Genomic DNA, 288,358 nt, shown 5'->3' with positions numbered 1-288,358 from the left:
GAATGCCTAGCTATCCTTCAACATGGAAGGATAGCTAGGCATTCTTAGAAAATTTCTTAGAAGAATTCTTAGAAGGATTTGCACATACGTATATATGAGTGTCTAGTGGCGCTCTGCAAGACAGAATATTTGATCCAAATTTGATGTAAAATTTAATTTTGATAGAAAGATTGTGCATCTGAAGCGATTTTAAAATGCACCTCCTTTAAGAAAGTTAATGCAGATTAAATGTAAAACATATGCAAGACCATTAAAATACCGCTAATCATCTCTCTACTTATTTTAGGTTTAAACAAACTTTGCCAAGGAAATAGTAAATATCAAAGTGTGTATGAAGTAATTAATCAAAATCAACGAAGCAGTTAATACTAATAGTTACCAGTTTTCACCAGTAGTTTCCAGACAATATCAGAATGCAAAACAGGTGTAAAACGATGAAAATAATGTTACTCATTTCCTTACTGTTTCCAAGATTAAAGAAGCTTGAAGACTAGCGGCTAGTAATGAATAACAACGGAAATATTATTTCCACTGTTTTCAAAATTTTTGATAAAGGACGAGTTTTGTTTTTAATTTCACCTTAAACTGAGACGAATCGAATACTATTTTGTAGTTTCTATTTCACTATTCCAATTTTATAATTTTTGTATATACAAAATTTCATTTATTTAACATATTGCGTTTGTAAGTTATGCTGCTCATTTACACTAAAGCGAATGATGCATTTCGTGGAATATGATTTTAATTAAAATTTTGTTCTAACATAAACCATGCAGGAAACTTTATTTTTTTTTTCAGCGAATCCGATTCTGAATAATACTGTTTAAAAGTTAGTAAAATTTCCAAAATTCATTTGTTTCGACTCAGGATGAAGAAAAAGTTTAAGATTCATCTATATCTCCTGGCTTGTTTTCTTAATGATCACAATATTTTTACTCTATGAGTCATATACAAAAAAAGGGAAAAGTCTCTGAGTTCCTACCATATTAATAAATACTATGTAGTAAAAGATTACATTTAAATTGTATAATAAAAAGAGTTGCATTAAAATTTTTTACAGCTCACAGAAATTTAATATTTCTAAACATTATTAGTGATTTATAGCAATTTCAAATGCACGTTAATAATCTAAATTTACAAATGTCATACATGGCGTTTTTAGAAATGAAATATATGGGGGGATTAAGTTACATTTACAAAATTATTTACATATTTGTTACTTTTATTATTTACATGTTTTTTTAATTATAAAATTGAAACAAGTATTGAAAATTTTGTTGTTCCGTTAAGTATTTATTTTGAAAATCCAAAACATGCAAAGACAAAATAAATGTTTCAATTATAATTTTTATATACTATTGTATAATTCTGTGCCAAGTGATTTTAGAGCACAGGAGGTATACATCTAGAAAATGGAAATGGTTGAAAATGAGGAACATTTGTAAGAATGAAAAAAAAGTCACTGTTTTAAAAAAACAAGTTTGAATTCATTAGTTATTTCTTCGTATATCAATGTTTGATTCCATGGTTCGAAATTTTCAACCTTCATTAATGTGCATTTTTCAAGCGCATAAGAATTATTTTCATTTGATATGATTAAAATGTTTAGAGAAGAGTTTTGTTGCTACTTTTATCCATTCATTTCATGTATTAAAATACAACTTCTGGTACAGTTGTTTGTTTCTGCTGATAATGCGCTATCTTTAACAATTTTAGCAGCAGCTCCTTTCAGTTTTATTTTGATTCCACTCAAATGACGCCATTTGGAAATGAATTTGAAAAAAAAATATTTTAATATTCACTTATATTTATAATATGGAATATTGTTAACAGTAAAATGAAAGAAAAATTTTAAAAAAAGTTTTGAAAATGCACTTTATGAATATACTTTGTATAAGAAAGTGCAGAAAAGAATGATACATTTTGTATGATTCCGCCAAAGTTCCGCCAAAACTGAATCCTTTTTGTGCTTGAGCCGAAGAATTAATTCACAAAGTAGATTATAAGAATGAAAAATCCCAAATCTATTCATTAAATATTTAAACATATAATAAATATATTAAAACATATATAATTCTTTTATACGCTAACAATTAAAAAAAAACACTTTTATTTTTATTAGTTACTTTCAAGGTACATGTAACACATATCTAAAAAATTGATACAACTTTCCAGTATTGTGAGACCGATTTGAATTTTTCGAACAAAATGTATGTCTTTTAGTGAGTATTTCAAAATGAAACTAATCTTATCATTCGCAGCTTTTCAAAATGAAATACTTTAAATATATATTTAATTATTTCCATACAAATGATTGTTTACCCCAATGTCATTTCTCTTTTATTACTTAATTGAAGCACTTTAAAAATTTTCATTATATCTATACAAATGTATGTTTACTTCAACGCCATTTCTTTTTTTATTCCTTAATTGAAAACCTTTACATACTGCTTTAATTATTTCTGTACAAATGTATGTTTACTTCAAAGTCATTTCTTTTATTTTTATTCTTTAATAACTTTTTGAAGAGGAAATTCCTAATGAAGGACACACAAAAATAATCCCTCTCGATATAAGTTATAAATTGAAACTGAGATTAAATTTAATTTCAGCTTGATTTTTAAATTAATTGAATTCAATTTTATAAAATATTTCCAATCACCCTATAGGTTTTATAACTGATCAAATATTCTGTAATATTTCAAGATTGGGAGACTAATAATTAAAATCTAATGATATCAAATAATTTGTGCTATGAAGTTTCTTAATTCATAGGCACGATAATTGAAGAAAAATAAACAATTCTAAATTCTAAATTAATCTTCAAATGGTAAAGGATTCATTATTATCGATAAAATTACATTTTTTTCAATTTCGGAGAGAAAAATCATGTTGGTTTAACACTAATTAATTAATATTAACAATTTAAATGAGACACTATTAAGCAACACGATGTAAAAGTAAGGAAAGAAAGCATTTTAACAAAATATAGAAAACACAATGTAATAAAATATAGAATACATTAATTAAAGTACGAAGAAAATGTTTATTTCAATTATTTCTTTAATTTATTAGTTTAAAGTATTGTTAGTTTTAATATTATTTAGTTTTAGTATTATTATTATTATTATTAAGTTTATTAGTTTTAGTATTTTATTAGTTTAGACTTCAGTCTTAAACTCTTCATTGCAATCAATAACTGTGAGACATTATATCAATTGACAAATGATTTTTATTATGATTTTGAAACTATTAAAATAGTGTATTTTCTACAAAAACATGCCAGTGAACAAGAAAATGAGTAAAAAATTCATAATATTTCATCTGAATAGGTATGAAACATCACATGTTAGATAAAAATGTGTAATATTAAAATAACTTTTGCTATGCATGGGTCTAATTTTAGAAACACTTTCATGTGTTGTATCGATTTTGGAAGATTCCGAGATGTTTTCGGAATTACAATTTTCTACTACATTATCATTCAAATTGTTATATTCAAATTGAGACGCTCTTTTATTATCCTCTTTGAGATTTCTATGTGATATATTTCAAAATTTTTTTCAGGGAAACCCTGTCTTTTATTAAATTATTATATAGTAATAATATATTGTTAGAAAAATTCCATTTAGAAAAAAAAAAAACTAGGAAGATTGAAATTGCATAAGTAAAACATTAGTACTTTCAGAAAGGAAAAAAGTAAATTTTCACTTCTAAAAATAACTTTTATATATATCTTTTCATCAATGATATAAGATGTATTTACTTAATATAACTGCAAACATGTATAGATATATTTAGGATATTGAAACTGAGTTGTGAAATACTCAGTTTTATATTTGCTTGATATCTTTAGCAATTTTTGACATTTCATTGAAAAATTCTTAATGAAATTTGTTTTCAATTTTTAAAGATATTTCATTTTTTTTGGTTCAATTAAAGATTCATATCAATTTATTTAAACAAATGTAAGGTGTCTGATGTACTTTAGAGAATTCATATTTCTTTATTTCTACAATTTGTTTCCTCATTTCATAAAAAGTTTCTTTAATTTTGTCTAAAAATTACTCAGAAAAGTTTAGTATATACTTACGAAAGGAAATATTTGTTTGATACATATAAGTGAAATATTCACTCTCCTTCTAGAAATACTGATATTAATACAGACGAAATATATAACTTTCGCATTTTAAATGCTTTTCTTTGGAAAGCTCTTACGTTGACCTTTCTAAATAAAATGCTTATAAGTCATTTTTAGCCAAATCCACCCATTCTGAATGTTTTCTTTCAAAGTTTTCTCTAAACTACTTGTTTTCATGATTTAAAGTCACTCTCCAAGTTCCTTTCGGGCGAGGAAGAGTTATTTCGTTGCTATTCAGTTAAGGTATTTTTTACGAATTCGATGAGAAATGTGATACATCTATACTAGATAAAGCGAAATGAATCTTTATCCTTATCGATTGTTTTATAAAACAATGTTTTTTTTCTTTTAAATTCTATTTCCCTGGAGGACTGCTTTCGGATAAAACTTCACTTCTACAGAAAAAGAAGATATTTCACTTCAGAGTTTTTCATGTTTTTCAGAGCTATCCAAGTGGTTTTTCTAATCGGCATCTACGGAAAGATGAAATTTCATTCTAAGAAAATATTTCCACATTTATTAGTTTCTGCTGGATATAGAATACGAAAATAACTTTGCTCAAGCGTAAATACTTTTTATAAATTGATCTTATTCATGGCAAATTTGATATTCAACTTAAAATATCGCATTTAAAATTTTGATTTATATTTTGATTTATATCCATTCGTTTTATTTCAATTGATTATGATGAAAGGAGATTCAACCTAATGGTCAGCAAGAGCTTTCAAAAATTGAAATGAAAAAGTGTTGCATTTTTTTTCAAGTTCTAATGGACAGAAGTTTAAAAAAAGGTATACTTACTTGATTTACTACTGAAAGAATAAGATAACTTATATTAGATGATTTAAACTTTATCATACGTTTTAATGATGTTGGTAGACATATTCTATGAGACTATATCCTTATGAAATGTAGTTTACTTTCAATGTAGAATAAACATTGCAAAAGATATTTTTTATGATTAAATTTAAAGATAATGACGTGTAATTGTCCTTACCAAAATTTAACTTTTAAATTGTAGTTATATAAATTTATCATAAAGAGTTTTTTCGACATTATGTCTGCGATAAATAGTTTTTATTTATTCTTGGAAATATCATTCCGAAAAAAGAAAATATGCATGGAAGGAAAAACTGAAATAAAACGGGAACCACGATTGGGAAGGGCTATTTAAAAAAGCGAAAACTATAATCCAGATATATCTTCAGTTGCTTGTCTATAGCTATATATCAAACAAAAATATCCACCAAAAAATTAAAGATTAAAAATAAAAAAAAAAATCCTTCATTTTTATATTTGTTTTTTTTCCCGTTTCAGTTTGACATTGTACGGTCTAGGAAGAAAAGTTCCCCAGAGTAAACTACTTAATAGCGTAGAAAATTTTATATATGACGAACATCAGGTGAAATCAGCATTTAAGTTTTGCAGTAAAGCAAAAGATAAAGAAAAATATGCAAAAGATATAACAGATATGTTAATATGATTATCAGGATAACTTTACTTTTGATTAAGGAATATCTGTTCTTACTTTATAGAATAAGCTAATAGTATTTATTTCCATACGGGAGATATTTTTCATTATTTTTTAGCAATAAAAAGATTGATTTATATATAATTGGATAAAACGTTTGGAAGAGATAAAACTAGCCTCGCTCATCATTTAGTTGCATCATTATCTGATGAGAAGTACTAGCTTCTGTTTTAGTTTTTAATACCTGACATTTTTATCCTTAATTTTTATTTTTTTGATTTATCAATTTACGTCTAAACCTAAAAATGTATAAATAAAAATGTCAATGATCTTAAGGTGTACGTACACACTTGAAGATTTTTTTTTTTAATTTTAACTTTAAAAATCCAGTTTTTTCACAGTAGGTTATTAATATATGTTTAAACTCATTTCAGTGAGAAAAAACCATATTACACTAATTATTAATTAATTAAATAATATTTAATGAGCTAATGAGCCTATTTTTTGGAACATGATATCTTAAATTCTAATTTGTACAGACACACAATTCTAGTTGGAAATTATGCCTAACATTAATCTTCATGTTGTCTGCCTCAAACAAGTTATAAAAATGTATAGTTTTTTTTAAACAATTTTTTCATTAACGATGAATAGGAAAAGCGAGATTTTTCCTGTCATTTTAACTTTTAAACAGCTATTAAAAATTTATTTCTATAAATATAACTTTGATTGAGGCACAAAACATCCGCTATTTCATACAGATTATTTTGATATATAAATAACTGTATTTGGTTCATTTCTTGTTGAGTTATGATTATTTGAATGAAGCAACATAGTGGAAAAATATCATTCATAAAATGAGTTTTAAAAACACCGTAACTAGAGTTTTTAATGAAAGCACCTCAAGAAAAATAATTATAACTCGAGAAATATTTCGAATATTGACAACATCTTGGTATCGTTTGAAAGCTAAAGGATCAGAGAACATTTTTAAGGAATAAAAAAAATATTCGATATTTTGAACGATTTTCGAAGTTTCAAGTGTGTGCATACACCTTAAGTCTGAGATTAGATTCTATTATACATTTTTGATGATTCATTATATTCTTCCTTCACAGACCAAATTCAGGATTATTGCTAATATTTTCTCTCAACGTTTTCTTCCAAAATATTTTCGTCATTGCATCATAGTGAGTGACTATTTGTCTCAAAATGTTGTTTTGATTTGAGTGTTCGTAAGCATTGTAATAAAGAACAACCCATTTCTAGAAAACAAACATTCAAATGTTATTTATATTTAAGTCTGAAATGAACTACAAATAATAATTGTTTTGTTTCTTAAGCACTCAACCAATGTACATCAGAATTTCTACAACAACTTCCGTAAATTAATCTGTGTCGATTAATAAACAAAATCTTATAAATCAGATCTGAGATATTGTTGACTTCCTGTTTTACTAGGCATAAATTTTCTAGTAAGTTCTATAGTCTGACAAATAAATGCAAGAAATATTTTCAGATAAATTTCTCCTGCAAAGAGTTATTATTAGTTTACATTTTAGATAATTCATCTAATAAATTGTTGCTGTACATGACATCCGCTTATGTTGTACATAATTATAAATTAAAATTGATTGCTCCCATTCTGCATATTATCTGGTTAGTAGAATCTTGGCAGAGCTATCCTGAGTCTGAAATGATCCAGGTATCTACACCCAGAATTCACGACTAACGAAGAATTCATGATGAAGAATTTAAGACCGAGTTTTCTCATACAGCTGCAACTAGGATTTGATCTGAATCGTACAAGAGTTACTTTCGACATGCCGAAATTCACTGAGTACACGAATAATTTATGCCACGGCAGCAGAGAGGGAGGGAATTAAGGTTGATTATTATCGGTCATGAAATTCCTTTAAGAGGTACGTCTCATCATGGAAGGGGAGGTAACTCGTACCCATTTCCTTAATATACATACTCTGAAAACGAGAACAAACTTCCATGCTAGACAATTCTCATTTCTATATTTGAGCTGTCTCCATGTACGACAGAATTGGGGCTAAATAAAAATATCTACTGAAAATTCATTTAGGAGAATTAAGTCTTTTATGCCTGGATACTTTCATGCACTGTATAATAGTATGTTTTGATTTCTAAATGTACATCTTAAAGCCGAAAGCATGATTTATGTTTACAGTACAACTTTATGGTGAATTTACGATAACACAATTCCTTTCTTTCTAACAAATATCTCTAAAATAAATTTTATTTTGTAATTAAATGACTTCTCTTAAAATAATCTGTCTTCTCTTTTAAAGGAATTTCTCTCAACTTCTCTAATAATTTGCTTTGTATCTTAAACCAACAATGCTAGACAGAGATTACTAATTGGAAAATGACTTTATTCATAAAGCTGAGGCAAAACATTTTGGTTAAATAAAATTTATATTTGTATTTAAAATATGTGATTGCTTTGTTATTACTAAATAATGTTTTATATATTTGCCATGACACCAATATTACTAGAATCGACAAAAATTTATTTTTCATAAACGTACAGTCTAGTTATTTATATCGACTAATTTGATGATATTTAAAGCGTTTAATATATTTAACATTAAAAATGTTTAATTAAATTTTAGATACAACATTAACAGAAATATTTATTGTGAAGAAAGATTCCATTTCAATGTTATAATATCGTTGGAAAGATGCGAAGTGCATTGATGATAAAAACTTAGTGAGGAATGTTTTGTCAATCCTCGTAAATTAATTTTATATAATTTTAACAAAATTCAAATAGAATGTAATTATTGAAGAGATTAATTCAATTTGAAGTTATTTTTAATAGTATACAAAAATAGCCAGAATCGTGGGAAAATATTTATAATATTTGAATTATAGCAGAAATTAAAAAAAAGGATTTTTAATCTTTTTTATTAATATTTGAATTATAAATGAATCTTAAATGTTAAAAATTTGAATTTAATTACAGATTGTATGCAGCATTTGATGTTTGAATTTCTTCAAAATCAACATCAAATGCTGAAATCTATACTTATATAAAGCTCAATGTGTGTGTGTGTGTGTTGGCGCTCTACAGGCCAGACCGTTTGACCTACAGCTATCAAATTTGATACATGTATACCTTGGAGGTGTGCACCTGGGGTTCCTTTTTTTGAATTTTTAATTAGAATTTTAATTATTAATTAAAAACTAACTTTTCCGCCAAAAAATCTTTTCATTTTCCCCACTTCCAAATGAGAAAGGCTTCAGTTTTTTTCCCAACAATAATGAGGCTAGGCTTAACATTTTTCGGCCGATTATTTCAAACGATTCTGTTTATTTTCTTAATGTTTGATGCATTTAAAATTAAAAATATTTAATTAATCGATCTTTCAGATTCATTTTGAAGTATTTTTGAATTAAAATAAAACAGAATAAAAGAAATTAAAAATTTCTAATCTGCATTTCTAAATTCACGCATTTCGTTACCATAACTGGGGTTGTAAATTCACGCATGCGCATTGTGTTCTGATTGTTGACAACTATTTTCAAAGGATCCGGACTTGATTTAAATTACTTTTTAGGTTAGTTGTATACTTTTGTAATTAAATTGTATTTATGTTAGTCATATATTTTTTGTATATGCTTAAAGTTTTAAGTACATCGTTTTTTAAGTAGTTTTTTAACCTGTTTTCGACCAATTATTTTAAACGATTATGTTTATTTTCTTAGTGTTTGATGCATCTAAAATTAAACATTGTTAATTAATCGATCTGCTCATGATGAATCTGAGAAAATTTTGTTGACAAATTCTTGAGATATTACATAAATTAAGAAAGATATTCTTTAAGGCCCATAAGGTTAATTAATTGCAGATTAATCCTTTCCACTTTAATTTAAAGCATAAATTCTACGAGAGCTAACAGAAAATTAGAGAGATGCATATTACGTTATGATTGAAGGCCTTTATAAGATTATGAATGAATTATATGACTAAAATTTGTTTTAAAATATTTTGAAGAAGCTATTAAGTAGGAATTACATAAAATATTTGCTTATTAAAATTTTAACGATCATTAAGATGGCGAATCGGCTGGTCGCCAAAGGCGGCTAATAATTAATAAATCTGAAATAATTTACTGTATATGCTTATTAGAATGTTCTTAAAAATGTAAGTGAACAAAGGCCTTTAACATCCTCCACATTTTCTGTCGGATTTAGCAAGAGATTCTTTCATTAAATATGTTTGAATAGTTTTATATTTATAAGATAAATTTAAAAAGCTTCATATCCATTAGATATATTTGATTTAAAACCGTTGTAAATTTTATGAATATATATATATATATATTTTATTTGAGCAATAGTATTTCCCAAAATTAGAAAGTTACTGAATGTATTTATGTAGAAAAAAAATGAATGTAGAATGTAGAAAAAAATCATGACTATTCTTTTGAAATATTCCTTTATATTAAAAAAAATATCAAAATATCTAAAATACAATATATTATTATGAATGTGTAAGGTATGCAATACAGGAATAATAAAATTATAGATATTGCTTGTACTTTATAATTTTATTTCTAATAAGCACTTAGTTTTTCTTATATTTTATTCATCTTTGTAAAAGATCTTATCCTAGAAAGATCTTTTTTTTTTTTTTATCTAAAAAGATCTTTTACTTTCCTTAAATCTAAAAAAATGTGCCTTATATTCTTTAAAGCCGAAATTCAGCTATTGTATTCTGGATAAATAATTATTCGATTTTTCAATATTTAAAGCTAACCAGTTGAACAACAGCAAATTTATTATCATTGTAAAACTCTATTTCACACTACGTAATCCTAACATTCAAGATAAATCTTGATGATAAAATTAAGAAAAATAGGAAAGCAAGGAAATTAAATATAAAAAAAAGGAAGAATTACAGCTCTAGATATCTGAACTTATTAACTTATTTAAATAAGTTATTAAAAAATTTCAAAATGTGGTTAGACGCTGCATAATTTTGAAATGAAAAATAAAAAAACTAAAAAATTAAATCGGAGAAGTTCCAAGTCTACCTAAAAGGTTAATATTATTTATACAATTAACCTTTAATTACTAGTTTTCGACATTATCCCAGGTTTTTACTTTGCAGTATTTTTAAACACAGAACCCCTAATTAACATCAGTTTTTTAATTCTTTTTATCTGGACGCACAAAATGGATTGCTTCCATTCTGTTATTTCCATTTTCTGCTCATTAATGCTGTCCAAGAAGTGTATCCGAAATCTGATTTTTTTTTTTTTTTAATATTTCTTTTTTCATCCTTTACTCCTTTTACCTGCATGTTTCGTTTAAAAGGAAAGTACTACGATAATGGCTTTGCATCAAGTTCACCTGTTCAAAGTTGCAGTCGCTTCCCACGGCGATTCGTTTTGTTAATTCGTGCCTTCTTCGATCCACTTTTCGGAGAATTTTGCCCGTCGTGACTCAGTAAATCGTTTGCAGAGGAGGAAATGTGACAAATGCTGGTAGCTTTCATCTCTTTTAGTGGTATTGCCAGTGACCGAGTATAACTTTCAAAACTTTTAAGTCATTTCGGGTCATAAGTCTGTACCTTTTTTATTTTTCACTTAAGATGTTCAAAAGAATTTTGTTTAAATAAATGAAAAGAATAATATACATTAATATCGATTTATAAATAAGGTGAAAATTTTGAATTTTATATAATAATAGTCGAGATTTTATTGTAAAGTACACGCTAGAAAACTTCTAAAACATCTCCGCTTAAAAGAAACAGTTTTTATTAACTAAAGGCGAAAAATCACTTTTAATAATACCGTTATTGAGCCAAAGAATTTTAACGCCTTTTAGATTTTAGAAACTTAAAATGTTTTTCTTTCCTTTTGTTGTTATATTACTGCAGCTTCATCAATTTTTTGCATTCCATACACTGGTTTTAATTTTAGATTTTTTTAAAAACTAAGCTTCTTTGGATTTGCATCCCCTTTTCCAGTTTATTATTTTAAAGTTCCCGATGCAGAAAAGCAGAATAGGTTTTGAAAATGCAACATGCCCACTCTCATTTTAAAATATATTCAACTTTTTTTCAATACTTTATTCTTAACTGTATATTTTCATCAATAATTCATACCTTCACTTGTCATAAATCTATTTTCTCATCTCTAAAATACGATGGTTTCAAAACTAATTCATTCTAAAGTTTAACATCTTTCTTCCAGTAATGCTATTTCCAAAATCTGTCAATATGAATGCTGAAAGAGGAATATTATCTAAAAAAATATCGGTATCGACGGATTCAGTTTTGGAAATGGAATATGTAAACATGCAAACGCATGGAATTCACAAACATCTTGAATATGTGTTTTTCAAACAAATAAATCATTTCTTAAGTATTTAATTTAATCCATTGAATGTGCAATCTGAATCTCGTTTCGTATTGTATTAGAAAGGATAATAATACGGAAACGAAATGCAATATCCCCTTGAATTTCATTTTTTAAAAGATTAATTTGATATATTATGCATAGAAAAAAAGCATCTGAGTGTAAGAGATAAATTGATTATTCAAATTAAAATGGCTTAAATTATTAACAAATCTGGATATTTTCAGCAACATAAAAGAATAAAATAATTAAAAATCATATTTATCTTTATGATTGCATTTCGCTTTAAACTTTTGAAAGAGTTTTCATTTTATTAAACCTAATTAATTTAAAAGGTAATTAAATATCAAAAGTTATTCAGAATACCTAATGGGAAATTATGCTATAAACATCAGGTATGGAGTTTTAAATAAATTAATTATCTGGGCTTACAGCAAATAAAACTGAAATATAATTAATTCAGAATTTATTTCATTATGGCTGTAAGTATAAAATTAGGAAAAATCATTTAAAAGTATAATATTTGATTTTAATCAACATTTTCAAATTTTTTACACATTTCTGTCATAATTCTTTAAACTTGCTTCTCTATAAAGTTTCCTATGCAGTGTTTTTAATATTCGTATACTGGCAGAATATTTTAATTCTGTTTGAATGAAGCACATCAAAATTATTTTAATACTTATATTTTTCATTTATGATTGTTTTATATTAATTAATTAATTTATTTTGAAACATAAAACAATTTGTCTTTTCGATCACTAATTCAAACTATGATCAAAACAGTGCTTCGAATCTTTATAATAAGAACCACAATTTAAAGCTAAATTTTATAATCTATCATTATTTAAACTAACAATAAAATACGGAACTGCATTCCATCCTGACTTGCTTTTATTTTAATGCAATACTTTAAAATCGTTGTTATATTAATATCATGAAATTGTAGAAATATCTTTACAAACTTGAATTGGAAGTTCTAGTTATTTAATTTTCATGAATTCCTTAAATTTTTACGACTTTTTTAGGAATAATATCAAATTTATGTTTCAAAATTTACAATATTTGTTAATTTGACGTCGACTAGAAAAGATGTGCACTGACAATTACCATGTTAATCTATTGAATTTTCAAACCAATTTAAACTCATTTCTTTGGGCCGGTTGCCATGAATCTTAAATCGTTGCAATGATATGTTTGAGTAGTCATAATTGATTTTGATTGATACTTCTTGATATGCAAAATATACAAAATGAAAGTATTGTAATTGTTAAAAAATGTTACTTGAAATATTGATCTGCTTTCATGTTTTAAACTTCTCTCAGTCCAAAAAACACTTTTTATAAAATTATCTTTACCTGTGAGCACAATAACTAAAAAATAACTTGAGTTAACAGAATAAAATAAGATATGTGATATTTAAGCCAAACTTACAGATTTCTGATAAATTTTGAAAGAAATCTATTGAAAGGCAATTTCTCTATTTCTCTATCCGAATGCAAGTTAACTTAGTACTAATAAATGTAAAGAATAACATATATTAAATGTTAAAACTGTCAGTAACATTTTATATGTAGATCCATATTATTTTTTAAAATTAAATCCGTTAAAGGGTTGTTCTTCTCTCAACCTTTACAAATACAAACATGTAAACATAATTCAAGAAACAACATGACATAGACTTGAGTATTTCTAAATGAAATGAAAAATGTATTAAATTAAATTTGATATATGATATTCATGCTAAAATTGTAGCTATATACAGAATGCCCAAATCTTATAGCAAGAGGCATCCAAACTGCATGCTCATTTTTTTTCATGCTCAGTAACATAAAAAGGAAAGAGTAAATCCTCGAAATATTTAGATTTTTATTCTTGGGTAATTTTTCAAGATTCACAGTTTTTATGGTGGACAATATACATATTGGGGGAGTATGAGAAAATGTATCTGGGAGATGATTACTACTGATTTTAATTATATTTATGAAGTACGTGTTATCAGTGTTGCAAAAAGACTTTTACTCTATGTGGGCATATTTAAATGTTTACTAATTAATTAGAAATATACTTGTTTAAATTTTAGGGCAGAAATCTGAAAACGTTACATAAAAATTTCATTCCATCACACTAACCTTTCTTTACAAGGTGACATTTATTTTCCATTTAAAATTTTTTTTATGATCTCGAATGAGAAGCAAATTACTTTTATCTGTGTAATATTACACTAGTATAGAATTAATGCAAGTATTGCCATTGTTTTGAAGTATTTTAATAAAGCCATAGGATGATATTAAAAAGAAAATATTACTTTATTTGCGACGCATAGTAGCATTCTGTTCAAGAACTAATCGGTCATGAAGAATCACTTCCAATAAGTCAAGCATAAGGTATGTTTAGTACATTACATGTATTAATTTACTGCTTATATTTATATTCCTTGCTTTGAGGTTCTTAATAAATTTTTAAACAGCAAAATGCCATTCTTAATTATTTTAGTTATATATGTTTGACACTCTTTGAATCCTCTTAAATTCTTACTGTTCTATATACTGTTTTTAATCTTAAATTACTATCAGAATAGCTACTAAAAAGATAATTTAAACTGACTGTAATATTTTCATGGATTTGTTAGTAGTTTTAGAAACGTAAAAATAATAATAAATTGACAAGAATACTTTAATATTTTGTATATTTATTGCAGTTGAATAGAATCCAGTATTATAAATAGTAGAATCCATTCTTCACTTTCAATTCTCTATGTAATTTTGGAACACTGTATTTATCGAAACCAAAAAAAAAGTATTATCAGTTCCAGCAAAATATTTTTTACTTCTTGTATCTTATCAACAAAACTGTGTCTGGAATATCTTATTTAGCTAAATACCGACTTTCATTACAGTAGATTATTTCCTGAATACGAAGTAGCTTTATTTAAAATGCGGTGTTTCAGCACTATTCTCGGTTTAATATCGATCGTTGAGAAGTTCTGTAAGAACTTCTTGAAGAGCACAGTTCCATCTGGTGCGGTCTTTTATCAACTAGATACTTTGAGAGAACTTCTTCGAAATTTATAGTTCCATCAAGTGCGCACTTTTATCAGCAGAGAACTCACTTTCATCAGTACGTGAGAGATTGTAGAGAAACGTCTTCGAATACTCTGTTAGAAAATAAAATTTCACAGCAAATTTAAATTTGTGCTACAAAATTAGAATTTTTCATTTTCGGGGAACTCGTGACATTAGATTATAGCTTTGTGAATAAAATATTAAAAATTAATTTATTTAATTCATTTTATTTATAATGAACAAGTCATTTAAAGAAAATATTACAAAATAATATTACAATGCAAAATAAGTATAGATATTTAAATTTTGTAGTATATTTTAAAAAATAACATTAGCTACAAGAGTGCTAGTTTTAAATTTGATTAAACTTAATTATTTTAGGATTTCATGTTTAAAATTTTGTATCGATGAAATACGAAGAAAAATTAATTCACGAGACACACAAAACTAAAATCACTAATTACAATTTTTTTATTTATTAAGCACAAATATGTGGTAAATTCATTAGAAATAACTGCTGGAAATTGATTTTAGAATAGCTAAAATTAAAATGGAATAGCTAACTAGAAATTACTTAAGAAATTAAAATTAATATATAATCTTAAAATAGCTTTGATTTAGGATTCCTTTTTGTAATCCAATTAATAATGCTAAAATTGTTTCAATTGATCTCAAAACTAGAATTGAAATATAAAAGATAGAGTATTTGTAGTCCTGTTTTTTTCAAAACAAGGTTAATAGACGGTGTTAAATAATGTACCTCAAATAGAATAAGAAAAGTTGAGTTGGGTAGCTGAACTTACTCGATTTGTTCAAAATGTAGTCGAGTCAAATTCTTTCTTCTAGCATATTATCATTTAATAAAAAGTTATCTTGGAATATATTAATCTGATTTTATATTGTAATATTGTATTTTACTTTTGTATCCTTTATCCAGCCGGCGTAAAGTATAAGGCTTAGCATATAATGACAGGGGACATTCACATCTTTAACAGAGGCAGGATTAAAATACAAACACTGCAGTTGATTAATTCATACAAGGAGAGAAAAAGTCTTGAAAGGTTGAATCTACTTGGCGGACTTTTTTTTTAAATAGCTGACGTTGGCGATCAGCTTACTCGCCAAGATGATTAACTTTTTAAACGATTAATATGGGATATTTAAGTCCAGTAAGAGAATATCCATCTGGCTACGATTAACTCTATTTTAAGAAACTTTTCACAAAACGTTTTTCTTGCATTTATTTTTTTTAAAAATATCATTTATTTTATTTCATACAGACACGTGCTAAAAAATAAATTTTTCTCGTCTTAGATTGCAACCTCAAAATCCAATTCTTAATTTTTATAATTAGAGTTTTTGTCACCTTAATCGTAAAACGTTAATAGAAGTTAATTTTTTTTCTGTATAAATATAAATGCTCGTGTAGGTTGAATTATATAATTCCGTATGCATACAGTGAAGAATTATGCTTAAATTATTTTTAGAAATTAATTAAAAATTGAAATTAAATTATAGCCAAATATGACAGATACCATTAAAAAGATTAAAAGATTTTTAATTTTAAGATGCTGCATAAATTCCTTTTTTACTTAAACAAACTTTTACCAAAAGTTAATTACATTTTTTATTAAAATTCTACTCAAAATTGCAAACAAATAGCTAGCTTTAGGGGCGAATTTTCACCCTCTAAAGTATGTCAGCTTTATATCAGAGTCTGATCTATACAGCACTAACACACACATTAACATAAAAACAAGCACACATTCATCTTTATTATAAGAAAAGAAAGATAAATGAGGACTTCCCTTTATATTGGGACATAAAAATTTTACAATTAAAGTAAATTGTTTGTGGCTGCCTGCTAACAATATAGGGATTCGGGGGTCTAAGAAATCAAACTCAAATTCTCAGGCAATCTTAAATATCAGAGCTGACCTATAATAATTAAAATTAAATTGGTTTCCTCAAAGGTTAACTACCACGATCAGTTCCCCTGGTGACTAAATGTGTTTTTTAAATCAGCTCACTAGTCATCTGACAATTAAGTTCGTAAAATAAAATTATATTTTGCTGAAAACAATTTCAAAAAACTGTGCATTCCTGGGAATTGAATATAAGAAATGCTGTGTAATGTAACACTTGATTGTTAAAATCATTCCTAAATATCATTAAATAAAATGTAAGATTTTTAAGAAAAAATAATTGAGACATACTAAATATTATAGTTTCAACCAAAATTTATTGAAGAATAATATAATGTTCTTATTCTTGAACTTTAATGAAATGATATACACTTTTAACTATTATATAAACATTTGAAAGTATTTTTCATTAAAATAGGTTTAAGTTGCTTCGTCTCTTCTGAAAAATGATCTTTAACTTTTAATGAAAATCGTTTGAGTTAATTTTCAGGCATGGGAAAACAATGTTTATTGAGAAAATAAAGTTGCAAATTTCTGACGTGGTCCGTTTGTAAAATGCCATTTGTCGACTTTTCAGCTGATGCAATTTTAGTTTAAGAACGTGACAATTGCATTGTCACGTTCTCGTCAACGAGACTTGTGTAAATTGATGGTATGCGAAAGGAGTTTACTTTTGAAACTATCTCATCACCAAAATATGATGGGGTTTTTTCCCGAATACCAGAAAGCATTTAAAGAAGTAGCATGTCAAAGGAAATTATCATACAGAATATTCCCCTAAATTGAAGGGAATATCTCCAAAATAAAATATTTTGCTTTAAAATATTTATCACGAAATAAATGTTTCCATATTATAGTCAAACAACAATAATACCGAGTAAATAGTCAGATTAAAATATATACATCAATCAAAACAAATGCCACAGAATAAAATTAAGTACGCGAAATTGGATTAAATTTAATAAAAGGATATTTATTTCACTATAAAATGACTAAGACATATTAAGTGACTCATTTCTCAATTGTTTTCAACTCTGCTTTTTTTAGAACAATTTAATAAGCAATATTTTAGAGGCATATTTACAATCATATAAATCTATCTGAAATTTAAAACAATACAAGTCATTTACAATAAAAACTCTGTTTAGACTGCTCTGTACTCTGTGAAAAAATTAAAACGATACTCCTAAATAGTGCAAATAAAAGTCTTATTAACAGAGAATTATTCAACCATTGGCCTTGATTACTTCAAAGATTTAGTTTGCATCGAACCGAAAAATGTCTGAATTTCTGTTTAGCAAACAATTTCCCATACATCGTTCAAAGCTCTCTGAAGCTCACCTATACATTCCAACTGCTTGCCTTCTCCATAAACAATCCCTGCACATATGTTCTCTATACTGCTGAAATCCGATCGATTAGCAGATTTAATAAAAATCGAACATTATTTGCTGCAAACCAATTTTTAACGCCATTAATTGCATGAATGATACTTAATCTTCCAATATAATCAGAGAAACTTTTGTTTTTGTTTTGTAAAGGGTGTTCCAAGTTTAACACAAGATTTGAATTTGTCACCATTCGTATAGTTAAATGTTGAAAATCTTATTAAAAAACCATTTTATAGCTTATAGTTTAGGTTAGTAAAAAGGGAGCGTTACACGGTAGAACAACTTGCTAACTCTTTTTTTTTTACTTAAATTGTCATATTTTTATTGAATTGTAAAATACACAAGATAGATTATGTATGGAGTAACACATGGGACAAATGGCCTCCACGGATTTGCTGGTACATATGTACACTTTTGTCGGAATTTTCCACGACTGTTTTGAATAAATGTGCCTGAATTTCGTTGATGCAGTGTTGAATTTCCTCCTATAATGCACGCCGGCTTGTGGGCTTTTTGGCATAGACTTTTGACTTTAACCCTTTAAAGGGCCATTTTTTTCTAGTCATATTACGTTAAAATATTTTTAGACTTGAAATTAGAATAAGAAAAGGGATTTATTTAGCTTATTAGATAAATTTAATTTGATTAATTAATTTGGTTAATTAATAATTAAGTAACAAATAAAGACACATAAAGATAAAGAACTGAAGCATCTAAGTTTCTGACTTACTAAAAAAATGTGTCAGAACTTATGCCAACCTACATAAATTCATACAAAGATTGATAAATTTGGTGGGAAGCCTACTTCTCACGGCCCTAGAAAGGGTTAAATAACGCATAAAAATAAATCCAATGTTATTCAATCACACGATCTAATGGATCAATTTTCGAATTGCCGTACCCAGACTTTCATTATTTTTGGAATATTCTCCAACAATGAAAACATGTTGCTCTATCGTGTAACTCTTCATTTTTACTAACTCTAAATCATCATCTGTCAAATGTATTTTTAATAGGGTTGCCAACACTTTACTGCACAAAAGGTGGAAAATTCAAATCTTGTGTTAGTTTTCTGACACAATTTATTATCTTTGAGAATATTTTATTTTAACCATGAATATTGCATTTGATAATAAAGATTTCCAGCAAATGAGTTTTTGCAGAAAATGAAAATGAAAATGAAAATAATTGTAGATTTTAGTAAATCCTAGATTTTAATAAAAAGTACATTTTAGAAGAGTAGTTGAATTATCCAATAAAATGCATACGTTTTTTTTCTCCTGATAGAATGGTTATTTTTTTTGTAAAAAGGCATAGAGTATACTAAATAATTATACCCATTAGTAGATAATTTTTTAAAAAAATATATAAATAAGGGAACGAAGAACAACTTTACCATTTATTTAGTTCCAATAAGAATATTTATAGCATTTCAGCACTGCCAAAACATTTTCACATTCAAATATTTACTTTACATGAAAATGTAAAATATATTGAAATAATGGAAAAAAGATTTATATTCAGATAATGTGAAATTCTTTGCTGAGGAAAAACTGTAATATCCGAATATTAATTTTTTTTTATTAACGGTAATTTTTTAACTGACATAAAAACGATAAAAACATCATAAATAATTATATGAATTTTTAAACATTTTTATTGATTTTTTAATGCTACTCTTAGATAAATAATCTTTTATTTATCGGTTGAATTTTCCTTTGGCCTTAGTTTTATTCATCCATAGGAGTTTAATAATAAAATTTCTTAATTTGCCCTTTCAATAAGTAAAAAAAATAAAAAAAATACACAAGATTATTTGATATCAATTGAGCTTTTAATCAACATAAAACTGCATCAGATAAATTTTGTTTGAAAACGATCATCATTAAATACGAATCTTCATGAAGGAAAAGAAAAATTTTGAAAAAAAAAATACTCTTTTTTTAGTGAAGTTGAGAAAATTTAATTGAAATGTTGAGTACTTGTTAATGATAAGAAATATTTTTGAGGAACAGTTTTTTGTTTTTTGTTTTAGTCAATAATGATCCCATACACTTCTCTGATAGAGAGCCTCATTTCCTCTTTTAGATTGTATTTCCAAACAATGTTCGCTTATCAGATAATTAAGAAAGTTTTATAAGCTGGTAATCTCCAATTAGCTTCCTAATTATCTCATGTAAAATAATCTTATAAATCTGATGAAACGTTTTTTGAGTACTGTTTATGAGAATTCCCTTAAATTTTTTCTACATTTATTTACACACATTATGATAGTAAGGAGATTTCAAAGAATTAAAATAACCGGTGATTTTCTACATACTAAATATTTTTCATCAAAAGTAGAAAAACGAATTAAAGTAAAATTATAATTAGACATGATTACTGATAAAAGAAAACATTTATCTTGATTTTAGTTAACAGAAATTTGGAAATTCTATAATCAAATTTCTCAGTCCATGAAAAATGGCCAATTCTACTATTCTGAGGTAAATGTTCTAAGCTCTTATTTTAGAATTCTATAATTTTTTTATAACCTAAAATTAATATAATTTTTTAAAATAAATTTCCCAATGGTCTTTCAATTTCAGTTGTCCCACCAAGTAAAACAGAAACATTATCATACTCCTCTAAAATCTCTTACAATTCTAAAAGATTAAAATCGAATTATTACCAATCTGTTGTAAAGTTAATTGCGTTAATTTGAAATCAAACCACACAGTATGTCTTACTTTTATTATAAATGCTTAAAGACAGATTATTTTTATCCACGTTGATCTGGAGGTTAAGTTTCAGTTTCAGAACCAGCTGAGTTAAGGTTTGAAATTTTTACTAATGATTTGTTATAGTTATGAAGCAAATTAAATTTCTTTTGTAAGGTCAAACATCATCCCTATGATTTTGTGAGAAAGCGTAAGGAGAGTATGCCAGCTCAGATAATTTTATAGGCACTAGATGCCTCGTAAAGATTCAGAACTAAATGTTAATCTTATTTAATTAAATTCATTGGAAAAAATATTCACTAAAAGATTAAAATATATAAAATACCAGATATAATATAATACAAATAAATATATAAGGAACTTTCTCATTCATTGTGAATTATTAAAAAAAAACATCTGTCTATAGACTATCATATTATATTCATTTCGAAATGTACCAAGTTTCTTAAATAACTAGACAATTTAAATAAATCACATAGTTCTCTTATTTTCCTGCAATTTTATCAGCGAACGAAACTTAATTTCAAATAAATTATATTTAAGAGTCAATACCATAGGAAACCTAAAATAGTATAAAAAAATTTGCATATTTAAAACTGTAATTTAATGCTTCAATTTCAATGTATTAAGAAATATGGTACATTTTAACAAGTGTCACAGTGCTTATTTTTTCCTCTTATTTTAGTCATTTTTTTATAATTTTTATTTTTGATAACCAGAACTACATATGCAATGGTTAGGAAAAAGGTTTTTAATTAAAATTGCGAAATTCGGAATAAACTTCTTCAAAAAAAGAAATTCATATTCCTGAGAAATATGCTTCAGAAAGGTCAATGACGATTTTTTTTCTGTTTTGGAAAGGATGGAAATTCTTTAGAACTTTTGAAACGTTTTGAAAATAAAGGAAACAAACATTTTTCAAATTTAGATGCAAAACCGAATTTTTCTTCGTTATTTAAAGCACTTGCAAATGAAATAAAAGAAGGATCATTCAGTTTTTATTAACAACTGTGGTAAAAATTTGTTACATAATATGTATTATTACGAATCTGTAATGCTGCTTCCCAGCATAGTTGGTTCCACCATCGGAAAGAATGTTTTACAGTCATCTGTATTGGACGGAGGCCGGTGTCGTGACGGAGGTTCCAGAGCTTGGCGACCATTTGGCGATATGGCGACGAATTTGGCGACAAAGTAGATTATACCCGAAACACCAAGAATTTTCCCGATCCGTCCAGTAGAAACCGAGATACGCCTCGAACGTTTCTGATTGGTTGAGAGGCTTCTAGCCCCGCCTCTTGAGACCTATAGAAGAAGACAGCCGCAGCTGCCAGAGTAGTCGTAGTCGGAAGCGACAGAGAAGAGTAGTCGGAATCGACGGTAAAGAACTGGTATTCCAGGGATTAGCGGAGTAGCGACGGAATGAAGCTAGTACTGAACTAAGCTGTGCGCTACTGTCTGCAGTAGAGTCTTGTTGTATGCCGCTGTGTCTGCTGCACGTCTCGGCTGAAGATAATCGTCTTCTGTGCTGCATATAGTTGTCGTCCTGTGTGTCTTCGTGTAAATAAACGTCGTTGTTTTATTTTCTACTGCCGCCTGCTGATTGAGCGCTCTCCACACCATATAACTCCCACTATCCAAACGAACCCCGGAAATTTCGTAACAGTATTTTTGCATTAAAATTTCAAATTAATTGATAAAATGTTGCAAAATATGCTTCAAAATAAATTACGCCAATTTTCAGCAAATAGAGTTGTAATAGTATGGGAAGAAACTTCTTTTATATGCCCAAGATAAACTGCAGAATTCTAAGACATATTCCTGTTACTTGCTATCAGCTCATTTAATGGAATAATTTATGCGGACTACGCCCATCGCTGTACTTTTTTCGAACTTGGAAGAATGTGCAACTTATTATTAAATTTGTTGAATGTATGACAATTTTGTTTGAAGCACAATTAGCATTACGAACAAACTAAACGAAATGAAAGTTTAACGACTAAGAATAAATTGTATAAACTTTATAGAATGTTCTTCTAACCAGTGGAATCTTCTAAAGTGAATTTAATAATGTATAAAAGTTTTCAATCTGTGCATAACCATCAATAAACATAGGCAGACTCCCCAATAAAGGAGGTTTTGTCTCGAGTTGCAAAAGTTGACTATTATATCAATCCTAATTTTGAATAAAATAATCTTATGGTATTCCATTTCAATTTCGCATTTACAAAGCAAGCAAAGAAAAAGTATTATTATCTGCCAGAGAGTCGTCGACAACATTTTGATTAAAATCATGTTTTAAACCTCTCATGTAAGAAAAAAAAACAAATTATTTTTTGTCTTTTATTTGTTTACCTTTTTATCTATAAATATTACTGGATAATGCACCGAGTTATAAGGATGAAATACTAAACACAATATTTCAGAAAAATTGTTGTTCCACATTGAATTTTGGGCAATATCCGTTAAAACTAGATGGCCCTGAGACTGTCATATTCTGACTCTGTTTATGAGAATAGAAAAACAGAAACTCTTTGAGTTCGAGCTTGATGTTTCACTAACACACAGTGTGATAAATAAAACGTGTTCCAGGCTAAAATTATACACTTGTACCTTTGTTTTATTTTTTTAATGATGGGAATTTGTAAACTATTTTTACGAACTTCCTAATGAGCCAGAATTTACAAATTGTATGCACTATTTTTTTTCATTGTTAATATTTTTAAAATTTCATAACTTAATTGCCAACTATTCAATTAATTTAATCATGTCTTAATTTCAGAAAAGGGATGCCATCTGATGTCCTTTTTTAATGAAATATATTTAAATATATTAAAATATATTTTAATATATATAAATAAAAAATGCAAATAATAAAATACCTGAAAAGTAGAAAACATATGCTTCAAAACTTCTAGAATATAACAGAAACATACTTTTCAATAGTAAATGAAGCGTAATTTTTGAAAATGATTTTCTTAACCCTTTAAAGGGCCATTTTTTTCTAGTCATATTTTTAGGCTTGAAATTAGAATAAGAAAAGGGTTTCATTTAGCTTATTAGATAAATTTAATTTGATTAATTAATAAATTTGGTTAATTAATAATTAAATAACAATACAAGATGCATCATTTTGTGTGAGATAAAAAACTGAAGGATCTAAGTTTCTGTCTTTCTAAAATAATTTGCCAGAACTTATGCAACCTACATAATTTCCTACAAAGATTGATAAATTTGGTGGGAAGCATACTTCCCACGGCCCTAGAAAGGATACACTTATTTCCTTCAAAATGAATGATATGTTTCATTAAATTATATTATCCTTGAAAAACTTTACATTTTTTAAAGTCATTTCTTCCAAATTATTAAGAAATTCTTTCAATTAAAATTTGTGAAGCTAGACATAACAAAGCAAGAAAAATCTTTTAAAATAAAGGAAGAATTGTGTATGTATACAATTTTCTTATCATAGGTTTTGTCTTTTTTCAACTGGTTTAACTGGAAATGACAAGCTGAAAGCTAAATCTTAAATTTCAAAAGAATATTTTACACACAAAAAAAAAATGTTTGATTGCTTACTTTTAAAGCAACAAAAGCTTCTGTCTGTAAATAGTTTGACAAGCTGTTACGTAATTCGAATCTTTTCTTTTGATACAAGTTTTTTTAAAGGTCAAATAAGAAAGAATGACATTATTTTCTCTTTTAAACTCTTTCAAGTCTATAGAGATGAAATAATTAATGTTAACGACTAACTATATGAATTATTCTATAACTATATTCCTTTAATTCGGTATTGAAAAGTTTGAATAATATATAATGAAATTATGAGGGTTTATGTCGAATAGCTTATAGTTATTAAACATGCAATGTAATTTAAAATGATGAATAAAGTTAGTTATAAAAAATGTTAATGTTAAAATCAAAATATAACATTAAAACTCATGCCTATCAAGTAATTACTTAATTGAGTTCTTATTTACAGTAATCTGTTTGTTAAAATTAAATTTTTCAAATGAATATAATTGTGTTTAGTATCATTTTCACGAGTCAATTCATAAATGCTTAATATGATCATGTCGGCTTCATAAATTATTTAATCTTCCCATTTTTTAACATATATTTAAATTCCTCAAGAGTTCATATATTTTTCAACTACTCTTTTTAAACTCGTAAATCTCGTCTATCGTTTACATTAGTATTTTTTTACTTTATTACAAATGTAACCATACTTTATTTTATGCAATTTTTAAAACAATTGACATTGTTCTGTTTTAATATATGGATGAAATGGTGTAGCCAGAAATGTCCGATAGCGCAAGTAATCCACATTAACCAATTGACACATAAAGGTCTCCCTCAAGGCTCATTGCGCGGAATTTCAAGAATAGATTTTTTTTATTACTTTCATAATAATTTAAAATTATTTTCAACAAACTATTTTGAATAAAAAAAAAGATGAAGATAAAATTTTGTCACGAAACAACATTTCACCTAAAATTAAATTACTATTTTATAATTTCATTGCATTGACCAATATCTTGTACAAATTATTGAGCTCTGATTTTGTTTATGCTTGTTTAATATTTATGATGATCAGATTTTTTAGTTTATTTATTCAGACATAGGAGTGTCTTAGAATAAAATTTTATTCAAAAGTATTAAGGGGCTTCGCACCTATTCGCTTTCATTCACCAACCCCGATGTTATCCAAAATAATGTATTCGATGTTGTTCAGTTCCAGTTTAATAAATGTTAGTTTTTGTTTTTAATAAGTTTTTAAATTTTAAGGAAGTTTTTAAGTAGTAAAGTAAGTTTTTAAATTTCACTTAAGTTCCCAACATTGAATGAATGTTAATAATTACTTGATTACTGCACTCATTTACTGATCTGCCTATTTTCGATTCAAAATTCAAAACCCAAAATGAGAATATAATTTGCTCATATTTCCAATATCTATATATTGTTTCAACTTTTCATGTTTTGCCTCCAATGTAGCAACTTAACCATTAGCTTTTCTTTTCAAATTGGCAAACTCTCACTTGGACTTTCATAACATTTTTTTCTTCGTCTGATATTGCTAGACGCACCCTTACCATGTAAGAAACAGTGCAGGGTTTTCACGTATATTGATTAGGCATTCAGAGGATTGAAAACCAAGAGACAAAAAAGTAAACAAACAGGAAAACTATTCATCTCTGTTATCACAAGCGGCGTGGCTAAAAGCAGAATACACTAATAATATTGTTTCAAACTCATTTGGTGTTAATTAAAAACTTTATCTTTCTTTTTTGTGATAATTTTACCTTTAAGTAAAAAATAAATATTTACTAAGACGTAATAATACTTTTAATTAAATATTTCAAACAATACCGGCAAAAAAACCTTAAATGTATATACCAATCACAAAGCGGATAAAACATAATGTTTCATATTTTTTGAGATAGTTGACAGATAATTTTTTATTGAATTTTTGTCATTACCTTAGGATTTACAGTCGTCATCTAGCCATCCAATCGGAAATATTTTATATGAAAATATTTTTTTTCTCTACATCAACTATATGAACAGATTAAGTATACAAAAAAAATATAGTACTCCCTCTTAATATTGCGCCTTTTTTCTTTTTCCAGACAGCAGTAAAAAGAATAAAACGACGCGTATTTACACTTCTTATCTCACTCCAAGGAATAGCCTCTGGTTTGCTGCGATTTGAAGTTTTTTGCCCTTTTTCTTCTAAATAGGAATCGGTTTGTGACGAGCGAGGGATATGACAACTTCCAGTCTGAATATTTACTTTGTTTTCAGTTAACTCCAATGCAATTTGTCAAATAAGGAAAAGAATTGCAACCAAAGTCTTCCATTTGATTATTTTCTCCCTTATTTCTAAGAGACAATATGCGATTAATAATGCCATTGAGGATTTATATCAATATTTACACCTTTGAATTCTTATATAAGAATATTATATGTTCGTCATATTAAGACAAGTATTGTCATATTAAGTGTTTTGCCAATATAATTAACCAAACCTAATCAGCAGAACAGTTCTTCTAGCAAACATATTGTTAATTTGTTTTCTAATGTTTTGCGTTGTTGAGTTGTACATCGTCCACTTTGGCAACTTGGCATCCTTGGCGATGTGAAGGTGCACATTAAAGTAGATTTTATGTACAACTTTGAAAAAATTAGATTCGTTTCTATCTTCAAAGAATAATATGCTCCATAATGTATAAATGTTCTTTTATTTATATGGTATAATTATTTTGATTGATCAAGATTTATTAGTAAATAATATTTATTTGATTGAAAATCGCTTTATTGTATCCCTTCAGTGTTTTGCCAATATAATTAACCAAACCTTATCAGAAGAATAGTTCTTCTAGCTAACATATTGTTAATTTGTTTTCTAATGTTTTGCGTTGTTGAGTTGTACATCGTCCACTTTGGCAACTTGGCATCCTTGGCGATGTTAAGTCGCACATTAAAGTAGATTTTAACTCTCAGTTTAATCCTAAGTAACCGAACACTAGTATTGGATTTAAAGCTTAAATAGTGAGGCAACAGAAATATCTTTACCTGCAAATTTGTGCAAAAACAGTATCGAATTACTACAGTAAATTAATAATCATAGAGAATTATACAGGTTGTTTGTAAACGCTCTCTGTTATTAAAATTATTATATAGTAGTGCTGAAGGAATATGTTGCTCGATATAGCATCATATCTTATGCACGATTTTGATCTAATTACCATAGATGATGCGATAGCAGAAATATGAATTAAAATTATACGTTTCAGTCGTAAATTGATCAGATTTATATTTTTTGAAGAAAAATATGTAATAGTTATTTGCAACTTACAGTAAAGATGAATTTACAATTTCTAACACATAAAAAAAAACTTTTAAAGGTTTTTTTTTTCCTCACATCATAAAAAGCATTTTTTAAGGATTCAAAGAATTTGAATCCTCATAATGCATTATGTTTCAAATTTTTTCAAAGAAATTGACAAGGAATTAAGTAGGTAATTACTAGAATTATGAAAGTAGGTAATTACTAGAATTATGAAAGTAGGTAATTACTAGAATTTCAAGTAATTGCAAAAGACCTTCAGAAAATGTACGAAAATTCCCTTATTGAGGGTTACATCAAATCCCCTTATTCAATAATATTAATTCCTTTTATCTCGTTATAAACTTTTCATTCTTTTGAAATTGAAGTTAACACAATATCTCAAGAGTTTGCAGAATATTATTCTGTCGGTTAATTATTAGACAAAAGGCAAGGCCATTCAAAGCATAATTAAATAATTCAGAGAATTTAGAAACCTTTCTCATAAAGTTTAGCTAATTTAACTAAGATAAATGCAATTTCTGGCTTTTACAGTAAATATAATTAAGGGCCTTTCATAATTTCTATTCAATTGTTACAGACTGTCTCGAATATATTGACCTTGTCTCTGATAACCCCCTTTTTTTTCAAAAATTTGTTAAAAGACTGAGAAAATTTTCTGTTTATTTTACGACTTTCCAAAATTGAGAAATATTATATTTTAAAAGCAATTTAGACATGCCTTCATTATAAATTTTAATTAAGTTTAGAAGAAATTAACTTCATGTATAAAATTGAAAGCAACACCACATCGTTGTTCCCTGTCAGCATTTCATTTTTGATTATATCAACGAATTAATAGTTATAGATATATTTATTGAGTAAATTAGACAAATACAAAGGCAAATAAAAAGAAAAAATTTAAGCAGAGATTCAGAAGGAGAGACAACTTCACAAATAGAGATTGTAGCAACATTGAATAATAATAATACATAATGTACAATTCTGTAATGTACATTATGCATTACATAATAATGTACATCTTATCATTATGTAATACATAATGTACAATCTTATCAATGCTTTAAATTTCGTCTTCACTTATAACAATGAATGTCGTTGTAGGGAAACATGGCATTCCTTTTTGTTAAAAAAATTATATAATTATATTTGTGAGAAGTATGATTAGATGTAAGGAAAGAAAAAAAACGTTTATTCTTTATAAAATCCAAGTAAATTTACATAAATTTCCTTTCTATACAATCTTTTTCGTCCCACTTCTATTTGCTTAAACTGGATCCAGCTTGTCTGCCAGCTCTGCTATACTTGGTCGAAAATTTTTGATGTCTGCTTTAAAAATTATTTCTACGTTTTTTTAAAACGACATTGATGAAGTTCTTTACTCTTTGAAGCACACGAGTTTGAAGAAAAAAAGAACTCTAGTCTAGATTTTATTATAAACAAAATTGGAAAAAACATTTATTAAAAAGCCTAATTAACAGTTTTTTATTATAAATAAATCATATATTTCGATTAAAAAACATCTATTTCGATTGATTAGCCAAAACATTACTCAAAATAAGAAAAAAACAAAAACATTTCTAGGGATCTTTTTTTTTCTTTTTTTTTTTTTTTTACAAGATGGGTGGGATATATATGATCCTACCACTTAACAGCTTCAATATTAGTGTAAAGCTGGATTTTTATTATAAATTAATAAATTTCTATTGAAGAATTTCATCTTTTTTTCCTAACAGCTTTTGAATGGAGTGTAATTATTTGACAAAATCTGAAAATAGTGGAAATGTATACACCACAGAGACCATAATAAGTATTCCATGCACGGGACATAAGAAGTACGCTCCGTCGACGGCGATGCACCACTAACTAACCATAAGGAGAATCGAAAACATCCGGACAACTTTTAATCCATGAACACTTTCAATATCCTCTTAGTTCGCTTTCAGCGTATTATTTTGATTTCATCACTAAGAAAATTCAGAGAGATGATACCATATCAAGGTTCTGCATTCTGTTTCTCTTTCAGTTATAACACATTTTTTTTATATTGTAAGCTTCTTCTACGATCTTGGCCTTTCAGATGATTCCACGTTGCCAAAATGGATGTTTGCTGATTCTTTAATTTCTGCCAACATCTTTCTCATAGATTGCAAGCATTTTTCAGTCCTATTTATCTTACTTAGTGAAAATCTTATCTCTAATAAACTTTTCAATTCAAACTTTTGTAAAGTTATTTTTTATCATAATAGAAAAGTTATGAATAATTTCAAAAATGAGTCGAAGCAAATCATAGACCCATTTATATGTTATTTCTAATTTATTAATCTAATTACTTCTTTTTCTAAACATAAATTTCAGAGTAATACTCTGTAACTTCCCATTTGATATTATAAATAACAATATAAATGTGCATTAAGAAATTGTGCTGGGAATTTCAGTTAATTAGTCATATCATTCATATTAAACGAGTTTTCCCTAATGTAGTCTGAATGCACATTGTAATTGCAATCTGAAATAGACGCTCTGTCTAGACTATCAGACCATAAATATTCATAATTCTCATAAAGCACGACTTCGTGAGGCCATACCAAAAATGAAACTACAGAAATGAATTGAAAATTTGCAAAATGCTTTCGGAACTGTATCATTCTTCTTTCATTTGCATTACTTTTTTACAGACATCTACGATGAATGGGAAATCTTCCGATTCAGACATTTTATGACAAAAATTTCTGAAACATGGATTTTTTTTTTCTTTTAGAACATCAATTTGAAAACTTTTTCGCCGCCATTGTTTCAAAGAATAAATTATTCTTTCAGCAATTGTTATTGATGCGTCAATTTCACTAATTAAAAAAAAGACATTGGAGCCTTTTTCAGATTTCTGTGGTTCTCAAATAGAGAAAAAAAAGGAATGCTTATTTATTTTCAATGTTTAATGCTGTAATAAATAAATAAATACAGTCTATTTCAAATGTGCTTAAACAATTTCGAAGTTCATCAGTGCTTTATTTACTATTAAATCTTTGTATTTCTAAACGGAGAAATCATCAACAACAACAACAACAAAAAAAAGAGTGACTAAAAGAATCGTGCTAAAAAATCATCTGGTATCTTAATAAAAATAGTTACAAATACGTATTATATTTAATGATTTGCAGTTTTAACACTTATCTGTATATTTTTTAGGTTCCACGACATCTTTTAAACGTGTAAGTATTCGAACCTCAATAATCCTTCAATATCAAACAAATGCTGAAAATGTAATGGTTAACATTTTCCTGCTTTTATTTTTTTCTAAATCTACCACAGAAATTCTCTGCCGTCCTACCATGCTCTACAGTTATTTTTAAATTCACTAAAATTCTATAATCCAAAAATATTTAAGAAATCAGTAAATGCCCGCTTTAAATTTTTAAAATGATTAAAATTGATTTTGCTATAATACTAAAATAGCTGTAAATACGTAGCTATTATTACAGAAAAAATATTCTAAATATTGTTACTCACTTCCAATATACATTTGATCTTTATTTTAAAATAACTATATATCATATTTCAAACGAAGCATGAAGTGAAAGTTTATACATTGTATTACAATTCGACGTGTGGTACTGTAAGTATCTTAATTAGACTGTTCTTCATGTACTGACAAGAATACACAGTCTAATGTATGTGTAAGTATCATCACTCTGTATAGTTTCATCTACCATGATTTCTCCTACTTTTATGAAAGCATATTGCAGAAAATCCAATAAACGTCACTCTTGAAGACTGATGTAAAAGAGCCCATGGATTGTTTCGAAAGTTCTAAACAGCCTCAAGGTTTCTGTTTAAATAAATCCCAGCAACCGATGGAAACACTTCAGTTTCAGATGCAAAGTACCCTTGCCTTATTCTCCTTTCTACTGCAAAGAAATAAAACTAGTTCAAATAAAACTAGTTACTATGAAAGATTCTTATATCCAGTGCCGGATTTCTGACTCAGTAAATGCGACAGCCGCTTGGTTGAAAGAGGGGGGGGGGGTGAGGGTAGAGCAAAATGTTAATCACAAAATATCATTAACCTTGATGCCAAATAAATAAATTTATACAAAAATACTGCATGCTATAAATAATTTGTATAATATCTTATTATTTATCCCTCTCTATATATATTCAATTTATCTGCCTTAACTTAATTTTTGCTGCACGAATAAATGGCGCTCTTCTGTTTAAATAATGATATGTACAAACCGTGGGTACTACGCAGTCATACGTATCATGAATAAAAATATGCAAAAACAAAACTAAGGTTATTTCCAAAGTTAATAAAATAAGAGTAATAGCCTGTATAAATCAATAGTACATTGATTAAGTTACAAAAACTCTGAAACTAAAGTAAATTGAGCAGTTTATAAAAACAGCGAACTTAAACTGCAGTAAAATACTTACTAATACAGTAAAAATTAAATAAATAATGAGTAAATGTTGCATATAGAGAACAGTTCAAAATTAAAAATATTTGATGATTTACAAAATTATGAGTTTCTACAGCGTTTTCCAATTTTCAATAGTTTATTGATTCCTCGTTTCGCACCTTGAGATCACAGAAAATGAAAATGGAAATCAATGTTTCGATTCCGGAGCTCTCTCAACTTTTTTACTGACCTACATAAGTGAAAGAAGTCAGTGAATAAGAAATTCGAATGCGTTTGTAAATGCTTATCTCATGTTTCAACTTCCCTTTTTAATTTTTCAGAGAGGTATTTACATTGTTAAATCCTGATCAATATTTTTCTTTCACACAGGCAATAAATTTTGATTATTTTATGATTTAAAATGATTTTATGTACGCATTACGTAATATAAAAAATAAATACGGATTAAATGTTAGCCTAGAGAGGATATAACAAACACGCCTGTTGTAGTTGAGTTTCCATATAATTTTTGGAAGGGTGCACACCTATATAGCATATTAACATTATTATTTTTATTTAAGTATTGCTTACAAATACATAACGCATACAGTTATTAAACATTATTAAATCCATAACTTCAGAGTTTTTAAATCTTTCAGAAATCAATATATATATATAATATAATATAAGCTTATTTTGGTTGAAGCAGAATGCAGGTTCAAAGACATTGAAGAGACATTTTACATTTTTAAATTAATTTTAATATTCATTCCGGGAAAGCATAGTTATTTACAAGCAGAGACGCGTACAAGGCCACAGAGCGGCACAAAAGCAGAAGTACGGAAGGGAGGGCGAAACAAATGATCACTAGTCCTATATAATATGGGACCTCCGGCCACACGGTGACCGAATACACTTGTTGACCCCCGACAAGGGCAATGGAGGGATCATTTTCACTTGGCACGTAGAACAGACTACGCAGCAATTCTCACACCGCTTCTCTTGAATTAAAAGTGGAATGAGATCAGGAAACAAGAGAATGAAATTACCATGGGCTAAATTAAGATAAAGATTTGGAAATTAATTAGATTAAAAGTTTAAAATATTATTACATATATATATATATCCATGAAGTGACGCTTTTATTAAAACTGAATTTGTTGGAAAATACTTTATTAATTTATTTAAAATTTACATAAAAATTTAAATCTCGTGTCTTCTGTTAAAACTAAATTTTTGGAGGTTTAATTTGAAAAAAATAATGCATTTTTAAGAATTAAAGAATCGCATTTCAAATTTAAAGAATTGAAGAGACCTTAGTATTAGACATTACATCAGAATTTTTTTAATTGTTGGATATAAAATTCGAATTTACACAAACTTGAATTAACATGATTTCGAAGAATAACGAATCAGCTCTTTCACGAGTCAGGGAATTTAAAAAAAATCACCCAAGGAATGCAAAACATTATTAGAAACTGATAAGGGGTTCTGATAAAAATAAATCATCGAAACTACAAAAATAAAATTCTGTATCTGTGGTTAATTTCTACTCAAATATCGTAAATTATTTAAATTAATATAAAAAATAATAATAATGAGCACGCATGCTCACTTAGGCTTACACAAAAACCAGTTGAAGTGGTTTTCCCTATATTTTCTTCTTTCCAATATAAATATTATATTGCCTACTTTTCGCATAAAACTGTGAGTCTTGAACGTAATCACGAACGCTGTAAGTGTATATCTTTTAATTTTCCCGAGTCTCACACATGAGCATTTTGTGCTTCGTATTAAAAAAATCGTATACAGATTTTGAACCCATTTTCAACCGGTTGAAACCAAAATTTCGTAAATTCAGAATTTAAAAAAAGATCAGATACCAAATTTAATTTATCCAAGTTACTGTATTTTTTGAATTGCATCTTTTACATAAATTTGAAAGTGCTGATTAACGGATCGTCAAAATTGGAACGAATCTAGGCTTTAGATGTTAAATTTGTGTACCGAATTTACGCTTCAGATTTAAATTTGTTTACCGAATTTTGTTTAGTTAATCTTTTTATCGGACAACTAGACAAATAGACTTTATTTGAAAGAATTTCGTTCAAACTAAATAAAATTTAAAGATTTAGTGTAAGGGTCATATACGACATTTCGCCTATCTAATTGAAGTCTTATCAGTTATCATTTTTAAAGACAAAAATAACACTCAACGCAGCACTCTCACTTTATTATAATTTGTATACGAGAAAAAAACTATAAACTATAAGCTAATATAAACTGAAAATAATGTTGTTTTAAATACATAATTTTACAAATTTAAAGCAAAACACATGTTTGTAAATTCAAGTTTTTAAACTAAGGGATACAATCAAAAGTTTATTCAGTTACATATTAATGAAATTTTGGATGAAAATTGTTTTTTTGAAATGTTCTTGCACTAGAAATGAGTTACTTAGAATAAATTTCTTCTAAGAATCACTATCACCTGAACTGACATGGGAACTGATAAAAATAAATTTTGAAATAAATTTTTTTGTCTTTTTGAAACTGTAAAAATTCATACCTGTGGTTAATTACCATTCGAATTTTTGAATATCGTTTGAAAATAGGTACTTGCGGTACATTTAAAGACATTATACGTTATTTGAAGTATTAAAAAAAATCAAATAACAGAAGCAATGCAAGTAAATAATCCAATAATAGCGATATTGATAAAAAGCTCCAAGAATCAAAATATTAAAAGAAAAATATCAAATAAAAAACATTCTTTTGTAGAATTTATAGTTCGCTTATTTAATTTAGTGGGAATAAAGACAGATGGCAACAAGTCATAATGAATTCTTCTTTACTACAGAAAATTAATGCTGATGATATTAATAGCGGATAATGAAGTCTTCAGGATATCTTTCGGATAAAAAAAAATTCTTTATGTGATGAAAAATACAAAAACTGTTATCTAAATAAACATTACCAAGAATATTTTTCTAAAAATAAAAGGCAACATTTCTCGGAATTCACCAAGAAAGCTTTGATTAGACAATAAATAAGAGAATATTGAGTAAAAAAAATTGGAACTAATTATGATGTCAATTCTTAAACAATCTTATAAAACAAATAATATACCAGGAAATGAATGCGCGAGAAATTTAACAAAAGAATTGCAATAAACTCGCAAAATATCATTTTTTCGTAAATAAAAGATGTAAATACATGGAATTTTCACCCACATATAACTGAGCCGATCTTTAACTGCTCTTCTGTATCTCATTCTAAAAATGCCATACATCTAATTAGAAATAAATGGTGAGTGTTTTTTTTTCTCTTTTAATTTGTGTTGGCGGAGAGTAATTCATAAGAATCGTATCTAAAATTATATATTGTTTATAATTATCATCCTTGTATTTTTTTACCAAGAGTAAAATATTATGATGATTTCAGAGCTATTCTTTCTTAATCTTTTCTAATAATAAAAGGTGTGTGTGTAGGATAGTGCTCTACAATGGGCACGAATGCAATTTTGTGGGAATTTATTCAAGTCATTTTTGAAAAATTTTAGTTTGAATTTTAAATAAAAATATATAAGAGTGTAGGAAAATAAATATTGCTTACAACTGATTTTTAATAAATTTTAAATTTAATTAATAATCCTTTTAATGATACCAGTTTAATTCCTGAGCTATTGTTGGCAGGTTAAAAAAAAAGACACAAATATTAACGAATAGAAATTAAACTATTGATCTTCTGACATTGATAATACTATATAATACCCATACTACTATATGTACCCATAAAGAATTTGAAAATTGGTTTATCACATTATATGAAAATCGCTTGTGTTGTTTAACAGTATGTAATTTTACTAAGATCTTCCCTTCTATTTTCAATACACCTATATACTTAATACATTTGTGGTAAACTTGCACTTTGTAAAAACCAACCGGCTTCAAGTGTTTATTTACTACTAAGCTTTGACTGGTAACCAAACTAAGTGGAGAAGGTATTTTATGTCGCAATAAAACATCTGAGGTTGCTAATCACTGTTAACTAGTAATAATAATAAAATAATAATACCCGGTATATGAGAAATATTTTTTTAAACAATGACGCTCAAATAATAAAAAATAATTTAGTTCAGATTTTGCAATAAATAGTATTTGTATGTTTTCATGTTTACCCGCAACATTGTATAAATTTGAAAATATCAAATCTAAATCTTCTAAGCATTCATATTTCAATGCTAGACTACATTTCGATATGAGAAATTTGTTTTAAAAATGTTTCATGTCATACAACATTTCTTTTCAATATTCCGTTTTATAAAATATTTCGATTCTGCAACAGACAGTTTGGCTAAGTTATTTTGCAAAATGAGGAAACATATTTGTTCAACCGTGTACTATTGACGTTATCATACATCATTCTTGATGTTTTGGAAAAAAATACAGATGCAACATCTACAAATCAAGAAAGTATCTTTCGAAATATAGAACGATGATAAAATTGTTTTTTCTTCTTATTATAATTATAAAGAAAGAAATCGTAATATTTGCTGTATTTTAAAGAAAAAAATGTATTCTTTTTCTGAAGTAAGAAGATATAGAACGAATATCAATTTGTTTAATTAGTTTATTGAATTTATGTGAGTTTAAAAATATACATAACTAATTTGAATTAATGTCATTTGTGATTTAAATAAAAACACTTTGTTTTCCAAAGCATTGTTCAATTTTTTGTATGTTTCCATTAAAAGTGAACTCAATTTCAAGACACTTCTGGAAACTGGGATATGGATGAAAATAGAAAAGTGCTTTCCAGTGTAGGGTTTGTTAATAAATATCCAGCCTATTTTTTACAATACATTAGCTTATATTTCATGTGGTTCCTCATATATATAATATTTGTTTCCACTAGATTCTTCGCAGGGCCACACATCGTATTTTTACATTCTTCATAACTCTGGAATGATACACGAATGTGCCAGGTTTTTCCTATAAAACGTTTTTAATCGGAAGATGTTATTAGTCCAGGTTTCTTTCAATATATTATAGTCTGTGTATTTTCTGTAGGCGGTTCAAGGTCACATTTTCTACCGCGTTACTGGTACCAGACAACCAATAACGAGGTAGAAAATGTGACCTTGAACCGCTTACAGAAAATACAGATTACAGTCTACTACAATAGAATTACTCTCTCTGAGGGAAACTGGATTTACTTACCTATTTGCAAATCATCGTATTTTCGAAAATAGAAACACGTTCTAAAGAGTGTAAAGAAAAGTATCTACTCGTTTTGAAGCAGTTACTCATAATTTGCTCTCTCATTTGGGATGGAATATTATGGGAGATATTCAAACAAGAATTTTCATCAATAGTGTAGTGTTAATTTAGATACTTTCAAAAATTAAGCAATATATTAGATTTTTTTTAATATTAAATAACATGTTCCAGTAGTAGCGAAAAAGTCCACTGCTTCCGATTTGATGTATATGCTTTATACGAAATCATTACTAAATAAAAATCTTGCGGTTTCGTAATTGGCCTAATTGTTTGCGTACATTTCTAATGAACTACGTCATTTCCAAGTTATAGACAGAACTCTTTTAACTGTTTTGGTCTTTTGAGATTTGAGTAAATATCTACCCAGTTTCCCTTTTCCCAGTCACTTGATGTTTTTCAGTCCATTAAACGTCTTCTTCAAATATACTCTATTTTCTACGCATAAACATTTCATGCAATTACTCTTAAAAATTTTGGAAATTAAATTTTCTATTAGTCAGGTGAACTCCTTTCTACATTTACTGGTATAAAGAGTGAAAAAAAATTCGTATTTCTATCATGAAACTGTGAATTGCTTTTGATTATGTGATGACATTAATTTACCATCAGATTACATGGTAATGAATTTAACTGAAAAAAAAAATAAACATAAAACTTCTTTTTATGGCTGGTTTCATAATTTGTATCTTCAGTATATAAATATATATGAAATTATTTAATTTTGAGATGATTATAATATATTTTTAATGTTGTTTTTTATGTTAAGTTAATGTTGTAATATTTAAAATTTTTTGAATTAAAAGAATCCCATCTGAAGCACTTTTCTTTGAAGTTTTTTTTTTCTAATTGCATATCATTTATGAAAAGACTTCTTGAATACGAAGTTTTTATATCTTCTAAAATAAATTTGAAGAATAGCAATAAAATACTATTGCTATTCTTCAATAGTATTTTATTGCCCGTTATTTAGAAAATATTTATTCAAAAATAAATATCAATAAAAAAATTATAGTTCATAAATTTGAAAAAACTGAATCATGTAAAAAAATGTGTATTTTCGAATAAATTCCATATGCAAAGACTTTAATATAAAAATAAATCTTTAATAATAAATTAATGTTTTTTTTAAAATAAATGTTTTTTGTGTGCAATTATAAAAGTAATATTTGACTAATCAAAAATACTTTTAAATACTTAAATAAACGGAAAATTATTTAATTAAGAAATTATTAAATTTAATTAAGTGATTTTTATGTTATTTTCTTAAAGAAACATGATAAATGAAAGCCTTTTTAATAATTATCTAAATTTCAGTTACTGAAAAAAGTCTTTTTATGCTTAGCACTAATCTGTAGTGATTTAATAAAATTTATTTATGGTTACTTCTAGTCTTTTATTTGTCTGCCTTTTGATTTGTATTTTTATATATAAACGTATAAAAACGAAACAAAAAAAATAGTTATACGAAACTCAAACAGGTATTTGAAAGACTGCGGTTTTATTTCATTTCTCTACTTGAAAAATTTAAAAAGCATAGATTAGGAATGGGGCAATTTTATAATTCTTATTTCCTTTGTACTGTTTCTGATTATTTTTAATTATATTTTAGATCATTAATTTTAATTATCTATTTAGGAAAAAGATTTTTAACGCAAATTAAAAGAAAAAGTTATCTTTATTTCTGATCCATCCAGATTTGGAGTTTTAAATCGTTATTGTCAAACAAAAAAAAAAAAAAAAAAAAAAACCTTTTACTTCATACCTAATACGAAATTTTAAAGAATTAAAAAATATTTTCATTTTGTAAATTTATAATATACTTTCCGTACTCATTCTACTTTAAAATAATAATTGGAAATTAGTTTCTTCAACATTTTTGTCTATGATTTATGAATATTTTAAATAATAAAGAAAATCAAAGATTGTATCTCCAATCTTAAATATCGCACCAATCTCGCCAATTTTTATTTCATATGAACACTCGTGAGCTTTAATTTCGTATTCAATGTTTCCCTGTCGCCACTATTCTACAGTTTTTGAAAGATAAAACAAAATAGAACTTGGTTAGTCCAGCAACCATAACCAGAGCAATTCCTCCCATTTTATATCTCAATAAATTTACAAGTTGTTATTACATTAATTAACAATTTGCAAGTATTGTTAAACAATCAGAATTCTCTATGTTCAAAAGCAGTTTCTTTTATTATTGTAAGTTATAATTCATCAAAAGGAATTTTTATAAATAATACAATTAATACGGCGAGCGAACAGTTGGTAATCAAAGGTTGCTAGTATTTAATAAATTAAAATTTTGAATGTAAATTAAAAAAGTTCTTCTTTATAGACTTTTATTTAACTTGACTTGGCTCAAGGCTGTAAAGATGACATTTTGTAATTTTTTTTTCATTCGATTTCTGTTTGAATATAAGATGTCGATTATATATAAGGTATTCTCAATGATAAAATAATATAGAAATACTTTCGAAAATGTATGATTAATTAATTTGATTATTTGAAATGAATTAATTTTCTTCTGATTAGGTCGATTCGTAATTATAGTAAAATTTATGTCGGAATCCCATTATATTTGAAATAATAAATAAATGTGCAAGAAAAAAAAATTAAAATTAAAATATTACATTTTTTGCACCAACTGAATTTTATAAAGGGTTTTTATTTCGTTTTCAGTTTCCTGTACACGAAGTGTAGAGAAAGTATTGTTATCGTCTACTATTGTTACGTTTTAGACTTCCTTGAATTCGAAAAACACGTTTTGTCAAAATGTAGATCTGGCTCACCGTCTGTCTCAAAGACAACTGAAAATCTCTTTGCATTAGATTTTGATATAAGGCCTTTCGTATGCCAACTTCGTAGATTATTATTAAATTGTGGGAAAAATTAATTCTGGGGAGGTATATCTGTCCGTCTGTTTGAATATAAGTTAACAAGATAACTGCAAAACGAAGAGTTCTGGATAGATAGAGGCCGTGGTGGCCTGGTGGTAAGATCTCGGTTTCGGAACCGGAGTGTTTCAAGTTCGAGACCCGATTGTAACGAAGAACCGTCGTGTAAGCGGGTTTTGTGCACGTTAAACGTCCGGGCCATAAACGTTTAATTGCTAGTGTGTTGTGGTGTGAAGAGGGGGTTGCTAGCTCAGATGTCTTCATCGTCATCTGACCGGGGTTCAAAATTACGAGGTCCGTCCCCAAATAGCCCTAGTTCTGTTTAAAATGGGACGTTAATATAACTAAACTAACTTCTGGATAGAAACATTTCAGTGCACGGATTTGACGTATATATTGTAGACTCCTATAATGGTTTTAGCCTAACCCAACCATGAGTTGAAAATCTGTCGGATTGTACTTTCAGAAGTAAACAAATATGATCACACAAACACCGAATAGCTTAAATATATCAAATTTAGTATGAGATTTTAAGACTGAAGATGCAATTCTGAGTCAAACTGTGTTTCATATCGGTTTGGGAAAAATTCTGTTTAATACACAAATTCCCCATTATTAGAGTATATGCGTGAAAGTTTTAGAAAGAACAACTCCTGCTGGTTCACTTTGAATTCAATTTGTTAAATTATCTTTTTTAAATATTCACGCTTTCTTACTTTCACGTCAAATGCTTTATTACGCTTAATAAAGAATAATGATGAAAACAAACATATATACTTCTAAAGAGAACATCGCCTAACAGAATTCATAGAGACAAATTCAAAATGTGTGATATCAATACATGAAGAACAAAGATATCAATACACATTGGCAGAGTATGAAAGAAATCCTTTGTTCTTCTGGGACTAAAAGATATTGATTACTAGACAAAACGATATTGGTTTGGCAGAGTGACAAATGCCATGCTATTATATCAATAGAATTCTAATTAGGCGAATGGGATCAGAGTAATAAAGAAAGAATTCCTAATTACGAAAGTTCGCCTCAAACCGGGCATTCTTTTGTCGTCTTGCAAAGAGAACTCGTGTTTTGTATGAGTTCTGTTTAATTTGACGGGAATAGTAGACATTTCCAATCAACTCATTCCGTTGGACCAATAAAGGTAGATATCAAAGATGGTGCATTCGCTTCTGAGAGCTAGTTAATTAAACCGAGGAGCTAATACAAAGTTAAAATAAACAAAAAGTGAATTTGCTTAATTAAGAATAGGTTAGAGCATATGAAAGTGGAATCTATTTTGGTGTGGATGGAAGAATTAACTTCTGAGGAAATTTTTAGGATTTAAAACCAAGGAATAAAAGTTAAAAGAAAATATCTTCCTTTTTTTGCATGAAGTTTAATTTTCAAGTTAATCAAAGTACAATTTCTAGAAGAAATTTTAAATGACTTTTATTATGACCCTTAAACAAGAGCTTTTTCTTCTAAAAATTAAAAAGCTCCATTGATCTCTCAATTGAAAATAGTCCCCCACTACCAATATCTTTTTTAATCATTTCTTACAAAACATTTTTCTTTGAATTTACGTTTTCCGAAATGTGGTTATCAAAAATAATATGCACACAGTTTTCATAGTCGTTGATATTGGATTAATTTCCCCGATAAAATAGAATAAGTCATTATATGAACTGCATGGAAAGTAACTGTAGAACAGTTTTATCATAATTGATGCATAGACTGCAGCGCTAAATTTCTGACAACAATATATATATATATACGTAAGCATTATTTTGTTTGAAGCAGGATGCAGTTTGAAGAAACTTTTGATTTCGTGACGTTTTATTTCATATTGGAGAAGTAGGTATATGATTATTTACAAGATGGCGCGGACATGGCACGTCCGCCACAGCGCGGCACAAAAGCAGAAGTGAGGAAGAAGAGCGCAATAAATTATCCCTCGTGTTATAATAACCTCAGATTTTATAGGGAAACTATTTTTTTACAGTGCTAATATATAAGGAGATTTCGATAGGGATTTTCGATACACGCGTCGACGGGGTAAGGGAAAACACAGGGATATTTTAAAAAAATTTGATGACTATACATTTGTCTATCTCTTCTCGCGGAGTGTTGGAATGTGAGGTTTTTAGCCGATTCAGCAATTTTACAAAGCTTGAATTAATTAAGTAGAGACAGTGGAATTGGATCAAGAAATAAGAGAATATTTTAGAATAAAGTTACTATGGACTAAATTAAGATAAAATCTTAGAAATTAATTAAATTGAAATTAAAGTTTAAAATACCATTATATATAATATGAGCCTGCTGGTCACCGGTGACTCCTATGGAAGTAAAACTGTTAATCATATGCCCTGAACATTAGAATCAAAACCTTTGAATCTTTTGAAAAGTTTCGGACGAAATTGAAGTAAACCCTAGTTTAATTTTTTCGCTTCAATGTACATACACATTTTACCATTTATAATGTAATAAAGTACCGAAGCGAGTTACTATTGTAGTAATTATTCTGTTTTTATATTAAATGCATTATTTACAGAATCTATTGTATATTACAGGAACTAGTTTTTATTTCAAATGTTGATGCTAAGGCCTTAAGGATTTTTGTATTCATAATTTTTTTTTTTTGCATTTATCATAATGTAAATAAAATACTAATTTTTAAAATGTTTTTTAAATGTTTTCTTAAATGTTTTTAAAATTTTATTTCTTTTATTTGAGTGTGTCATATTATTATTCTCTTTTGTTCCTTTGAATGCAAGAAAGCTAAATTATGCTAATACATTAAATTATAATGCTTCTAGATTAGTCTTACCTGATGAGACTGAAAAGGCGCGACAAAGTTTATTTTTTAAGCAAATCGATAGTGTCAACATTCCGTAAAACTATAGTATCCAATAAAGAATTTTTTGTCTTCTTTACGCATTGATCTCTATAAGAGATAGCGAAGTTCTTTAGTCTTTTCTAATCATTTAAGTTATCTTCCCAAAAATTTGGCACGTAGTATCTTTTTTTTTACCCCTATCGCGATAGACATAATAAATCTTAATGTCAAATAAATATTTAATCGCGGTTTCTTTGTTTTAGATCCCGATGAATGAAATAAAAGTCCAGAACAATTTGGCTTATCTGTAATTTATTATACATTATAGTAGTTTAAGCATTTCTTTTATCTTTTGTAAAAAACATCCTTTTAAGATATTGTTTAAGATTTCGTTTTTTGATTCTGCCAAGTATTACTCATTAACGTTTCAGATATTTCCATTTTGTGTGGAAATTTAAATAATTTCCTCAAATGCAGCTTCCAATATCTACGTTTGAGCCCATCTTATGGTATCATTATTTCAAGTTTACATTTTGTTCTCAGAGAATAAGATATTAATAAAGAAAGATCAATTAAATTCATATTCAAATGAGACATTAAGTAATATGAAGAATTGGTTACATCATATTAGTTCCTTTTTTACAAATGCCTTCAAACTTTCGTATCATTAAGTAACAATAAATATCGGATTTTTTCAGTTCATTATTAACTAATTGTTTTAGCATATTTTGAAACTCTGAATTTTTTAAAAACATGATTTTGTTTTTTGGTGAATATTCTTTCTTTAAGTATTTTTTTATTGGGAGGTAAAAATTGTCTAAATTCAATGTTTTCAGAAACAGTGTAAAAGACTTTTTCAACTATTTATGATTGATTGTTTCTTCTACAAAATCAAAAATTCATTCAATACTCTTTGAGACCCGAATGTCTCTTATCACTAGAATCTAGAGATTTTTTTTACGATGTCCCGTCATTTCAAGACACATCCATCACATTTTATTTTTTCTGTCAGAAAAGAGTTGGATTTGGGAAAAAGATATATTCTAAAATGTTGAATCTTATTTATTGAGAAAGAAAATTGTATTCAATTTTGTTATTTGGCATGTAAAAGTTACAAATTAAGAGGGTATTGTTTCGCAGATGATCTTAAAGAAATTTATCTTGCTATTTTCTGAATTTACTGTGACGAATTATTTTTAATTTATTTTATTATTAATTTGAAATTAAGTTTGTCTATTACCAGTATTTTTTTTCTGTCAAATAGTTCACGTTAAGACGATAGCATTGAGTGTCACTTAAAAATACACTAAGGAAGACTTGGCATTGTCTTCGATTATGTAAGTCTTAACAAATATTTTTAATATACATCCAAGAAAAAACGATATTGGATGTTTTCTAAGGAAATACATATCTTTCATCAAGATTTATATCATTATCATTGATAGTGATGCTATGTAATCGAAGGGATTATATATATATATATAATATGTTACCGTTACAGTATGAAATCCGTTATTTTATAGAATACCTAGTTATTCCATGAAATAACTGATCGTGTCCGTTAAAGTGTAAAACTCTCTTGTATTTCATGGTAACTAGTTATTTCATAGAATAACGATCTGCAGCCCTTTAAAGTGTGAAATAGTCTATATCATATATCTCGCACGACAAATACATTTACCTTCCACCACAAAGTAGTTGAACAAACAGTATTAAATAATCCCATTACGAAAGTATGTGTTGTCTGTTTAAAAGAATGCAGTGAAGATATAGGTTGCTTCAAATGTATGGAGCCTGTCTATATATCATGTTTGGAAGATTATGTTTCAGAAGATTAAGTTGAGCAGAAAATCTGCAAATTGTGTTTTAATGAACTTAATGTTCAAAGAGAAAGAGAAAAGTCTAAAAAATGTTTAGGAATTCAAGCGAAAAAGATGAAATTAATGTTGGATAAATCTCATTCTGAAGCCTCTGTGGGGTTTACCGTCCGTATCCCAGTGCCTGAAGTTGACAGAGGAAAAGGTGATGCCAAATCTATTTTAGCTATCATCATAAAAATAACCGAAGAAGGATTTTTCCAATTGGGCACAAGAAACTGCCGCATAAAACAATTATGTTCCCGATCCCAGTTCAGTGTCTGCGAACAAAAATTAAAGTCGAAGTACCACCGGATGTAGAAATATCGCTCCGGTCGGTTGCTACAGCTCAAAGTTTAGGTACTGGTCAGGGATTTAAAAAATGTTCATGTAAAACCCAGTGTGTCAACAAAAAATATTTTTGTTTTAGAAATAATGTTCTTTGTAATTCGAAGTGTCATTTTAGTAATCCTTGTTGTAACAAATGATTTTATGGCACGTTTCCATAAATACCATTTATACGCTGCATAAATTAGATAAATTGCTTCTTTTTTCATTTTAATTGTCTATCATTCGTTTAATTTCATTTTAGATAAATTGTTTATTTTACACTTTAACTGTCTCTCATTAGTTAATTTATAGAATACCTAGTTATTTAATAGAATAACTAGTTCAAGTGTCAAATTAATAACATATTACACACTTTAACGGACACGATCAGATATTTCATGGAATAACTAGGTATTCTATGAAATAACTGCATTATATACTTTAACGGTAACATATATATATATATTCCTTTATAACAGAAGAACATATTTTATTATAAAAGAAATACAAAGGATACTTCCAGATTCGTTTTTCTTTAGCAACAAACCGTTTTTAACGAGTAGTTGATTCATCAGGTTGTATTTAATTTCAAAGAAATCTTTTATAAATATCCGTTTGTTTATAATTTCGACTACAAAGTATTTTCAGCATCAAATTTTCGAACATCAAAGTCAGGTTATTTTAATTGGCTTGGTGATATTCTATTTATTATGAGATGCATCATTTCAATATTAACCATTCTAATAGAGTAAAAACCAAGACGATTTAGTAATATTAGGAAGATAATTGTCCGATTCGTATATTTTCAAATTTTCATGGTATTGTAATTTCATCCTCTTATTCTTCATATAATCTACACAGGCATTTTACAGAATCTTTTATTCCTAAGTTTCTAAAAATGATAGAAAAACACGAGATACAATATTTGTTGAAACAACGAAAGAGTTTAGAATTTCGTTGCAGCACTGAATATGTTGGTAAAATATTAATAAAAAATATTTTTAAAAAAGTGATAAAATTCAATAAAAAATTTCATGACAATTAAATGGGTATCATTAAAAAAGCAAATTTTCAAATGTTAAATTTGATATACATATTGCTGTTATCAGAAGACATTGCTGTTATCAGAAGATTGTTAAAATTCTATCTTCTGAAATAAAACAACAAGGAATCATTCCGAATAAAATTCACACACTTTTATCTGCCCCTCGCGTCTTACACCGTCTGAGTGTATTCTCCTCAAACAGGAAATCCCTCAGACATCGGCTCTTACCTGGCGCCACTATTATTTGCGATTGTGCAAAAGTAAGCAGCCGCATAGAGGGATTGTTTTAACCACAATAGTAATATATACTTCTAATAAAACTCAATGAGTGTATATGTGTGTGTTGGCGCTCTACAGTTCGACCGTTCGACCTACAGCTACCAAATTTGGCATATGTATACCTGTAGTGAAGAGCGCCTGTTGGCGAGCGCCATCTGCTGGTTGTTAGACGGAGTTGACGCTGGTAAGACGGAGAGCAGATCAGACGGATCTGGACGAGAGTAAAGACGGAGAGCAGATCAGACGGATCTAGACGAGAGAAAAGACGTGTCAGATCAGACGGATCTGGACAAGACTGAAGACGTGTCAGATCAGACGGATCTGGACGAGAGTAAAGACGTGTCAGATCAGACGGATCTGGACGAAAGTAAAGACGAGACGAGACGAGACGTATTCGACGAAATCTACTGAATGTTCAATTCTTTTATGTTAATGTATATATATCCTAAATGTCCAAATCGTCCTAAATGTAATTAAATGTGCGTTCTAAAATAGTAGTGATTTCTGAGTCCTACATACCTTAAGTGAAATTTCGGCGTTTTTCCGTTATAACTTCCAAAAATATTAACGCACAAAAATGATTTTTACATCAAGTTAAAATTCAAGAAAATATCTTTTTAATGATACTAATGTTTTAACAACCAAATTAAATTTATATTTTTAATGAATTTTTAAAGAAATAATTTAATTATATTTTTCAACAATTTATTTCGCAAAAATTAAAAATAAAATTTAACCTGCACGAGCAAGTTACGCATGTATGGGGGGAAAATTAGCTTTTATCAACGGTTGCCATCATAATGACAAAAGCTCAAATTTAAAAAAAAAAAAAGTTTATTGTTACTGGAAATTAAATCAAGAAAAGTGTAATATTCAGCACTGCCTTTTTGAAATAAAATAAATATAAAATAAAATCTTTTCCAAAAAATAAATGTAAAAAGATGTTTCATGATCTTTTACAATTCTATATAATTAATTGAATAAATGAACTTTATTTAAGGCAAATATGCTTTAATATATATCCTTTCAAATTCAGAGACAAATAGCTAATTTGTAAATTATAGAAATACGAGTGTTAAAAAGGTCTAAATGAAGTAAATAATTCGATTCTCTGTAACTTGAGTCAATAAATTTTTAATAAATTACAAAGGTTTAGATTTTGTCTAGATCCTCTGCTCTGTGAATCATATTTAACAAAATATTCTTGAGACACAAATATTTTTAATAAAATGCATTCAACTCCAATTAACTAAATCAGTAGCTAAAACTGACTGAGTTATGAAATTTGAATATCACATTTTATTAAAAGCAGGCAATTTTAGACCAATTCATTTACCATAATACCCCAATCAGCTCGTTTCTCGCGAGTTTCTCACGATTGATTGGCCAAATATAATAAGCATGTTGATTTTCTAAACTATTCTATTCAAAACTTCATAACTAAATCAGATTATTTAGCAAAAGACAAAAATGTTCATTTATTTATTTAAAAGTTGAAATGTCAAGAATATTTCGCTGAAAAATTCCTTAGTACCAAAAGACTGTATAAAATTTAGATTTCTCAATTTTTTTGAAGCAAATTAATAGACCGAAAGAAAAGAAAATAGTCTTATTCGCATAGTTTAAATCCTTTTGAAAGTAAAACTAAAAACTGAATTTGATGATGAATCTGAGGAATTCGAGATATTACATAGATTATGAAAATTATTCTATAGTGCGTATATAAGATTTTAATTCTAAACGATTCTGTTTTCAGTACAAATATTTAAAAAAAATGCTTATTATCAGTAAAAAAAAAATGCTTTTTATATAAACTGCAGCTTAATCATTCCCACTTTAATATAAAATTGAAATTTTACTGGAGCTGACAGAAAATTAGAGAGATACATAGTACATTAAAGCTTAATGCATAGAACATTTTTAATAGTATGAGTGAATTATATGAATATTAAAATTTGAATCCTAAAAATATTTTATTGAAGAAGATATTACAAGTTGCATAAAATATTTAATTTAAAATTTTAATGAGCATGAAGATTGGAGAACCGGATAGTTAGCAGTAAACTGTAATGCTAAATTTAGTTGAAAATTTATTGCGCCAAAACGCGATGTTATAAATTCACTATGATATTTTAGCTTGCCAATTATATCAATGGAAATTTCTTCCTGCATTTAAATGAAGACTAAAATAGCTAAACGTCTACTTCTGCACTCTAAATCTCTTATTATTTGTACGAAATATATATAAACCATATAAATGCAGCAATAAAATAATTTGTCTTAAATTGTTTCATTGGCAATAAAAAACATTTCTCTATTCTACTTGAAATTAAAACTGAGAAAAAAAAACTTACTTTTTCAGCATTAGTAATTATTCTCTTTCTTGCATCCTTTATCGGAACTTACAATAGGACATGATTAACGAAGTTTTGTCTACTATTTCAGACTAAATTGACATTCTTGTGGTGATCATCGGTTCAAGTAGGATATTACTTCCATTCAAGTGTTAGGAACTTTTCTGATCAATAGAACTTATTTTATATTTGTTTGAAGTTGGAATCAAAGCACGTCTTTCAATAAGAGTATTGATGCACTGTGTCTGTGAGAAAAATAAAAGGTGTCCATAATGAAGGTTCACATTTGCGGGACATATATATAAAATACTATGCAACGAATTGCATGAAAATTGAATAATGGAATAAAGAAATGATAAGCTTATCTAGCAAAAAAGTTTCAAAAATCGCTTCGCGTATTATAACATTATAGAGTACATAATAAAAATTTACGAAATGTAACAATTTTCTGTTAACAAAATATGTTCGATATGATATCAATCATTGCCTGCTGCCATCTGGAAGTGTAAAATCGCTTGCTGAACTGTATTGATATTGGAGAATGTTGCTTGTTGAAAGCAATGTATGTCGGAGAATGTTGCGTACATGGCGTGCAATGATAGTTTTTATTTGGGAGAAGGTATAATAAGATCACGATATATATATATATATATATATATATAGTCTGAAAGGATTCAAATTTGGCGATCTGGAAGACAAGGCTGTAAGAAAACAACGACGGTTGATTGCGTCGTCATGGAAACAGCGGCGAATCACGTGTTTCATATAGCGGGCGATGCAAAAAGGCACTCTGCATAAACATTGTTGTTGAAACACAACGATTTCAATTTACCTTGATTTGATCCAGATAATATATTAGCATGAATACACATGAACAGGAAACTTCTGCAAATCTCGAACAACGTGGGAAACTAATACCAAAATTAATTCTTTACAGAAATCGTATGTTTCAAATTTGATAGAAACCTATAAAAATAAAACAAAATTTAAAGTATTATTAATTGTTGAAAAAATGCAAAAATGAACATATATTTTATACAGAGTATGCACTCTAATCATAGTCCAGGTCCTATCAATTATGTTTAGTAAAATATTCTTGGAAATCTAATGTACTGAAAATCACTTCAAACATATACCAGTAAAACCAGTTTTATTATTTCAAATCAATATGCATCTTCTTTAATCAAGTGGCGTCTATAAATTGGCGGATGATCCTCGATGCGATTGTTAAAGTGGTTCAAAATCGTCTTGCTTAACGATTGTCAAAATTTCATAAATAGATCAATTTTAATCTCAAAAATTAGGAAAATTCCTTTTGTCTAGAATATAATATAAAGAGTATTTTACTAAAAAATTATATTAAGACAAAAAAGCTGATTAAAGTTTTAAAAACCTTAATTTTTTAACAATAAAGTCATTGACTCAAACAACTGAAATATGGTTGTTGTTTACTTCATTAAAAGTATTTTTTCATTTGATAATATAAACCTTTCTCTTTTCTTTTATAAGCTAGGTCTTGAGTTTTAGATAGAGTGCATTTTCTGTATAAACCCTGCAGCATCAACAAAAAATCATACTCTGCTTGAAATTGGAGCTATTTAAATTTGCCAATGTTCTGCAATTTTGTGTAGTCTCTTGCACATGTTGCAATTTAATAACACTATATAATTACAGAAAAATTTCAAAATGTATTCATAGTTTGTACGGTGATATTATTCTCGGATTCAGTAAAAAATAACTATTGTTCATTCTACACGATAACACGAAAACATAAAAGCAAAACACAACTGGCACGTACAAAAAAAATGGCACTTGCAATAAATAATAGCACGCAAGCAGTAAGCAGATAATAAACAACAGTCGCAGCTCTCAGAAAGAATTCCACTACTTTCAACTACTCACGTTTCTGGACTCGTCTGCTACGCCACTTGACTTACTAATCTGTTTTCTCTCAGCATTTTCATAGTTATCCAGACAGCTCAAGGAACTTTCAGTAAATATTCCATATCTTCACTCCTAAGTAAGGTATCGCCAAAATTCTCGAATATTCTGGCCCCTTTTTGTCTCTAAAATCACTAGGCGTTGACTATTGATTTATCATCCATTCAATTTTCGTTAAAACTATCTGCAAAACTATCTTACTTGCCTTAAAACTATTTACGCAGGGAAGCAACATAACAAGTTCCCAAAAAATTGTTGCTTTATGTTTAAAAGAAATGCTTACCAGTAACCAACTGTTAGCTGTAGTACCTAAAATTTTAAAATCATTTTTTTTGTTGTTAAATAGCCGTATCGTTTGATCCAATGTTTAGAAAAAAAATCAAAGAAAGCAATTGTATACCAATATGTAATAATATAAGAAGAATGAGGTAATAATATAAGTTTCTATCGACTGCAAAATTAACTTGTGACTAACTGAGAGGTATTATTAAATTTATGGATAAGTCTAAATAGGATACAGAAGTATCAGACTTGTTAAATTCTGTTTTATTAAATTTTCTGAAATTCTAGGCGAATCTTGATATAGTTTTTAAATTTACCGTTATATTTTAAACGCTTACTGACTCATCAAACTAATTTTGAATATTTTTGCAGTTGATTATATCATTCAATTTTGGGAGTGATTAATGCGGACGGCATGTAATTTCTAATTATATAACTGAACACAAACTTCTAGGTATTATAAATATATCTTCATAATTTTGTTGAAATCCGCAAAAAATGTGCATAAAAAAAGCTCATTTTCTAATTTCTGTAAAATTATTTAACAATATATCACATTGTTATTTTTATTATTTATTCTAGTATCGTTTTAAATATTTTGTTTCCTCTACATAATATATTCATTTCAACTAACAATAAGGATGAATGTGTCAGGGTTTGTGTGTGTGTTGACTTTCTACAGTACAGATCATTGGACCTATAAATAACGAATTCGGAATACATATACATGGTGTGGCAGAAAAACTCGGACAAACAATTTTAACATAAACTTTATTAAAAATAAATTAATTAACACAATATTACCAATAATACTAAGAGTAGACTTTTGCTAATAAATAAATTTAATTAGTTTCAAAGTGGTTGCTTTTTGCAATGATTCAGAGGCGCAAACGCTTGTTGAAATTTTCAACCATAAGCCGCAAGTCTTTTACATTTAATAAATCCCATTCCTGCAGAAGCCATTGCTTCAGAGAGTCCAAACTTTTATGGAGCTTAGTGCAAGCCGTAGACTCCAAAACTGATTATGCACTATAATCATGGGGTTGAGATTCTGTGAGTATTGCGCCCACTCTCAAGATGGTATTATGTCCGGAAAATGTGCCTTACTCCACTCTTCTGTCTTCTTAGCCTTGTGAGCTGATGCGGAGTCCTGTTGAAACTCCCACTTTACATTGCGGAAGTGCGTTTTGGCCCACGGGAATACAATAGCTCCTAAAATGTCCCGGTGGTACACTTTTCGAATTATTTTAACGCCGTCATCCACAAAGCCAGAGTTATTTTTCCTCTTCCGCAAATTCTGCCCCAGACCATCATCGACTTGGTGTTGGCGATGTTCAACAATTGTTGAGTAACTTGGAGCGTCTACAAAGCAGAACCTACCGTTCTGGGAGTTATGAGCTTTTTGAAAAGTAAAGAGCTTCTTATTTGTGAAAAGAAATTTCTCAGAGCTTTGCCGCCCATCTCAGAAGTTTTCAGCATCTTTAGAGCAACAAGAGTTTGTTTTCTTCTGTGAGAAGTGGAATTTTTTGGAATTTGTAAGGTTTCAGACCAAGCTTTGCTTTTGTCATTCGTTGCACTGATCGGTCACTTATTCCAATTTAAAGGACCATCTTTCTTATGGAAACCCTCAGATTTCGTTGAACTCACGTTTTGATGGTCTTACGGTTATTTAAAGTGTTCTCAGTGCGTTTTCGTTCACTTCCTGGACGTCGACCATCATTGCCAAGCACTTTGAAATGATAGATTGCATCAAACTCTTTGCCGAGGCACATTAAGCAAATGAATCAGTTCACACTGTCATTTATCTTGCTTCAACAACTCTACACTAGCATATCTTTTGCTTGATATTGTAACAAAGATTTTAAAAAATTTGCAAACTAAGAGATATATTATAAAATATTTTATAATTGAAGTGGCAGATAAATAAATTAATTCAAATTAAAAAGAAATTAGTTAACTTCTATTCCATAATGCATTAACTTTGTCCGAGTTTTTATGCCGCACCTGCATATATATTGAAAAGTTTAGTAAGAAAAATATTTTTAAAAACTTTAATTCGAATTTTAATTAATCGAAAATTAAGTTGAATTTTTATTTTTCTGCGAAAGACTCCAAAGTTATTATTGCACAAAAATGAATTTTACACCTTTTTAAAATTAAAATTCTAATACCAATTTTATAATAGTGCATATTTTTCAGTCATTTTGTTAATTTTTTAAATATTTTGTGTTTAATTTTCAATAAAAGATTATAATATTCCCTAATAATTCAGACCTTTTTCATTGTTTCACTCAATATTTGTGTGATTTTCATCCATTATTAGAAGCTAAAGAAGACGGTATAGTTTACAAGACACATATAAATTTGTTGATACAGTACGAGAAAAGTTAGAAGAGAGATGAAATGAAAGTTTACGTTTTGAATAAGGCCATAATGTCAAGCGAATGGTCAAAAATTTATATACAAGGATTAAATTTGCATAAATTATCATATATGCAAATTTAATATATGATAATTTGATATCATGAAAATGATGTTATATCTAAATGATTTAAAACGAAGTTAAATACAACCAATATCACCAGCAAAGCAAATGGGAGCCAAAGACGGTAGTGTTTCAGTATTTAAAAAAAATAAGGAAAAAATTATTTTCTTTTCAACTTTTAATCATTGTTGATTCTTCTATTTGAGAAAAAATTATTTCTTTCTCTCACAACCTATTGCTTTATTTTATGTCTATTTCTGCAGAGCTATCAAGTGAAACACGTACATCTCCTCTTAATGAGATTTTGTAATATTTTATTATTACTTTATATAACTTCAACACAGTATATAAATATATATAGTTAAATGAAAATGTACACAGTCTATCGTGATGTTGTTGTTTCTTATGGCACTTGCCATGGACAAGCCTGCTGTTACGAAGACAGCGATTTTAAGCCGGTGGGGGAGCGTCTCTTGTTCCTATAGTAGCGCCAACTAGGGCCAAGAGTACGACTTTGCTACTCACGCAACACTCATTCTCTTTCATAACCCCTTTTTACAGGAGGGCACATTCACACGTCTCACAGATAGAACAACCATGGCCAAGCCGGGACTCGAACCCAGGACGCCCAGATCATGGGGAAGACGCTCTACCCCTATGCCAGGACGCCGGCACTGTCTATCGTAATAACAGATACTCTGAAAAAATATCAACTAATTAAATGCAAAACCAGACATCTCTTGATTTCGTCTTTTTAGTACTTTTTTTATCTCGGCAAATGAACGCAAAATCAGGCTTCTGCTCATTGGATATCACACAAGAATATACAAATTATAAGTTGCGCAAAAAAACGTGTTGCAAAAAAAATAAAAAAATAAAATAAAAAAAACAGATGTATGATGCTGTTTTAACTTAGAGAGGTTTCTTTTTTTGTATTACCCTGAAAGTAGAGAGTGAAAATTAAATTAAGTTATTAAAAATATGGACAAATGCGCGTCCACTGAACATATCCACTTTCAGAACGCTTGAAATGTTGTTCGAATTAAATACTGTTTATTCACTAACCTTTCATTCGATTAAGCGTGTGCGAGAAGCGTTAGATCGATGAATTCGAACTTGTAAATTGCCTCTCCAAACTTTCCAGAAACTGATGAGGAAACTATCAGAAGAGTGAAATACAACTCCTCAAGATTAGTTCAACAATTTGTTAAGTTCTATGAAATCGAGATTAGGGGATTACACTTCTACCAAAGTTAATCATGTAGTGTACTATTGTGTTTAATTTATATAAAAAGTTGTTGCATATCATATAGGATTATTTTTCTGTTATTTTTTTTTTCTTTTTCAATTCCTACTATTAGTTCACACACTCTCCCTTTACATATTTATATATCTTGCTCAAATTTTCAAGCGTTAATAAAATACTTTTTATTCATCCACTCAAGTTCAAATACATTTTTTAAAACTTGTAGTGGATTACACTTGATGTTAATACAGTTTTTTTCAAATATTAATTCATTAATTATTAAATTTAATTAATTTTTAATACTTTAGAGTGTTAGCAGTTTGTAATGAAAATTGAAACCAACAGGCAGTAGCTCAATTGGTAAAATGCAAGGATTTCAGTATTTTTCACGTGAAGGTGAAGAATGCGAGTTCAATTCTTGCGAAAATCAATAATTTTTTGATAATAATTTAATACAAAGTAAGTAAAAAAAATCTGTGTTGATCTAAGTAGGAATTAAATTAATTTTTTTTTATATTACTTGTTCATGATAATTGCAATTTGACAATAATTTAAAATTTAGCCATTACAAAACATGTACACTTCGTAAAAAATATTTTGTTTTAAAAATAATTTTTATTTTTTCCGGTAAACATAACATAATTATTTATTTCATCAATAAACAGTTGATAAAATAAATTATTACAAACAATCATAATTTTATAAACAAAAATAGAAATTCATTTTGAAATAGAGTGAAAAGAAATTGAGTAGTATTTTCACACACAAAAAAATTCAATTTTAAACTCTATATTTCCTTCTTTGCGAGATATGCAAATCTCAATTTCTGCTTGGTTTCTAGATAAAATCATTGTTCTAGATCTGGAGCTCTCATTATAATTATAAAAAGAAATTAACTTCTCGAAAATAGTTCCATTTATAATGTTCTCAAGGTCTTACATAATAACTAGAACAGACGAACAACTTGCTGAAAATGCTCATTTATATAATGCTCGGTGATTATTCCCCTTTTTATATGAAAAATGTGCTTCATTATTATGTACAATTATTATGAATGTATTTTATGTTGCGAAATCTTTAAGAAATCTTTAAAGAGTTTAAGAAAAATATTCCTGTACTTAATAATAATTTAATTACCTTTCATTAACAAATTTGCTGCTTTTAACTTTTTCAAAGACAACAGGTTTACGTTAAAATATTTTGCTTACATAAGAGGCTAAAATAAAGTGTTAACTGCTGTTGCTTGAATAAATATGCATTTGTCTCGTGCGAGTTAATGGAAAATTAGAATTTTTTTTTCCTCTTTCATCATTACTTTTCCAATAATTCAACGTCATCGATTCGCCACCATTAAGGGAGTCCCATAAATCTTGTTTTGCAAAATCATTTTTCAAGTTCTTGTTTCTTCGTGGAATATAAAAGTGGAAATATGAAATTCGGTTAGAAAAAGAAAAACTGTTTATGAATGAAAGTTTTCGATTTAGAAAATAGAAAATGATTGCAATTCGTATTCCTTTAGAACGTTGTTCCCAATTTTTGTTATATAATTATTACCATTATCAATTTAGAATAATATTATTAGTTATTAATGCAGAGGTAATGGTATGGTATGGGTATATTAATGTGTGGTTTTAAAAGTGCTGGAGGGAAATTTTTGTGAATTTCGAAATTATGAACTGTTATTGACCAAGGGTTGTATTTCGCTCTTTCCACTTATACCATATCCAAGTGTGAGGATTTAACCGTCGGTAACAAATCTAAGAGTCCACTGGATCCATATCTATTGTAATGCCGAGTGTTGAGTCCATAATCCTTAGATCTTAAAACCATCCTATTATCAGAGCGTTTGGAACCAACTTCGGACAAACAAATTTCATTGATTTGTTAAAACAAAGAAAGAGACTCTAAAACCGAGATCCTTCAGTAAGGTAATTTTGGCCAACAAATTTTCAGCGGGTAGTTGAAAAGTAAGACCCTGACTAGGGATTGCAATACCGGACCAAAATTTCAATACCGGTATTCGGTATTTTTTAAATCTCAATACCGGGATACCGGTTTTAATACCGGTATTAGAAATTTTAGAAAAAGAAAGAAAACACAGGTGTTTCTTTGTTTCATTTGCCAATTTTGTTAGAGAGTGTGAATATCACAATAAATAATTTGTAATTTATAAATTATAGCAGTATATAATCACAAAAAAGTAAAGAAACATGATATTTATTTAAATCACAAAAAAAAGTGTAAATATCACTAGTCAGTCTATGGTACTATTACAAATTTTTGAAATGTGACTTTAAAAAGCATAATGCATCAATTGTATTGTCATTAAGCCTGAAAAGTAATTTTGTGTAAAAATTACCAGTTGTCGAAACGCTCTTTCGGCATCTACGCTAGTTGGTGGTACTGTTAGCAATGCGCGATATATTTTTTTCCAAGTATTTATCTCTAAATCCCTCATCTTCAAATAAATCGATTTCTCGTCGGATGGTTTTGGATATAGCTGATTTCTGTATTGTATTTTGGTTCGCTGAAATCTTTTTATTTATCGCTAATTCTAATTTTTGTTCAAGAGACAATTCCTTATCACTATCGACAGTAGTGACATCATAATCTTCGATAATTGAACTGAATTCTTCTGAATGTAGGATAGGTTTGTGGGTAAAAAACTTTAAGAAAATTTACTCTAAACTAAATCAGATTTGAATTGATTCTTTTCTTTTCTTCTTTTTCATTTTCATTTTTAAAATCATTATAATTATGTAAATACCATAAGACCTTTTCTATTTCGGTATGCCTTTCTTCTGTGCGATTTTTCAATGTAATATATAATTCTTCAGATAGTGATGTGTGCTGTTCTTTCAGTTGCTGCAACATGAAATTTATTGTTGCATTAGCTGTTAATAAATTAAAATCTCTCCAACATAATGCCTCAATAGTCAGTTTTATTGGACGTAGATCTTATATAGTTCTGGATATTAAGTCGAATTCACTATCTGAAAAATTAATTTACAGGTTTAAATCGATTATTGCTTTTTGGATTGGGTTTCTCAGTTCCAAAAATCGTTCCATCATTAGGAGTAAACTGTTCCTACGAAAATTAGACTGTCATTTCTTGAGATATTTTATCCCTTTCCTATCAAATTAAAATAAATCTATAAATCTAGTTTGCTATTTTAGAATCTAATATTAACATATATTCTGTTTTATTTTCAGTTAGTATATATTTTATTAATACCCCATTTTTAAAGGGGAACTTTTAAATATCTTAACAGTTTTTCGAACTTTATAAATTATAGGAAGCAATTCTTGATATTTCATCCTCATTAGCAATATCATCTTCAGCAATTACAATGTCATTACCTTCATTGTCAATATCACTCTCACTCTTACTCTTTTCAAAGTTGGAATTCGAAGTTTCTATATCCACAGTATTTGGATTCTTCTGTTCTTTATTTTTTTGGTATAATACATCTATTACTCCTAATTGAATTCCATGTGCATAGCACAATTGCTAATTTTCACCAATCAACTTTCCAACTTTTTTCATAATTGGTGCTCCATCAGCCGTTATGGATACAATATCTTCTTTCATGGATAATCCATGTTTCGCTAATTTAGATTAAAGCCATTCATTAGGTAATTAATTTCGCCCGTTAGGGAGACATAAAAACAAAAACGTATATTATTTTGCTATGTTCGCGATACCTGAACATATAGTGGAGACAATTTGATAAATTTCTAGTAAATACCGAAAAACCGGTATTTAAACTTGTGAATACCGGTATTACAAAATTGTAAAAATGGCTCAAAATACCGGTATTCGGTATCCCGGTATACCGGTATTGCATTCCCTAACCCTGACATTTTTCCATTTGAAACCGACATGGGTCAAGTAAATTTCATTGAAATGTTAAAAAATAAGATTATTAAATTACGATCCTACAAATCAAATTATTTGGAACAAACTTGAGTCAATGAAATTTCATTGAATTGTCAAATAATAAGATAATAGAGCTTAGAGCCTACAACCAGACCATTTGAAACAAATATGAATCAAGCAAATTTTGCCAAAAGAGCATTTCTTTTTTTTGATTCATTAAATTTTTCCATCCAATGCCTTCCTTTAAAATTTAATTTGTATTCATCAGTCAATCCCAACTCCATATTTTAATGAAAAATATCAATATTTAATACGTTTCAATCATTAAGGAATTCGTTGCGTTTTACTTCCTTTAAAGAAAAATCTCGAATTTACGGATCATCCATTGCCAGATACAGCCATCTTTGGAATAAGTTATTGTTATAAGTTATTTAGTTTTGCAGCATACTAGCTGGTCCCGGCGCGTTGCTGCCTCTGAAGAAATAATTTTGTAAATATCGTTTGAAATTTAAAATATCTGTCTTGTTTAATTAGGAATGATAGAAAGAGTGATATTTATTTTCTTATCGACAATGAGTGCATTAATTAAAATTTGTTTGTTTGTTTCTTATGGCACTTGCCACTGACAAGCCCGCTGTTACGAAGACAGCGATTTAAGCCTGAGGGGGAACGTCTCTTATTTTTTATAGCAGCGCCAACTAGGGCCAAGAGTACGACTTTGCCACTCACGCATCATTCATTCGCTTGCACAACCCCTTTTTACAGGAGGGCACATTCACACATCTCACAGATAGAACAACAGAAGAACAACCATGCCCAAACCGGGACTCGAACCCGGGACGCCCAGATCACGGGGAAGACGCGCTACCCCTATGCCAGGACGCCGGCAATTAAAATTTAATGATATATAAAGGAGAAGTACAAATAATGTTTATTCTATTATTTTACTTTATTATTAAAGTGCTTTAGGGTAGACAATATTTTTTTTGTTTTTCCGTCTTCAGCAAAAATAAATGTCTTGGTTGTCTAACTCGTAAGCATTCTGCATACAACTGTCCGAGTGAAAAACATGGATTTTCTAATTTCAATCCGCACTTGAAGCGATTGACCTTACACCTTGTTGACGATCATCGAGAATGAAAGTCGAATGGAGAATTGCAATCGTTTGAAATTGGCGCATACTGTCTTCTAATTCTGATGCACGTGATCAGGTAGTACATAAACATTGTCTTTCGATTCTTGTCGCATATTGATCTTCAGATTATGAAGCATGTGCATTTGTAATTCGTAAACTATATGCTTTATTGCTCGCTTGTCATTACTCATTTGTTTGAGACGATTGAATTGGCTTATTTCTACCTGCTGTGCTGGTAGATCTATTAAGTGACGAACATTTGGGGACATACTTTTTGTAGAAGCAATCAACACGATATACACTTGTATAACGCAATATCGTTTATCGGCTCACTGAATAAATAGAATAATTTGTGTTTGCACTGGAAAATTTCCATTATATATATAGCTTAGCTTGATCGATTTCGAAAAAAAATTAATTCTATTTTGTATGTGATATAAACTCTGAACAATATGTGTGGTTTGCCGCACACAAACTATTGTGCACGCTGAATGACAACATCTTGTGTAGATGACTATTCATTAATAAGAAGAAAAGAATTAGCGCTTGCTAAATGACAACATCCTGTGTAGATGACTATTCATTAATGAGGAGAGAAAAATTAGCTCTTGCTGAATGACAACATCCTGTGTAGATGACTATTCATTAATAAGAAGAAAAAAATTAGCGCTTGCTAAATGACAACATCCTGTGTAGATGACTATTCATTAATGAGGAAAGAAAAATTAGCTCTTGCTGAATGACAACATCCTGTGTAGATTACTATTCATTAATGAGGAGAGAAAAATTAGCTCTTGCTGAATGACAACATCCTGTGTAGATGACTATTCATTAATGAGGAGAGAAAAATTAGTGCTTGCTGAATGACAACATCCTGTGTAGATGACTATTCATTAATGAGGAGAGAAAAATTAGCGCTTGCTGAATGACAACATCCTGTGTAGATGACTATTCATTAATGAGAAGAAAAAAATTAGCGCTTGCACTAAATATTTGCGATTTAATTTCACTCGCATTGATTGGCATCAATCATAATAATTTTGTTTTTGTTTGATATATGTGCGATTAACTCCAAATGGCATGTGCCTTTTGCCGTTTATAGTTTGTCAATTGCCAATTTTAAAATATAACTTTTGCGCAATTACAAACAATAAGTCGACCAAGGTTCATCACAATCGGCGCATAAGATATGAACAAACAAAAATTCATTTTTATTTATTAGATATGAAGACATACTGTGCTAAAATAATTTCTGATTAGCATTCAAAGTGTTTTAAATGAACTCAAGAACATGAAATATATATTCATCCATTCTAATTTAATATCATTTATATAATTATTAATATTATTTAAAAATGTTTTTATTTACATTTTTTTTTTCTTTACTCAATTTTTTTCATTTTTCTGTTGAATCTTTAAGCATTTGCCTCCTGAGCAGCTTCGAAATTTAAATATAGCAAATGAATGTAGTGAAATGAGAATTAAAATAAAATAATAATATAAATTTTACTTTTAGCAACTCGTAAATTCCATCTTATAGGTTTGGTTTTAAAACCATGAAACAGCAAATAATGGCTGAACAAAATCACATTTTTTTGTCTGAAAAAATCTTATATTCTTCGAAAAATATTTATAAATTACGATCACTTTTATTTTATTTAAGGATCTAATCAAATAAGAAATAATTATCTAATAATTGAAATCAAATAAGAAATAATTGTATACGGATAAAAACTCGCGAATGATAAATTTTCACATATGGACACGCATTTTCAGGAGTTAAATAAAAAGAATGAATGTTCATCCTTTTTTTTAGACCATACTTTTCTTTTTAATGTCAAAGTACTTTCTTTTACACAACGTTGATAAAAATAATATAGTCACTAATTGAAATCTAATTAATTGATAATTAGATTATACGAAGAACATAATTAGCACTGTAACTAATAAAGTTTAAATAAAAAAATAAAAGTGTCCTTTGTTCTTTAGTAATTGTAAGGTATTGAGTCTTACGCGCAATAGTTTTGGTCTATCTCAATGACAAATGCCATGCTATTATATCCATAGAATTCTAATTAGCCGAATACGATCGAAACAATAAAGAAAGAATTCCTAATTACGTAAGTTCACCTCAAACTTGAGCATTCTTTCATGGTTTTGAGGAAAGATTCTTGCCATTGTATTAGTTCTATTTAATTTCGCGAAAACACAAGGCTTTTATTGTCAAATAATTTCGTTGGAGAAAAGAAAAGCAAATTTCCAAGATCAGAATAGTAAACCACACTCGCTATTCAATTTAACCAATGAGTTAATATTAGTCTGTAAGAAATAAAAGAAAATTCTTTAATTGTTGTATTTTTTATTTTATTCTGTTTTGGTGTAAAAGTTAAATTTAGTTACGAATCTACTTGATAATTAGCAGAATAATATCAATAAAATATAGCTATCATCACGATTCGTAAAGTTTTATTTTTGAAATAAAGCTTTACCAAATAATATAAAAAAGAAAAATATAAAAACGTTGTTTAAAATTTCATGAATTTCTTCGCCATTCTTGGTTCTCTATCAGAAACGCTTTCTGGTCTCGCTTTTTTGTTAACTGAAAATCACACTTTTGCCATGGATTTGAAAATAATTATATTGTAAGAATAAATATTAATGCATTATTACTGACCAAGCTATACAATATATAAAAACGACATGTTAACGATAATAAAATGATAATAACGATACAATTCATAGAAACGTTTCTTAGCCTGAATCGTTGCAATGAATAAAAAGTATCTGTATTGATTTTGAACTGATTGTATATTAAATGCAAGAAATTATTTCGCATATATATATTTTACAAATATGCAAATATATCTCTGTTACCTCTTAAAAAAGAAGTTTGTTTTCTGAAAATTGGTAATTTATCTATACTTATATAAAGCTCAGTGTATGTGTGTGTGTGTGTGTGTGTGTGTGTGTGTGTGTGTGTGAGTGAGTGAGTGAGTGTGTTGGCGCTCTGCAGACCGCACCACTCGACCTACAGCTACCAAAGTTGGCACATGCATTCCTTGGAGGTCGGGAATGTGCACCTGGGGTCCCTTTTTTGAAATTTTAATTAGAATTTTAATTATTAATTAAAAATTAACTTTCCCACCAAAAAATCTTTTCATTTCCTCACCACCAAATGAATAAGGCTTCATTTTTTTCCCACCCTAATGAGGCTTAGGCTTAACATTTTTCTGCCGATTATTTCAAACGATTCTGTTTATTTTCTTAATGTTTGATGCATTTAAAAATAAACGTTGTTAGTTAATCGATCTTTCAGATTTATTCTGAAGTACTTTTGAATTAAAATAAAACAGAATAAAGGAAATTAAAAATTTCTAATCTGCATAACATTACCCCAACTGGCGTAGAAGAATTCACGCATTTTCGTTACCGTAACTGGCGTTGAAAATTCACGCATGCACATTGTGTTCTGATTGTTTACATCTATTTTCAACAGAAGCGGACTAGATTTAAATTATTTTTAGGTTAGTTGTATGCTTTTGTAATTAAATTATATTTATGTTAGTTTAAGTTCATCGTTTTTTAAATAATTTTGTTTACTTGTTTTCAACTGATTATTTCAAACGATTCTGTTTATTTTCTTTGTGTTTGATGCATTTAAAATTAAACATTGTTAATGAATCGATCTGCTCATGATGAATCTGAAAAAATTTTGTTGACAAATTCTTGAGATATTACATAAATTAAGAAAGATATTCTTTAGTGAACATAAGGTTTAAATGCTCAGTGACTCTGTTTTCAGTAATCATATTAGAAAAAAAAATGCTTTGTTTCATTAAAAAATATTATTAGATTAATTGCAAATTAATCATTTCCACTTTAATTTAAAGCATAAATTTTATGGGAGCTAACAGAAAATTAGAGAGATACAGATTACGCTATGACTGAAGGCCTTTATAATATTATGAGTGAATTGAAATTTGAAGTTTTAAAATATTTTAATGCAGAAGCTATTAAAATAGGAATTGCATGAAATATTTAATTATTAAAATTTTAACTAGCATTAAGATTGGCGAACCGTCTGGTGTCCAAAGGCGGCTAGTATTAAAATAAAAATAGATATGTAAAATATATGTGTAACAGTTTTATGCTTGAGATAAGACAACGGTGAAAACAGCTGTTCATTTAATACGATGAACAGCTGTGATATGAATCTGTACGTGCCATTTTAGGGTTCATCTTTTTAATTTAATTGGGTTAATTTTCACTTTTAAAAAGAATTTTTTTTTTAGTTTTAATTACTTTTTTCATTCATTTCCATATGTATTAAGTTCCAAATTTGTTTACACTTTTTCGTCCTTAATTACATGCCACTATAGTAATGAGTTCAATAAATTATTAGCCTTAAGGTTAAGTAATTAAATTCAATTTTTATTGTATGTCAAGTGCACTGCTTAATGGTGAATGTCAGAAAAAAAAGTAGCTGTAAAGTATCTTACTAAGCATCTATCTAAAGATCTACCTTAAAATTATCTGTCTATCTATCCTATCTATTATCTGCCTATCTAATTACAATAATTAATTTTAAAATAATGGATAAAATATATGTAAATTAAATAATTGAAAATGATAATATAAATTAAATAGTTTAGTATAGTAATATAATTATATTTAATCAATTTAAAAAATGTTTTAAATCATAAACCCAAATTTCATAAATTATGCAAAATATTCACATATTTTTTTTTAATGTTTAGAAAACTTTTCATATTCAATTTATTAAATTAAGAAACATTATGAATAAAAATATGGATAATATAAAATACTAAAAAATCTTTAATTGCATATTAGTTTGGATTCTGTTACCCGCTTTAAACATGACTTTCACTATGAGCATATATAAAAACTAACTAATAAAAAGAACTTTGATTATCTCAATAGATAATAAAAGGCAAAACAAATAAATACAAGAAGGCGAAAAAATGTGCTTAATGAAAAACTCTAGCAATCGAACAGACCACTGAATTGCAAATATGACTGAATAATGCCTCGGGAATTTCCAGTAACTTGATTTCCCCCAGCCCTCGAGCACTTAGGTATCCGCAAATCAATCCCAAATGCCTTCGGAAACCCTCATAAAAGCATCTGTAAGCAGCCGCAGATTATCTAATCAGGAATATTGGATTTTCCTTAAAGAGCCGACTTCCGGGTACCAGAAATAAAATTTCAGTAAACAGAAAATTCTTTTCGAGACATGGCCTCTAGACGGTATCCATTTTCCTCTAACGAAAGAAGGGGGAATCTTTCTGTCGAATGTACTATGAAATGTATTTTGTTAAAATGATTATATTTTGCATTGAACGATCAAATCTTTACTTTTTTAATGCATTGTATTTTGTTTATTTAATAAATACAAGTAAAGAAATTTGTATTTTATGTTATTCATATTTCTTTTTTCTTGTTTTCGAGTTAACTAAGGGTCATAGAAAATAATGCGTAACCAAAGCAGATAGTTTGAATTAGTTTTTAATTTGCATTGATCTATAAAATTGCAATTTAGAAATTTGATAATTGATAATCTTAAACATGAAATAAGGTGCCTACTGATATATAGTTTTCATATTTTATGAATTGGTAAGAAGTGTGAGTTATTTAGACTATATAATATTAAAAAAATTGATTGAAAAATTTAACGTTTCCTTTATATTCTTATTAATACCGAAAAATGTTATACAATTTCTAGTTATATGCTTTGTACATTTAATAAATAAAAATTACATCTTGGAAAGTTTTAAAGGAAAATTTTATGTGCAATTATCGTATTATAATTATGTATTGCTGTTATTATCGTATTATCATTATTTAATATTTTATGCTATTATCGTACTATCATTATTGATTATTTTTACCATTATGGTTGTTGTTGTTGTTTCTTATGACACTTGCACGGACAAGCCCGCTGTTCGAAGACAGCCGATTTAAGCCTGAGGGGGAGCGTCTCTTGTTTTTATAGTAGCTCCAACTAGGGCCAAGAGTACGACTTTGCTACTCACGCATCACTCATTCGCTTGCACATTCACACATCTCACAGATAGAACAACGGAAGAACAACCATGCCCAAACCGGGACTCGAACTCGGGACGCCCAGATCACGGGGAAAACGCGCTACCCCTATGCCAAGACGCCGTCTTACTATTATGGTATTACTATCACGGTGCTACGATAATATGCTATTACTGTAACTCCATGCAAATGAAATAAAGGATCCAACATACTACGCTTTGTCTTATCCAAGACTATTATGGTCATTAATAGTTAGTAGCATTCTTTCATCAATACTTGTGCATTTGAATAGCCTTGTACCAAGCATTTTAACTCATTGAATGCATATATCCATATCATCATATATCATTTAACCCCTTTCTGCCATTGCTTGGTAATAGAATATACAATACAGACAGGACTCTATCCCTCCCTGGCAAAATTTTAAGTTTAAGAAATTATCCTGATCGCTTCTCTCAAATAATATAATGTAAGCCCAGTGTTTATAGACTTGAAGAGGAATGGGATAGAATCAAAGGATTCGGGGGCATGAAACAATGCGGAGTTAGAACGCAAGTTATGCGGCAGTGTAGAGAAAAAATAGATACCATGTAAATGATTAAGCAGCACATCGCAAGCCCATGTATAAGATTTATTATTTCAAATATTCTGAACAATTGCTTTTCCCGTGAATCAATATCTACTGTGATGCACGGAACTAGTTTCTCTGGGTTATCACCGAAAGTTCAATGTACAACTGTCAGGATATGTTCCCTAGATGAAATGACCCATATATTAAGCGGGTCAATGCATTAAATTAACACTGTTGCCAGCTAAATGGTATATGTTAATGTTATCAACGCTACATATGAATAAATGAGCTTCGTTCCAAATACTATGGTGCCCCAAAGAAATTTAAACTAAGGCCAAAAGCTGTTGATCACCTAAAAGCTGAGGTCATATGTTTTCTAATGAAAGTATAGCTGAGTCTAAGAGGGTGATTCCGTACTTCTCCCTCCCCCTGTTCAAATTTCGGTCCACCTTTTTTTACAAAATGGATTTGTGCTGCATGACAATCGGATTGCATTGGAACTTGCATATGAAATCAAATGAAGATTTGATCTTTTTGCCAGACTGTTGAAAATTTCTTCGCCTGTACAGCATCGTCTACTACATCAGAAAAGTCCCATGACACCAACATTGTTTCTTAAATATCAGAGTGCATCCTACGTATCCTACACATTTGTGAGATTGAGACTGCAGTGCTCCATATCCGCTTTGTTGTATTTTCGGTTACTTGGGAAAAGAGAGAGAGAAACGATGTCATATGTATCAGTATTCTTCTATGGTTTTTGAGAAATTCCTATGGATAATTGTTAGGACGTGAGACTTGCTTTGTTGTATTTTCGGATACTTGGGAAAAGAGAGAGAGAAATAATGTCATATGTATCATTATTCTTCTATGGTTTTTGAGAAATTTCTTTGGATAATTGTTATGAAGTAAGATTTGCTTTGTTATATTTTCGGATATTTGGGAAAAGAGAGAGAGAAATAATTTCATATATCTCAGTATTCTTCTATGGTTTTTGAGAAATTCCTATGGATAATTGTTATGACGTGATACTTGCTTTGTCGTATTTTCGGATACTTGGGAAAAGAGAGAGAGAAATAATGCCATATGTCTCAGTATTCTTCCATGGTTTTTGAGAAATTCCTTTGGATAATTGTTATGAAGTGAGATTTGCTTTGTCGTATTTTCGGATATTTGGGAAAAGAGAGAGAGAAATAATGTCATATATCTCAGTATTCTTCTATGGTTTTTGAGAAATTCCTATGGATAATTGTTATGACGTGAGACTTGCTTTGTTGTATTTTCGGATACTTGGAAAGAGAGAGAGAGAGAAATAATGTCATATGTCTCAGTATTCTTCAATGGTTTTTGAGAAATTCCTATTTATAATTGTTCTGAAGTGAGACTTGCCGTTAGACACTCAATATTGAAAAATTTCATATTTATTAGGCATCTCTGAATGAATAATTCTAAAATGCACTGCCCGAGTTTGGCAGACTAATAATATCTACAATATAAAAATGTACATAAGAGGAATTTTAAGGCTCTATCAAAGCCACCACCACCACACTCATATACACACCATTATAAAAGTAAGTAATTCAATAATTTGTGATTAATTAGACAAAGGAAACACTATATTAAATTTAGAATGAATATTCCTAAAATGTAATGCCCAAGTGTGGTGGACTTTTAAATTCTACAATGCAAAAATCTGCACAAAAGGCATCTTAAAGAACTATAAAAGATTCCCCACTTTCCAATAGCAAAGTCAGATATTTAATAATTTGCGATTGATTAGACATCCCTGAATGAATATACCTAAAATGTAATGTCATATTTTCGTAGATTTATGCAGATTTTTGTTTTGTAGATTTTCGTCAGAGGCAACTTAGGAGGCTACAAAAGAGGGGGAAAAGTTTTCTATGAAAAACCTGATGATCCCATGGAAAAATTTAAATTATTTAAATGCATAAATTTCACCTAAATTATAAAATTTATTTTGTTGAATTGAAAAAAAATACATAAATTAATTTTAATACAATAAGATTCTAGAAACTATATAGCGCAAATTGATTTAATGCGCTAAGGTCTGCAAGGAATTCAGAGCAGATCCAAAACAGTTTCATCGAATCAAAAAAGAAAATATTATATATATTTTCTTAAATAATTCTTAAAATTGATTTAAATAAAAAAAATATTGTTGCATTAAGTAATATACGGGGATTCATTAATCTTTTGACGTTGGATTTTTTTTTTATTTCTTTCGCTTTCAAACTTCTAGAATTTATTAGAGAACAGGAAACCAAATACGGGGAAGAGATTAATCGTTTTCTGCCGGAACAAAAGAAGCAAAAAATTGAATTACTTTTCTGTTAATTTGCTGCATAATGCAGAAATTCGGGTATTCGAAAAGAAAAAGAAAAAGGAATAACTAAAGATAAAAACTAATAACAATAAAAGAAATCGTCTTCAATTTTTGGAGCAATTTATTAATTATAAATAATTCTGAGCAGTTTTTCAAAATGGTAGAAATTTAATTGCTTGTAATATTTTTTCTCTTATTTCATCTTTTAGTATTATGCACTGGAAAGGTATTTATTTCCAATTACTTTTTTAGTAGATGCTTATGTTAATAAATGAATACAATGAAAAGAAATGTATTGCAAAATGTGAGTGATATCAATTGATTAAAATTTATGAAGAGATGTTTTAATTTAGATGACTGTTTAGAAATAATAAAATAACTTCCTAAATTCCTAAAGAAATCGAATCACGTGATCGGGAGAAACAGCATTTCTAAACTTCCTATATAGAATAATTCTTTATCAAATGTTCCTGAATGTGAATGAACCACACTAATAATCGACGAAACTCCGAATTAAAAAAAGAAAATGATGAAAATTGGAATTTTCAACATCTGGTCTGATTTATTTATTACTACTTATTTATAAATGCAGAATAAATAATTTGCATCTATAATCTTACAAATTATAATCTTTCATTATTACAATTTGCTAATGCATTTTTAAGGGGAAAATGGGCTCTATCAGGCATTCTTGTTAATTATTCATTTAGAGTTACGAAAATTTTTATGAATGCATATTAAAATATAAATCCATTAAAAATCTTTAAAAAAAACATCTTTAAAAAGAAATATATTATTCTTTAAAAATCAAAAGTTACATAATTTTAAAATATTCCAGAAGACTTAAATTTTAATTTTTTCTGTTACTTTTTTTTATTACCCTATATAAATTTATTTGGAACAAAATTTTTTATGATTTTGTAATTCTAACTGAATGTTATTTTTATAGAAATATTTTTATAGAATTTTCATAAGAATTTTATGATTTTCTGCACTGAAATTGACTTTTAAGATTCTAAAAAAAGACACATATAATTCATACCCTGTTTCTTTTAACGTTTAACTGAAATCGTTGTTATCACCTGGAACATTTCAAAAATATTTTAATCTAATTTCAATATTTTTTAATTAAAGTCATTAATTATACTTTTCGTTTCTTTAGGTCATTCAAATATTCATTTTTTTTGAATAATATGTCTCATACTACTATTTTAGTTAAACACAAACATATATTTTGGTAATGAAACAATAAAAAGAGAAATTTCATGTTTTCATCCAATTTTTGCTTAATTCATTTATCATCTTAATGCTAATTTTTCTTTTAATGCTTCAACCACAATTAAAATTTTTCTCTGAAATTAATCGTTCTGAAATGTTAAATTGGCATCAATAATATGTGAATAATTACACATGTACTAACTTATCCAAGTGCATGGGATTCCTGCTTTAAGAAGATTCTCTGTTAAATACCTGCTGAGTATGCTAGTTGAGAGTAAATTAATAGTTCCTTTGAGTGAATGTTTCTGTGCGGTATCCCAATTAATTGGAAAATTCTTGAACTACGAATTCATTCCCATATTACTAAAAGTTTCCAATAGTTTTAATATCTGAAGCTGCTCAAATGAGTTCCTATGCATTATTCTTACTATTGTATTATTTTATTGTGTATTATCTATTTATCTCATTATGTATTATTGATAATATATTTATTATGTATTATTCCTAGTACCTAATGCATTATTTATTGTATTATTGCCTCTATTACTGTACACGTTCAGACGCTAAGTCCTTCCCTCTGATCTTTAAACTTGCTTCAAGAACCATTTGTCTACTTTTTCATATTTTTTAAATCATAATGGTAAAGCTTTTCACCAATATATTAACAGAAATGGATCAAATTAATCCAATTAATGGAGAAATAGAATTACGATAGAAATGTTCGTTGATAAAAAAACAATCACATTTTTTTAATAAAAAAAAATTTTTTAAAGTAATTTTCAAACTCAGATTGCAAATTTTGCTATTTCTATACAAAATAATTTATTCACTAAAAAGAATTATATGAAAAAAAATATGCACATTTATAGAAAAGAATTTCACTATGAACATAAAAGAAAACGATTGAAAAGAAACCGAGGCATTTTAGAATGATAAAATACTTCCTAAATTTTGTTGCAATAGGAATATCATACTTAGACATTATTAAAATGAGAAAAGTTTACAAAACTATATTCCATGAAGGCCATGACATGGCTATGCAAATTAAGTTATATTCCGTGCGTTCAGTACTATCATAAACTGCAACAACTTTACTTTTCATGAAATTTCATAGCTAGGAATAAGGATTAAGGGAGCCGCACCAATTATTATAGCTGAAAATGGCATTCCTGTGGTGATAATGGAGCGTTCGTTCAATTTTAGGACTTTCAGGATCGGTCGATATTCTTTTTATTTGTTTTATATGCAGAACCCAAATACGTCGTCCAATAAGAATATTGTTATTATGTAATAAGGGAAAAGTACATTGTTAAGGAGAAAAGGCATCGTTAGTGGAAAAGTTTTACATGAAATAACTAGGCCATCTTGAAAGAAAATGAAAAGTTTTGACATCTGGTAGAGATAATGAGCGAATTTTTAAATTCAATTGACGCTTTCATACATATTTAGATTTTTAACATCATTCGTTTATTTACATTTTTATCATTTCTTTTCTTCTAATTAAATTATGTTTCAAGATATTTTGTTTGCATTAAGCTGAAAAATGTTACCCATTAAAACGTCAGTTTTCCACTCTATGTTTAGTTAAAAACAAAAATATAATTAATGGCAAAAACTATTCTCAGATAGTGAGTTACATTTGTGTAAAAAATCCTTATACAGAAATGAATGTGGTAATAGTATTAATTGTATGATGGATTTTTTTTCCATAAGGCATAGTGTAGAACATGCTGCCAAAATGTTTATTTAACTATTTCCCTCGATAATGATGATCAGTTAAGAATGAGAGTTGCGTAAATGTTCTATTTTGCTCTATTTCTTAAAACCGGAACTTGAAAGTGTGAGGAAAGCTTATAACCCAGCTAACAGCTACGATACACGGGCAATTGCTTTTGTATTGTGGTCATGTTACTCGGCTGCGAACCACAAGGTCCCAGGTTCTATCCTCGCTCAATTCAATCCATCACAAAAGACAGGCGATCAAGGATGACGTAAGTTGAATTATGTGCCATCACTAAGCAACGTAATATAAACGGGATAAGTGTGGTAGGCCGTTGTATTAATCACCATCCAGTTATATCACTGGTTAATTTCTCTGGATAGCGTCCTCTTAAATGACGTCTAATCCCTTTTCGATTTTAGGAACATGGTATATTCAAAACAGTCTTGTGTTAGTAATCATCATTCTCTGGTTGCTGCTTTCTTCTTCAAGGGGTTTGCCGCCCATCACCACAGTCAGAAAAAGCCTGACCTCCTTATCACCATCATCATCCGTAAAGCTGAGATCCAGGTACAACTGACCTGACCTTCTTCAACCAAATTTCGTACTATTCCAGAGGTTTCTAAATAAATTTTTATTCTTATTTAACTTACCATTGGCATTTTTGCTGCCATCAATCAATTCAGGACAGCCACCAAACTGTGATATTGCATCTTTACGACCCACCATAGCGGAAGCATCTCATCCTCTTTTCGAGGTGCTCCCGGGCGGTCACTTAGTAATCGTATCTACTATTAAATTTTCTTCTTAATTTATTTAAGTAGGCAAAAGAGTTTTATATTTTACCGAAAAAACGTTCAATAACTTTGTCTTCATTTGATTTATGAATTCGAAACTGTTCTATCTTTAGAATATCATTGTAACAGCATACGTAGTGATAAAGAAATTCATGTCTAGACTGCGGCATATAGTTTTCTTAGTATTTTATTTTATTTGTGATCAAGTGTTTGTTGAACAAATTCAGAAAATTTAAATGGCAATATGCACAGATAAATGTGTTGAAATTAGCTTTATTATGTCCTATCATATCGCCAATGGTGCCAAGTCGCTAGTTAGCAGCAAATATACCTTTGAATTAGGAAGAAAAAGAATAGTATACAAATCCAGTGGAGTAGGGTTACCAGAAAACCTACTCCACTTGCTCTTTTGGATTACAAAGGAGCAGTCTAAAGTATATTTTAACAAATAAGTATTGGTTTGTAATATAAAATATTTTTGGCGTACATGGAATTAAGACTAATATTAAACATAATCATGTTACAATTTCATGTATTTCTTCTTTCTGTGAGATACTTTTTAAAAAAAAAAACTTATTTTAATGTTTTGAATGGCACTTAAAATGCATACAAATGCTACACAAATGAGCTTAAATTCAAGAATTTTTTGTTCACCACAATTAATTATTCTACCAAATAGTTTCTTGTCAGCTAAATTTATTTCCTCGATATTGAAATAATCAAGCATATATTAAACTAAAATAATTTTCAGCGATATAACAAATGAAATAAAACTGGTTATTTTCGATAAGATCACATTAAGAAAGAAAAATATGTTGAAGAATGGAAAATAAAACATAGAAAAATAAACTTTTTTTGCTATGCTTTTATTATTGTGATGCTGTTTGCGTTTGCTAATTATGATAAGCAGCAATATTCTGTTGGTTAAATAGGATATGTATCCATTTATTTTCATTATGAAATTAGACATTTTATGTCATTTTTATTGCACTAATTTTGATTCATATTTAATATTTGCTATTTTGCTTCTTCTTTAGCGTCTTAATGATAGAATAATAACCAGTTGAATTATTAAATCTTGAAGCAATGATAAATAAAAACGATTTCTCCCCCTTTCAATATTACAATTTTTTATGATCGTTTCATTGTATTTTCATTAATTTTGGTCCCTTTAATAGATAGCATTCCCTTTTGTAAAATTATATACAGTTATTAAATACCAGTACATATGCATATGAAAAAAGTGACTTACAAAAGTTACTGATTGAGCAGGTTACCACATTTTTAACGGTCCATTATTGTTTTTCTTTTTTTACGCTTCATTTCTTTCTGTCTCTCTGAATTATAAAAAACTATATAAAAGAAAATCGATATATCGGCAATATGTGCTCTTAGTTTTTCTTTATTATATTTAAGAAAAAAAATTTGGCATAGAAATATGAATGAATTCAGGGGCATGTCTTCAATAAGCAAGTAGTTCCTTAGTTTAATTTCCTATTTTTTTAAGGGAAGTACTTACATAAATAATTGTTCCTTGTATCATAAATTAATATTTACGTCAGTATATTACAGCAAGTTATGCTATATATTAATATTAAAAAATAATAAATGTTAACATAACAGGCTTAATAAAAGAATCTTTGTAACTTGGCAATGTGCCATAAAAATGTCAATAACATATGGCAATAAAAATATAGAATTTGTTCATTCTTTTCTAGTTTTTATTTTTTTATTATTATTTGTGATAAATGCAGAAATGAAGCATTTAAAACTCATTGTTGACAAAGTCGTAGTGTTTCAGAAAAATAAAAAAAATCTTCGTTCTTAAGATAAACTAGATTTATCTTTTCTTTAAAATAGTTTGTTGTTGAGATGCGATGGATTCAGTACATTCGAATTTTTAAAAAAAGGAATTCTAAGATAACTCAATTTATTATTATCTTGAAAGAAAAAAATCAGGGAAAATATCATATTCCTTTAAAGTGATTTTACAATTCGGATTTCTATAATCCTTTGAAGCCGAATTCGAATAGATTAAATTTTTGAAATTGAGAATAGAAATGAAGGGCATTCTTCATTCACTTACAATGACATTCATTCTTTTTAAAAGAAGAAAGTTTATTTTCTTGTATTATAGAATTCGAAATATAAATCTCCCTTTTTTTGTAAAATTTATTATTTCAGATGTTGGTTTGAGTGAGGTATTCTAGAATGACGAGGAAAGCAGCTTTGACTTTAAAAAATATTTAATCATATAGATAACTGATAGATGTTAGCTTTTTTGTAAAAGTAGGAACATTTAATAGAAAAAGAAAAGTCAAGGTTATTAAGATAGAAATGAGAACAGGAGGGTAATTGCTTACATCATAAAGGGATTTGTGGCGGATTGTTATGAGCGAGGATAGAACCTAGGACCTTGTGGTTCGCAGTCAAGTAACATGACCACGATACAAAAGCAATTGCTAGGGTAGCGTAGCTGTTAGCTGCCTTATAAGCTTCACCACAAAACTCTCCCTCCAGTGAGTTGTAGATGAGACGAACGATATGGCTGTTGAGTGGTGATGTATTTAGTTGTTGATTCTAATGCACCTTTACCCATTTGAGTAGCGACGAGCGTGTGTGGGTGAGTGGTTACTGAATGCTGTTGCTGCGTCAAGTGAGTCTGGCGACTTTGGGTTGCTGTGACACGTTAATCTGACGACTTTGGTTTGCTTTGGGTAGATGACGTCACAACAGCTGTACAAAGGTTGAAGGTTGACTGTCCGAGGTCACTAATGTCACGGATTTGCGATGAGCGATGATAGAACCTGGGACCTTGTGGTTCGCAGTCCAGTAACATGACCACGATACAAAAACAATTGATCTTGCAGTGTAGCTGCTAACTGGCTTATAAGTTTTCACCACATTCTTTTAGCTCTGTAATAAATCGATACTATTATCCTTATTCGCAAGAAGTATCTTCACAATGTTATTCAGTATTCTGAATGCCCAGCAGTACCGAAGGGATATCGTAACAATGTTGTTGGTCATTTCGTGTTAATAGGAGTATGAAGATAAAGCGTCGTAGTCTTATAGCGTTATCGTATGTGCCAACATCAATACCCATGCTACCATTTAGGGATAGGATCTTGCAAGCTTCAAACAGATGTCTGTAAATTGAACTGTTGGTTTCTGTTTATTTACAGAATGGAAATGATCCCTCTAAAACTGAGAATATACGATTTTATGAGATCCATAAATTAATATCCAGTCAACGGAAACATTTTTTTCAATATTTCGTTTCATAATGTACTCCTTTTTATGAATCTGAAATTGCGTTACAATATTTTTCACATATAAGTAAATATATTTATGTTACGGTATTGTATTTTCAAACTTATTGATAAACAAAATGTATTCGATGATAACACTTGTTCAGTGGATTAACATAAGCATTTATGTCTACAACTAACCCTATTTGTACAAAATGTACTGTATTGCTACGATGTTGTTCGGTATTCTAAATGCCTCATAATATGAAAATAATATAACATAATTGTTAAACATTTACGAAGTTTCATATTCGACATTTACATTGTGACCCCTAAAGCGGAACAAGCTATTGTATCTTTAATTATTGCGTCTAGACATAGACTTCTATTTTCATAGTTTCATTAAATAACGTTGGTAAGTATGAGGAAGCATATCGGATTCTGTGAAGGTTCATATGTAAATGAATTTTTTATATTGCCTGCAAAATGTGGAAATGCCAATTAATAATATGTTTCGCTTATATTCATACATGGTCACACGGAGCATCACACTTCTATCTGACCCTTGTATATTGTAGCTAAAAGTCAACATTCTACTTCTAGAGATAACTCGGAGCTCAAGTTTATCTTTAGAAATAGGTAGATAGAATAGATAGAGCTTTAGATCTAGTAGAAACTGTTACTCTTCCACATTATCATGAGTTAAAGATTCAGAGTTATTTGCTGTGAATCAAGTGGAATGAGTCATAAAGCAATAAAAAGCATTTTTAGGCATCTAAAGAAATAAATATTTATTGCAATCTTAATGCAGGGAAAAAATAATGTAAGTAGACTCTAAAGGTATTGTTGTAACTCTTACATTCAAATTGCTGCAGCAGTTTTTTTGCTGGAGAAAAATTTGCTTTCCTACCCCCCCCCCCCTCCAAAAAAAACAACGTAAGTTTGAAAATGCACATTTGGTTTTAAATTCGATGGCATTATCGAGTAAGTTAATGTCATACCATTAAACTCTGTGTTTTTATAAGCCACCATTAATAAAATATATTTTATAGAAAGTATATAGTGTTAGACATGTATATAGTCTTTTAAAATCTCAAAGAATAAGAGTGTAAATATGAAGAACATAGCACTTTATCAATCCTTTTTGTATCAATAATGCAATTTAAATTAATCCGAGTAATTTATATTTCGATGCGTTTACACTTTTAAATTTGATTGAAAGATTTGATTAAACTTAATGTGCAATATGTTCTGAGTATTAATGTATAATGACAATAATTTTAATTAAATAATTTTTACAAAATTAATCTGTAATAAATTTTTAAAAAATTAACGTAGAGTGTCATCTTTTTTCACCAATTTTCACATTTTTTAACTTAATAAACAATAATTTACGTCCAAATGAGTATATTATGTCTAAATGCCCTTCGGCATGCTGTGTCATGAAATTGAAAAAAAAAAAAAAAAAGACTCTTACACTGATAACACTTTGGCTCCAAACACTTATTTAACTATCCAAAACAAATGATTTATTCCTCCGTTGAAATAAAAATAAATAAATATGAGCTCATTTTTGTTTAAAAAGTTAAATATTTTAATTGCGTTTTAAGCTCAGATATTTAAATGGAGAACCCTATTATCCGCAGGTAGAAGCTCCAAAGAAGACCAGGCACATCCTCAAGAATTATAATTCAACAACTTCCAAGAAAGAAAGTTTTGAAGTGTATTCAAGTATAAAAAAAAAAAATGTAATATTATCTGTTATTTGACAATCTGGTTAAAAAATAAGCTTAATTGGAAAATGTTTTCGGTCTTTCTGAAGGTTTCTGAAAAATGCTCAATTTTCAAAAGTTGTTTTGTCCGAGATATTTTAATCAGAGAGAGCTCTTAAACTGATGTTTGCTCTTTTCTTTTTTACTACGCGAGCACAGTATATTCAGAATATCATTTACAATGATAAGACTTTAAATATTCTCTATAAACTGATAAGAAACTACGAATAACAAGAAAATTATAAGTTTATAAGACGCGGATCAAATTTAAAAAAATGCTTAAACATATAGAAAGGAGGTATATTTTTTTCGAATCAAGTATACGGGGCTCTTCCGATATAAAAATTTATTCTTGAAAGTAATAAAAATTTGATTAACGGATATATTTTAATGCGAAAACAAGATAATTAAATTATTTTGGCTTCAAAAACAATATTGTGACATAAACAGAATATTCCCTTTTTAAGCTTTAAACAATGGAAGAAAATCGCGTATTTAAATATTTAATGAAAAAGTAAAAATGATAAAATTCAATATTTTATTGTAATAATAAATACTAATGAAGAAAAATATGTCAAAATATTAATAAAAATTATCTAAATTCTCTACTAAAAATTACAAGAAAATTAATTTCAAAATCTTGTAAAAATAAGTTTTGTGAAACAGTATTTTTACGAATTTTCAATGTAAAATTAAATTGACAATTAATTATCAATGTTAAGATTTTCATTAGTTTCTAGTTAATTAATATTTTTCCATTTCAAATCATTGCATTCAAGTGCATATTTCTCTCCTCCAAATTATATTTTTATCAAATTGCGTCACAATTGCACAAACGGATTGCTCTTTCTACCGCCTACTTATTCATACATTATCTTTTATTATTAGTAGAGATTGTAGAGAGAGATGACGAAACAATTAATGAATCAATGGCCGTAGAGGGATTTCTTCTGACGGATTGCAGTTACAATCTAATAAAGTTTTATTACACCCTCAATCTACCTGTAATAAAACAAGACATCTGAATAATATCTCGAAACTACCGGTAACTTTTCTTTACTTCTCAAACATTTAACATTATGCCAATACAATCCAAATGCCTTCGAAATCCTGTAAAAGCTTCCATAAATACCACATATATTACACGCATCTTCTGTTTATCCAATCAAAAGTATTGAATTTTCCTCAAAGAGCTGAAGTCTGAAGGAAAAAAAAATCAGTAATCAGAATTTTTTCTTCAAGGAATTGGTTTTAACCGAAATCATGTTTTGCACAAATGTAAAAGATAACTTCTTTCCTGGGAAAAACTAGATAGTGAATTTTGTTAGAATAGGAAAATCTTGTGGTAGATGGTGAAGTCTTTCAGCTCTGAATGAGTTATTTTATGGCCAAGTAAATCGTGCGTATCGATTCTTCGTTTTTGCTGTTTGCTATTTCTGTTTTCTATTGAGTTCACCTGAATGAATAATCTTTACTATTTTCTCAGTATTTTTTCTACCGAGATCTTCTGAAACAAATTTCTGCAAACATAATAGGGCAGTTGGTTTTTAATTACTTAAAATAATTAAATGAATTAATTACTTTAAATGTTGATTATTTAAAATAATCAAATTTCTATTTCGTAGATCAATTATTTTATATTCAATTGTTTTATATTTGCACACACACAAACAAACACAAACACAAACACACACACACACATTTCTAGAGAAAAAGAAATTATTTTAAGGACTTCCACAGTGTTCGTGGCAATGCACGTTATATCGAAATACTTTGAAGAATTAGCTTAATATTTCTTGGAAAGTGGTTCGGAACTGGAAGCATTTAAGAAAAATACAGCATCATTTGCAGTTTTCCTTATAATTTTCGACAAATACTAGACTCTTTCGAAACTCGAAATAGATGATTCTAGCAATAATAACTCGATTCATCTAGCATTTTCTTTAAATGATGATATCAGTTTTCATAGCGTCTTTCGAATAAAAATTCGTAACATCTCTTCGCGTTAAAGTTGGCATAATGCTATCGCTTTCAGAATTTCTCTTTATTAATTTGTATATCAAATTGCGGAGAATGTCTTTAGATTACTAGTAGCTCCAATCCATCCTAATAGTATTTATTCTTAAATAAAATTATCTTTTACAGAAAATTCATCAACCCTGAATGTACTTATTATTTTTTATATTTTGTTTCATATATATTTCATGCAATTAAAATATTTTGTTTAAATGATTAATATGGGAAAAGGCATGTAAAGGAGCATTTTTTTAAATTTAAAATTTAATTAATATTATAGTCGGAAAAAATAACAAAAAAGATTTAGTAATTTTTAAAATTATTTATTTAAAAAAAATGAAATTTTTGTTCTTGAAGCAAAAAAATAATTCATCTATAGATTTTGTGCAACATTTGCATTTAATATATTAATCAAGAAAAAAAATAATTTAATAAATTAAATTCAATCAGTTTACATCTAGTTATATAACTTAATCAGCATGAGAGAAACATGATAATAACTTTTATAAATTTTAATTGTGCCTAAATGATGCGTGCTATTTTAATAGGTGTTCTTTATCAACAAATGTGAAAATGAGCTCCACTTCTTATTTCACAAAGTAATTCAGAATAAACTGAACTCTGTCACCTGCTTTTATATCTTTATCAATATGTCAGGGATCTGAACACCTAAAATTATTAGATTAAATTAATGTATGCAGAACTGCTAATTAAAGCCACAATGACATTCATATTTCTCTTCATAGAACAGGAATTGAAAAATGAATAAAACAAAGCAAATTTTCATTAATTAAAAATCGGAACTGCAAAAACTATATTTTTATATAGAAAGTTTCATTATTTTGGTAATTATCTTGGATAAACAAAAAATATAATCGATGTATCGATTATTCAACCATTTCATCTTTTTTTTTATCGATATAAGCTCGAGAAAATAATGCATGGTTATTGTATATAGATTAATCAACACGCATTCTTTTGACAACTCATGTCTTAACCTAAAAGATTCAGTTTTCAGAAGAGCATTTATGTTAAATAATTCTCTTTTTAGATTCATTGATTATATCTTATTTCTTACATCAGGGATCTTTCTTTCTTTCTTTATCTTCTTCATCTCTTTCAATGACATGCAAATACATTTATAAAACGGAATAAAAAATAATAAATAAACAGAACGTTATAATCAAATCAGAAAAAAGGGACAATCTGGAATAAAAAAAGTACTTGCATAACTTGATAACTTATGTAATTCTATGGCTTCCATCTACTCGCTGAATTTGATTTATGTTTGACATTTTGGTATTGGTTGCTTATCTATGATGTATTCCTACATAAAGCATAAATAAATGAGTCAATCACCCTATGTTAGGATTTTGTAATATCAAATGAAATCAAAATATGACTGGAAATATGCTTATGGAAGAAATTTGAGTTTTTATTATATTAAAGTCACAAAGGTGTACTCACAGACAGCTCACATTTATTTTTCTCTTTAGACCGAATAGAATAAATTTAAGAAGGAATATCGAGCTCCTCGGAAATGGCATTTGCAAATCGCATTTCAAAATTTAATATGAGTGTCGACAGTATAAATTAGATTAGAATTTTAAATTTTTTCATATCAAATGCAGATCTTGTTCATCTACATAATTTGTGTCTTCGATTTCCGTGTATTAGAGAATTCAAATATCAGGGTTTCACTTTTTATAAGATTTGTTCATCTATGTGATGCCTACTGTAAAGCTGAAAATTGCTCTAGGCTGATTATTTTGCAATATCTCTTATCAAAACTATAAGCATTGGATTCCATTTCGCTTCCGGAAATGTAAAATTTATTTGAAAAAAAAATATTAACATCCAAAATAGTCATTCCTAGAAAATATTTTGTTATTTATTTTCATTTATCAAAATATAATATCTGAATTACGAAATAAGAAGATATAATTGAGAATTAAAAAAAAACTTATGGGAACAAACTTGCATTGAAATTCATTATGATTATTTTTTAATGATACATTATAAAATATTTTTTGAGTAGTTCCGAGACAAGATAATTTTTCAACATCGTAAGTATACATTTTATAGTTTATAATTTTTTAGATTCTCAAATGTTTTCACCATTTTTTTATTTTATCCTTTCACCGGGCTTTCATTTTTCAATGTAATTATACTTATTTATTTATATGTTCGAATTTCGATAACAATTTATTAAAGGTCCTTCTAAAACTTTGAGCCGAAACTTATTTGAATGAGTATTAGAGTATTAGATAATTCAGTTACAAAAGAAATAAAAATTGAATTTTGCTAAAGGAATGTGCTTTTGAATTCTAAGGGATGTAAATTTAAATTTAATTCTATAATTAGTTTTCTTTATCCATAGAAACTGAAAATGACAGATTTGGAAATGTATTGTCCTTTAATTGCTTTTTAGAATAACAGTTTTCGACTTTTTTTTAAACTTATTTCATCACGAATAGAAATGATAGTATATGCATAGAAATGAAGAGATATAACTTTAAATTTATTTCTATAATTATCTTTCTTTAACCATATAAAGAGCGAATGACAGATTTGGAAATGTATTGCTCTTTAACTGCGTTTTAGAATAATAGTTTTTGACGTGTTTTTAACTTATTTCATTATGAATGGAAATAATATTATGTGCAGCTGATGTTATTCGTCTGTTTTCTTTCTCAAAAGACTTGCAGTTATTCAATAAAGGAAAAATTATTAGTCTGTTATTAAATACTGAATGAATCAGATAAGAGTATTTCGATGAATATTTTCAATGAAAATAGAATTAATGTATGGTGTTCTATTACGGGGCAGTTTTAATAGATCGTTGAGAGTAAGAAATATTAATCAATATTTATTAAAAAAGAAAGAATTTGAAAAATAGTTCAAGGTTAATTATTATGCAAATGAATTATTCAAGATTCCATTGCATTGTACAAATTACTTTTTCCGCTTAAGTAATTTTTCTTATATATAAATTGATTATGTGGAATTTTATAAGGTACTTATTCTCAAATTTATCTTTTTATTTTTTAATCATAAGAAATCTTCAGTTTTATGATAAATGGTTTGATAAATTCTTCTGGCTGCCTAATAAATATTTAGAATACATCAGATTAATTATGTGAAAAGTCGTTTTTGGAAACTTGCACGCTCATCGAATATTTGAATTTTCTTTAATTTCAATTAAATGCTTTTTCCAAAAATTGGTTGTCTTAACAACTAATTTTAAACTTCATATTGTGGCAGGTACTTACAATTTGATAGAGAATCCAGAGAAGGTATTACCTGGATCATTAATTTGTGTCAATGTATTGATTGAAAACCCAAAATTAAAATACAAAATGAAACAAAATATTTATTATAACTTTCTAAAGGACATTTGTCTAGCCTACGTTAAAAATGTGATATTGACTACCTATGAAACATAGGAAAGACGATATTGTTACAAATTTGTAATATTATTTCCTTAAGCATAAAGTCTTCCGGTTAGGAAGAGAATTTATAGATTGCTGCTGAATGGATACTGAGTAAAAGAAACTCGTCCTCGGCAAAAACACTTAGAGATCGTTTGGTTATAGAAAAAAAAATAATCCAGAATATTCAAGAATGTTGAGGATAACATCATTAGGTCTTGATTTTTACTGTTTGTTTTAGAACCTTCGAATTTCTGTTACGTGAGCTATATGAAAAGGGAGTAGAGTCAGAGGTGAGAACTGGCTCTTACAGACCAGTCGAGACATTAAGCGAAGTGTCTTTGGAGAATTATTCTCCTTGCGAGTTTTCTCTAAGCACTTTGTGCTGTTATGGCTGTTTATTATTGATTTAATTCTATGTCGTGTCGTTTATTACAAGTATTGTATTGTGTAGATTTTGTCTGTAATTTGTTATTTTGATAAAGTATCTTTATTCGTTATTGGGCCTGTTGAGCCTTTGACAGAACAACTTATGTACTGAATATTTCAATTTGCAGTAACAATGCATAAAATATATGCTTAAATTTTATACCCTTGCTATATTAAAATTTTCATATGCCTTTCTACGGGAAGGTGGGAACGCTAATGTTCCAGTTTATAATGATACTCTGTACTTGTAGGTACGATTAAAAACTGATTAAATTCATATTAGCAACATCTCCAAATATGAGCCAACTCTTTATTACAAGATGCGAAAAATTAAATGTCATTTCAAAAAGAAAATTTTTTAAAAAAGAATCTGTTTCTTTACTCATATCTTATTAGATATTTATATTGTTCTTATCGTGGAACAATTACTTTACCATTAATGCTTTAAAATTCCCTTTCGTTAACAATAATCCTTCTAATCTTTTCTTATTTAAGTTTATTCGTTTTTTTCTTTCGCGTGTACGAAAAATAGAGAAACTATTATATTCGTCAAAAAAAATTCAAACATAAAATTCTGATGGATATCTACGTTTCAGCCCTTTCTGAGTTGAAAAAGCTCAAAAATTATAGAGAATTGAGAACTCTGGAATTATATTTTTTTGTGAACACGATAAATCAAAAATGCTTGAAACTAGCTGAATAAAACTTGGTATATGGAGTGCAGAAATTAGTAAAATTTTACCAAATTTTGATCAAAATGAAATAAATTACTACGAAACATAAGAAACTGGATGGATAAAACTTTGAGAAAATACTTAAATTTGAAATTTAGATTTTTAACAAATTCGGAATCTATTTTGTCATGGAGCTGATCGCTTGGCTGTCCGTATTTTCACATGCAAGCACATACAGTATCTCATAAGCGCAATGGATTAATCAATGAAATTGGATATGCGATCCTTTGATTTCGGTATGTGAAAGCATTCCTTTGTCGTCCTAAGTTGGGAACTAGAAATTTGCACTAGTTCTGCTGTATTGGATGAAAATAATACACTTCTTCAGTCAAGCTTTGGAAAATAAGGTATTTAAATCTATATTTACCATCGTTCACATATTCTTTAATTCAAGTAAAGCCCAATTTTGTCCATTGGCAGCAAACTGTTCTTGAGCCATAAACCATATTAAAAAAAATAAGACTTTTAATGCAATTTTCCCGTGATTTATTTAAGAAATAAAAGTCAAATACATTTTGAATTCAACTTTTAGAAAATCTTTCATTTACATTTATATAATGTTATGGAATGCAAAATGGGCTTCTGAAAAAACAATGGAAATAATTCGAAGCAAAACAAAACAAAATTATTTTTTTTTAAACGAAATTATCTTAAGTTGGAAGAATGCAAATGTAAAATGATGTCATACTGAGCGGGCATTGTGGTATTTTATACATACAGATTATTACTGATCCGATGAATAAAATTAATTCTACGATTCCATTTTCTATTTGAAGATTTATTTTTAAGCATTAACCTTCAAATAGAAAATAATAGCTGATAAGAATATCTATTTTAAAAGTTATACATTACAATTTATTTTAGGATTAATGTACATGTAATTAAAAATAAAGTATATTTTATTAAAAGCTTTAAAAATCGCGTTGTCTGCGATTATACTCTAGCCATAATTATCATTTTTGAATGCTTTTTCCCATCTAAGTATTTGGATGTGTTGGATTGTCATTTACGTCTATTTTGACTTATTACAAAATCGAATTCAATGAGAGAGAACAAATTCGATATTCGGCCCTATCATTTATCATTGTTGATAATCTAGGTCTGTTCTCTTGTGAAATTTTCGTCGAAACAATCAAACTGAAATAACATGAAATGCATTTAACGATGAGCTGATTTCTCTGGGGAGCATTTCAAATACGGAGTGAAATTCATCGAAGTAAAGGGATACTAGCTACACAGAAACGGATAAAATTGCATTTTGTACAATCATGAGGGGTAGAAATTTAGAGGATGTTTGCAAATGCATTTGCGCTGACCATATAGTTGCAATGCTTATAGATGATTCGGTTCACGGACACTCTAAATACAGCATTGATGAATGCACACAGTGCAGAATAAGGATCAACATCAAACAAATAATCGTTAGACTTTATCTTGACCTTGGTGCTCCTTCCGAATAAGTAAGAGGATCCTGGCTACCTAGAAGTGTACAGCATTAGTATTTCGTACGATCATGAGTAGTAAAAATTTAGAAGAGGGTTGCAAATGCATTTACGATGACCATATAGTTGCAATGCTATAGATATTCGGTTCACGGCCACTCTAAATACAGCATTCATGAATGCACACAATGCAGAATAAGAATCAACATAATCATTGGACTTAAGCTAATCTTGATCTTAAGCTCTGCCATCAGCATGAATTTTTGTATCAGCAAATATCTGGAACTAGAATATACCATGGGTAATAGAAGCCATGACAATTATTGCCAAATTCTAAAAGTACCTTTATAAATAAAAACTACTTTATCCTCGAAAATGAGGAAGATCATTCCGGGTTTGAGTCGCCAACTTAATAAAAACAGCCGGGCCATGAATAGCAGTAGTATCATCATCAATGATCGATGGTACCTCATGCTGGAGAGATTACACACTTATGATCAAAGTCTAAGAAGTGATCTTATAAGAGAGATTTCAGATTGGACCGATAATTGTTATTTTGGGAATGGCCTTAATCCTTTATTAATATTTGTAACATCTGTCATTCAGAAACATTGGACTGTCAATTCCTTGAGTGCGGTGACTGCCGCATGAATTTGGCGATAAGATGGGAAAATATTAATGCATGCCGCCTACTACAATTGATGGGGACTATTACTGCCTTTGGTATGCTACTACTAGTCGCGGTTTGTTTAGGAAATAAAGATTCCTGATTACGAAATACTGTTTTAGTTATGCCAATTTTTAAAGTAAAAATGGATTAGAAGTTAAAACGCATAATAGCGTGAGTCTTTATTTTGCGCTATGTCTTTTTGTTTACGTTGATTAAGATTTGCTATATTGTGCAAATGAAATGGTATCGAGGCGTAATATTATGCCATGGATGCAATTTCTTCCTATTACACCATTTGTTTTCTATCTTTTAAATTTTTTATATTCTTAAAAATTGAAGATTAGAGTAACAATAACTTACCATTAACTCGGTTTTCTACGTTCAATACATATTAATAACATCCTTATTTAATGAATTACATAATTAATTATTCTGATATTAATTGAAAACAAATGGCAAATTAATAAAATTAATGGTAACGATTAATATAATGGTAAATTAATTAATAATGTAATAATTCATTAATATAATAAAACAAATGGCAAATTAATTAAATATTCAGCAAATGATGCTCGAATTACCACATATTTATAATAAAATTATATTTATAAAAAAACGACGAGTGATAAAACAAATAATTTAAAAAAAAGCATTAAGTTACATAAAAAAAATAAAAAGATTTAAAAAAGCATTAAAATAAATCAAAGGAAATTTAAATATTTAAAATTTAAAAAAGAATCTGGAACAATATTAAAAAAAAAAGTGGAAGTTTCTTTAGAATTCATGCGGAGTTTATGAAAATTATATAATTTTCGAAATTAATTGTTTCATAATTTTTGAAAACATCTATTAAATGAAAACATTATTCTACTGGGCAGAAATTTGCCATTTTTTTTTTCAATCTGCAGATACGTTTTTAATTTCATATTCTATGAACTCATTAAAGAACAGGAAACCAAATGCAAGAGAGAAATTAATAGCTTTTTCCTGAACAAAGGAAGTGGAAAATTGAATTACTTTTCTCTTAATTTACAACGAAATACAGAAATTTGGTTGTCGCAAAGAAGATTTAATCTCTAAAGTCTTAGAGCAATTTATCTTTCTTTAAGCAATGCTTGACCTTGCCAAAAAAAAAAAAAAAAAAAAGAATAGGAAAAGAAAAAAAAAAAAAAAAAAACTAACCATTTTTAAGGGCTCTCCTCGCATTTTATATTTTAATTATTATTTGGTGGAAAAGACGTTTTTCAATTAGTTTCACAGCAAATATTTAAGATATTATGAATGCAAAACTAATTATGATATAAAGCTAAAGTGAATTTTAATGAGTTTGCTGAGATGTTGCCCGCCTAATATTAAGAAAACTAGCATTGCATTTGATAAAACTTTTTAAATAACATAATTATTTCATATATTTAAAAATTGCTGTACTTTTCACATGCAAATTTCTAACAAACATAATTTTTATGTTAGGATAAATATTTGATAACCTGACATTTTTGTTTAGAAACCGACACTAAACTTTTTTTTTTTAATTTAGTATGAGGAAAATTCAGAATTAAGAAATTGCATGTTTTATTCCTGCGTTTTGTATATTTATATACATTAATTTCCCTTTACTTTTTTCATAATTATAAATGTCAGAATTGTTGCAAGACGGAATCGTCTGTTTATTTAGTGGATGAAGTTCAAAATTCTGAAATTTTGAAAAGTTTAATACCATGGTGGTGAGAATAATTTTATTAATTAACAATTTTTAGATCAGTTTAATTGCGAATATACATTACAATTGCATCATTTAGTTGAAAAATTCCATTAAGTTCAATTTCTAAAATTTAATTTACAATTTTTGAAATAAATTATTTTGTTATGGCATAATATTTATAGAAAGAAATAATGAATATAATATTAAAATTAGGAAATGATAAAGACAATAAAATTAATATATTAAATTAATGTGTTAAAAGCTTAATTTTTTTTTCAAAATTATTGAACATAAGATGCTGAAAAGAATATAATATCGAAGTAAAAACACAGTGAATTTAATAAACAATAAAAATTCATTAACATTCATCGTAAATTTAAAATATTTTATAAAAGTATTTAATTTTTAATTTAAAATATTTTATAAAAGTGTTTAATTTTAAATATTTTATAAACGTGTTTAATTTTAAATATTTTATAAACGTGTTTAAATTTTAAATTTCTTTAAAATAATTACATTTATTACAATTTTATGCTCATATAAATTTTATATTTACTTGGTTAATTTTATATTTTATCACAGCGCTTTAATTTTTGTATTTGAGTTTCAATTGTTTAGCGCATATGTTTATTTATTCTTACAACAATTATGTCCTAATAGAATTTATATGTAATTTTTTATGTTAAAATTAAGACGATGTGAATTACATTATATTTCTATTTAATTTGTATATTAATTTCCTGGTGAAAATGCGTTGCAAATGTTTGCTAGTTCAATTTTCTTTTATCAACAACAAATATTAATTTCAACGTAAAATACAAGCTACCTAATATATGAGGATTGGTAAGCACAAAGCATTTATATATATTTTGCTTTCGTAAATGTTTCAAACGATCTCTCCATTGTGTAATGAACCTTCACTTTTTTCTTCGCCTCATAAACTACACATATATTGAACAGAATAATTCATTTTAGCTTTGAATCATGAGAGAAAATTTTGTCATTAAATATTTGATGAAATAATGAAAATATATTTTTTTATTTTAGGTCAGCAATGTAATTAATTATTGAAAACTAAACAAAAACAATTTTAAAAATTGGCAAAATTCAGGTAAATTTTCTACAAATATTAAATCGATATCATTAAGTATACAATTGTTAAATTGTTGATTGTTTGAACAAAAATGTGTTGTGCAATTTTATTTTTTAGATACATCGTAGAAAATGCCAAATTCAGTTTAAGTTTTGATCTATTAAAATGTTATTTAAAATTTCAAAAAAAAAAAAAACACATTCCTATTCTCCAAGATGAATATACTCTAAATTTGGTCGCTATGAATCAAATGCTCTGACCTGTAGAGTGCTAACATACGCATTCCTCTTTTGTATTATTAGAGATAGTTATATTCTTCTGTTATAAGATGATATAGTATTTGAGCTTATATTTATAATTTTTAATCAGCATAGATACTTGAATATATCGTAATGTCCAATCATTATAAAATTCGGTAAACGTATACAAATTTCAATACACTTTCATATCAGAAGACATTTGTAAATCTGCCGAATGGATGACCTTTGGCCGAATGGAATTTTCAGGAATATTTTGTAAAATTACCTTCCCCTGCTTCTAGTTTGGGCATCTGTTCTATCTTGGGAATGATCGATTCGGACGTGATTAACACCAGGTACAAATAATTAAAGCTAAATTGTGCCTTTTAATCAGAACAAGACTACCTAAATCTAATCTATATTAGTTTCATTAGCTTGGAATACTCGTGTCATACATTGTTTGCAACGTGTTTCCACCTCCATGGAGCGACCAACTGATTTGGTTTCTTTTTCGAATAACATAAATGAAATTTTAATGTGTTGATCCCCTTTCAGGGATTGACAATATATTCTTTCCACATTGTATGGGCAACTGTATTATTATATAGATATTTATTTTTTTCCCCACTCACGTGGGCCAAACTCTGTATCTTAAATATTGCCCTTATCAGAGGCAAAGTATAAAGAACTTTTATTGGATTCAGTATGTCTGCTCTGGGACTGGTTTGATTAGGGGTAATCTTCGGAGTGCCGCACTGGTTCTCTTCCCTTCACTGGTTTTACAGTCCAGTCGAGTAAACCTTGCTGCTCGTGAGCATCCACCTGAAACATTTGCAAGCTGAGTACCAGTTGAGGTAATGATGAATTCCAAAAAAATACGTTTTTATAAAAGAAGACAGAATTGTGCCTTTTTATAAACATTCGCTGCAGGTATCGCAAATATATCTTGCTTTTTGCCAAAATTTTAATCTGGTAAAATCTTTTTTTCAAGAAGAAATTTAATGCTTTGGATATGACTGGTAATTCTCCGGATGCAAATTCTCGCTTAAGGTAGTGGACATTTTGAAGAGACATGTGAGTAAAATATACTACTTATTCCAGATAGAAATAATTCAGAAGGACAATGGTAAGAATTTATATTCTAATAAGTGTAATGCATGCCGAAATTTATAAAAATATTATTAAAGCAAGACGGAGACATATTGTCAACTCAGTAGATTTCTATTTATTTAATTGAATTTATACCAATTAAACTGGATTTATGAACATTTCCATACGTGTACCAATTGATTTGCTCTGCGCCGTATGTTAGACACTCATTGTTTATGTTCCCTAAAAGAATAATTGAAAAAATCTGCCAATGTAAATAAATAAAAAATAGCAATAACTGGATTTTCTCCTTTATAGACGAAAAGTAGATATGGAGTAGTTTGATAGTACCACAAACAAGGGCAGTAAAATGTTTAGAAATTTATTTTTCTTTAAAAAATCAGCATCAGTGTTCGAAATTTGGAGGGACATTGCTGGAACAAATCTTGAAATATGAAAAAGGATCAAATAGCAAGAAATATATCAAAACTGTCGTTTCTTGTTCAGATATTTAAACTACAGTAAGCTTAAGGGGCTGGGATAGCTCGGTTGATAGAGCGTCGGATTTGCGTCCCTTAGGTTGCGAGTTCGCCGACCGAAGATTCCCCGCGTGCTTGGTGGCTGACACGCGTATAAATCGGTCACAATGTCCTCCATGTCAAGAGTAATACCACGGGGGGTACTGGATCAGGGCTGATTCAGATCTAAATTACGATCTGCGGATGAATGAATGAAATGCATGAATGAAGTCCGCTCCGTAAAAAGGGTTGTGACGTGTGTGTGTAGTTAAGTCGTACTCTTGGGCCTAGTTGGCTCTGCGATAAAAACAAGAGGCGCTCCCCTCAGGCTTAAATCGGCTGTCTTCGAACAGCAGGCTTCTCCGTGTAAAGTGCCATAAGGAACAACAACAACAGTAAGCCTGCATCCGAAGATGTGTACTAGGGCAAAATATCTCATGGAATTTTAAAGGGATACTCTAATGAATTCGTTTACTAAAGCAATAGTTTTAAATTAAAATCAAAATTAGATCTTGGGGTGATATTTTCATAAGCTTGAGATGTATTCATAGTTGTGAGTTTTGTAAGAAAATAATTAACTTCCAAAATACATCATTTATTCTGAAAGGGAAATTTTTGTATTACAAAAAGTGTTGAATAGCTGAAAAAAATTCTTTTCGTTCCAACTTATCGTTTCATATTTAAAATGCATTTACAATACTTTTATAGCAAAAAATAAATAAAGAAAGAAAGAAAGAAATTATATGGTCATTTCCCAATGTTCTCATCTTTATATGCGGATTATGATAAAATATTGCATTTGGAATCGATATCCAGCTGTTTCCTTCCATTCTACATTTTAGCTAACAAAACAGCATGATTAACGGATCCATGTGTACTATTTTAGCTGAAATTGACATCCCTGTGGTGATGATGGGCTTACTACATTCTCTCGCCATTTATGCCCTTCCCCAATCGATGGCTCTAACTTTATTATTTGTATTCTTCGCAGAAACCAAAGCACGTCCTTCCGCAAGAGTATTATCACGTTGTTTGAAAGGGGAAAGTGCATTATTATCCTAAGAGCTTATATTTAAAAGAAGGTCATCAGATGGAAATAAAAAGATTTCCACTGTAAAAATTTATCTTTTGTAGAACAAAAAGAAAGAAAGAAAGAAAAAGAAAAGAAAGAAAGTCAACAGATTCCTTTCAAATTTTTGTTTTTATTTTTAAACTCTATTTATTGAGTTCCGCTGAATTTCCGGTTTTGTATTTCTTTTGAAACTTTATTCTGATCAATTTCATTTCAAAACACATTTTTTTTACTCAATTGGATAAGCATTATAAAAAGTTATACGATATATTCTTATCATGAACAGAAATATAGGTCGGCGTCCTGGCATAGGGGTAGCTCGTCTTCCCCGTGATCTGGTCGTTACGGGTTCGAGTCCCGGTTTGGGCATGGTTGTTCCTCTTCTGTGTTCTATCTGTGAGGTGTATGAATGCGCACTCCCTATAAAAAGGGGTTGTGCAAGCAAATATGACGCATGAAGCAGCTAAGTCGTATTCTTGGCCTTAATTGGCTCTACTGAAAAAATAAGAGACGCTCACTCGGCGTAAATCGCTGTCAGGTAACTCAGCGAGAGGGATAGTGTTATCAGGTAGAGGGACTAATATCATAACAATAATATGTCTCTACAAAATATTATGGCAATTATTTTAAATAAAAAATCTTTTTTCTCCTTGCTTGGTAGCCTATTTTTATTTCTTCAGGAAATAAACTTGAAATCAATAACCTAAGTTTTCATGCAACAATAAATATTAAACTGCCGGAGTGTTCTTTTCCCAAGGCAAGATCTTGAATGCCATGAGTGATTGGAATTTTAATTTCCCTCGTACAACTTATGTGTTTCATAATATAGCAATAGTTAAGAAACATCGATCTTTGGTGGTGGTGAATCTAACAGTTTTACTGAGCCTGGTCTATGTTTTGAAAGTTTATCGCTAGCTTGTAGTCAGTATACAAGCACTAAAAATTCGAATACGTATTTTGGATATTTTTTCAAACCGATTTAAACCAAGATTTGACATACGTATTCAGTTGTAATCACACGATCACATACTCTGTTTAATTTATGTAAGTGATTGCGTTTTAGAATCCTGGCGTTTACACGCATGCAAATATTTAGACCAGCAAATGGTCAACCCCTTGAGATATTTCAATCCAAATTTGATATTTTAAAGGTTTAATTTCTATATCAAATTTTATTTATCTTGTTGTTTACATTTTCTAGTTAGAGTGTTCAAGTGTATTCGGAGAACTAGTTCAATTGACTTCCTTGGAAAGGATATCCATCAAAATTTGATAGAAATTTACAAATTTTGTGTAAAAGCCATATGCTTAGTTTTATCTGACTAGCTCAATGCGTTGTTGAGTTGTGGCGGATTGTTATGAGCGCGGATAGAACCTGGGACCTTGTGGTTCGCAGCCGAGTAACATGACCACAATACAAAAGCAATTGCTCATGCAGCTGTAGCTGTTAACTGGATTATAAGCTTTTACCACAGAGTAATCGGGTTCACAAACAGAGCAACAGAGTGACGTAATTCCATATGTTTGTTTTTCAAACTTAAGGATGTCAGGAACGTGAGGAATCAACAAAATATAAAGTTCATGTATTTTAACTATTATAATACATTATCTCTATATACTTCGTATACGATAAAGTAAAAGGCACTTTCTCAGAAATATGCAAGGTGTTTAACTTAGTTAAGCATGGAGGTAACTCTACTCTTTAACAAGTTCGGAGTTTTGCCGTAGGTCAGTGTGTTTGATTAGCTGATGAGTTTTCTTTATACTTGGTGTAACGAGAGTTGTAGAAGGATCAGGTATTTTTATTTCATTTGAATTTAAATCTCCACGCTTATAAAAAAAATTGTAAATTTAATAATAAATAAGCATTTAGTTATCTTTTTATTTGATACTTTCAGTTTGTGACTAACCAATACTTAAAATACTTAAATAACTCATCATTATTTTTATCAAATGTTTTTCACCCACTTTTGTTAAGCTTTACATTCTTCATGTTTGAAAAATGAAATTTTGCTATCTACTTTTCACGGTCTATATGATAAAATAAATCTGATGAACTTTATGCATCAATGTTTGTCAGAACTAAAACATTTTAATATTTTTCAGGGCTAAATTACTAGTTAACTGATTAATTTAATTAAATTTTTACTTTAGCTTTGAATTGAAAATAAAAGGGTTTCAGAATTGCTTATATTTATATCAATGAATGAAAAATTGACTACTAATGTGTAGAAAATATAAAAATTAGAAATTTATCTATATTCATAATAGTAATAAAAGTGCATTATAAAAACTCTTTTCATCTTATTTATTTATTGATTGATTTTGAAGACACTAAAATCGATATTTCAGTATAGATCTACCACAGAATTTATTTCTTAGAAATTATTATCGTCATTTTTTTATTTCAGTATGATATTTTTTACATCAGTAATTCTGCAAAAGTTGTTTTATAGCAAAAGTTAAGACTTTATTTCTCAGAAAATATATAGAAAATTCTATTTTTCTCTACATTTTTTTGTCTATATTGGTAAAAAAATTAGAAATGCAATTTAAATAGTCAAAGTTTTCATGAATGCTATGAAATATAAATATCTTTTCATCAAAATTTAATTGGTATTTCAAATTCTTTAATCTAAGACAGAAATAATAAAAGCACATATAAATTTTCGAAATCAATAAATTCTTTCTGCTAGAATTTATCTCAGAGAAATACATGAAAATCAGATGGAAAAGTTTGGACAAAGTTTTGGACTGTCCTTGACTTTCACTCGCAGACTCTTCTTTCTATTTGAGTAATAAATCAATTCCAAATTGCTCTCTGCATGAAGTGCCAAACATATGTTCTTGCTTTTGAAAAATCCATTTGTCATTTTATTTGAAAATTTCTAGAAAAAGTATTGCTTGTCAGTGCTTTTGAATTCCGCTGTCATTTTAAAGAAAATTGTTATGTGTCCATCGTTAGAAAATTAATATTTACCCAGTGAATGATGAATTTTTGGAATGGGTAGAGATTCTCTGTGTTGACTGACACATCAACATTATCAGATAAGTTCAATTAATTCTTTTGTAAAATGATTAGAAGCTGTAGCTCTTAACATCACTATAATATCATCTGCATAGGTCTTTCTATATATATATAAACATAATTTAGCAGATGCATGGCCGAGATGAAGAAACATTTGAAATTTTAAACGATTTATTTCTTCATGGAAAGCATAATTTGAGTACAAAGAATAAGTGGTAAGAAATACGTCAATCCTTATCTCAACATACGAACAGAAGAGAGCGAAATGTTTCCCTTCAATGATTTTATAATAAGATTTTCATAGGTATTTCTTTGACATGTATAAATTTAGGACAGGGAATCTTATGTAAATGAAATAATATTGCAAATATTAAAGATTTTTATCCATTCTCTAGGAACGTGAAAAAATGCTGAACTGGGTCGTTTTCTAGAGCGCTTGCAAAATTAATTAAATAAAAAGTGTTAACTGAATCAAGAAATAATAGAATATTTTAGAATGTAGTTACTATGGGCTAAACTTAGATAAAAATTAGGAAATTAGTTAGGATTTAATGACTACTAATGGACTAATGACTACAAAATCGATCCAAGACTTGAAACCTGCCTGACACCAATATTATAATACCACTTAATTCTATTCCTTAAAAATAACTACCTCTCTATTTTTTGTAGATGTCTCTGTACCTACACAAAACTTATATATGTGACTCCCTATAATGGAGTAAAATGCCGTTTATGTGTAAAATGAAATCCAGCAAGTTATGCCTTTAGTAGATTTCGAGTAGCTCAAAAATTCCTGAATTCTTCTTCGCAAGTACCAAGCGACTTTCTAAAGATGAATTGACGAAGAACTAAAATGCTGATTTCTTATAAGAACGTGGGCAATTGAATAGTTATAAGTATATGCAATATTTTGAAGCCATATTGGAAGCAAATAAATTTATCTGTATGAAGAAAACTGAGAAAGATCTTTTCCCTCTTCGGGGGTTAAGTCAACCTTGATCAGCTTCTATATGTGTGGAAATATCCTATTGAACATACAGAAGTTTAATATTTATAGAAACCATATCTTATCTGAATTAAATATTTCACATTTGAAGCTAGTTTTAATCCATTAATACCAGAATTTCCCTTTTTTCATAGTTTGCATGCAATACTAAACCTCATTGCTGGCAAAATCATCTGAATATTCATCTTGAGTATTAGTTTTCAAACAGATTTGTTCATCAATTATTTTAGGAAAATAAAGAAATGAATAATTACACATTTCTGAAGAACTGACTTGTAACATAACTTATATATATATATACTGTTAAATTTTTGGATGAAATTAAATTGGATTAATTTGGATGAAATGAATTGAGTGGATTTTAAAATTCTGGAAGCCTTGATATAATAAAGAAATTAGACACTTTTTATATAAGGATACATATTTAATTTCAAAAGATTAAATTTAGGTATATACTTCTAGTTAGAAAAAAAATTTAAATGATGTAATAAACTAAATTTTTGCAGTTTAAGTTACTAGATGCTTTGCTGTAAGGATTATGAAATACGAATTTTTATGTAGTTATCAGTTAATATTGGGTATTTTCGGTATACTAGTATTTGAACCAAATAAAGTTCCATTCTACCACAGCTAAAATTGAAGAGTTAAGAAGTTTTGAATATCCTTATTTCATACCATTTTACTGGTTGCCTTGAAGAAGAAATGCCAATCAATCCCCAGTTCATTCTTCTAAAATATGGAAATTCAGAAGTTTCATGTCTTGCTAAATTTTTATCTGAGAAGAAGGAACATTTTCTCCTATTTAAATATTTGAGTGCGAGGTTACCAATAATTTACCAAAAAAAAGGGGATACTATAAAAATTTATATTTCTTAATTCTTTTCAATCATATATTCATTATGAAGCCATATAAAATGTGATTCTTCTCTTCATTGGGAGAATTTTGACAATCTTAGTTGTTCGTATCTTACAGCTTATCACTTAAAGGACCACGATTAACATGAGCTCTTTGTATGCAATATTTCTTCTGTTTTTGAAATTCTAATGGTTTTTTGATACTACTTTTGATTGTAATATTATATTTGATACGTGTACAACCTGATAAATCTTGCATTACTTCAAAAATGATAAATCAGATCTTTCACATAGTTTTATCGTGTACATACACCTAACCAGCCTTTAATTCCCGTAATTTATAAACACTGTAGTGAATGGCTTATACGCCAGTTAACAGCTACACTACACGAGCAATTGCTTTTGTATCGTGGTCATGTTACTCGGCTGCGAACCACAAGGTCCCATGTTCTATCCTCGCTCATCACAATCCGCAACAATACATTCTGAAAAGAATGATAAATACATTTTCATATCTATTAAAATTTTATTTTCCCTCAAATTTTAATGGCGGATTCACAAAATATATAATAATTAGAAAGATTTAAGAAAAATTTCTATTAGGTATTTGTGTAAGAAACTTTTGTGATATTTTATAAACAATATTATTTTTGAGTGGGCACTAAATGATGAATATATGATTTAGAAAATGATGATATATGATTGATTGATGAAATATGATTTAGAAAAGTATTGCACAGTTACGCATTTAATATTTAATTATTTTTTTATTTGAAAGAGGGGGATTGTTTACATACCCATTAGTCCAAACAACTTTCACTGATAAAAATTTCTTAACTTTGGAAATTATTATCTTGAAATTATTGTAATTCCATTTTTATATCATGAAAAATTGCTAATTAATTTCAGCTTCTTTTATTACAATTTTATTATTTATGTAATTTTTTATTACATTTTTTTTTAAATGTTCACATTGAGAGGAGAGCCACTCGAACGGGATAGCCTAGTTGGTTGAGAGTTGGATTCGTGTCCCTTAGGTTGCGAGTTCGAACCCCGCAGGTCGAAGATTCCCCACGTGCTTGGTGGCGGACGCGCGTATAAATCTGTCGTGGTCACAAAGTCCTCCATGACGAGAGAAATACCACTGGGGGTACTAATAGAGGTGATCGTTCTCTGATTCAGGTCTAAATTATGATGTGTGAATGAAATGCGTGAATAAGTCCAAACCTTAGAAAGGGTTGTGACGTGTGTGTAGCTAAGTCGTTCTCTTGGTTCTAGATGGCGCTATTATAAAAAACAAGAGACGCTTCCCCACCGGCTTAAAATCCTTATCTTCGTAACAGCGGGCTTGTCCATGGCAAGTGCCCCAAGAAACAACAACAAAATTTTATTATTTTTGTTGCATTTGATGTTTAATTTGCACTTGTTTTGATTTCTTACTTTTTTCAATTATTTTAAGTAATTCTTATTTACTAGTTATTCATCCTAATTTTAAAACTTTAATGATTATCAAAAAAAAGCTACTCACATATTTTTAAAATATCAGCTTCCTCAGCTATAGAAACATTAAAATGTCTTTTTATGTTCTTATAATTTAATTATGGAAAGGCAGTTTTTTTTTCATCTTATTTAATAAATAATTAATTAAATAAAAACAACTGCATCAAGATTTGGAGGAATAATCTCGCTTTACATGTCAAAAAATGGCGTTTTTGAGTCTTTGAACATAATAATTCAAAATATATACGATATTCTGTCTTTTTATCAACATTGTTTCTGCTAATTGTAAAGGAAGTGTGTCTGTCTGTTTGACAGCGTATATTTGATAATAGTATGTCAATAACGTAATGAACTGAGTACACGTATTAGTTGATAAATTTGCAACTAAGATTTGGAAAGATAATTAAAATTAAGGAAAATTAAAGACTAATTCTGTCAACATACAGAATGTTTGTCATTCTGCCCTGCCTTATGTAAATGAACGCGTGTATTATAAATGGAAGTGTCTGAATATAACATGCAATGAAAATATTACATGGTAAGGAGGGAAAGAATGTTACCAGAGTAAATTTTAGTATCCATTTCTAGCATCAAAATTTCAGAGCTCTGTCATATTTTGAATCAAATCTGTCTAATGAGAGACTGTCTTTCTGTTTGTGTGCCTGCAGGTCTGTGAACATGCTAGGCAAAACAAATAACAAATTAAATAGTTTTGTTTTTTCTCTAGATGAAACTATCGATATACATCAAATTTTGAACCCATTTACAGAAAAAGGTCCAAAATCCATTCTTGATTGTCTTTAAAACAAAAAACTTGTATATGTTTGAATGTTTTCGGTAATGGCAAAAAATATATCTATTAATATTTTTCTATGATTATCAAGGATCAATACTATGATCAGCATAATTATGGAAATGTCTATTAGAAGATATTCAGTTACATTAAAGTCAGATATGATCAAATTAATATGAATATTCTTTACATAACCACGAAAAGTAATTCATATTCTATAAAATCCATCAAAAGTATAATTTATTTATGCAAAGTAATTGGAATATTCAATAATATATAGCTAGAGAGCAAATAATAAATGCTAATTTTATTATTACTCATTAACTACCACATTATTTTTACCCCCATATTCAGAACCAAAAGTTTAACTTAAGCATCTTTGCTTTTATAACAGGTAAAAATCAATTAGCTAACTACTGTTGCTAAATCAATCTGCATTTGTTTCGTGCTGGCAAATGGAAAAATTAGAAACATTTTTTCTCATCATCATTACTTTTCCAATAATTCAACGTCATTACTGATTCCACCACCATTACGGAAGCTCCATAAATCTTACTTTGCAAATTCATTTTTCATATTTTTTGCTTAAAGAGTAAATATTCATACAAAAAAAAGAGTAGCCGGAAGCTCTCTCTCTCTCTCTTCTTTGAACTAAAAACAAAATTTGTTATTGTAATTATTGTTTTATTCGAATGCGTTTTATATATTATTTTGCAGTCATAACAAGGTTTTTATGAACTTCCTTACACAGGCAAAGAATCTCATTAAATTTATATTGCTTAGCGTTCGAAACATTTAGCTAAAAATGTTGCTTAAATACTGAGATAGAATCATTTTGGCTTTCCAGTTCTTCATAATACTTAAGTCAGGAGACTCATACTATTACAATAATGGCCATCAATACTTATTGCCATGAGAAAAATATAACTTCTTTAATAATATGAATAATTTATGTAACAAAGAAGCTGATGCAAATAAAAAAACTCATCTCATGAAAATAAATGATTAATAATTTCCTCCAATTATTCTGTTCATCGCTTTGGTAATCAATGTAAAAATAGAACTGAAAGATGACTAGTATGAATACAGTTATTGCATTTTTTCGAATATGATAGTACAAGCAATGTGCAGAGCCTCATTAGTCCGTTTCGACATAAAGTTTTTCAATTAAAAATGTAATTTGTCAAAGAGATTAAAAATATAATTTGAAAGAGGATATTTTAGGGACTCTCTAAAATATTCTTAAATATGAAGTAAATATTTCCCCACTTGTAAGCTTTCCCTGGATTTTTTTTCAAAAATTTACATGTGGTGAAGTTGAATTTGTTTTAATGTTCCGAAGTTTAAAGAATCATTAAGTAATCTTTCTTCTTCATTCAAAGTCTCGTGTGTTATGCGTACGAATTTTACGAACTGGGTTCCAAGTACGAATTTTAGGCACCTCTTTGCTAGGTTGAATGAAACCAGAGTCCCACTCACAACTATATTTTATTTACAAGGTCACTTATCAAATTTCTTAATTCTAGTAAAAAAAAATTACAAAGTAAAAGTCCTATTTCAGATAATCGCTTATATGTGTTTTCTAATTTTAAAGATAAGAAATTGTTTATATTTTTATTTTAAAATTTTCATTTAAACCAGCTAGTGCAGTCTCCCAGCAAATATCTCGCATATTAGTAAATACATATGTAAACACATTGCATCAAATTGTTAACCTTGCGCAACTTCATGCATGCCCCCAAGTGCTCAGACTTCTATTTTCAAAGTCTGGTGTGTTCTGAGTTTCATAGAATAGGAAGAAGCCGAACACGAATTTTAGGCATCTCTTTGCTAGGTTGAATGAAATCAGAGTGCCATTCACAACTATATTTTATTAACAAGGTCACTTATCAAATTTTATTTATCTAAATCTTTGTGTTCCTTTGCTATTCCGTTTATATATATATATATATATATATATATATATATATATATATATATATATATATATAAATTTGAGAAAGTGCACTCCGATTGATGGCCATCCCCTACACGGATTTATACTGAATTCGATACATATCTACACTTACTTATATACATACTATATTAAATATGTGTACCAAATCTTATCTATTTAGTTCTTGTACGTTTTGTAGTTTAGTTTTAATTGATCAAACATCCTAGCAAACATATTTCTTCTTAATGGATTTTGTTCGAAATTCGACAGAAAACTACAAATTTGGTGTAAAAGCAATGTACCAATTTCATCTTTCTAGCTTAAAGCTCTTTCGAATTGTGTTCACAAATCTACATACATATTCGAAAAATTTATTTTCAGATATAAGAGCAGTGCCGATTAATGAGATTCTCGGGGGGGGATATTTTGGTGATTACAATAGTTTCTCTTCATTAACTAAAGAGTAAAACACGCGACAAATGACACGATTTTAAAATTTGGGCGATAGAAAGGCCGGTCAAATGATAATTGACTCCGATTCATTTTCATGTATAGCCACTGTGTTAAATAGCCAAATTTCTAGAAGTGATTTCATATTGAAATAAATATTGTTACGAAATTTCCGGGGTTCGTTTGGATAGTGGGAGTTATATGATGTGGAGAACACTCAATCAGCAGGTGGAAGTAGAAAATAAAACAACGACGTTTATTTACACGAAGACACACAGGACAGCACAAAGACGAACAACTATATACAGCACAGAAGACGATTATCTTCAGCCGAGACGTGCAGCATACAAACAGCATACACAGCAGCTCTACTCCGTCGCTGCTCCGCTAGTCCCTGGAAGACGAGTTCTTCACCGTAGCTTCCGACTACTCTTCGACTCCACTGGCCCACGACTCAATTCACCGTCTCTCCCCGGCAACTGCAGCTCCTTTTATAGGTCTCAGGAGGCGGCGCTAGAAGCCTCTCAACCAATCAGGAACGTCCGAGGCGTATCTCCGTTCCTACTGGACGGCTCGGGGAAATTCTCGATGTTTCGGGTATAATCTATTTTGGCCCCAAAATCGCCAAATTCCTCGCCAAGTGGCCAAATGATAGCCAAGTTTGTCGCCAAGCTTTGGGATCTCCTATGGAACCCACTATGCTGGGAAGCCGCATCACAGGTTCGTAATAATATAAAGAAAAATTAATGCTACTCCCACATGTTTCTTCTTATTATTATTATTGATAGATGATTCAATCCAGATTTCTAATTACCAAAGATTTGCTAAGTAATGTAAGGTCTATGCTTTTAATTCCGCAAACTATTCTGCTTTGAATATATTAAGACAGAAATTAGAGATAATGCTATAGCAGTACTTTCGGCATTGTTTAGTGACGATTTATCTTCGATTGAGACCCATTAAAAATATATTTGGGCATAAAATTAGAATTTGAAAATAAGTATATCAGGTGATTATAGATGTCTGAATTTCAAAAGTCTGTAAGGAAAGAATCGCTTATCAGAATGTCCTGATATTTTATATGATTGTACTTGAAGCAGTGGGAATTTCTTTTGAGAAAGGGAAAAAAGTTCAAAAACTGACAGATAGATGGCATTGCATTCATTGTATGATGTAAATTAACTATTGCTTTTAAAGATATGTTGATTTTAAGATGCTAGTTAAAAGCTGTGACATGAGAACACACGTTATACTTGTGATAAAAAAAGCGGAGAACATGCAGTTCCTATTATTTTGCAGTCTTCATTCTATCAATGAAAGATCGGACTCTACTTACGAAGATATTTTTAAAGAACAGTGATTGTGCAGCAATCATTTTGAAGAAATTCCGGTTATTAAATGGTTTATGAAGCTGTGGACCGATATCTGATTTTAGTCTGAAGTAGATTATTGATAAATTAGAAGAGAATTCATTTGACATGAAATTTGGTAGAGAGAGGAAAGCAATTACTTAGACATCAATGAAGGTTGGAAATCCAACATTACATGAAGCGTCCAACAGTACTTTGAGAACATCCAGTGTACAGGGAGTTTACTTAACCTTAGACATGCCTATGGCTGGTAAAATTTTATGAAACTTCCTGAAATACAGTCCATTCAAAATCACGCAAGTTCAGGAGTTGCTTCATGCTGATTTTCCTAAACAAAAAGCTTTACCCCGCAATTTCTTGTTCGAATAAAAGTAGATAATAAATGATCATGGAACATTTGGTAGACAGACGAAGCCCAATTTTAAATTCCAAGGTTCTGTCAACATACAAAATTGCAGGATATGGGTAAGAGACAATTCATCAAAGGCTCAACTATTGAGTCTTCATTCCGAAAAGGTCAAATGTATGTTACGGGTTTAGGACACTATTTATCGTTGGCCCTTTTTTTTCCAGAATCCGAAAAACGCAAAATAGCACGATTCACAGTAGATAAGTATGTTTCAGTGGTTATATTGTGAAGGTATTGCGTAATGCATGTTTCCAATTCAACAAATTTCGCAATCCCCAAATACAATATATTTTAGGTAATATCATAGAGGTAAAGATGCACATCAGTTGATCGCGGTGGCTAGATTATTGTGAAATGGCGACTTATATTGATGTATTTTCTAAAATGCAAATTCAACAACAACTTCACTAATGTTTCAATATGCGGAGAAACTTCATTTTGTATAAATAATGTGCTATCTATACGTCCAAGCTTTCGCAATTCAGGAAAAAAATCAGGTTCAAAATGGATTCATGTTATGTTCAATTGACTATATAATGTGGATGATGATGGCTCATTGGTGGCTTCATTCATTTTTCGATTACTCGTACGGCTTTTGATAGAAAAGGCCTTAATTTAATGTTATTAATATAATGTATGCAGTATATTTTCATACTACATGAATACAATAAGCATATGTAAAAAAAAATATTGAAAAGGAGTTCTGTCTTACATTTTGTATCTTTTCATCATGCTTTAGAAATTTTCTTTCATCACGCTAATGAATTTTTCATTTATTGGAATTTAGGATTCTTGTTGTGTATTGATATTTGGGAAGTTGTAAAGAGAATTGCATTTTCGTGTTACTAATTTCGTTTTTTTTTTTTTTTTTTTTTTTTTTTTTTTTTTTTTTGAATATTCAATCGGGATTTGTTGAAGGATAATAAAAGAATTTTCATATATATTTGGGACAAACTATAGATTATGGATGGATTGGAAATTTAAATATAAATATTTAAATATATTATGTGTTTATAAAATATAAAGAGAATAACGAAAACATCTATTTGAATATTAATACTTGGTAATGGCTTTAAAAAATATGGAAAAAAAGAAATGGTTTGATTAATGCTTCAATAAAATATTAATGTTTCAGAATAACTCGAAAAATTTTTTTGGTGAATATTAATAGTATTTGTATATACCAATCAGAGTCCGATACTAAAAAAATATTATTACTTGTTTCAATATGAAAATAAAATGAAGATAAAAGTATGCATTTAAAAAATATCATTGATAATTTTAATAAATTGTTATTGTTTAATTTCGTATTAACAATTCATTATAATAATTTAACTACTAAACAGCACTATCTTCTAGTTTATGACCAAATGAATAAAAATAAACTATTAAATACTTTCTTATTAACTTTGATTTATTTAATTTTATTACGAAATATTCTAGCTTTAAAAAGAGAAAAATGAGGAAAGTAATAATTGAAAGCCAAACAGTTATGCAATCAAAGCGATTTATTTAAAATTACCTGAGGCTAAATCAGAAAAATTATTTGCTAAATTAGGCTTCAAATCCTTCATTATATCTAAAATGAAAAAAAAATACTTTAGGTTTAAGATTCATAGATTTAAGATTTAAAGTTTACAAAGGAACTCCCACGTTATTTTTTTGAATTCGCCTTCTATCCATCGTCTTTCATTGTTGAATATTTATAGTTTTCCTTAGAAGTCTTTCGAAAGTTACGGTAATGGAATTTTTTTATGTTAAAAATTTAATACACTTTGTGAAGAAAATAAAAATCTTGTATGGAGGTGTTGACATTTAGAACGTGGGCAGTAAGCAATTCAGTTGAATATTTTAAATAAAGTTCAAATTGTGCCGAATACAATCTTTTGATTTTATTTTGTTGTATATATTATGCAAATATTAGATCTAAAATAAAACATGTTTTTGACATTTTACTATCGATTTATCAACGCAGTCCTTTATCTATAAAATGCATCAGAATAAATTTCTGTTTTCTTTAAGGGCATTATACATATTGTATCACAAGATGTTTTAAATAATATCAAACTTGGACATATGCCGTACTTCCATACGCGAATGTATTCATCTTCTTCAGTATCATAAATGATTTATAACTTTTTCTGTTTCCACATAGACTATTTATTAATACTCTAATGCAGATATTTTTACTTTCTTTGCCTTATTTTTTTCCTTCAGTGTATGATAGTTGGATTTAATGGTAATAGCAAAACAATGAAACGATAATTAATCCCAAGGGTGATCAAAAAGAAAGAGATATCTCATCTTCGCAACATTTTAAATGTTGATAAATCTTATTTATATCTCAATCTCACTCTTTTTCTCGGTTTAAAAGATTGTTTTAGATTTTGTTTTACTTGAAATACTGGCTATCAGTTAAAATGATTAAATAATTTTTTAATAAATAACTACAAGGTGATCAAAATTAAATTGCCCCTCTCTGAACTCTCTATATAACGAACTATCAGTATAAAGGCTCCAAGATTGTGAACATACTATTCAAGACATGGCGAGACGGATTAAGTGAAAAACCAGATTCAGAAATATCAATAGATGGCGCTGTACAACAAAAAAATGCTAAAAAGACACAAATTATCACACGTAAAAAAAGCACATGCGTATGGAATTTTTCCATTCTAATTTCTACTGCTGATATGAAAAAGAAGAAGATAAAAAAGTGAAGAAGCTGAAACTGTCATTGCAACTACAATTCTGCACTGTAAGCACAAAAATTTGCATAAATTCTTAGTTTGTTGCTACTTTTGGTTGTGGCATAAAAGGGATAAAGAGGGGAAAATGTCATTCTTTTCAGCGATGGCTCTTTGCTTGTGAAGTGGTTTTAAGAAAACAAAGAAAATGCTGCAGCCTCACTTCGATAGTTTCGTTGACTTGAGAATCTGCGCAAAGGACCAGCAAATACCAAAACATTATCAAGAGCCAATGTCTTGATTCAATTACCTTTATGCACTATGAAGCGCTTCCACATATTGGACTCTGTATACAGTAGTTTCTTCTGTAACATTTTATTAATGATAGTGTAATTAGACTCGCGTTTCCGGCAACCTTGCCATCTCGTTCCACACATCTTAATCCCTATGATTTTTGTTTTTGGGAATACTTAAGAAATCTTGTTTATCGAGGACGTCCGGTAGACACTGTGGGGGTAACATCATAAGCCAGTTAACAACTTCCGGCGAAGAGTGTACACTTTTGTCTAGTGGCTTTGTTACTCGGCTATGGACCCTGACGTTGCGAGTTCGAACCTCAACCCGCACAACACTATTACCCTGCATGTGAGAAGCATCTTAATCGACCCATTATGATCCACAATTGAACAAGTTGTCCACATAATGTAGATTTTAGATCTAGAAGAAAGAAACCATATTGAGCAGATTCCCCTGCATCGATGAGGTTTGATACATTCGAATAAAATGCGCACTTTGAGTCTTTTTAGCATGTTTTTTGTTGTACAGCGCCATCTATTATTTAAATGATTTATTTTTTATTTTAATTATTATTTTATTATTTTTTATTTTATTTATTTATTATTTATTTATATTTTATTTATTTTTATTATTTTGAATTATTTTTTTCACGTAATCCATCTCTCCATGACTTGAATAGTACCTTCAACAATTTTGAAGCCTTTACACTGAGTAATTGGCTATACAGATAGCTGAGAGTAGGGGTGTTTTAATTTTGATTACCTTGTATATCATTTTGTGAAATTTTGTTTTAAGCACGTTTCGTAAGAAATGCTTTAGGGAAATTCGGGCAATTAAATTTCATAAAATAACGCACTTTCATTTCCGAAGTTATATTTTCTTTTGTACTTTACTGTATGATTGGAATGTTCCAGTCTCCGATGTGAGAGTGAAATGAACATATTCACTTCTGCATTGCGAAATTACTTTGAATTATGCATTTTACATGTCATCGTAAGACACATATTTTAAATCGGTAAAAGTGAATTTGCTTTTTCGATAACCACAACTGAAATAAAAATATAATAATTCGAATAATAGTGTAAATATAAATATAATAATTCGATTGAGTTGAGCGAGGATAGAACCCGGAGCCTTGTAGTTCGCAGCTGAGTAACAAGACCACAATACAAAAGCAATTGCCCATGTAGCGTAGCTGTTAACTGGCTTATAAACTTTCACCACAATAGCATATATATACCTGTCCTTACTATTCACTTACTATCTATATATACTTATTCTTACGACCCATATTTAACCATGTAGCATTTTTTAATGTTTAGTGATATAAAAGTGATTTTATATGGATTTTTTAAAAATGTACTTATATGCAAATAAATGCAATTTAATTTTTAAGAAATGTATTTCAGAGTAATAAAAACCTGGATGTTAAAATTGTGTCACCTATCCAAGTATAAAAAAAGTGCTGTGCCATGGTTGACATTAGTATCCGAATTGCCAAATTCTTTATGTGCAATTAAAACAAGGATTTTCTTGATACCTCAATTCGCAGTAGTATAGAAAGTGAGTTTAATCTAGTTTGTCAAACGAAAAGGGTAATAGAAAAACTCAGGTAGATCATAAAACATTGTAATAACTCTTCTTGTTTATAACCATTTGCAGGTTATTGCAGATAAAATAAATATGCACAAAATGAAAAAATTCCAATTTCAAGCGATATTCCCATATTTTCTCACAAAATAAGCACAAATGAAAGTGCAAGAAAATTCCTATAAGATTGCACCATTTTAAGTAGGATACTTAAATTTAAAACACAGCTCCAAAGTCTGAAACTTTGACAACATACAAAAACCAGTTGACACCAAATTCTTCATTATTGAATACTGCTAAATGCTACAATCTGCCAAATTTACTAAACTATTCTCCTTTCCATCAGTCCCGAATGAGATAACAGTAAGTCAACCTACTGACTATCCGAGCCGCCACAAAGGCACACAGATTTAAACCATAAGGCTGAATGACCGGATCGCCGCAACAGCAACACTGGTAGGAACTGTGGTTGAGTCCTAAGGGCCATCACCGACCACGGTTCACCGAAGGAAGTACGTCCCGTCATCAATGGGAGGAGTCAGATCCCCCATCTATTTGAGTACCTTCCAGGGTGGCGAGATCCAACCACCATGCCGGAAGCATCTCATCCTCATTTCGAGGTGCCCCCCGAGAGACCAACAGTAAGTCATATCGATTTCTAGTTCGAAGAAATTTAGTTATATAAAATTGAAGTTAATGTTATTGATTGTGCATATTTCTATAAAAATTTCAAAACAAATAGCGACATTTTGTATTGAGGCATTTCAATTGGACATTTAATTTCTATTTTTTATGTTTCTTATGTGAACAATTTAAAACCAAATCAGATAAAATCACTTACATTTTATTAACTGAAGAGATAACAGTATATGTTCTCATTTTATGAGAGCCTTATTTATATACAATACACATCAATATGAATATACATCAAATGACGGTTTAAAAAAAAATTGATAATAATAAAAACAACAAAACATGGAATCAGATAAGTACCGTTCGTAAAGATATGTATGTATTCGGTTTCACACTTCTCGCACCATAAAAAAAATTGACATTAATAGCAAAATGATAAATGGAATCACCACTTCAATGATTTTTAATATCATGCCGAATCATGATGGTAATAGAAGAAGTTGTTTCGTTTCAAATGAGCAGACAAATGAAATGTAAGACGTAATACATCATAAAAATTACAAAATCTAATTGGCACTCTTATTAAAGAGATGACAACACAGTTAGAAACATTAACTTCCATCAAAAAAATAAAACAATGATTTTTTCACAGTTTTATTTTACATTTAGTTGGGGTTTTTCATTAAAGGGGTAGTTGACTTTGAAATAACCCAAAATGAACAAAAACATGAATTTTTTTATCATTTCCTCACCAAAATATCTGTTTATATTGAACTAAAATAGTGTTATAAGATATATTGTTTAAGATTTAAGATATGAGATTAAAAATCTTTGAAATGTTCCAGGTGTCTTAATGTTTCAAGAAATTAAATAGAATTGATATCATAGATTCGGTTAAACTTTATAAGAAAATATGGCATGCATTTTATGTTTCGAATTTTTTTAGATGGTTAAAATTCAATTTTAGTTCCTACAAACATAAAATTCTTATGAAAATTCAATAAGTTTTCATAAAAATATTTATAAAAAAATTAGCATTTAAATGTATTTACAAAATTATACACAGTTTTATTCGAAATAAATTTATTGGATAGTAAGAAAAAATAATAAGGAATATTTTGAAATTAAAATATATCTATATATCTTTGATTTTTTTTAAAAAGCTTTTTAATAAGAAATTTGACTATTTATATTTTAACACATATGCCTAAAAAATTTCATAACTGCAAGTGAATAATTCGCAAAAATGCCATCGTCCCCTAAAAGTAAACCAGACATATGCAAGCATAAATACACGCTCAAAGTGCCCATATAACAAAAGAATTTTATTTAATCATTGATTTTTTTTCTGATTCTTTTCGGAGAAATTAAATCCGACCATGCGTCATTAAAATCCAAGCAAACATGAACAGTTTTTTGCATAAAAGCTCGCAAATTGTGCTTAATTTCAAAACACAATTCATAAAAAGCAATTCCACTGATGCAAGAAAAATCAATTAGCAACGTTTCTTTGCAAAATAAGATTAATGGAATAAATCATGATACAATGTGACCATAAAGTTTCAATGCGACTTTAAATACAATTATAATTTTGTCCATAAATATTACAGAAAAATCACTATAAGATTTAAAAAGTTTTACGTACAGGTAATATAAAAACATGCGTAATGTTGTAAAGTAACTGTAACTGTATATGTAACGTATATTAATTAGGCTTGTATTTTCAGAATCATTAGTTGTAGACACGCACTTTCAGCTTAGAACTATTTAAGGTAAGCATTTACGCTATAATATTTATGAAATAATAAATAAATAAATAAAAATTAGGAAATCCAATTTCTCATACAGTTTCCTATTCTTTATTGTTGTATTTAATAAATATTAATACCTATCCTTATTAGACTTCTGTACGTGAAAAATTGAAAACTTATTTTTGAGAAACTTAGATCGATTATGTGAAACAAAGTTGAATCTGCATCATGAGAATTGGCAATATTGTAGTAAAACAAGATGCAGTGGAATATTAAATATAGTGTGTCTATAACTCCCGTGCATATCGGATTATGAAAATTAAAATAATACTGATGCTACAAGTTGAAACCAACACATAAACAGAAACGGCTCAAATTTAAAAGGGGTAATATCTCTGATATATTTTTCCTGCAAAAGTCAACTTTTTGTGATATATTTATTAGATTCGTGTAAGTGTTTACTGAATATGGCTATACGAACGGAAATTATGAAATCTGATTCCGTAATTTTTATTTTTTTTAATTCCCAAAATACCATAATAAGATAATTTCCTCATTGGAAATGTTTTTGAATTTAGAAATATATGTCTACAACCGATAATTTCATCAATGAAGGATGGGTGAAAATGTCACTTTTCACCCTCTATAATTATTTAATCTATTATTTTATTTTACTTAAATATATTGCAACTATTGCTTTTCAGGAAAAGAAATAAACTGCAGTCTTTGGTTGACAAAATTGTCGATAATACCTACCCCAAAAAGAAAACCTTATCACCCTTTCTTAACAATTTTAATAAGTATTTTTGCTGTCATTCATTAAATGAAGCTCTTCTGATTGTTTAATACTAAGGAAACGGATTTATGAAATGAGCATAACAGTTGCGTACGTTCTGCGTCAAATGGGCTGCGGTGGCCTGGTGGTAAGGTCCGGGCTTGTGAGCCGTAGGGTTTCAGATTCGAGACACGATTCCACCGAAGAACCGTCGTGTAAGGGGATCTGTTGCACGTTAAATTCGTCATGGCAAACGTCTTCCCGCTGGTGTGGTGTGGTGTGGTGTGGAGAGGGGGGGGTGCCAGCTCAGGTGTCGTCCTCGTCATCTGACCGCGGTTCAAAATTACGAGTTCCTTCCCAAAAATAGCCCTAGTGTTGCTTTACAACGGGACGTTAATATAACTTAACTTAATTCTGCGTCTAATACTAAGGATTTAAATTGTTCGGCATCTACTAAATATGACTATTTGAAAATTAAAACCTTTAGTCCTACAAATCCTTAAAATGCTGTTTCGTGTATGTGGAACTAGAAAGATGGGATTTTTGGCATCTATTAATTGTGATTATTTGTAAATTAAAGCATTTATTGCTACACATCCTTAAACTATTGTTTCTTGTGTGTAGAGCAAGAAAGATGAGATTTTTGGCATCTAGGTAATTGGCTACTTGGAAATTAAAGCCTTTATTGACACAAAACTTGAAATTGTTGTTTCATGTATGCAGAACAAGAAAGATGAGATTTTTGGCATCTAGGTAATGTGACTACGCGGTAATTATCCTTATTGCTACAAGTCCTTAACCTGTTGCTTCGTGAATGTAGAACAAGAAATATGGAAATTTTTACATTTAATAAATGTGACCATTTGAAAGTTCACGTCTTTATTGCTATAAACCTTAAAATTGTTGTTTTGTGTATGTGGAACAAGAAAAGTTTGATTTTGGCATCTACTAAATGTCATTATTTGGAAATTAATATCTTTGTTGCAATAAATTCTTAATTTGTTGCTTCAAGTATGCGTGTATGTAACAAGAGAGGCTCAGCATACTGAATTTTCTTAATTATTTGGATGAAAAAAAAACCCAATAAAGTAAGAAAGACGGTAATATATTTCCTCTTCAGGTGAAGCCATGGATTAACGATAGTTCTAAAAAATAAATATTTTTAAAATTAAAACCCGTGAAAATAAAGTATATAATGAAGAGAAAGAGTTTTTAAAGACCTTTCTTAAGAATCTTTGTAATACTTAAAACAGCCAAGTTACAGATTAATTGCATTCAGACTTTATGGACACCTTGTATAATATGCAGAGGACTGATATGAGGGAGGGGTAAAAGAATCATTCAATCGCTGATCATTGTTTTCTCTGGATTGACGCTGGTCCATGTTTTTTCACTGATGGATCTCTTGAGCAGTCTGCTCTCAGCTGGATTGAGGGGTCGCAGGGGAATGTGGTTCGCTTTAAGATTTGACGATCCTGTCATCATCGTTGAAGCATGAACATCAAGTCTTAATCGTCGTTTGTTGCACCACAGCAGCTGGCGTAAATCAGTCTGAAACAAAAACAAAAAAAAAACTAAAATGTCAAAATCTGGCTAATCCTACAGTGTTATTACAAATGACTAACCAGATTTTAAAAATTTATATTTTCAAAACTATTAATTTAAGTATTAATACATTGATTTAATTATTACATTAATGTATTAATACATTATTAATTTAAATATTAATCCGTGAAAATAAACAAAAACTTCTTAAATCGTGTTTTTAACAATATTCAACAGGTGGCAAATATCCAGACATGTTGAGATACGATTATCTCCACAGCTATATAAAGATAATACGAATTTTATTGTTTAGCAAAATGAGTCCCCATGTCATTGGAGTTTGAATGTTCATAATTTAACGGAGGAGCTTTTCTAACACTGGATTTGACATACATATAACACAGATTCACCCTTAGTCATATGACTACCAAGATCCTCGGATCTTCCCTCATGTGCTACATTTAGCGACCTTGTTTACAAATCTCCATTGTCTAAAGTAGTGAAAGCAGGGCCGTATTAAGCACCACTGTAAAGCTTCAAAATTTGTGGAACGAGCTTTACTACTGATTTGTCTTAATACGAAAAGTTTGCATATCGAAAATTTATAAGTGAAAAAAAAAATGATTTTTTTTTTTTCATATATAACTGGTATATGTATATAACTGTATAAATTCATTCAATTGAAATTAGTTTGAAGATATAAATGCTTAATATCTTATCAGCCAAAAAATGCATATTAGCTTTTGATGGATGCAATGTGTTCGTTCTCTTGGAGAAAGTAATATAGAAAATATGATATGCTGCGCCGGCGCCCTGGCATAGGGTTCTTCCCCTTGACCTGGGCGTCCCGGGTTCGGGTCCCGGTTCAGGCCTGGTTATTCTTCTTCTGTGTTCTATCTATGAGGTGTGTGAATGTTCCCCCCTGTAAAAAGGGGTTTCACAAGCGAATGTGACGCATGAAGTAGCTAAATCATACTCTTGGCCCTAGTTGGCCCCTGTCAGCAGGCTTGTAAAGTGCTATGAGTTAGAACACAACAACATAATGTGCTGTATATCCCAAAATTTATTATATTTACTACAGATTTCCACAATTTCAACTTCTTATATTTGCTACAGATTTCCGCCATTTCAGCCTGCCTCTTATATTTTCTTCTTATTATTATAGCCTTGAATTGCATATTATTATAATGTTGCATATAAATAACAATGACCTTTGTTGCAAACATTCTTGGACTTATCTGCAGATGTTACATTTAAATAGTAATTTAAAAATCCTGCAGTAAAAGGCTAACATGCCGATTTATTCATTAGTGCAACCAAGGAATTTTGATTTTGTAAGAGAAAGTAAATAAAATCAGTTGCAGTGTTAAATAGCATTACTCGTCGAATAAAAATAAATTTTCTAATTCTCTTTTTAAAAGTAGGTGTTAGAACAATTTGACATTTATTTTATTTTTAAAAATTTAGTTTTGCATCATTGTAACTAATTAATAACGGATGCTACAAGGAATATGATCAAGATATTTGATAACAGATTATAGTAAGATTTTTGTAAACATAATAATGAATTAATTTACCCTGAAATTGTCGCTCATAAAGCAGTAGACAAGTGGGTTAACGAAACTGTTGGCCATCGACAGCCAATGACAGCAGAGGAAAGCAGCGGCGAACCCTGGGAAGTCTTCGTCTTCACTTGGAAGGACAAACTCTGGAGTGAAGTACACTAGAAGTCCGAAGATCTGAATGGGAAGCCAGCAAACGACAAATAGCACCACGACAATGGCCATCATTTTAACCACCTGCAAATAGATAGCACGTTCTTTTGAACAAAGTAAACAGTAAAAATATATATATGAAAACGATTATCGTTAATTTGTTCTTGCAGTATAACTGTCACAAAGTAAAATATATTTCAACTTTATGGCCTTAGAATGAATTTGACTTTTGTGATGCCACGATCGATAACAACTGTTTTCCAACAGTTAAGAACTACTCAGATGTTATTTCCTATTCTTTCTGATGTGATATTTAATTATATTTTAAATAATTACGATAGTTAATTCTTGGGAACTGTCTTTATAAAAATTATTTCTAAATGCTGCTTTATTTGAGTCGAATCAAAATGAAGTTAGCATTATTTGTTCATTGAAAATTGAAATTGATCAGTAATCATTTAATCTATGGCAACGCAACAGCTATCATCTCTAAAATTTACTTGACACTATTTTAAAAAAATTAATGAAAAAAAAAATGTTTTTCTAACTATTTAATGTAAATGAAACAACAACAACAGCAAAAAAACCCGCCTTAAATCAAATAAACATATTACAATTTTAGTTTTTTTACTAAGAAACTCATTTTATCTTCAATTAAATAAATAAGATATACTTTTTTAATTATACATTTAGAAAGTTCGGCTAATAATATTAATTATGTTATTAATCTGTTAGCTTCATTAATGAAAACTATTAAAAAAAGAAAGAAAGTTATTTTCAGCATTTATGCATACGGAATTAATTCAGTTGTACAAGAATTGCGAGATTCCATTTGCAAATAATAAGTTGACATTTTTTGTTCATGTTTCGTTTATTATTATGTTTGTTCAGTTATTTTTTTTTAACTCTTTCAGATTTAATGAAGATCGGTAAATTTTTAACTATTACGAATTCGGAATTTAATGGGGAAGGCATTTTGAAGTGATTAGAGTTGATACGTGCTAAAAAGCATTAACTGAATGAATAACAAGTATTCATTCACTTAAATATAACTGAAATGAAAATTGCAGCAAACATTACAATTAATTTTTATTAGCTTCCATAAATTTAATATTTGGATATAAAGGTTACGGTAACATTAATGATAATAATAAAATTGAAATATATACTTTCCCACTTTCTATTAATTATAGTAATATAGTCAGTTCATGTCAAATTAATGCATGTCCAATTATCGTTTAATAATTTTTAGTTAAATTTTGATGTCTTTTATGCGCCTTACTTGTTTGAAAATCACATGACTTTATAATGCAATATACAAGGACATTTACTTTTTTTAGTTCAACAAATAATATAATTTGTTATGTGATTGCTTCATCACATATATACTCTTCTTTGCCTACTTCAATTTAATGCAAAAATATTACGATTATTAGTTAAAACTTGTTAATTTTAAGTACTTTGGAGGTGCTAAAAATGTCGTGTAATGTTATTCCACAACAGATTTTGGCATCGTACAACTAGTTTAGCTTCCATTAAATTCCTGTTTTTAATTCTTCGATTTTTCTTGGGAAACATTTGCAAAAAAAGAACTGAAAATTATAGAAAAACTGATTTTTTTAATAACTTAAAGCAAACTTCCTACTATACAAATAAGAAATAAAAATAATTGTTATATCCAAATAAATTTTTCGATTTGTGCTGGAATTTTTTAACATATTAACTTGATTTTCTGAATTCCAAACTTTGTTTTATATTGGCTTGAAATATTCCTAGCATTAAAATAGAAAAGCAGTTGATCAAAAATTACTTTTGAAGTAATTTCTCGCATTTTTAGTGGCATTTTTTAGTGGTAAAGAGTTCTTCATATAAAATCTGAAAACTATGGAAAATTGCAACTTTTTCATAACGGATTGCAAATCTGCTTTTATTACACTGCCAAGAATTGTCGTAAAGGCAAACAATAAGAGGTGCACAGTTCAAATAAAAATAATTGACAGTCAATAAGTAGTAGAACATAATTTAACTTTTTCTAGGTCCGTGGGAAGTATGCTTCCCACCAAATTTATCAATCTTCGTATGAAATTATGTATGTTGGCATAAGTTTTGACAATTTTTTTAGTAAGTCAGAAACTTAGATGCGTCAGTTCTTTATCTCAGACAAAATGATGTGCTTCATTTCTTACTTAATAATTAATTAACCAAATTAATTAATGAATCAAATTAAATTTATCTAATAAGCTAAATGAATCCCTTTTCTTATTCTAATTTCAGGCCTAAAAATATTTTAACATAATATGATTAGAAAAAATGGCCCTTTAAAGGGTTAAAATAGTAAATATTAAAGGCGAGAAATATATTTATAAATATAAATAATTACACATTTTGTAGCCTAATAAATCAAGATAAATAATAAATAATTCATCAAAAATTGCAATTATTGCACTTTTTCGCATTTGATGTGTGAAAAGTGGATTGCAATCATCAAAAAAAACCAAACTCAAGATTTTTATGAATCTTCTCGTTTCAAGCACTTGTGAATAATAATAATTAAAAAGATGGAATTATATCTGCCTGCCTATGAAGGTAATAACAAAACGCTTTCGGCTATGCAAATGAAACATTTTGTGAGATAAGTGAACACGATTCCACAAAACGTAAAGAACTAGACATATAAAAGCTGTAGATACGCATCTAAAGTAAATATCTGTATTAAACTTTGCACTAAATCATTAACAGGTTGTCCATCTGTTTGTATGTCCATTCACATGTATCTGAAAGCAATAATTCGTATCAATTTAGATAAATAAAATTCAGTATTCGATTTTGTAACTATATCTGTTGTCAGATTTTAAATTTCGGTTTTAATGGACGAAAAAAATGTGTCCAAAATGTATATTTTGTTTTGTTTCATTATTCTATGAAGCACTGAATTCATATAACTCTTAAATGCGACAATACAAATAAAAATCAGGGCACTCGTGGAGCTCAGAGCCTCAGCCTAAAAACCAAAATTTTATGCTGAACAGAAAATTGATAATATTATTAGAGAAGATTGATTGGTATATACATCTTTTTTAAAAATTGATCAAAAGCAGTTAAGTTAGAATCGGTTAGAATTTAAAAGAAGATGTTAAAACAAGAAAGATAAGACAGATAAGATATTAAAATATGAAAGATTTAAGATAAGTTAAAATAAGAAGCAAAAAATGTCGGCATTGCAAACATAAATTCAAATAATTTAAATATGATATCTATGATAAAATTATTTTATAAGGTATAACAATCCATTCATTCATTTTTAGAACCTTATAATGATTGAAACGAAAAAACAATTCAACGAATTCAATTTTAAATTAATCTGAAAAATAAAGAAAATTGGACATATTAGAGTTTAGAAAAATAAAGCAAACGATTTTCAAAGAAAAAAAAAAGAACTTCAACAGCTATTTAAGTAAGATTGAAATAATGAACTGCAAAAGTTGAGTTTTGAAAAAGCAGAGCCAACTAATGCATCAAATTGCGTTGAAGGATTAATCTATCCTTGAGGGAGAGGATTAGAAAAGGGAGAACTGTTGCCAAAACAGTGTGGAAATCAAGCGAATAAATAAGCGTCAAGTTAATGGATTAGTAAGTCGGTTGTTGTGAACGAGTGCAGAATTAATGGACCGGAAGTACAATTCTAAGCTTAAATGGCAATTCTCAGAATTTACACTTATTCTCCGAAAATCTGGGTCTATTTAAAACTCTTTAAAGATATCTTATGCTTTGGTCCTTTAAGTTGGAAAGCTTCAGTTCATTAACGAACCACTCGACTCGATCTCAAAAGGCTTCTGTTTATCTTTCACTTCAAGACGGATTAGTTTTTCAAAATTAGATTTAAGATACTGCGCATGATAAAAATGTGAATATTTATAAAATAAATTTATTTCCACTTAAAAAATGCAGAAGAAATTGAATTAGAAAAATATATATCATGCTATTTTATTTATTTATTTTTTGTTAATACTTGATATGCAATCAATACAAAATTTATATTCAAATTTTTTTTTTCTTTTTTTCTGTTATTAAGAGCTATCAGAACATTATCACAATTTTTTTTCATTTAATCGTGTCGTTTATTTGAGAAATATAGTCGATATTTTATTACTCTAAATTGCATATATTCTGTGAAGGCTGTTTACGGGGGTTAAATAATTATATGTTAACCTTAAAAAAAGAAATATTGAAGATAGATGGATTATATTTATTTAATGTTGTAAGGTTATTTGGTACTAATTTTTCGTATATTCTTGAGTGATCCTATTTTTATTTCGCAAAATAGATGATTTAAGATTTCAATTAAAGTTCTTATAAATTAAACTAAAAAATATATTTTATAAAGGAAATTTTTTGTTTATTTTTTAACATACTTCTTACAGCCAGTAAAAGAAAAATTATGATGATACCCACATTTCAAAATATAGTTTGGTAATATTACAAAATAATAAACAAATAAATAATATTTGTTGTCCTGAACAAAACGAGTAATAAATTAAAAAAATCTGATATCTATTTTTGTTTAGTTATAAGAGGGGTTTTAAATGATATAAATCGATTACCATTCTTCATGTTATCCATTTTCACATGGAAATGCTGTTTAAGTGAATTTATCTACGATATTGTCGAAGATTTCCTTCACCTCCATTGGAATTAATCTATCAGTTCTCAGTCAATTGCATGTGAAAGTTGGCTTTACATGGATGACAAGAAGATCAAACTTTATCTTCCTCCATATATAACGTGCTTGCCAATGTAAATATCATTCAGACAATAAATTATATATTGCGAGACACATCAATGGTTTAGTGACATCTAATATTACTGTTGTGTTGTCATGAGTTATGTGGTGCTTCTAGCGTTATTCATCGATTTCCGATACGACAAGTGAAACTAATTTATTATAAATAAAACTTAAAACTGATACATATTTAAGTTCATAATCACGTTGTTTGTAGGGAAGAAAATCAAATATTACTAATAATAATCATAGCTTATGATTAATGGTTGGAAAATATGATATTTAATTGATTTTTCTTGAATACCACGTTGCTGAATATATTCAAAATTGTTTTATGCAGATGTTTTATCATACTGAATCTAATTTTTATTTGTTCATTTATTTTATTGCTATTATAAATAGTATACTATTATGTAAGAATACTGTAACTTCAGCATTTAATTTGATAATAATATTTCTTTTCTAAGAAATTATTAAAAGAGGAATATAATATATTGCTTAATTACATATATTTTAGATAAAGGTATTACGAAATATTAAGAATACTAATGTAAATTTTATTGTAAGGAATTACATATCTATTAAAATGACATGATTAAATAAATTTTAGTATGGTATTTCTTGTTTCGTATTCGTAATTTTTAATAAATCAGTTTTGGAATATAAAAATGCACAGTAAAAATACAATTATTGTGCATATTTATAATGAAAATACGTTTATATATAATAATAAATATTATGATATATATAATAATAAATTTGGTACTTATTATTGTTAGAAATGTGAATGCCCTGCATTTCGAAGTCAAAACATAAATTTTTAAATAAACATTAATGAACAGACTGCATTATTTAACCATTTATCTACTTCACCACAATTTGAAATCATTCTTTAATGTGTTAATTTATGAATAATACGTGGTAAATATACACCGTTCAAAATTTATATTTAAAGCGTATTTGTCAAAATTTACACGAATTAAGTAATTGTTTGTATCCATGTATTTATTTAATACAATTAAAGAGTTCACAATGATGATAATTAATAATGTTGATTGAGTTCGCTTTTATTGTTAAGAAATTGCGTTGAAACTTGTACTTTTTTTTCTAATAATCATTAGTAACTCTTAATGATTCCACGGAAATAAAATGAAAATAAGTGACATTGCAATCATTAAGTTTATACAAAGTAAAGATTAATTCTGTGTCCTAATTGCAGCTAATCGCCAGTGTAACTTGAGCTTAATTGTTTTAACCGTTACATATACAAATGAAAAAAACCGATATTTTAATATATAATACATTTTTCAGCGAGTTTTCTTTTTCAGATATTGTGTTTCATAATTTTTATAAACAGTATTCGTTAAAATTATGAAGTTATTTTTTCATACGATCATAATTTTATTCTCATTTTGAAAATATTAACAATTTGAAATATTCAATTAATCTAATGTGGAGCTATTAAAGTATCACTTTCAAATATATTCTTTAAGCTGATTCCTTTAATATTTCGATATGTTACTGATTTTAGGATTTGCTAAATCTATTGCTACATTTATAAATAAGGTATCCAAAAGAGGACTTAGTTTGCTTAGAAGTAAATTTAAAAGCAATATGTTAGTAATTTAAGACCTATTTTATTAAAGATTAATGGGAGAATCAGGAATCTATATTAGAATAACCTAGCGATGTCTGTAACACTGGGTTGATTTGTTTAGAATCCTTGACATCTTTATCTGCATCGTTATCGTATCCACAAATAGTAAAATCTGGTTTGAGAAAACTCAGAGATTTTTGTCTGTATGAATTGAATATGAAAGTAAATTTAACTTTATGCGAATACAACTAAAAATTATAAACACAAGTTATTTATAGGATCGTAAACTTCATTTACATTTTTTTTTTTTTTTTTTTTTGCTGGATTATAGCAAATGCCAATCGGATCTGATTTTGAAGTTTCTTTTCTTTTTTCTTTTTTTTTTTGTAAAATCTGATTTTTTTTAAAACTTTATGTTGAATAATTGGGTTCTCATTCCATGGACAAGTCAGAATTAGTGGTAAGATTTTCTTTCAATACCTTATTTTTTTTTAATTTTGTATTTGTCATTGCATTTTTTTATGTTAGCTGATCTCTATTTGTTTTGATCTGTCTTTAGTAATTAGTTTTGATTTGAGAATTTGATGAGTTTTTTAGTTCATTGCATTCAATCTGTATTGTTTACATTTAGTTTAACCATTCATTTACATCTAAAATGCATCACAAATTATATTAGTTTATTTCTTAAGTACTCTGCAAATATGCATGAGATCATTTACTGTAACGTTCGTTTGTTAGTCTGTGGCAATCATATTTGAGTTATTGTTAATGGAATAAAAGTTCGTAAGGATACACGCATCTACTAGTTTTTGTTAATATTTTTCTTTATGTTTATAAGGAATGTCATCGATATGTGTCTTCCCCTCAAATTTATCGAAATCATCAATTATTAAAAAAATGAATCGATATGTTACAATATGGGAAAATATATTCCCCAAAAGTATCGTTGAACTCGTTATCATAATCTTTGGGTGTCTTATGTTATTAATGTTATTGTTAAAATATTAAATTCAATTAGCATGAATGTTTGCTATTTATTATCAATATTATCCGCGATTATTATATGATATTATATAAGGTCTCGGCTTGTGAGCCTTAGGGTTTCAGGTTCGAGACTCGATTCCACCGAAGAGCCATCGTGTAAGCGGGTCTGGTACACATTAAAACCGTCCAGGCCAAACGTCTTCTCGCTCGTGTGGCATGGTGTGGAGAGGGTGGTGCCAGCTCAGGTGTCGTCCTCGTCATCTAACCGGGGTTCAAAATTACAATGTCCGTCCCAAAATAGCGCTAGTGTTGCTTTAAAGACGTAAATATAGCTAAACTAAATAGCGATTATTATAAATGATATTCAATCGATCGTATTGGCAGTAACCAAGAAATCATGAACTTATTAGGTGATTCAGAAGTCAAAAGCAACTGATAATTTACAAATTGATTGTTGATTAGATATTATATCTATTTCACACTTACCTTCATCTTTGCCGCCAGTTGCTGCCTGTCTCTAGAAGGATCAGCATTTCCGGGCATGGTATGGCCCCACATTTTTATGCCAATGCTACCATACGCGTAGCTCAGAATCAGGATAGGAATCACAAAGGTTACATTAAATACCATGAGAGTGTAAACCTGAAAAATAGGAAAGACACAATTTTATTATTTTCCTAAAATCTTTTATTTCAAATGCAGAGATATGTTTATGTTTCTTTAATAGATTTGAGGAAAAATGCATCACTGTTTTTAATTTGTTTAGTGTCAACATGTGGGAACCTGATATTTTATTAATATTATTGAACCTATGAAATATTGCATGAAATTTTTATTAAAATTAGATAATTTATAGGTTTATTTTATATTTCTCGATATATTCAATTTTTTTTATATTTTTAATTCTCACTTTTAGTTATTATCTTTTATGAATTCATATTTTCAATATGTGTCATTAGCATTTTGATTTTTTTATTATGATACAATAAGGATAGATTTAGCCTTTTCAAACAAACAAACAAAGAGTGAATATATGAAATCCGTTGTTAAAATTTTCAAGGGTAAAGAGATGTATCTATCTGCTATTAGAAAATACATTTTACTTATTTAAACCAAATATACAAATAAAATATTCATTCTACAGTTTATTTTCTTGACACTGCAGCCAGTGTCTCGAATTTGTATTTGTATCAATGGAATAAAATAGAAAATTATTCTGTTAAGTAAGTTTGAGTATAATATTTACAAGACTTGAATATGTTATATCAAGTTAATTTCATTTATATTTCAAACGAATTTAGCACAGCTAAATCCGAATTGTTGAATTAAAAAATTCTATTAAAAAAGACTAAGGTATTAAAAGCAATCAAAAGGATCTGGAATAAGAAAGCGAAATGTTAAACATTGTAAATATTTTTAAATGAAATTTATTTTTAAAATTTGTATTCATACATGAAAATTATAACTATCCTTAAAAAAAGATATGTTATATTTCAGAAGAGTATTCAAAAAAATAATTCCATAAAAACTGCAAAGCTCATTTCTATCAAGTAAATTGTAAATTCATATCAAAACTCAGTTTATATGTGCAATTTTATCCTTTATCAGTAAACTAAGCCCTAAACTTTGACAGTAATAAGCATTTGTTATACTTTATTTTCATTTTTCAAATCCCGAGAATGTATTTAATATTTCTAAATTAAATAGTTTTAAAAATTAATTATTTTAACTATTTAAATTCAAACCTAAAATAATGTACTTTAGCTTTCACATCTGATTTCCATGGGAATGTGAATTCTTCACTTCTTAGGATCTAATTTCTATAATTTTAACTATCCAATGTTAAGCTACTGTATTACGCTCCTAAACAGATTCTAGCTCCGATATATTTAGTAACTCGGTCCTCTTTTACAATTTATTCCTTCTTCTTCATCACCGGCACAGAAAATCTGATTCAGAAATTTCTTATCCTGGTCGGGTATAGATAAACAAAGGAGTTTTAAAAACCTTTAATGTGAATATTTTGCCTCATAATGCAAAAGAATAAAGCTTTGATTTAAAGGAAATTCTTTCTTATTTATTTACATTAAAAATGTTTCATTAATTTATTTATTTAACTTTTTAAATTTTGTAATTTGATTTCTTTTAATTATACAAAATAATATAAATCATAATTTTTAAATAATACAAATTTGTCATTTTTTTATTTTGTAAATCCTCATGTATTTTTTCCTTTCATTTTGGTATATAGCAAAGCAGTGTTAGTAAATTTTTTTAAATATTAATATCAAATTGATCTAAATTAAATTTCCTCATTGACTTTGACAATAAAGTGAAAATTTTTAGTATACATTAATTTTTTTATTAGAAAAAATGTTTCGAATATACTTTAATAGTTATTTTTAATTCAAATTTCTTTTCCATAAATATGAAGATCATTAACAATATTTTTCATTATGTATTTTTACTTATTTAAATGTTTCATAAATGTGCCAAGAATAATTCACAGAATAATTAAAGAACAATTAAAATTTAAAATAGATTTTTTGAAAATATTTTGAAATACCCAGCTTAAACCAAAAAAAAAAAATCAAACTAATTTTTAAAAGACTAACTTTTTGCTTGACAAAAACGAATAGCTAGTGCTTTTTAAAGAAACTTAAAAATAAATTAACACTTCAAACAAACTTTTGAAAGGAAAGAGAGATTACAATTTTAAATTAATCCTGTCAAATGAATGTAAAAGTAGGAAAGTAAAATAAAGCAGATAAAAAGTATTTTTATTGTGGGAAACGTCCTTTTATCTTGATGTATTAGCATTTTACTTTTAGTTGCTTTAAAAAAATACGATCTCTTCTTTAGATTGTAATTAAACACGTTGAAAAAGATTGCTTACGTTTTTCTAATTGAAGTTGAGACTGTTTTACTTATTAAAGTGGTCCTAAGCGTGACACGATTTCTAAATCCATTCAAAGACCGCTTTTATTTTAAAGTTTAGAAATTAATTTGTTCAAGCTACGAAAGGCTACTTTATATATATATATATATATATTTGTAATTAGTACCCAAGACTGAAAATTATAAAAAAAGAAAGATCTGGAAAATGAGAAAAATTTTCGAAACTCTTTAAATTAAAATGTCGAGATTGTATTACATCACCCACAATAAATAGCTTTTAATTTCAGACTATGCTAATTATTTTAATATTGGGGGAAATGTTGCGTTTACCTATTAATAGATTTTTGAAAAGCAGTAATGATTGTCTGGAATTATTTTGCGTCTAGAATTACGCAATGGAATTTTGTTGGAAATATTTCTAATATAAACTTCATTTTTTTGTCAAGATTAATAATACGTTTGTTTCATTAATTTGTAATATCTCAAAGAAGTATAATGAATCGTACCAACATATTAATTAAATGAAGATATTCTGCGACCAGAAATTAAAGCTATCATTTGTATTTTAAAAAAACAATTAATTTCTTGACATTAGGTAATTCGGCAAATCTGATTGATAGCAATTTTGGGTAAAAGTATATACATATTTTTAAAATTTAATGATGTTAATTTCTGAAAATTTATTTTATAAAACCATACGAATTTTTTTCTCGGAAATTACATTCAGTTTTAAATTTACAAAATTTACGTTTAATACTATTTTACATTTCTAAATGCTATTTTCTCATATTCTAAGTTTTGATAAAATTTTCTTATAAAAATTTCGTAAATCAAAATCAAATAGTTAATGTTTGTCCAAATTCGATATAATATTTTTTGGATGTTCTGAAGTTCTTCAATAACAGAATAAGCAAAGGATATAGTTTAAAATGTTATATTTACACTTCATAATGCGAAAAAATTGCTAATTTCATGTTATTCATCTACTCTATAATTTTAATAATACATAGAAATAAAAGTTATGTATAATTTATGATTTAAATAACATAATTCTCAAGATAATCGTGAAATGTTGAGCAAATCATGAGAAAAATACTAAATTAGAATATTTTTTGCTTTATATTTTTTTAGCTCCCCTACCACCCCAAAAAAACATATCCCATCAAATTTTGAAAGCACTTTTGGCTTTTAACTGATAGATATTGATTTCAAATCAATCAATCAATTAAATCTTTTTCCAGTTAATTTTATGCAAAAGCTCAAAAATATAACTATTTTATAACGTTTTTTATAACTTTTATCTCGCATATAATAGATTTTTTTTTCTAATTTGAAACTGCTGAAGTTATGAAATAATTTAATTTCTAATTGTTATTTTCTTTTGTATTTTACTATGCGATGCGAAGCATTCAGTTAAGTATATGGAATTGTAAACAAATCTATTCGCCTCTAAATTTTGTCATTAATTTGACCTGATCACTTCAAGTGACATCTAAATACTGATATGTTTAATTGGAATTTGACACGATTTTTAACTACCCGATAATCACAGTTGTTATACAAATATATTACTTCAATCAGGTTATATATTCTTGTCTTTACAATGCGGAAACAGTAGTAAAGCAAATTCTTCCTCTATAATGACCAGTTTAAATTATAAGCAAGTCTTAGTACATCATAAATTTTAATCCGTAGATCAGGGTTCCTCTTCTCGATATGGAATGGAACTTACTCACATTGAATTGGTAAATTGATCCACTTAACTTTTATTAAGTGGATCAATTTACCAATTAAATGTGAGTAATCAGTTATAATAGTGAATCATCGTCATTGAAATATTATAGAATAGAGTAGTAAAAATGTACAGGTTATTAAATTATGGTTATCTTCAAATAAAATTATTTGCTGTCACCTCTTCACTTCATACCCGATTTCCAGATAGTTTTATCAATTCAATAATGAGCAAAGAGTCAACTGTTCTTGCTTTAACCCCTAATTTTACGAAAATGTTGCTCATTATTAAGCTTCAAGAATTTTATTTCAAAATTTGGAATTTAAAATGCACTACTACTTGGAAAAAAAATAGATTAGAATACATTGAACAAAATAAACGAGGAGGAATTAGTTGAAAAAAAAATTAATTGATTTGCTTCAAAATAACAATAAATATAAATTATGATTGCTCGAAATCCATAATTCGATTCAGTTAATAAAAAGTTTTTATGTCTCATACAGAAATATAAATTTAATTTTTCGTGCGTTTTAAGTAAAAACAATAACATGAATGTAGCAACTGATATTTTATTTATTTAACTACATTATCTACATTGACCAAGCATTTATTAGAAAGTGAATAAATTTTTCTAAAGTGATTGTGGTTTAGTCGAATCAAAGCTATCCTTCTACACACGGGAACAAACTTTTGCACCCCCCCCCCTTTTTCAAATGATAAAATTTATCTTTATTCCGACTATTTCAATGAAAGGTATTTTCGTCAAACTTCATTCAATTAAATTATTCCCTCCTTCGTAAATAATGGAAGAATATAATGGAGAGAAATTGTCTATATGGGAAATAGAAATCCCTCCAGACCTCTAATGGTAGGAGAGCTGTACTATCCCGGAAATTGCACCTTGGGAGAAAAGTAAAAAGAAAAATGTGTTGATTTAATATCTACATTATTTTTTTTTTCAATGTTGCTCTTGAATAGGAAAACAAAAACAAATATAGACTGAAATGATTTAGAGTCAATAATTTCTAAATCAGTTTCATCTAAAATTGTTCATCTTCTCAAAACAAATCTAATGTTTCAATTGTTCCTTTATTTTATCTTCTAAAAATTCATTGTTTTTAGACTAAGATAAGCATTATCTAAAATTCAATGTGTTTCCAAAAAAATGAATAAAATGGAATGGAAAAAAATTGCTATTGCGTATTGGTGGTGAATTAACGTGATAAATTCTTCCTGAAAAAAAGAAAGACACTTACAATTCTGGTTTTTGAATTTTTAAAAGATCAGTTCAAATACTTTTTATAATTACGGAAAAATTCTGTGCACATGAAAAACGTTTTACAAGCTTGGTTCGGGTAGCAGGTAACGAGCTTTATTCCATGGAAAACACGAAGTGCAGGTAAAAAAAACACAGTCGATGCAGTACAACACTTATAGCCACTAAAGGTATAAGCAAAAAGTTCAGCGTAAAAAATTAGAGATCTTGTTCTGCAATCAGCATCTTCAAAGAGAGGCAAAAGTTATTGCGTGAGCGCCTCTGTTTATATAGCTACCATAGCAGAGTGTAGAATTTCTAGAAGTATTCTGAAACCCGGTTCCTAATGGAGATATCGTTATAAATATTATAAAATCTAGAATCTTCATTATTGTCCCCAACGTAGTCAAAGTCACTAAGTTGATACCAAAGTCATCGATAATTTTTTTTTTCTATTCAATCAGCACAATTAAAAGTTTCTATAAATATCACTTCATTACTATGAGACTAACTACACCGGGTAAGAATCTTACAAATTTGTAACAGCTATTGGTTCTCCATCGCGATAAACAATTTGAATGATTTTTATTAAAAATAATCAGTTAATCGATTGGCTTAGTTATATTTTGATTAAATGGAAAAGGCTCCATCTGGCGGTGAAAAAATTATCTTAAAACATATAATAAATCGATATTTTAAAATAACGAACTATAAATGATAGACATATAAGTAAGAATAATTTTTCGAAAAAGGCAATACTACAACTTTTTTGTGTACTAATAACAAATTATTTTTTTAAAATTACTTGATTAAATAGTTTAAAACTACTTATAGCGAAAAAATTTTATTATTAATATTATTAAAAGAGGTACTTCCATGTTACATGGTATTAATTTAAAACCTCTATTTAGCATAAAACATCTATTTGTCATACATTGGAAACACATGATAATAATTTTAAAGCATTCGAAACATATGAAATTTGAAAACATAAACTTGTAATACTAATAATTTTATTAAAGAAAAATTCAACTATTTCAAATCATCCGTTTCTTTTCAATTAATATTTTTAATTGAAGAATTTTCACATCTGTTAACAAAAACTTCTGCTTAAAAGAATGGTTAATCACAACACTATTTTCGAAGAAAAATGTGCACTTTAATCCCGAAGCACACGGAAGAATAACTCATGTTTTAAACATTTGATCAAGTTAATTGTTTGAATTAGATAATGCATTAAACTTCCAGAGAATGTGACAAAAGCAGCTAAATGGTCCTTTTAATCTCCTGAGAATTGTCACTATAGAAACGAATTAATGATTATTTAACTTTAGACATTAATTAATCCATTATTCTTAACTTGGGAAGTTCAAACGGCAAGAATTATTTCTCTATTTTTAAGGAGTTATTTGTAAGGAAATTATCTGCAACAAATAAAATTACTCTGATTTATTTAAAAGCTAGATTTTAATTCTACACCAATTTTTAAGATTAATAAACAAAATGTTTAAAAATTTGTTTGTAAATTTTTCTAAACAATTTTTTAAATTACTAAAAAGATAAAAATTTCAATGAAAAGGACAAAATTTTTAGAAAGAAGTAAACATAAATTACCCTAGGAATATTTAACGTTTTCTTTATTAAATTATAAAATATATTTTACAATCACTAAAAAGGTTTTAAAACTTAGTTAAAGGATTTAGAAATCGTTTGCTATTTGCCTTTAAATATGAAAAAAAAAACTGATTAGGAATGATTTTCAATCTTAAAACAATAAAAGGATATATAAAGAAATATAGTGATAGCCCCAGACTCATTCTTTACTATTTAAGCTTTATTTTGAAATATTGTTTTTATATATGAAATAAATTTTAAAATTAAAGTAGCTAATATACTTAGAAAATATTCTTCATGCTGATTTATAATTATAAAAAATGATAAAACTTTATTTATTTATTTATTTAAATATATTTAAACTCTTCATTAAGATATGAATTTTGAATTATATAATAAGCATGCTTCTTTCAATTTTATCATGTATTATTAACCCAAAAAAGACTTTTCGATTGGTTTCGAACAATCTGATGCTGAAATGTAAATTAATTAAAATTTAAGCAGATGATTTTTAAACTATTAGGATACAAAATAACTTTTAAACCATTGAAATCTCTAAATGGTTACACTTTTGTGATTCTAATTTAATTGCAACACTACGTTTGAAGAATTTTAATAAGTATTTAAATATATATTATATATGTTTTACAATAATTATTTTTAATTCTTTTAATAAAATTCACATCGTATTCCTACGATAAATAGAGTAAAAAGAGAGTTTTAATTCACTCCAAAAATCTACGTATTTCTTAATTATCATTCACCAGTGCAATGGATTCATAGGTTTACCAAAAGTGCATAACTTTATGCGGGATATTAAGTATACGAACATTACTGGAGAGTGTGAGAGAAAATTTCGGAGAAACCACTTCTAATGGTTCGTTTAAATAAAATGATATTATTCATATTATAGAAAAAATGAGAATAAAAATTTCTGTTATGATTCGCGTCATCCATGCAATCACCAACTTGTTTTAATATCAGTGAAATGGAAATAGAAATCTGTTGTTAAAATTTCTTCGAAAACAGTCTATAAAACAAAACTAAATTCCATCCTTTATATTTCAGACTAATTTTAATGTGTTTAAAGTCAAATCTTCTGTTTCTTTGAATACATAAAAATAAAAATAATTTTCATCCGAAAGAAGTGCTTGGATTATTGATGGCTACTTTTAAATTAGGCCTATTTTTATACCCAAGAAATCAAAATGATGGATTATTATCAACATATCATACTGAACACTAATCAATCAAAGATATCACAAAGCATATACCGTCTACTTAACTTTTCAAAAACTTTTCAATTTCTTTTATTGATTGTTGTTGAAAAGATCTAACTCATCCGTTTTATTCTTAGAATTCGGAAACCATCTAATAAAAAAAATCCTTGGAAAATTTATTTACTCTCCAAATTATTTTCTGCTTAAATTACTAAACCAATCACATGAAATTGTTCATGTGAGGATTGAATCCATTACTTGGGCTTTGATAGGCTAATTTGTCTGGGGAATCCGAATTTTTATGAAGAGCTAAACATTAATCTTCGTGATTTCTAATCTAGAAAGCAAAGGGGAATTGCTTCTTTTATTAGGGCTCGTTTTTAGAAGAAATGATTGATTTCTTACCTTCCCTTCTACTTCTCCCCATATTTCACTGCAGTCGTAAAGTTCTTGCCCACCGACCGTGAATTTCAAAGCCTTGCCATGCACCAGCTGGAAACTGGACAGAGCTATGGAGAAAAACCAAATGAAGAAGACCACCAGCCGTCCTCGTGTCTTCGTCCAACGTCCGCTTAAGGGATAAATAATGGCGTAGTATCTGTTGGATACAACAGAAAAAAATCATTCAAATGAAAATGTGAACTATAAAATATTATATTAAAATACTTAAATACAAACGATTTTTAAATCTGTACTTAATCTGAATTAATGAACGATGAAAGATTTAATTTTGAAAAGGACTCTTCATTTAACTTCTGATGCGTTGAAGTTTTGATATTTCATACTCTCATTTTCTGCAATGAAAATATAATATTTAAGTACTTTAGGGACTTCTTTATTAGTTAATTAAAATATTGATTCCCTCTTTGATAACAAATTTGGGAAAAAATATAGAAAGTAAGAACAGAAAGGCAGATAGCAGGAAAGAGAGACAGAGGGAAAGTATTCAGAGATTATATTGTTTTTGAAAAGAATTTGCCGACTAAGTGTTTAGATTCCACACGGAAAATAATAGCCCGCGCAACTCAGAAGTTAATGCTACAGTGAAAAACTTCAAATGATTAAAGGAAGGAATATTAATTACTTATTTATAGGTAATTTTAAATTTTATTTTTATTTATTTATAAAAAAACCCTTAAAAGATGATTATTTTCAATTACTAATCTTCTTATAATATCCTCCAAATATTTAAAGTGTAAATTTTTTTAGTTTTGAAATTTTAAGGCAAATTAATAATTAAATTATATATTTTTATATATTTATTACACGTTGTCGTCATCTCAGTGCCTTGAGCAGGATCCCATTATAAAAATAAATATGTTTATTTATTAAACCCAAATAATAGAAATAATACAGTAACCATTAGAAATTTAGTTTCCATTGTTTTACCCTAAGTTAATTATAATTTTCTTCATATTTATAAATTTCCTTTTTTAATGATAGAATTTTGAAATCACCGTTTTACTTATTTTCTGATATATTAGAATTGTATTATTTTGTTAACTCATTTCTGATGCTATACAATAATGTAATATATCCATGATTAAATATATTCTTAATAATTATAATAATTTGAATTCTTGATATTTCGAACTAATTATAATAAACAATTATAATACGTATAAAAGACTATATGTGGAAAAATGTTTTCAAAACATGAGCTTATTAGTGTACTGAATGTACTACATTAATTAAAACATGCCTTTAACACAAGTACTATTTTATCTAAATAGGACATCACAAAAAAAAAAAAAATCGCAAAACCGCAAGGTACTAAAACAGTCAAATAAGAAAGCGGAATCACATTGCACTTGAAGAATGAAGAATAACATCAGTTAACCGAACATCAGTTATATAAAATTATTATATAAAATTATAACATCAGTTATAATTTTAAATTTTTTGACAATTTGTTTATAAATTTTGTTTAAATTACATCATTACAATCAAAACATCTCGATTTTAAGAATTCTAAAACTCTATAATACACCATTTAAACCTATAATGATGGTTTGAGTCGATCAACTACATATCTTATACCAACAGAAAAAGCCATTTTGTTTGTAAAAAAGTTAAAACGTATTTCTAAAAGCTTCTGTATATTTAAGAATACTGTTTCATTGCTTTTATTAAAAACAAAATTTTATATATTATATTTTAAAAAGTTACCTGTACACTATCGAATCATCATTAGAATTTTATTCGGCATTATTCAAAATAGAAGTATTTTTTATAGCGGGAACAAAGAACGGGAACATCAGTTTAAATTACTCTAGCATTCCATTCCTTCCAATTTGCTTCAGAATGGCAACAAAACAGACAATATTTATTTAAAACGAAAGAGAGTGTATATTAAAAATTGCTTTCAATATCATTTTAAAATTTGAATAAGATTTGGCGGAGGCGAAAAAGATTGAATTTGAAAAATAAGATAATATTTTGCACGGAAATAAATTTATATAACATTGAATAAAAAAATTGAAATTGCTATGAAAATCTCTAAAAATTTCTGTTTTTCAAAACGAAAAATGCATTTCATTTAGATTGTGCCATGAAATCATGGTGACAAGTTTTTACTTTAAGTCATTTAAAGATAAAATGCTATTGAATAAAAATGATTCAATAATGTTTGCTCATGTTTACTCTTTAATGGAATAAAATTCCATTTCAAGGAACAAAATGGAAGTGGAAATTATTTCTATTTATATCCTAACATATTTACATTATCGATTAAATAATCTTTCGATAAAGATAAGATTCGATAAAGTTATTTCAAAAACAAAATTGATAAAAATGTAAATATTTCGTGTTATGAGACTTTCAATATCGAAGATTTAAATAAAATTGCTTAAAATAGTAAATATAACATTTGTCAAAGATTATTTGCTAAAGAACCAATTCTTTTCTTAAAAATGTATTATTGTTTTACATTGTTTACTTTATTTACGTATTTGAGAGATTTTCCTTCTTTCTAATTTAGATTCAGAAAGAAGTTAACCCTTTAAAGGGCCATTTTTTTCTAGTCATATTATGTTAAAATATTTTTAGGCTTGGAATTAAAATAAGAAAAGGGATTCATTTAGCTTATTAGATAAATTTAATTTGATTAATAATTAATTTGGTTAATTAATAATTAAGTAACAAATCAAGACACATCATTTTGATTGAGATAAAGAACTGAATCATCTAAATTTCTATCTTTCAAAAAAAATGTGTCAAAACTTATGCCAACCTACAAAATTTCATACAAAGATTAATAAATTTGGTGGGAAGCATACTTCTCACGGCTCTACATAGGGTTAAAAAAAGTATAATTTAAAGAGCGATAGATATTTGGGGAATCACAACAGATTAACTGTACGCTTTAACTTTTAGTACTAATTTTACTTTCAGAATGATGATTCCCTGATAAATAATTTTGAAAAGAAAACTCCTATTAACTGAGCAAAATAATGAAATTTTAGATTCTGAATATTAGTGTATTCTTGTATATAACACATTTTTGTCTCTTGTAATCTCCTAACTAGTTACAAAATTTGAAAATGAAAGTTTTTTTTCTTCTTTTGCTTAATGATCCAAAGATATATCCACTGTATTCAAATTATCTTTTCCCTTTAAGATCGTTTAGTATTATTTCAGCAGAAATTTAGAGAATTGACATACGCAACGTCTGAAGAGAAAAAATCAAAGTAAGAAAATTATGGTATTAATTATCTCTCTGTACTTTTAATCCCATGAGCCCAGAATGCCCTCAAATTACACAGTTAGACAAAGCACTCGTTGTGTATTTTTAAGAATATATTTAAAATCTAGTGTTGAAAAGTAATTCGCTACCATCTGTTTGTATGAAACTAATAATTCCATTCTATTTTCATGTCTGAAAAAATTTCCGGGTTTTGACCATTTACGATGGAAAGATTTGATATGCATGTCGAGATACTTTTATAGCAGAATCATGAACGATGTACTACGCACATCAGAAAGTAATTTCTACAAAAGTAAACATGATGTTTGCAACCATCAAATGAGATTTTTTTTACCGGGACCCAATTTATAGGAGCACATCGTAGGTCGAAAATTAATTTATTTAGTATTAGCTACGAATTACAATGTATTGTTTTGGCACTCGCACCTGTAAATTTCTTCCCACTACAAGTGATTAAAGCATTGGAATTTTTACACTAGCCAGGCTCATGGATTTAAGCAGCATTATCAGAAGGAGGACATAACCATATGCGTTTTTGTATTGAATTTTTTGTTGTTGTTCGACTAACTACAGAACTTGGAAATTCTCTCCATATCAGAGACTGGATCTAGTGTATGAAAATCTTTTAGGACGGCAAACTGTCTCGATATAAGATTGATAAGTCATATTAATTCCTTTGGTGCTTCAAATTTAAGTCGAACAAACAAAAAAAAATCCCTTTGCCACAAGTTATTGTCTTATGAAAATGAATGAATACATTTCTCCCATTAGATTTGGATGTGTTGTATTCCAATCTTCTGCATTAGGATATGTTGAGATATACTATACCACGAAATAATTAAGATTACAATATATAAAGTGAACTAAATAGTCAGATTTAATAATTCTGCAGATAGTACTATTCACCTGCTCCTTTTATTATTACACTGTCTCATTTCACATGTAATTTATGGAAAAAAATGATGATGATGATGCCGTATCTGTGTTACTACGGAAAAGGGGTGCAGTAGCTTCTGAGGGTAAAGACCCCTGAGCACCCAAAGGCAGAAGTCTGACTTCTAGCTCATATGAAGATAGTACACATACACTCGCTTGCACAACCCCTTTTTACAGGGGGGGAAGGCTCATTCACGCATCTCACAGAGAGAACACAAGGGAGTGAACAACCATGCCCGAACCAGGACTCGAACCCGGAACGCCTAGATCACGGGGAAGACGCTCTAAGCCTAGGCCAGGATGCCAGGAGAAAAAATGATAATGATGGAAAATAAAAATAGGGAACATTATGCGCGGCTGCAAGGGACAGAAGATATTATTTAAATGAATTGAAGTGCTGGAAAGAATTTCTTCTTCTCTGCAAAATTGCATTTTTTTTTTGTTTGTTTTATCTCCTTCCGGAATGTTTAGAATTTCAAGCAATTGCATACACTATAAAATATCGAGTGATTCAAAAATCCTTTAACATTTGAAAATCCAATAATTTACAGAATAATGAGGGTAGAAAGGTAAAAATTGACTCACATTCGTGAAATGACATAGGGTTGTATTAAACCAAAATAAGTACAGAAAATGACCAATTTCATTTGATGACAAGAGTAACATTCAGCAAAACAAGAGTTGTTTTTTCAAAAACTTTGTATTTTATTTATTACTTATCTCCAACAAGTCGACCGTCATTCTCCAACAATACCAGTAGTAGAGGAACAATGTTGTGAACAGTAATGTTCAGAATATCTGTTGGTGTGTTGAGAAATTGTCGTCGGATGTTTATCATCCCTGATGAGGTCGGACGATCTCGATAGACTTGCGACTTCAAAAAACTTCACACAAGTAACCTCATGCAATAGGAGGGCAGCAGTGGCCTGGTGGTAAGGTCTCGGCCTCGGAAACTGGAGGGCTTCAGGTTCGAGATCCGATTCCACCGAAGAACCGTCGTGTAAGCGGGTCTGTTTGCACGTTAAAACCGTCCGGGGCAAACGTCCTCCCTCTGGTCTGGTGTGGTTTGAAGAGGGGAGTGCCATCTCAGGTGTCATCCTCGTCATCTGACCGCGGTTCAAAATTACGAGATCCGTCCCAAAATAACCCTAGTGTTGCTTTAAAATGAGACGTTAATATAATTAAACTAAACTCGTGCAATAGGGTTTCCACTGCAGTTTTAAGGTTTTAGGTAGCCCCAATCTTGTCGTTGTGGGAGTTGACAGATCTACGGAGTATGAAATAAACTTCGTCGGTCTGCAGCAGTTAGACACACAATTATCCTCTTTTAATACATTTTGCACTCTTTTTTGTTTCAATTAAATCCCATGATATTCCAAGCATGTGTGTCAATTTTTACCTCTCTACCTATATCATTCCGTAAATTATTGAAATTTCAAACGTAAAGACTTTTGAATCACCTAGTACATCAACTAGTTTTCTCTAATTTCAAAATATGGCTCGGTAGCTATAAATTTATTTATCCTCAGAAAACTGTTTGCTTTTTCTTTGTTAAACATGAATTATTTTGGAAGAGAATATAAGTGATTACGATGAATGTAACAACGCTAAATCGTGATCATAGGATCGGCATTTTCATTTAAAATGAGAATGCTTCAAGATACATTTTCTGTGTTTTCATAAAGATTAAACACTACTTAAATAGAAGTTAAAATTTCAATTTTTTTAGCCAGCTGTGTGGTCTCTAAGTTAACAAATATTTTACTTTTGCTTGCTGGCTGATACAGTATCTGCTGTAAATAACTTAACTTTACGATTTTCGGCTTCTCTCAATCGCTACATTGAGTTTATTTGTCTTTATTATGACTATTTAGCTTAATGTTTAATTAAGATGCTTTTTAATGAACTTTTATTGATGTTTTAAATATATCACTTAGCTTTATTATTTCAGCAAAATAATGTTTGTCTTCAAATAAAATCATAAAAATATACCTTAATTAATCAGTGTATTCCATTAAGTGGACAGTGAACTTTGAAATAAACAAAAATGGATGAAAATATGAAAATCTCTTTTTATTGCTTCATCACTAAAATTCATGTTTATATTCAACTAAAATAACATTATGAAATTTATATTTCAATAAAATGAATATCTGAAAGGCTTAAAGAAAATAAGCATTCATTAAATATATTTTAATAAAGTATTTTAAGTATATTTTAATGATTTTTCTCAAAACAGGTTCTAATTAGATAAAAATATATTTGAAATGTTCCAGGTGTCTTAAGTTTTGAGAAAACTAAATTTAATTGGTAATAAACATTTCGCTTAAACATTAAAATGAAACTTGATATGCATTCTATGTATCTTTTTTAAACACTTAAAAGTTAATTTTAGTTCAGAGAAACATACAGTTCTTATGAAAATTTAGTGAGTGCACATAGAGATATTTCTATAATTAATATTTAATTGAAATTACAAAATCATACACAAAAATATTTACATAAAATTTCCAAAGAAATTTATGTATCATTTCCAAACAAATTTATATAAAATAATAAGGAAAAAAATGATGTCGCCTGGAATATTTTGAATTTTTTCAAAATTATATGTCTTTTAATTTTAAATTATTTACAAATAATATATTTGATTTTAAAGATTTTTTAAAAATATTTGATGTATTTATATCTTAATACATATACATAAATATTTCATAACCCTAAGTGACTATTTCACAAAAGTGCCTGATAGAGTCCACTATGCCTTTAAATAAATAAATAAATAATCTGTTCTATTAAACTGACGCTATTATCCATGAACAGAAAAAAAAAAAAAAAAAAACTGCGCGAAACCTTAAATTATAAATCAATAAACTTGTTTTTACAAATCCATGCTACAAACATAGTAATGAAATTATAAATATTGAAAACTAGCAAGTATGTACTAGATAAAAGTACATGTGCTTATTTAAGAGATTTGACTAGAAGTAAAAGCGTTGTAAGAATATTGAAGCAAAACATCATTATTATAATCAGATTTCTCCGTGACATGTTTACATAATATTGGTTTGTGTTCTTAAGGCATCTTATCGTCTACTTCAGCACATCGAGAATTTAATTGAATTTCTTTTTTTGAGTGTGTTCCAATTTCGCTGTTAAAAGGTCGATGTATTCTTGGAAAAGAAAAATAAGTTTCTGACAGAGTTTGCTCACTTAACCCGCGAGCACTCGCACCGGGTATGACATGCCCGATCCATTTTCATTCAGCGTTTTTGTTACTTCCTGTTTTTCGGATTAGGCCAGAATTTCATGTAGCTGCATCCAAGGCCACATTCTTTCATTAGGGGAAAAACCAGTTCTGTTCTAAAAATAGATTTTGAGAAAGAGGGGTTGGGGGCATGTCATACCCATGCGAGTCCTCATGTTCGTCAAACGTTTCCATTTCTGTCTCTTAGTTTAGTGCAGTATGACGCGTTATATGAATTACGAGGAAGAAAGTGAATAGTTACGACATCTTATAGAAACTTTCTAGTGACGATGAACCGTTATCTGACGATAGTGTTGCCTCTGAGGATGAAAAATACTGCAGCGATCACGATTCTTCCACTGAAATTGAGACAGAAATAGAAGATGAATGTTCACTGTCAACAACAGATTCTTATATAGGTAAAGATAAAGTAACAAAATGGGAAAAGACAAAATATCGGCAAAATGTTAGGAAGCCTTCAAGGAATATAATTAGCAAGCTTCTAGGTAATACACCTTATTCAAGAAATGTCGCTTCTGAAAACACTGGGACTCGCTCTTTCAGAACAACACAGAAACCGTAAGCCTCAAGGAATAATAACAAATCCAAGCATTTCTAAGGAATTGGGATTTACTAATAGTGAACCGCCTGCAAAAAAGCTCAAAGGAATCTATAAACGATGTGCATTTTGTCCATGTAATAAAGACAGAAAATCAAGGTTTATGTGCCAAAAATGTGAAAGGAGTCTCTGTGTAGAGCATCAGTATGTAATTTGTAAAAATTGTCTCTAAACATGTAAGTAATTATTATTAAATTCACTTAAATTCTTAAATGCATTGTTTTGTAATATTTAACTACCTAAGGTTTGCTTATAAACAGTATTAATTAATATTTAAATAGCAGAAATGAATTAGGGTATGAGATACCCGGCGTTCTTGTGTTCGAAAATGGGTGCGAGTGCTCGCGGGTTAATCGCGCCCGAACAAGTTAAGTACTCTTTCACTTCGATGAAGAATAAGTTGTTTATCTTCATACCACGTCGTTTCCAATTAATCGCTTCGTCTTAAAAGGAATCGATTTCTACGTAGAAACAAATAAAAGTTTCTTTGTTTTTCAGTGCAAGAGACGATAATATGTTTAGATTCCACTCCATAAATTTTTAATTTGTAAGAAAGAAATTCATTACTTGACACAAAAATTATGATTAGTTAAGTGTCATTAACTGAAGCAGTGTGCTCCAAAATAGAAAGGCATCACATTCTGCAAGTGGATATTGAGCTGTATAGTAAATAATCTAACTTCCCTCTTCCGTAATCTAATTACAAGCTTAAATTAGATTATCAATAGATGATTTTAGTGAAACAATAATGTATTCTTATTCATATATTATTAAGTCTATAATTAAGATTACTTTATAATTACTTGAATACCTTTTTGTTATAAAGAAAAAGTTAAAGCAAAAAAATCGTTCTAAATCAATCTTATTGAAAATTTCTATATTCTGTGATTTTGATGAAGCACCGCATTTCAGATCATTCTTATTGATAATTTTTATGCATCTTCTTTGATTTTGAGGAATCGCCACATTTCAGATCATTTTGATTGATAATTTTTATGATGTTCTGTGATTTTGATTAATCACCACATTTCAGATCTCCTTGAAATCCTTTTAGATCACTCTTATTGATATTTATATGCATATTCTGTGATTTTGATGAATTACCACATTTCAGATCTCCTTGAAATTATTTTCAGATCATTCTTATTTATAATATTTATGCATGTTCTGTGATTTTGATGAATCGCCACATTTCAGATCTCCTTGAAATCCTTTTAGATCATCTTTATTGATAATTTTTATGCATGATCTGTGATTTTGATGAATCACCACATTTTAGATCTCCTTGAAATCTTTTTAGATCATTCTTATTGATATTTTTTGTGATGTCCTGTGATTTTCATGAATCACCACATTTCAGATCTCCTTGAAATCGTTTTAGATCTTTCTTATTGATAATTTTTATGCATTTTCTGTGATTTTGATGAATCACCACATTACAGATCTCCTTGAAATCATTTTAGATCATTCTTATTGATAATTTGTATGCATATTCTGTGATTTTGATAAATCATCACATTTCAGATTTCCTTGAAATCTTTTTAGGTCATTCCTATTGATATTTTTTATGATGTTTTGTGATTTTGATGAATCACCACATTTCAGATCTCCTTGAAATCATCATTCTTATTGATAATTTGTATGCATATTCTGTGATTTTGATGAATCACCACATTTTAGATCGCCTTGAAGTAGAAAAATATATTTTGGAATTATGTATATCAGTCTGTGGACATAACTCAAAACATCTTTCAGCTAGAAAGATAAAAATTTGCATGCGGACTTGGACCAATTTATAAATTCAGTGAAGTTTTGAACAAAATCCATTCAGGGGAATATTGTCTACTAAGCTGTTCTATTAAAATTGTGCTTGAAAACTAGAAAACATAAAAAAACTAGATAGATTTTATTTAGTGCAGAGATTTAACGTTTTAAATACAGTATGTATCAAATTTGGAACCAAATCCGATCGGAAGTTAGTCGTATATCAGTCTGTCCTTCCGTATTCATATAAAAGTAATAACATAAAAGAGCGAAAATTTAAATAATTTAATTTTTGGTATAGGATCTATTGTCAACAAATGTAACTCTCTGCCAAATTTTGGTTTCAATCAGCCAGAAAATAGCCGCCCAAAATACATATTTCATTTTTGGGTTCTTGTGCATTAACTGGATTCAGGAATTAATCGCAAAAGATCACACTCCAATATATGCTTTTCCAACTCGTCAAATGTGGAAAATGCAATCCTATTTCATTGGCTACCTTAAATATCGTCCCTTTGAAAGTAGTAGAAAGAACCATCCCGTTTATAAAAAATACTGCGACCATCCAGCTTCACTGGATCACATTCTGGGTTGCATCGGACTTTCTGAGGGAGACTTAACATCCGATCCCTTTATTAGTATAGATTTTTTTGCGGTCAAAAACCTACTGGAGCTGGTCTGACATGTGTCATATCTTTTGATGATAAGCAACAACAACAACTATTTGATTATGAATTGAATATTTTTGCAAGCGAAATTTGTTTTGCCTTTAATGGTTTCCTTAATTTTTTTTCTCGCTAACTGTTAAAATCAACGTCATTAGGTGAGCATTTTAATGTTTGGCAAAGATTTCACGAATTCGGCAAAGAGACTGTACCATAAACTTAAATATAACCAACGATTTAGAGTAATAAATTATTAAATGAAAGTTTCTTGTTAAAGGATTTATTTCCTGTAGATTTGTCAGGTCATATAGATGACCCTTGATCTAGTACTTCAGTCTGAAATTTCCATGTCATACCAAAGAAAAAACAACAGACCCATGACAGTAATTCTAACATGTAAATAAACATGTTAGAACATGTAGGTTGATATTTTTAGATTATCTTCTGTTGGAAGGAATACGAATTTCTAAACCTTCAAACTTGAATTCGAGATTGTACTACAAGAATTTTAAGCAAAATATTTAACAATGACTGATTGAATAGGGACTCAACAGTGTTACCCCTTCTAATTGCAAGTCCAAGAACAAGTTTTAAATCGAGAAATAGAGAAAACAATTTTCTAAATGACAGAGAATATTCTTTGGGGTTGATTTTAGATATTTACTGATAAAAAAAAATAACGATACTGATTTTTAAATGTTCGAATGTTGTCACTGAACGTCAATATTTGTATATAAATTTACAATCAAAATTGTTCCATTTAAATGAAACAGCTACTCAGATGAAATTCGTTTTTATGTTTTATTGTGGAATGTAGTTTACCTTGTATTTTATTTATGTGCCTTTCTTTTCGCCATTCCACCATATCCACTATTAGATGCTGAAAGAAAAGTTATAGGTTACATTCCTACTGTCACATTAATTTCCTGGATGGTTGATTTTTATTGCTGCTATATACCTTGCATGTTACAAATGGCATGCCATTTTTTAAATACAAAGGTGACATAATCAGACTTAAGTAATCTTAATGAAAATTCGTGGATTTCATCCTGTTTTGCATTTAATAAATCTATAAATGAATTTTCAACCCCACTTTTGTTACAAACACTTTTTTTTTTAAATTAATACATAATTTTAAAAAGATTTTATTTCTGAGTTTGTAACAGGGTATAAAAATAATTTTACTGTTTAAGCAACAGATGAACAAAATTCTGATAAAACTTTTTTGTATTTCAAATATATTTTAATTGTAGACGATTCACAAATAAATATTTTGAAATGATTTGGTATACATGTTGTACTTTATACTTTTTGTTGGTATTTTAATCTGAAAATATTTATTTTTCAAAATCTTATGGCTAATTTTCAATAAAGAGGAACTAAAATGCAATTAAAAAATAGATTCTATATACAATTGAAATTTAACATAAATAGACAAAAAATGTAAGGAAACAATTACCATAAAGTTTAAAACCATTTCAGAAATATATTTCTGGATTATTGAAATAAATATTTGTTAACATAACAATACTTACATATTATTTCTAAAAAAGAGTTTCATTCTAAGCGTTATATTGCATGTAAAGTAAACTTTTTTTCCTATATAAAATGGCGATGTGAAATTTTAATTAAAAAATGGAAGAACAATGTTTTTCTATTCAATGAATGTTATGTAAAAGAAATTTTTCTTTGTACGAAAGACTAAAAAGTGAAATGAATAAACATCGCACATTCAAACTGAATTTCAAGAAAGATATTTTCCAAAAGTTGAGAATTTCAACTCAATTTGGAGACAAAAATGTAAGTTTTAAAAATTAAACGAATTCGAAATATTTTCTTCAATTTCATATATAAATTATGCTTTGAGCTTATGCACTAACAAAATGAATACAGTATTTAAAAAAATGTACGATGATTGGACTTTCATTTTCAACAAAACAAAATAGTCTTTGATGTCTCAAACATAAAAAAAAAAAAAAATAACCTATTCAACGTTTTCAGAAAACATCGCAAAAACCGATTGAATTTTAAATGTGTACGAATCTCCATCATTTTAACAAAATAGAAATCATTTTCTTCTGTTTTCTTATAATACATAAACCGACCGTTTTCTTAAACATACCATTTTCATCCATACTCATATATTCTTTTAAATTGAATAAATGAAACGTTAAATAATATGAATTATAACTTTAAAGTTTGAAAAATTGCATATGATATAATGATGAATAATATTGAAATTATTATTTATGAATAGTAATTAGGAATTAGTTATATATATATTAATAGGAATTATCAATAATTATAGGAATTTTTTTTAATAAATTCTATAATTGATGTACTTTTTAATTGTCCTTATAAGATTTCGAAAGCTTTTATGAAACATTAAAGTCAATGAACATCTTTAACTTAAAAGAAATTAATAATTAAAAGATGAATTTCCTTTTTAATTTATTCTAACATTCCTCAAGACTTTATATATGTTTCTGAATGCATTATGTCTTTTCTCAGCTGACTTTAATAACTGTTCTTTAAGGGTATTATATAATGACGGCTCGTACAAAGGGTTCCTGTTTAAAGATCTACTTTGAGCAGTGATACTTTTTCAGCGGTACCATAATTTTATTTCTTTATTGAATTTTAAAAATTAATGAATAGTTTTTAAAATAATTATTAATTATTTTAATTGATGTAGTTAACTTTGAAAATTTAATTTTAAAATAATCATTTGATTACATTGCTTTCAATCTTTTCTTTCGTTAAGTTTACATAACTGAATTTATGCAATTAGAAAACATTTAAATGCAAGTTTAAAATAAATTCATACATGAGATACCATTTTTATATTAATTATAGATAAGGAATTATATCTTTATTTATTTTTTATTTCAATGTTCTAAATTAATGAAGTCTTTTTAATTAACAACTGCTTTCAGAGATTATTTGTTTGTTACACCAGCTAATTTGAAATACATTTCAGAAAATCCTATTATTGAAAATTTGGAATTTAAGATCTTATTAATTTGCTTATTAAGTATTATCATTATACTGTGCTTTCTCAAACCTTTCAGCATACAAGCCTTGCTGGCTCTTTTACTTTTCATTAAAAATTTAAAGAATTCATTAGGAATATACGAATTAAGTAAATTGATGAATACTACCTATTAACCAGCCATAGAGAACTGAGTAATCTACAGTTTCCTAATTTATTACGAAAATAATAATTTTCAGTTTGGCATTGCTGATAATTAGCATTTCGAACAATGAAGTAATTAACTTCGAAAATCGCGTCTTAAAATATTAAGGTTTTTAATAATAAATGTCTCCGGCTAGATCTCGGAGATAATCCTAGAATATCCAGAGGCATGAAATGTAAAGGCTTTATACAATAGTATTATCGGAATTTTCATTTTATGGCTGCAATCGATCGGGCGGCATTTAATCTTACAGAGTAAACACTAATCTCCTGAGACTATGATGTTTAATCAAAAGGATTTTCATTTATCATGAGAGAACTAGTCCATAATATCTAATATAGGACATAAAAGAGCCGAAAGGTAATTTTAAGAATATTTCTGGAGTAGTAAATTATTTGTATGAAGGAATAATTTTTCAATGAAGAAAATACAAATGCAGCTATCATTTGATTAACAAAGTTGGATTCTATTTAATTTTATAAAGGTTAAAGTTCTTTAACTCTCTCATTCGTAAAACTATTCGAGTTCAAATACCATAGAGTACTAAAATTCCCGAGTTTCTCTTGACCTAGAAAAATTTATTCCCCCTCTAAAAATTGAAATGAGGAGCCACACTTTTAAGGCGTTTGATATAAAAAAGAAAACCCCGTACAATTAGTGGCTATAAGACAAAAGTATATTCTGATAATTAGTGAGATGTCCCAAAAATTTTGCTATTCTTCAAACTCAACTGGACAGGTATCTCTAATGAACAAAACTCCCACCATGGATATTCAATCAATCGCTCTAAAAGAAAAAGGGAGAAATTCACTGTGATAACCGGGCGTCTCGGGCCCTTATCATAGTTTCATTAAAGAGACATTTAGTGCCTTTCAGTGCTTACTGAGTTAGTTTTGTGATCAAATTTGAAGCACCATGATTATTGTTTTCAAGTGGGCCTCATAAATGAACCAAAGTAATTTTAATGGAATATATCTGAATTAAAGTCTGCCAATAGAAAATTTTTATGCTCAACTAACTCGAAAATATTTCAAATTATATATAAATTCTGAAATTTTAAATGCCTACAAGTTTGACAACTGTTTCTGTGGGCACAGGTTTCTGTTCTGTGAGTGTCCACTGTTGAAAGTTGGATTAACATAGTTCCGTAAAAGAATAAATATATCAGGATAATTAGAAATAACTTCTTAAGCTTAATAATAAACAACGCGGTTTCTTATACAGGGGGCAATAAAACGTTGTTTACAAATTTAAGTGTTCTGTGAAACCCTGATAAAATAAATTCTATCTAAGAATTTCTTTTCAAAAATAAAGTCGTATTATGCTACTAGACTATTTCGCGAAAAAAAAAGGTAGTCGGTAATGATTTTAATATTACTTAGTAAATGAAAAAAATAATTATACATATCATTGAAAAATCTGTAGTTATATCAAAAAGCATATTCCAAAATATCCAACAAAAAGCAGAGTTAATAAACTTATTTAGTTAGAGACTTAGTTACTTAGAGATATTACTTAATAAATGAAAAAAATGATTATACATATCATTGAAAAATCTATAGCTATTTCAAAAAGCATATTCCAAAAAATCCAACAAAAAGCAGAGTTATAATCTCGATACATGGAATCTCGCAGCCACTCAGTGTGGGAGGTATGTTATTATCACGTGAGCCGCTAATGATAACATGGGCTTTCGGTGATAAGGCTGTATCCCATACCAAAGACTTTATATATAACCTCAAGAAGAAATCCTTTGAACTGAGGTCGGGGATCATAGTAGACATACGGCTGATTCAACTTTATTAATCCAGCTATGATGAAGTTGTATCCAGGTTTTGCTACAAATTTTATGGATGTTCCATTTTTCCGTGTCAGCGATCATCGAAACTCGAGCTCTGTCACTCGTAAGTCGAGTTTTAAGAAACAATGTATAATGATACTAATTGATAAGTATGTTAAGTTTGCAAAGGACTTCTTGGGTACACTTTGTATTGGAATCAATATAGACTTAGTTTCATTTTTATTTATTTATTTATATATTTATTTTGCAAAAAAAAAAATGGGAAAATAATAGTTATATTAATTTTTATCCAAGGCATCCAAGAATAGTATTCGGGATCATTTATTTGAAAAAATATTTATCTGTGAGATTTTTCTGTATGTAAACTGCATATAATATAAATGCAGTATAAATAATAAGATTTAAAATGGATTTCATTTATCCTAATAGTGCACTGATTCAGTAGGTTTGAGAAATGTATAAAAAATAAATAAAATCATACTAGAAAGCAATGTAATAAAAATATCGAAATCCCTGCTTGAAACCATTTCTATATTCTTAAATCATTAATCCGTGAAGTTTAAAAATAAATCCTAAAAATGTTCGGTTTAATAAGAAAATTAATAAAATTTTTGCATTGCAAAATAAAATTTCTGTAGTTTATTATATCTGAGAAAATAATTTCTCTAAGCTCTTTTCTGAGAGAAGAAGGATTAATGAGCGGACAAAGGACTAAAATCATATGTAAAGAGCCTTCCGCAGATTTGATCAAACATTCCAAACATATAGAGATTAAATTTTCAATTAAAATTAATTATACACGATTAAGATTCCGTCAGTAATTGAAAGAACGAGATTAAAAAATCAACTTTTAATCATCTTTTTTTTCCAGACTAGGAACAGGATTACTCTTTGCCATTTTAAATACATTTGATGTGGTTTAATTTAATTTTTCGATCTGAATTGATTCAGAAAAAGTGTACAATAGAGCATAAGTTCTGTGCATCCAAAATCACGTAGTACTCATTAGTATCTGCAATCTACTTTTATTGGATACATTTATTTTAATTTTTATCACAATAGAATTTTGTGATCAATTATTTTACTTGTACTTTTTAAATTTAAAATCTTGGAATATTGTGAAGTCTTTAATCTGCGATGACAATACATGCTTTTTAATACTTCAGAAATTTAATTATTAATTAATCTATTCATTTCAGTCAGCATTCTATCAGTTTGGTTTCGAATAAAAAAATGTTGCCATCTTGTATTATTCCAAGGAAAATTTGAACAACATATTCCATAATAATTTAGAAAATAGTTTTGAAATATTTAAATACTGATAAACAGAAAATAAATTGATTATAAAGCAAGATTTAAATTGGCTTTTATTTATATATTAAAAAGCAGAAAATAATCTTTATAGCAAAACATATTTTCGCCAAAGAGAAATAATAAAAGTATAAAACATTTGAAAAAGTACTTATACAAAAGAGAATGCACAGCGACTAATATGAAAATGAAAATTCTAAATATTTTTTTTAAAAATAAATATATATTCTTACCATAATTAGAGTACCAATTTACTAAATGTATTTTTATCTCGTCTCACGCCTTTTTGGATTTCCTGATTAAAATTAATCCTGATAATTTCCTGAATTTCATATGCCTTGTGCATGAACAACTTTTGAGATAAATATGGCATGAGCAACTTTTGAGTTAAATATGGCATAAATATGTCATGAGCAACTTTTGAGATAAATATGGCATAAATATGGCATGAGCAACTTTTGAGATAAATATGGCATGAGCAACTTTTCAGATAAATATAAATTAATATTAAATTAATATTTAAATTTTAATTTGAATCTCTTGAAATTGCTCATAAATTTTAAAGGAATTCGCCCATTTAGCGATCTGATGTCTTCAATGAGCTGAATAAAAATTTACAAATGAAAATAAATTTGATAATAAATAAATTTCCTAACATTGAAAATTGACTTGTTTAAAACTTGGATTGAGTATTTTGACTTTAATCTTCCGGGTTTGAAATTCCAAATCTAGATTTTCTTAGTTTTTCAAAACTATAAAATACTTGAGTTTTGAATTATTTTTAGGATTATGCAATTTAGCTTCAATTACTGTTCTCATTTAGAACTTTTATTTCCTTCCTGCCAGACGACGATTTGCTTTAATTTTTAAGCACTTCTTTATTTTTAAGTAAGCTGAATTTGAGATGATTTTAATAAAATTTCAATTATTATATAACTATCTGGCTGTAATTAATAAAAATTTGTATTTTTGAAACTAAATTCATGACATTTCATGATTTTATGACAATTTTTTTTCATGATAATTCATGATATTTCATATCTGCTTCCGTTATCACATTTAAAACAAAATGTAATATTTCCACAGTTTCAATATAGATATCAATTCTACATCATCTAGATTTCTGCATATTTAGCCATGTTTGGGGCGTATGATATGACAACCTGTAAACATACACATTCGCAATCGCTGATCTTATTTCAAACATAATTTTCACTTCAAGCAATATTAATAACAACATAAATTTTAAAAAAAACTCAGGATCATTTTTTTTTTATGATTGAAGTGATTCGTTCTCAATAATTCACTACATAAATATCAAATATAATTAAAGTTTGGAATTGCCAATCAACAGTATATTAAACGAAGAAAATTCATTTGATAAACAGTTAGATTGCATAAATTTTTCAGTCGACATTTTATATTAAGAACGGGAAAGAATTGCGTGTATTCTAAAGTCGAATAAACTGACCCATATTCGTATCTGACCAAAACTCGTCTTGTAAAATGTCAAGAAAATCTGCGAACATATCAGAATTTCTTTATCAAAAAATATGAAAACGTGACTGATGTTTTTATTATTTTATCGATTTAATGCACTTGTAGGACAAAAGTTCTCCACTGTTTCCTTCAAATGCGCTTGGTTTTTAGATAAAAGCAGTACTTGATGTATGTTATATTAGGGTAAGGAATTCTACTCATTAAAAAATTCAGGCATTTAATGTTCAATTAAATATATAGCAGCAAGTTGTCATCCATGTATTTCTTAAAATTGTGTTTATGAAAAATAAATATTTCGAAGCATTCGAACAATATGCCAACCTCTTGAATTGAATTACAGAATTAATAATTTCACTTAATTGCAGATTTATAATTAACAATGAGTAATTCAATGCTCTAGTTAGACCCCTCCTGTTTGCGAAAGTTTTATTAAAACTTTTTAATTTAGTCAGAACTTTTTAGAAATGTTTGTTTTACTATTTGTATACCATTATACATGAGTAAATCCAGATGTTTTTGAAGTAAAGTTGGTATTTAGATGTAGTTCAGTATTGGCACTTGTCATCAGATTATATAGAATTTAGACGTCTATGTTACTTGAATCAAAAAAGTAAAAATGATTGCTTTTAATTTCTGATTAAAATTGTGTAGTAGAAATATATTTAAGCATATCTCAAATCGTTTAAAGTTGTTTATTACATGAGGTTTTGCAAAATTATTTTAATACTCTTATTCTATGGAATTCACAGGATAAAAAAGATTGCATTAATAGACGCTTAATGCGTAAAATGCCAGGCAAATTTTAGCGTTCTTTCCTTTTAGAACGTATTTGCCTATTTCATTGATATGCCGACAACCCGGCATCTATGAAAAATTGTTATAGGACTGCATACATTTAAGTGCTATTTTGGAATCTAAAGATTAAAAATTACTAAGAGAATATAATATTTTAATGTATATTGTCACTGAACAATGATTAATGTAGACTGAACAAAAATTATATTGTCAGTTAGCAATAACTGAAGTGGCCTGAAACAAAAGCATAAAGTCAATCATCAGAGATAAAGTCCGAATGAAAAATTTATTGTAAGTCACCACTGATTGACATGGCGCTTAATGTGATAAATTGTATGAAAAATGGGTTTATAAAAATTTTATCAGGATCATTAGAAGATTAGCAATATTTTATGAACTACTAAATTAAAACAACAATAAAATTATTTTGTTATTGATTGTTACAAAGATTTTGAAACTCTGCAATTAGCTTAAAATAACTGGAATAAATTGAAATAAATTGAATTTTATGTCATTCTTTCTTATTAACAGTAAATGCGTAAACAACTCAAAAGTGAGAAAAAAAAATGTTTCACTCATTTATTTATACTGATTAGTTTATGATGCAGATAAATTCTTCTGATGTATAGTGTCAAAATTGTAATGCAGTTTCACAAATCTTAAAATCATTTTTGAATTTTTGTAATGAAATATCCCACAAATCAACATTTTTTTTTCTTTTGAAAAATAATCTAAATTCACACGCCTCACAAGGCTCATTGAATTAGCGTGTTAATTTGAAGAAAAAAAAATTATTGATGTCTTTTCCTGACTAGCTAATACGTTCAATATTTTTCCAATAATAAAAAATTAACTCTTTAAACAGTCGTCTCAAAACCTTCATTAAATTATTCCTCATACTTCTTTTCTGAGTAAAATTTGAATAATTAAATACTTACAAATATTAATTTCAAATATTAAAGTTATCGCATATTAAATAAACATGTTATGAAAGACATGTATAAAAAATAAACATACATATAATAAAAGCTCTCTAAGGAATTCCATCAAAAAAAATCTATCGTCTGCAAGTTTTAATTAAAATGAGAAAATCTTCTGCATAGAATAATTTTAGAATTACTTAACTTGTCAAAAAGTTAGTTCCAAACGACTTTTAAAAACTGCAGAATCTAAATTCTTTCTCAAATAATTATTAATTTGTGAAAAATTATTCATACTCAATTGAACAGTTTGAAGATCAAATTAAATATGTGTTTAAATTATGGATCAAGTAAGTAACAGTATTCAACAGGGAAAATAAAATTCTATTAAAGAGAATTTTCAATTTAAAGAGACTTTTTATGATGTACATATGGTAAAAGAAATTTTATTTAAATTTTTCTCTTTCTCATGTTTTGGCTATTTTAAATGTTAATTAATTAATTAATTAATTTAACTATTTAATTTTAATTATTTAAAATTAAACAATTCCTGACCACCACCATATTGCCTGCTTACCCTAGAATGCAATCATGCAGCTCTTCATGTATAATAAACAAGTTATTAATTTGAATATTTAGTAAATGTTTAAATATTAGTAAATTAAATATTTAACCAAACTTTAATAAAAGCTTCGCAGTATTTATAAAAAAAAATTAAAGAATATTTGGCGAATACTGTGGAATTGTATAGTAAAAATAGAAGAAAAAATGTTTTTGTTCTGTTTCTGAACATAGAATCAAATAAGAATAAAATATTTACTTAATGCTCTTTTCAAAAAAGTAATAAATTACTTAAATTACAATCTTATCCTAAATTCTGTAAAATTTTTTGAATAAACAACGTAGAAAACTAAAAACGTTCTGCTTAGATCACTTCTAAAGGAAAACTCTAAGGAATATAAAAACGTTGGTATTCATTTCAAAACATAGGAAACGAATGCAGCAGAAAAAAACGACAGATGAAATTAAGAAGAAACTTCCATTTCATATTAGAATATTAATTAACGAAGAAACAATTAAATATTTTATTGCAGTTTTTAATTGCTTTTTATTCCTCTTGCAGAAGAGGATGCAATTAATAATTAGGGTAACTTAGATGTTCTTGATAATGAAATTTTTTGAAATTTCAGTTACAAATAAAGGGCATTTTTTTTTCAAGTAAATAAGATATCAGATGCATAAATTTTGTGTATATATACATTATATATAATATAAAGGTCGAACGGTTTTCGGTGTAAAAAAGCATGAAAATATTTAGGTTTTTATAGCATTCGAAATTTTGTATGATAATGCAAAAAAATGCAAAATAATTTATTATAAAGTTTCAGATGCATGCAATAAATCGTTATATAACCTACTATAATACAAAGTTTATATTTTAATTCTAAAACTTTTATCTACTATATTTTTGAAAGTTGGTTATGAAACCTTTGAGCCTTGAACCTTATAGTTAATGTAACATTTCTGTTATCTATTAAATGTTCCCTATTTAATGAGGATAAAATTGAAAAATCAATATTTGGAGGATACAAACTAACAGTATTCCTTAATGGGACTCACAATTATGACGATTGAATTACTTTCGTATTAGGTAGTAATCCTTATCTGCCATTCTTCTTTGTTTTTTGTTTTTTTAACTTTATATTTTGCATCCTTTTATTTTCCATTGACAAAAATGCATGCTATTGAAATTTGGTCTAAATTTCTCAATTGTTTTCACATATAAGTAAGACTTTATATTATTACTTTACTTTAATACTAACCATTATATGTGTTATAATCCAAGTGATTAATCGACTACTACTAATAATAATTGCAATCAATATTAATAATAACTGGCAATTATTAATAAATATCGGTTAAATTAATGAATAAATCAATAACGTTTGCCTGTTGTTATTAATAACAGATTAATCAAATTAAATGTAACATTTATATTGAAAGATTAGTTCAATTTTTATAAGAGAAATTAGTCAATACTTTTTCAACTGTTATAAAATAAAATATACATAAGTGAATTGTAATGTAATGTAATATTTCTCATGCAATACATTATTAAGCTTTTAAATTATATCATTCCAAATTATCCGGATTTACAATAAAAACCAGAAAAAATACAAATAGCGAATTTAATGCTACATTTATATAATGCAGCAACAAATATTAATTCTAGAGGCAAGTACAAACAATGTCGTAAGCGACGGATAATGTTGAAAATGGGAATTTAAAAGCTGAGTAATACTGTATATATGTATATATTAAAATCTCAGTAATACTGTATATATGTATATATTAACCCTTTTTAATCCGAAAAGTAATTCGATGAATAATTTTTACCACCCTGTAGATATTACTGACAATCAACTTTTGAATAAATACATAAAACCTCAAAATGATGGTGTGTTTTGAATGGTGCCTGAGAGGAGACATAGGAGTGCAAAGGGTTAAAATCTGACTAATATTGTATATCTGTATATATTAAAATCTGAGTAATACTGTATAGATTATCACATGTTAAGAATTTGCATATAAAACATTAATAGGACTGCATATAACATTTTGCTTTCATCATATTTTATTAATAGTATAATGATATTTTAAGTATGATTTTATTTTGAACAAAAGATATTACGTACCAAAAGAAACTGCTAAATAAACATGTTGATTAAAAAAGAAACTGAGATAATTCAAAGGACGTTATATATATTAATGTGAATAAATCTGTAATTAATTGGCATTAAATTAATTAAATTGGCATTTTTGAATGTTATAGATTGCGGCTCTCTAAGGGTTTTATAAAATGCCTTTATTCCAAAAAAACTTATCAAGTAAATGACATATTTCTCCGATTTGAAAATTATATATCATTCTTATTGAATAAAATGTATTTCTTTGATAAGATTTGCTGCGTAGTCTAATTTTTTTCACTCATTTTTCACTCATTTCACTCATTTTTTCACTTAAGAATGGAGTTATAAATAAGTAAAGGTAAAACAATAAATAACATTCAATTGACCTTCAGGATTAAGGCAAGTTGTTGTTAATATATATAGTGTATAGCTACAGATATTTACAAAAATCAGTTTTCTAAAGCAGTTCATATATTTATTGAATCCATTCAATTGAAATTTAACAAATAATTAAGCTCTTTCAGGCCACAAAGTGTATTTTATTATTACTTATATTTCCATTCAGTAATTTTCTAGCTAATTTTTAACTGCTTCGATATTGAACAAATATAGAAATACTGATATTAATTTTAGGCGAAAAGATGAAATAAACTAGTAAACTTGTAAATTATAATTATCATGGCATAATGCGAAGTCGCTATTGTTTTAAACTATTAAGAGCAAAAGCTTAAATTCGCATACTCCATCAATTTAGATGCATTTCTAAAAAACAGAATTTCATTTTATCACCTGACCTTCCTCGTCCTATCTAGAAGACGCTATGCGTCTGTTACGTTAAACTAAACAGTGACTGGAATTGAAATCTGAGGTGTACATTGGAACTGTCAGTTATGCACTTTGATAATCTGTTCAGTAATGTTTATGAAGACGAACGGGGTTCAGTAATGTTTTATTTTTGCTTTTCAAACCAATGAAGATTGTTCAGCTTATTATATGACAATATCATTCATATTAATGGATTACCATGTAACCTAAGAAACTTAGTGAAAAACTGAACTTTCCGGAATGACAAAAAAGGTAAGCTTATTTTTATATTCATAATATTTAAATAATATGCAAAGTAATTCTTATTAAATAGAAGTAAAACTCATTAGAAGGTAATTTTGCCTCGTTGATGATTTAAATTATAATACTTTATAATATGTAATTACACCTCTAACACTGATTACCTTGGTCGTTATTTACCAAAATTATTTACTTTTTCTAGCAAAAGACGCTGTTATCATTTAATCAGGTTGGTTTAATAGAAAATTATAAATAATTAAACCAAAATATAAAAAATAAGAATTTCACCATTTATCCAAATATGATATCGAAGCAATATAGCATTAACCAATGTTTAGATAGATGGCTTAAAAAGTTTCCAGGTTTCTAAATTTGCTTTACAATTTCAACTAAAATGTAAAAGTATTTTACTGATTATTTAAAAAAATTATTTTAAAAAGAAATTTTTAATTCCGTATTGATCTATTTAATACTGGATCTTATACATATACTGAGTTACTGAGTGAATAGTGGGGAAACTGTCAGTAGTGCTTTTTGTTTTGAGAAATGTATTTCTTTGACGAATTGTTGAAGATATGTTACTGAGAATATGCTGTTATACAAAATATAATTTTTAGATATCTTAAGTTGTACAGTAAAACAATTGGATTATACTTATTTTAGGAATAATTTATCATATGTTTTACCTTTCTGATAATATTTTTTTGTGGTGTATGTTGGAAAATATGTAATAAATTATTGGAATATGTCGATTAGCTGTTCCTTCCTTTAAAACCAAACGAATAACGAAATACTTCCCCTAGAATCTTATTAATGATTTGAAATTCGAAAGTAATCTATAAAGTTAATTCAAAATATAAATCGTTATGGGATTTCTTAATGTCAGATTTCTGACGACGTTTTGCTAATCTCTTTATAAATACCATAAATCATTCAATGCTAGTATCCATGCGTTAATTGAAAGATATGTTTTGAAAATAAAAATTGTGCTAACGCAGTTTATAGAAATGGAATAACATAAAATGCTGATTACGATTTTGTCTTTTTTTAAAAAAGCAAGAAAATGATCATACAATATATAAATAACATACTTGTTGCATTGTATTTATAGCGAAGATGGTATTAATTAGCAAGGCAGTTGAATAAATTATAAATTTTAACGTAAATAAATCTTTGTGGCAATGTATGGACGCAACCATATATGTATAGGTCCACATCGCATCGGAAACAGGCTGAATTCAATCAAATTTTGCACGCTTACATAAGACATGAAACAGAATAATATCAACTTTTTAAAATATAAAAATTAAATATTCAATTAATTAGATATTAATCAATTCTTTCTGTTTTCGGTTTGTACTGTTATACAATTTTTTATGAACAAAATAGAAAAATTCTCCTATTTAAATGCGTTTTTTCATCTAATGTTAGGAAATCCAAGAGGGCCTCGGTATCAGTCAACCACTTTCTGAACATTTTTTTTAAAATTCTTTTTATTGTCTTTCGTTTTATTTGGTGCTTTCTTCTTAACGGATGGGATGGCTTTCAGGCATATCAACTCTTACCATTTGCTTTAGGCTTCAGGGCAGGAAAAAGGACTTGAATCTTGTATACTTATACGTTGTTTGTATTATAACCATACCACCACCTTCTTTTAACATAAATAGTTGCAATTCTAGGTATAGCATCGGGGTTGTATTTACAATTTTTATTTAAAAATGAAATGAGGCAGCGGTGGCCTGGTGATAAGGTCTCAGCTTCGGAACCGGAGGGTTTCAGGTTCGAGACCCGATTTCACCGAAGAACCGTCGTGTAAAGGGGGTCTGTTGCACGTTAAATTCGTCCTGACCAAACGTCCTCCCGCTGATGTGGTGTGGTGTGGAGAGGGGGTGCCAGCTCAGGTGTCGTCCTCGTCATCTGACCGCGGTTCAAAATGACGAGGTCCGTCCCAAAATAGCCTTCAAACGGGATGTTAATATAACTAAACTAAACTAAACTTAAAAATGAAATGTGAAAGTGAAAATAATATTTTGAATGGATGCAAATATAATGTCATTGCATGTCTTCGCAGTTAATATAGAATTCTAGACAGTGCAAAGGACTGCAGTAGTTGAATTTGTAGCGAAAGTTTTAACTATAAATTACAATTAACATTTTTTTTTCATACAGTTCCATAATTTAATAGATGAAATTCAATTCATTAGAATGGAATGTTGTGTAATAACGGACGCTATGGCGTTTTACTTCGTAATTTACGAAATGGAAACAACACGCATTTTGGGAAAACACATTTCTCCATTGAATGTCTGGGTTCAAATCTTCACTGATCTGCAATTTGAGTGTCAATATATACATATTTCAGTTATCCAACTGATGCCCTTTTTGAGTTAGTGTGTCACCATACATTTGGACACTGGACATCGCCATTATGATATGAATAACATATACTGAAATTCATCTATTTAGCTTGTGATATTTTCGAATTATTGCATCATATAACCGCAAATAGAAGGTAAAAAAAAATAGTCAAGACTATTTTGCATTGATTTTTTTTAATTTAAAATTTTAATGGTATAACTATTTATCAAAATATCTAACTCTGCTTTAAGTTTTTGAATTATTTTGATCATACACACAAGATATTGACATATTATACACAAAATATGATAAAAGTTTATAGTTTTGGCGTAAAACGCATATACTTACTTGCTTTCATTCGTTTTGGTTTTTCTGTTTTTCAGTTATCGCGTTCAGAGAGCTCAATTGTTTAATGAATATAGATCTACGTTGAGTTTTATCAAAATTCCAAAGCCTAAATTTGAGACAAATCAAATATTTTTTATATGTTTTGTGTGCTAAAAGGTCCATATCTCTTCTGAAGAAGCATTTGAAAATAACTGTTCCAATTAGAGTTAGGTATAGTCATTATTTTTTCTAAAAAAAAGCGCAGCATGACTATAGTTTTTTTCCAAATATTTACACAGCCATAAGTTCTATTTAAACATACTTTTTCGCTAAGTTTAAATCGGAAAATTGACTACTTTTTTATAAAAAAAAATCTTGGATATTACATCAAGCAGGATGAAGAAATTTTGGCTCTCATTCATTATGAATGAAATAATTCCAAATTAAATACCCTTATAAATCAACAAAACTGAGCAAAGGAAAGGAAAAAGATTAGTGAAAGTAATTTATATCAGACAAAAATGATAAATTATATTCATTAGACCAGAGATACAAAAATTAAAATTCCAAAATAAAAACAAGAATACTTCCGGAAAGTACTATCATTTGTCATACTTAACAGACCATTTCTACAATATTATGCGAAAAAAGTAATTTTCTTCGTCAAAAAGAGAAAGAAAAGAAAAATAGAAAATGTTTTATATGTAATCGTGTTCCGCACTGAAGGAGCTGAAAGGGGAAAAGGAACTGTGGGTACATTTAATGGTGGAAAATTTATTCTGAGTACTTTATATTAAGTAATTTTCTTCAGTTATGAATTAAGAAGATGAACTAAGGTAAACACAATTTTTAGCTATTTTTATTTGATATTTTTTAATGTAGAAGCTGAGAAAAGAAATAACTGCGAAATAAAACTTTTCCATAAAATATGCCTTGCGTGTTTTTAAATGGTAGTGAAAAGAATAACGATTAGGCGCATTGAATATATGAAAGAAAAAGAAACTATGTAGTTTAAAACAGCTTATCCTCAGATTTAAGTCGTTACCATGTTTTGAAATTAAATGTGTAAAGTTTCTTCAATAATAAAGTTCAATATAAAGTTTATTATAAAGTGACATTTATAATAAAAGTAATAACCATTTATTACTCATAACATTTCCGAAATAAAAAACTTGCAATTAATAATTTCTTTAAAATAATTTATTAATTCCTCTACCCCTTAAAATTAGTATCTGTTCATTCGTAGAAGCAGAATACTTGACATAAGATAAATATTCAGGTTCATGATAACCTGAATATAAATAAAATAAAAATAAAAAAATATAATAAAATAAAATAAAAAAAAATCTTAAAATTCATTAATTTTTGCATTTTTAATGTTATATTTCGCTACTGTAAATTCAAAATGATTTTCCTTTCAATGAGTTGAATAAATATGAATAAACTCCATGTTTTAAAGTATTTTTAAGGATAACTTCAGATTTTCAACCTGTAATTATTTTTGCATATTTTCTGACTCTTCAACCCTTTCTAAAACATAAGTGCTTTAAAAGCCCTTTCTTTTATTTAACCCAACTATATGTTTGAAAAGCGTTTGATTTTTCAAGTAAGAAATTATTCACAAAATCAATTTGAATATATAATTCCTAAATGAATATCTGAGTTTTGAAAACAATAAATTATTGCCATTTAATATTCTGATTCTGAAATATTGATTGTATAAAAAAATATATTTGTCGGAACTTTTATATAAGCCATTTATCGTGTATGTTTTTTGACTAATGGCATGCATCTTTAATGTATCAAATTTCCTATCGCATCTCTCTACATTTCGGGTATCGTCCTCGTCGTTTGAATGAGGTTCAAAATTACAAAGTCATTCCCAAAATAGACCATTTTTTGCTTAAAAAAGGGGCATTCATATACCTAAATTCTTTTTCTAAGAACCAAAATGTTAAGTTTTATTCGAAGATGTTTTACCATATAAGATGTAAAATATATGAAACTGGCTTTTCAAATACAAACGTATTTTTTATAAAAACGATTTTTCGTTTGACAGCAGATCAAATACAATTTACACTTGGAAATTTAAAAAAAAAAAGTAAATCATCTTAAAGAAGAAAACGTATAGTTAACAAAAGAACACAAGATTATTCATAAACAAAATTCGTTAATTCTTACGAAAAATTATCTTCATTGATTTAGATCGTCAATTATAATGCAATTTCTTGTTCTTAATAAATTTTAAAGCAGCGGCGTTAAATGTAAATCAACATATTAATCGATATGCCTCTATTTTATGGAATTCAATGTTTGACATTTAATTTTTCTATCGCTTCTACATCAGCTAATTCATAAATTTTGTTCTGCATTTAGTTTGCTTTCATTCAATCATTTTTTTTTACTTTATTTATAATATATAAAAATAAGTAAAAATAAAATTTTCAAGCATCTTAGCCGGCAAAATCAATTTAAACAGGACAATTAAAAGAAAGATGTGGAAGAAATTTCATAAATTTAAGTAAAACAAAGTGTGATGTAGCCGAAACAGGCGAGTTTAGTTCAATCAAGTAATTTATCAAGTTATTTGTTCATAAAAATTGATATTTATCAAATAGTTAAAAAGCAATATTACAGAAAATTTTTAAAAACAAGCAAGCATTAATTACACTTTTATCCATTAATTAATAATATTTTGTCTTTAACTTCATTCCGCGTAATCAAATAAATAACATAAGGATTAGATTAGAAAATTTTATTTGGAAAAAAATAAAGTGTTATCAAAAACATGTCATGAAATTTGAAACATTAATCTACTAATGGCCATTATGTCATGTCTTCACATTAAATGCTGCGAAATCTAGCGTATTTTTAAATTTATTAACTGCAGAAGCTTCAATTCGCACTCCATATCCATTAACCAGCGATTCCCCCATGATTATGCTGTAATTTATGAAGCGATAAAATGGATGATTAATTACATGTCCAATATTGATTATGTAGATCGGGGTATTTTGATGCAAACTGAACGGGAGAAAGAAATGCATGTTTTTCTGTCAGTAAAGCATGGTCTATTCTTGAATTGATTATCTTTCTCATCACAAATATTTTAATTATGTCTGGCGCTATGAAAATCAGCAGTTATTCCTTATAACTAAAACGACTATCCATTCATCCATTTTCCATTCAGGATCTACGATTCTAAACAATATAACGATCTAAAATATTTTCTGAATGAGAAAAAAAAATGTATCCATAATATTTTCTGTACAAAAGCAGATATTTTAATCGAATTGAATCTTATCGTTTAGATAGTTTTAATTGTTAAACGTTAGTATTTTAATGACTGATTCACGAAAGTTATTGGAAATCATAATTTCCTTACATGTTTATGAAAAACACAATAAGGGAATTGCAGTCATGAAAACACAAAATAGCAAAATCTTGATGTATCTACATAAGGCAGACCAATGCTGTATTTGGATATTTTGCTGCAGTAACGCGTTTGGCAGTACGCATTATGAGATCCCTGTTTTAATAAGATGGTCAATTTAGTTTCACATTTCAGCATATGTTTAATGGTTTATTTTAAGTTAATAAATATATTTGTATCTTATTAACTTTAGGAATATGTATTTGTTTTCGTTTATTTATTATGACTCCAAATTGTCCAGTATCTCTGTTTGTACACATAATTATTAAAGCTGATGTTTTATTTTATAAATATTCTAATAACTAAATGAATATTATGAAAAAAATAAGATCTTGATCAAATATAATTAAAGGGTTAATATTTTCCTAATATTTCATCATTTATAGAGTTTATATTATTTTTAACTTATTTATTTGCCGAATAGGAAATTACAATTTCTTAATCGATCTACTTAGGGCTTCCTCTCAATCTAGCTGCCCTAAGAAGTTTTTTAGTATACATACTCGGAATTTTTCAGTTTTTTCTGATCAGCCTGAATACGAAAATCATTTTTGGAATTATCTTTCCTTGCATGTGGTCAAGATAACTCAATCTTGGAGCTTCACGATGGAACTCAAACTTTCATGGGATTCAAACACAGAAAATCAATCCATCCGCCAACACAAACATGAAGAGCTGCATGAATTGAATTCGATGCCAAATTTTATCATATAAAGTGTAATACTCAATAGAATTCAAAAATTGGCGAAATTCCTTAAAGAGGCTCATATTAAGATAAATATCAATTTAAATATAAATTTCCATATTTTAAAATCAGTAAAAATTATTTTACACATAAAAGGCTTAAAAATGGTGAAAAAAAATCCTAATTCATCTTAACCCAATTGTTAACAATGGAAAAATTTGAACAAAGCACTTTTCTAGGTAGATCATTTTTGTTTTTCAAATAGCCTTGAGTATCAGAATTCGGAACACCTTCGTTTCACTGCAAAGAAGCAGACCACTAGTTACCTAACAGAAAAGCATGTATCGAATTTGTTATAATGAGTTGTAAACTAAGAGAAAAAATTAAAGTGAAAGTTCAATTGTCATACATTAGTCGTCCATTAAAAAAATACCTGCTGAATACTCTACAATACTTAGACTAAACTCGCAGGTGAATAAACTAAGTTCTAAGAAAACATAAAATTTATTTTTGAGCTATTATACAAACAATGCATTATGAGTTATTATGAAAAATTTAAGATTACTTTAAGAATTATTCCTTTAAAAAGCTTTAAAAACACATTTTTGATGGCAAATATACTGTTTTATAGGCTACCGAAAGACAGGTTTTGTCATTATTAGTATTAAAGCTGTACATTGTGATGATGAATATATTAACCCTTTCTAGGGCCGTGGGAAGTATGCTTCCCACCAAATTTATCAATCTTTGCATGAAATTATGTAGGTTAGCATAAGTTCTGACAAATTTTTTTAGTAAGTCAGAAACTTAGATGCTTCAGTTCTTTATCTCACACAAAATGATGTGTCTTGATTTGTTACTTGATTATTAATGAACCAAATTAATTAATTAATCAAATTAAATTTATCTAATAAGCTAAATGAATCCCTTTTCTTATTCTAATTTCAAGCCTAAAAATATTTTAACATATGACTAGAAAAAAATGGCCCTTTAAAGGGTTAATTCAGGTTATTTTTTTAACTTAGAAATTCTATAGAAATATCAAGTAAAAATTTTTTTGTTTATGCGACTCAATATTACCGGATATTTTCATTTGGAATTTAAAAAAAATGAATAGCAGTTTTTAAATTAAGAATTTACGTTTAATATTTATTTTATTTCTAAAGTAGAACGAAACATTAAATACAATCCCAAAAAAATGTAGGTAGGTTAATTTTCTCATACATTTTGACCTTTACAATACGAAAACCAGAAAAAATCTAAAATGCATTCAATTTTTATAATCGTCTGAAATTAAAATTTATTAGTTATTTTATCTTTCCTAACTTTAATGCGACAGTATTAACCTTTAATGAGACAGTTCTGATTCTCTGTTCAAGTTAAAGTCACATATTTTTAATTTCAGATGTCATCTTTTATCTTAAAGGCTTATTTTATTACTCATTTAGAATAGCATATTATCACATAAGAATATTTTGGAGATATTATCCTTTACTAGATACTGAATGTTAATGAACTTACAAAAGAAACCACCATTTTTCTTATTCCTTAGAATAATTGATCATGTTTAGTTGAATGAAATAATTTTGGGATTAAGAGAGGTCATCGAACCTCCTGTAGTTCTCATGCGTAATGTAATAAGAGAAAAAAGTTCATGCTTTTTTTATCAGCAAAAAAAAAGTTTCATTCAGTCACCGAAATTAAGACTCTTCTCTATAATAATAACTGTGGATAAAAATATTTTTCGATTAGTTAATATATTTTCCTTATTTTTACTATATTATTATAACATTATATTTTATGTGATATTTTATTTTCAAAATGTTTTTTTTTTATCCCATGTGAACATTTTCCTTGCTACTTAAAAATATAATCTTAGTTTTTATTAGCCTTGCACTTCATTCCTTGATATGAGTTTATGGTTTATACCAATGTTTATAATCTAATATATTGTATGAATTCTACATAGCTGATACAGAATACTTTAAATAAATAACATATCGTATAATTATTCAAAAATATCCACTTTTAGGGATTAACTGTTTTGGCTGCATATTTGGTTGTATTTAATTTCATTTAAATGTCATGATTAACTGAATGAAGTAATTTAAGCATCACATTTTCATCGACGTTAAAACTGTATTATTTTAATAGCCTTACACCTATTTTCATTGAGTAAATGAACCTTTTTGCTGTGTCAGTTCCACAAATGTCAAAAATAAATAAAATTTAACTTAATCCATGCAATCAATTTTCTAGCTGTAAATTCATTTTAATAGTATTTATAATTTATTTTTTGGTTCATTATATGAACGCTGATAATTAATGGAATCTTTTTTTCTTTCAATGTCGGAAAACCGTCACGCTATTAAATATTTGAGAAAGAAAGGAAGAAAAGTGATTGGAATTTCATTTCATCAATAAAATTTATATTCTTGAAAATTACGCCCAAAATATTTTTTTTTTAAATTACCAGAATTCAAAAAAAAAAAAAAAAAAGATGGAAGCTAAGTTGGTAAAATTAAAAAGGAATTTTTCTGAATTTCAAATGCAGTAGAGATTGTCTTTTTTTAAAATATTTTCAGGAAGAAATTCGCAAAAAATAATATCCCTCAATTTTCAATTAATTAATATTTCTAAAAAAATTCCAGATGTGCATAACGTTTTTCCTAAGTGAATATGTACAAAATTTGATATATTTAAATTTAACAGTAAGTTTGTGATGTATTCACACACAAATGTGTTAAAGTTGAAACATTATGTTCATTAACTATTTTTCCGAAACGAAAATGTAATATTTTCTTTTTTACATTCTGCAAGAGAAAATTATAGCATATTCAAAAGCACCAAAATAAATCGGGATAACTGGTATTAATTTATTGCTGATTAATATATATATATATATATTTGCTTGGAAATATAGGATATGTATCACCGTTTTTATTATTATATATAGAAAAGTGTTTTAAATTACTAAAATATAAAGAAATAATAAGAACTGTAGCATTTGATATAAAATATTTCCTTATTTTAAATGTATTTTATTCAGAAATAAAAGCTCATCTACAAAAGATATTATTTTATACAATTTCATAATTCTTTGTTTATTTTAGCCACAGCTTTATTCTTTCGTTTAACTTCAGTTATTAATAAAAAAATTTGATACTTTGAGAATATTGAAAAAATTCGCTTAATGAATTTTTGCAAGTATTTCCTTGTTTTTAAGACAATATTGGTCTTGCTTTTCAAAAAGATACTTTTTCAAAAGTTTGATCCTACTATTTTATTTATTCAGAACACAGTTTTTCTATTAAAATTTTTTAAAACAACGTAATTCATGGTAAGATAAATTGATTTTTCTATTTCAGTATCTAAAATTTTCGTAGTAGTGGTTATAATGTTTTTCTAAAAAAAATTATGGGTCGAGAATCAAAATCTTTAATTGACATTTAATTCATTCGAATTTTATATTTTATTACTCTCCGCTAAGGAATTCCGACTTTATTTAGAGAAGAGAAAAAATATTATTGAAGAAACTTAAAAAATAATCTTAGGTGGACGAATCGATTTAATAGATCCCAGATGTATACTCGATACTTAGCTTGTAGTTCATTTCTGGAATCTTATTTATTATCGGAACAACCCCATTTAATCCTTAGTTCATGAATTAAAACGAGATTTTCTGTAAATCACGTTCAAAGTTGGACGATTTTTAATTTTTTGTGTACAATATATGTATTACAGAGAAATAAAAGTATAAATTAAAAACAAACAAACATAAACGGATATATTTATAAATAAGGTTCAGATTTGCAAGATCATTACATTTTTTAACAATCTACGCAGTAAGATAACCGAATACTTCTTACCTATGAGAAAACGATTTCTTTATTGTATATTTTTATTAATGATATATGTAATATGTTGTATATTTATATTAAATCTCATTTATGGTGTTAAAATATATGCCTCTCAAGACAATATTTCAAATATTTAGTTTACTTATTCAAGTCCGGTTTTAAAGCAACAGTGAAGCTATTTGAAGGGCATACTTCATTTTGAACCGCGACTAGATGAAGACGATGGCATTTGAGCTGGCACTTCCCTTCTAAACTTGTACCACAATGGCGAAAGGATATTGAACACCGACGGATTTACTGTGCGCCGCGTTCGCTTACGTGGCCCTTCTTCGTTGGGACTCAGTTTCGAACCTCTTATCCCGAAGCTTTTAGGCCACCGCGGCCCTAACTCGGATGATTTTATGCGCAGATGTTTAAAAACGCAGTGTAACACAGATTTAAATAGATAAACACTTCATTTCATTTGTTTAAAGAAATATTGCAAAAAATTAAAATTCGTTCCGGTAAGAAGACGTGAGAATTACAGCATTAATTATATCTATAAACGGATAGAGTTACGATTTTTCCGTTCTAGTTATCCTTTTCGGAAGCATTTCAAATAAGTTTTCAGCTTTTTTTCCCCTCCAGATCGTGGGAAACAGATTATACATTTTAGTTCAACTATTGGCTTTTCTTTCGTCTGTTTGTTCTCTTTCATGACATACTTGAGACAATGATGGATTAGTTATGATAAGTTAGGGTACTACAAAAATAACAAAGTTTATATGTAGTATGAAAAAACTGGTGGAAACATATACCTAGAAGAAAGAAACTAATTGATTCACTCATGGATGAAATAACAGAGAGAAAAATACAACTCTCGGAACATTTTCCAAATGTAAAAGTCTTATGGATATATCAGATGCCTGCATAGTCGAACTTTAGAGTTGAACTGTTAGTTATTAGTAATTCGAGCAATTAATACAAAAACTGACATTTTCAAATCATGCTGACTGTATGGAACGCTCGTGTTGTATAAGTTTCCATTTGTAATTCTATGAAAGTGATATAAAATTTTGAACTATACCATCCACCACAACATTTGTAAAGTACATTTCTGAGATGTAGGTTCAAGAATAGGCAATCACGAATCACACTGGATGTAGTAATATATAGAATCGTAAAATAAACAATCTGCTTTTATAGGGAACAGTCCACTTTCACACTATTTGTCATTCCAGTCGACATGATCACGACATCATTACTGCTTATTCTTTTTGTTTAGAAATACCAAAAAAAAAAAAAAAAAAAAAAAAAAGAGGCAGGTCTAACTTGTTTTCGAACGAAAATTTAGTCGGAATTTAATCTTTTAGTCACCGTCTCTCTTGATATTCTGATATTCGTTTGTCTGTGTATTCTTTGTGTCAGTCTGATGACGGTTAAATAACTTTCCTTTGTCTATTATTTATAGACAAATGTCATTATTTGTTGGATTATAGGATCTCGAACATAATTTTTTGAAATTCGAACAACTGATAAGTTTCTTCTATAACCGTCCAATAAGGTTTTAGATAATTACGTTTATTAGTAATTCTGATTGAACGGTGATTGTCTATAATTTTTCGATTGGTAAAATCATTTTATGAAAGATTTTGATGATTACGTTTATTAGTAATTTCTAATTGAACGGCGATTGTCTATAATTTTTCGATTGGTAAAATGATTTTTTTTTTCATTCGTATTGTTTGCTATAGCAAGATGGGAAAAAAAATAGCATAACATTCATAATATTTTTCTCGCATTGAAAATTCTGTTCTGTAATCTATATGCCCCTTGATCAAAAATATATTCAATTCATTAATCCAGAAATAAACCTATTTCTCTTCCGTAGTAACTCGATCAGCTTCCTTTTTTGAGCAGGTAGTGTCATGCCAATGTGCATGGAATTTTGTAAGAAAAATCTAGTCTGAATTTTTACCTACTGAAGAAACTCATTTTGAATTATAAAGCTTTAGCACCGTAACCTTCTTTCTGGTTGCCATAACAGCGTTTTGAATAGTATGCATTTTGCCATCCAACAATGGAAAGAAAAAAATGTTAACTCCCGATTTTGGAAATCGTTGCTGTGAATACGAAATGAATACACAGAATAGGCATTTATGCTTCGTTGCTGAAATTTTTAAAAGAAAAACCTCGCATTTACATTTTTAACTCTCAGCGAAATGTTTGATTTGATATTCTTTCTAGGAAACTCGAGTAGTATTCTGAAAATAAAATATATATTGAGTGGTTACTTTGGTGCTTTACAATTTCGCAAAGAATTGCTTCAAGTCGTTATTATTATCAAGATATTTTATAAATGAGGCTAAGATTATTTTGGGCATTTACTTAGAAGAACTGTCATAAAAAGACATATTATTTTAATAATTCTGATCAATACACTTATGAATCAGAATTATCAGAAAAACATCCGTTCCAAATTTTATAAATTTACTTAACGGCATGACAAGAGGCATATAATGTGAAATACCTACTATGTAGTAAATGATTTCACAAAAAAAAAAAAAAAATTTAAATACGTATACCATGAATTGGGTATTAAAAAGGCAACTTTGTATTTCATCTGGCCGCAGTCTGAAGATGAAATTAGTAATTAAGGGAACTATTAGAATGTTTCCTCCTCTTCTATTTTTTTTTGTTGTTTAATAATATTTGTATTTGTAGGGAGCATTTTGTATTTGCATTCGTAATCTTTAAAGATAATTAAGGGCACATTTTAGTTGATCCAAAATTCGATATAGAGTTCCAATATTGAAGTTGAGATTGCATATCATGTATGTGTTTCATTAAATGTGTCCACACATATATTGACACTTACAGAGACAAGCATACATTTCTTTTTAATCTAGTTAAAAAGTGGTCACAGGACTGCAATCTGAGTATAAAAATCATAAACTAAAATTTATGATTTATGATGAAATTCGATATAGATTTCCAATATTGAAGTTGAGATTGCATATCATATGTGTTTCATTAAATGTGTCCACACATATATTGACACTTACAGAGACAAGCATACAATTCTTTTTAATCTAGTTAAAAAGTGGTCACAGGACTGCAATCTGAGTATAAAAATCATAAACTAAAATTTATGATTTATGTTGAAATTCGATATAGATTTCCAATATTGAAGTTGAGATTGCATATCATATGTGTTTCATTAAATGTGTCCACACATATATTGACACTTACAGAGACAAGCATACAATTCTTTTTAATCTAGTTAAAAAGTGGTCACAGGACTGCAATCTGAGTATAAAAATCATAAACTAAAATTTATGATTTATGATGAAATTCGATATAGATTTCCAATATTGAAGTTGAGATTGCATATCATATGTGTTTCATTAAATGTGTCCACACATATATTGACACTTACAGAGACAAGCATACAATTCTTTTTAATCTAGTTAAAAAGTGGTCACAGGACTGCAATCTGAGTATAAAAATCATAAACTAAAATTTATGATTTATGATGAAATTCGATATAGATTTCCAATATTGAAGTTGAGATTGCATATCATATGTGTTTCATTAAATGTGTCCACACATATATTGACACTTACAGAGACAAGCATACAATTCTTTTTAATCTAGTTAAAAAGTGGTCACAGGACTGCAATCTGAGTATAAAAATCATAAACTAAAATTTATGATTTATGTTGAAATTCGATATAGATTTCCAATATTGAAGTTGAGATTGCATATCATATGTGTTTCATTAAATGTGTCCACACATATATTGACACTTACAGAGACAAGCATACAATTCTTTTTAATCTAGTTAAAAAGTGGTCACAGGACTGCAATCTGAGTATAAAAATCATAAACTAAAATTTATGATTTATGATGAAATTCGATATAGATTTCCAATATTGAAGTTGAGATTGCATATCATATGTGTTTCATTAAATGTGTCCACACATATATTGACACTTACAGAGACAAGCATACAATTCTTTTTAATCTAGTTAAAAAGTGGTCACAGGACTGCAATCTGAGTATAAAAATCATAAACTAAAATTTATGATTTATGATGAAATTCGATATAGATTTCCAATATTGAAGTTGAGATTGCATATCATATGTGTTTCATTAAATGTGTCCACACATATATTGACACTTACAGAGACAAGCATACAATTCTTTTTAATCTAGTTAAAAAGTGGTCACAGGACTGCAATCTGAGTATAAAAATCATAAACTAAAATTTATGATTTATGATGAAATTCGATATAGATTTCCAATATTGAAGTTGAGATTGCATATCATATGTGTTTCATTAAATGTGTCCACACATATATTGACACTTACAGAGACAAGCATACAATTCTTTTTAATCTAGTTAAAAAGTGGTCACAGGACTGCAATCTGAGTATAAAAATCATAAACTAAAATTTATGATTTATGATGAAATTCTATATAGATTTCCAATATTGAAGTTGAGATTGCATATCGTATATGTGAAGTGTTTCATTTATTGTGTCCACCCATACATTGACACTTACAGAGACAAGCATTCAATTATTTTTAATCTAATTAAAAAGTGGTCGCAAGACTGCAATTTGTGCATATAGATCATAAACTAAAATTTATTCAGATAGCTTATTTGATTTTTGAGCTGTGACATTCATTCATACATACGAACAGAAATCAGCAACCAATCAAGCAGGAGAGGACATTATTTTTCGAAATTTGATATAGATATATATTTATATCCATAAAGCACAGAGTTAAATTAATTCTAATATGCAGTGTTTCTTAGTTATCAAGTTCCTGTGCATGTCGGAGGACAGACAGACAGACAGTGTAAAGGACAGATTAAATTCAGTTTGACTGATTTGGCCAAATTTATGCAGAAATTTTTGCATAAAAACCGCATGCCAAATTTCTCCTGTCTGTTTACCTCTGATTCTAAATTATAAGTTCAGACATATTTAATTTTGAAAATGGATTTTTTCTGATCAACAGTCTATAGTTAAAATGTTTCATTCATTTAGGTAGTTGTCATATTTTTTTTTCATCACGGACAGACAGATATAATTTCAGTTAATAGTATTTCTTCAAACATGAATAATTCTGAAGCATGGAGATTCGCCGAATTCTCGACACAATATTTTGACGATAAAAAGATTTTTACCTCCATGCGATTCGCGAACGAAACAGACAAAATAATCAAAGAATTCAAAAATATCGTAAATGTCAACAGATTTGTATTTCCTGTAATCATAACCTTAGAAAGTATCTACTTATAATCTTCCTATATGCATTTTACAATAAAAGGTATTACTATAAAAATAACTTTAAATTGCATTTCCTAAAATAAAATTACTAAAAGTATTGCTTATTTTAATTTAATGCATCGATTTATCAAAACTTCATGATCAAATTCTCTGAATTTCAAGATGTATTTACATTTTTTAGAACGTATTATAGAATCATTTTATGTAAAAATAATGATATTCACAATTTAAGATGAAAACTATGTCATTAAAATGATTTCAAAAAAATTTAATGCATTTCGGCGGCAAAATTTTAAGAAAATTTGCAGTTATTCCATTTTTATTATGAAGATAATTAACAGTTTGCTATCGTTTCCGAGAATCTCATTAAACGAATATTGATGAAAATATAAAAATGTGTTATTTTTCTGTTACAATTCTTCTATGAAAACTAATTTCCTATTTTAAAATTCGAATTTCTTTGAAATCATTATTTTAATGGCATGCAGATAATGTCTTTTATGTCGCTAATTTTTTTCTGTATGATTTCTTAGAGAATTAATTTAACATTTGAAAAAAATTACAGAGAATTATATTTATAACTTTCTTATGGTTACATGCAAATGTGCGTATATTTGGACAATGTATTTTATCGTTTAAATAATAGTGCTTTTTTCACTTCATTTCCTTTTATTGACAATTATTGTACATTAAACAGATTGGCCTTATTTGGTAAGTTAGTATAAGGACAATGTTAATATGGTACGTGTGTGTGTGTGTGTGTGTGTGTGTGTGTGTGTGATGGGATATCTGAATTTCATTCTCGGATTATTTTATCTATTTTATACAATTTTCTGACTTATGCAATATCTTTTCTTATTAAAGCAGTCTTCTAAACTTCTGTGCTTATTTGCACAATACAATTTCTCTTATTCTAATGGAACGGATAAAATTTATCTCGGGCAGTAGACCATCCCGTTTTAACGAATTAAATTTAAACTTCATTCAAAACCGCCACAAAAGTAAACATATTCGCATACCAAATTTCATTTATTATACAGGCGACTGTGGCATCATACTCGTATGGCTTAGTTGGTTCAAATTTCCATATTGATCTGTAGTTCGTTGTAGAACAAAATGATCCAACTTTTCTTAAAAATTGTATGCTTCTTTAGCGTTATTTTTTTTAACTTAAGTGATTACATGGAGACGAAGATATTTCAATTTCAGCCTAAAGATCGCATAATAAATTTCATTTGTGTGATTCGGTGCATTTCTTAACTTATTGTATTTGCAAACATGTGCAATTTCGAAATTCTTAAGGAATTTAGTTTTTCTTAAACGTAAAAGCTTAAACAAATTAAATGGTCGAATTTTTTCACAAATTGCTCCTTGTATATTTGGTATACAAATAAGGACATAGGGAAATGATAGTTTTTATAGTGATTATATGATATAATGAATTTTTTTTTTTTTAAATTTTCAAATGTTTGAATTTTTTTTGTTTACTTTCAAAGTTGAAATTGTATTGTCTACAAGGATTAGGAAAATGGATTTCAATAATAATAATAAAAAGAAATGGAAGCTGATTTCATTAAAGATGTGAAGTACGTTTCTGTTTCTCCCAATCATTTGTAATTCTTGAATTTCATATTACACAATGACTATCCAAAGAGTGTTAGTTTCGAAATCATTTACATTTATAAAAGAATGCTTTTATTTTTAAAGAATTTTTTAAGCAACTTTTCGCATGAATTTAACAAATACAAAACTAAAAACAATTATGTGCAGCATATGTAGCATACTTTGTTTAATCCTTTCTAGGACCTTGGAAAGTATGCTTTCCACCAAATTCATCAATCTTTGTATAAAGTTATGTAGGTTGGCAAAAATGTTGAAAATTTTTTCATTAAGATAGAAACTTAAATGTTCCATTTTCTTCTCGCACAAAATGATGTGTCTTGATTTGTTTCTTAGTTATGAATTAATAAAAGCAATTAATCAAATTAATTTCATCTAATAAGCTAAATGAATCGCTTTTCTTAAGTCAATATCAATCCCAGAAATAGTTTTAAATACAATGTGTAAAAAACAAATTGTTTTTTAAAGGGTTAACCGTAGTAATATAATACCGATATATAAGTAGCTATTCTTCACTGAACGTAGAAAAATGTTAAAATAATTTTTCATGCATTATATTTTGTGACATTAATTCTCTAATGCTGCATAATTATCAAAAACATACTAATTTTTTACAGTAGACATGCATAGAAAAATTAATCAATATGCTAAAAAGTTCTTCATGGATGGAAGACTAAATTTAATGGAAAAAAAAACCCCATTTAATGTGGGAAATTACGAGTCTCTGGAGTATAATTAATCGATAAGAACAGTGGTTTTTTTTTCTTTCTCTGTATTACCCTGCTTCAGTATCGACCTTACCGTTTCGCATGAGATGAAATTTACAACTTGATTGAGTTACTTCCATTAAACCTAGTACTTAAACATTTTCCAAGAGACTTTACCATTCTTCAAATGAATTTAACAAGAGAAATTCTTAGTATATATATCCTTTGAAGCAATCATGTGGCCAGAAATAATGAGATAAAACTGATGACAATTGTTTAAAAAGATTTTTAAAGTAACTATAAAACTTTCAAACGGATCTAGCTTTTTTGTAATACTTTTGTATGAGAAAATTTTATGCTAGTGGTACTGGGTAGTTAAGACTTAGAAGACCACACCAAAGCAGATGAAATAAGTGACAATAAATTATGTAAATAAATTTTTACAGAAAAGTTTAGCCATTGATAAGCCATGATCTGGTACACTACGTACCAGTAAATTACTTTTTTTTATTCGTTTTTTAAGATTTTTCAAAATTTTCTTTGGAGTTCATTTTTAGTTAATTTAAACCGCCACCTTTATCTTTTGCTTCGATAATACGTATATAAAGTGAGCTGGAGCAATATTAATATTGCTGAATTTGTGACCATGCCAATGGCAATTTGGATTCCCAGCAGAGTGATTGAATATATTATGTCCAAAGTAATGTTTTTCGGTAAAAAATTTTGGAATTCATGAAGAAAAGATAAATGCTACCTCTTAGAATAGCCATTGCTTTCTTATAGTTTTTTAATTAAAAGTTCCTTGCAAATAAAATCGTTTCATATTTTGCCACAGTTAAAAACTGGAAAACTGTGTTAGCTTAAACAACACTTTTTATTTGGAATTTTTAAATCTGTGCAAATAGACTTTCTATGTTTTACTTGCCAAATCCGATCATTTTGACAAGTATTATTTTAACCCTTTAAAGGGCCATTTTTTCTAGTCATATTATGTTAAAATAAGATTAGAATAAAATAGAATAAGAAAAGCGATTCCTTTAGCTTATTAGATAAATTTAATTAGATTAATTAATTAATTTGGTTAATTAATAATTAGCTAACAAATCAAGACACATCATTTTGTGTGAGATAAAGAACTGAAGCATCTAAGTTTCTGTCTTTCCAAAAAAATTTGTCAGAACTGATGCCAACCTACACAAATTCATACAAAGATTGATAAATTTGGTGGGAAGCATTCTTCTCAACTCAATAGGTCTTTTTCTTTGAGCATTCTTCTCTCTCAATAGGTCTTTTTAAATGCTTAACCCTAGAAAGGGTTAAGCATTTAAAAAGACCTATGTGATAGCTCATGATTAGTTCCGATTTTTACAAATCTCACAGTCTTAAACGTAGTTTTATTGAAATGAAAAGATTTCTTTGTATATTTAATTGGAAGTTATTTAATTATGTCCAATAAATTAAGTCGGAACAATCGATCATATTACCTCGTTAAATAAGCTCAGTATATGTATTGACATTCAAACACTTTGCGAGAGAAAATGTTTCAATTTATTCTTTCAAAAATCGGTTTAAAATAATCCGCCCACCAAAGTCATATTTAATGAATTGTAACACAGATGTATCGAAACTAATTTAATTATCTCGTTGCGATATCGAGTTATCATTAAGCGCATAATTATTGTTAAAATTTATTTGCTTAATCTGCATTGCCTCAGATTAGATTGCGCAGTCAAAGCACTCAAAGATCCGGTCTGTGTGACATTTAATGCTTTTGAAGTCTGATGAAGGTTATAATTGCAGTCTTCGGAGGCGATTAATGAGAGGTAATTAGTAATTATATTCTGGACTTATTTAATTATCTTTGGGAAATATAAATAATGTCTAACTTGATGAAAGATATCGTTATTTGCATTCTGTCTTCAAACTTTACGAAATATATAACGGCATATTTTATCAATGTAGTTTCAAACAGTAAATTCCTAAGTTTATATTTTTTGTATTCTTTATTATAACCTTTATTAAGATAAGTGCAGAAATTCTGACAAATGAATATAAACTGAGTATTTATAAGAAATTGATGCTCTACTTTAAGGTGATGAACAAATAAATGATATCGTTTCTGACAAATAAGTGCAAAGCTTTAATTTTATGTGAATTATAAAATGCTTCAAATGTAATATATTAATTTAATTAATAAAAGCTATTTATACTTTAAAAATATTGTTGATAAAATAACGAAATACAAATTATTATACAGTTCCTCGTTCACATTTTAATAATAAGAGAAGCAAGAATTTTAAAAAAAATTAGAATTTGTAGCACTTTGAACTGTACATTTGTTGACTTACACAACATAAAACATATTACTGCCCAGCAAAAGCAAAGTAAATCTTTTTTCAGTTACAAAAGAATTTTCAATGGTTTTTCAAAAATTCTGTTTTCAAATCTCGCTGAAATTCTTTCGAAATTGGCATAAAAGTTCTATTTAAAGCATATCGTATGCATAATAGATATGTGTAGCTGTCATAGATCCTGCTAATTTTAATTTTTATATTTTTAATTGCCTATTGTATTCATTATATTATTTTTATTTATTACTAGCCGCCTTTGGCGAACAGCCGGTTCACCAGTATTACCGCTCGCTACAATTTTCAATTAAATATTTTAAGTAACTTGTCTCTTAATAGCTTCTCAAACAAAACATTTTCAATCTTCAAATTTTGATAGCCATACCAAACTTATACTGTTGTTTAGATCGTTTTGTTCAATTTACTATATATATTTTGCTAATTTGTTGTCATTTCCTGTAAAACTTCAACTTTAATTTAAAGTGGAAATGCTGAAATTGCAATTAATGTAAAGATATTTTTTAATGAAAACAAGCGTTTTATTTCATTTATCATTTTTGTTGTTATTTATTTATTATTATTATTATTGAATATGAGTACTGCAAACAGAATCGTTCGGTATTTAAGTCTTATGTGAACTACAAAATATTTTTCATAATTTGCGTAATATCTCAAAGAATAATTCAACAAAAATTTCTCAGATTCAGCATAAAATTCAGTTTTTAGTTTTGCTTTCAAAAGGATTGAAATGAAATCAATAATAATATTTTGTTCCGACCTATAAATATATTTCAAAAATTATGAAGCCTAAGTTTAATGCAGTAAGGTATCATATTCTGAGAAATATTCTGGACACACCAAATTTTAAATAAATGAATGAATGTTTCTATTTTCCACGATCAACTAAGACTGATTTATGAAGTTTTGAATGTTAAAAATTTAGAAAAACTCACCATTTTCATAATCTTAGGCCAATTAATCTTGAGAAACCTGCGCGCTGATTGGTGTATTTTCTTTAAAACGATCGATAGAAAATCTAAAATTATCCTTTTTTTCTTAATAGTGATATTCAATTTTTTATAAATTAGTCAGTTTAAGTGATTGATTTTGTTGATTGGAAATTAATTCTTTATTTAAAATATTAGTGTTTCAAGAAATTTTGTTAAACGTGATTTCCACAGCAGAAGCTTTATGTAAAATCAAAAATTCGTTATATATTAGAGTATTTATTGGATCAAGTTACATAAAATATAATCATTTTCCATTTAGACCATTTTAGCAGATCTGTGGCTATTACTGAAGATTTACAAATTAGCAGTGTGGCCCTGATTTCAATGGATATCCTGTTCATATTAAACAAAACTTGCCTTAAAATAAAACTGATTTATTGGGTTAATAATACAGATAGTGTAAAAGATCATAAAATAATTTTTCTTGAATTTAATTTTTAGAAAAAAATAATATTTCATATTTGTTTCATTTCCTACAGACAAGTGACGAAAATCATATTTTTGCAGATTTCATTTCCAAAAAGATTTAATTTATTTTTAAATGGAGCTTTAATCGATGTGATGGCAACACTTTGAAAAAAGCTAATTTTTTCTCCATGAATTCGAAACGTGCTCGTGCAGCTTAAATTTTATTTTTATTTTGTACGAAAAAAATTGTTGAAAAATATAGTTAAATTATTTATTTAAAAATTAATTAAAAATATAAATTTAATTTTAAGGTTAAAACATTGGTATCATTTAAAAGATAAATTTTTGATCTTTAACTTGATGTAAAAATCTTTTTTGTGCGGTAATATTTTCGGAAGTTATAGCAGAAACACGCTAAAATTTCGCTTATTTTTTAAATAAAATTTTAATTAAAAATTCGAAAAAATAACCGAGGGGCACATTCCCCGCCTCCATGGTATACACGTGCTAAATTTCGTAGCTGTTGGTCGAACGGTCTGGCCTGTAGAGCGCCAACACACACACACACACACACACACACACACACACACACACACACACACACACACACACACACACACACACACACACACACACACACATTGAGCTTTATTATAAATATATAGTTTTAAACATCTAGGTCAAAATTTGCTATTTATATGCAAATTCTTTTTTCAGAAATATAGTCAATTATCGACTTCGTGTACAAAGTTTACTATGCTTATTTTGAAATCAATGATATCTTCTTCCTACTTCCATACTCTATAATAATAATAAATGTTATAATAGCTTTCCTTAAATTTAATGAAACGGGATTGTTTCTATTTATCCTCTTTATTTCCCATTTTTGCAAAGCACCGATTTGCATTACTTTTTATTCATTCTGTGATGTTATCATGCCCTTTCCTCAGTTATGTACGCTTTTTCTCCTTATTTTTGTATATTATGAATACTAAAACACATCTAAGTGAAAACTGTCCCAAGGAGGAATATTTTCCTTCAAGAAAACTTCTGAATCGAATATCAGAAGGAAAAATGAGATGCAGATGGCTTTCTTGGGCCTTGATCGATGAATAATATGGAACGCAAGAGACACATTTGTTATTTTCGTATAACATAGACGCATTGTTTTCCTAGGTAGTAAACGTATTTATAACTGCCGCAGAAAAGAGCATGAGGAAAAATGCTTAATTTTCTAATTGGTTCCTTACTTCAGCATCGCATCATAAAGATATAAATTCATACATGGTAACCTTTTCCACTGGGAAAAGTAATTCGATGCATAATTATTCGCTTAATCTAAAGACCTGTATATTGTTTTTAAATAATTGTTTTAAAGGTTATTAAAAATCTACGTCTCTTTACCTTTAAGTAGATATTTTTAACAATCAATATTGAAAAATAAATAAATCAAACGTCAAAATGATGCACCATCTTGAATGGTGAGTGGGATGCACCATTCGAATGCAAAATGTTAAATTCGTTTACCAATAGAAGTAATAGCAGTATTAAAAATTAAAATCTTTCGTTTAAAAAGGAAGGATTTCTAATGGCTATGAATATTTGCACGAATAATATTTTTTTTTTTAAATTTCTTTACCTCAAAAAAATGATAGAAAATTTCTAAGTATTAACTGCATGTTATCTATGTTTAAAAACAACTTTAAAGTAATTAATTTTGTGAACTCAAAATAGTTTTAGTAGACCGAAGTAGACACCCAAATTATGATGAATGCTCATGTTTTTGACTAATAAATAATACAAATGCAGTAAATCGTGAATCAAATGTGTCCATCAGAAATTTTCTTCACTTTAGTTTGACAATCAACATTTTATCATATTACTATTTTAAGATAAATTTAACTGATTGAAGATCATTGTAACATTTCTATTTTCTGTTATTTTATATTTTATTCTATTATTTCTATATTCTGTTCTGAGTAATTAAAATCTTTATTCAATAATAAAAAAAAAATGGAAAATTGATCCTCAATGGGATTATGATTCAATCAAAATACACAACTCATTTTTCTTCACATTAGTTTGACAATCAGTATTTTATCATATAATTACTATTTTGGAACGAAATGCTTTTAAATCCTCTTATTATTTTCAAAAAAATTTAATATTTAAGTTTGGATAAAAAAAAAATGAGTTGAATATTAAATCCATAGATTTTATGAAAACTGGTAACATCAATCTCAAAATAAAAATGAGCTGAGTATTTAGCCTTACACACACCTAAATGACCATATGCTATCTTTAAATTTTATAGTATTAATATTAAATATTATTTTTTTCAGGTTAAAAAAAATCATGTGTATCTTCGCATGTCAATGAAATTTTAATCTCCTTTTCAGACATTTTTTATTATAAAAATTAATGTATTTTTAATAATGTCGTTCAACTCTTATTGTTTTTTCTAATTAGTTAGCATACTTATACTTTCTCGTTAATTAAATACACGCAATCTAATTTTAATTATTGGATTTTATTTCTGACATATCCTAGTAACATTTAAGAGCGATGTAATTTTTTTTTACAAATTATCTATATTTGTCATTATTTTCATCCGCTTATAATATCCAAGTTTCACTCTTCTCGCGAATCTATTTCAAATCCTAATTAATAAATTTTCAACCCTAATGTAAATAAATCTTTTTGAAGAAATATAAATAGAACAAATTTAAAATTGAAAACTAAAAATGATTATTTGCTTATAATACCTTAAATGTACTTATCATGAAAACCATTTTTATTTTACTGCATTGAAATGATTGTTCAATAATAAAACAATTCAATAATGCATACATCTCTAATAATATTTGTGTCATAATAATCTAATAATAATAGATTCGTAGCATTAAATAAACATTAAATTTCCAATTATTTATCAGTATGTCATATAAAAATTAGCGTGTAAAACCTTACAGGTCTAAATGAAGATAAAACGAATCAGACTTGTATAATCTCATTCATTTTGTGTAAGTTAATAATTAGATAGTTTGTCTTAATTCTGGCAGTTGCGGGCGTCGTAGCATGATATAGGGTTCTCAAATGACTGTTTCAATATACATCACAGATTCAAAATTTTGTTATTAGAAAAGTGAACCAAGGTTTTATTTAATATCTAGAAATGCCTAATATGTCGTTGCAGAACTCGCAAGTATGCATATTTTTCTTAAAAATTTATCATAAAATTAAAATAAATGAACTGATAAATTTATTCACTGCAAAATATTAAAGGAATTATTTTGCAGTGAAAAATTATTATTAGGCATTTTTAAATTATAAATTAAAGCATTATCGATAGATAAGATAAGCAGTGTTAGATATCTTAAAATATTACATTATCTACAATGAGTATTATTACTTATAAAACTCATATGACAAATGTAGAATTTGGATATATAATAACAATGCCGTACTTGTATTGACCTGAATAAATTAATTATATATAAGAAGAATCATTTTTAATGCTATTGAATTTAAATATTTGGAAATATTGCATTTATTTTTTGTCAGTAAGTATTTATTAAGGGAATAATATGTCAAAATGATTTTATTTTCAAAAATCGTCTTTTAGAAATTTATGATTAGGTTTTCTAGTAACTTAACTTTCATCTACTTAGTTTTTGTTTCAGCATTGTTAATAATTAAGCTTAAAATGTCAAAATATTGAAAAATTGAACATCGAATAAGAAAAAGTGAAAAAAAAAATATTGCTTTACAGATAATCTAGACTAAACAGTTAATTACGCTCTTACCAACAGAAAATAATTCACATTCTGTATCTTTTTTTTTCCAGAGTATATTTATGAACAGTTTACATATAAATTTTCTACGCACTTTCAACTCGTCAGTTTTTACTCATTTTGAAAACGATATATATGCTTGATACGTCAAGTAAGAACTTTCATAAGATAAAACAAGAATCAAACATCGCATGAAGAAATGAAAGGAAGGCGAGCTCACGATTTTCTGTGAAATAATGTGGAAAAAAAGAATTTTTTCTTTACTATTCTCAAAAAAATAAAAAATAAAAAAAAATGTAGCCGTTAGCCACTGGAATCTTGAAGTAAAGAAATTTCCAAGATTCCAACTTGCGCTTCAACGGATATTATATAGACACTGAATAAGTTTTGAAAATCCCCGTTGAAAAGGCGGAAAAAAACTTCAGATTTTTTTCTTTCAAACAGTTGCAAAGGATAAGGAAGAAACCATATTCAAATCACCTGAACCGTAAATTGTTCCAACAAATTAAGGTCAAAGAAATTGGGGAAAATAGTAACATTCAATCTATTTACATTTTTTCCAATACATATATGTAGGGGAAAATACAAATATATGTTTGAAAATGTATTAATTTTTTTTCCAGTTTATTATCATTGCATTATAATGATAATTATGATGTTTGATTTTAGTGGTTCTAAAAATATTTTGACATAAAATATTGATATGTCAAATAAGAACTTGACATATCAAAATTAATTTGTTATAATATAAACAACACTAAAATAGCTCTAGAAGTAAAGTAAATAAATGTGTAATATCTATAAATTGTTGCTGTTATGATTTGAAAACTGAATTTTGAAAATATATGTCTTCTGATTCTCTTGTATTTTTGTGACTTTTTGCTATTCGTTTATTATTACTTGATTCAAGGTTGTGATTAAAATATTTTTATTTTAATGCTGACGATTTCAAAAATTAAAAGATTTGCTTTGGGGTAAGATGTTAGAATGAAATATTTCACTGAAAATTTTTTTTAATATTTTTTTTAAGTTTGCATATTTAGTCTGAAAACATTTCATAAAAATTATGAAAATATTATTACTGTATACAGCAGAATAGTAAAAAAAAAGTATGGGCACGATTTCTAACCACCAAAAGGTTGTAAACTAAGTTGGAAGAAGAAAAAAATATTCCACCGTCGTCTGTTGACTTCTTTTCTTTTGGGAAACAGCATTCAATAAGATTCTATTTAATTTATATGAAAGAAAGAAAAACAAAAAAATAAAACGATTTGAAGAGTAATTCCTTCCTAGACATTCTGTTTACTTTTTGAATTATTAGAAACAGATGTCGCGTGGAGATGTCGCCAATGATGAAGTTAAATCTCTAGTGAATTGTGTAGTTTCAACCTTTCCGATAGATACCAATTTAGGTCAAGGTTTTACCTGTCTAAATGTGTTATTTTTGATTAATACCTATAAAGTGATGTATTTGGCGAGTGAATCTAGTATGCTATTATTTTTTGGGCGATTAATTTCTGTGAAATGATTATTTCCTAAGCCACATATGTCGCATTTCTGTGTTCGAAAGCGATTTATTTTTCATTCAAATTCATTAACATCACTAAAAGTTAATATTCATATCATATATTAAATATTACTATACGAATATATAAGTAACATATTTGTAAATTATGGGCACATTATTTCAAAATTTTCTTCAAAATTCTTTTTATAAATAAAATATTTATTAGATCTAACGAATGATTTTTTTCTCCCTCTATTGCCCTGTATAGAATTTAAAAAAAAATAACATGCGTAAATATGGCCAAACATAATTTAACAAACAACTTAGAAGAAATGATAAATAAAACGCGTATCTCATTGCCCTCTGTGTCTACATTCTGCCTAATAATAAAGAATAGATTATAAAATATATCATCAGTGCAGATCGGTTTATGATCTATTCCTTAACTGATAAGTTAGCATCATTATGCTTATAGAAAATTTTTTATTTATTGTAAGAAATAATATTTATAGTAATCTAGTTAATATTAGCTTAATTAACATTTAGCTAATATTAACTATCTAATCTCGTAAAAACTATAGCATTGCATTTACTTTAAAAAAACTATTACTGTATGTCTTACAAAGTGAAGTTCTCATTTAAAATAGAACACATCTGTAATCGATAATTTACTAAAAAATGTTCACAAAATTAATGTCAATGTTAATGCTTTAAAAGAACATATTTTTTTTATTAGACAAACTAATAACCGATTTAATGAACAATGAGAATTAAATTCGAGTTTCTCTTGCTACACCTACAATTCTTTTTTTGTCAAATCTATCATTCCATCTGTCATACAAGTTTCAGCTGTAGTGAAACTTTGCTAAGTCTCCGATCCGTTGAATAAAAGATGTAGAACATTAAGTAGAATTTATCATTAGAAGAAAGAATTATATTGCTGGATTCTGGTTTTTAAAAATCATTTTAATTTCTTTTGACATAAGAATTTCAAATTAAGGCACTTAAAGAGTGTCTAATTTATAAAGAAAGTCAAAGATGGTTACATTTTTTTCCCGTAGGGGAAAGTATTTTTATTTTATCAAAGTAATAAAAAGAATGGTTGCAGGTATTTATTTAAGATACTCTATTGTTTTCATTTGTTTTATCTTTTCCTCAAATATAGTTCTATATTTTTTTTCTCTGTAATACGGAATTTAAGATGACGTAACTCGAAGAAATTTAATCATAGAATCGGAGTTAGATGTCAGCCAATTATTATAAGGATTGAAATGAATAAAATGTAACTTTTCAGTTTTTTGGCCCAATAATATCAGTCTATTATTTGCACTGAATTACATTTGTAGTTATCTCATTTTAGAAATTAGGAATATAGTTACCAAGTGTGTTCTCCATCAAAGTCGCTATTGACTAACCGACGTTGTGATCATTTTCTTTTTTGATGTGAATATGAATTTCTTTTCTTTCAAATGTATTCATTTTTAAGTACTCCCTAAGGCTTTATTCAGTCATTTTTCCTTATTGAATTTCTTTTATATTTAAAAAATAACGGTCTTTTATTCATTCCTCTGATAATTTGGCTGTTTAATTACCAATTGCAATCTCGCGCCGTTTTCATTCAAACTGGGAAATAAATCACTTGCTCTCATAACATACTTTATTTTACGAATGTAACTTACATAAAAATTAAGTACAAAAATTTAATCTTAATACAAAAATGCACTTAAAAGCCAGTGTCATGCTCCTAATTCACATTTAACACATTCTCCTAAACATATACATTCTCATGCTTCATTCTATAGTTTTTAGAGTCTGTTATCGGGTTCGTATTGAAATTTTCAGTATCTCGCAGTTTATACACAAATTAATGGTCATATAACTTTTTATGACTTTTATTTCCTTGATTTACTGGGAGTATTATTGCTTAAAATATTCAAAAAGCAAATGGTTTATTTATTTTGTAAAATTCACGTCTGTTGGATACTTAGCCATTGCATAAAAAATTCAAGAAATGATTACAGCTTTAAGGTCTAAACTGTATGCCATATTTTATGTATGTTGTTTCATGTTACTTTTCCGAACAATGGCGTCTGAACACTGAGGTACCAACTAACAGGCAATCAACCGTTTGATAGAGTAGGCCAAAACTCGATACATATCTTAGTCTTATAATAACATGTTTTATCAAATCGCCCCTATATAATTTTTTTTTACCTATCGTATTCGCAAGAGCGAGTTCGGATAAACTGACAAGTTTTGTCGAAACCATAATACAATGCTACATTTTTGGAAGAAGGGATTTAATACTAAGCAACTAACTAGTGGCGTTTGGCTGGATGAATTTAACAAATTATTATAGTTGTCAAATTTGAAAAAAAAATATATGTTTTAAATTTAATAGAACTTATTAAAAAAGCACAAAATTAATTTTGGCTTAGAAATGCTGTACGAAATTAAATTTTTTCAAGTATGATTGGTCAGGTATCTATTTATTTTATGGCGATAACATGGTCTTTGTTGTTGTGACTTATAGTACTTTACAAGACCGCTGATAGTTATCTGTCAGCGATTTAAGCCGAGTCAGCATCTCTTGTTACAGTAGCGCCATGTAGGCCCAAGAGTACGACTTTGCTACTACATGCGTCACATTCTCTTCCACAACTCCTTTTTATAGAAGGGGCACATTCACATACCTCGCAGATAGAACACAGAAGCAGAACAACCATGCCCGAACTGGGACTCGAAACCCGGACGCCCAGATTACGGGGGAGACGCGCTACCCCTATGCCAGGACGCCGGTTACATGGTTCTTTCTATACTAATAAAGACCAAACAACGGGTTAAACAATGTGAGTAATACCGTGGATATCGCATAAGCATGAATTAATTTAATGAAGTTGAAAAAATTAGCTGAATTGTGTTTACAGTTTATATTAATTATAGAATAATTTAAAAAGCTACTAAACTGATCCAAAACAGGGGTTTCTTAATGTACACTGCCTAAGGTAAAAAAATGTCAAAATCCCAAACTGAGTTTTCGTGTAAAAACATCATACGAAATTTCTCGGCTCTAACTCGTTCCATTTTTGAATTCCCGACTGGCGAAACAATTCCAACAATACAGGGGAGATGGAGGCTTCAGGTAAGTCCAAGACATGAGGCTTCAGAAAAATTTTGGAATCAAAATAATCTGCGCTTACAATTATTTGTCTTTGTATTCTTATTTTATGAGAAAATAAAAAATAATAATAATTTTAGAGAAATAAAGACAAAAAAAAAATATTAATTTTGCTATGAATTTTTTCATTGCCATAAATATCATAGTTATGCAGTTATTTTAATCGGATGACATCAAATGAATTTTCTTCAGAAAATTAATTTTTTTTTCTGTAAATCTGATTCAAATTTGTTTCAACCCAAATGTGAAATATCTTTATCACAAACAAAAAGTACTTCTTGGTTTAATCAATTTCTTATCTGGCTAACAGTTTCTTCCGTCTAAAAATAGAAATTGCTCCTGTAAATGCAGTATGAAATATTCATGGTCTCATGTGAAATATTTTTATTATAAACAAAAATTATTTCTAAGTTTAACGAATTTCCTATCTGCTCAGGTCCATCTCATTTGACAGTGATTCAAATTTACGTCACAAAATAGTCCTAGTGTTCCTTTAATACGAGACGTTAATATAAACTATCCAACTTTGGAATCAGAGGACTTTGTAATTCTATGTGAGACACCCTGTTTAAACCTTAAAACATCGTATATACGTTAAATCTGTCAGAGCCAAATTCCCATCTACAGGTGTGATGGGGAGGTTAGGAGGGGAAGGTACGAGCTCAGGTGTGGCCCTCGTGACTCGAAATTATAAGGCGCGTACCAAAATAATTCCTAATGTTATTTTAAAATGTGACTTGTCGATAGATAACTAAACATACACATAATTTCAGCCATTTCAATCAACAGTTCTAAAAAAAATTTCTATTTGTGGAAGCGCCCCCCCCCCCTTTTTTTTGTTGTGATTATTTTACAACTTGCATCTGCCAGTTTTATTTCGTTTTACATTAAGGGTTGTATGATCTTGGGTAGTGAAGTGATCGCTGAATACATGGAGCTAAGTCTAGATTAGATATTTAATAATAGATTTCCATTGCATTGTTAGAATCATCTCTCTTGAGGCCAAGGTATTTAGAAATCAAATGTAAAATATCTTTCAACCAATTGTCTTTAGGTTATTCATATTGTCAGTTACAAGCCGAAACATAAGAGCAACATGAATTCACCAGTTCTTGTTTAGATTAAATCCACGATCAATCCCAGAATCACCTCGCAGACATTCCAGTGCGTCACCAACCATTTAAGTTCTCAGTGACCAACTTCAAAAGTCATCTTATTTATAAAAGCAAATATCGTACCACACACAACAGTGGGAAGTCAGATTATTGCATGTTACGTTACTGTTGATACACTGCAATTGATTTTGTGGTGCAGTCTAAATACCGTAGTGTGATAAGATCTCATAAAGTGGGTCTTTGAATCTTTTTCTAATAGCCGTGGATTAAATGTCCCCACTTTCGTGTGATGTTGCAGCCTAATGAATGGAGTGTGGGCGTAGATATCTTATCCACCTGAATGTTTAAGAAGAATGATTCTAAATTATGAGGCGTCACAAATTCACTCGGGTAACCTCGTTTCGAAATAACGTGGAAAATAGTTGAAAATATTTATTATTTTGAAATATTTAAATAGTTTTTTTAATTTATTTTAAATACTATAATACTACGACTTATTTTTCTTGATATAATTGTCATACTCTCTCGGAATGAAGTTTGTATTTCTATTCTAAAATGATATAATATGAATTCATATGGATGATAGTTTAGCATTTTATGTAAAATGATGTTCCTTTGCTGTAAGACGATGAATTGTTAAATTGCAGAACAAATTTTTAATCGATTTCTATCTGAAACTTTAAATTCCAGATGACGGCGAAAATTTCTATTCCAACTAAAAGCTTCTGAAACTTTTAAAAATACAAACTCATCATCGAACAACAAAGAATTCTTCAAGTTTCTTCTGATAAAATAACTGTTCTTTTCCGAATATATTTCAAGACTGTTAGAGAGGAAAAATTCTACAATGTTTGGGGTAAGCGCGTAGAGTCCTTTTGGGCTGATGTTGAAATGCCACACTTGCAAATCTTTGAGACCTCCAGACGGTGAATTTTAAAGTAGTGGAACTATCACTAACTTTTCCTTCTATCGGTTTTCCATTTTCTTACATTGAGAAATCGAATATAGGATTCTCTATTCAGTCTATTAAAATACTTTTTATCAAATATTTGTTTCTAACTTATAAATATTTGAAAGTTTTATTCTCTGGAATTGCCTTTTTTTTGTATTTCCAGTTTTTATACTAAAAAGGAATTTTCCATTTCATCCGGATCCTTCATCACTCTTTATTGTATTTATTATTGTGACTTGAGTCTGCTTAAAAGTTGAATTCCCTAATAGCAAATGCCTTATTATTTAAAAATCATATTTACATAATGGAAAATGCCTTTTTGAAGCTCCTTTTTTTTGGTTCTGACATGAATAATATATATATATACTCCTCCAGTTCATTTTGAAGATTCGTAATGCATAATGAGCAGCAAGAATATTTTTTCAGAACATTTAGCTTGTTCCGTCATTTAATAATTTGTTATAATTTTATTTTTGAATTTTTATATTCTTCGATTTCTTTTGAGCCATCAAATACCTTAGAAGAAAGATTTGACTACGTCATTTTCTTTTACGATTTAAACCTAGGTAGGATGGGGAAAAATTGAAGATGTAGTTTCAAATCTATAACAAATCTTTGTTTAAGAAACATGCTAGAAATAGTTGCACTCTTTTTTTTAAAATTATTTCCGTAATTATTGCACAATGTGGCGAATAGGTATTGTTGGGGAGAAGAATCAGTTTCAGGAGTTCAGTCAGTTGAAGAAGAATATACAAAGTGTTTGTACTAATCTGAAATGTCACGTACGCAAACTTTTGAGATCCAAGAAATTGCTTATCTCTAATATTGAAATTTCCAATAAATCTTATTTCTAATTACTTCTTCCTACTTCTATTTGTTCTCGTTTTATATTCTGAAATCGAACGAAAGTTGATTACTCATTTCTCCATTTAAATTCTTTTTCAAATATTTATTTTTACAAATGTTCCATCCTGATTCTTCGGAATTTGAATTTTATTTCTGTAATTCTTCCTGCCTTATTATATTATAAAGTGAAATGTTTTATTTCCGTGTGCATATATCATTATGTTTTCCCATTTCTCTTATTCTATGATTTAAATCCGAATCACTTAAATAGAAAGAGCTTTGGCATTTGCTGATCAAATTAACATAAAACGAAATACATTTTATGACTTTCATCTTTTGCTTCAAATGTAAGAAGAGTAATTTTTATTTCAAATAATTGTCGAAGTATATAAATAATTTTATTTACTGTATGCAGAGTTTGCTTTAAATAACTTATTTCCTTACCTTACTAGTTGTTTTTTTTTTAAGATGTTCCAATATTTCTTCAATATTTTCATCACTTCAAATAATGTATATCATTTATTTTCGTTGATTTTACAAAATATTTTAGAAGTTTTATGTTTTAAAACTTTTCCTATAAGGTTTTATTAAAATGGCTTGTTTGATGCTTGTTGAAATGAAAATGTTATGATCCTTTTTTCATTCATTTATAGTGTTTTCTGGTTTTAGAATTTAAAACTTTATGCATTCTCGACAATACTTTAGTTTCAGAAATGGTGAAATAATCAATTTATTTAAATTTTTATTCCACGCTAGCGATGCTATTTTGTAGTAAATTTGGGAAAAATTTATTATATATATTGTGGATTTTTAAAATAAGGAAACAAATTGTTTTCTTGAAATTTATTTTCATGGCAATTTCTTTTTCTTTTTTTTTCATGGATTCTATTAAATAAATTTTCGAAAGCTTCATATTTGGAACTATGCGAGAGCATACGCCATAAATTCTGGTTCAGAATTTATTGGAATAGTATTTTTTTTTTTTTTTTTTGAAAAATCTAAGTAAGAGAAATGTCGTTAATTCTTTTTTTAATGGAAACGTTACTCATTTAGTTACTTTGGCTAAATAATATTTTCAAATTTCCAAAGAAAAAAAATTAAATTTTTAACTAGAAATTAATAAAATAATCATAGCAAATTTAAACAAAATTATTCCAAAAGGAAAAAAAAAAAAAAAAAAAACTGTTGTTACTCCAAACATTTTTTCTTTTGCACGTTATCAAATTCATATTTGTGCAATTTTTGTCCCTTGCCTTGTATGGATTATAAAACTTAAAGTATACAATTTTGAAATAATGAAATATAAAGGAACTTCTTTTCTGGGCAATGGTATTGGATTATTCTATAGCTATTTATTTTAATTCTCCTTTAATTCACATCATCTGACGTTTTTTTATATTATTATTATTATTCAAGAAAGAAAACTATAAAATCGTGCATGAATAAATCACAAAAGTAAGGCTTTTTGCTAAAAAATAAAATATATGTTCGACAGTAGCGGCTTCAAATTACAAGAAATTAACAATCTTCTCTTAAACCTAATCTTTCTTTTCGGGGAAAATGATTCAAGAACAAAATATTTTTCATTTTCTAAAATTTATAATTGAATTTTTTCAACAATACCAATTTTATTTCTGAGCAATTTTTCCTTTAATAGTTATTATTTTAAAATTTGGGAAATATTATTTTGAGGTAAATACATTTATAGATATTCCTTTGTCAAGCAACGTTAAAATTTTGAATAATTACACAATTATTTTTAAAAATTTCTTTTATTTTAATACATTTATTATGCATAAAGTATATTATTATACTTTCATTGGTTTTAAAATAATGAGTTAACGATGACTTAAAATTAATAGTAAAATTATAACGTAGTCTAAGAAAGGAAAGGTTTCATGCTTAAATAAATTACATTTTATTGTTAAAGAACAAAAAAAAAATGAAGAGCAAATGCCAGCACACCTAAGAAATATACCAGAAAGCTTTAAAAGTGTATAATTAAGAATTCCCAATAAAGAAAAGTGGTTTTCTGTTTTTTATTAATAAAAAAATCCGCAATTTAATTGTTCCAAAATGTTTTCAATACGTTTCTTATATGCCAGCATTCGGAATCCAAATATCCACTTTTAACATTAATAGTAGTAACAATATTAAAATTATATGTATAAAATCGGTTATCGGCGCTTTTAAAAATAGTCGGGTATAATTGATATTCTAAATGTTTTTAATTTAAAAGATTTCATGCATTTAATGCTTTATACAAAATAACACTTTATGTTAAAAATATTAAACATGTAAATAATTTAATGCCGAAAAATGATATATCGGCAAATCTATGCATAATAATCTATGCATAAAATGAACTCTCCTGAAAGTGTCTTTAATGTTTAAACCATAAAAACTCGAGAAATATTTAACAAATATCGAAAATATTTGTATCATTTTGTAGGGTATTTATTGGGGAATGTTTTGATATATTGAAGTCGTATAAAAATTAAAAATGGAGTTTTATAAATGCAATTTTATTTTCCTACTACAATTCGCGCATGCGTAATACACTTATCCGCGCGTGTGCGAAAAACATCATATTGCGCATTCTCAGATAGCAAGAGCTGTGGTATGCATATGCTATACATTTCTTTGTTTGCGTCTGATTTTAAATAGCGATTCAAAACTCATTATGCCTCAAAAATTAACTGATATGGGAGTATTTGTACCATTTTGTAGGGCATTTATTGTGGAAGGTTTTATTATATTGAAATCATATAAAAAATATTTAAAATTGCGATTTAATTATTTCAAGGACAAACGTTTCACACTGATGGAATTGACTTACGCGAAGAATGCTTTTTCCCTGGACAACATTATGTGGCACTTTCTAGGTTACATCCAAACAGAATCTTTTTACCTTGGCACCAGGAGGAAAAACAGCCAATATAATTTACAAAGAAATATTACGAATCACGCTGAATTTTATTTTCATATCAAATTTTACTCAGTTGATAAACAAGTGGGGAACAATGAGTTATTTGTATATTTTTAAATTTCAAAATAGTTTTTCTATTTTATATTTTAGTGTTTTTTTTTTTTTTTTTGTCTATGAACATATAATATTTTTACTTTTTTAACAGTCTAAATATTTCGGAATATACAGTCATTGATATGCAGTCATTTTCTCCAAAAGAATAATGTATTGCCAAAATTTAGCGAAATGGCAGAATGTAGCGCCAACGGTAGCAATAGCGTAACACTAGCAAAAGCGCCACCCAAAAATTGCTAACCTCTTAAAGCGCCAAATGACTGTATATCAAAGCTTAACCAATATTTCTGAATGTATGCAATAACAAATGGCTTTTCAGTTGTTTTTGATTATTTCTAAATATATTTTTATGTTTGATGTTGCGTGATATGCCCATGTCATATCGGGTGGAGGTAGACTTAAGTTTAAAATTATTTTTTTTCTCTTGGGCGTTATGCCACGGGCAACGCTGTGCGGGTACAGCTAGTAGTAGTAGTAGTATAATTCTCAAATAAAGATCGTATAGAAACATCTGATCAAAATTAATACGTTCTTAATCAAGTCTTTCCACTTCTAAATCAATTTCTGAGTTAATACAATCTCAACAAATGATTTCAGCTGATAACATTTCTTCTTGGTTCAATTTCAGAATAAGATTTGAATCTTATTCTGCAAGTTCTAAAAATGATATCGAAATTCATTTGTCCGATAAACCATATAAACGTGCCAAAATTAAGGAAGTTGGATTGAATTCAAATGCACTTTTTTATATTCACATTCTTATTTAACTTTTAAGAAAAACCATTGGAGGTGATCTCCGAAAAACTTTCTCGCATACTTCCTAATTATATCAGAGAACGCCTAGCATGGCATTGGCATACAACAGTTACGAAATATTAACCTACGAATTATTATGAAATATAACCCGACCCGCCCAAAGGCACACGGATAAAAAATACTGAATGACCGGACCGCCGCAACAGCAAAACTGGCGAGAACTGTGGTTGAGTCCTAAGAGCCATCACCGGTCACGGTACAACCCTTCCCGAAGGAAGTAAGTCCCTTCATCGATGGGAGGAGCCAGATCCCCCACCTTTTTGTGTACGCTCCAGGTTGGCGAGATCCAACCACCATACCAGAAGCATCTCATCCTCATTTCAAGGTGCCCCCCTCCGGAGGTTAGTGAATTTGGTAAAAGAACTCTCCTTTTCCTTTCCAGATATTAATGAGAGCAGTAAGATATAAATTTTAACTCGCAAACACTCCCGCCATTAATAAGCACAAACGAATTTTAGGTAATTAAAAATAGCGCAAAGGTACTTTTTTTTAGAACTTGGTAGATTTAAAAATAAATAAGTAAAACTTTCAAATACGGGGTGAAGCAGATGAGCGAGAAGTTTATAGATCAGCATATGTTTAGTTTCATGGAAAGGACCAATGCATGAATATACGAAGCACTATACAAACCAGCGGTTTCTTCAAAACTTTCTCGCACACTCTCTAATAAATGTGTTATTCTAGACAACACCTTGTATGGCATTGGCGAGCAATAGTTACGAAATATTAGTTTTTGGAGTGAATTTAGCATTTCTACTGAATCTATCGTGCCATCCTTGGCGAGTTATTTGACGATTAATAACTCGCCAACAGATAGTCAACACATGATTAGATTTGTCTCAAAATTTGCCAGGAGTATACTTCATTATGTAAAATCTGTGCACCGAATTTTATCTATCTAGCTCTCTTCGTTCTGTAATTATCATGCTAACTTATTAATCGTGTAACATTGCGTATAATCATCGTGTGTTTGTGTGTGTAAGACCGAATACCAAATTTCAGCCGTCTAGCTCAAAGTACTTTTGAGTTAACATTACCACAGACGGACATTTTTACAAAAATGTGTTCGGGGTGGTCTGAAACATGGAGATTAATAAAAGTATCGAGTTTTAATTTTTCGATGATTACTATACTTTCTTTCTAATACTTATACGAGTGAATAACAAATCAATGGTGTGTTATAAAAATACATTTTAATTCATACTGTATATCTTCCAAGAGAAGGTTTAAACAACAGAGAACGAATATTGTGCATTCAGTGCATCTTGGTCACATTAGACCTACATTCCATTGCATGATTTATGTGATTTGTTATGGGAAAAAATGACCATGTAAAAAGAGGGATGTTCAAAACAGGTAGTAAGTATGTGGGAACATCTCCATCTGTCTCCACTTTTTTCCCTTTTCTTGTCTACTAATTCGATTGTTTCTGCCGTTGTGGCAATTTCATTATTTCTTAACCAATGTTTGCTATCCAAAAAAATCCTTTGTGTCATATTACTCTTGTTGTATAAAAGGTCATATAAACGTAGTTGTTCATGTATATGTTCTTGACTTCTATTTCTAAATATAATATCGAAAAAAAATGAATGCATCTTATTAGAGCAAAATAGTTCTCAAAATTTTTTTCCAACTGAATTTTGTACATTCGGAAAAAGAAATTGTTTGATTTATTAGTTTGTTATTTCGAATAAATATTGGAAAGGAGATTCAAAGACAAATGTTTTAAAAATCTTAAAAATTAAGGACATTATCTTGTTACAGGAACCATTTATTTTTGGCTTTGACTTAATAATAAAATTTTACTATTCATGAACTAAAAAAAAAGATGAAATAGTAATTTTAATAGTAATTTATAATAATTTTTACTTGTTCGATTTAAAAGAGTAATTTGTTACATCATATAATAAAAGTTGGGATGGTGAATTTTCTGAATAATAACTTTTTTTGAGAACTATTCCTAGTTAATATTTTGAAATTAGCATTTTATATTTAAATAAATATAACTATATGGGATATTTTATTAAAAAGGAGACATAAAATCAAAACCAGAATATGTATGAGCATATGCAGATTTTCTGGTGGTTTCAAGTAAAGTAAGTAAATAGGAATTAAAAGTATCAAATTCATATAGGCAAAATTTATTAGTTTGCCATTCCATACTTAATTGTAGTTAAATATAGAATTTACATCATTGTTTTCACAATATTTCTTAATATTATTGAATTTGATAAATAAATTGATATATTTGATAAATAAAAAATACTTAATTAAATACTTAATTAAAATACTTAAGACAATTTGCGCCTATTCAATGTTTGAACAATCTTGTATCAAATAAAGAAAAATGTATTGAACTTGTATTCTGAAAAAATAATGAACATCTCTGATGATTAATTATACTGTTACTATTTATAATAACTATGTATTTAGTATCTCTTCAATATTAAGTAACTTATACAGAAATGCCTTTCCAACACACTTTTTAAACAAACTTTGCATGCGTCTACACAAAATCTAATTGGATAAAACTTGACAAATGCATCCGCAATTTTACCAATCTCATTCGCGAACTCATTTTCTGGTTCTCGCAGGAAAACTCCAATTCAAGGAAGCAACTCAAAGATTTATTTAAACGTTAGAGTAAGCATTGGATCGCATGAAATCGCTTAACGTAAACTGCAGCGTCCGTTTCCGTATTTTAGAATTGTTGAGATTTTACGGAAGGACATTCGGCGGACGCGGGTGAAGAGATTATTACTGTCTGTCAGAGATCCTGGATTATTTGCGCGACTGAGTCAACAAATATTTGGTTGGAGTTTCGGTGACAGTAATTTCAAGGAAGCTTTTGCAAAACTTTGGATGTTTGATGTTTTTCGGAAAAAGGACGTTACTGGAATATTTGTGGTCTATTTACTTGATAAACAGTATGCGAAAATAAACTGATACGTTTCTCTTCTCTGTATAGGAATACTTAGAATTTGAGTTATTATTTTGCTTAGAATTTGTATCAGTTTAATGTGTAAGTATTTAATGCTGCTAATTTGAATAGAATATTTCGGCTATTTGCTTTTGAGTTGAAAAATAAAACTGTTTTTAGAAACTATTAAAGTTATGCTAATAATTTTGATAAAAATATTTAGGTTAGGAGTAGAAGAATACTGCCTCTATTGTTGAATTTTCCTCAACTATTTCAAATGTTTAAATCTTGAGAAAAATTTACAGCATTTTAAAATTTTAATATTTTGTAAAATTAAATATACTTAAACACATGTATACTTATATAAATTACAGTACTTATATATATTCCAATTATACTTATATATACTTAAGTAAAATTTAAAATTTTATTTTAAATTTCTTATTTGAATTGAAAAACGGCGTTATGGTTATATAATTTTTCAACGCTTTTATTTGGCTTATTATTTATTATTATTATTATTTATTGGCTTATTATTTATGTAAAGAGGTAGTTCAATTTTTTTAATCTCGGCATTATAATAATTTTTTATAAAATGCTATTTAATGTGGTTTTCTTGATGTTAACACCTTGAAGATTGTAATGAGACATTGGAGAATTATAATAATTGTACGTCAGTAATGGTAATCAAATTGAGTTTTTGTAAAAAAAACAAAAAAAAAAAATACTTTTTTGAATATTAAGTTACATTTAAAATAATAAAGAATATAACTTATAGAATAAAGAAAGAAGTATAGAATAAAGGCGTTGTTGAAAATTAAAGCATTATAAAAATAGAGTAAAAAATAGCAATAAATATTACTTTTTTATAATAACATATAGCACTCATATAAAAAAGAGGAATTTTGAAGTTTGATATTAATGTTATGTTTTCCCTAATGAAATGCTGATATCTTATTTACAACTAAAAGCAATTGCGAAGAAATTAGAATTTTTCTGAAATGTTTGATATTTAATGTGAAAATTTTCGTAAAAATTAGGAAAATATTATTAATATATACTACCAGATATCTTAAAATACATTTAAATAAATTCGAACCCAAAAGTGATAAATTGTGCTGAAAGAAAGAAAATAATGCTCCACTGCCATCTTCTTCTTTTTTTTTTCTTAACAGCATCTTCTTATTACATATTTTTTAAGTTTATTTGAAAGAGAGAGAGAGGGGGGGTAAAAACGAGGCCATTTCAAGATTAATTTACTTCCAGGCATTCTGTTTCCTTTTGGATTTACCTGAAACAGATGCCGCGTAGAGTTCAATGATTTAAGTAAAATCTCTAGTGTACTGTTGTCTACTTTCAGTTATATGTCAATTTAGGTCAAGAAACGAACGCGAATGAAAACATTACTTTTGATCAATACATACAAACAGCTGCTATATTTTACATACATACTATAATGAACTATATTTCTCCAAACATACTATAATCGACTATATTTCTGCATACATACAAATAACTTATGCGAAAAGGAATTTTTTAATTAATATCTTTTGTAATTAATTGTTCAGGATGATTGATTGTAACCTATTTTTCATTCACATTCATTAAACATTCGCATTCATTCATTCATTTCATTCACATTTCCTTAAAAGTGCATATTTAGGTCATACTTACACTTTTGTAGTTCTAATTAATATATGTGAATTATAGGCATAAAGGTATTAAAAATCTACAAAAGTTTAAAATTTTCCTTTATTATGATACCCTTTTTCTTAACTGATCAATGAAATTTTCTTCTCTGCTCTATATTGCATTTAACTACAATATATGGGATCAATAATAATTTTATGAGCTAAATATAAAAGTGTAGCGTTTTAGGGGGTAGGGAATTTTTCTAATTTGTAAAAGAGAAATTCGGGTGTTCCAGTATTTTAAGGTATCTGAATTAACCCTTTCTAGGGCCGTGGGAGGTATGCTTCCCACCAAATTTATTAATCTTTGTATAAAATTATGTAGGTTGGTATAAGTTCTGACAAATTTTTTTTAAAAGTCAGAAACTTAGATGCTTCAGTTCTTTATCTCACACAAAATGATGTGTCTTGATTTGTTATTTAATTATTAATTAACCAAATGAATTAATTAATCAAATTAAATTTATCTAATAAGCTAAATGAATGCCTTTTCTGATTCTCATTTCAAGCCTAAAAATATTTTAACATAAAATGGCTCTTTAAATGGTTAAATTGATCTTTGGAATGAGAGGGTAAAAATCTTGACTCCATTTTGCTCATTTAACTATACATTTCCCTTATTTTTCTGTTAGTTTTTCTAAAATTCGATATAATGGATTTCTAGATCTTCTCCTAGTGTAACCTAGTATCTGCCTTAAAACATTGCTAAATCAGACATTTTTTTTCATATTAAGTATTTTAATATGGATTTTAATCTTCAATAGAATCTTTTCAAAATTAAGTAAAAATATTATTTGCTTCCCTAAAATCTGTTTTATCAATAATAAGTTTAGTATCAAAAACAGAAAATTAATTGCATTTTCTTTGAAAAACGAAAAAAAATTCTGTCTATTTAATACTGATTTTTATCAAAGCTTTAATATTCGACCAGAATTTTTATGGTTTTGCATTGTCTGTGATATGTTCAGATATTTTACTATCTTTTTATGTTTATTGGAAAATGTTTAAAATATTTGTTTTAATTACTGATTAAAAATATAGAAAAAAACATTCACAGTAAAAATTGTTATCATCGAACATAACTTTTTTTTTAATTTTAAGATGATGGAAATATTTTTGTACAATGCAATTTTCTGAAGTGACCGCTGAAAAATGCCAAGATTTAGTTCAATTTCTAATTATAAATTTTAAAACGTCACACAAAAATCTGAATTATTACCCTCCAAGTTATATTTGTACCATGTTTGCCAGTTCTAAATCAAACGTTCTAGCCCACTCAGCGCCAGCAACAGACGCACAGAAACATACATTTATTTTTATTGCAAATAAAAATGGTGTTTACAATCGTTTGCAATATGAGAAAGGATATATTATAAATTTCAAATCGACTGTTATTTGAAACTTTAAATTTCAAATGTTCGGAATGAAAATATTCGTCGATAAGTTCAAATACTTCTGAAGCTTTAAAAATACAAACATTCATCATCGCAGCAAAGAAATCCTCATGTTTCTTCCGATAAAATATCTGCTCTTTTCCGAATATACTTCTGATAAGTATCGGAGAAGAAAATCCTTCAATGTTTGGGATAAGCGTGTACAATCCTGATCTTGAAATGCCAAACTAAAAAGGCTTTTGAAGATCCCAGACGGTGAACTCTCTAAAAGTGGAACTACCACTAGCTATTTTTTTTATATATCGGTTTTCTATTTTGTTTTTATATTCTGGAATCGAACTAAAAGATGCCCTATTTTTCCCATCAAATTCCTCTTTCAAATATTTGTTTTGAAACAAATATTTCATTGTTCTTGTTCTTAGAAATTCTCTTTTAATGTTATTATTTTTTATAGAATTTTTATATTAGAAAGTGAAATTTCAATCGCTCTCTATTGCTGTTATTTTCATATTTTATCAGTTTTTTTTTTCACTTTTTTTCCTGTGACTAGAATTTGTTTTATTTTAATATCTAAAACTTTGTCAATTGCCGATCATTTCTGCATAATATATATATATATATATATATATATATATATATATATATATATATATATATATATATATATATATATATTTTACTTCCTTCACTTCCATGACATGTAATTTTGTTTCTCGTATGGTCCTTGAAACAAAATAATTCTTTTTATTTTAGACATAATTCCTTTTTTCGACACCTTTCTTCAAACATCTTTATCTTCTTTGTTCCGACAGTTGATCACTTGACACCATTGCATCAGATTTTTTTTTTAATATATAATCCTCAATTTGATTCATCAAATAACTCGAAATAACTTTTCTGGTTCCTTTCTTTTTCTTTTCATTCTTTCTATTGTTTATTTCTTTATTTTAATTTTACGAATTATATTTTGTGTAAGATATGTTGAATTTATTTTAAAATATATTTTAATTCCATAGGAACTAATAAATATAGTTAAAAGTCTAGTAAATAACTGCACATTTTAAAAGTTCCGTTCATGATTGCTGTTTATAGTGTGTTAATTAACTAATTTGTGTTATTTAAATAATACTAATGAAGCATATTGCCAAGAGTTTCTGCATATCATTCAATATATATATTTATACAGAAAATCAATCAGATTCAATTTTAAACAAATTTTCTTTTGAGTTTTTAAAATTCTTTTCATAAATACATTTGCAGAAATTTGTTTTTAAAATTTATCTGCAATTAGTAATTTTTATCATAACGAACATTTTGGAAATAATACTTTAAAATGAGTGAGTAAGGTATTTGAAAAGCTATTAATGGATAATGCTCTTTTCCAGAATTGTTTATCTGATTTGAGACAGGCATTCTAAAGAACAAATAAATTCTTTCAATAAACTATTTTTTTTTTCGGATTTAATACGTGATAACAACTGGGAAAAATTCCTATATTGCTGCTCAATGTTGGGGATAAGTGCATAAAATATTTTGAAATGAAATTGAAATAGTACACTCAAAAGCTTTTGAGATCCAAGATATTTCTATAAATAGCTCTGGAACTATAATGTTCTTACTTCTATCTATTTTTTTTCTTCTTATGTTTTGAAATGGAACAAAAGATACACTTCATTTATCCATTAAAATCCTTTTGCGACAAAACATTTTTTCTTCTTTTAATCAATGCTGCTTTATTCTTCGAAATTCATTTTTGTTATATATCTGTATTTCTTGCGCGGATTTTCAGTTAGAATGCCAAATGATTTCGTATACACTTGTCACTATTTGCTTTCTTTTTGCTGTTGCTTATTTTTCTCATTTTTTTTATTGTGTTTTTGCATTTCTTAAATGCAAAGAAAATTTTCATTTACCGATCAAATGAACATAAAGCAAAAGCAATTTGGGGATCACGTATATAGTTTTAGATGTATGAATCCTAATTATTTTCTCCGCGTTTGTCTTGAAATAAATCAATAGGCAATGACCTGGTGATATTGTCTCAGCTTCTGACCGGAGGATTTCAGGTTCGAGATCCGATTCCACCGAAGAATCTTTGAGAAAGAGAATCTGATGTACTTTAAATCCATCGGGGCCAAACGTCCTCCCGCTGATGTGCTGTGGAAATTAAAAGAAGGGGTGCCAACTCAGGTGTCATCTTCATCATCTGACCACGGTTCAAAATTACGAGGTTCGTCTCAAAATAACTCTAATGTTGCTTTAATACGTAACTTTAGCAGAATTGAACTGCAATAAATCAATATATTGTTTTGTATACAGCAATAACGTTTTCTTTATTTTTCTTTTTCGTTTTGTTTTGTTTTTTTACGTCTGTTCAATATTTTTGAAATTTTAGATAACATTTGGAAATTTTTTTATATTGATTGGTTTCTTCAAATACTCCATGTCCGATTAAAAAGCACATTTTATGCACTTTTATCTATTATTTTAATTAACTTTGATATGTGAAATGATAGGAATTATCTAATCGATTTTTTACTCACTTTATTATGAGCTTTAATTGAAATGTTTTACAGTTATGTAACCAAATAATAAGCAATAAATTAACATATTTGATCCCTCCCCCATGTTAATGGTTGTATTTAGTTGAACATTTGAAAAATCAAAATTGTATAATATTTAGTAACGGGAATTAAGTAAAAATGTTTTTAAAATCTATTATAAAAAATATTTTTCTTGTTCCTTTTTCCATGGTATTTTAAAAACATTTATGTAGTTTTTCTGCTTTGCATGTATAGATGATCACATTTCGAAAATTTCTTAACAGAAATGTTTAGTAATAGTACACGGATTAAATAATAATAAAAAAAAATTCTTTTTTAAAACGCCATCTTTAATTGTTTTTCAAAAAGAATTTCATGAGCCTTTTCATACAAAATTTTCAGCAGTAGATGCAAATTTTTTGATATTAATATATAATTATGATTGATAAAAAGGATGTGGAAACGTATACAGAACAAATTTTTGGAAGCCTAATAAATGAAGTAAAAATTGACATTTTTATCAAGATTTAGAATTTTATTATGTTATGCACATGTTTACTACATTTGGAAGATAAAAAAAAAAATTGAATAATTGAATAATTTAGATTTCATCACTATAAGTACAACAGAATACGGTTCTGTTTATATTTGGGTAATTTATAACACTGAATTATACCCGACTTTAAAATAAGATTTTTGTATGGATCAAAATATATCGGCTTCAAATCATTTTAAAATATTAATAATACGCAAGTTTTATTTTCTTTTATGTGCATATTTGAACTAGAACTATACATTTAAGAAAGTAGAAGTTAGAAATGTAAAATATCGTATATCAAATATATGTCGATCAAACTATGAATGCTCAAGCTACCAGCCCTCAAAATCTATACAGAAATTAATTTTTCATAAGACAATATCAGGCAAAAAATTCCAGTATATTGTTCTGAATTGAAATACTGCACCATATTTGACTCTGGTAGATGAGCTAATGCATTTACTGGGGTGATGTTAAAATATATTTTAATTCAAATTCTAACTCATCTACTAAGAGCAAAAAATATTTTTAGGAAAACTGACAATAACATGATGGCCTGAGCGAAAAATAAAGCATTAAGATTGACATTAGAGTCTACTGTACCCTCGTAGAGTCTAGTACCCTGTAAATCTCGCAATAATTGTGATGAAACAAAGAGAAATTGCCAAAAGGGTTTAAAATCGCTAAAAACCTACTCCAAGAAAATCTACTTCCAACAAATTGCTGTTCTATCCCGGAGGGGAAAGGAGACATATCCCCTCTCAGATCTCCCTGGCCCCATTCTTTTATTGAAATTGTTTAATACATCTTAGATAAGACCAATATTCTACTGAGCGACTTGCGTCATTTTTCGTAGAAGAAACTAACCATGGAAAAAGAGGGATGTTAATAACAGGTAGCTAGTTTATATATGTGAGAACATTTCTCTCTGTCTTCACTCCCCCCACCTTTTCCTTTTCTATGAATTCGATTGTTTCTACCTTTGAGGCAATTTATTATAATTTCATTATTACATTATGTTGCTTTAGTATATCAGGAATTCTTTCCGTCGCCTTTTTTACTTTATTTATTGCATAAATGGAAAAATAAACACTAGTGTTCATAAATATTATTTGTATTTAATTTTTTCAAAAGGGTTCAAATGTTTTATTAGAGCAGAGTAAAGGTTTGAAACATTTTTCAAACTAATTTTTATATGTCCCGGAAATGAAATAATTATTTGACTTATTACATTTTGTCATTGTTGTTTAATGTTTGAAATTGAATGTTAAAGTTGGAAAGTATAATATTTTCTTTTGTAAGATTAAAGTCTGGTATATACATGTTAAGGGCCATGGGAAATGTTATTTTACTAAAAAGTTTTTTTATGTAAAATATTCAAAATTAATATTTTTATGATGAGTCTAAAATGTCTGATCACAGATTATTTACATAATTTATCACTCTTAAGTACGTCTCTAAAAATTGTTTATGAAAACTGGGCTTGAATGAACACAAACAAATGGAAGCTTGTTTTGATCATTAGGAAGATCACAAAGATTTCTATTTATAATATTGAAAAAAATTTAAGAAAATAATAGTATTAATATTAACAATACTTCATTGGAAAAAAGGTAAATACATTAATTTTCTGTTTAAAATAATATCAAAAATCTAATAATGCTTTTTAAAAAAATAATATCAAAAACTCGATCTATCTTTCCTTTCTCGCACTTAAAAAAACTTAGTTTTGCTTCCAAACGGGATATTAATATAACCAAACATAAATCTAAACCTTACTGAACATACATCATTTAATGTACTCCATGTTTTCTCAGAGACGTTGGAATGTTTATTGTCAATATTCGTAAAAGGATTGGGTTATACCTCTCTGAAGATCAATCACAAGGCTATATTAACAAACATGCAAATATACACGATTGATTAAAGGCCCGCAAATTTGGAAGGCAGGAAAAGCAATGGTATATCAACCTCATTGGTGTGTATATTGGACTGCACATATACTATATATAATGCGCAGTGTGATTCTCCCCTTGTCGTGATTAATCCTCTAACAAGTGTAAATAGCACTCCTAATGCATGGTATTACTCTACCCCTACAGATATTTAACTTTGAAAATTGATATAAACACACTCTGTCACACACACCGCCCTCTTAAAATTGTCATTTGGTCATCTGTATACTCATTGCTTCCCCCTGTTTCCTACATCACTGTGTATGCTAGAAATTACTAGGTTGTTTTAAACAAAATTTAATTCTGGAATTTCATTTTATTTTAGATTTTATGCACTCCAATGTGTTGAAATTAAAGTCAAATATTATTTAACTGTCATACCACTATTTTAGATTTTTTTTCATGCTTTCCAGATTTGTCTATACTATGGTCGGATTATTTGTATAATTGAGCGACTTATTCACAAGCCCTGGAAAATTGTGCATTATAATGTATAGACTAAAAATGTTAGCACAGTCTATATTCGATAGACTGTGTTATGTTAGTATATAAATGTTAGCGCAGTCTATATTCGATACAAAAATTATAAAAGCTTAAAACTATTTGAGATTACATTAAAATATATATTTTTATACATTGACCCCCTATTCTCTTAAAGACAATGTTCAGTTAAAAATGTTGGTATTTAAATTTCCCGTCGGATAAAATTATTTAAAATTGCTTATATACATATTCAAATATTTAAAAAAATAAGATTTTGGATGCTCAGGAGGGAAAGGAGGGATCTGAAAATGGTTAAGCCCTAATGGCCCTAACAGAGCTTAATCCGGCTTTACTCATTCGACATCTGTAGCATCAGTGTCATCATTCATAATGTCTTTGCTGTAATCCCAAGAGCAGACATAATATGCCATGAAATCTGGGAACTTGCGGAACATTCAGACTACACTGATCTTGATCATGATTGAAAACCCTATTTTTATTTTACTGCTTGACGTGGGAAAGTATTTAATTTGTGGCTCTCTTAAAGAAATGACAACAATGGGAAATAAGGAGCAGTAGTTTTTTACTTTTTTCGATCACTCTTAATCAGTGAAATTAATCTTTTCAAATTTATAGTATTTTAAACATTTATGATTATTTCATATTCTAATTGCATATTCAATAACACTTTAATTTAAAAAAATAAAATCTTAAATTTTATTGAAAAACATTTCAGGGCCAGTGCAACCGCTTAATATATCTATGCATAAGTCCGAGTCTGAACCTATATAGACATGATCTACTGTAGATAAGTATGTAGTTAAGCTTTCTTTGTCTAATGTAGAGAAGTTTCCAGTTATATAATATGTGGAAAAATAATCCTCTTCGTTTTACCCTGATTCAGTATTACGTTAGACCTAAAATAGTCGAAGACTAGCTTTAAACAGACCATTAATATGAATAAAATTAACTCAAATTGCAATCTCGGCTACAAAATTCTGTTAAATTGTTTATTCTTGTTTATTTTATATTGTACACTTGATTTATTATGGATTTATGTATTTCATAGTAATATGTCTATATCATGAAAGTTTGTTGACTTATCTCATCCATTTGACGCTTACTAAGATGATATGCGATAATATCAGTACAAACATTTTTTGAAATTATTTTATAATATCAAAGATAACCTAAATACATGAAATATTTATAATATTTCAAAATGAACCTTCCTGTTTTATATGTAAAAATCATGGTTGCTTAGAATTTCATAAACCTGTTTATAACAAAAAATGTTCTGTAGAAACTTATATTTATAAAATTTTATTCTTTGTAGGAATCCAAAGTTACTTCCAAACATAATTTTTGAAAAAAATTAAACGAAAAGATACCTCAGAGAGGCTCGTACCACTTTCAATGTTTTCATTATTTTAAAGAAAAACCATCTTTAATTGAGATAATACATAATTAAAACATTTATTGTAGGAAAGATTCAAGGTGCCCCCTGGGCATATCGCGAGTTGCTTGCGTAGCTGTATATAACTTTAAAATGAGTGATTCTTTTGCATAGTACTCATAAAACTGAAAGCTCTATAGGTATGCAACAGTTTCTACATATATTGCCAAAGAGTCAGATCTGGTGATTGTGATAGCCATCCAGCAGAAATTACAAGCTGTTGCACGAAAAAGAATTTGATGTATAAGAAAATGTTATTTCGGGATTTTAAGATGAAGTAAAACTAGTTGTTATCGTATGATTTGCTCCAAAGACCAAATATATGGAGGAAAAAAATTAATTTTACCTTCTCAAACTTTGCCTAATTTAGAGGCTTGTTGAAATTGTTTTAATAGTGTAATTTATTTTTCTCAATACTAAGAAACATGTGCGTTATTTTTTTTTTATTTCATCTAGAAATGCGAAATATAATACAGTATAATTTTAAACTAAGACAAGAGTTGCCGCGAAACGTTTCATAACATGCACGCGCTTAGTCTGACCACAGAAATGAAAAAGTAAAAGTTCCTGATTATAATAATGAGATTTACATTTTTTTATGCATTAATAACCTTGTTAGAACTTAAAAATGCCTTGAATTTATAATCTTAAAAAATAATAAGCTTAATTATAATAACTACATTTTATACATCATTTTTAAATAATGTTGATCATATTTAAATACCTTCTAACATCCTTTATGAATGTAAATTCACATACGTCTATACAAACTCTAATTGGATGAAACTTGACAAATGCATCCGCAATTTCACCAATCTCATTTGCGAACTCATTTTCTGGTTCTCGCAGGCAAAGCTCCAATTCAAGGAGCCATATTTATTTTAATGTTAGAGTAAGCACTAGATCGCATGAAATCGCTTAACGTAAACTGCTGCGTAGAGTTGGGATTTTAGAATTGGGATTTTACCGAAGGACATCCGGCGGACGCGGGTGAAGAGATTATTACTGTCTGTCAGAGATCCTGGATTATTTGCGCCACTGAGTCAACAAATATTTGGTTGGAGTTTCGGCGACACAGTAATTTCAGGGAAACTTTACAAAATGTTGAATGGTTTGATATTTTTCGAAAAAAGACATTGCTTGAAGATTTATAAGGATATACTTGGTAAATAGTATGCGAAAACAAACTGATCCATTTTTGTTTGCTATATTGGATTGCTTTGAATTTTCATCGATAATGTTCTTAGAATTTGTATCAGAGTTTAAATTGCTCATATATACTGCTACTAATTTAAATAGGACAATTAGGTGTTTGAATTTAAATTGTGCGGTAAAGCTGCCTTAAAGCTTGTTTCAAATTATGTTAAAAAAAAGTAGAATGCACTTTAAGAAAATATTTTTAGGGGGTGGGAAGGGGATGATGGCGGTGAAATATTCCTTGGCTATGATTTGTTTTGCGCATTTTAAAATTTAAAGTTTTGTAAATATAATTCGACTTAATATTTAGAATGATTCTTTTTTTTTTTTTACTTGTTTTATGAAATGTCATTAGGTAGATAATAATTTTTAAACTCCTATTGTTTCATGTTTGCCCTTTTCTACTGTTTTGATGTTATGTTTGATTCTCGAAATTTCATACGATTTTCCTGAATATTAATACTTTATTTCAATATTTTACTAAGATACTAAGACTTCGTTCTCCGCTTACAAGTTCACTCGAAAATTCTTATGCATAGAAAGCTAAGCAGATTTTGGTGTTTATGTTCGGCATCTGAAATGTAGATTCTTATTAAATTTTGAATCAAATCTGAATCAAGAAATGTAAATTTTATTTACAATTCCCAAACCGATATTTTAATTGGATTAAAATATTTTTGAAACATGCGAAATATCTTAATTTTTGAGGAAATTAAATATTAAATTGATAATAAATATTTCAGTTAAACATTAAAAAAACACAGGGTATGCACATTTTTTTCGAGTTTTATATATATATATATATATATATATATATATATATAGCTAAAGCCAGTTTTAGTTGAGAAAAACTTTAAATTCTTATAAAAAGTCAGCAAATATCCAAAAGAATGTTTTTTTTTTAATTTAACATTTAATTGGAATTACAAGAAATCGTACACAGTTTTGTTCAAAAAAAATTATAAAAATCATTAAAAAAAAAATAATAGAAAAATTAAAAATTAAGTTGCCTGGAATATTTTGAAATTTTTAGAAATTATATACCTTTTAATATTTTTAATATAATATATTTCGTTTTAAAAAGTTTTTTAACGTTATATTACGTTCATACTTTAATACATATACATAAAATATTTCATATCCGTATGTGAATAATTCGCAATAGTGTCATTTTCTTAAATAATATTAATATAAAATTCTTAATACAAGGCATTTTTCTTAGTATAAAAGACACAAAAATGCTAATTTATCTAATGCTAAAAAGTTTTAGGAGCTCAATTAAGGAGAAATTTAACACTTTTAATAAATGCCACAAAAAAACTTCCATTTTTTAAGAAGTCTTTTTTTTTTTTTTTTTTTTGACTGCCAGGAAAATCTATAAGTACCTGCATTATATTAAACTTTTTACTTATAAACATGAATTACTCAACGCGTTTCATGTCTTAGTAAGATTCATGCTCTTATCTTCGACCTTAATACACGTCATTAGTCCTTATCTCTTACAAATCTTCAGTTCCTCCCCTCCGAGGCAAGAGGCTGCAAATGGGAGACGACAGCAGCATCTGCCGGTTATTTTTCTCAAACGCAGCAGGTGGTGACATTTACGTTATAATTAGTGACTTTATCTGCTCTAGAATAAATAAGACACGGGAAGACTGATATTAAATTCATGAGATCACATGTTTCTATTTTAGAACCCTTTTTGCTTTCCTTTTTGTAAAATATTTCAAAATCTTAAGGTGACATAAATTAATATTTTAACCCTTTAAAGGGCCATTTTTTCTAGTCATTATGTTAAAATATTTTGAGGCTTGAAATTAGAATAAGAAAAGGGATTCATTTAGCTTCTTAGATAAATTTAATTTGATTAATTAATTTGGTTAATTAATAATTAAGTAACAAATCAAGACACATCATTTTGTCTGAGATAAAGAACTGAAGCATCTAAGTTTTTGTCTTTCTAAAAATATTTGTCGGAACTTATGCCAACCTACATAATTTCATACAAATATTGATAAATTTGGTGGGAAGCATACTTCCCACGGCCCTAGAAAGGGTTAAAGAAGTAACTATTTTGGATGTTCCGTTTTGAGGCAAATTTGTGGATACTAGTAGCCACTAGATTGTTTACCCAGATTGACTTTTTAAGAAGCTATTAAACATGGATATGGAAATGCAATTTTTTTTTTAATTTCACGATATTATGACTGAAAAAAATTTGATTCAACAAATATGCTATTTATTACTGTGAGTGAAAATTTTAAAAAATGTATATTACAAAATAAATTCTAATAACAAAATTACAAAACAATTCTATTTCAAAATTAGTATTAAAAAAAGCAATTTTTTCCATCGCAATTGTAATATTGTCAAAAGCGCTCAGTTGTATGGTTATAAGTGGTTGAGTCGGAATTTCATCATACGCCCAAAACATAGTTAAAGAAGCCCTTGGCTACCATGCTTGGTTTTTTGTTCAAGTCGATTCAATTATGATCGAATAAATCGGATCCCTGCTTAAAAATAGTTTTGCAAGCAGCATAAGCTTGCAAAAATTTTATCAATTTACCATAGATCAAATTGAATGCTGCATTTTAAACTTTTTAAAAAAATAAAGAAAACAATTTACAGAAATTAAATATATATATATATATATATATATATATATATATATATATATATATATATATATATATATATATATATATATATATATATATTATATATAATATATTAGTTTTAATATAGCATAAAATGCCGTTTTCGTGTAAAATAATAGCTTTAGAAAATATGGCCATGGATTTCCATTGGTAAGTCATAGCGAATGACTATCTGGAGATGATTAAGTCTATTTTTTCGCACTGGATTAAATTTTCTATTTGACCTATATTTCTAGTATTTATTCTATAATTTTATATTTCAAACTGAATGGAACTTTCGAAGATAAGGCGAGCCCTCTCCAGAGCATTTAAAAAAAAATAATTTGGTGCTCTATTCATTAACGAAGTGTTTTAACAAATGCAGTTGCGGAAATTTCAGTGAAGCAGTATGAAATGTTCTCAAAACAATATTTTAAATTTGACACACACACACACTAGCACATGTACACAATTAAAGAAGAACGTTACTGACTGTCAACATCCATATAGGTGTTCCAGTTAAATCTGATTCTGTATCGGTTTTCTATCTTTCCAAAAATGGTTTTTATAGAAAATACACTTATATCTGCTGTTGGCCTGATTTTAATATATATATATATATAATATAAAGTAAACTGGATTCATTCATGCAAGTGCTGAAATTTTTATTGATATATTTGTGATAATTAAAATATAAATAAAAAACCCACAGAAATCTCTTTGATTAAAAGTCATCTCATATATATTCATTATGGTTTAAAATATTTTTCTCTTAGAAAATGGCTTTAAATATACAAGATAAATAAATCTTTAAAATAGAAATTCATAATTCATTTTTAATTCATATTCAATGTATTAATTGACTTATTGTCATATGATTCGGGTTCGCTAAACATTTTTGAATAATATTATCTTTATGCATTTAACATTTTTTTTATCTAAATACTTTTGGCAATTAAAATTATTTCAAATTTTTATAATTTCTTTCGCTATTAAAATTTATTTGAATATTGTTTTGCAAGAAGTCTCAGATTACTTTGCTAGCAGTTTCTAAAATAATTTAGCAAATATTCACCTTTATGAGTTTTCCAGAATATTCCATTTTTTGCTGCTGGCTTAAACTTTTAAAATAATTTTTACAGGAAAGAAGGATTTTTTTCATGCATAGGTAATATAATATCACAAAAATGTAAAAAAAAAATTCTTAATCTTTCTTTAAGGGTCTCTTAACTCATTTTAGAAGTCTGACTTCGTTATTTTGATATATATTTTTTTTATTAGTGGAGTGTTTTTTCATATATTCGAGATTATGATTATTTTTCCTTTAAATATGTATTCGAAAAAGTTTAAATATATTCAGCTTTATCAAATTTATTTCTAAAATATTTTAAAATTAAAATAATAGTATGGGATCTGAAATCAGAAACTTGTTTTGAGTTTTTTTTTTTTTTTTAATATACCTTATACATAAATTTTTTTTAGTGATACGGTGTCAAATATCATTCACAGGAGGATAACAAATTTAATCATTTTTTTAAAATATAGCTATTCTGAGTAGATCAATATTTTTAAGCATATATTTAGGAGGAAATTCCAATTGGTGATAAATAATTATGATAGATTAAGATAATTGGATTCTTATTCAGTGTAGTAGAACGCGAGATGTACAATTGCATATGGAAACATTTAGAGCTTATCTAAAGACGAACTTATAATTGAATTTGCATATCATGGGTGTATTGAAAAATAGTCAATTAAAAATTTAATTCATATGGCTTGGTGTCTCTTAGCAAAGCTTACAACCAAATTTTTAAATTAAAAAAATGTGGAAAATTAAGTATGAATTAAAAAAAATAGTCGTGTTCCTATCCCAGTTATGGAATTAAGTTGCATTCTTTTATGAGGAAGTTCATTTTGAAAGTCGATTATTTATTTATTATTAAGAAGACAAGAAATAAAAATCATATTTTATCCATGCATGTTGCATACATTCATGCATATTATAAATAATACATAAAATATTGTATTATATATAGAAATTGTTATTAATAAACAATTTTTATATATAATAAAATTCTTTGCAAGCAGAAAACGATTAAATTCATAATAAAACTTCAAATCCTAATGTCGAAAAATAAAGAACCACTGATATCATAGGAAATTTTTCTTATTTAGACTGTCAGCTTGATTTGTTCAAAATAACATTAGTTTTTTACATATCGTGTAGTAAACTAGACGCATTATACCTCATTATGATCTGTAGAATTATTTTTATGCAAAAATTTTATGTTGCTTCAATTATAAATCAAGAGCATAAATTTAGATATCATCATTAAAGTACTTTAACGAGAAACAAGTAACCTATATTTTATAGTAATTGGCAGAATATATTATATTGCTAGATCAGAGATATTTTGGATTAAAATTTGCAAGAATCTTTCATAAATAAGATCAGGTTAATTAATTTTGCATAATTATAAAAAACAGTTTCAAAGCAACAAATTTTTTTTGAATTGAAGTGGTACATTTAATTTATTCAATCACCCCCCCCCCGATCAGAGAACCACACACATAGTGTAATAATGAAAACAATTTAAATAGATAAAAATCGAAAGAGCATTGTGAAAGATTTTTTTACGCAAAAATCATTTGCGTTCGTCTCCCTGTTATCGAGATTTAAGATCTTGAAGTCTGGTGACATTTTAAATAAAGTCGCCAACTTTGGCGATTTTAGGCAAGAAATGGGAAGATCTGGAAAAGGTGATCAGAATGTCGATATTTTGAACATTAACTAAATTACACCGACTGTTCTAGAATATCCCATGCTTGGATATGTAAAAAAAGTCGCCAACGCTACATAAGCCAAATCAGATCCAAACAAGTTTAGATCAGAGTTTGAAATATTCTTGATGCCACAATTTTCTATGAGCCAATAATTTTTCTGTTCAGTACCATATTTATCTATAACATTTATTTTTTTGGCAGGCCTTTTTCATTTTTATATTACTATATCTATAATTTGTATTTTATATTAATATGATTATTAAAATTTCTGAATTAAAGCCATGTTTTTTTCTTTCTTTTATATGATCTAAAGTAAATAAATAAACTAGAAAATTTTAAGATTTTATATCGCCATAACGGGGAGACGAAGATCAAATAATTGATGAGTCATAAAACATTTTTCACTATGGTCTTTCGATTGCTACTTAGTTTTATCATTATTACACTAGAATATAACTAATACATCTTAAAAATTTTATTTAATTCTTAATTTCATATTTTCTATTGCATTTAGTTCTTCTTATTTTTTTTGTTATAAGTCAGTCTAAAGTGATTAGATGGTTCAAATAAAACAACCATCCCCTCCCGCAGCAGTTAAAATTATTATAAATCTTACCTGTCTAGTCCAACTACTGTCAGCGTATACACAGACACGGAAACAGAAGCGTGTTGAAAAAACTGTACGACGGGGCAAAACTCAGGAAGAAATATCCACCTGCCCAACATAAAATCCGTGTACGTAAATGGGATGGAGAACAGGGCCATGGTCATGTCCGAGAGTGCCAGGTTAATCAGGAACAGCCGTATGGACCTCCGCTTGCCGAGGAGCAGGACAGCGATTGCTGCTCCGTTTCCTCCCAGGGCAGCGATGGCCGTGCAGCTGTACAGGATAACCAGGAACAACTGAAGTTCTGGCCCCATCGCTTCCAAGGACACAAACAATTCCTCTGGATCCAGGTCGGAATAGTTGGACATATTTGAATCCATGGTTGTAGGACTCGGCTTGTCTCGGGTCTGTTGAAACAAGAATGGGTTTTTAAGACATTTGTAAAATTTAAGTATTTTTCATTGTTTAGAAAGACGAGTGGCAAATAATATATCTGAACACTTTTAGTATGAAAATAGATTGAAGGATGTAATATTAATCAGGATCTAATGTAATGTATTCTAGTTAATATTTATCTGTTTAATTTTATAAAACTGTCCAATATTCTGTAAAAGAAAAGTTTGGCTCTGATTTTCTGCATATCAGTAGCAAAGGTATACGGTTAATAATCAGATATGCATCTAAACATTTTACATCAAATATTAATTTAATTGAAGATATTATTTAGTTTAATTTTCTGTTATATCAATATATAATTTTGAAGGTAATGATGATTATTTTGGATTGATCTCATAAGTTCGATTCTTGGTCAGATGGCGAGAAATATATATATTCCTTTTTTAAACTTCTGGAGGAATGAAGTCAGAAAGATGAATTTATTGGAAACTGAAGGCTCGTCGTTGTCAAGACCTTATTATTAAATTACATTATTAGTATATATTAAACTATTAGAAACCATCCCTTCCTTTAGGAAATATTAGAAATATCATATAAAATGTAAACATTTCATATGCTAATATGCAATATTCAAAATGATGATTGATTTTTGGTAATAACTTTTCAAACATAAAATGAAAAGATCAAATATAAAATGATGATATATTGTGTGTGTGTGTGTGTGTGTGTGTGTGTGTGTGTGTGTGTGTGTGTGTGTGTGTGTGTGTGTGTGTGTGTGTGTGTGTGTGTGTGTGTGTGTGTGTGTGTGTGTGTGTGTGTGTGTGTTGGACTGGTTCTAAACAAAACATCTGATTTTCCAATGTTTGAGTTTATTATTAAGTGTTAATTCTTAATAATGTTTAGTTAAATATTAATTATTTTATAGAAGAAAATCAATTTATAAGTCCTTTTGAACTTCACTATTCATCCCTAATGAGTCTAGAATTAAGCATGAAAGATTTTACCCATCATTATATAGTTAAGACTTATTTGCTCCTAACCTAGCTCTTGCTATTGTTGAATCCTATTTCCTTTCAGAAAGGGTCACATATTTTTGAGAACTGATTCTAATTTATCTTATAAATAGTGATATTTGGATTTTTTTCTCAAATTATTTCAAAATTATAAATAAAAATATTAATACATTATTTTCTATTTTTATGAAAATAAGTATTAATATCAGATATGAGATCAGATTGAGATTATGATATCAGATTTTTTTCTGAGTTAGTCATTATTTTGTATTGGTCTTTTAAGGTCGAATTTATAATTTGTTGAAAATGAATTTATACATTTTCTTGCATAAAATAATTGATTGGATGAAATTTCTACTTGAAATTTACTTATTAAAGTTACTTGCAACATGATTTATCAAAATATTCTGTGCAAAAGAAAACAAAATTTTAGAAATATAAATTTATATTAATAATTTAATAGTATATAACTAGGTACATATATTACAAATATATTAATTCGACATGTTATATCAGAATACATTTTAGTATATTTCTTACCAGTGCCTTTTTACTTTCTACTTGATAAAAAATGTGTCATGAATAATTATCATTATATCAACATAATATACTATCAATTCTTAAATCAATTTTTCTATTACATCTTAAATAACTTTATGTTAGAAATAAACTGATAAATGAAAAATAAAAACATTCTTCAGTTTAATATTAACTGAGCCAAATATATTTAAAAGCATCTTGCTGAATAACTAATATCACAAACTTCTAAATGTTTCTTCGTCTGACACAATCTAAGAAATATTGTGGATAATGTCTCTAAGCGAATAAAACAAACATTCATTTGCTGCGAAAGGCAGCTAGTGCAAACGCTTAACATGGAGAAGTGATAAATTAATTGACTTCGAAATGGTTAATTTTCCGTTTGCCTGCTTCCATTATATAAAGTCTTTGTTTCGGAATTCCTCTCGCCATATGCTGCACGACGCTGGTGTAGCTGCAAGGGGAAAAGTACAACTGTTTCTAATCGTGCTTCGCAACTGCTTCATTATGCTTCCAAAAGCTTCAATACTTTGAAAATAATTACTCGGTGGCAAGGATTGGATTATGCAAAACAATTTTTATTTCTTGGACACTGAGAGTTTTCGTAATAGCTAAAATGGCGTAAACAGCGAAGATATTTGAAGACGGAATGTGTCGTTTATTATTTATACATTTGGAATCGTATAGAATTTCTGATGGTTTACCAGAAAATAATCACATCAGTCAATAAATTTTCAAGCCGTTCCATGAATATTATCATAAAATGGACGTAATAAAATGTTAAAAAGTATGCAGTCATAGAATATGCAACTCTTGAAATTGTCTTTTATTAACTTACAATAGTAGAAGTTCTGATTTTTAATTATTGTAATTTAAATAAATGAAATTTAAAAAAAAATTTGAATGAAATATTTTACAATATTTAAAACTTTTTATGGATTGTATATTTGATGCGATAATCATAATTGAGCAAGACAAAAAAATATTCAACTAAAAATATTATTTTTATTCAATTCATCTTTCATGTATATAGTTAACTTTTTAATATTAGAAAAGATTATTTTGTAACATTCTTTTTCTCTCTCTACAAAAAACAGAAAACAAATCTCGTTCCATATTATCCAATTCTCTTTAATATTAATTTTTGATTATTTAGAAGTGCTGTTGTCAAAATAAATTTCTTCAAATTGGATTTCCTCTTTACAAGCTTTCCATTAGCCCAATTAAATGCACGATGGTTTGAATACTCGAGATAGCTAGCAGTAAAGACACACCCAACATTAATGTTACCTTAATTTAGTCTTTATTTCTGGACTTTTCTTCCAGCAATTTCTTTTTTTTTAACTACAAAACTGTATTATTGGGTATTTGTTGTTTAAGAAATAAAGAAGTACCAAATAAATAATATGGAGGAAAAGATAATACTGAATCTTCTGTTGTTCATTTTATTGTTTTAAATGGGATGATATAAATTGTTTTTCTAGAATCTTTGTTTCATTTAATTAATGTATAAGAATTTCCTCTTCACATTTCTGCTAAGTTATTGCACAACCGATTTTATAATCTGAACAAGTTCCTCCATACTTTAATATACTGCTGTAATTGATATTTTTAAATATAAATATTATTCACTAAAAAGGATAAATTTTTTCTGATGTTTTTTTTTTCAATTATTTTTTGTGATATCTACCATTTTAAAATAATTATAAATTAATAAATTACGTTACTTGAAACATTAATTAAATCTATAACTACGTTTCTTTCACTTGCCCTATAGATGAAAATAGTTATTCATCCAATGACACAATAAAACATTTTCTATTCATTTTTTTTTTTTTTTTTGCATTTATGTGATATTTAGAAGAGCCGTCTCAACACTTTATTTCAGAGAATCAATAGTTAAAGTTGATATGCAATCGTGAATTAACTACCTTTATTAACATAATACATTGTACGATATTTCCACGATGTAGCCTGATATTCTGATATAATGCCGGCCAATGCTATAAAGATATCGCAACAATACTGGTAGGCATTTTTGGCTAATAGGAGCAATTTTGAGTAATTCCTTTTCTCTTTCGAAAACAAAATCTTAGAATGCGATTTTTTCATGTAAAGTGAATCCATTTCTAATTAGTTGTGTCTAGAAATAAATCAATAATACTTATAAAAAAGGTTTTTTTATTATTATTATTTTCTACAATTTTGTTGCTATCGCTTTCAATATATTCATATCTTTGATCCCTATACTGTATATAACTTTACTCTATTTAATTTTTCTTGTTGCAGCATGGCCAAAAATGGCGTTTTCAGCCATTAATTCAAACCAAAATAATATGTTTGACATTTTCTGAAATCCCGCATGAAATCTCCATTATTTTTCTCTTCTCCAGCATCTACAAGTTCGAATTTAGTTTATTTTGGTTCCGATTTGACCATGGAGAATAAAGACTTAAGAGAAAGATTGATGTCCTACCATGCGATCCTGTATTTAACTTAAAGCGCTCTGACAGACACGGAATTATAGATTGTGGCGTTGCCCTCGTAAGGAAATATTAAAAAAAAAAATACTTTTTTCAGATATGTTTTCAACAAATTCAGTCACATATTATTATGAATACATGTAAAACTTATCTGATTTGATTTTCAGAAATTCCAATAATTTGTCATAAAGTTACTCATATCAAAAATCCAGCTTAATTTTATCAACCAGAATATAAGTCTGGTCCCATCAACCCCCAACCCAACTCTGGTCAACCCATCTGTTCACGACCTTCTTTGAGCATCTTAAATAAGTCGAAAACCTGTTATAAATGACAGCTTATCACGTATACAGGATTAACATGAAGCACTTATGTTAAATCATTTCTTACAACTTTTCCAACTGAGTCATAAGATTTGTTATAACTTTTCCAACTGAGTCATAAGATTAGTTACAACTTTTCCAACTGAGTCATAAGATTTGTTACAACTTTTCCAACTGAGTCATAAGATTAGTTACAACTTTTCCAACTGAGTCATAAGATTAGTTACAACTTTTCCAACTGAGTCATAAGATTAGTTACAACTTTTCCAACTGAGTCATAAGATTTGTTACAACTTTTCCAACTGAGTCATAAGATTAGTTACAACTTTTCCAACTGAGTCATAAGATTAGTTACAACTTTTCCAACTGAGTCATAAGATTTGTTACAACTTTTCCAACTGAGTCATAAGATTTGTTACAACTTTTCCAACTGAGTCATAAGATTAGTTACAACTTTTCCAACTGAGTCATAAGATTAGTTACAACTTTTCCAACTGAGTCATAAGATTAGTTACAACTTTTCCAACTGAGTCATAAGATTAGTTACAACTTTTCCAACTGAGTCATAAGATTTGTTACAACTTTTCCAACTGAGTCATAATTTTTTTTATAACTTTTCCAAGTGATTTGTTATAAGTTTTCTAAATGATGCAGGCATAAATGAATAATTTCCAGCTAAGTAATAAACAACAATCTTTAATGTTGAAAATTCAGATAAGGATTCACCCCTGAACATCTTAATTGTCCTGTCATTCGTCTGCAACATAAACAGTTCTAATAACATTTCATAAGAATGTCTGTTCATGGAATGAAATAACTTAGTTAAAAATGATTTTTTTTTCGTAGTCAGTAGTGTCTAGAGAAAATGACTACTTCATAAAATAATCATTTTATAATTGATTTATATCAATAAATATGTCCAAATTGCTCTTAGGAAGGGAGAGTATTGGAAATGAAGGTCAGTGAACATACAGATAGCAAGGTAAACGTAGAAAGGGGGAAAAATCATATTAATTGCAAAGATGAACATACTAGACAAAACAAGAACATAATTTTACAAGCTAAGTATGATTTGGGATATTTAAGTGAATGAAGTTTGTAGAGATTCATTAATATAAAAAAACCCTGATTACACAGATTAAATGTAATATTAGATTATTTTCTAACAAATAGTTTCAATCAATATATATCTTTAAAAATACTTTAAATGCCTTTTATTTATCATAATACATAATATTTATTAATTCAGCATGTTTTCCTAACTTTTTCCATTTGTGTTTTTTGTTTTACACGAAATAACTTCAAGCTTATTCAAACTATTAAAAATCATTTCGATTCTGAGATTAAAAAAGGAGATCGAAGATTTAATATTAATGATTAATTATCAAAAATAAATTATAAAATTATTTTTAAAAATTCTGAGAATCGATAACTTTTTATCTTTTTCAACATATTGTATATATTTGCGTGATTTTAAGAATCAAATTATTTTCTGTCATCTTTCACTTGTATCTCTAGTTGATTTATCTCCCTTAAACTTATGAATCGAATTTCTAATGAATGAATTCCGTAATTTTAATAACTAAAAGATTCATTTCATGCATGCCAATGCATTTCATGGAATATTTATGGCACCCAAACTTATTTCTATCTGAAAAATGTATACTGTCGTTCTACAACTGATGAGCAATTCATTTCAGTTACTTACAATTAATTAGTTATCTGGTAAGGATCATTTTGGCTGCTATTGGCTGCTTCAGGCTAACGTAAGTAAACAGTATGACGCGTGTTTTTGAAAATATCTCAGATTTTATTTTTAGCAATTCATTCTATTTTAGTAAGCTTTCTTTTGATCAAGGGATGAGAATGGATTAAAAATAATAAATTAGTTTTATTCTTTCTGAAAGAATTGTTGAGCAAGTATTTATTTCGAATTGCTCTTATTTAATTACCACATCTTATCAAATTGTTACTTCAATCAATGTAAAACTTAAAAACAAAACTAAATATTGATAAACTCTATCGCAGTCAAATAACGATATACTTTAGGAGAAGTCCTTCAAGCTATTAATTTTACATCGGATATGCGCTTTATTTTTGCGCATATTGCTAAAACTCTATTAACAATAGTGCATATACTTCCAATTAACTTCGTCTAGTACAATAAGATGTAACATTATCTCGTCACTGCACTATTATTATGAACATCTTATATCGTATATCGTGCCAATCTTTATATAATAAGGATACAATTGAGAATGAAAGCTCGAGAAATCATGTCCAAAACAAAGCTGCGTGGTTCCTGTTAATAAATTGTGAAACGGGTTATTGTTAATGATCTTAGTGTTTCATTCTTATTTATAGTAGGACATATTTCTTTATGCACCGTCAATATAGAGAGATGCACATTTTCTTCTACTTATTATATTTTGATATAAGAAAATTTCTTGACCTTTATTTTTTAGATACTATAGATCGAATTATCGAATGTGTGGAATTGCTTAGATGTTTTTGTTTTTATTCAGAAATTTTTTTAATTTCAATACAATAATTACAATTACTTAATTTCAATACAATAATTACAATTACTTAATTTCAATACAATAATTACAATTACTTAATTTCAATACAATAATTACAATTACTTAATTTCAATACAATAATTACAATTACTTAATTTCAATACACTTAAGATTCTTTTCTCAAGAAAATGGGTTTAAAATGACTGATGGATAACCGCTTAATAGGGGGGGGGATTTCTTTGTGAGGCTTTTTTAGTATATTTTTAGTTTTTTAAGAGAATTCTAAAAATTAAATCGTTTAAAAATATACTTTGATTTTAAATAGGAAGAATGAATCTCCTGTAGAATTTTAGTTATTTTGTTTTTGTTAAATAAAGGTTTTCTCGGAACATTAAATCACAATGAAAAAAATCTGACTACAAAGCACTTGAATTCTCAAAATTTGTACAATTATAATTTACATTAATTTTACATTTACCCATTTAAACATTTTACCCATAAGGATGATACTGATATTTGCAGAATTTATTTCAGAAGTTAATCGTTTTGATTCCTATGATTTAAAAATTTATACATCTCCTATTATGAGTTCTATTAATTATTTTCTAATAATTAATCCGATTCTGATATTTGATTTTCTAAATCTAAAACATTTTAATTACAGTATTTGAATTCTTCAAAATGTTGCAAGAAAATAAAATTATTTAATTCTTAATTTCGAATCAGCTTTAAGGTTTGTTTTACGAAACAAAGTTGAAATAATTTAGCCATTAAAATAAATAATTTCAGTTATAAAAGAAGGGAAAAATAAAAACATATTTATGAATGTATCTAGAACATATTTATATTCAAAAGGAATGAATGAAACAGTGTTTCAGACACTCATTCGATGACACAAAGTACCATCCCCTTCATTACTCATGCTGGTCAAGATTTCCGTCTAGAAATGATTGTCCAGACGTTATGAAGTGGAAAGGATTCCTATGAGGCCATGCTGAAGGCGGGCGTTTTCAACGCATTCTACGACATATGCAGCTGCTATGTGCCTAATCATCCAGTAATATTGTCCAGGATTCGAGCATTAACATGTTTCCTAAATTACTGATCGCTTAGAATAGACAGCTTATATCGAGATCTGGCATGCAATGAGGTTGCTGCTATGAAATGGAGAAATCCTTGTAGTAGAATGCACGAACAGTGTTGCAATTTTTTTAAAGATTTCTTCCCATTAAAAAAAGTTCCTTATACAGGGAAATTGGTTTTCTAGAATTTCTCTTTGCTTCTCTTAATTCTCTTCTCTTCTTTGATTAAAAGATTCTTCGATTGGGTGGTATTATTAGCATTTATTTCTTTAAATTTAAAATTTATATAAATAATTTCTTTAAAATTATTTCTCTTGTCAGAATTACTCCTCATCTAAAATTCAATTGTCGTAAGTGGGAAAAATATTAAATAAGGCCTAATGGGGTAGCAAATTAAAAATGAAAAAAAAAAAATCAAATCAGTGCTGAATGCTACAAAAACCAATGCGATAAGATTTTATAAGAGGAATTATGATTTAAGCTCTTAGATATATAGGATAATATGTAAGGAATTATGCATTTGATGATAATAACGAAACGTATAATATTATATATAGTTAATTATTTATATAATTGTATTTCTATTTGCATGGAAATTGTAAATACCTATCAAATTTCAAATAAAATTTGTCGACTGGAAATTTGTCTATATGAATGTAAATATATATATTATTATTACATTTATATTATATTATACATATTATCATTACATATTATATTATTGAGATTTTTTCTAGTAATTCTGCTTTTATTATTACTTATACATACCAAATTTTGAAACAGTTCCGTCGGTGAATTGACTGTATTATCGATCTATATTTTCTTGAATCAAATGGATAAATTTAAAAATTTGACATTTTACCAAAATAATGTACAGTTGTATAGTTTGAAACTAAAATTATTAAATGTCTATTTGTTTATTCTTGTCTATTGCAGTACAGCAATTCGAATTCAATAATCTAATTTTAGATTTCTATGTATATTCTTGATGATAAAATTGTAAATATTCATCAAAATTTGGACCTAATCAGTTTTAATCGAAAGGATCTGAAATGTATATATTACGGAGTTAAACACAAACTACGTCCTTTTGTGTAAATATTTGAAGAAAGCACAAGCTGACATTTATTTTGTATTGATTACGAATTTTTAAATAATTTTGGAGAGATCATGTTTATAATTCTGATTCAAGAATTTGTGTTTATTGTGACTGACAGAAAAAACATTACATATTGAAGATAACTAAGCTTGAAAATAATTGTTTGCCCCTTTTTACCTTAATTCCTGTTGTGACACATATGGAAATATATTATGGATTATGGGTATCCAAAAACAGACTAATATAAGAAAAATTATTTCCAAATAATTAAGGGAATTTTGGAATTAGTTCAGCATAAAACTAAAAAAATCGGAATCAAGAACATTGTACAAAATATATTGGCAACTCTTTTGCATATTAATACATCGAATACAATACATACATATTGAAAGTTTGAGCAGTGTTATGTTTTGCTAAATGTCATATATTAAGGTGTATGTACACACTTGAAACTTCGAAAATCGTTCAAAATATCGAATATTTTTTTATTGCTTAATAATGTTTTCTGATCTTTTAGCTTTCAAACGATACCAAGATGTTGTCAATATTCGAAATGTTTCTCATAATCATTTTTCTTCTGGAGCTTTCATTAAAAACTCTAGTTATGGTGTTTTTAAAACTCCTTTTATGAAGAATGATATTTTTCCACTATATTGCTTCATTCAAACAATCATAACTCAACAAGAAATGAACCAAATACAGTTATTTATATATCAAAATCATCTGTATGAAATAGCGGATGTTTTGTGCCTCAACAAAGTTATATTTATAGAAATAAATTTTTAATAGCTGTTTAAAAGTTAAAATTGCAGAAAAAATCTCGCTTTTTCTCTTCATCGTTGATGAAAAAATTGTTTAAAAAAAACTATACATTTTTATAACTTGTTTGAAGCAGACAACATGAAGACTAATATTAGGCATCATTTCCAACTAGAATTGTGTGTCTGTACAAATTAGAATTTAAGATATCATGTTTCAAAAAATAGGTTAATTAGCTCATTAAATATTAATTAATTAATAATTAGTGTAATATGGTTTTTTTTCTCACTGAAATGAGTTTAAACATATATTAATAACATACTGTGAAAAAATTGGATTTTTAAAGTTAAAATTAAAAAAAAAATCTTTAAGTGTGTACGTACACCTTAATTGTGTGTGTGTATATGTGTGTATGTATGTGTGTGTATATGTGTGTATGTATGTGTGTGTATATGTGTGTATGTATGTGTGTGTATATGTGTGTATGTATGTGTGTGTATATGTGTGTATGTATGTGTGTGTATATGTTTGTATGTATGTGTGTGTATATGTTTGTATGTATGTGTGTGTATATGTTTGTATGTATGTGTGTGTATATGTGTGTATGTATGTGTGTGTATATGTGTGTATGTATGTGTGTGTATATGTTTGTATGTATGTGTGTGTATATGTTTGTATGTATGTGTGTGTATATGTTTGTATGTATGTGTGTGTATATGTTTGTATGTATGTGTGTGTATATGTGTGTATGTATGTGTGTGTATATGTGTGTATGTATGTGTGTGTATGTGTGTGTATGTATGTGTGTGTATGTGTGTGTATGTGTGTGTGTGTATGTGTGTGTATGTGTGTGTGTATGTGTGTGTATGTGTGTGTGTATGTGTGTGTATGTATGTATGTGTATGTGTGTGTATGTATGTGTGTGTAATATGTGTGTGTGTATTTGTGATGTATTCATGCATACATGCATGTATGTATTCATTCATTCATGCATTCATTACTCTTCTGGCATGTACCATTTTATATTTACTTATTTTCTTTTTTCTTCGATCCTATAATTTGGTTTTTAATATCTTTTGTTTGTTATTCTGCATTTTATTTTATTATTTCAAGTATTTTATCCTTTCACAATTCTGTTAGAATTGTAGATTTCGTTGTCTCTAAATTATCAATCATAAGTAAATTTTGTATTATTATCAATCATAAGTAAATTTTGTATTATATTTTATTGATATTGTTTGAAGTTATAAGATATGACGTGGATGAAAGTATCTACCGCCATATTTGATTTGCTCTGTCTATGCCGGCTTTAACCCGATTGTTTATCTACACGTCTATTCTCTTTGAATTGGTCGGGTTTCTCTAACTTGGATTTGGAAATAGCGACCAAACAAATGAACATTCCGTTCATTCTCTTTTGAACAATCATGCATTATTTTTATACTACGTCGAAGATTCTTTTCAATATTCCTCTTTTTCTTCTGTATTTGTTAAGACAGACATTCAGGATCACCCCATGCTAAGCAAAATGTAATGCTGATACTCCAAAACCAATCATCAATGAAGAAAATGAGATTAGATTGGCCCATAGAGAAGTGGAAAATTCAATATCCAATTCATCCTCGTTTTGTCATTTGGCGCTCCATGGATATCAGTGAAAAGGAAATAGGGTTTGCGGTATACTTAGGTCAGACATTCATCGAGAACTTAGAGTGAAGATGGCGCGTGATGCTCGATGGATGGGATAATATGCTTAAATAGGTGGGAATGAAAATGATATGTCATGTAGTGACGTCACTAAATGGGTGAAACATTGGGAGATCATAAATAATTTGGTATTCTTGAAAATAAAAAGCACACATCAAATTTTGTGATATTATTGTATAACGTGCATCGACTTTATTATGCATAGAAACCGCTTTTATATTTAAATCTATGACCGTTCTAATGTTCAGGGGGAAGGGGATACTAGGGCTCCTTACGATTTCATAATCCTCTGTGTATTTGCATAGTTTTTGATTTGCCTGATGGAATGAAAAAAAAAAAAACCCTTCAGGACATTCATGTTGACTGACGAATCTTTACCATGATTATCAGTTTACTTTTGAAATTATTTATTTCGTTTCAATATCCTGTCAAACAGCTTTCTTAGATTACATATTGTAATGTAAGACAAATCTGAATTTTTCAAAGTTTAAATATGTCATACATGAATTTATATATTTTCATTTCATCTTACTCTCGATAATGCAAGCTTTACGCGTACTCCTTTTTACAATATAACTGAATGAATAAAATTTGAAAAAGTAATACCTAGTTTCATATTATAATAATAATTCATTTCTTGTGATGAAATAGTGTACCTGAAATTAATTGGGAATTAAAAAAATTGCCGAGAAAAAAAATATTGTAGGAATTAACATAATATTGATTTATTATTTTATATTTGTAAATTTTGTCCAGGAATTGGAATGTAAAAGACAATTCATTAGGCGAATTTGTCTTGATTATTATACACCTACGAGCTGTATGTGCAAGCAACATATAAAGCTGTAATAAAATTATTTTATCGGCAACACTGCATAGAAAAGCAACAAAAGTTAAATTTTATAATCACGGTATATTATGATACGTTTAACTGATAATAGATTTTGAAACTTCATGAAAGCTTTTTCGGGCTGGTTTTTGTTTTTTTTTCGTTGATATACGAAAGGCAAAAATCAAGACCTGAACTGACTTTCCATTCACCAAAATTTAGAATCATTGAAGCGAGAAGATGTTCGGTACATTAAAAATTAATGTGCATATATCATATCCACGTACACGTCAAAAATAAAAAAACGCAAATAAGAAATGCATATAACTGTAAAAGAAGTTCATCTAGCGATGATCAAAAATGCCTTTTGTAAGTAATGTTTTGGATTATTAAAGTAAACTCACATTCATTTTATGCTTGAAAACATATGTCAACATCATTATTTCATAAACAAAATGCTATTTAGGGTCCTACTGCTTATTTATGATAAAAGTTCATTTTTAAGTAGCTATTTTTCTGCACTAACATCAATTTTTAAAAAAATCTTTCTCTTTTTTTTTGTTGAGAAAACATTGATGAAAGAAATCTAATTTATTTAGATCCTAGAGTTTGTTACCTTCAGTAGCATGGAAAGGATGTCATCTGTGGTATTAGAAATATCAGACTAAAAATCAATTACAAATTGGTTATTGGAAGCACAAGCTGAAAGACTAAAAATAGTTTGGGTTGATGGTAATTTTTTTTTTTTTTGAAAACCTAAAAAAAAAAAAAAAAAAAAAAAAAAAATTAAGAGGAGTAAAAGGCATAACATTTTTTCCTTTTCATACTATTGAATATCGAAAAAATCTTCGCCTTGGATTCAAGATATTAGAATTATCTCATTTAAAGAATATAAACACCTTAAGTTACTTACAGAAAGTTACTTACAGATTTTCCTATTTTTGTCAACAAGCTAGAGCTGTTTACTGTAGCTTAATGTAATATTGGATTTTGAAAATTGATGTATTTAAAGAGATGGGCATAACACTATTTTAGTACGGATTCTTTCATCATCATCAACAACAATTTTCATAAAATAATATTTACATTAGTTTTTTTTTTCTCATCAAATAGAGCAAATATTATTTTTAATTATATATAATATATTTGAAAAACGGTCTAGTATATTAAGAAAAGAATGGTTTAATAGTGATGTAATTTTGTTTTCTGGTATACTATAGAATTTTTTGTTTAAAATATGATTAAAATGTGAAGCTGCTTAAAAAAAAGCAGAAAATTTTAAATTATTCATAAGAAACTACTATTCACCATATATATATATATATATATATATATATATATATATATATATATATATATATATATATATATATATATATATATATATTAAATTCTATACTTTTAGATAACTCTTAATATACTCATACGAGTGCAGCAGTTTTTTGCACAAGTGTGGCTGTTTGCTTTCGCAATTTTTCAACTGTCATAACATCAAAAGAGTGTCAGTTATATAAAAAAAAACCTATTCATTTATTGTCTAATCATCCTGTTGGCATTAACAGCTGATGAATAATAGCTTTCTTAGACAATAAGAATAACTATATTCAAAAATAAAAAATAGTAATGCTACTTAAGGTAGAAAAAGTCTAAAAATTTTATTTATCAACAGAAAAAAAAAAAGAATTTCTTCTCTTTATCGAAATCATATATATATATTTTTTAAAATCCTCATTATATCATTTCCTGTCCCCTAACCTAGCTGTTCCATTTTTAACAAAACCACCAAGGACTTCGGTCTAATTTAGTGGAACAGCTTGATGACAATCAAAATGTCTACTATCAAAACAAGATAGATAGTGCATTTCCCCCAGGATAATAAAGATCTACGTTTCTCAGATCCAGTCCAAAATAAACTGTTGCATCGGTGTTCCTTACCAAGAGTATAGCTAAGCAAATTAAACTTAATATCAAATTCCAGAAAGTAATTGTTCTTCACCAAACATGCTGTATTTTATATAGTAGTGTTGGGAAGTCTTATATATTGTTACGATTTTGTAATGTGGTTTCCAAGCATAGTTAATTCCGCAGTAGGAAAGATAGTCTGACAGCTCTATTGAATGCTGATAGGATGGCGGATCAATACCCCCCTCCAGAGATTGGCGCTGAAGTTGGCTACAATTTGGCGATAAAAGGAATTATATTGGAGTCTAAAAATGTTGACAATATAACCATAGAAGACGAATTATGTTAATTCGTCGAGAACCTTCTGTGCCCTTGTCCGAAAGCTATAAAAGACTGGCAGACCGAGTTAGATTCAGTGTGTATGGATTCTTATAGTTAGATATGACTCAGTGACGAATCAATTGGTCCAATCCAGCTAAGCGCGTGTTGAATGGAGAGCCGAGTTATGCTCCGAGTCTTGAAAAATAGTATTGAAACAACATCGAGTCGCTTTTCGAGTAGCGTCGTATTCTATTGAATCGGAAATTGAATACAGCTACAGCGAAGAGACGGTGGAGAATATCAGCCGTTTGGAAAGACCTTAGTAAAGAGCTATGTGAATTCTCGCTTTTTCCTGACTTCTGTCTCACTGCTTTATGTGGTTTTGTAGTTGTTTATTATTTCTGGGTGGCTCTAAGTGTTGTTAGTGCATTCCTGTTCTCAGTGCTGTTGTGTACTGCCTGTGTACTCCTCGATTATTTTTTGCTGTCTGTGTATTCCTGTTAATAAAGATCGTTATTTATTATTGTTAACGGCGCCGTCATACACCCACTACAGCGAAATAGTTGACATTACTGCCTTTTGCATGTGGGGAGTTATTTAATTTCGGTAATGTTGTTGATGCCTTTAAAATTTTTTTTTCATGTTTTTGCAATAAATCTTTCAGTGTATGCTTATTTAACTGATCGAGAACCCTAGAAGTTCCAAGAAACTTTGGTGGGAAAAAATGGCTGATGGTAATGATTCTAAAAATGTCGGTACAGAATTCAAATAAAATTTTATCTAATGGGATAATATTTTTCAAACAATAAATATATTAGAGATTAAATAAAAGAATTTTCGAGTCAGAAAAAATAGAAAATTCTGGGTGCTGATAACTAATATGAATATTAATTAAGAGGTATTTGATGATAAAACATTTCATTATTCAATTCATTATCAGTGTTTATTTCGGGTATTGATTTAGCTCAGTTTAATTTCAAGAGACTGCATTCTTTTTATTTACTATATATTTTTTCCTTTCTTAAAAGCTCAATTAATTATTCATTAACCTATAATGAAGTAACGATTCGCATTCTACTACCATTGATTATCGCAAAAAAAGAGAAAAAAAACAACAACAGAGAATTCGATTTTTTTTTTTTTTTGTAAAAAGAAATTAAATGGAATTAAAAATATATTTGCATGTCTGGAGGATGTAAAGAGAAAATAAAGCTGTCATGATAAACTATTACTGCATCTGTAGATCTATACAATAATTCGCTGTTATTGAGCTAACTATAAACCTACATCCAATAACTTCTAATAATAGTTAATATATCAATTAATCATTTTAAATCTTGTATCATTCTTTCCGTGTAATATCGAATTTTTATTCAGAAAAACTAAATATTTTATCTAGACTAATAATTGTCTATGTTTGCTATATCTTGCTTAAATAAAAGCATATTGTTAGACTATAGTATAATTATTTGCAGTTTCTCCATTTTGGGTTTGATTCTCTAGTATGTATGCACAACTGTTTTACTTTCTCTTATACTATTGTATCTCGTACGCTTAATTATTGTAGTCGTCAAAAAATTTAATCTTGAGAATTTGATAAATCCCCATGTTTTAAATGTCTTTGAATCCAAAAAACACAATTTTGTAATTATGTCTGTCAGTCCATCAGTTCGACTATCTTTTTGTGTGTAAGATTTCAAAAATGCTTTGAGATAGATAACGGAAATCTGGCATAGGGTCTCTGCATCAAATTCGTATTTTTTTACATCAAATTTTGCATAAAGTCCATTCAGGGGAAGTACATCTGTCCGAATGTCCGAATATAAGTTAATACTTTGAGTCCAAAGCTATGTGAGTTAGATGAATAAAATTTGGTGTACAAATTTGGCTTCCAAAATGTAGAAAGGTATCAAATTTTAAAGCAACTCTTTCGCATAGTTAACCGTTTATGGGCATGTGCTTTCACAAAGATGTATGTAAACACACCAGCCAAAAAACGCAACAGCATAAATATATGGATTTTGGTGTGTCACTTTGTGACTAAAATTATGATTCTATCCCAAATTTTGATTTTAAATGGTCAAATAAAAGATATCCAAATTACACATTACTTGTAAACCTAATTGTGCATTAACTGGTTTAATTTGAGCATTCTTATGCTATACAGAATCCTACTCAAGTAATTGTACTGATGTATGGAGACTTTCATAAAGCTCCTTGAAAATAATTCTGATTCAGTAATTTCATAAGTTACTGAAATTTACTAATGCTTTTCACAACGAATGCTAATTGGTTTAATTTCCAGCAATATAAACTAATATTTTTATAAAGTGCTTAAAATTCTTTTGAAGTTAAGATTCTGAGGTTTAAAAAAATAATTTCCAACTATTCGGAACGATTATTATTTTTTCTAATTAAAAAAAAAATCAGTTGAATCGTGTTGATCAGCGAAATAACTGGAGCGTATAAATTAAATGTATGTTTGAGAAAGAATCTTAACATTTACTGGACGAGGAAAAAGAAGAATTTAGAAACTTGCGAAGTGAGACCAAAGTGTTGAGAATATTTTCATCGTCATTAAAAGAATAAGATACTTTACGATATCTTCCGGAATACGGAAGTAATATTCAAGCGTTGTAAATTTAATGTTCCAGGATCATTTTGTTAATATAAAAGATATTGATGATGCAATGATAGATACTCACGCATGTGCGAGTTCAGGATAAATTCAAATAATCTTGCCATCACTCATTTTTAGAGAGTAATTATTTTCTCACCAATCAAATTCAAATTGGAAAACGATTCTTATTTTAATTTCTGATTGTCAAATTTATTTTACGACTACTTCTCAAGTTTTAACTTTTATACTTTGAAATGACTATGATTGCTTAGTATTATAATCATAAATAATGAAGCGAGAATTGCATAGCTCAAAGAAAAGCTGGTGTAACAATTTTTTGGAGAAAAAAAAGTCCTTTCTTGATCGTACAGAAACCCTTGAGCCCATTCCGGCGTACTGTTTTTTATTTCGGAACCGTGAGTGCGTCATTCGTATCCATAGTCATAATTAAACGAAATGCTTTTAAATTTTAAGGCCATTTTTTAAAAACTAATAATGAAAAAAAACACAAATCTGATAAACGATATTGTTTCTCCCTAATTATGACGAAATTAAACATTACATACATTGATTCTTTTCTATTTTTTCTCTAAAAAAATAAATTTGTTATATTATTATATTTGAAACATCATTTATTTTGACGTAAAATTTATTACCTAACTATCCGGAATTGGTACCGCAGTTTCGGATTTATCCTGTATGTATATAATATAAAATACAGGAATAATCGTTTTTCTTAAAAACAAAATTGAAAAATCATAAGGAGTTTATTTAGAAGAAATGAATTTTTAACTGAAATATAACATTTGCCTTGGTACTAAAGGTTTAAAAATAATATAGAATTCGAAAAAAAATTTTAAAAATTTAAGTTTCATTGTATTGAAATGTACTGACATTGTTTATGGTCGCTTTACATGAAATAAATATATATATATTTACATAAATTTTCTTCGATATATTTTGCTGATAAATTATTGAATCATTTTACGATTTAGGCGGTTGTTTTTCAAAAGAACTTAGTTTCCCAAACAGATTGCCTGCACGTCGTTTCTGGTATCATGATGAATTATTGAAATTTGCGAACTCTTATTTTCGAACTCTTTTGTAGTTCATTCTTAATTTTGTGATTTAAATGATACTGATTTTTTAAAAATTACAATAAATATTTCTAATTCGATGACAAAAATACTTCCATGACAAATTTTGGACAAATTTATAAGGACATTTAACACTAAACATCTAATCACCATATTGTATATAAAAATGAACATTTAAATTAACAACAGTTTAACATTCATTATTTTTATTTCAGCAGATGTTTTTCATGTGATTTGAAGTTATGTACTAATTAGCTACATTATGCGAATAAAACAAACCAATGAATTAAAAAACAACCAATAATTTTTTTTTTATTGAAAATGACTGCAATATGTGTGGCCTAAAATGACAATTTACATTTACGCAAGCTATTTCATTCTTGATCAAAGCAATTAATTGCATTTTTCATGCTATTTCCTAAATTATAATCTTTTTCAAATGTATCTAAATGAAGGCCGGTTGTTCCGTTCCTATAAAATCTAACATACTATAAAAAACTTCCAAAAACTAATGAAATTTGTTTTCTAACTTATAATTGCAGAAACATCAGTAAAATTTAATCATGAATATCTCGGCATTCAATTTATTATTTCATCATTTTTTTCTAATGGAATCTGAAACCTAAGTTATATACATTTCTTAGTATCTATTAATTTTAATTAATTCCATTAACCAAATTTCAAAAATCTCAACGTCTCGAACGTTGTGTAAATTATTAAATATTTATTAGTTTTACAACATAAATTTGAAATGAATCAAAAGGTATTACTTCCGCATCATTATAATTGAGTTTTATAGTTTTACTTGCAAGTTTAATGTGTGCAGAGTCTTGCATTACTCTAATTAACTTATTAAAGATGTAATCTGATTTAATTCATTTTATGTTCACATGTATGCTTATGGCAATAAAAAGAAAATCGAATCCTTTAACGGTTAAAATTAAAGCAATATATATATAATATGAGTACAGAAATACATTTTACAAAATATTTTATTACAAACATAGCATATTAGAAGGAAATATTTGATATTATTCTCATTAATTAACATATATATAAAATATTACAAAATATTTTTAAAAATATTATCCTTTATACTGAACATTATATAAGAAAGAGGTAAGAAAATATCGAATTTATACAATACGCCAAGTAAGGAAAGATCCTTCTATTAGCTGAATTTATACAATTTGCTTTTCCTCTTACCAAATAATGATTCTTAGTTCTATCGTATGAAGAAAGCACCTCATTGAAAGATTAATGAAAAATTAAATCGTCGATGTATTAAATTTGAAAAATGATGTTCCGTCTTTTGTAGTTAGATAGATGAAATGTTTGAACTGAAACTGCATAATTAATAAAATTGAACATAAACGAACATTAATAATATATGACCTGAATCGTCAATTAATCAACAATTACATTCAGTTTAATAGCTTATAAAATATGAATATGACTAGAATTTTAAAATAAGGCTGATCTATGATGATTATAAAGACATTATTGATATTCATAAGTTGATTTAATTAAAGATATTTTTTTTACTTTATTTTTCACACTTTAAGTTACTCAAAGAACATGGTAATGTCTATGCAAATAGTATATAATGAATGGAATAAAATATCTGCTAGGCAAGCTAAAAATTATTGCTCGTAGTTCAGAATTTTCTATGCAATTTTTTTCTTTTTACTGTCTATATAAAGTAAAATCCTAAGAAATTAATAATCATTTACCATTCTTGGAAAACTTTAGAATCAAATTCTTTTTTCTTTTAAATGGCATAGTTTTCTATAGTAAGTTTATGTCTGCTGAATTTTAAATAAGCACCGTCATGTGTAAATGACGTAACATCCCCTGATTAAATTATTCTTCATTTCTTATTTTTTTATTTGTTCATTATTTTACTCGGTCATTCTTTGTTTCTGGAAACTTTTTGAGGCATTGGAAGCTAACTGAATCGTTTAGATAATAAGATGCAATATATTTGTGTGATTTGCGTTTTAAAGCTGCATAACTATGTATTTATGATCTTTTGATATAGATGACTGGGATCTGTTGGATTGTGAAAGGCATAAAGGCAAATATTTGAAATTTCAGTATCAGTGTAAAAGCCCCAAACTTAATTTTCTGCAAAATGGTATTTCAAATTCTAGTATTTAGGTGACCCATGTTGTCTTTCATGGTTTTGGTAGTTTTTGTACTTTGTTTTCTTTCTTTATTGAAGAATAGATTTTATACTATGTGGGTGAAGGTTCGATTTAGAATTATTGAGGATTTAAAATAATCGAAGCATAATTTAATACAAGAAAGATCATAAATTTGCGTCAATACGGCACATCATCAAAATTTCTTGATTTGAAAACGGTGCTTAATATTAAAAGGCTAAAGAATTTCGAAGAAGACAGAATTAAAATCTAACGGCTCATATTTTATATATTCAAGTAAATTCCAAGTAATATCCCAATTATACAGCTATGATTTAGATAATTAGTTTTTAATGTAACATATTCCTTGAGTTCTATCGTGCCATTGAGAAATAACAATTTATATTCCTTAATTTGCTTCTGCTTGTGAGTAACATCAGTGTTACAACGAGTTTAATTATTTAATTTTTCCAGAGAAAGAATTTAACCAAGTTCATGAAACATTGACATGAAATAAGTCTTAAGTCAATGCAATATGCTACCATTGACATCTGTTTAATTTCTTGAATGAGAATATAAAGGGTGTCCAAAATTAAAGCAAGATTTGAGTCTGCCACCGGTTGTGCAGTAAAGTGTTGGCAAGCCTATTAAATAAAACCATTTGACAGTAGATAGTTTAGGCATAGTAAAAATAGAGCAAGCATTACACGATAGAACTAAGTGATTCAATTGTTGTAAACTATCACAAAAATAATAAATCTGGTGGTTACTGTTCGAAAATTTGAGAATTGGCTCCCTAAATCCTTTAACACCATTAGATTTCTTTTTTTGGGGGTTATTTGAGGTGAAAGGTCTGTAAAAACAAGCCCGCGAGCACACATGCATTAAAGGAGGGAATTCAACGCTGCATCAACGAAATTCGGCCACATTTATGCAAAACGGTCATGGAAAATTTCGTCAAAAAAAGAATGCGTATGTGCCAGCAACGCTGTGGAGGCTGTTTATTCTATGTGTTATTCCATAACTAACCCTATCCTGTGTACTTTACGATTCAAGAATAATATAACAATTTAAAATAAAAAAGCTATGGTTTTTATCTAATTCAAATCTTGCATTAAATCATTCAAATCTTGCATTGTTGTTCTATAGTGTAACACTCCATTTTTACTAACCCTAAACTATCAGCTGTGAAATAGTTGCTAACGCTTATTGCATAAATGGTGGCAAATTCAAATCTTGTGTTAATTTTGGGACACCCTTTATACATAAATTCTAATACAACAGAAACATGACATTGTTGTGTTAAGTGGAAAAAAATTTCTAACATTTTTGTTCCATTTATCTCAAATTTTTAATTATGTACCAAATCCACTATGATATATTTTTGCCTGCAGCTGATACACGTCTTCAAATCCATTCTCTTACTTCACACGAGTTAATATTTAAGGAAAGAAATAGAAATTTAAAAATATAAGTGAAAATCCCATCACGTTGCTCTAATTCTGTAGGCAATAAAACATTTTTTTTTTATGTATTTCACGCTAACAATGAAAAATATGGCAATAACTTGCATCTCGTCTCATTTCATTTTTACCCTACTAAAAATTATTTCAGCTAAATCCTTATTTTAGCAAACTTTGAAGATTATACAAAGTTTTATATAATGTACAGCCCAAAATAGTCTACACATTAAAGGTATACTCTATGTCAATTTATTTTTATCGCTGTTTTACTGCCTGAGACGTACATAGGGTAATGATATAGAACGAAAGCTTTATTCGCATTAAGAAAGAATGATACTTTATTGCGGTTTGAGCCTTTAAAGGCTATTTCCTCATTAGAGAAACATCCCACCTTTTGCTTTTTCCAATTAGTACTAAATTTTCTGGCTAGTTAAAGAGAATATATTCGAGTAATAAGCGTGCTATTAACTCTAAAAGGTTTGCGAGAAAACCTGGACCTTTTGCCACTTCGCTACTTTACGAAGGCTATTACCTCTTAATTTGTCGACACGTTTATAGCATTTAATGATTAAACATTTGATTCACTTTCTAAAGATCTGTTGAACGAATGACTCCTTTTTAATTTTTTGGTAATGGTTTAGTATTATTAGGTCTATAGCGCTTGGAATATTGAACGAGTGACAAGCTTTAATTTTTAGTTACTCGTATACTAAGAATACAGGAAGTATAGCAATCGTTAAACAATTTGAATTCGATATTTTGTCTAATCTCCACGTTGGGGCCGTGGTGGCCTGGTGGTAAGGTCTCGACTTGTAAGCTGTAGGGGTTCAGGTTCGAGACCCCATTCCACCGAAGAACCCTCGTGTAAGGGGGTCTTTTGCACTCTAAATCCGCCCTCCCATTGGTGTGGTGTGGTGCGGTGCTAGAGGGTGGTGCTAGCTCAGATGTCGTCCTCGTCATCTGACCGCGGTTCAAAATTACGAGGTCCGTCCCAAAATAGCCCTAGTGTTGCTTTAAACGCGACGTTAATATGACTAAACTAAACTGAACTAATCTCCACGTTCTAGACACCACTGAGTTCGAAAAACACATTTTTAGGAAATGCCTATCAGTCTGTCTATGATAAAGATAACTCAAAAACGCTTCGAGTTGGGCAAAGGCAAAGAAATTTGGTATACCAACTAAAAACCAAATTTGCAGCTTTTTAACAAATTTTTAGCAGTATCCGTTTAGAAGAAGTCTGTCCTGTTGTTCAAATATAAGTTGCTCGATAATTACAAAACGAAGAGAGCCGTATAGATAAAATTCCACACATTGATTTATCATCTATAGAGTAGATAACAATCAAATTTTTATCCAAATCCAATTATGGGGTGACCATCTGCCTGTCTGTACTTTTAGAAACATATAAACGTGACAACTTAAAAATGAAATGAGATAAATATATTAAATTTGGTAGGGGATTTTGTGACTATAAGTGCAGCTTTTTCAATTCTTTGTGTTTAAAACACAAATTCAAATTTTTGGGTATTATTACCGCCTGTCAGGACTTCATTGCCAAATTACTTCCCATGAATTACACGAAAGATTCAATAAAAATGATAAAATTCACGCCAAAGATTAATATTTCAGAGCTATTTTACGCCACTGCCGTGCAAGGCATTTACTGGGCTTTATACGGATCTTTATAAGAGAGTATGCAAGAAAGTTTTGGGGAAATCACACGCGCTAATTTGGTATTGAATTACAAAGTGAATGATTTGAAAGATGTATAAAACAGCAATTTGGTCTCTTCCTTATCGACAGTTACAAATTCATTCATTAAGAACAATGATAAATGTATTAAATTTAATTGGAGTACATAAAAATACAGCTACATATATGCCCTGGATTTGAAGTTTAATTCAATATAACAGTAGTAAGTTTTCTAATAAAAAAAAAGAAAATTATCGGATAATATTTAGCATAAAGTAAATAATTCATCTTACACAATCTATTGAATTCTCTCTCTCTTTTCAAATTCCATTGCCCGTATCATGCATATTTTTATGTTACTCATTTGATTTCAATAAAGTTTGAAATGTTTAGGGAGAAAAATGAAAAATAATTTATTGCAAATTTTCATTTAATAAGCTGTTTTGTTGTCATATTATATCAAAACTATTTATAGCATGTTAAAACTATTTATAGCATGTAACGCTATATTCATAATATTAAATTTTTATGACTTTTAAATGGATTATTGAATGATCAAATGACGGAATTATTGGTTGAAGGGACTTTTAGTATTGAACGATAAAATCCCGATTGTAATTAACAATTCCAAACTTACTTTATTATGGAGTTTTTATACTGGCGACGCGTTTCAGCTGATTGTATCAAGCTGTTTTCTCTTAAATATTGCTTGCAATGTTATTTAGTTGGGGTTTTTTCTTTATACAGGGTGGTTATAATTAAAGTTCAACTTTGAAATGGTCATAAAAGGAAAACTGCTGGACCAAATATTATCAAACTTGGTAATGGTTTAAAGAAGGTTATAAAAATTTCTTTTCCACAAAAAAAAAAAAAAAAAAAAAAAAAAAAAAAATTAGAAACTCACCACTAGGGGGGAAAAGGGCGCTGTATGGAATATTGTTAAGTAAAATAGCATATGGAGACATCGGTTTAAAATGCGTTTAATCGTTTCTGAAACGTGTTACAAAGCATGTTCAATGCAGCGTCCACCATTTTCTGCAGGCAAATTGAATCGCATTACTGCATTCTCAACAGTAGCTCTGAGCATATCAGGAGCAACGTTATGCACATGTCGATGTATCGCATCTTTCAGTTCCGCCAAATTGTTTAGATTATCACGATAAATAGTGCTTTTGAGGTAACACCCATTGAACATACTTCGTAACACATTTCAGAAACGATTAAACACATTTGAAACCGATGTCTTCATATCGTATTTTGCTTAACAATATTGCAAAAAGCGCCATTTTCCCCTGGTGGTGAGTTTTCGAACTTTTCTTGGCAAATAGAAATTCCCATGACTTACTTTAAACCATTGCCAAGTTTAATAACATTTGGTCCAGTAGTTTTCGTTTTCTGGTCATTTAAAAGTGGAACTTTAGTTTTAACTACTCTGTATATAGTTTTGGTAAATCTGGCAGCAGTTGTGTTTTTATTATTTAGCATATATTTTCAAGTATATGTAAATTACAAATTAAGTTACCTGTTATTCCTTTTGATTACGGTTTCATTTCTTCCAATGCTCAATTTTTTTTTTGAGGTAAATAAAATTAAATAGAGTAAAAAAACTCTTCGCATTTCATATTCTCACATACTGGTAAACCGGATTTGGTGAATTTAAGTTTCGAATAAACTTATATGGAGCAAGAACTTTTCGTTTTTCGTATCTCCACATTATTAATAATATTGCAGTTATGTACAATACTAATATAATGTGATGGTCTTCTAGTCTTTAGCTAACCATAACCAATATTTTAAAATATAATTGCTTAAATTAGTAAAAATTTTATAGTCATTTGATGCATATAATTTCGATGATGTAGTAAATTGATGTTGAAATACCTGTTAAAAAGAAACAATTCTATTATTTTTGACAAAGTGTATAACACAAATTATATATTATTTAATCAATTCTAAATTTTGGCGCGAAAAAACTTTATAATTGTAAAATGAAAGAATTTTTTTTTCTCCTCTTCGTTAGAATAGTTTCTGTCAAAATGGTAGAGGACCTTGTGACCTTATAAAATGTCTTCTCTCTCTATTTAATAAAATTATGCTTTGATATAGTGAAGAGTTAAAAAAAAAAACTTGGTACTTTTACTCTATCATTGAATATAATATATTAAATGCCTAGAAAATATTTTTCGAGTCAAAAGCATTTGAAATTAGAAGAATAAATCATGTGCCAAATACAGATTTAAACATTGGACTGATAGAAACATTGCTATTTCGAAAAACTCAAATATTATCTCTTTTTAAATATTTTTAAAGGGATCGCCTTTTAATATATTACTAGAGAGATGTAAGAAATATTTCTCTTTTAGTTATATGCATGAATAAATTACTGAAATATGCATGGAATTTCAAAAAATTTGAAGATGGTTAGTACAAAAATGTCTTATGTGGGTTGTTGGATTTCTAAGGAAAAGATTCTTTTAAAAAAATGTTTTAACAATAATAGAAAAAGTTGTTTCTCTGTTATTCGTATAAATATGTTTGCATATAATACAGATATATCTATTTTGCTTTAATTTATCATTGATTTATGGTTCATAATTTATTTAAAGGACAAGAATTAAAATTTTCACGTTTGAATTTTTAAGATAAGGATTTAGGAAAAAAAGAACGATATTTTTACATTTAAGATGAAGTCGTAATTCGTAAATTCTATCATAATTAAGTTAATTAGTTAAATTCTATGAAATTTCCACAATTCTATGATAATTATGATCATTAATTAAATCTATAACAATTAATCCTAAAATAAACAAATATGAAAAAGAATGAAAATATCTATAAGAATATACAATTCAAGAAATACTAATAAAATAAGTCATAATATCACTTTGTGTTTTAACAAAAAAATAATTAATTTAAAAATTATAGTTGCAATGGTGACCAAAATTATAATATCTTTATTTAAAGTATCGTTTGCGTTAGATTTTTAAAGCATAAATAGACTTGAAGAAATGTCTATCTGTAAGAATGAAAACAAACCTAAGAACATTTTAATATAGAAGGTAATGGATTATTGATCATTTTGCTTACTTTAGTAAAACCAGCTTAGTAAATTTACTCTAATAAAATTTTGATGTCAATACAAATAATTAAATTTCTGTTGCAAAAAAAACTTTGCGATAAATAACAATGTTTTTTTAATTTGCAAAATAATTTAGAAGAATCTGACATTATTAATGAAATTTCACTCCAAAAAGCGTTTCTGAGTGTTAGAAAGAAATTTTTGAACAATAACATTTTGGAAAAACCCACTTCTGGAGTTTCCTTGTGAAAAAAATAAATTGTTCTTCTGATAAATTGTCCTGTCTCTTATATTTCGGACTATTAATTTATTTCAAACAAACAAATCATTTATTAAAGGACAATATAAATTACTCATGAAAATACATTTTTTTTGTTATCTGCTATAAAGAATAAAATAAAAATTGCATTTGAAAATGAAGTATAAAAAAAGTATTTATATTATATTCCAGATAATTTCCAACAACTACAGAAATCAGTTTGAGAATTTTAAGTCATTTCGTTATTAGCTCCTTTTTCAAAACCTTCTAAGATGTAGTGAAAATGTTCTCAATCTCTTCCTATAGTTACTTTGAATTGAAACATTTCTGAAGTTGAAGTAGTTAGAGTAACTGCGTTTTATCTTATTTGGTCTATTCATTAAGAAAAACAACTCTTTTAAACGAGATGTAACTATCTCAGGCAGAAAACGTAATCTTATAAATTGGGAACAAAACGAGTTTAGAGAATGGCATTCCACATTTCTTTGCCGTTTGAAAGGATTAATTTAGCTATTCTTTTCGAATCAATTCTCGGGAACTTCTTATTCAGTAACATTCCTCTGAAATTTCTAAGAATAAAAGAGTTAATGACCGTATAAAGAGAACAAACTAAAGAATAAGATTTTCTTACTTTTCGGTAAAAAAAAAAAAAAAAAAAAAAAAAAATCCTTTCTTTTCAAGCGGTATTAAACTATGCATGGTTTTGTTTTCAAAATAGCACTTACATTTGATATTTATTAGTTCAATTTCCGTAGTTTAGTTTTGTCTGATTTTGAAGCGACAGTAACAAAAAATAACTTTTTGGAAGATATTTCATAGTTTTTAGCCTTAATCACATGACGAGGACAATACCCGAGTCGGCGTTGTTTCTTTTTCAAACTTAGTTATGCATTTAGAATTTCTACAAAACAACTCTAGACTGACAAAAGCGTTAAATATCAATAATTTTGCAATTGGAAATCAATATATTTATTTTCATGCACATATAACTTTACTAAATCGTGCTAATAAATTCGACAGATAAATTTTAGATCCTTCGAAAAAAGATATATTTATTTTATGCAAAGGATTCGAACATTTCCCATTAGACAGAACATTAGTGATTTTTCGTTCATTATCAACTGAAGTGTTCGGTGGAAAGAAAGAGAGATAATCAATATAAAATACATTAAACAAAAAAAAACCTTACACTTATTTATCCAGATAATATTTCGGCAATCATTTGTGTGGGTAAGCAACATAAAAATTGTTGTTAAGAAGTGAAATAGAAAGACAACTTTTGATTTTTATTTCTTATAAATATTTTATATATGAGCCAATCACCGGCATAATTTTTTAGGATATGACACGACTAGTCAATAGAAATCGAAAAAAGAATAACATGGTGGGTTCTGTTGTGATTTTATGTAGCGAAATTTAAAAATAGGTAAAAGAATTGATGGATAAAGCAGAGATTACTCTATATGCTACTGAAAGCTTTTCGATTTTTCTACCAGTTGATGAGTCAAATGTATATCGATTTTGTTTCAGAATCCTCTAGGACTGCACTCTACCTCCAAATACATAAGATCTAGTTTTAGACTTCAAACTCATGTGCCACTTTGAATAATTTTGAGAGTTTAAAAAAAGAATGTCTGAATTAAATCACTAGTCCTAAAACCATGGAACACGCTAAATAAAATCTGCGTTTTGAAATCGTCATATATTTAAATATTTTTATATAAAAAGAATCCATCTATTTTATAATTTATTACCGTCATTCTATTAAAAAAAAAACTTATGTATTAGTTTAAGTTTTAATTCAGCCGGCGTCCTGGCATAAGAGTAGCGCACCTTCCCCGTGATCTGGGCGTCCCGGGTTCGAATACCGGTTCGGGGATGGTTGTTCTTCATCTGTGTTCTATCTATGAAATGTGTGAATGTGCCCCCCTATAAAAAGGGGTTGTGCAAGCGAATGTGCATGTGTGTCATCTTCATATGAGCTAGAAGTCAGACTTCTGCCCTCGGGTGCTCAGGGATCTTTACCCTCAGAAGCTACTTCACCCCCTTTCCGTAGTAACGCGGACAAGACATCATTATCATCAAGTTTTAATTCGAAATTATAATTTAAATTGCAAACCGCTATGACTTGCTGATTTTAATAAAGCTAAAAATTCCGAAAGTTAATAAAAAGAAAAGGGCAAAGTTTACCATGTATATATGGTAGTTGAAAATGTTTGAGTGGTAAGTTTTAAAAGGTTTGATAAGTTATTTTTTTACTCCATACCAACTAAACTTATATTTTATAGAAGAGGATACATATAAACTAGATATGATGGATAAACACAGAATTTAAGTGATACATTTTAAATAAAATCTAAATAAAGATACAATTTTTACTGAATAATTGAATGAATAATAGTTTTCAATGCATATAATTTAAAAACAAAACACATTTATGTGAAATATTGATTTTAATACAAATATTCATCTACAATTAATCTACATCCACATGAATGAATGTAGATCACTATCACTACTATCACAATAATAAATGCCTAAGAACAGACCAAGGAAGAAAACATAAATTTCAAATTCTTATGTTAATAGAAGATTGCATTTAGAAATGACTTATTCCATAGTTAAATCATCTTAAATTACAAAAAAGAAATCATGTCCCACTATAAACCAAATTTTTGAAGAACATGATATATTTGAATACCCTTTGAAAATGATCACCTCAAAGCAAATTCATCTTTTTCACGAAAAGAAATAAAGGAACAATGAATTAAATCAAAATTATCAAAGATAGTATCTCTAATAAATCAATTTTAATGAGCAAATACTTTCCAACATTTAGAATTTATTGAATATTATTTCGTGAACTATATTTTTAATTTACAATTAACTGTTATTGTGGGAACTAGAGAGAAATTTGCATTAACTTTAGAAAAATTTAAGAAACGTTCGAAAAAAAAAAAAACGCTAAAGGAAAGCAATTTGTAAATTTGCTTTTCAAGATAATTAAACCTGAAAGAAGATATACATAATTAATAAGTCACTGTTCGTGCAATCATTACAGATAAACATTAAAGGAAAATCATTACGGATAATTGGATTTTAATTAATTTACAAAGGTTTTAAAAATTAATTAATGCTGTTTTAGCAAACGATAATAAATGATCTACGGTGTTTTATCAAATATTTATCGTTATGAAAACAAAATAAAATAACGTAGAACTTTCATTTAACAAAGTAATGAAAAAAATCTTGATTTTTAGAATAATTAACTTGAAAACTCTGATGATAAACATAAAGAAAACATAATATATTTATTAATATTTTTCAAGAATCTAATTTGCTCTTTATCAGCAAAATATTACATAAATCTGTATAGTATCTGAAATGAAATGAATATATATTTTTTATACAAGTTATTAAGAGTTATTTCTCAAAAAATAATATAATAAAATTTATATTTAAAATCATATGATTAGCTAATTAGGAATAAATGATATGCTATTTTTTTTGTTAAAACTTGCTATCAAATTATTTTTTGCAATTAAGGAAAAATTAATAACTACTAAACAACTTAATTTTTGTACTATCGTGTCCTATATTTATGTTTGCTATGATACTATATAACAGAGAAAATGCACACTAGTTGCTTATTAGTGTATGTTTAGTTATATTAACGTCCCGTTGTAAAGCAACACTAGGGTTTTTGAAACGGACCTCCTAATTTTGAATCGCGGTCAGATGACGAGAACGACACCTCAGCCTGCACTCATTCTCTCCACACCACACCAGCGGGAGGACGTTTGGCCTTGACGGATTTAACGTGCAACAGACCTCCTTACACGATGGGTCTTCGGTGGAATCCGGTCTCGAACTTGAAATACTACGGCTCACGAGCCGATACCTTACCAATAGGCTACAGCGTCCCACACTAATTAGTGTACAATATGACATCAATAAAAAAACATTAATTGGATAAAAGTAACAGGTTCTGTTATCTGAGCTTGCTCTTGGCAATTTATTAAATGGTGTCCATTACTGAAATGCTCATAACAGTTTATACACTGAAATGTGCATTTCATTACAATTATACTAATAAATAAATAATTCGCATTCAATAAGCATGCGATGCATTTATGTAGATGTATAAAAAATTACCCCTCCTCTTTCAGGAGAGAAATAGTTCTAATAAGAAAATTGACTTCTAAGCATACGTGTATAGGACTTGCATTAATAAAGTTTTACGCACAACAAAATCGTGAATATTGATTATGGCTGTTGTGTTTTCGTCATTCTATTGAAGAGTAAATATGACAGTATACTCAAAGAAAGGAAAAGCGAGAACTAAATTTCTTCTCGGACCTTTTGTTTTGTTGCAAGATTTCGTAGTATCTATGATTATTCGAATGATCTCAAAAAATAAAGTGCCAGAGTTCCGCTAAGGATAGTTCATCCATAAAGATACTACACAGGCCCTTACTTGTTCTTAAAATATAGAATTTAATATATTTTTGAATTGAAAGTCGGCCGCTCTTCAAACCTACTCCTTCTATGAAATGCATAAGAGAATATCACTTTAATAATCTGATTGTAAATTTTATACTTATTTAAATTGTGTTTGCCGGTATAAAATGGAACGTGTTGCCTACAAAACATTGTTCAGGTACCCGTCCGCTTTTGCCCCTTTAGAGAGACAAGAAATGAAATGGAGAGGACAGTTTTTGCATCGAGTTTCAAATTACTTTTTGAATATTGAATCAATGTAAAAATTAATGTTTGATTAATAGTGATTATTTAGTTAAATTAAGCATTTTATAAGTGTTATCTTTAACAGAGAGTAAAGTTTTTGAGGAAGAAAGAATAAAAAATAACTTATTTCTACATATTAAAAATGACATAATAATGGTGAATATGTTAATGGTAGATATGGTAGCATTATTTATATATGCCATGATAACGGTAAATATGTAGTTAAAAATGTTTTTTGTCATTAAAACAAATAAGTATATTTACCATTGAAACGGTTTTTATCTTTCTGACTGGCATTATTAAATTTTGCAGTTTTTATTATATTTTGGAAATATTTAATTAACATTAATATAATTAGAGATATAAAAATGGTGCAATTCTATTAACACAAAATATTGTACGATATATCCGTGTAATTATTAGATATTCTAACTGCAGAAAAGTAGAGTGTAGATATTGTAATGAATAAGCTGCAGAAAGTAGTATGTAGAAAAGTAGTGTGTAGATATTTTAAGCATTTCGGACTAATAGGACATAAAAGAACATTTCCAAATGAAGTATGATCTTCTATCTATTACAATAGAGTAATAAAAGAATATTACTTCTTGCTTTCAAAATCCAGATTTTTTTATTTAAAAAACTAAATATCTTGTGAATAATTGCTGTCGTCAAGCCAATAAAATGACATTTTATCGGGATCTGAATATATTTACCATCCAAATATCTCTCGCTAAACCTGGCTCAGAAAGTTTACATTATCATCGAGTGATACAAAAATCCTTCTATTCTCAAAAGCATAACAGCTTGAATATCAGAATACAACATTTATCATTCTGTCAGGTAGGATTTCTTTAACTTTTTATGGAGCAAAAGTTTTCCATGAACCCATTTCTCTCCAAAAATTCTTTGTTTTTAACCTAATACATATACATAAACTTTCAAATATGTAGTAAAGCTGCTATGTATAAATTGGTCATTACTCAAAATATTTTGTTTTCTTTATTTTGTAGAATGTTTTTTTCTTTAAAAAATATACAAGATGAGCAGAAATAAATTGCATATAAAGTTATTTGCAGTTTCAATTAATAGTAGGTTCAGTATTTAAATTCATACGCATACTATTTGACAATATCACGATGAAAAAAATTGCATTAGTTTCAAAGCTCCATATTGACGATGGTTTTTGAACCAAAAATCATTAAAATGAAATTCTAAATTTAACTTTAATATTTTGACAAATCTGATTAATCGGAAAATTTATTTAAAAATAAAGGTTTTAATCATGATTGTTTATTCCTTATTTTTATTTTTTATACAGAAAGAGAAAGTTGCTTAGTTTACTTTTAAACATAAAGAAAGAGGTACATATTGGTTTATTAATTATTCATATTAATTGAGATCAAAGCTTTATTAACGAAATTACCTCTTTTTCTTCAGTAATTTCTTCCATCTACTCTGTGGTTTTCATTGAATAATTAACTGCTGTTTCATTGAATAATAAACGATTGTTGTAAATATAACAACATTAAGACTGAATCACATAACATAAGCGAAATATCAATCCAGTCTATCTTTTGTCAATAATTGAACAAACACATTGTTTATTGATATAAATTTCTAATGGAAATAATGTCTAATTCAAACGCATGATAATGATTTTTAATGTGAGCGCAATAAATGTATTTGTTTATATAACTGAATCTTTTTTGATTTTTTTTAAAATTAACATTATGTTCGGAGGTATGGAACCGTCCAGTTAAGGAACTCCGTCCGTAACATTTCCATATGCCAGAGCTATCATAGCGCCATCTGTAAGATGCCTTTAGAATTTCCGTGTATTGTAGAATAAATGAACAAATATTCTGAATGTTATGCGGTAAAATTGTGGTACTGAATTGGTACTAAATTACTTATGCAGAATGTTTGAATGTTCTAAATTATTTATGCGTATTTTGCCTATTGTCTGGTTATGGGAAAAGATTTTTACGCATTACCAAATAATGTAAAATTGAAAACTGTATTCTTAAAATATTTCTAAAGCGTGAAATTCGTTAAAAACTTTGAAAATTGATAATTATCTTCCTGAAACTCCAATTATTCTAGCATAATTTGTTTCAATATTTCTTGATAAGCTATTTTGAAATGGACCACTTCTTTAGGAATTTGTGAAATATAAATTTAAGAAATCGCGTTGGTAATACCGACAGCATTTTAATATTTTTTGAAGATAAAGGAAATTCATATGATTTGGGAAGAATTTTATTAATAAATATCAAATGTGCTCTTTTTGTAATCAGAATCGATTAAAATGATTGATTATTACTGATATTTAATTTTTTTCCGTGCAGAGAAAATAAAATTGCATATTTGCAATTTATCACACATTTTAATTATCAACTATGTCTATGGTATCCCTGAAATGTAAACAGAATTTGAATAACCATTAAGAATTTCTTGAATGTATCGAATTTTCATAATACAACTTAATTGATTCTTCTGTAATTAAAAGGAACTAGGACAAATATGGAATATTATTAATATTCAAATTATTGAAGTATCGGCAGCAACTCGGGTACTACAACAGTTGATGAAATTTTAAAAGTTGTTAGGTAACCATTTGGCACGGAAATGTATTCTCTTTTAATAGCTACTCTTGTAACATCGACTGAAGTTTATATTTCATGATTAGCAAAAAGAAATCCATTTAGAAATAGATTTGGTTTAAATGGAGAAAACGATACTCCGATTTCACTCAAACCATCAGTTCACCAGAATTATAATAAACCTTTCCTTTTAATTGCTAATTTAAATTAATTGAAGAGTTATTTTTAGATAAATGAATGCATTCTGAGAAAGGAAAGGATAAGGGTATGAAATTATGATTTCAGTTATTGAACTTTGACACATAACATTAATAATTTATATAATATTTATTCATAGTATGTATAAATTCTTAAGCAATATGAAAAAATTTCGATTAAAGTAGGCAAAAAGAAAAAAAAAACATTAAATAAATTGAAACCATATCTAAGTAATTTAAAAGTAAATTAACAAATGTTGAAATATTTGGATTTTTTTAAGCTCATATATAAGATAATAATCTTTAATAACCTTCATTATTAACAATATTCTCTTAATTAAATGGAAATACTATGAGTAGTGAGCTTTATATATTCTTTAAGACTAAAAACTACTGATTATAAAGAATTAAGATCAATTTATAATAAATTAAATTTACAAATAAGAGAATTCGTCATTAATAAGATGCTGATTAGTACATATTCATGTATCTAAAGTCCTGATATTGTAAATGATTTCTGAAAGCAATAAGCTTTTGACGTAGTTGCCACTCTTTAAATATTTCTTATCAGGAAAAATTAAACAGAATTTATAAAATAGAGAAATATTACTTCAGGATACTTTGATTTTCCTTTCTTAATTGAAATAGGAATCGATGAAAATTTTAAATTATTTTATTAGTTTCCTATTTGAAACTTCTATTAATTTAAATAAATAATTTTTTTCCTTTCTAATAGCCATCCATTTGTGATGCTACATATGCATTTTTTTATTTATTTACTTTAACGATAATAACATTCTTTTCAGTTTCCATTTCAGAAAACTTCATAAAATATCGTTAGAAGATTCATGGTAGGGTTAGTGAAAAACGAATTATAAAAATATAAGAACTGCCGCATTTGTAATCTGCTACAATAAATTTTCAACACCAATAAGATATATATGCTAATTGAATCCCTGTTATTATAAAAATATATTAGAGCGATTGTTATATTTAGCGAAAAGGATAACTTCACAAATTCAGCGCTTTCAATACTGTTTTATAAAAGAGCATAGTAGTAATCAAATTCTTATCACATTATTTATATCGTAAACAAATGTTTTTATTTATTAAATCATTTAAATTATGATAAAGAAATCTACAAGACTGTTAAATATTCCTGTTGTTAAAATTTAAAATCAAATTAATTTCTTTTCTTCAAATATTTCGCTACAGGTATATTTTTTTAATTTTAAAATTTGAATTAAATTTTAACTAATGTATTTCTTTTATTAAATAAACATATAAAATAAAATCGATAAAAATAACTAAAATGCTGACAAGAATTTAAGATTTATATTCTGCGAAGATCATTGTTAATATTTAATTCAACTCGTTCTTGTTTCAGATATATTTTTATAATTTGATTGAATATCTAAAACATTATAATCATAACCTCTTTAAGTAATAGGTATATTACGTGGAAATACTAGTGTAAAATAATTGACTGTTTCATTATTATCACCAATACAAACATATTCTTAATAATCATAGAACAAAAAGATATTGACCACTGATAATTTATTTAAGCTAAAAATAATTAAAATGCTGAAAAGAACTTAGAACTTATATTCTGCAAAGTTCCTTGTTAATATTTAATTCATCTCTTTTATTTCAAATACTTTCTTATGAAATTTATTGAATTTCCAAAATACAATGATCCTAATTTTCTTAAGAAATAGTCGTATTTCGTGGTAATATTACTGCAAAATAATTATCTGGTTAGTTAAAACGATAAACACAAACTTTATCTTAATAAACGGCTATTGACTACTGAGAATATGATTATATCGGATATCAATGAAAATATCAAATATCGCAGATTTGACTTATCAGAATTTATTTATGCTGGCAATTGTCCTGCTGAAAGTATATACATAGAAAAATTTATTGTTTGTCAGTAGCATCTCAAAAATTAAGAAAAATTAAATTTTTAATTCCACTTAAGATTATTTGATGAAATAAAAGTAATTCGTTTAATTTATTTGACAAAAATGATTAAAAATAATTATACGATTCACGAATTTCATCAAAATTTTTTTTAATTTATCCAAATTATGTTAAAATAATTTCTGAAGCAGAACTTCATAATTTAATCATACTTTGTTCTATAAAACTTCCTATTGATTAAAAATGCTGGAAGTTAAATATGGGACATCAGTTTTTATTTTAAAATATAATAAATATTTTGTTTCATAAAATTTTAACAATTACTTATTATCTCCTAAATTGAAGAAATTGCAGAATTTACAGAATCTTAAAAATTTAGGAATGAATATTTAAAGATCCCATAATTTCTAATGAGCAAGACAGCAATCACACTTACAAATAATATTTTCCATATCTTGTTCTTATTAAAATAATATTTCATATCAACTATATTACAAATAATATAATATTTCATATCAACTATATTTACGCTTAAAAATTAATCATATTAAAATTGAAATAAAACTCGTATTAAGTTATTCTAGAAACCCTAACAGAAATTAGAAGAAAGTTTAGAAATTTTAAAGATTATAAACATTATAAACGATATGCAATGTATATCAAACAATGATGCATTATAAAAGATCAGAAATGTTTTTTTTTATTTAAAAATAAATCATAAATAGAAAAGTTTCAAAAGAAGTATATAAAAATTATGTACTAAGAGATTGACGTCATCATTTGAATGATAAAATTTCAATAATTCCTTTTTATGTAATAATTGTTTAAAAATCCTATAAGAAACTTATTTTCAACCACAAAATAAATTGGATGAATCTTTTGATCCAATTTTTTTTAAACATGTCGTATTTCTTAGATTATTTCATAACATTAAATATAACACATAATTACAAAAGCATTTACCACAAAATTCGCTTAACTTAAAAAGTTTCTTTAAATTGAATTCTTGGGTATTAAAGACCTTAGAATATCGAAAAATCAAAAAGGATCCTAAAAAAGTTCATTTAACAACTATTTAAAAATAAACAAATGCTCGCGAAAGCAAACAAAAAAAATGAATTTTTTTTTCTTTTTACCTGTAGCCTTGAAATCCGCGCCGAGTAGCGGATATGCAGTAAGTCCGAAGTTTTCCGGATGTATCCCGGAGAACTCAATGTCAGAAATGTACCCACACTTTACTCGGGACATTCCGCGCGCTCGCGAATTTCAAAGTGCGCATGCGCCTCTCCCATCTCCACGCTCCCACCTCCCAAAGTGAGAATTGTCCTGGGCAACCACAAATAAAGAAAGGGGGGAAAGCAAACTAAAATCCTAAATGTGGGACAATAGGAATGTTTTCTATAATAGTAAAGCATCTTTGAGTTCTAATGAATATGCATATATGTAAATTTAAATAAATTTATGTTGTATTTACTTGGAAGTAATTTTTTTTGAACAAAATTTGTTTAAGTTTTAATGTATGTTTTAGATGTAATGCAGTATAATATTTGGTGTAAAACTACTTTTATATTAAATAATTTAGAAAAGAGTAATATATTTAAAACTAAAAAATCGAGCTATGAAAGACTGGCATGGTTTACAGTAGTGTCTTAAGTAAAGCCATTAGGTATATAAATAGGCGTTAAAACATTTAACCGTTTTAAATGCGCAATATTTTGGAATTTGTTTCATTCTAATTCCGTTTCGGATCATATTACAAATTCTAATTGGCATGAAATAAACTTTTTTGAAAATATACAACAGTATTGTAAAATAATTTTTTTGGGGTCAAGATATTGATCTAACAAGATGCTTTGATTCTTAATTATGGAAAATCTATATTTGGATTTCATAAATGTATAATAGGAAATTATAAACGCAATTCTATCTCAGTTTTTAAAAAAAAACTACAGTAGGAAAATAAAATAGTTTTTGATTATAATAGTTGAGTGTTGTCATTGTGGGACACATTCTGTAAAAACTTTAATTAAATTTAATTATATTTTATAATTATTTTTTTAATATCTAAACAAACAAGTAAGTTGTATTTGATATGAAACTGATACGAAATGGAGGAAATCATGTAAGTAATATATGCGCTACACATGAAAATGAAATCAAAGCGAACTTATACGACAAAACTTGGCAGCGAAAGTAAGTATATATATATATATATATATATATATATATATATATATATATATATATATATATATATATAAGCTTTTGTTTAATATAATTGTATTATGAAGGAATTAGTAGGCAAAAATCATATTTGTCAAGTCATAATATTATTTTAAAAAGATTTAAGTGAAATACGATTAAATGGTATTACAAAGCAATAAACATGATGTTTTATATTTAATACTTGGTGCTACTTTTTCATATTTTTTAATAGATATAGAATATTTTTATAGAATTAAATAATTAATAAATAAATGTAAATTTTAAATTTTATTTAAATTGTTTTGCGGAAATTCGCTTTAAATTTAAAAATAATTTGATTTATGAATTAAAATCATTACTTAAATGATTTTTTAAAAAAAAATATTTCCAAGAAATTATTTCTTGAAGATTTATAAATTCATTCCATTTCTCGAAATATCGTACAACGAGAAATATAGTAATGTGAAATAAATTAACCAAATAATAACTGCTGAAATATTGTAAAACCTATCATATTATTCTTTTTATTCAATATACATTAACTTTTTTTAAAAATATCAAGCGCTAACATAATTAAATTATTTAGGAAGATTTTTCGTTATAATTTAATTAAGAATTCTTTAGTTTTCATTTATAAATAAATAATCATTTGTCATCTAAAAAAATTATTTGAAAAATTATTAAAATATTATACATGTAAATTACTATAATTTCAAGGTTTATAATTTTGACAAAATGGTTCAAAAGGAACAAAATTATTGTAATAAAAAAAATAATTAGTTTCAAAGTTTGTAACATAAGTAAAATTTGTCTCTCCATTTTTTTTTTTTATTTGTAAAAAAATATTTCTGTGGCTATCTGTATGCTTGTCTTTTTTTACGCTCAGATATTTCTTTTTAAAAATCTCTCCAATTTTTCAGCGGCGATATTAAAAATTATTTTTTCCTTGCTGACTAGTTCAAAATTAAAAATTATTTTAATCAAGAAATAAAAAAAAACATAACTTAAAATTAAATGAATAATAAATTGAAACTCTTTATTGGATCATAAAATGGATTTGCTAACATTGTCCACTTTAGCAATTATTTGTAATAGTAAATTACATTTTAATGATTCGCGAAAGTATTTTTAGTTTGTGAATAAACAAAGAATATATTTCAAAACCAAGAACACTGGGGATGTATGGTGACATAAGATTTGTGTGATAACTATCTTCGCGCGCGTCAAATAAGCGTCAACTAAGATTTAATATTGTAGTTTGACACTATGACCTTTTCACTTTATAATAGCGTTTGGCTGGCTGTTGAAATATGTCAAATGAAGATGAATTTGACTTCATAGATTATAAGATAATAATATCGTAGTTCTTTACAATTAGCTGCCTTTTGTCCTTTAAATTTAAACTGTTGCATATGAGATATGTTTAATCAGGGTATCTAGCCCTGAAAAATAAGGAACTTGATGTTCTAATTTTCACAATTGAAGTTTTAGAAATAATTGATATTCAAACACCTATATTAGTGAATTTCTAGAAAAGAATAAAATCATTCAAACTAAATAAATAAAGGATTATTGTTTTTATCTTAATATTCTTAGATAAAAAATATTTATTTTTGTTCCAACTGACTTACTGGGTTGCGGTGGCCTGGTGGTCTGGTCTCGGCCTCGGAACCGAAGGGTTCCAGGTTTGTGATCCGATTCCACCGAAGAACCGTCGCGTAAGGAGGTCTGTTGCACGTTAAATCCGTCATGACCGCCCTCCCTTTGGTGTGGTGTGGAAAGGGGTTACCAGTTCAGGTGTCGTCCTCGTCATCTGACCGCGGTTCAAAATTACGAGGTCCGTCCCAAAATAGCCCTAGTGTTGCTTCAAACGGGAGGTTAATATAACCAAACCAAACCCACTGATTTACTACCCTTACAGCTCACATTCACGCTCATTCTGTTTATTGCATTCAATTCGGATAATAGCAGAAATAGCCATAGCTCCATTGGAAAGCATTTCTAAAAATCATTATTTTAAATTATTTTAAATTAAGGCTACTTTTATACTTAGTTCTCTTACTTCATGAAAATATAATGAAATTGAAAGATTTTTTTAAATATAGAGGTTGATTTTAAATTGATAGATTTTTTTTTACAAACTATTGTGATTATTGATGAATAATTACATTTATTATTATATTTATTATTTAAATTTTATACTTGGAAATATATAAAATGTTATGGTAATTTTTAAAAATATTTTTAAAGAAGAGGTTTTTGATAATCAAAAAGAAAAATAAATGAAAATTATACTTCTGCCGAAAATGCAAATAAAGACTTTAATGTTACATAAAAATTTACATACAGAACATACATTTTAGAACATTTAAATTCACTGTGTTTCAGAGTGATAGCTTACTTGATTTCACGTTTAATGAGTATTGATTTTCTTAGTTTTCATCATTTTTACTTCTGTTTGAAGTTTTAAATTAAGATAGTTATGTACGGACATCAGCCATATATAACCTAAATAAAACTTCTATCTTAATAACAGTGTTTGAGGTTGAACGGAATTATGTTTAGGTAAAATAAAATATTCCATAGAAAATAATTTAATAACATTTTCTTTTACCATATAAATACTTTTTTTAATAGTTATTTACCTCAAAGTTTTAAAATATTTTCTTTCAGTACAGCTGGTAATACTGGTGATTTTTCTGATCTCTTTTCGCTTGCTTTCGCTGTGTTAGCATATACTTACACCAACTTTTCAGACCTATAAATACTGCCCATGCTTTAGTTTTCTGTTCCTTGATTTTAATGAAAAATGCAACCATTACAGCTAATAGAATATTTTTAAGATTATCAACACTTACGTCAAATATCATAATTTCAGTTGTAGAATGTGGACATGAACGTAGCCGAATTGAATATTCTATAAATGAAAATTATGCAGAGAACCAATTGCCGGATAAAGTTAAAACAGTATGAAATAAAAATTGACTTCTTAAATTTAATTCAGTGTTGAAGAAGTAAATTGTACATTCATTGTTTAAATATAAGGAAATAATTATTCTGATGTATTGTTAATATTTCTAAATCTTAGTTTCGGTTTCAGTTTACGCTTCTGCTTCATAATTTTTGACAACAACTTTCCTTCTAATTCCGTAGAAAAAACAATAATACATTTTGGAAGCTTAAATATATGGCCATGAATACAAAATCATAATTCAAATCTATAAATCATAATACAAATCTATTCTAAACGTTTCTTCAAAATGGCACTTTTGGGATATCTCAGTATACCAATCCTTCAAAAATGAAGATTTTCAATTTCTATGCTTTTGGTGAATTATTGTTATACATTTCATTTCTTGTTCATTCTCAGTATCTATAAATCCAAGTAAAAATATTATATAATATTTGAATTCCGTGACCCAACATAATAATAATAAAAAAAGATGCATAAAATAATGAATCGTATCACTTCTTTCTATAATACTAGCAAGAAACAGAAAAGTAAATCTTAACTTTAAAAAAACTGTTAGACAAAATAATGATTACATGTAGTTTCATCCAAAGGAAGAAAAAGTTAATGCTGTGTGACCAGAGAAAAATCTTCCATTTTATTAATAAGTTTTGAAGACAATATGAAGCCGTTTCTAGATAGTTCTCGGGGTATTACTAAGTAAAAAGTCGTGTAAGCGTGCGGGAAATGCAAAATGATCTTAAGAATGTTGCTGAAAACATTTAAATTGTTTTTTTCAAAAAGTTGGAAAGCCATAAGTGAGATGCAAGGAGCGAGATTCCTTGGAAGATATAAGGATGATGATGATGATAATGATGATTGTTGCCTCGGCGAAGGAATTTCTTTTGGCGTGCTTAACTTCAAATCTCTTAAAAATTGGAGTAGGAGATTATGTATCAAATAGATTTAGAAAAAAGAAATAGTACTTAGTTTGGCTTCATTTAATAAAGCTTTTAAATAACTTTTTACTTAAATAATCATAAATTTTCTCGCACTAATTTGAATAAAAATTATACTAAAGTTTCCAGACGATGAATTCGACAATTTTGGTAATAAACCATGAATTACCTTGAATACTGGATAATTTTTTAAATATTTTGATTAGGAAGGATATGGTAACTTTATTCCTAAAGTTTATATGTCTGACACAAGAGATATAAAAATTCGAGAGGTAGAACGTTGCATGTTCTCTCTGAGCGGTTATGGTTGCTATTAATGGTTTGATGCTTCTGTACTGCTGCTTATTATTAAATTCTATCCTGTGTCCGGCCGTGTTTGATACTATTATTATGTGAGAACATGATGTTTTGGTTAGGATGTTTTAAAGCTCGAAATCAATACGTAGGCAATGAATATTTAAGATCGAAATCGCATAGGCAATGAATAAAGAATAAATGGCAATTTTCATCATCTTTAAATCGCATATATTTTTTTTTACCTGCTTATACCAGCATTGCATTATTATTATGTATGTTTCTTTGAAAGCAGATGCATTTTTAAAAGGTTGAACTGCTTTATCCAGTATTGCTTTATTAATAGAACATGCGTTATTAAAAGATTGACGTAGAACTCTGACATCATAGTTGTTATTTTCATGGAATGTAATTTTTTTTTCGGAGAAAATTAAATAATTTAATTTTTATATGTTCAAAAAACTTCACTCACGTTTAGTAACAGTTTTGATAACAAGTATTTTCTCTTTCCCCCAATGGGGAAATATCACTTCATTCATTCTTAAGTGGAAAACATTCAAGCATACGACTCCTGTTCTAAGATTAATCCAATATGAAACTGTTTTATGATCTCAGAAATTAGAAAATAGTAGTTTGTGTTTACATAAATATTGCTTTCATAAATTAATATGTTTAAAAATGTTTTTGTAAATAGTTTATCATTTGGAAATAGCATTGCGAGGGAAACGCTCGTTATTCAGCTTCCAAACGTGGCATTCCTTTTTGTAAAACATGAAGTTGTTTTGGTTAGGGGGTTTTGAAGCTCGAAATCGCGTAGGCAATGAATAGAGCATAAATGACAATTTTCATTTTCAATTATTTCTTAGCTGGCAAAAAAAGTTTGGAGCTCTCGTAAACCGGTTTAAACTGGTTAATGACTTAAAAAATAATAATGCTCTCACAAGTTAACTTGAAATTTGCGATCGTAGATTTCATTTTTTTTTATTTTATTACTTTACTTATACTTGGTTTCAGGCAGAAAAAAGTGTCTTTATTTATTATTCAGCTTCTTGCACTTCACCATGAGCATATCCATGTCAGATTTTAATATTTTTCCGTAAAAATAGTAATTACAAATAGCGGGTTTTCAAGTAGTAGTTTAATGAATATTAATGTTTTCCTACATCTTGATGTAAAAAAAAAATTCATTGTTTATGTATGATATTGATTAGCTCTTCCTAAATAATTAGATAGAATTCAACCAAGCTTTTTAAAATTATTCACGATGAAAATAAGAATTCCAAATTTTAAAAGCTAACTAAATATTCAGTTAATTAGAAATTAATGGAATTCTTAGAAATGTTTTTCAGTAACTTCGAAATAAATTGCGTCTAAAATAATTTTACTATCTTAAAATTCAAAATTTTACCACTTTCATTTTGGTGCAAGTTTTCATTCAAATTCTATTTATTTTTCAAAACTGTAAAAAAAAATATTTGAATAGTTGCAGACGATTTTGAAATAAGAAAATATGCAGAAACTCCATTGCTAGGCAACGGGGAGATTTTGAATCAGGGTATTTTATATCTTCCTTCAAACTGCCTTTTTGATTTTAATCTTTAAACGATTTTCTGCAACATTTTTAATTTTCTTTAATTCTGAAGTTTATTTCATTGAATTAAAAAAAGTACAAGCATTAAAATTCTTCCTCCAGTTTTAACTACAATTTATAGAAATAAAATATAATATTGTAATTGAAAGGAGTATTGGACTTGTATTAGAAAAAGAGCTATCAAAGGTTTTAAAAATCCTCTGGTTCAATTGACGTTCTCATTTTAATCTGGAAAATTCATATCATATTATACTAAATAAGTTGTATGTCTGTTAATATTAAAATTGGTTTTTATGATAGAAATAGTGGTGGTGATAACAATTTAATTTCGTATAACCCTTGGTATATCAGCTAATTTCCAAATAATGTTTCCAATTTAATTCTAAAATCATTATGATTACCGTATGCTATTTTTCACTTTAAGGTGTTTTTTTTTTTTCATGTTAATCATCTCTGAACAAAAATGCTATAATTCTTATTGCGAATTGGTATGTATTATCCTTTTAATATTTAGATTAACTTGGGTATGACACTTCACATCTAAGTTTGTAACATTTAATAACCTTTTATCTAAAGCTTTAATTCCATGGCTTTAGTAAAAAAGGAATCAAAAACTGGATTTCGAAATATCACATTTTACAATATAGAAAAATTATAACTATTTTCCACAAAATAAACAAAACATATTCGAGAATGTTCAATGTTTGTGGAATAAGATAATATCACTGGATGTGTTTCATATCCAATTGTTGTGGAAAGATTATCTTACTGGAAAATTGCATTTTAAAAAATAATTACGAATTGTTAATATTATATTCTTAGAGAAAGAAAAGGAACTTTGATTAAAATTTGATCTTATAAAAGATTCCGTGAATTATAATGACGCAAAAGATGAGTTAAGTAATTACTATATTTTGGATCAATTTCAGAATTATTATTATTATTTTTCATATTCACTATTGCATAACTGTTGAAAAATATTTTATAAATATTGCTTCATCATTATAAATTTCTTGCTTTCTTCCATTTGTAAACATAAACCTTTTAAAAAGTAATAAAATTCCATTTAAAAGCAAAATGAAAATAATGATGATTAATAGCTTCTTTCTACTAAAATGATATTGTCAAAATGTGGTTTTAAATTGCTTATTACAGAGATCATCTTACTAAAATTTGCAATTACTTTAATTTATCTTTATTTATTTATTTTCTTTTTTAGGTTTCTTGATATAAAATTAATAATGATACGCGTAATGGAAGCTATATATCTCCAAATATACATACAATAATATATAAATATGTATCTCCAAATTACAAGAATTGTTTAGTGCAACGAATAAATTATGTCCCTCTTTCTGAGTAACATTTATATTCTTTTTCATTTGAATGTTTTTTATGTACCAATGAATGAATTCACAATGGATATAATTATGTTTTTCACTTTCTTATGAAAAAATAACATAAGGGGAATTATTACTATTTAAAATAGAATTATATTTTGAGAAACGTTTTAACTACTTTATGCATATTGATGTTTGATAATTAAAAATATAATTTTTAGTTATATCTTTTGATTTTGTTTTTAAATTTTCTTTTGTAATTAAAACGAATGAGATGTAAATCAACATTAAAAAAAAAACTTTTCTATTTTTGACTTTAATAAATATTGTACTAATCAATCATCTCAGCAAAAGTCATTTTTGCTTATTTGGCACATTTATAGGTCTAATATTAAATAATCAGTTGGTTAACCTCTCTTTTGTATCTTTTTTTTAAATTTTAAAAAATGTAGAAATTTGATAAATGTAGTAATATTTTCGGGAATTATAGAGAATGCACTCCAAAATCTAGCTAAATTTTCAATTAATTCATTTCAAAACGTTTTCTATAATTCAAAGTACATTTATGCCAAATTTCACAACGCTTGGTTAAATAGTTTGCCCTGTACAGCGTCAACACATACACTGAAATTCACTGACCTTTGGGAAATACTGGTCGTTTGATTGATTTGTGAGAAATACTGGTTTTGCTCAGGTAAATATCATATGCATAACTTTATATTCACGACTCTCAAATCAAATTATTTTTAGGCATCAAATTATCATAGTCACTAAGCTTTGTAATTTAAATTTTTTTTTTCCTGTGTTTCATGAACAATGGCCCTTCCTAATGGAGCCGAATCCTATGACATCATAGTGACATTAGAAATTTAAGTTTCTGAGTCATATATTTGAAACTGTTTAATGTCATACGTTATATAATTTCACCTCTTGATTGCTCTTATAAAATGCATAATTAATCAAGAAGAGGAAATTATGTAAATCTTGTTACATAAATTCCTCTTCATTACTCTATAAACATAAATATCGTACGGTATCACCTCGATGTCGTTCGATATTCTAAATGTCGGACAATATCGTGAATATATCATAACAATGATATTGGGCTTTTTCTGTTAAGGGTCGCTTTAAACAATGAATAAAAATCAAGCATTTAAATATAAGATATGAAACAATTAACTATTTGAATTTTATCACAATAAAATTTATTGTTGAAATGTATGACAGAAAATTATGTAAAAGAAATATCCAGAATTAATTGTTATATAGTAAAAATATCCTTTTATTTAATTTAAAAAAAGTAGAAATCAGATATTTTAATGGTATTTCCTGAAATTATAGCAAATACACTCCAAAATCTCGTTTAATTATAAATTAATTCATTTAAAAAATTTCTATCTTTCAAATCATAAATGCAGCAAACTTTAGTGCTGATTGGTCATTCAGTATGCAATGTATAGCTCTAAAAGACGCGCTTAAAAGACACACACATTTCCCCTTTATTATTAGTAAAGATTAAAGGGATAATCAATCACTTTGGTGGCCTTTAATGTATGGATCGTTATTAAATTTTATTTAATTATTTTCATTTCTATCGGCTGTAATATTTAGAGTAGTTCATTTTGAGATGCGCTTGCAGAGTTCATTATCCGACGATGAGACGACACACATGTTTTCAGTGAAGCTGTTATCAAGTAGCAGTTACGTATAATATCATACACTATGATTTAAATTTTATATCCAATTCGATTTAACCATTTCATAATACACAGGAAAGTAAGAAATATCTTTACACTTCTTGTCTACTTTAATTTTAATAATAAAACATAAAGAAATACTAAAATGAAAATTTTCAGCGAACATTCGATTTTTTTTTTACTATAGTGATAATGGAGAGATTGCGAGAGAAAGATACAGTTGGATAAGAAAATTTATCACTTGATGTCGCATCTTTTTACTAAGGCATTTCAAAGTTATTTCAATAAAATTAGTCGTTGTTTTCCTCTTTTTACGACATTTTGATTTCACTGGCGGTACTTGATTTCTTCTGACTTGTAAGCTGATTCAAGAATTATTTTATTTTTAATTGAAATTGTAAAAAAAAAAAATGTTTAGATAAGTATAAATAAAACTTTGATGAAACAAACAAAATCTGGACGAAAAATGCATGAGCAATGAAGATAGACCATTGTTGTAGAATCGTCTTTAATCCCTTATAATACAAATTTCACAGCCTCTCAGATGTCGTGTTTCTTCAGATTTCCGGCAAATAGAAAAAAAAATGTATAGTAAATTATATATATTTTGCGATTACCGACTTCTAAAGAATTCAGAACATGTGTCGTAAAGTTGGAGAACGTGATTCTATTTCAAGAGATTTTATGTAAGAAGAACTATTTTGCTTTATGGTTTAATTAATTGTTTATAATTAGTTATTTTAAATAACAAAAAATTATTCCCGTCTTTGTTCAGTATTTTATTAATAAAAGAAAAGAACTATTTTACGTTTGCAAAACAATCAGTAAAACGTATCTATAATTAAAATAAGAATATACATAAGTAATCTTGCCAATAGAAAAAAAGATATTAAATAAAATTTAAAATATTTCCCATGAAGTTTAATATGAATATTAATTTTTTTTTCTAATTAATTAATCCCTTTGAAATATTTCATTTGTTGATTGCTGATGTGAGGTGAAACCATCTCTGGTCAAATATGCAAAGTGACTAATAGATGTCCTTTCCTTAAGCGATTAACTTGCTTTCACCTTTTACTTTTGAACGATTGTTTTTACTTAAAATGGTTTATTTTAGAATATGTTTATAACAATGAATTTTGCTTTTTTAAATAATTACATCCAGTGTTTACGAGTAAAATAGTGACCCAAAGGATCGAAATGTTCTACTTCGTTTGCATTTGTATGAATAAATAATGCATATTTACAATATAGATAATGTACAATAATAATTATAATAATGTATAATATAAAAATCAATAATGTACAATATATTACATTAATATACAACATAAATAATAATCTGCATACTAATTTTAAATAAAAAGATCAAAATTATCAATCTTTTAAACTGTTTTTAAAATTGGCAAAGAAAACCACAAATTAATTTTATGTTGGAGAATTAAACTTCAGTTCATAAACCGGTCCAGTGGAACTGTAAATCACCCGGTTTCGAAAACATTAGTGGCTTTACGCAACTATTTCATCATTTAATGATTGGGTTTATAACATTTTTTCCGAATCCTCAACGCCGACCCCCCTGTAACATTGAGAGCGAATCATTTATAAAATATACAGCCTGATAAATGCAGGAGATCGCATTGGTAAATCTATTCCTACACAGAACTGAACTAAGTCTCAATTGCTGTTCAGGGAGAGACGACCCCAGTGATGTAAATGCAACGGATCTCATGAATGGGCCATTCCCAGAAGAACCACTCAGAGCTTCCCTGGAGTTTCTGACCAACTGGAGCATGTCTACTATAAATGAACTCAACCGGACGGAAATTAGAGTTGGCAACAAGGGTAAACATTGTCGCGGGGGAAGACTACGTTCGTGGGACGAGATAAATCACTTCTTCGCGAAGTGTTTCGCTTTTGAAGTCTTGAAGGGGACAGCGAGTGGAATCTTTTCATGTAGTATTTATTGTCCTTGTCCCAAGATAGTGGGATCCTAACCTTCTTTTTATAAAATATGTAACGCAGTATTTACTCTAATGGGTCTTGAGAGAAAGAGATCGTTATTCGTAAGGAAGCAAAATATGTAGGAAGCAAATTTTATCTAGTGAGACAAAAAAGAATTGTATTTAAAGGTCCCAAAATGGCAGATCAAATACTTTTCATAAGCTCTATTTTAAAAAATGTCCTGTATATTAAAAACACTCATAATTAGTCTAATATTAATTAAAAAAAACAAAGAACATTTGAAACCCTAGTACAAAACAACATTCTGAAAATAATATTTTGGAGAAAAAAAAAGGATTGTTTATTTTATCGTAAATGTTTTCAGAATATTTTGACGCCGTTTCTAAATTAAATTCATAGATTAATAAAATATATCGAAGTAATCTCAAAGGCTGGATACTTCCATTAAAATAAGAATATATTGTATATAATAAGCCAGGAAATTTTAATTCGAAATGCAAAATATTATTTCAAACAAAAGTATACAGTGAAAGGCGTCTCCCAGTAGCACACAAATAATGTACAATATTGTATGACATTGATCAATATTCGAAATATTGTATAATATTTTGTGAAATATTGATTCATATAATATGCTGTGCTTCCTGAGTCTCTAATTAAACTGCTTCTTGTAATTTCCGCTACGGATGATTCTTGCAGAGCAAATTATGAATATATATATATAATATGAAATACAGAATAAACATTCAAACCTGCAAAAAAGGAAAGCTAAAGAATGGGTGCAGTCAGAATAAATAAATCGCAAATTATTAAAACTTTGCAGTCATATGTCTCTTCTTAGGTGCCATTCAAGACGGTGCATTATTTTTACGTTTCATTTATTTACTTAATTTTGATTTTCAAAATACCAGCAGGGTGGTAAGAAGATGAAGATTAATTTTTCATTAATGTCAATTTATAACAATTATGTATATATTTTTGGTACAGTAAACATATCCTTGTAATAAGTGAAAAATTACGCATCAAATTACTTTTCCGAGACTATGGGGTTAAATTTACAAAAAAACAATTCAATTACTTTTTAAGCACATATTTATTTCTCTATTATAGAAATTGACAAAAAAAACTTTAATATGAAGACGTAAATTTAATTTACTGGTTTCTGATATTTTATGTAAGGAATATAGTATTTATCTAATAGAAAAATAACGAATTACAAATAAAGTTTTGTTCATCGCATTTTAAGTGTTTTTATTAAAGAACTTCATTTGAATTATTTGATATTATGGAAAATATTTTAGCTGAATAAAGAACAATTATACACGTTAATAAGTTGTAAAATTATAATTATTCGAAATGTTTTGATATAAAAAAGCACGAAAATATTTTTATACTGAAAAGAATTTCTTTTCCTTTGCTTTTACACTTTTGCACAATGAAACCGACTCTAAACCTATTTTAATAACTTTTTAATGTCTCATATATTTTTGAGGTTTTTTCCTCCAGAGAATAAGATAAATTATACTTCAAAATTAATTACGTTTATCTGATTAAAAACAATTTTTTGAAAGAAATTAATTCGTATATATTCAAACAAAATTTCAGTTGCGTTTTTTTTCATGTATTTGTTTACTCTTGATGCTTTTTCTTTTGGGAAGTATACATAATGTAAATATAATAAGCAAAAAAAATTTATCTCTATATTTTGTTGAGTCTTCATAACTTAAATGGCTCGGCATCCGAAAACAGTGTTTTTATATTATGTCTATATTTTAATTGCATGTGAAAATTATTAATAGAAAATGCAATCAGCTAACTAATTAAAATAGGCATGCCTTTTTATTAGTATAGATGCATATCTGAATCAAATGTTGAGCGAAATACAATAAAAGATCAATGACTTCCTGTTGTTTGTTTTTCATGCAAATATAACTGTGACATCTGAAAAGCGCTACAAGTTAGACAGAATTTAACACTAAATTTGATCAGTTTTTATTTTATGTGTTATTAAACGATGAATATATTATGAAGAATACTGTGTAAAAATGGAAATATTTTGAATATTCTTAAATGTTAACTGACTATGTATTTGTTCAACAGCAAGTAATTACAATAACTTCTAAAATTCAAGTGTTGTCTTAAACATGTACATGTTTCTTTGTCGTATGAATTCATATTACATAATAATCGAATGGCAGAAAAAGATTTATGTGTAAGCAATATTTAAAATATATTTTAAAGAAGAAAATTAACAACATTGAATTCCTTCTATAGGAATTTCTTTTCTTCACGTGAAGAATGTTGTCATGGGCAACACTATTCGGAAGTGATGCCATTTCTTCCTGTGAAAATTCTGCAAATCTTATTTCTCCGCAACAAGATAAATAAAATAAGCTTTGATATGGTTTTCAGACGAAATTTGAAAATGTATATCAAATATGAAGGACAATAGTCAATTTTAGAAGTCGAAATTGCATATTTGATTCTCTTCCTTTACTGCGAAGTTTAACACAAAACGATCTATAACATAAATACTTGCGAAAGTTGAGAGAAGAATTCTCACATTGATTTCTCTCGCATTCGAAATAAAACATCTTTGAAATTTAAAACAATTAAATGGAATTAATATATTCCTGGTTTTGAAATTATAAATTTCGATATTGGTTGATATTTACTGCCACCTCGATAAATCGTCAAAAAATTATAATCATAGCCAAATACCCGCGATAAATAAGTTACCCGCTATAAATTATCAACAAATCAAGCTATAATTCCACCATCTTATTTAAATCTTTAACATCTTCTGAAAAATCATAACTGTGGTGCCATTTGAAAAATTCTAAATAAACCAAGAGTCGCAAATATCAACAACTACCTAAATTTCTCCTCCTAAAACATGATTAAGATCGCGATTGTTGTTTGGTGAGTTCCGAGCTTTAGGATTTTCAGACCCGAAACCACACACTAGAAGAGATTCTGCGGGCCAGTGGGCTTTGTCTGTTAAATTTCACTTTGTGGGTCATAAATCCTCTTAATAATATAGTGCGGAAATGAACAGACATTGGCTTAGATCGTCATTTGACTACAATTCAAATTTATATACAACCTAAATTGCATTCAATTTTTTTTTCAAAACGGGTCATAGTATATAGATATATTTAAAACTGAAATTAAAAGCATTGTAGGGTTTCTTAATCCGTTTGTTCATTATGACTCACCATTCCCATTACTCATGGTTTCTAACTCTTGTTATACATGCTGTGTATTATCACATATTGTGAATGTATATTTTTGGAATTTAAACGAATCGATCATTATATTTTTAATTCGCTTGTAGATGATTATTTTCCTTTTCTTCACAAAAGGATTATTTTATAATCCTTTTATGATAACATATCATTTTATAATAATATAAAGTAATCCTTCCAAAATGGATTATTTTATCCTTTTATCATTTTCCAATTTCAAACAAAAAATACTATTCATTCGCCAAAAAAAGTCTTCTGAAAAAATAATATAATCAATTCGTTGTTTCCAATCCATCAACAAAATTTTTCATATTTCGCTTAATACTCTTTAGAAAAAGCTTTTGCATAAACTAATTTTATTTCATAATGATGCAATTTAATCTTCTTTCCAATTAGATTACATATTCTGTTTTGGGAAGATTTATTCATTTGAGAGTGCACTGACCACTTGAAATGCATATGCATTACACTTAATTTATCAAATGTTTGTTAATGTCGTCAAAATGTCAAATGTTTTTTAGCATCAAAACGTTTGTTAGTGTCATATTTTTGTTTATTATTTGAAGAAAACTTAGATGTACAACTCATACTCGGGATCCACAATTTCGGTGTTGAGATTGCGCCTTAATAAAATATGTTCTTTCTAAAAATGAAGTTTTTTTAGATTGAATTCTAAATCGTATTTTCTTATCTAGATCTCGGTAAAAATGATTAATGGATTGGATACCAACTGCACATTACGAATCTGCATTTATCTTTCAGACATGTTCATGTTGTAAAAGCGATCTACTAAATGATTATGTCTGGTTTATACGCCTGGTCTGGTCCAGTCAGATAAATTTACGAGATGAATTGAAATTTACGACGCCTCCTCTTAAAAGAAATTTACATTGAACACAGATATATTGAGGATTATTTTATCATAATAAATTTTATTTGTATTGGTTTCGATTTCCTTCATTTTTATTGTAATATATTGGTGCGAGTTCTATATAATAGCATGTTCATGTAAGGGGATTTAATGAGCATGCTAATAATGTAAGTAACAGTGAACGGAATTGGGAATGAATATTTGTTTTGGAATCCATTTGATTAGCTTACATGAATTTATGGAATTTTGTGAGTGACCGTTTGGTTGGTTCATTTCCAAATAAAACCTGAAAAACATATGGTAAGTTCTAAAACGTTCTAATTTATCATTTCTTGTATTGTTTTATTTGACGGGAATTGTTTTTCGAAGCTTTGTTTTTAAAAATTGTTTTGTTTTTTAATTGTTTTTGAAAAAAAATGGATTTTTTTTAAAATTCACATGAAGATAGCGGTATAGAATATTTTATATATAGTTTTCATTTCGGTTTTCAGTTAAAGTTTGCATAAAGGTCAGTTATTAATTAAAATCTATTAAATTTTATTTTATCATTTTTAAAGTATTAGTCAATTTTTTGATCATAAATTTAATAAATATTCTTGATTTGAATGTTTGCCATTTCAGACAATAAAAGTAAATATTTTCAAATAAATAAATAGACGCAGAAAAAAGATCTAAGTTGTCATATTGCAGATAAAATTATATATTCTCATTTATTTTTTAAATTAATTAAGAAATTTGTTTAATCAGAATTTCTTTCAATGTTAACGTTATGTATAGAAGTTATTTTTTATCTTACTCGGCTGTTTTCTCGTTTGACAGTATCTAGAGTACTTAGAGCAACTTTAATATTAATTTGCTTATGTCCGTCCTTTCAAAAATTTCTTTCATTTTTATTCCAAAGAAAATTTCTTAGAAATAAAATATTGTAGTATTAAACTTGCTTTGCCTTAAACAGTTTTGAAATAATATTGCTACTGAATTTCACCGGCAGTTTCGCTTGATAATGGGTGTATGGTGTGAAAACACAATTAGAAGGTCTCAATAGAAAACAACGAGGACGTTTATTTACACGAAGACAGGGCAGCATAAAGATATATAAGAAAATATTTACAGCCGAGACGAACACATAACAGCACACGGTAGCCCACAAGTAGTAATCGACCACAGCACACAGAGCGGCCAGACAGAATCCAGCAGGAGAGGCGATCCTCGGACTCTACGATCTCTCCAGACGGCTGAAACACTCCTCCGCTCTTCTCACTTTAGCTGCCTACTCACTACTTAAAGCAACTGGCGACGACACGCCTCTACAGTAGACAAGTGGATTCGATGTTTAGAGCTGAGTTCAGCAATAGCTCCACACAATGCTGGCACTCTGCCGTTGCTTCGCTATCCTCTCGAAGACTCGTTACTTGTCGGCGACTTCGACTACAATTCAATTCGCGGTGATTTCACGAAAACCTGCAGCGTGAATGGTTGAGTTCATGCGGCATATCCTCAGTAAGGAGAGAACTTCACAGTGCTTGGCAGTCAATGCTTTACCGTGCCTTTTATAGTTCGCAGGAGGCGGGCCGAGAATCTTCTGGGACAATCAGGGCGTATTTGGGAGTATCTCAGTTCCTATTGGCTGGATCGTGAAAATTCTGAAAGTTTCCAGCATTATCCATCTTGACGCCAAAGTCTCAATTCGTCGCCAAGTCAGCAAATGGTCGCCAAGCTTTGAAGTTATTGACGCGTCACCTGATCAGCACCCACAGGGCTGATCGTTAAAACGGTCTTTCTTACGATGACACTATTCATGCTGGAAAGCAAAATTACAGGTTCGTAACAATATAATATACTCGTATAAATCGAATATTGTATAAAATTGTTTAAGAAAGACCATCCAGTGTACGCACGGTGAAAGGCTAACAAATTCGATAAACGATGGTCCAGTGGATAAGAAAGCACGAAAACACAGATAGCAAAATACAACCAAAGCGAACACTAATAAAAAAAATGTACTTGAAACAAACAGCAGTACATAAGCAGCAAATTACTAAGAACACTTTGCAAAACAGCATATATAGCTCGCAGAGAATTCACAAATCTTCTCATTAAAGATATTTTACTCAACTATTTCACCTTCTGACTCGCCGACTACTTACTGACTCGCTTCCCTCTGTGCACCTTCATCTACATAGTTCTCATGAGAGGCCATCGAATGGTCTAGAACAAACATGGAACTCGATCCCTAGTAGAGGTCTCCAAAATTTGAGTAATTTGAAGAAATTCGTTTTTGTCACCAAAGGCTCGCCAAAGTCTTGAGGTCATTAATCTGGCATCAATTAAGTGTCCCTCAGGGCTATCTGTAAAACTTTTTCCTTCAATTATGAAACCATAAAATTTCTTTTCTTACATTATTTTGCAATGTTACGCAGTCTTAACAATATTATCTGAGGTACAGTCAATTAATAATTTTAATATGCACTTTTATAAAAAAATCCTTAATCTGAAGGCACATTTAATCAATTAATATCCTTCACACATAAGGTGAACTATGCAATTATACCATTATATTTTCTTAATAAAAGGAATGTCGTCTAAGTGAGATTAAGAAAAGAAAGGGGGGGGATTTAATTTTTGAAAAATGTGAGCAATTGTTTTAATACATTTTGCATTTTTTTCTTTGAATTATAAAAATAAGGTAGATATTATTTTTGAATTTTAAGTTCAAAATAAAATTTGTCTGATGAGTAAAACTAAATTCTATAGATATGTTATGCCTTTTCCTCAATACATTACTTTTTTTGTGTGCAAAATTACTATTTTGTGTAGTTCTTGTTTTATTTCCATCTCTAGAAGATATCTAAAATTGTACTAAAAAAAAAAAAAACTAACAACTGCAACTTCACTAAGTATAAAGTATTATTAATATTATTTTCATTTTAATTATACAAGTTTTACATTCTAAATAAAAAAAAGTCTTTTATATTGTTCTTTTATTTTTATACAACTTTTATAATCTAAAATTCCTGAAAAATAGTAAAATTTTTTGAATAAAAGCGTGAAAGGAGTGATTATAATTGAAACGGAAAGATGAGTTCTAACTGCCAAGATATTCATTGTAGTTCATCCACTTTATGATAATTTTACTTCTCAAATCATTTGAAACGATTTGAAAACATACGTGAAATCTGTCAAGTTGCTTCGTGTTCTTAGTTATTTAAAAGTAGAGTCTTTAGAAACGATAAATTTTACTATTCAAAAAATGTTTTAACTTAAAAGCTTTTTCGTTAGTATTTTTTATTGCGTCATTTTTCCTATTTTCTTTCTCAATTCTATTAGTTTCCTGTTCCCGGAAAAAATCTTATTTATAAAAATATCAATATTTTACTTTTAAATCATGTTATTTTCTTTAAAAATATATTGTTATTAACCTATTCATAATTATTATACTGTTACAGAAATTGTTGGAACTTGAATTTCCATGGTCTTAAATTATTCAAATTTAGCACATTTTAAATCGGTTTTCATGAAGAAAATAAAAAAGAAACAAGGTATAGTTTCGGGATAAAAGAAAATGTACTGATTTTAATTTTACATCAAGATTGTGTTTTTCTTATCACACAGAACAAATATTGCTATGCTTTTATGAATAGGAATTTATTTGTACACGTTTTTTTTTCTATACAAATCAAGCAGTTTTTTAAATTAAGAAATAAAGTTTCCTCTTATATATCGATTGAATTAATCATTTTAGTAATCGTAAATTGTTCCTTAGTTTCAAGTTTGTGCGTCAGCATTACATAAAACATCATACATTTCAAGCGTTCCCTTCTGATATTATAAATACTATAGAATAAAAAAATGACTTTCTCTTTGGAATTTCTTTTTGATTCCACTACAGTGAGTAACACGTTTTTTCCGTGCAGGCATTCCAGAATGGACAAGATAATTTAGGTTCAACCCTGAATTATACGTACACTCATTCCACTCATCAAACATTATGGAACAAATTTTGAAGCAATCTTTTCATTTACATTTTGCTCTCTTCTTTAAAGCTAAAATTGAATCGAATAATGTTTTTTTCTTTCATAAATCTGACTACAAAAGTTTTGTTAAAAACATATGGCATTAAAAATATCCCCTCAAAACCATATATATTCAAAAGATTTGATAAAATTCATTAACACAATAGGTCTTATGGGTTTATTTAAGTGCTGAAATATAATTTCTGAATTATTTTAAGGTAAACATTAGAATATTGTGCTATGTATGTTCCTTAATATAAAAAAAAAACACTAAAAAATTGTTGACTTGAGACACGCGTATTTAGATTTTTCAGTAAAGATAAATTAGGTATGCATAAACATATTTGCAATGCATATCATGAAAGTTTAAGAAATTTGAAAAAAAAATTCTTAAACAATTATTAATATTGCCCCCATTGCTATTTAAATTTTTTAACTTTCTTAATTTGAAATGAATTTTAAATTTATTTTATTTATAATTCTGCTAGTTTATTTGTAGTACAATTAGTAAAAAAACTTGGATAAATATAGTCACATTAGTAGAAATGTAAAGGTACGGCAGCATTGAGCTGCTCGGGTTTTTGCAAGATTCAAGAGTTTACCAAGCAAATTTTGTTACAAATTCTAGCTTTAGAACGAATTTAGAACAAACAAATATTGATTCTTAGAAATTTACTTACTAATACAAATTAAAATTTCCGAATTTCATAGTAACAGAGGGAAATATTTTAGAGCAGCGAAATATATCCATTTTGCACCAAATTTTACAGTCTTTAAGTAATGAATAAGCAGGGAATTAAAAATCTATGACAATGATAAACTTTTGAAATAATAAAGTAATCTCTAATATACCTTTTAAAATTTATTCTGATTTATAGATTCCCATAGTTCACATAAATTATTTTAATTGTTAAACTAGTGGAACAAACTAAGTATTTTAATTCAAATGACGACTCACTTCTTATTATTACAATGAAAATTCACAGAATAAGATTTCTTTAAATTTATTTCATTTATCAAGATGGAGCTTCTCATGTTTGTGATAACTATCGGTAGTTAAAATTAGTAACTAGTTTTAATTACTAATATGAATTCCTCATTTTGGTGATCCACAAGAATTTTGAAATTTTAAATTAATATAAATTGAATACTAAAATCATACATAAATTTAGAATTTAAAAATGATCGTTATAATGTATTTGAAAAACATAATAGATATTGATTATTTTTTTTTCTAAGAGAGTAGCGTCTCCGATTAAGTATATTTTCGCCTGGTTTGTCAAGGTTTTTTCAATGATAAGATATATTTGGAATGTGTATACCTTGAAAGTGGTGATGGGATTCAAAATGACTCCACATTGTTCATTATTTCTATCACGTGGTATTTTGTACTTGAATACAATCATCTCTTCAGCATCTTCAAGTTGTTCTTTCAGCAATATGTTGGCAAAATTCTAAGTATAAACACGAGCGTATAATGGAGTTATTCTTTTTCAAAGTTTTTGTTGTTATTTATTGAGTCATTGACTCCATGAGTCTTAAAACTGCTTTTAATTTGAATAATGCAAAAAGAATAAAGAAATATTCTTAAAGTAATATTTTAAAATATCGTATTCTTCATGTTTGTTTGTTAAATTCTAACAGTTAACATTAATGTTACTCCGTAATATCTAAACGACGTAAATGCTCATTAAAAGATTGTTTAAGTTTTTTTATAGCATCTTTCCAACATTTAATATTATAACAATTAACATTTTTAATATTAGATTTTTTTGGTAGCTACATGATTTCCGGAATGTTTTGTGTTTCTAAAATATATTCCAATGTTTTTTGCAAAAGACAAAAAAGAAAAATACCAATGGAGTCATTTTGACTCTATGTCTCTGGCCGCGAAAAAGTTTTACAATTACAAAAAATGAAATTTTACAATTTTTTTGCTTATTTAAAACTTTATTAGATTTATTTCATTTTTTTGATAAAATTTGGTCACTATTATATGCAACAGATATGAAATGAATTAATCTAATTATTGTCAACTGCGAAGAAATTGGATAAAGCTTACATAGGATTAAAATAAATATACTGTTTTCATTTTGAGACACAAATTTTTAATAGATCTTTCGAAATCAGATGAATTAGTTAAAACTTGTGCAGAAAATAATTTTTTTGGTTATAAAATATTGGTAACATTATATTCTTCATGGATGATGCAATGCCCTCAGAATCTACTGATATATTAGTGTGAACATCTGCCGAAAGGAACGAACAAGACACACCGCTTCCATCAGAGCTAAAAAAGAAGACAAAACTAGACATTATATAAAATAAAATTGCCATTAGAATTTAATAAACACCATCAGGTTTTGTGAAATATAGTACATACGCTCAGGAAAGAGATTGTCATATTTCTTGTTCATAACATAAACATCCGTGTAAGAAAGGTGAAAGAGAAAGCACAAGATTCTAATTATTCACAGCGACTCTTGAGGTGAAATAACATCCTAACTTTTCTTCGGTGTCGTATTGTTCGATATATTCTTTAGTCTTCGAAAGCATAGAATAGTTTTAAGTCTTTCATACTGAGTGATTAATTTGATGCCCTATTATTATTTACTAGATAAAAAAATAGAGGTGGAAATTAAGGAATTATATCAAAATTAATTCTAAACAAGAGTTAAAAACTTGAGTAACAAATTAAGGAAATCACAAGATATCACAAAAAAAATTCTTAATTTAATCAGAATTTTTCCAAAATTTTCATGAAATAAAAATACCACAGTAGCCTATTAAGTCTCATAATATATATTCATAATGTGAAAAAAAGATGCAACATTTGTCAAATTCCATGCATGTCTATAAGAAACTCTGACATAAATTCTGATTTAAACCACAGCGTAATGATTGAGCGAGACAAGCTGCCTCTTTGAGTATTTATAAACAAGCAAATCAAGTCATCTGGAAGGTCAAATTGTCCTTCTTTTCTGACGAACAGCTCCGGGGTTTGTTAAAGACATTATGGGCACTCAAGCCGAAAGTTGTCATATTTCCTGCTCCTCACAAAACCATATCCTGCAAAGAGACAGAAAGGGAATAAATGCAAGGTTATTTCAGGGAATGGAAATATTCCTTGTTACATTAATCACTCTTTTTCTTCCTAATGCTGTCTGTATTCGGAAGGAAAGCAAAGGATTAGAAGAAAGGAATTTGCTCCTTTATGTTCTTATATTTATTATGTTTATACTAAAGAATAAAATAGATTTTGGAAAGTCTTTTTTATTCCCATATTGGTGAATTAATTCTGAGATGGCTGTACGAATTCTGAGATGGCTGTACAAATAAACAAAAATAATGAGATTTTAGAAAATTAATTCTAAAATTGTTCAGAAAATAGACTAAAAATGTTATATAATAATAAATTATATTAAATGTGTAATGAATGAATATATAATAATAATAAATAAAAAAATTATTTAATAATAAATGCGGAAAGACTATTCTTCCTCGTAGTGTTGTTAAAATAAAAACATCCTAAAGTTGAACCTTTCATTTTCTTTATTAATTATCATCTGATATTTAATAAAAAAATGTATTTATTTGCCGGTATATAATTTAAGACAATCATGTCATAGATACATTGATTTTTTTTTTTTTGCCAAAATTATGATTTATAAATTATTATCTTTGTTTGTTAAATTATGACAATTTGAAAATATATTTGTCGTTTGTTATTTATAAAACTTACTTTGCAGAAATATAGTCTGAAATTCATTCAATTTAAATACACAAGTCTATGGTATAAACATTCCCATTACGGTTAGTTCAGTCACTAGAAACAATTTTTCGATCATCTATCTCGGATGCTGATAGGACGCCGAATCAATGATCTCAGTTTTTGGCGACTTGGCAACGAATTTGGTGAAAAAAAAGACAATCCTGGAATTTTCCAGAATTTTGGCGATAGAACCAATAGGAACCGATATATGATTGATTGCTCCAGAATCTTCTCTGCCCATATCCAGAAACTACAAAAAGCCGGTAGTCTCAGCCGAAGACAATCATAGAAAGTCTCCGGAGGGTTTAGAATTGCATTCGAGTCAACGACGAATAGTTGTATCAATCCAGCGAAGCGCAAGCGTTGTGTGGAGCTCAAGCGTTTAGTGAATTGAGCTATGCACCAAATCCTGGTGTTTATTATAAAAGCAGCTTCGAGCCATGTGTGGAGTAGCCAGTCGTGTAGTTGTGAGTCGGCAGTTGGATGTAGCAAAAGCTAGGAGACAGTGGGAAATTGCAGGCGTTTGGAAAGACTGTAGAGTGAAGCTAAGTAGATTCCCTTCTCCTGATAAATTTTGTCTGGTCGTTTTTTGTGCTGTGGTTATTACTACCGATTATTACTTGTTGGCTACTATTTGTTGTAGTGTGCTGCTTTGTATAGCTTGTGTATGTCTAGGCTGTGCATTTGTTGTCTGTAAACCCTTATCTTCGTGTTAATAAAAGCCGTTGTTAAACTTCTGTTGGAATTGTTCTGCCACCTTTTTCAAACTAGGTTCACCTTCACGACCGCTTTCTTAAGAGCGAAAATAATGCTCAATATAAATACCTTTTCATCCGCCGAGTGACATATCGAACGACAACTGCACAACCCAAGTTCCTTTTCACTACTGCGAACACGTGTAGCAGGAGTTATGCCTCGTCGACAAACGCAACTACGTGTTCTAGATGCGCGAGTTTCAGTGCAGTATATTTTGGCGCATGCTGTATATTTTCTTCTCATATCTCATAACATTTAATCATTTTTGATTTTATAAAATCTCGTTTCAAAAATTTTAGACAGAATGATAATCAATTACTCCGAACTGAAGGTATTAACTAGTTATGATAGTTTTTATGTTATATCTTATAAAATAAAATATACATTTATTAAAAAACAGTACTTTAAATTACTTCGGAATGGGGGATAAAATAAATTGAGCCAATAGACGGCAGTGTTCTCTGCTGTCTTCAAATCAACTCGTTACTGAAATAAGGAATCAAAATAAATGTTTCCAATGAGGGGGATATATCAGGATAATTATAAATGTTGATGTTAACAAATTAAAAATTAAATTTAAAAAAAAATGTAAAATTATTAATTTTGTAAAAAAATAAATGCATTATTTAATACATCCTTATAAACATGATTGTCATTTTTTTATTATTTTGTGCGAAAGAATAAATGTTATTTCTTTCTAATAAATAACATTTTAGATTGAAGAAAATGAAGTTCTGCAAAATTCTTTCCAATTATCCTACTTGAATTAGCATGTTCTAATATATAAATTTCACTTTGTTGTGTTTCAAATATATTTAATGCCTTTATAAATATCATACATTGACTCTTATATATTTTATCTAGTATAAAATATGAAAATAGTACCTAATTTTAGATAAAGGTTTGTCGAATAAGTGTCAGTCATCTTGAAATACACACTGACAAGCGTCCTATTTTCTAAGTGAACGTTTCAGATACAAAGCATAGTTATTTCTTATAAACAAATGCTAACTTTCTTTGTAAATTTTTTTTATTTCGATTTAAAGCAGTAGAGAATCAGAAAAGAAGAAAGAAGAAGTAGCAATAGAAAATTAGAAATCGTTACATTAAAAAAAAATGTGAATGTTTTATCTTCTTTAAGATGAGTTAGTCCCCAGACTACATTATTATATTAATATTCTTCACTTAAATCTAAATTTGCCTTCCTTAAAAATGCTATTTTATCCTCTTTTAGTGTCCTTTAACACAAAAAAAAAGTATACTGAAACGGTTCTCACAGAAAGTATGCGACATCCAGATAATGTGGGTTAGAAAACTCATTCGTGGAGAAGAATTGGTTTTAGAAGTCAGGAATTGAGTAGAATAAAAATTATAGATATAATACTTTCCTTGCAGTCACAAAATCGATATAACTTAAAACGTTTTAGACAGAATAATTTTCTAGTTGTCTCTGCAATGGTATTGTATGTTATCTTGAAAATACAGTAGATCTTGAAACAGGTAAGTTAAATTCGAGATTATTTTCTAAACAGAATAAAATATGGATTATTTTTTGTAGCTTCTAAATATTTCCCTTGGAATTAGATTGATAACATCTTTCCTGCATACAAATATAGCATATACTGTTTAAATTTCTACCTCATATAAATTTGAATCAGTTAAATTCAAATGCTAGTAACGGTTAAGAATTTAAAAATATCATTATGAGTATTTTTACATGTATTGTGACCAAACGACAACTTTAACCCTTATTATTAACTAGCCGCCTTTGGCGACCAGCCTGTTCGCCAATCTTAATGTTCGTTAAAATTTTAATAATTAAATATTTTATGCAATTCCAACTTTAATAGATTCTTCAGCAAAATATTTTAAAACTTCAAATTTTGATAGACATACAATTCACTTATAATATTATAAAGGCCTTCAGTCATAACGTGATATGTATCTCTCTAATTTTCTGTTATCCCTCGTAGAATTTATGCTTTAAATTAAAGTGATTAATCTGCAATTAATATAATAATATTTTTTACTGAAGCAAAGCATTTTTTTAATAATATGATTACTGATAATAGAGTCACTGAGCGTTTAAACTTTATGGGCACTAAAGAATATCTTTCTTAATTTATGTAATATCTCAAGAATTTGTCAACAAAATTTTCTCAGATTCATCATGAACAGATGGATTCATTAACAATGTTTCATTTTAAATGCATCAAACACTAAGAAAATAAAATGAATCGTTTAAAATAATCGGTCGAAAACAGGTTTAAAAAAACTACTTAAAAAACGATGCACTTAAAACTATAAGCATATACAAAAAATATATATAACTAACATAAATACAATTTAATTACAAAAGCATGCAACTAACCTAAAAATAATTTAAATCGTCCGTTGATAATGGTTGTCATGGCAGCAATTGGAACACAATGCGCATGCGGGAATTTTCTTCGCCAATTACGGTAACGCAAATGCATAAATTTTTCTACGCCAGTTGGGGTAACGCTAAGCAGATTATACATTTTTAATTTCCTTTATTATGTGTTATTTTAATTCAAAAGTACTGCAGAATGAATCTGAAACATGGATTAATTAACAATGTTTAATTTTAAATGCATAAAACATTAAGAAAATAAACAGAATCATTTGAAATAATTCATCGAAAAATGTTAACCCTAGCCTCTATACTGTTGGGAGAAAAAAAAATGAAGCCTTACTCATTTGGCGGTGGGGAAAATGGAAGATTTTTTTGGCGGGAAAGTTAGTTTTTAAATAATAATTAAAATTTCAAAAAAAGGGACCCCACGTGCACATTTCCGACCTCTAAGGTATACATGTACCAAATTTGATAGCTGTATGTCAAATGGCCTTGCCTGTAGAGCGCCAACACACACACACACACACACATTGAGCTTTATTATAAGTATAGATTACTTTATTACTCTTCTTTCGATTGATTAAAAACTAATTTATATTTGTGTTTTTAAAAATATCCAATCCGTTTTCATTATCATCTTCACTGTTTTTGATTAACTCATCTTATTTTTTAAAAAGAAACCGCTTCTATTTTTATAATTTTAGTAATTAAACTTTTTCTACAGGCTATAAAAATGAAATAACTTTTCTACAGGAACTTTTTCTACAGGCAAAAATTGAAATCAAATGAGCACTTGCTTATAACTTAAATTATGTCCCATATTTCTGTAAAATTACTACATATTTTTTAGTCAAAATTTTGAATTGAAATTTTAAATATCATTTTTCTATTGGAATCTGCTTTCTATGTATTTACAATTACAAAAAAAAATAAGTGCACATATCAAACAAACATTCGAACAAATAAAACAACGCTAAGCACCATCCGAAACAAACAAGTTTCAGCTAGAAATGTATTATAATTCAAACTACTAAGTCATTATAAGTCACAAATATAAGAAATATCGTATGTTAAAAAATATATTAACGAAGAAAGCACATTCAATGATGAAGTCAGTTATAAGTAACAAATTGAAGAAAATAATGCATTTTAAATAAAAAAAAAATTTAATAAAGAGGCCAAAACCAATGATAAAAGGGCCTCCAGAAGTATAAATAAACCTTCACATCACGGACTTCAAATTACAAAAATATCCGATACAACAAATGTGATAACACATTTCCTCGTTTTTAGACAATTTGCCCAACAAAAAAAATCATATAAAAACTACAACAAAGATCATATACTTATGAACAACAGCTGGAAAGGAGAGATGAAAACCTTTTGTGAAATGACAAAAAGAAGCAAAATGATTTGCAGCACCAAATTACCTCAAGGAAGGAATTCAGTGAATTGAACAATGTTAATCTGAAATGATGAACAGAAATGATTCAGCCTGGTGTCAATACAAAGAATCTGATACCAGGAATTTGTGAACCTCAATGTTATTTTACAGTGAAACTTAAATCAAAAGTTAACGCATGCGTTGAATTAATGTCAATCTTAATATAATAGCAGATGCTTACTCAAATTTTCAAAATTATTTTATCCTTGTCAAATAAGACCTCTACACTTCTTTTTTCCAACTCTGAAAATACGCTTTTTACATCAAATTAATTATCTTGACAAATTTCAACGGATACTTGGTTATTTGTGTACATTCAAAATTCTCCAAATGGTAAAAATAATATCGTGAATTGCTCCGACCAAAATATATATTAAAAAAAATCAATTATTGGCGAAAATATGAGAAATCAGTAAAGAAAATGAATGACATTAAATCTTTTAATCATGAAGCAACTAAATATGGAAATCTGTAGTTCTTTTACTTTCTAAATGTATTCTCTATCAAATAAATTCTGACTAATGTATTTTTTATTGAAATTATTTAAAATATTGTCTAGAGAAATTGATTGTAATTTTCTTCCCAATATAAGATATTCTATTAATATATTCTTATAAATTTCGCTTATAATCTAAACAGACTTCAATCATTAAATATATAAATATATCCATTTCGCATAAAATGTCATTAAAATTACTAGAGCATGTAACGCCTTCCTGTAACATATATTTTTAACTTGTTATGGATTTAAAATGTTTTTCCATTCAGATTTTTGTCATCTATATTTTTAATAAACATACTTGATATTTGCATCTGCATATTCCATTACTTTACAATAATAAGACATTTTTTTTTTTTAGAATTGATGATTTTGTAATTCTTTAGGTGGGGGAAACGTATACAAAAATGAGTTTTTAGGACGAAAATATTTTATAAACATTTCGCTACTAATAGGTGTGAAATTAGATCTGTGTTGTTCGTCATCCTTTCAGTATTTTTGCATCGGTGAAAAAAGCTGAAGAAAAATGAAATAGTCTGTGGTTTCATAACTGTGGTGCCGCCGAAAGTACTAGAAAAGCGTCCGAAAGAGAAAAACTACTTGTACTATAGTTCGATCGAATAGAATATGCTCGCAAACTTTTAACAATATCTGATTTATTGATGTGTCATCTTTAAAACAAGAAGGCGTACCTGTCATTTATGTTGCGGTTGTTAGAGGTAACGAATAATTAATTTGATCATACATTTGTTGTTACTGGAATATTCTCAAAGAATTCTTAAGAGAAGTTAAAGTAGTAAACGTGTGGTTATAACATATACAAAAGTCATTAAATAAACACAAATTGAAAGTGTGTTAATTAAAAAGAGAAAAACAAATTGTAAATACCAAACGATATTCTCTCGATTTTTAAAGGTGCTAGATTAATTAATCAAAAGTAAGAAACCAAACGATAATTAGTCGTACCTTCTGAAGCTGATGGCACTCCATAAAAATGCGTACTCAAATCAAACATATGTTTTAAAAAGAGTACAAAATCCATTTTTGAAAGTTTGAAACCTATAATTTTCTTTTCTGGCTATAAACCACGCATAATAAACAATTCTTCTTGCCCAATTGATTTTTGCTTAAACTGAATTAGTGTTAAACCTGAAAAGAGTTTTCTGAAAATGACGAACATAAATAATCATGAGTTGGTCAAAAAATATGAAGTAGTAATAACATTGCTAAAAAATTAAATGTTCCTCCTTTTTTGAAGGAGTATAGGTGTTCCATATATTTAATTTTCAAGAAAAAAGCATTTGGACTTACATTTGTTTTTATTTAATTTTGATCATAAAGGCAGTCTCAAACAATTCGAAAAATTGCAGAAGCTCTAAAACTTAGCAGCAAAAATTTTTTTAAATGTTTTTTCATGGAATTTTATGCTGTATTATAGAGTACATGGTTTACACTTTTAAATTGGGTGAATATTCACAATTAATATATAATTTCTCAGGTAATTTCTGAGTTTTTAATTTCTCTGTCTGTGTAATTCTGAAGCACTATTTTATACTCCAAGCTTTAACACATATTTAACCGGCAATTGTTGTATTGCTGGTTAACTATGTGTTATAATTGTTTATTGTAGAAGCCGTTTTTATGAAAAAACAATTTAACTTATGAGCGATTAACAATTGCTAAAACTATCAAAATAAGCCTTAACTGAAATGCAACGGATTTCCTAGAGTGATTCGTGCATACTCTATTGGAGTCATATCGAAGTATATGATACCCACTTCAAAATATGTCTTCAACAAGATTAGGTCTTTGACATTGAATGCTATCATCCATTGAAAGAACCTTTCTTTCAATGAATGATTTCATCTCTTTCCTTAATCTTCAAATCTTTAAATTGAAATTCTGGGTGATAAAAGTCATAAATGTTCAGCTATATTTATCTTATTCTAAATCTCTAATGCACCACCTCAATTTCCATGACCACTCTCGCACAAAATTAGAATTATATCTAAAAATATGATCTTTATATATGAATATTAACTGTCTCCTAATATAATTTTGTTCGTGAAAAGAAAGTGGCGCCACTCTGGATTGCTGTTAACTCAAATGCTGTATTTATTCACAGGTTTCTTTCACTCTAAGATGCCTTGCTGCTATAAGAATTGAAATAAAATGTCTGCACGAATGTTAACCATATTATATGTCATTTCGGATAAATTGTATTGAAACTTCCAGTGGTAAGAATTTTCATACTCTTCCATTTTTATACTAGATATCGAATAATTTTTATTGTCTTGGATGACAGATGAATTTTTTTATCAAAAAAATACTTAGATTTATTTTCCAATTTAATTTTTGTTTCATATTATTTTAAATTTCAGAATTTTAAACATTATGAAGCAACACTTTATAGCATTGTATTAAATTCCAGCTAATCTAAAAATGCATGTAATAAGCAAAAATTGAAACGATGCCATTGAGCTTCTGAAATATTTTGCATTTCTGCTTATTCACTGGTTTATTGAGAAATCTCATTAGGATTTATCTCTAAAACAGAAGAAAAGCTTTAAAAAATTACGAATTTTCTTACAATTATGTAAATGGAATGATTCGTATTTTTCCCACTAATGTTGCGTTTTTATATCTAACATCATCATATTTATAGTAAAATCTGGTCATTCTTTTATAAACACTTTAAAATAGTTATAAAATATTTATAGTCTTTAAATTTATTTCTTTTCGTATCGAAATTTAAAGAAAATATATTGTTGAATATATTCCGGAATTTTCTAGAATAATTAACAGGGATTTTAGAATGTTTAAATTTATTTCGTTTTATATGAAAAACATTTGAAGAAAGTTTACTGAATCCATTTGTATTGAATAAATTAGTAGGTAAATCAATTACTGGAACTTAAAAAAACTCACTTACATGTGTATTTTTCTTGTAAGGATGAAAGTCATTGGTTTCTTAATGTTTATTATGTTTTACTGCTTTTTCATGTAAATATAATTTAAATACATACTATAATATCTAATAGTATGTATTTGAAGCTTACAATTTATTTTTTCATTACACTGTTACATCACATAATACTCTTTATGTTATATGACGCATATGTGGATAAAAAAATTTCTTGACATAAATTTCTTTTTTGATTCGAATGCATTCATATAAATAAGTCTGCAATTATTTGTCAACATTGTGAAAAATAATAAGATGGATAATTATACACATATGAGTGTAAAAATTCATTTTAGTGTTTAGGAGGCTCAGTTATATTATTTTGCTAGTATTTAATTTCAGATTTGCTAATATTTAATTTCAGATTTGCTAGTATTTAATTTCAGATTTGCTAATAATTAATTAATTTCTAACAATTAATGTAAGAAATTTTACTATTATAATAATGGAATGTGAGATATTTTGTTATTATAATCATGGCATGCAAGGTACTTTGCTGTTATAATAATGGGAAAGCAGTGCTTCTTTTAGAATAGCGATTCGTTCCTCATTTCATTCCTTTCATTCATTTGTCCATTGTTCATTCATTCCTTTCTTATAAAACTGAAGTATAACAGGATAATAAAATAACTTGGAAATTTCAAAGTTCCATTGCAAGAATTAAAAAAAAAACTACTGCAATCAAATGTAACTAAATTTAATCTACATATCATTCCGACCTTGGCATCTCAATTTAGACTAAAAGAATTGTCGAATTTTCGTCAATGAAATCCAGTATGGCGCTTTTTTATTCATTTATCTTAATCATCAACGTAAGAATTATAGAAAAAGCAATTTCTTCAACAATTTTAAATAACTTGTAATTGCTGAACATAATTTTGTGATTTTACTTCTCAAATGCTTTTTTGGATTGTAAGTTTTACCGCAGAACTTCGCAATTGAACATCGATTAGTTAATTGTCAATTTTATAGGATTCTAAGTGGCTGTATTATCATTTTCTTTGTAAGCCACAGTTTTTTATATGTTCGGGGAATGTGGTGGCCACTTTTCATGGCTAAAGATTCACTTATCTATAAAATAATGTTGAAGAATTTTATGAAGAAAAATATTTCAGTGTGAGGAATTGCTCCATTCTGGCTTCCTTTTGCATGAATAAAGTAGATATTTGGCACATACGCTTCACTGTTTTCAGTGTAAGCGGCGTGCTTTCCCTCAAATTAGTGAACAAATTTATGAAATCTGTAAATTCAATGTACCATAGTACAAAAATAAAATTAATTGTTAAACTGTTATTTCTGAAATTATTTCATCAATCTAACTTGGATAATGGTATGATCAGAGCCCTGTTGCAGTTGGTACGGAAACATGAACCGTCATGTTTCATAAATTAAAATTCTACAGTCCGAGTAACATATGGACTAGACTATCCAAAATTTGACTAAAGGGAATTTTTATAAAAGAATTCTAAACATTTCACTTTATACTTGGCTGATCTATACATAGCACAAAAAAATCTACAATTTTCATGTACTTTTTTTATTACTGTGAAAAGGGATAATTTAAAAGAATTGAATACTTTAAAACTAATCCCACTGGCTTCTGAGATATAAATAATTTTTCATCGATTACTAGAACTTTAATCATATTTATGTAACTTTCATTGCAAGAAAATATTAAAGAAAATATTAAACTCGTTTTATTTTTGAAATGGTAAATTTAATAAAGAATTGTTTCCGATAATCAGATATTTTTAGACAGTTATGGATTAATTTGTCCAAAAAGAGAATTTGACTTGGAAAAATTGGAAAATCGTTACTGTTTAGGACTTGCATTGGACGATTAATGAATTGAAATTAATTGATTCGAATTACATTTAAAATTTTTAATAAATTATGGAAGAATAGTTAGTCGCAATGCATTTACGTTTAATAAATAAATTATTGCCGACATGAACATGAAATTTGTCTCGTTGAAGATTTCTTTAAGTTTTGGAACTTGCAACTGTTATGTGATTTTGTTTAATACATGGTCAGACTAACTACTTTCAACTGAAAGAACATTCTAGTCTTTCGTCATCCCATGTGGGCCAAGGCATAAAGTGTCCATATGTGCTTTCTTGGCCCAGGGCCCTGGGGTACTCCTACAGCACAGGTCCGAGGTTCGATCCTCGGGCTGGGCAAGATCGATTCAGCCTTTCATCCCTTCAGTGGGTCAATAAACTGAGGGCCAAGCATACTTGGAAACTAAACACTAGGTGTTCTGCGTTAGGCTGACCACCTAACCTGGACACATACCTTCCATCCCAGGGCCCTCGCTCAAGAAAGCAGATATGGTCACTGTAGGCCTTGGTCCACATGGGCTGTTGTGCCAATAAGTTTAGTTTTTCGTACGACATTATGCTGCAGATTTTTTTTTTTTTTACTGAAAAAGAGCTTGGAAAATTATTTTAAAGATAAATATCTGCAAACTGAGAAAATTTATTTATGAATTTTTCTTTCGAAATCATCTTGGAAATTCTATTTGACTATTTCATCTATGACTTTCCAATTTTCGAATCAGATCTTTTACTATTGTTCTAGAAGTTTCAGACAATTTCCAAATATTGAAAATAAGTTTTCCATCGAAATTGAATAAATTTTTATTAGATTAAATAAAACCCCATTTTTTACTATAAAATTTACTGGCATATGTCGGTTTAAAAAATATTTTGATAAAATATAGAAGTGACTTCAAACATTTTTTTCTTTATTGCGTCTCATACTGCAGAGTGATGTCCAGTGAATTCCTGAAAATTTATTAAAATTCTCATCTGTGAATAAATTAAATGCCTGTCACATTTTGTTAAATACTCGAATCAATTTAAATTCTGAGTGTAGCTTTAAAATTATTTTTCATAAAATTAAAAAAAAAACCACGAAACTAACAGAAAGTTTACTAGAAGTCTCACAATATGGAAAAACAAATAAAAGAAGTTTCAAAATTTCTTGCTTTGAATTCAGTATGTTCAATTTCCAAACTTTTAACTATATATTTTACTGTTTGCATATTCGTTTTTTTTTCTGCATTAATATTTCCAGACTTTGAGAAGAAGTTTCCACAAAGACGGATTTCAAACTAGGAAAAAATTAGTTTGGAAATCGCCATATCCGAGGGATGAGGGAATATAGTAAAAGCAGTTGGCGTTATGAATTATTGATAACATTTTACAGAGAAAAAGAAATGGTTAAAAAAGGGAGTCAATATATATCGAAACGGGAGGATTAAAGATTTCATATTCCACGGGTTTTTCACTATTTTACATCATATATTAGAAATAAAATTTATAAAAAATGAGATCAAATTCAAAGAAGTTTTATTTCTAATATTGACCTGAAATAGAAAGAATATTTTCTTTGCAGTACAGCATGTGAAAGTAATGAAAGAAATATATATCTTCATTTTCTTTTTGGTGCATATTAAAAAACTTGCATTAAATAGCACTGTAGTTACAGTGCTATTTAATGTAACTTTCTGTATTTTACTTTATTTATTCTATTTCTTGATTCTTGTTGGAATCTACTCCACGAAACGACAAATGAAATTCTTTTGACGATATCTAAATTGACATTTGAATCGGTCTCTACAGCAAAAAGAGTGAATTTGTTTGCTTGAAACTATTAATACTTTGCATGCTGTTACAGCATGTGTATGTTAGCAGGAGCAGCTGCTAGTATCCATTCACGGGTATGATGCAATCGTTTAAGTTATTAGCCTTTCCCACAATTTTTGCGTAGAGATTGATGAACGTAAACCTGTTTGAATATTTCTAATGGCTTCGTAATTCATTGTTACCTCTTTGAATTTAGATAATTGCTGTTTTATTGCCTTTTTTTAAAAAAATTATCACACAAATGAAAAATATGAAATTTAACAAATTTTCTTTATAAATATGTTATTGTTTTTTTGTGTATGTTCGAATCTGTTGAATTATTTGGTATATTTGCATAAAGTGTTTTTAAATTAATTCTTCAAAAATATTGCTGCTCTAGGCAACGTTTGACTGCGTAAACATGGGACCATTAAAATTTTAATAGTCTCTAAAGACTTACTTAATTACCAAGAGTAATTAAATAAATTTCGAGTATCTGTCGCACTCTATTTTTCTGCTCAAAGGATATATAGTGTCAACGAAACGAAAAGTTATCAAAAAGAGAATTAAAGTCAGTGCGATTTAGTGGAACGTATTTATCTTGGGAAACTATTGCAACAATGAGCAGGTGAATTTGATGTTATTTCTTTACAGCAAAACTTTTTCTTAAGCGGAAGTTGTAGGTTAGTTAAAATTAAAGAGAAACTAAAACATAGAGAAAAGAATAATAAACTAATGGTGAAACAATTTATTTTTCTCATCATTTAAGACTGAAAAATGATTTTATGTTACGGTTAAATAGTGTTTTTTATTTGAAGCATTAATATCCGGTAATGTCTGCTAGTAGTAATATAATGATAATTTATGATAATTAATGTTCTTTTGAAGAAACGTTATATTTTTACTTAACTGAGCGCTGCAACTTGAAAGAAAAATTTATCATATTGGAATAGCAATTTCTGAAAAAGAAATCTTCTCGTTTCATTGAAGATTTTAATTATAATTAGGAAATGGGATATTGATTGAGGAATTACTAATATTCCGCATACTTTTAGCAAAATTATTTTTCTATTTTTTTTTAATTCCTAATGACAATTAAGACAACATTAAAGATTTACAAAATATTTTATTCATGTAGTTTGTTTTTTTTAAATAAGATTTTTTTTTCTGTAAGTGCAACTTGGAATCATTTTGAATTTTCAGAAGAAATTCTTGAGATATTGTAAAAAAAATAGTACATATTAATTTAAAATGTCTTGCTTAAAAGCGACTTCAATCGTGGTTCGATGCATAATTAAATTATAACTAAAATTCCATAAATATTGTACACCAATGCCATCTAAATCGTTCTATGGCATAACATGTTTATTAGAAAGTAAATATGAGAAAGCTTTGGAGGGAAACCATACCCGCTAGTTATTTATGTATTTCTTTATTGACAATTACAGATTCTTCTAACATTTTTTTTTGAATTGTTTAATAGCGAATGCACTAATATATGAAGCATTACAGATACATTTGGATTTTATTTATTAGATTGATTCCTATTCATTTTCAAAGCATATCATAAATTTCTGTAAGTATTAAATCATTTCTTTTCAAAAAGGTAATATTGTTTAACATATGCATAGAATTCACAAATATTTAATTTGGTTAAAAGTGCTAAATTTCTAAACAGTTAGCCAAGCGTCAGGTAGGTAGTTCACTTGAACTATCATATTTGTGATTAAAGGATTGTGGACTGAGCTTCATTCACTTTTTTAATTGGAAGTCACAGAAATTTAAGTTTATAACTCCTCTTAACATACTATGTAAACTAATATTTATTATAAATGTGTTATTTCTTAGAAGTATTTGGAATAGAGTGATATTATTCAAGTAAACTTTAGGCTTTGAGCCCATAATTCGGAATCTAGCTCTATTCTGTTCTAATTGTTAATTATAATTAATTTATATTTGTGTGCATCTATGGTGTTCATATAGTTTCTACGGTCGTCATCAAATCTCCATAGAAAATAACATGAATATTTTAATGCTGCTAATTTAATTTTTGAGTCTAAGTGATTTTATTTTAAAATAGATAAGAATTATCATTTTTATTGATAGAAATCATTTAACTCTTTCTCGAGTAGTTTTTGTTGTTCAAGTAACATAATTTGATCACATTAATAAAAATTTAAATTTTAAATCCCACATAATTTTTTTTCAGAAGTCGCCGTATTAAACACTTTCAATACACTTCATAACTATGGCAATCATTCTATCTTTTTCTGTTGATAGATGCACTTCGCCAAGCACATGGTTATTCACGCCAAATGCTATATTTCACGCCAACATGCCTATTACATAATATTACTATGTAATATTGACTATTTTTTGGGTACTAATACTGTTAAGTTTCAAGAGTTGATATCGTCATCTGCTCATCTGACCACTATTCTGAATTATGAGGTC

At 28.0% G+C, this 288,358-nt stretch overlaps 1 protein-coding gene across 1 annotated transcript; it reads right to left on the bottom strand.

The window, feature by feature from the left end:
* Window positions 1-112,658: 112,658 nt before the first annotated feature.
* LOC129969374 (RYamide receptor-like) lies at window positions 112,659-250,530 on the bottom strand. The gene is made up of 6 exons (XM_056083927.1): window positions 250,466-250,530; window positions 212,531-212,928; window positions 131,221-131,413; window positions 122,583-122,738; window positions 114,598-114,819; window positions 112,659-113,026 (listed from the first exon to the last, which is right to left on the bottom strand). The coding sequence occupies exons 2-6, from the start codon at window positions 212,899-212,901 to the stop codon at window positions 112,817-112,819; spliced, it is 1,152 nt and encodes a 383-aa protein (XP_055939902.1). The 5' UTR covers window positions 212,902-212,928; window positions 250,466-250,530; the 3' UTR covers window positions 112,659-112,816.
* Window positions 250,531-288,358: the final 37,828 nt, after the last annotated feature.

Source organism: Argiope bruennichi, chromosome 5 (genome assembly GCF_947563725.1).
Source record: "Argiope bruennichi chromosome 5, qqArgBrue1.1, whole genome shotgun sequence".
NCBI classification, from domain to species: domain Eukaryota; kingdom Metazoa; phylum Arthropoda; class Arachnida; order Araneae; family Araneidae; genus Argiope; species Argiope bruennichi.
This window is presented reverse-complemented; position numbering and strand designations above follow the sequence as displayed.

Bases quoted from the DNA above. Each gene is read 5' to 3' on its own strand.
- LOC129969374 (XM_056083927.1), bottom strand. From the start codon at position 212,901: ATGGATTCAAATATGTCCAACTATTCCGACCTGGATCCAGAGGAATTG. The intron at 131,414-212,530 runs GTAAGATTTATA...TGTATCCAACAG, and splicing joins ACAGTAGTTGGACTAGACAG to ATACTACGCCATTATTTATC. The intron at 114,820-122,582 runs GTAAGTGTGAAA...ATCTATTTGCAG, and splicing joins AACTGGCGGCAAAGATGAAG to GTGGTTAAAATGATGGCCAT.